Raw genomic sequence first — 287,222 nt, 5'->3', positions numbered from 1 at the left:
GGTCTGTGATCTGGTCTGAACAAAAAACAATTCACACTTGAAGAATAAAAATATATCTTATAAGTAACTACATAATTAGTCCCATGAAACATGTAGATACACAAACTGATTTTAAAAACTGGAATGTGATGAATACCTACTCACCAGCAGCTTTTCTGTGACAAGAAATTGCTTCTTCATATTTCCCTGCTGCCAACAAGCGGTCTGCTTTTCTGCTCTGCTGGTGAGCCTTAAAATTAAAAAGAGTGTTACATCAATGAGGGTTAACCAACAAATAGTTCTGTATGTTTTAAGAGAATCTTCCACTAATTCCAGTTCCCAGGCTTTTAGGCACAAACCTCCCAGTCCTTTCTGAGGTCTGTAATTTAGTTTATTTTTTAATATTATGTCACAAGAGTCTGCACTGCACAGGTATGAACTGAAGTTTGTTAAAGCAGCAAAGATGGTGTGTATGTGTAAAATTTGTTTGAAGCTCTCTTCTGAAAGTTCATCTTCTTCATCATAGAAAGGCATTCACTGCAGCTGTGTAAAAAGATCACCAAAGTTACCTGATGATGGAAAGTATTTAGGACCATTTTACCCAGAAGAATGTAAGATACTTGAAAAATGCCAGGAAATGAAATGGTTGGGCAGTTTCTGCTTTGCCTCTTTGTTAAAGAAAGTGGAGAAGACCTTGGAATTTTTGCTTCTATTGCACATAAATTAATGGAATCAGCACAGCCACAATTAAAGGTATCAAAGTCACTTCCTTGCTGTACAGCAGTTAAGTCTATACCAGCATCTGTAAGCTACTACTGCAAACCACAAGGTAGGCTGAAGATGTTGCTGAAAGCAAGCAATTGCTGCATGTATTTGCATACACTTATTGAGAAAGAGTATTACGTAAACAGCACTGCAGCATTCATGAAAGCAAATCTTTTTGTCATTACTACAAGATACGAATTTTATGGCTCCGTCTCCAAGACAAGTTATCTCATATGAGTGGCTGTGACCACCAAAGCAGTAACACTGTCAGTAATGCACAGGATTCACGACTGCTTTACTACATGCTGAATTTGAAATAAGCAGACAAGAAGCAGCTTTGTTTTCACAGTTTCACTGGCTTTGTGAAACAACAGAAAGCAACTCAAGGAACTGAAGTCTTCACCTGTTTATTTGTGTACTTAAAGATTACAGTTTCTCAAGAAAGCCTTTTCCAAATCCACACAGAAGGAACTTGTAGGGACAACAGAGCTGAAGTCTGCCATCCGCCTCTGCAGTTTCATCTCTGACCAATGCAAATTCTCTATTCCCTCCCAATTAGACACAGTGTATCAGACTCGAGATGTTTTTGAGTGTAAGTCACTGACTCCCTTGAAGCCTGTTCCAAGAGCACTATCAAAATGGAAGCATTTGTCCATACCTTAAGATATTAGGAACATTGATTCTGACATCTTGGTAGAAGCATCAAAAGTAAGATAATCCAAACAAGACAGCCATGTGATTCTATCAAGACTAACATGATACTAATATCCATTTTTAAAAGAAAGGTTCTCAAATGCAGATGAATTATTTCACCTTATTCCTTCAAATCAATTTAACCTCTACATTGTTACAGTAAATTCTATTTTCTACTAGGATTTTAGCAGCTCTGAAACCATGGAAAACAACAGTGTGTACAGAAAACATCCTTTTTGGTAATATCTGCTCTTAAACCATTTCTAGCTATTTAATCACATTTAGACATTCTGCTTTCTAAAAGCTGATTTTATATGCTAATATAGTATGTATTAAAACAAACCAACACCAAAACCTTGATTCTTCACAACAAATACTAGTGATATTCCTCATTTTCATTCAGTCCTCACAGCACTGTGTCAGCAGTCCCTATTTCTTCTGCCCTGAGGTTAAATAATCTCAGCGAAGTGTTTTTCTATTGGAAAATCATCTATTTTATGGCCTTTTTCTATGGACTCCTCCAAATGACAAGTGCCAAGACAAGAAGCTTATTTCCCATGGGAAACAAGCAAGTATCAGTTCAAATTGAGTCCATTCCTCATTACTCAGGGTAGGTCTTTCAGTTACAAATTAGCTATGTCATGCACACAAAAACACCTGAGCTACATCTTTGCAAAACAATTTATTCGATAAATGAGAATTGATGCAGCTTCTTCTGCAAACTACATAGGCAAGTCTAAAAAACAAGGCAGCTAGAGACAAGAGATCTAAGAAAGCAACTCAATAAGCAAGGGGACTAGTTCCATCTGTTAGTTTCTACATATTAGAATTTGAAACTGACTGTTGTCAAAGGTTATTTTCATACATTTTAAACTACTGGGGGATGGTCTTATTCAACTCACATCTGAACATGCAGAACATCTGAGGACAGTCAGCTGTTCTTTCATGGAGCAATGAAATTATTTCCATTCCCAATTAATTCCCAATGAAGCTCAAATGAGCTTAAGGAAGTTGGGCCAGGCCATGAATGAACAGTTTGGAAAGCAATGCTAGCAAAAAGTCAGGATTCTTTGACTGCAAGGTCAAAATGCCTTTCTCACTGATGCCAGGACATCACTCTGCTGCAGGGCAGCTGACTTCCCAGTGGAAACAATGGAAGCTGAGTAAAACCAGTGAGTAAAATCCAGCAGAGCCTGCTATGAGAAAGCTAGGTGCCTTGCAGTTAGCTGGGAGGAAATTCCTCATTCTGAATGTTTGTCTGCCAGCTTGACAAGGAAAAATTTTGACATTTATTCCACCTCCGGAATGCTTCTTCCAATTAGACGATTGTGCAAGGATCAAGGGAATTCTCCCATTTCCATTGTAGAATACACAAAAACCAGCAGTTTGAAGAAAGTTATGCAGCTGTTTCCTGGAAGCAAGTGAAAAATCTGCAACATAAGTACTTGAATGCTTAATATGCCATTATCATTGGTAAGCATCTACATCTAATCTTTACTCTTAGCACTCAGTTACATTTGGCCACGCAGCATCCAACCACTGTTAGCAAAGCTATTCTGAACTCAGAGTGGTCTGTATCCCATTATAAAACTTGCAATGGAAGAATGTATCCTATACCATAAAGTGAAAAAAAAAGGTTTTGAGTCTATCTCCAAATCAATCTCATGCTACATGAAGGTGTTTACACCTGCAATTCTGAAGTTGCTCTGTTGGTCCCTAACAAATCAAACAGGAATGCCTTGATTTTGGTACTGCTGCTGTAATGACTGCAGAAACAGCTGATGAGAAATTGCAGCAAGTTCCGAGTTTTCCTTCCTCTCCCAGCAGCAGTGTTGGAAATATCTGTAGGATGTTGTGTAAGAATAATTACAATTTCTTAAGAAGCTATGGAACTGGAGGGGTGAAGCAGTCAGACAACTACTTCCTGATGTCCCTCTCCAGCCAGAAGAGCAGGAATTCCCAGTAAGCAAATGGACAGGTGTAGCAACTTGACTCATATAAAAGGAAGCAGGTGTGAATGATAGATGACCAACCTAAAAAACTTCCTCGAGTTCCTTCAATGCATTTAGTTCCTAAGGGATTAGTGAGTGTCTTACTGCAATGCCTGAACTGTGCTGGAGGAGCTGCAGAAGGTAAGCTAGACAGCTTTTCTCACTTTCCAGCTGTAGCTGAGATACTAAGGGATGATCCCTGCATTTGTAAGTTAGCACTGGTATTTCAGATAAACAACTCCTATTTGATTCTCCACCCAATTAACCCAAACCATTGTGGATGGCATCTCTGAGCAACAGAGTTGAAAGAATAACCAAAATCCTCCCAATGCAGTAATACAGGTTTCTTATTAGTATTATTTTTTGTTTAAAGATTTCTTTAGTAGTCCAAAATTAATACTTAGATTTTTCTTTCCCATATGAACTAGATAACGGTGCAACTGCAGGCCATGTAAAACAAAGCCACGTAGCCCCCTTGCCACACTTATTTCTACTCTTTCAACCTTCACACAAAAGAAACTGAAACCATACGGAAGTCCATTACCCTCTCTCCAGAGCAGTTATTTGCAACAGTTCTCCTGTAGTCTAAATAATCCTGTGTGCGTTTTGTTCTGTTCCTCAGCGGACAAAGCCTTGTGTAAGATCTTAAGCTTGCATCCTTCTTCCTTAATTCTAAGGAACTCTCTAATAAATGATATGTTGTAATGTGATTATATGTAATGTGTAATGTGATCAGAGATTATAGTTAGAGATTACAATAATCAAATTAAAAATAAAGACAGGAAAAACCCAGCTACTAAAATAAGGGGGCCTGAGGAAAGCAGACTGCAAAACAAGTCACATGCGATATATGTTCATAGAAGTTTCAAGTGCAACCAAAATCTGCTGATAATATCCTCTATTTTATGCTATGAATATAATCTGTTTGGTGGCTTGTTTCCTTAAGGACACAGGGCTCTAATTTCTAAGATTGTATTTCGAGGAAAGAAAGAATTAGAAAATGCAGATCGTGTCACTTCAGTAATGAACAAGAGTATGCAGAGAATCTTCCATGCAGATTTTTACGGCAGCAGGCCACAAAGAGGGGTGAGGAGGTGCCTGGTTGCTTCCTTCACACACAAATGCTCTGTCACGCTGTATGTGGCACACGTACACAACCTATTTTAAACTTATTTTTTACCTGGAAAGAGTGAAGTTGGAAATGTTTGTATGGTTGTGTCTGCATCTGCACTGACAAACAGAATGAAGAGAATACTAGTGTGAAACTTGACCTGAGGGGTCCAAGGATAAATTACAGCCATCTGTTAAATGTATATGTATTTTAATGATTTTTTTTTTAATTAGAAAATGCTTATTTACAGTTACAATAAACACAAAAATATATATTTTTAAGAATTGTGCTATAACTTACACGAAACAAGGGCAATACATTTGCCACTAAACCTAAAGAAACTGCAATGTGTAGCTTTATAGACAGAAGCCAGTCCCCTTAAAAATGCTCACTGTGTGGTTTTAAGAAAGATACAGTCAACTAAAGGAGAAACAAACAAAGGCAGGATCTGTTGTGGCTGCTCAACCAATACCACTTGCCACGTGCTAGTTCAATTTTGCATTTTAAAGCCTGTACTTAGCAAGGTTGACAGAACAATGACTCAACTGTAAATTACAGGTTAGTGTGACTGTAGAGCAAAATAAGTATTCTCAATATTAACAGACTCTTCAGTCACTTCTTACTGAACTGTGAAGATGTTGAAGTTCAACTCTATCGTCAGCAATAGTATCAGAATTTAAATACAGGGCAGACATGCAACCAAGTTATTGTCATTTTGCCAACCAACATTAATTCACTGAATAGCTCTGACTGACTACACATGTGTTCCCAACCTATTCCAAATTTAAAGTAAAACATTCCTCTCCATGCACATGTGATTAAGAGATCTGGCATGAAATGAACTCAGATTCACAATGGTGGAGTCTGCAAAACCCCATGCAGGCATAGCAGCAGATCTTTTCTCTGATGAAGTTGCGGTATCTTCTTTACCTAATGCATACTAAAGTTAACCTCATGCTCTTCCTTTTTGTCCATGTTAAATGGACTAAATGCTTTAAGCTGGTTTTCAAAGCCATTTCATGTATCTACAGTTCTTGTGCTTTTTGTCTCCTCGTATGTAGTTCCACAGATGGTACTACACAGGTCACAGTAACAGGAGGTTATAAGCTAAATGCTTATATGCCGAAATGCTCCCATACGAGGAAAGGCTGAGAGACCTGAGACTCTTCAGTGTGGAGGAGAGAAGGCTGAGGGGGATCTCATCACTGTTTATAAATATCAACTTGACTCCTGCACTTTAGATGCAGGCTCTGCGATGTGCAGCAATGAGGCAGAAACTGAAACGCAGGCAGCTCCACAGTAACAAGAGGAAGTACATCTTTACTGTGAGTGTGGTTCAGCACAGGAACAGGGTGCCCAGAGAGGCTGTGGAGTAAACAGACTATCTCTGGGGCAAAAACTTCAAATAAGCAGTGCAGAAAAGCTTCAGTATGCTGCATCAGTGCGTCCCCAGGAGGCTGCTTCATTTTGGTCTTTCAAACTCTACTAGGCGTGCTTCCATAGAGCCACAGTGCGCAGCCCTGTAATATGCACGTACCAGTCAGTAAGGCCAGCATGGCTCAGCAGAAAGGTGCAGAACCAGCAAGGAAATAATGCTTCTGCAAATGACGTATTGCTTAGTTACTTCTGGACTGGAAGCTACTGGAAGCTGCTATACATACTACACAGAAGAGCTTGGTGTTGTACTTTTAGTAGTAATTACTTGAATGAATACAACGCTATTGAGGTTTCCAAGGGGGTTAATGGTGAAGAGGCTGTTCAGCTGAATAGCCTATGGATCACCTCAGTACCTTCAGTCATTTTTCTCAGTTATGCTGCTGCCTCTGGTGCAAACCTTATTTTTCTTCTAGCTGGAAAGAATACTCCCATATATATATATTATGTTGTTAAAGAGAAAGCCAATGCTTTTATTACTACAGTAAAAATAGACTTCACTAGGTATTCCTATGAGATTCTTGCCTAAAAGCTTGTTTTCTCTAGTCTGAATTCAGAACTGAGTGCATCTACCTTTTTTTCTTTTTCATTTTAGATTGGAAGAGCAAGTACAGCAGCTTTCAAAATGCGCTTTATTTAGAAAATAGAGTAAAAACTGGGGAAACCACAAGCAGGATTCAGTGGGTATTTCTGTACATGGACACTATCTGTCTTCTCCAATCAAAACAACAGAGGTACAGGGTAGCACCGAATCTCAAACACACTGGCCTGCATGGTTGCAATGCTATGGTCGGTCTCCAGTAAGCTTTCATACGTCCATTCTCTTTTTTTCTCTTGCTCTTACATACTGTGAACTTGGACTGCTATTTTCCCCTCATGTGGATAGACTACTCACTTCACTTACAAACCACTTGTTAATGTAGACCGTTGACTGGCTTGCACTGGAATAACTGCTACCAATACCTTACAGCATTAGCATTTAAAAATGTTCACTATATGCAATTCTTGCAGTATTTGCTTTGTGTTATTTTTATACGAGTTGCCAGTTCATGCCTTCCAGTTTTTGTCAAAACAGCTCTTCACACTTCCCTTACACTTCAAGAAATGTGGAGAAAATAGTATTAGTCAGAATTAGGATTGTATCTTATATGCTTTATGAAATGCTATTATCGTGCAGTAGGAATAAAAGGTAGAGGTTCCTTAGAAAGCACCTTACAGAAAAGTAGAGAGGTATTACAAAGTTCTGGGTACCGGACTGCATGCAGTGAGCAACGTTTCTTTTTTAATTTCTTCTTGAGGTTGATACTATTTGCCTCATATATTTACTTCCAAACTTCTTGTGGTCACCCACATGCTTCTTAAGTATAGAATCAAGTGTTCAGCTGGACTAGATAACCACTGTCACGCTGCCTATAGGTGCAGGAACAGGTCTTTGCTCAGAGCAGTTCTAAGTTCCATGGCGCACCCCAAATACCGTATTTGCAGAGCTGAAGATCTAACTTCCTTAGCAGCAAAATAATAAGAACCATGTCTTTAACCCACTCTTTTGTAGTACAATGATGTTTCTTGTCTGCAAAGCATGCAGCACACTGTTCAAGTAGAAGGGGGCAGAAGACAGAGAGAAGGAAGAAGGCTGAAGTATCAGAGCTTCCCCAAAGCTCCAGCAAGTTGGAGGGTCGTAAAGAATTTTGGAAAAGTTGCTGCTTATTCCTAAATGAAGTAACACTGGGTACAATAGACACCTTGAGGACAGCTCAGTGGAAAAATCAAATTGCTGGTTAGTACTATAGCACAAGCCCTAAAAAGGTTAAAGAAGGAAAGACGGGTTTAGACTCAGAATAATTATTTGTTGTTTTGCCTTTGTTGCATGCTTAAGTTTAAACAAAAACACATGAACTAAAGGCCAAACTCTAAAAAGGTAGGTGCATTTCTCATTGAAGTCATCAGATCTGAGGGTCAACTATTAAAACTCCATTAAACTAGAAAACAAACAAACAAACAACACACCACACAGATGCTGAAACCAGCTGGGAAAGCAAAGCAATATTTGTCAAGAGTTACATACATAAATAAATCAGAGATTTGTGGAAACCAAAATATAGTTAAACTTCAGAAAAAGAAAACTTTGTTAGTTTAAGGCCTTGATTAAGGCCAGCTACTTTTATCCAAATATTTAACATTTATATTTCAAGGGACAGAAACTGAATGCAACTGAAGTCAGCAGAATATGAGGTATGATATGCCACCTGTAATTAGGAAGGCTAAGCAAATAATGAAGTATTTAACTGGACACTGCCAATACAAAATTAAAGTGCAGTGAGTGTGCTAAATGTTGGCAGAAATGCAGACATTAGGATACTGCATAACTACTAAGGATTTCTTTTCAGTTCACCTCCCCACAAAAGTTAGGACAGTGTCTATGCTTTCAAGTAGCTAAGACTAACAAGCTTGCAAATGCGATGTGAGCAACACCCAAGAACTAGAGCGAGTTCTAATGAAAGGCCTTAACTACAGGAAAAGCTATTTCATTAGAATTAGCAATCATCAGCACACTGAAAGAAGGAAAGTATCTTGTAGTTAAAAAAAGAGTCGTTTATATCAGATAAATAAACCTAACTACAAGTGCACGCAATACCACATAGAAGCTTAGGAGTTGTTGCTTTTATTTCTCCCTGCTGCCCTCCTAATGGCAACTCTGGAAAACACTGTGGTTTTCCAGTCCATGTGACCTAGATATATGTAAGAGATTTTCATGAGAAGCAAGTAAAATGCATGATCAGGAACAGCATTAATAACTTGAATGAACATTCTCTTACTGGAGGATTGGCACCTTCCCTGAATGCAGCAAATCTGAAATTTATCTGCAGAGTGCAACAGTGAATAGAACCTGGAAAAACTTAAGTTACTTGAAACAGCCTGGAAACAGTGTATTTTTCTAAGGTCATCCATAGTACAGCAGTTTCAGAAAAAGTGAGTGTTTTGGGACACTCCCTGCAATGGAGTAGGAATGTACACGCTGGCAACTTCCTAACTTTCTGTATAGGACTATATAAAGCAACTTCTTCCTGTATTATCCGCTATGTAGAAGTATCTTGATCTTATTTTTAGTCTGGTGCTAGACAGGTGTGGTAATTGCAGTCTACTGTTGTGGTGAAAAGATCATCTGTTAGGGTTGTAGCCAAGCGTTAGTCATACTCTTGTCACTCGCAATCCTTGTGGCACGGCCTCAGTAAGAAACACGGCTAAGCAGTGATATCTGCGCTGCCACTATGTTGCTACCTACAGGCACTTGCTAAAGAACATTTGGTTAGTTCTCCTTACACTGGATCTACTTTTAAGAAGTTCCTAGAATGTCTGCAAACAGCAATAGGCTTTCCCTCCTCCATCGCTATCTGAAAGTTTGTCCGACTTTGTACCCAGCAGGGCTGGCAGCAGGCTGGGGCATGGACTGGAAAAACTCAACTGACAGAGGTCTGCAAGGCCTGAACGGCTGCTTCTGCATCCCACACCTGAAGGCAGGACGGTCTTCAGAAACACTCAGCACATCACTGCATCTAAGGTACAGTCAATATGCAACTTCTCAGGTTTTTAATTGGAGAATTAACAGGTCTTCGTCCTGGATCTTATCTGTGTGGCAGCAGGCTCCTAGCGCAGGCTGTTTAAAACCCGATTAGCTTCTATGAAGCTGCAGCCTTCACACACTGTAGTTAAAGCACCGCAGAGACTTATTTTTAGCAGAGTTGTTACCGATTTAACGATATAAAGTACTTCACCTCGTGAGGCAAAAAACAACCTAGTCAGGAGCTGGCCCGCGTGGTCTCAGCTCTTGGAGCTGGCACAGGTGAGGCCTGCGTCACCTCCACGCTCCCCCCCGGGCAGCGCCTTCCCCGTCCCCGGCTCGCGGCCAGGCCGCCCTCCGCCCCGCTCCTCACGGCACGGCCCTGAGGCGGTCCCCGCTCCGGTACCGGGCGGCACCGCGCGGCCCCACCGCCGCCTCCCTGCGCCCGGCACGGGACGGAACAGGTGCTGCTGGCGGCAGGAAGGGCGCTCTGCCGCCCGCGCTAAGGGCGGGGGTCACCCCGCGCCCGCTGCCGCCCGAGGCTCGGGACGCGCTGACGGCACCGCCTCCCGCCCCGCGGCCGCGCGCTCACCAGGTTGAGGGGCCCCTCCATCACTTCCATGGACGGCGGGGGCTGCGGGCACATGGGCGCGGAAGCGGCCTCCTCGCCGCTCCCGGTGCCCCGGCGCGGCCCGGCTGCCGGCGCCGCTCCTCCCCCCGCCCCGCCCCGGTGGCTTGTAAACACGGCGGCGGCTTCCGCCACGGCGCCGCGACGCCTCGCGAGAGACAGAGTCTCGCGAGACGGGGGCGGTTCCCGCCTCTCCCCGTCGCGCCCGGCGAGTGTGGGGCACGCGCTCGGCTTGCGCGTCTGACTTCCCGCCCGAGGGCGCGCGCGGCGGTATTACTGCTGGGACTCGATGTGAGGGGAGCTGCGCTGACTCTGTTGCGGGCCGGTGAAAGTGGGGTCCGGCCCGTGCCTTCAACCCTAAATAGGCGGCTAGTACAGCTCGCTGCGTGGCGGGGAGAGGCAACGACGTGCCCCAGTGTCTCGTCACTCATTGAGTTGTGTCTGTGATTGCAGTACGTGCAAACATGACAGTGACAGGGGTACCAACACTGCCCCGAGAACAGGTATGTGCTGACAGGCTGCTGGCACTCATCATCCAAATAAGATCCCCTGAGAGAAGTGACACGTTGAGCTAAGCACATTGCTGAGCAGCTAGTGAGCTGGACAGCTAATTGCTGGTGATCGTCCTTATCTGTACACTGTAACGTTTTACAGAGGCTACAGACAAAACTGTTGTGAGGGGATCAAGTGTAACTTCCACAGATGCTGAGGACAGCCTGAGTTTGTAAAGGTGCAGGTGTAATAGACTGAAAGGGTAAAGAGGGGAAGAAAACAGGAGAGAAAAGAGGACAGAAGTTAGGGGGAAAGGTGAGACACCTCAAGAACAAGAAGTAAAAATCTAATTAACATCAAGAAAAAGCCCAGGACTCTATTTGTTCCCTTTATAGATGTGATCCTCGGACATTACAGGCTTCTGTGGTCTCTCTGAGGGAGCCTATGTGCCTGATGTGCTGCAGCTCTCAGCCGTGCCTGCGCTGTGGGGACTGGCTCTGCAACACAGCAATGCTGGGGGAGTTTTCCTTCGCCTCATGTGGTTAGACAGCATTGTCTCTTCAGGCACAGTACTTCTGTAAGGTACTTTACTAGTTCCTGTTCTCATTTGCAGTAATTTATGTATTGCTTGGTTTAATTATGTATTACCTAGTCAGTTCCTATGTAGTCCAGAGCAGTTTTGATCTGAAGCCTGCTGATTGAGTACGAGATAGGTGAAGTTGTCCTTTATCAGCCATCAAAGAGGTTGGTCAGCCAGGATGGGGAAGAAAGGCCACTTGGTGCTTCACTGAGGGTGCTTGGACATACGAGCTGATACATTTTAATTGGTTTTAAAAGCTTATGGTTTCCTTCTTCCCGTTAGCTCGCGTACACATGCAGACCTGCACATACATGTACACTCAGGAAGGGATAATGTTTATTTGTCACCTGAAGGAGTGCAAATTCCATGGTGATCATCACATTTCTTCACCATTTCTGTTTTTGTAATGACAAGCCCTTCTCTAGCCCTGATACTCCCTTTTCTCCATCTTGCCAGCAGTGCTACAGTAGGAATAACTCTACTAAAAATCTTTTCACCTGCACACAACTTGTTTTTTCAATTGTTAATGAAATTGTACTGAGTTAATGTGTCACAGTTTGCTGACTTTCTGGTCTCTCTGAGATTTTACACAGAATCACAGAATTGTAGGGGCTGGAAAGGACTTGTGGAGGTAACCTTATCCAAAGCCCTGCTAAAGCAAGTTCCCTACAGTAGGTCACACAGGAAAGCATCCACATGGGTTCTGAATATCTCCGGAGAAGGAGACTCCACAGCCTTTCTGAGCAGACTGTTCTAGCGCTCTGTCACTGTCACAGTAAAGCAGTTCTTCCTCAGAAACTTAGCTGGTTGGTCATCCTTTTCCTTGCTGCATTAATCCAGTGGCAAATTTTGAAGATTACTAAATATTATGTAGGATAAGACTTTAACATACACTGGCAGTTTAGTTGTGTATTGTCAAGCTGTTATTTCTTACCACTCTACAAGCACCTTTTCTCATCTTTGCTGACTAAACTGCAGATATTTTGTTGTTTGTTGTTAAACTCTATTGCTGATCTGTTTGTGTATATTTTTGAATTTTGCGTAAAAAGTTTGACTCATGACAAGAAGCTACGTGTTTGTTTTTTACCGTGCTCATCAGTTCTCCATAAATCATACCAATTTGCCAAAGTAGATCATTAGGTCAAATGTTTTCTTAGAAATAAAACAACCTAGTTCTGAGAAATGTTTTCCATTACTCCTGCTGGTGGACAGGAAAGACATTTTGATTTCCTGGGTTTAAAAGACAGTCAATGTCCGTTTCAAGGAACATTATCTTCAGTGCAGGAAGATAATCTACCACTTGTAGAATGGAAGCTAAGGTAGTAGGGAAAATGTTACCAACAGAATAAAAGTTTAGGAGCCATATTGCTGGGCTGAACCAGATGTTACAGTTTGTTTGTGGTTCGGGAGGTAGCCAGCAGCACTGTTCTTCTAGCAAGGCAGGCAGTGACTGTACAGCCCTCAGGGAACCTGGTCAGGCGCAGCTGGGGACTGTTGGCAGAGGCTTAAATTGGGTATTTTCCACAATTTGTGTATCAAATGTTTTGTTTCTCGTACATCTAGAGTGGCTTTGGAGACATTAAAAAGCCCAAGGCAAATAAAAAGAACACTGACAAGTTCATGTTTTAAAATCTTGTGATTTAAAAGCTGCTACTAATACTCAGTTTGCTTCAGAGCCATCATGTTGGTGTTTGCAGTGCTAAAGTCAAGGCAGTCGGTGTCTAGTGTGATTTGTTGTTTGTTTGTTTCCTGATGAATAGCTAGTGCTTTTTGACTATGGCAACATGAAAATATCTCTGCTCCCTCATCCTTTAAGAAGCATCATGTTGCCAATTCCTGAAGCTGCTGTGGAAGACAAGTAATGCCTCAACAATTAACTAAAATTAGTAGCAGTGTAAAATAGTTCCCATTTTTACTAATTCAAAATCTAGATTTGTATGGGAGGTCTCCTTTGCTCTAATCTTGGACATTTTATAGAATTTTATCTAAAATCCTGGTGTGCTGGATGCCGTATACTCATTTGAAGTTGTCTCTGTCCTGGGCTGAAAATAGCTTCTAGTTTTTAACAATATCTGCAGAGTTGCTCTAAAAGATACAAAGTTGTCCTTCAGAGAAAACAGAGAACCACAGTAAATAGCCCACTCCATGATCTGTAAACCCTTCAGTGAAAACAAGGTAATTATTTCTTTTCATTACCGTCTTTTCAGTGTTTTGCATGTTTTGCTCCTCCCTAGGGACTGCATGGGAATATCATGCTGACTGTATAAGTGTAAATTAAATGTTTGTCTAAAAGAAGAACTATTAAAATGTAATTCTGGCAGGATGTGCCTGTCAGCAGGAAGCTTCCTAAAATACCCTGTGTTTTAAGGGTGGAATTTTAGAGTAGGAGGGAAGTGTAGAATTGCTATTTACCTGTCTGATGCTGCTTTTGACACACATGATGAGCCAGCTTCATTTGACTGTCACCTCCTTAGGAGGCAGAATTCCTCAGCCCACACTTCTCTTAGCATTGACTACTTCTTTATTTACTCTTTGTGCCTTTGCATTTTATCTGGACTGTGCACTTTCAGTTAAGCTCCAGTTAAAGACAGGCTTCTCAGTCACGGCATTGTAGGAGGGCCTGCAGAGCCTCCCACACAGTGCCTTCCTCAAAGAGAGCTGGGGAAGTCTGTTCCTTTGAAGAAGCACTTTTGAAACAAAAGGGATTCCCCCATATCTCTGGCAATTTATTTCCCACCACACATGTACAGAGCCGTTGGACCGATGGACCTGCTTCCATCTGTCAGATCGTTCAGAATAACCAGATTCAGGATCTCCACTTAGATGTGCTCTGTCCCTTCAGGTCGCCTCTGGGGAATGCCTCAGAGGGGCTGCGCAAGGCGGTGCATGAAGGAGGGCTTTGACAACTGGGGCTGAAGGAACCACTTCCAGAGAGCTGGGAGATCTCTCAGAGAATGAAATTTTGGAGAAGGCATAAACTAAATGAAATCCCTTTCCTGTCACCTTTCTTCCTCCTTTTCTGTCTATTCAGATTTTGACTTTTTAAGGTTCCCCTTATAATTACATGTGGTTAGCAGTCAGAACAGCAAGCGAACAAACACACAAAAAAACACCACAAAAGAGTGAGCCATTAAAATGGACAGAAAACTTTCAACTGAGGTGCCTTCCCATGCAAATTTTTATTTTCAAAAGCATTTTTGGGCAGCTTAGAAAACAGCAACCATGATTTGGCACTTTCCTTAGCTGCTAGAGCAACTGATAGAATTAGACATCTAGTCAGATTTACCAGGAAGAGCGAACTGGTGAGCTAAAGAACAGGAACACAACCAAGACCATGTCTGAATAAATTTCCAGTCGTGTGTACATAGGCCACTTATTGAGAAAGATAAGAAAAGAAAAACTAAATTTTCATAATCCTGATTACATGCAGAGGATTGACCCAGATGCATGATTTTAGCTGTATTTATTATATTTAAATACAATGTATGCCTTCACATGTGTTTACTGAAAAGAGGAACCACAGCCATTTAAATTAACTGCCTTTTTAAAATATTACTATTTAAAAAAGGAACTATTGAATTCCTGCATACTAAGAAGTAAAGTATATGACTGCGGTGTTCTAGAATTAATTAATGTCTTATTTTAGTTTTAAAATCAAGAAGATATTTTCTCATTGCTTGCAGAATAAAATAGCTAAATCCTCTGCTTAGATCTGAAAGTAGTTTTGCCCACAGCAATCAAACTAATATTTTCTTTATAGCTCGTTTTCTCTGTAAGCTTTCTACTGACTTCATTAGGCTTTAGATCAGGTTCCAAGTAACTAATTATATTTATAGTGTGATTTCTTTGCTTGGCATAACTAATTTAGTTAAAGGATCTGGTGGGAATGGTGAAAGGCTAAGTAGTATACTTTTACTCTGCTTGTCCAGGTGCAAGATACCAGGAAAATTCTGGACTTGTAATCTCTCAGTATTTAGCTGAGCAGAAACTTAGCTATTTTCAATTCTTTGTGAGTGCATGATGATGAAGAGTTAATACATTGAATCTTTCCTTTGTCTCAACTGGCAGCAAAAGTAGGTGTCATACTCTGGGTGTTCGAAAGTGGTGATAAGAATTCAAGCATGGGGACGAGAGGATGTCTGTGTATTTTGCTCATTCTCCATTGCCCTAAGCTGTCTTCCTAACATTTCAGAGTATATATCCCCTCCTACAGGTCTGCTGCAAAGCCACCACCCTCCCTTTCATCACTTTCCCATCTTTGCCACAAATCCCCTCTCACCTATAACACAGAGGCCTGCCCCTGTTTCCCCTGATCTACAATTCCATCTTTGAACGTGCCAGCTGCCCCTTTGCTTCTGTTACTGCTTTCCTAAAGGTTGCAACAGGCAGCTGGATAATGCTTCTCTCAGCTGGCCCACTCCTCAAAAATAAAACACCCTTCAGCTCTGGCTTCTGAGGATAAAAATGTTGGACATAAGTAGGTTTGTTTAGCAGCTTTACTTTGTTAAAGAATATTTTCTGAAATCCTTTTCAGTGAGCAATGCCTATCTTGAGTTCACAGAATCTTTCTGATTTGTTTCGTTTTTTCCCACCCAGATTGAAATACAAAGGCAGAGTTGACTTCAAGTTGACTTTCTGACGAGAAATATGGTATTTGACAGAACCCTGTAGACTATAAGGCTCTAAGGGGGATATTTAAAGGATGGTTCTTGATGTTAACAGAGGACTCTCAGAGGAGGCCAGCAGGTTTTATTGTTTGGTTTGGGGGTTTTTTTGTTCTTTTTTTTTTTTTTTTTTTTTGGAGGCCTGGACTTTACCGACCTTGAGTTACCTTTTTTTTTCCTGATATGTTTCAATTCCTGAGAAAAGCAAGAGCTGCAAGCCTGACTTATAATGTACTCATTCAATTAACCACGTGAGAGCAAATCAAACCTTTCCAGGCAATTTTGTTTGAAGTGTCTGCACTCTTCTCTGCATCGTATGAGGTGCCAACACCAGTGGGAGTTTGCCTGCGGTAAGAGCTGTGGGTTTGGATGTATTCTTCCATTTTTATTAGGTCTTACACACACACAGAAATTTTGTGCTATTTAATCTTTTAACTGTACAAAACTTATCTGGCTATGAAGGAAGATAACATAGTGATTTCCTTTAATTATTCTCATAACTGTTCCCATTATGTTCTATGAGCTAGTTACACCTAAAAAATTCCAAACTCCCTTTTTACAGAAACAAGGTGTTTAACTGAAATCCTTGCACTGTAACTCTAATCAGTATGAGCTTCCCCAATGATGCTATACCAAGATGGCTCATCTGAGCTCCTTCCCAATTAATCCCACTTGGTGATCTCCATTTTAGCATTCTAATTTCCTTCTTTCTCTCCATTGATTACCTATATGCTTTCCCTTAAAATATTTTATATGGAATGAAGCTTAGCAAAACATAAGTGGTCCAAAAAAAGAGTTCTAACTAAACTTGTTGAATATTTATTGCTCTTAATAGTCAGGGTATAATTGCAGAATTGCTTAGTTGGTTTTTTTGTTTGTTTGTTTGTTTTTTGTAATGTATGTACTGAGAGTTCCCCTCTGGCAATACGTACACATAACACAAGACAGTCTTACAACCCCCTTTCAAGACAGGAGGAATTATTGAAAGTGAAATCAGGATATGAAGAAACAAACAAACTTTGGAAAGGTCACTTTGCCAGGGCCATACTCTACATTTTCTAATGTAATCAGTTCAACAGTTATGCAGGACTTGCACAATACTTCACATACTCATCACAGGATCCAGTGGTGTTTGATGTCTTGATATCAGAGGGTATCAAAAAGATGGTCATATGACAAGAACGCTTCCATTTTTATTCTGTAAGATACAAACAAGTGAAAGACAAGAGCTCTTTACTGTGGAATTAAAATTCTGTACAAACATAATCACGGATTATACTACTGATAGTTTAGAATTGACCCCTAAGAACATTTATTTTTAGGCGCTCTACACTCTTTGGGATGTTTCTTTTCATTATGGTTTTTGCTTAATTGTTCTGTTACGGTCGTCTTTTTTTCACTACTTTTCCCTCTACTACTGGTATTTAGAGTTCATCCCCTTTCTTCTGAAGCATCATCTGAGTCTCATAACATGGAGATAAATTATTCTCTGGGTAAATATGTTCATAGAATCATAGAAAGGCTTGGGTTGGAAGGGACCCAAGGATCATGAATCTCTAACCCCACTGCCACAGGCAGGGCCACCACCCTCCAGATCTGGTACCAGAACAGGTTGCCCAGGGTCCCATCCAACCTGGTCTTGAGCACCTCCAGGAATGGGGCAACTGCAGCCTCTCTGGTCAGCCTGTGCCAGCACCTCACCACTCTCTCATTTAAAAAAAAAGAATAATGCTTGAAATTGAATCTCCAGTTAAAGTGTTTAGAGAGAGAGAGATGTCCGAGGCAGGCATAGGACAATAAAAGCAAATCCCTTCTAACTTTTCATTGGGACAGGAAGTTTAAGTAAATAAATACACTTAACAGCTCTTCAATTTCAAAATGCAGCAGTAAAAAGCTGATTCTGAATTTTGTTTCCTTGCTGCCACTTAAAAGAGCAATACAGGAATGTTGCTAAATATGAGTTCCAGACTTTCAAATCAACAGATTCTTTACTGGCTTAAAGCTGAGAAGAAAGCTATTGCCAGTAGCATTAGAGGCACATTCTCTTGTTTCCCAGGATGAAACCATTTAAAATTTGCACATCTAACATAAGAGCACTAACCCACCATTTATCTCCCTGTACATGCTCTGCAAAGCTGTAACAGCATCATTTGGGTAAAACTGAGCAGACCAACTGTGTTCTGTGTGTCAGACACTCCGCTTCTTAGATCACAGCAATGTTTTACATAAATTGGGATACATTTCTCCCAACTGCAGTGAAGAATAATGCTATTTTTTTTTTACTACCTTGGCCATCTCTTTTGGGAAGGGTCTTTCTGCAGAGTGTATTGAAAGAACGGGACAACTTGCAGTAGAAGGAAACAGAACATTCATATCACAGACATTGGAATACTTTTGATGGATCTCATATTCAGGCTTTGGCTGGAAGGCAATTTTAAAAGAAGCAACTAGTTAAACTTGAAATACTTCTATTTCCTCATAAGATTTACTTCTCCTTAATCTGTAACTCTTCATAGTGAGTTTCTATAACCATCAATATGACAGAACAGCAATATTGCCTCATCTGTCATGATTTACTTAATGTTTTCTGAATTTAGTAATATTTGATTAAAATTTAATGTGAACATATCATGTCATGCCACATATATTATTGCATCCATTAATCAGGTAACCATAATAATGAAATGTCGGAAGATTGGATGAAAAAAGAGCTGAAGTCTTTGATATATGTTTGGCATGGTTTTGTGAGTGATTAACGAAAAGATATCCAGTCAATTGTGTAAAGCTTCATTAATATACATTTACAATCATCTATGCACTGTATCATCAGATATTTTTAACCTTAGTTAAACTTGATTTTTTAATTTACTGAACGACACTAAATATTAATAATGATGAAAAATATGTAGTATTCTATTAACTCTCATAATGCCAGAATGATTCATAATGTGTCTTAATGCTTTTGTAACAAAATACGTACTAAAAATATTGTCAGAGTTAATGGATCAGTTTTGTTATAGGTGGAAAAACAAATGCTTTATGCATGGCTCTATAAGCCTCAAATTACGTGATTGTATTAAAATGAATGTAAGGCAATATTCCCATCTACTTTTTTTAATATATAAAGGTAATGTATGGCCTAATTTAGCAGAGTATCTATTCCAGCTTTGGAGATAATGTGTTGAAGAGAGTAAGACTTCATTTAGGGCTCAAAACTATTTTGATAAACATCTGAGGACTTTCCAAATTTTTTAAAAGTCTGTAAATCCTTAATCTTCTGCACATGAAGCAATGAAGGTAAGGTCCAGGTAAACCAAGAGATGTGGCACTGTTTTCCCGATCTTTGTGACAAGGAGCCCTCATCCTACAGTCTGGATCTGTGTAGAAAATTCTTTTTTTGTGAGGTGGATCATCTGCGGAGCTCTTTGTAGCAGCAGAAGCACACATCTGGATCTTCAGCCCTATACAGTTAACATGCAGAATGTTCCCAGTGGCTTGCAGTCTATGGCAATCATACAGAGCATGAAGTGCACTTACTGTGTGCTCTGGAATCCTGTGTTGATAAGGTGCAGCTTTTTTAAAGGCTATTATTTGCCTCATCCCCTCTTTTACTTTTTGTAAGAACTTCATATTTATCAAGTTTTCAATTCTCGATTGCTTTGTGCTGCAGTTGCAGATAGATGTACGCATTTTCACACTATAATAAAACAAAATCCCTTCAAAAAACAGATCCCTTCAAAATATTTTCAGAATGCAGATGCCATGTATTTATCCTGTTCTTTTAAGCTGTCTGTGATTTTAGGCAAATAATCTAAAATTCTACCCAGTGCCTTCTCAACACGTGGTCTATGCATTATAGTCCAGATAGTCTCAAACCACTGTTTGTGAGCTAATCTCTAAACTGGAATATTAGCACTATGGAAGGCTGCTCAGAGATCATCGTTGCATGGCGTTACTCTGTATGAGCAAGGAGCAGTATATCAACATCTAGTCCATATTTTTATCCTACAATGACTTGTATCCAGCTGATTCGGGAGCTCTGTTCTGAGCTCTGGGCAAAAAGCTGGCAGCAGTCATAAGCTACCTGGATAACAGCTTAGTTTGGAGCAGGGTGGATGAGCGTGCTCATCCATCTACTGATAGAGGACATTAAAAACAGTCAGGCCAGGATCTGTGAACCTTCTAAGCTAAATTCAGCAGAAATAAGCCCATGCAGCTCCATCTGACACCAATTCTGCTAAGAAAGGTGAAATTACGGATAGAAAAAAAGTAAGGAGGCCAGTTACTACCTATTTGTGAGTTAATACATCCGTAAATAATCTTACTGCACTCTAGCCTGACTTCCTCTGTTTAGCCGGCTTCTTTAGACATCGAGGAAGATGTAAATAAAATTACTATTCCACCTATAAATAAAGTTATTCACCCGTTCTGACAAAATTTTTAATATAGTTTTTACTTTAGAAATATTAGATGTGAGCGCAGAGGCTCTGTGTAGGTGCTGCACCAGTTACTTCACATCATGTAATTCACGCCCTGCCCTGGATGCACGTAGGTTGCAGCGTTTGTCTTGAGCGTGCAGACTGGTGAAAAAAAGAAAAACAGGCTGTGTTACCTATTTGTGAAGAAGTGTTAAGAAGACACTTTGCAGAATTCTTTCCTGGGCTTTAGGTGGACTTCTGAAAACAAATTTGCTTCTGAGCTCCTGTCAGTTAGACTAGCCATAACTCATTCTCTGTGGCTGTTAATCCTGCCTGTGAGGGGGTAGGGATAGTCATTTTCTTTGTAGCTGAAGGCAGGAACAGCATCATAACAAATAATGACTTTAGGATAAGACTAAACGGATGAACTGCAATTGCAGTTGTCCTTCAAAATTAAGAACGAGAGGAGAAAAATGCAGAAAATATGATCTAAACTAATATTATTTCCAGCTTTTGTGAGTGCTTTCCAGCCTAGGACCTGAAATGGCTTGCAAATGCTAAGGCAATGAATGTTGAAACATGTCTATTAAACAGTTACTTGTCCATGTTTTTATACGTATGGATACTGAATATACGTGTCCCTTGTATGGCCAGAAAATTTTTGGGCAATGCTGTTCGCCACTGTGAAGGTAAAATTACTTGTAATGTAGTTCCCATCCTTCATGTAAAGCATGTTCTTCATATTCACAGATTTGGGCTCGAAGAAAGCACTTCAGGAATTTGGTGTCTCTAAACGGTGCTTGATCTTTAGTTGTAGCTGGACAAATAGTGTCACCAATTTGCATGGAAAGCCACAGGCAGGAACTCCTAAAAGCGTATAGAAAGATTCTGTTCGGGTCATTTTTTTGATGGAAGGTGTTGAGAAAAGGTCATCCTTGGAAATGTAGCAATTGCTCTGGAGTGCTTGAAGTTATTTCCTCCTAGTAGCATCTGGTTTTTTCCTTCATGAGTAGAAAATGCTGGAGTGATACTACTACTGCCTGGAGCTCTAGAGGAGTCCAAATAAATTAACAGTTGTCAGACTCTGATGCCAGTGACTGGGATTTTAAATGCTTGAGGAAAAAAAAAGAAAAAAAAAAAAAAGATTGTAGCCTGTTTTGGCAAGAGGGAAAGTGAGCAGATCAGAGTCTGTTTCAGATCAGAGTCTGATCATTGAGATCATTGAGGAGGTGTTTGAGACCTGGCCTTCTGCTGAGATGGAAGGGAAGTTTCTGCACAATTAAAAGGGTTTGTTACATCCATGTAAAATCTGTGGCCCTCCTTTGATGTAAGAAGCTTTGTACTGCTTCTATCTGCAGTTGTGGGTAGTCAAGGGAGCTCTGCACTTTAGCAGTCAAGGGGGATTACATTCTGGGATGAACTCTGAAGGTCAGAGTTGACAGTTCCTTGTTCTTTGGTTGCTGGAATATGTAAATACTGTTTGGGGCTTGAGGGAAAAGAGCAGTATGGGTTTGCCAGTTCTGATGTTCTTGTCATTACTGCAGTAGTCTCCTATATGATGAATGAATTCTTGCAAGTAATTTTACTTATTCCTTAATACTGTGAATGTGAAACAATAGTAGGGAGGGCTGCTTCTAGCAGACTGCATCTTGCAAGTTGGGGAAATGCCACCTCCACTAAGCTTAGGATATGAAGATTAACTTTATTCTCTTCCACTCCTTTCCATTTTTATAGGGTTTTATGTTATTGTTTTCAGCTGAATATTTGAGAACCTCATGGTGCTTTAAACATCGGAGACTTTGTCACCTTACCTGTGCAGCTAACTGGGAGAGAGCTGCAAACAGCACAGGTTCTTGTGTGCAGCATAGGTAGGGCTCTAGGCAGGTGTTCTCCGGCTTTAGATTGTTCATTTGGAAACGAGGGCACTACTTTGTGTAAGTCAGGGAAAGCAAGGTGACAAAATGAGGTGATTTATTTGGCATAACTCAGATAACAGTTTGTGCAGCGCCCTCAGAACTGTCCATTGAGAAATTTCTCGCCTGTGCATACACCATCACTCAGCCCCTTTGTGCAGCACTGAGCTGAGTTACAGTACCTGAAATTTCCAGTGAGAAAGGAGTCTTGCTGTCAGGCTCTCTCTGCCGCGCTGCTGATACAAAAGGCTGTGGGAGGCGAGTAGGAACGCCAAAGTGTCTTCAATTGTTACCAGATAGCTGTTCACAGAAAGGTCTTCCCAGAGTTTGCTGCATAGAAAGCACAACCCACACATCATTGTTATTCATTCGTTCACTTTAAGAGGCTTGTTTTTCTCAGATGTGCTCTTCCTGTTTGGCATTTGTAGCTTAGGATTATTGAGATTTTCAGCTGATTCACGAGCCACTTTTGTTACCTACTGCAGAAGAAGGAATATGGCTGAGTCCGAAATGCAGGTTAAGCTGTATTTCCACCCCAGTACATTATACTACTCTGGAAGAGTAAAAATAATGAAGTCTTAATTAAGAGATACACAAAAATTCAGGACCATTTTTATCTCAAATAAAATGGGTAAAGCAATTAAAAGACAGTGGTAATGACTACACATTAGCCTCTCTTACTCATCTGGAGCCTATGTAGAGAGAGATTTTAAAATAATTAACCAAAATTACATGGCAAATGAAGTAAGCAATCAGTGTGTTTCAGTAGGCTTTTGTGCCAGAAAATTTGCCAGACGTGCTTGGAAAAAGGTGGTAAAGCTTGAGAGAAGGGGAGGAAGTTAATTACATCAGAATAATCAGACTAATAACATCAAAGCCATTCATGGGTGTATAGGAAATAAGTTGTGGAACTTACATTAATATGAATCTAGATATGATATCTAAGTTAAGGCTACAGCCAAGTAGCGTGATCACAGATAAGCAGTTGTTAATTGTTGTTCCAGGGGAGAATTATCAGATAAAGTTATTTCTGCCTAAATTTTCTTCAGCATACAAGTATCATCTCATTTCTAACTTTAATAAAGGCATCTAAAAAAAAAAAGGTAATACTTATTTATTAAAATATATTTTTTAAGTTATTTGTGTGCAAGTGTAACTGAAAACAGCTCTGAATTGTCAAGTCTGATTTGATAAAGCAGCATCTTTTCGGCAGTGGATTAAATGGGCTTTCTGACAGTCCCATTCACAGCTGTATCTAGGAGTCCCCTCCGTAGGAATTCACGTTCGTCTGAAACAACACGAAGCATGAATCTGCTTATTCTCCAGCAGGCTATCGTGGCTTAGGCCTCTTTAGATCAGTGACTTCTAAATGGCAGGGATATCTTTTTAATCCATACAAATTACGTTAAGAATTGATCCGCATAGAGAAAATGCTTATAACTAAAACAAAAAAGCCAAACAGCAGGTTTGCACGTAGAATGAATTTTGAGGGCAGTTTTGCATCAGAGTGAGAACACAATGCACTATCTTTGAAAATCACTTCATTAAATTAAATGTAAAATAATTATTCTGAATTATTTAATTGACTTTTCATTTTCAGTGTTTAATGTTCGTTTTGCAAGCTGCTTTTAAAACTAAATACTGAAGATCTGATTTATTCTATGTGAGCATTGTCAACACGTGGGAGAGAAATATCCAAATGGGAATCAATTGTATTCACTTCATAAATTATTGCTGCATTAACATCGGGTGTTCTGGTATTCTTGGGAATCTTTCTTGTCAGTGAATCTATCACTAAGAAGCCAACAAAACACTTTTATTGATATTAATACATGGGTTGCTCCGAAAGTAATGCTTTCTGTTTCCCCGCCCCCCCCCCCCCCCCCCCGCCCATGGAAATGATTGCAGCTAAGAAGAACATAATATTAGGTAAAGCACTACTAGGTAAAGCAAATTCTCAGCTACAAAACACTGTTTTTCAACATAACCACCACTGTGATCCATAGTGGTGGTCATAAAAATCTGCCCCAGTGGAAATGACCCACTATCACTGTCACCACTGCTGAAATACATCGCCCACTGCTTCACTGTGTTCACATCCACTGTAGATTTCCACAGACCTACAACCAAGTGTTGATGAATGTCAGAGGGTGACATTTTTTTTCACATTGGGGAATTCATTTCCACACCTTAGTTTCATATGCACTTCCATGTCAGACATCATTTTGTCAGACAACGCGTAGCAGATAATTGGTGAGAAGGTTCAACCCCTACTGCTGTACTATCAACATCTGCCTCTGATGTTGTAGGCCAACAGAATAAAATAGGGGGCACTACTTTTGGAGCAGCCCTTGTATAATACATGTTTAGTTTGAAGGATCAGCGAAAGAGAGAGGAGAGACATCTAGACAGTGTAACTTCTGCGTAGAAAATATATACACTCAATCATATGGTAGAATAAAGCAGGGTGACTTTTCTGATGCTCTGCAAACCTTGTTTTTTTTCTTCTCTCTATTTTTTTCTTCTGTCCATTTTCTGTTCTGAAACATGACTTTTCAGATTTTTTTGTTACCATTACACAAGTCACTGTCCTCCCAGTCTCTGAAGATGACTTTTCTCCAGCTGAGATTTGCAGGGTCAGAGGCTATAATCCTCCTGGAAGCCATCCCCAGCTAATTACATCTTGTCCATCCTGAGGAACATGGGCACTTGCAGCGTGCCCTTATTTCCAGTCAGTCCTCCCATTACCCAGTCTAGGGTATAGCTTCTGTGCTTCTTTTCCAAATGTCCATAGTATACGTCCAGATTTCATCCCAGTGCAGTATAAGGGATCAGTGCAGGCATACTCTTGTGCCTTCAGCCAGAAAGCCAGGATGGCCATGGGTCTCATCACCCTCATTAGCAAAACATCAGAAACCTCTCTTTACGTTTCTTACAAGGAACTTCCCAAACCTGGAGAGCAGCAGAGAGCTTCTAAGAAGCCAGTTCCCTGATCCCTTTCCAGAGTCACCTCCTTAAAGGATCCTCTCATAATGGGAACTGATTACCTGTTTGGTCTTGGTAAGCCTCAGTTTTGCAGCTGTACAGGTGCCTCAGGGCTACTGTGGCAGCACTTATGACTGAGAGTATTTGTGTGTACATGGATTTCCGCACAGTATTCGTTCTGCAGTTAAACACCTTAAGTAACCCTTGGAAATGATTCTAGCTGTATTTAAAAGTGGTAGCATAGCAACTGATTTTTTTTATTTTTTTTTTCCCAAACAGTGAGAGAAGTGAATTCTAATCCTCTTGAGGGTGCTGTTTATTAAAATTTCCACAATGGAAATGAAGAGTATCTTCCTCTTTGCCTAAACAGCTCTAAACGAATTGTAACAGAAACATTTTCTTTGGTTGAGATATAGAAAACAAAGAAAACTTTGTTGTTGTTCCAGAAAGCTAAAAAATATAGAAGTATAAGGTTTGTTAGTGCATGTATTAAATAATGGCTTTATAGAATGAGGTTAGATAGGAGAGGATATGGACTGTTTGAGTGTTCTGTGTAATGGGTCATGAACCTATGCTGGGAATTAGGGTGCCTTGTAAATGGGCTGCCATCACACTGTGAAGGCTGAACTGGGTTGCCTGATGAGCAGCGTGGTGACAAAGAGCTGGTGTGCTGTGGCCCCGCTGTGGCTGCCTTTTCTTATGGCTGTCAAGGACTGCACTTGATGGGAAGTTTTCTGCTTACAGCCCACGTTAATTGAGGAGGGGAACTAAGTGTAAACAAACTGGTGTTTTAAGTTTGACTCTTAAACACCCGTCTTAGAAAAGGGTGATTATACAGATTTTTCTCTTTTCGTACTGAAGGTATAAATTCTCTTCAATTCTGTTAGTATAAAATGCCTTGTTGATATGAAGCATCTCTGCACAATGTAGGCATTTCAATCTCAGTCCATTAAAGGACTTCATGTTTATCACGGTATCTTAACCTTAAATGTTCTTCTGGCTTCAGAGGGAGTACACAAAACCCTACAGTCAAATCTGAGTCTTTGTGCTTTAATGTGCTGCATCCTGAGAGACTTGGGCACAGCCAAATATGTAATAAACTGTGTGTATTGAAATCTGTCATTTCACACATGAATTTATTCTATTGGACTATTTTCACTGTATGTGCAAGGTATTTGGAACTCTATTCTGTTAATTATTCCTTTAATATTAGAGATGTTGAAGACAATGTATTTCTTTGTATCTGTTTCAGGCTTCAGTGAAACTGGAGTGTCACAATTTAATCAGTTAATATTGCTTTTAATGTCCTCCTCCTTTCTAAAAAGTCATATTGGTGTTGCCTATTGCAGAAATTGTCCAGAAATGTTCAATTTACTCAACATGTTGTAATGGTGCTTCCTCTCCATTTCATTGTACTAGTTGGCAATAAGTCATTCAGAATCTGCTTTACAAAGGGAGGTATCAGAAGTAGTGAGAGAAAGATGTAATGACAATAAAAATTGAAATGCACACTGGTGGCTGTTAACCATTTAAGTAGAGATGATTACACCGATCGTATCTACAGTAAACGTAATAAATATTGGAAGTGGATTAGTTTTACAAAATTGTAATGATTTTCTGTTGACAGCTGAGCCATATCCAAGCATATAACAGCCTTCTTACTCTGAGAGCTTCTGCTGTAAATAGAGTGTCCCTTTTCCCACCACAGCATCACCGTGCCAACCATACTGGTTCTGGATAGTACTGTCAGCAAACGTAGGATAGGAGAAGCTGCAACCTTGAAACAGATGCTCACATATGTGGCTGTAATATGGGTCTTTATAGCACACACAGCCCAACAGCCAGTGCTTCCTGGAAGGCTCCTCTCCTCTCTCCTTTGGCAATGCTTCATGCTGCTTACCTGGAAAAGCCTTTCCATTTGAACATTTCAATAGCCACATGCTAGATGAGAGGACAGAACTAAAGAAGGAATCTTGTTCTGCCCTCTCAATAGCAAATCTGTTATATGTGTGGGTTGTCTCCATAATACAAGTGAAATTTTGTAAATGATTTTTGTTTTAATAGTTAGAACTTTAGATGAGCAAGGGAAGGCATTTTAAATAATGATTTTGCTATTTAAAGCTGGAAAGGGGAAGAAAAGAATATGCCAAAGGCCAAATCAATGAGATCGTCGTGTAAAAGAGGCATGAAGGATGGTCCAGCCGGATGATTGTTTCCAAACATGGAGCAGGTGCTAGTATTAGAAGCAAACAGCATCAGCTCAGTAGAAGAGACTTCATCTTTAACAAGGAGGCAATGTAGTGTAAATGTGATAGAGAACCACATACTCCTCTAAAATGTTTGAACTTCAGGAGAATGCATTAAGCTGTATTACAAACAGTTACGGAGCAAAATGAACTCCATTACTGAAATGCATGTTTTGCTGTCTATCCCCATAATGACACGAGTCAGCGTTGGATTTATCATATAAATAGCACATAAGAAAGATTTTTAAACCATGTGCAATTTAATAAAAACGTTTCATGTAAAACCACACATTGAATATAAAGAGGATTGCGTCCTTGAAGAGTCTGCGAAGAGCAGAAAACTTCACAAATTCTTGTGTTTAACATTACTTTTTAATATCCCTGCATTAAAAATGAATGATTACTTTTTAATATTACTTGTAACCAACTATCCCCTACCGTATAGATCCATTTCTTGTATGATTTTATTATATGCTCAATAATAGTACCTATAAGCTCAGATTTCTTTTGAATATAAATGATTGGAAACAATATCTACCCCAAAGCATCTTTAATGTCATTATAGATGGGTAGGAGTAAATTAAGCGGTATTTAGCCACCAAAGTCTTTAATTTCATTGCATTTGAGTGGGAGTTAGACATTATGAGGTCCAATTAAAAAAGTCACTAATGTTTTTACATCTGAGTAGGAGTAAATTAAACAAAATCACTCCTGAGCTGCTAATATCATTTTAATTGAATGTCATTCAGTTTCTAACTGCTGTTACAACACAGTAGATAATGAGTCAATCTCAACAAATCATCTGAGCTGCAGGTACCATGGCTACTAGGGGTGAACACAGAGTTTGGGGATGGAGAGGGAAATCGTTGGAAGTTAGGAAGCTGACAGGAGTGATAGCAGACCTGACATCTCTTGGTTGATGAGACCTACGTTCATCTAAAAATATCACCCTAACTAAGAGCTAATCTAGCAAGGCTGCAAGCTAGGTCATTATTTCTGGTGTTCAGACATTAAAAAAAGAAAAAAAAGGCATTTATCCAGAAGATGCGATTTACAGAGCGAATGCTAGAAAGGCTAATTCCATTTATTCACACCTCATGAATAATTCATTGTTTGATTTAATGTTAATCTTGATGATGAGACAACAGTGAAACAATACTAGACAAATACATAGACTTAAATATGTGAAAAATAAAAAATCATCCTATCATAAGCTTTATTATTTTTTGATCTATAACAGATAATATTGCATTTTCCTTATACCTGGAAATCTTTTTTACTTTGGTAAATAGTAGGTTTAAGACAAGCTGTGGCACTTTGTATAGAGAACGTTAAAGAGATTAGAGTGAAAAATACTTTCCACTGGAACTTGAATTACTATAAAACAGTAATAACAGCAGCTCAACCCATTACAGGATGTTAGGCTTATATAGGGAAAAATGGCAGGGTTTTAAGCTGGTTATTAATTTGTGCGAATCTTGTTTGTTCTGATGCTGTACGTGTGCACACCTGACTGCTAAGAGCAAATACTCCTTTCAAATACATTTGACGTAAACTGGCAGAAAATAGGATCTTCTGAATCAAGCTCAACGCCCTGTTCCATGCTCAGGCTGGGTGCTGGCTTTATTTACAGTACATACACGCTTCCTTTTGGCCTATTTGGCTTAATGCTTTTGTCGCTCTGCAGAATATGGTGACAGCAAAGACGTTATAATCTATGTATGCGCATGTATCTGGGGCTGCATCTTGCTCATGTTATGTGTTCAAACAGTGCTGTCTATTCTATCATCTACTCAGAAACCACAGTGAGTTGACGGAGGCACAACTGACTCTTATGTGTGTAATCAAAACCACAGAGGGAAATTTTGCAGTCCTGACTATTTCTTATATATTGGACAATTAAAGGAAGTCCACTCTAGCAGATAGCATAGATCTGCCTTTCTCCTACCTCTTCTCTGAAGCCCTTTCGAAGGACTTGAGACATACTGCTTGTTCTTCCTAAGGAGAATAGAATGTCAGTGCTGCTGGACAGGGGAATGGGCTGCAGAGTGTCTTTGCAGGAATCTGACTGGAAATCTCTGAATCCAGAGCATGCTCTGTTGCAAAACCTCAGCTGGCAGGTAGCAGCAGCAGCTCCCATTTTCCCAGGGCTTCTCCCCCAGCCCCTGCCTCTTGAAAACAGCATGCCAGAGTGGTGGAGTGGCAAAAGCACTTGTAGAGATATCCTTTGTCTTTCCAGGATTTAGCCCCCACATTAGAATAGAATAGTTCAGTTGGAAGGGACCTTCAAAGATACGTAATTCAACTGCCTGACCTTTTCAGCTCTAACGAAAAATTTGAAGCATATTAATGAGAATATTGCACAAGCATCTCTTGAACATTGGCAGGTATGGGGAAACAACCACCCCTCTAGAAAGCCTGTTCCAGTGCTTGAGCATCCTCAGGGTAAAGAAATTGTTTCTGAAGTCCAATCTGAACCTGTCCTGGTGCAGCTTTGTTCTGTTCCCATGCATCCTGCCACAGTTTCTCAGGAGCAGAGCCCAGCAACTCCCTCTGCACTTCCCCTCCTCAGGAAATTGCAAAGAGTGAGGAGATCACCTCTCAGTCTCCCCCAGACTGGGCAACCCAAGTGTCCTCAAATTCTTCTTACAGCATATGCCCTCCAGCCCTTTTGCCAGCTTGGCTGCCCTCCTCTGGATACCTTCAAGAGCCTATCAACCTTCTTACATTGTGGAGACCAGAACAGCACACTATTAAAGGTGAAGCCATATTAATGCTAACTATAGTAGGAGAATTGCTTCTTTTGACTGGCCAGTCAGTGCAGGTAACTGCAGAATTTTAGTTGTAGAACAGGAAAATTACAATTCCTTCTTGGCAGAAAGAACAGAATTTCCCAAGGACACTGTCTTTTCCACTGCTTCAAATACATTGCTTTGACAAAGATGACTATTGTCAAACTCTGCTTCTTCCTGAGTGTTTCTCTTATTTAATTGTGAGATTCTCCATTGACTATCAATTATAACCCACTATGTGTCAGTATGCAATGCTGGTATCTTTTACCTGTCTCGCAATAAATGGATGTCTGACTAGACATTCTGCACAAGTCTTGAACAGATTTTCTGTTTTCCAGTTCCCTACTGTGTCTCACTGCCTCTACCACACCTTATTATGGTAAAGTTTATCCGCATGAGAAGTGTTAAAAATAATTTTCTGCCTATGTGGTATGCACAACCCCATTCTAAATCCTGTTGAACACAGATTTTTTACTAGATGTACAGTAAATGTACTTTTTTTCCTATTCTCTGTAGTATATGTTCTTTTTCTTCCTTTTTATTTTTCCATATTATGTTCAAAGCTGGGTGGTAATACACAGCTCTATAGCTCTTACAAAATATGCTGTGTCACTGAGTATCCGAGAAGCTTGGAAACAGTCAACACTTGATTTCCCAGACCAACATCTGCAGATTTATGTGCCAGTGCAATGAGTTAACATTCATGTTTGAAAAGCTTATGCATCCATCTGCAAAACTTTAGAAGCAGGTAATTTTGTACTTACAACTTTTACTTGGAGTAAGCAGATGAAAAAGAAGTAAGTGCCTGTGGATGTGAAGAGGAGGCAGTCCGCTAGACTTCGGAGTGCCTTTCAAAGGAAAGACTGAAGTTCGGGTCAGTTGGGGAAAGAGAGGTAGAATTGTTCATTTGAGTAAGTCTTGCTTTTAGGACTGACTTTCAAATGAAAAAATATGAGCAGAAGTTCCTGCTCAGAATTCAAGTCTGGCTACTTTTTACATTCTCCTTCTCTGATGTGGAACACCAAGGACACCCAGTCTTGGATTTTGGCTCAGTATTCCCAGCAGGCAAGAGAGCAAGCTCTGTAACTTAAGACTTTTATGGAGGTTTTGAAGAAAAGTTTGAGATTGAGCGTGGGCTAAACTGTGTGTAGATGTATTGTTATCAATGTGCTCTGGGACATACCAAATTATATTGTTACTTGAGGGAACAATGATGAAATGTTTTGATGCAGCCTTTTGTCTTTTCTGTGCACTCCAACATGTTACAGCTTGTTTTAAGTAAGCTGTTACATAGGTCGGTTTTGTCTCTTGTCTGTGAAGTTCCTGTGATAGCAGGAATACTGCAAAAGTAATTATTAAAAACCCTTATCTCATCTAGCTGGAGAACAGTAATGACTCCTGAGGAACTTAATGGCTCTGTCATGCTCAGATTTACTAAGTAGGTAGGATTGTAGTTATTGAAATGCAAGGACACAGATCTCAGTTTGGAATACTGCTTAATGCCATGCCTGTGGCTAAGTGGCATTTTATGAAACATTTTGAGTGTACGTATACAGTTGTTCTAGTTGGAGTCTGTGTCTGCCAACAGTAGAACAACAAAGCTTCTTCAAGGGGTCTAAGAACTACTAACTCAGTGTTAGAATACTAGATCTGAGTCTTACTTTTCTGAAATTCAACCTTACTTTTCTGAAATACAACCTAACTGCAGTTTTTATTACCACTCTTCTCACACTTCCATTGCATTTCCAATATCCCAGAGACTAAAAGGTTTGTGTGCTTTGAAGTACTGGGGTGGGATGGATTTCCAGGTAAAGAACTTGGGTCTCATACTGACACGAGTATTGCTAGGGTAGAACAGAGCATAGCTGATTCTTGTGCTCGCAGCAAACAGTTTTTTGGCTTGGGGAATAACAGTCACAATATAGTAGAAGATACAAGTAATAAATTTTTTCATTTTTTCTGTTCCTGTTGATCCTAAGTTAAGCATTTGATTCCCTGACCTGCTTTTAGTTAATCAGAGGAAGTTCCTTAGCTGTCAAGGTATCTACTCTCTTTGGTTTAGTAGTCCTTTCGGAGAATTTTATCTTAAACTTGATCAGGTTGAGTAAAAAATATCTTTTCTTTCAAATGCACCATTTTAAAACAAAAATATATTTCTCAAAAATGTCTTGGTCTAGAAATGGTTAGGCATGTCCTGTGTGAATTTAGATTTCCTTTCACTAATGAAACAGCCCTTTTCCAAGCACTTAGTTTCCTATCACAGAAACTATCATTTCCTATCATTTATCTCCTTTGTAGCTGAAAACTCAAGTTTTGCTCAGTACATGTCAGTACAGAGCCGAGGAACTCTTTTCCCTCTGACTGGAGCACGTAAGCTATTCTCAGCATGTAACACAAAGATACCTCTGAAGTGTGTGGGCACATAATCAGGTAGAAGAGCTTTTGAAAATGCATCTGGTTTCGAATAAGGGACTTTATTTTTTCTGTAACCATTAGTTATGGAATTAGTTTGATGGCAAGATTTACGTTTACAGTGTGTTCTTAGTTCTTGCTTTGAAGTGCGGCAGCAAATGCAAAAATCAAACTGTCCATTGAATTAATCACCAGTGAATCCAGTTTGACCTTTTGCAAATGGCAGTACATTCAGTGCTAGCAGTAATGGTGATCTTGAGAGGGTTGTTTGTTCACAAAGTCAGAAGGAAGTCACAGAGCTGGCTCTTTCTGGCCCCTGCCTGACCGTGGCCTCCAGGAAGCTCAAATAGTGAGGTAATGGGGACTCCGTGTCTGAACCATCTACCCTGTAAACTGCTCTGCCAGAGTTGGTAAAGTTGCAATGCAGCTTTTTCATTATTCTGACTGTTGAAAGAATCGATATGGCTTACCATATTCATGCACTGTGCTGCTAGCATTCAACTCGTATACTTTTCAGAGTACTTGAAGCTGGAGATACATTAGGCCTGGGCAGTCTGGGTGTCCATGTGTTTGTGTGGTATTTAGATTAGATAGAAAGCTGGAAGGTCTTAATGTGAAAGACCCAGAACTGCTGCTTGTGAGAGGGGGAAGTACTCACACTCTGAGATCCTTGTACCCTGCCAGCTCAGGTGCAGATATCCAGGCATGACAGTGCTACCACAATCCATTGTCCCAGCTGAGTCTCGGGGAAGAAGAGGTGTTGTGGCTGTGACTAGGCAAGCTGCTAACAGTTTTAAGTGGGACATCTTTCTTTAAGGATACTCTGAGGGACACACCTCCTCCCATCCATATTTACTGACAAGGTTTGGGCCAAGGCAGATCAGGCAAGTTCTGTGCATATTCAGCTGCAGAAGAAAGATGCCCTCAGAGTATCATATAGAGTACTTAAGTCAAATGTTTAAAATTAGACACTCTCTGTGCATTTCAATAACCTTTTCTTCTTTATTTTGTAAACCAACCTGAAAACCTGGATGTTAGTAATAGTTCCTGAGCCTGTGGGCAAGGCTGGCTAGATGATCCTCTGAATGGATACTTGCACTCAAGTGTGTTGTCTTTCATCAGGTCTGCAGGGTACAACAGTACTGAGACTTGTCAAGTCTGCTGCCCCTTCATCTCTGTCTTTCCCAGGTACACAGCTGTCAGAAGTTCTGTTTGCATAATACTGTCTTGTTCACCATCTTACAAGATGCAAAGAAGTGAAATTCTGTCTGTAATTTGTTACATGACTTTTTCATCAGCAGTTAGGAGTATTTTATCAGGTTAGAAAGTTTCATATGATATAATGGCGGGTTTCGATTTAGAGGTCCAAAAACATGAAAAAGAAAGAAAAGTTTTTTGTGGTTTTTGTCCTGATGAGCTTTGTGAAGTTGCTTGGTTGTGCCCTTCTGGGCAAACTGCAAAACAGCCTTTCAAACTTGATAAGAGTATAGTGTGGAGCAGTGCCTTTTGAGCACAAGCTAGATTAAAATTAAACAAATAAATAAAGTTTAATCAAAATCAATAGTATATCACAGATGTAAATAGATTTGTTTAGAAAGTAGGTCAGAACTTAGAGCTTCAGATTAGCTTAACAACTTGCTTAGGAAAGTGTGTACCTATACCTCTAGTTATTTTTTCTACCAGGATATCAGATTTTACAGTGAGCACAGCTATGTGATAAACACATATAGCTGCTGGCTGCTGACAGAGGGACATAATTCCACAAATGCCCTCTTATCTTCATTGAGGCTTAGGTAGATTCTCTCTTGTTCAGGCTGATAAAAATTGAGCTCAGGCACTCAACAACTAGAAGGAACATGGTTGTTAGGATGGTTTTCCACACATGCTCTACTCACATACAACACATGAGACTTAACCACTCTGGCAATCAGGTGGAATATGCCTGTGGTTCTCTGGTATAAATTGAGTACAATTGCTTGCTTTCGACATCTCGTTCTCAGTGTCTTGGATATGTTTAGAAAATGCTGGTGCCAGCTGGCAGATTGCTGGTGAGGCTGAATGCACAAGGCTAATGTTCTTTCAGTGGCATTTCATCCCCACCATCCTTTCATCCGTTCTTCTCAATTAAGATAGATGCTTTGCCTGCACCTTTTTTGCCTTGATTTTCTAAGGCTTGACTTTCTTTCTCAAGCCTCACCTTGACTTCTGATTTTTGAGGTAGGATTTTTTTTTAACTCAGATTCAAGCAATTAGTTTCTTCTTTTTCCCAGCTAATTGCTCTTACGTTAGCTTCACTAATCCATAAGTGCCAGTAGTCTCTGAGATACTGGATCTCATTTAATTTCCAAAGAAGCAGAAGAGAGCTAAAACAAGAAAATGTCACAGCATAAACAGACAACAGAAGGGAAGAAAAAAGTAGATAAAACAGTTTCTTATCCTCCTACTTTACATTCATTCACTCAGCTATATCACATGTAACATCAGAGCATTATCATCTCTTGAAATTTACTTCTCACAAGATTGATAAGTAGACAATGTCCCCTAATTTGTACAATTGCACCAAGTCAGATATTCTGAGGAGAGAGATTGTTTTCCTGCCCAGCAGCTGTCATGGCATTAAAGGTTCCAATGTTTGTCAGTAAAGGTAGTCAATATTACTTCAATATTTTCCCTGAGAAAATAAGACTGTGAAATCAAAGCTGTATTTCAGGGGGAGGGAGGAGGAGGAGGAGGATTTTTAACACAGTATTTGTTTAAAAAATATGGAAGAAAAGCTTTGAAACTATGGAAATGTTTCTTTGGATTTTCTTTAAATGAAAAGTTACATTTTTAGTTCAAGTGACTTTTCACTTAGGAATTTAAATTGATGTAAAAAAACCAGAGTGGAATGTTTAAAAAATCTTGAAGGATTTTGATTGACTTAATCTGTGTTGTATCTGGGTCTCCATTTGTGGAAAGTTTCATCTTTTTATTCTGATTCCATTATTTTCTAAAAATAGAGGACATATTGAGGAAACTTAAGTATTATAATACGAGCCATTGAGAGGAAGAGCTAATACCTCAGACTTGAAATTATATTACCCCATTTTCTTTAACAGGTAGAAAAAGAAAAAAGAATTTTGCACAAGTTCTAGTTCATAGCGGTAAGAGTAAAATATCTGATGTATGCAGGAAGTTTAGCAGAGAAGAGAAGAGCTCAAAGAATCAGAAGACAATTTCCTTATTCATGTACAGATTCAGATACAAGCCCTCTTTGGCCAGCATGAGATGAAAAGTTTTTCCTTTTTTTTAGAGGTGCTTCCTGTTGCTTCCCAAATTAGCTCCAAATTTCAGAGCTGCTTTGGACTTGTGTTTGCTTTGAAGTGTGATAAGCCTTATTGTTTTCTACTAGTTAAATGAAAGGCTGATTGATTTTATCAATCTCGATCTTAGCTCAACCCCGAAGTTATCTGTTAGCCTAAAGAAAAATAACAACAACAAAAACAGAACAAAGGAGAAACAAAATATTGAGTGTAACATTTAGAAAACTTTGACAATAGCACTAGAGCTTCAGATTTCAGCCTTTGCTTTTTATAAATTAATACCAAATTCCTTGTCATTAAAGATGTTTTTGCCAAATTATTGTAGAATTGGAGAAATAATGTGATACATTTTTCTATGTCGGAGGCTTGGATGAGAAAATCTTCAATTCAGGTAAAAACAAACAGGACTATAGAGTATCTTAATGCCTTGGGGGACGCTTAAAGAAATGAAATGCCTCACTGCCAAAATCTGTAGCACCTCACTGTTCAGGCAGAACTCTGCAGTGGAGAATTCCGTTTTCAAGTTGTTGCTTGATATAGACAGTTTTGAAATACAGACCGTGGACTTGTGCATATATTTTTGCTGTTTATTCGGAGAATTTTGGTTGTACTATGCTATTTATTTGCAGATATTAGTATTAACTTGATATTTATAAGCCAATATTTGAAATATCATGTCTTCAGACGTCATATGTACAACAATTGTCCATCGGGGCTGGTACATATATGTGCAACTTACACAATCATTTCAAAAGATCTGAATAGGTAATTAGAGGAGACAGTTATGAAGCTTTATATAAAATATTTCCCTTTCAAAACCAAGCTAAGTGGAATGGAATCTGTGTGATAGCTTGATTTGAACACATTTTTCATTTTTAATTAATATGTTTTAGTGTTCTGAAATTAAAATAGTTTTATGGAATGAAAAATTCCTCTGTGCTTTCAAAACAACAACAAAAAAATCAATTCCAAACCAAATATGAAGTAAAAATATAACAATAAAGTATTGCTGTTTTTAGAAATTAATGGAATATTACAACTGGTGTGATGGAAACCTCGTATTTTTTCATTCAGACAGTGTGTCAGTATTTTGGCATTTGTTGCGTTTGAGACAGGAGTTTTTTAGAGGTCTTGTGGAGGAAACATTTCATTCTGAGTAGGAATTATAAATGGAGTAAGCGTAGCTCTATGATTTATTCTTCCCAGAAGCAGTGACCTGGATGAGTAAGAGTAAGAACTTAAAACTCAATGACAGCGTATGTGAAGACAGTTCTTTATAAAGGTATTAATCTCTGAACATTGGTGTAGTCAAGACCCTATTTGGTTCATGCCTGCCTGAGGCATACCACATCCACTGGTGTCCTTGATATTCTGTAAGCTATTACTCCATAGAAAGATTGCATACTGAATCATTCTGTTGCCTGAGAGTCAATATTATGTGTGTCCCAGAGAAATGACAACATCAGCTGATAGACAGAATTTTAGAGGTGGAAGCGAGGGACAGTTTCTGATCAATCAAAAAGGTGAATACTGGGAAGTAAGAAACATACTTTTAATTGTATAAGTTTGGAGGTGGCTACCGGACCATGGATGCATAGATTGAATGCTGTTTTCCTGATGAATATATTCATCACAATAGAAAATTGTCTCCAATCTGTGAATGCTTTACAGAACTGCTTGAAGAATCGCAACTACGAGGACAATTGTTAAGTACATAAGGGAAGATATTTATGTTTGCAAGCCATTGCTCTCATGGAAAGAAGCCAGCTTTAGTGCAGTACTAATTATTAGCATAGATCTGCTTATTCTTCTCATATTAGTGTGTGTAATCCTGGTGAGAAATACTCTAAATTTCTTCTGCTTGTTGCCTGCGTAGTGGCTCTGCCATGGATGGGGTTAGGCCATCACAGCAAAGCAGACCCTTTTGTTATCTCTGCTAGTGACATGATGCTAAGAGGTCCTCAGCCCACAGGCTGTCACATAGCCAGCCCACCTAATCCTCATCCTGCTGCTGTGGCTGGAAGAAGGTCTTGTGGTCATTTTGCCACAGCTGCAAAATTTCTGCAGCAGAGGATGAAGCAGATGAATATGGAATTAATGCCTTCAATGCTAGGAGGAAAAGGTCGCTATTCCAAGATGCTGAGTACCTCCCTCCTCACTGGGAGCAGCTCATAGTGTTTACTACCTTGCAGAAACATTGCAGATCCAGCCAGTTAGTGAAAAATGCTAGTTTTCTTGAGCAGATTGACTGAAAATTGTGATTATTTGTATATTTGTAGATGAATAACTGATAGGCTACCATTTTTAGTTTAGAGAATATTTTGTGGTTTAATGGTTTCTGACAAGGAATATGAGCAAATGCTAAATTGAAAAAGGCAATAATATAGGGAAGCTCACAAATGTGAGTGTCACTGGCAGCAATTCGTTCTTTCTTGTTTGCTGCCCAGCCACTTCTCATTAGGTTATTCTTCATGGCTTAAAGTCGACCAGTTCCAGGAACAAATCAATACCAGGGAAATCCTTTTGTCTTTTTCCAGGGCAAAACATGTAAAGAAAGCTCAGTCAATGTGTCTTTTAATAACATCTCATGGAAATGCCTGGATTTCCCTTCATGTTCTATAATTAATTGAGCTCCTTGCCACCCACAACGTATAACTGTTCCCCTCTATAATTCTCTTTTGGCTTAATTGCCATTTGTTTTTCTGTTCTATTTGTCTTTTGCTATTTCTTTTCTTTTTTTTCCTTCTTTTTTTCCTTTTTTTTTTTTTATGGTGTTGGATGTGCTTTGTACTTAGTTTTATCTTTCTGTGCTTTTGCTTCTAAATGTCAGCATAATTTTTCTGCCTTATAATATTGGAGATGTTATAACCATCAATCAGTCCAATAGAAGAGCAGAAAAGATTAGATACCATTTATCTGTATTGGTTGCCCATTGTAATGACCCAGTGGACAACATGAACAGATAATCTGTTGCTTTGATGGAAACTAATTATTCTTAAGAGTGACAGCATAGAAATAGCTTTTGTGACATTGTTTTTAAAAATGATGAGTACCTAGTCATTGCTAGTGTAAGGCTGCAGTTCCATGCTATTCCACAATGATTTCCCTGTATAAGCAGCAGGAAACCTCAATTTTTTATTATTTTTTTCCCTAAAGAAAGATCCCTATTTGCAGAGTCAAAAATATCTGACATCCCATGTAAAATGCCTATTAAATTTAATACAGAAAACACTGCACTGGCTGCTGAGGAGTAAAAGTGTGCTGCCATCTTATTTCCGTCGCATGCAGTTGATCTTGTTGTTCTGTGAATATGAAGCCTGTTTTATTTTGACAGCTAATGGTTTTGCTAGTGTACTGCGCTGGCATTTCACCTCTTGAAAAGAAAGTTTCCTGAAGCTAAAATATATGTCTAATTGAATGATGGAATTAAAAGCAAGTGATACAGTTAAAAATAGCTGTTTCCATCCTTTCCAGGCACATGTAAATCACACAACTTTTACTTCGTGTCAATTAAAGGACTTGGAGAAGGAATGCAAAAAATTACTGTCTCTTGCAAAAACTTCCAAGAACCTCCTTAAAAATTGCCTTTCTGATGGCTGGGTTCCGAAACTGAGTGCACTCAAGTTGTGGTTGACAGGGGAGGTATAATGGAAGAGTAAAGGCAATTGGGTCTGAGAACTGATGCAAATGGTCTGTCTGTGACCACAAATCCTTATAGTTATGGGGCTGTCCTTGTCCTTCAAAGGGTGCAAAGTGCTTGCATGGCAGGCACTGTGTGCCTTAGCCAGAAGCCAGTAGCTTCCTGAGTGTCCTGCGGCTGTTGCTAAGTTTGGATGGCTGTCTAGTGGCCTCTGGGGCAAATCAGATAGATGAAGTGCCCTTTGGTGGTTTGCTTTCAGGGGGCACACATGGTGTGAGCTGTGGTAGCTGAAAGGCTGGTGCTTCTGCTCCCAGAGGTGCTAGATAGGTAGCTGGAAATAGCATTGTTTTCATCCCAACTGTATAGCCAATTATTGGTGCATCTGAGAGGGACTGGAGCACAACCCTATCTGGCTAAGCAAGGGAAGGGAGATACTAGGTTGAGAAAGTTAAGCTGACTCTCATGGGTAGATGAGTGCTTTTTCAGTGGTGTCATGATTTCTGTGGCCAGTAGGTACGGGATGTCAGGCTGGTCAAAAAGTCATTTTCACGGTCACCTTTGAGGTGAATTCATCCCATCTGGACTGTTGTAAATCAAGGTGCCAGTTTCACCATGTTGTAAAATCATGTAAATGGCATTGTGAGGCTTGGATCTCTGCCAGCACGTAAGGGCAGACCTCTACCAGAGGTCTGTGCTCTTCTGTGGTCTCTCAGTGAGTCCAACAACAAACTGAAATGGCTGAAAAATACCGAAGGCTTTGCAGTAATAGCAAGGCTTGGTTGCTATGCTCTTCTCCGCAACACTTTCTTGTAAGACTGGAAAGAGAAAGCTCAAAGGTTAGGAGGATGGGCTTACTAACTTGAACTGTTTGAACTGATGCATACTATGAGTACTAGTCCAGCCAACAGTGGACTAAAGTTGTTTTCATGAGCGGTCTTGACATTTTCTTACTTACATAGTCTTCTGTAGTTGGGAGCAAGTGGAAGATAATGAAAATCTAGACTGTTAACTAACTAAAAATCTAAATGCATAACCTAACCTTGTATATTTTTAAAAATAGTAATAATACCCTGCAGCAGAGCTCCTAGAAATCCTTTTGCAGCATCTGAATGGAATATCAGGATAGAAAGAGTTGATGTTGCAAAAAAATTCAGGCAGTTTTGCAGTGAACACAGTACCTGCAATTACATTTTTAAGAAGTGCACTTACTATAGGGTGGTTTTTGCAGCCCATCCTAAGCTATTTGGTCCCATCCACCTCCTCTTTTTTTTTCACAGGTCTCTTGTTTTCTCTCTATACAAGTAACATAAACCTATGTATGAACTGAGGAATTTTGCTAATTGCCAGAAACTGTTTTTTGTAGGAGTTTTCAGCAAGGCATGCTTTGATACTGCATATGTATTGTATTAGAAATACATTCAATAGAGACATCTCTGTACATTTCAAATATGCATGCGTGTTCATGTATTTTTTAAAATTCTCTCAGAAATTCCACCATCTCTTTCTATGTTTTTCTCATTCTTAAATTGCTCTGGTGGTAGAGCCTGCTGAAATCAGCCTTTTTTAAAATATACAAAGCAATCTGTCGTCTTCTACACAGCACTTTGGATCTTTCCAAAATGTCTGTGACTGTCTTAGCATCTCTAAAAGAAAAGAAAAAAAGAAAAAAGAAAAAAAAAAAAGATGTTAAGAATTGCAAAGTTAATGACTAATCAGCAGTGTCTGGTCCCCATCCTTGGGACATCTTGTAGAACAATCAAGCCCTGCTCTGTCATAGTCCCAAGCAGTGATTGCTCCTGCATCCTATGAGTCTTGAGGCACTAGGGATGAAGATGGAACACCTCAGCAGCTAATTAAACAAGGCAACTTACAACTAAAGTACATGCCTAGCTAAATAGGCTGGAGTGCAGAGTCTGTCAAACAGATCTGTCTTTAAGTGCTTTACACCCTTCACTGTACCTGGTTGAACATTAACATCCCAAATTTGCTGATTTTCACCAGTATCCTGCCACATGCAGAGAACTAGCTGAAAGAAGACTGGTATTTTTTGTAATGTAGTTTCTTGATGCATTATCCTAAAAAAGACATCAATCTTCACTGTGGCAAAGAAACAGCACAAGATGTTTTAAACATTTTGAAGGGAAAATGCACTGTCTGTACTTTCCTATTTCTCTTCTACTACTTCCTCTCTCATTGGGGTGTATGTTTTTGTAAGAATTCAGAAGCTTCTGAAAAAAAAACAAAGAATGGTAGTAACAAAGTAAATTATCTGTTCTTCCCTGCTTGTTCACAATTTTTCTGGCCTTTTCTGTTGCTGAACCTTTTAAAATTCTTATCTGCACATTTCAAAGACCACCAGAACTTATTTCTGAAGAGCAAGTGAAGAGAACTCTGATAAATATGAAGCAAGAAGAAATGCAGATAGAGAGCTTTTCCTCAAAGCATTTTATCTTCATCTCCTGATCCTGTCTGGATCAAAAGAAATACCTGTGCCCTACTTAAAGAAATATTTGTTGGCAAGAGACACTGTAAAAGACTGGGGTTTCTTGTTTGTTTTGTCGGTGGTTTTTGTTTGTTTTTTACCAAAAAATACAGATGTGGAAGTAGAAATGCATAGGAAAAAATATCATCAAGAAGCTCCAGCTAGCACAGCTATGAATAGTGGTAATCTTTGAGAGAAGACAGAAGAGATCACAGAAGGAAATTCCAAAGTCAATGGAAAAGTCTGTGCTGTAATAGAAAGATGTCAATGTTTCAAATACTCCATCAAAAGAGATGGAGTATTTAGCAAATTTGGCGATGACTACTGGTGTCTGAGCAGAGCTGAAAATGAATTTTTCTTTTCTCTAGGAAAGGTTGTGCTTCTATCCCTAAACAACCACCTTAAATTCTCTGTTGCCCTTCAACAAGGGCCTGTGTGAAACAATTGGAGTGCACAGTATTGAGGTCCAAGCCTAGACCACTTGGATAAGAGGCTTGATTCTTGGTGGAAGGGGTAAGACTTCTCAAGGTGACTGGAGAATTTGGAAGACTTTGAAGGAGAGTGGCGTGGAATTATCTTTCATGACAATTAGTACTGATTGAACAAATGAAAGAGCAAAAATAGTTTTGAGGTTTTTTTTTAATGGAAGATTCTGACCGTCTGTTGTGTGTGATGTGATTTTTAAGGAATGAGAGCAGTTAACATGAAACATAAACATGGATGTCCAGCTATCCTGCACATATCCAGCACTGGCTGTCATAAGGAACATTTTGATATGGTGGAAGAATGGAGTAAATACGTATGGCAGGATGGATGAATAAAATTGAAAATGTGCACACGCACTCAGGGGCCCTGCCAGGGTATGTTTGGCAGTCCTACAACATTGCAATTAAAGACAGACAACATTTCTGAGAGTTCACGAGCGAGCGTGGGTACTGAAGCCTGGCTTCAGAATGGCTTAGGCCACTGAAGGTTCAGCAGTATCTGAGCTGAAAGCGGAGCATCCAGCTAGTCTCTGAGCAGTGTGTGGACTCCAAGCCTTATTCTAAGTGCTGTGATACTGTTCATACTCGCTGTCGCCCTTCACTCGCTCCGTCCTGTAGCTGAAATGGGAAAGTTGGAATGCGCCGTTACTGCTGAGGAGGCGCTTTGAGCTGTGGAGGTGGGGGATGGAGGCATCTTGGACAGAGCCAAATAGAGCTTTCATCATATGGCAACTGCTAGCCTGTTGCACAGAACTGTGTATCGTAGCGTGCAGTTCATCTGCCTCCTGTGCTGAGAAGGTGTATCGTACAGAAGGAGTGGTCTCTGCACTGCTTTTTACCGAAGAGCGCTCTGAGCAAGTTCCTTCCTGAGCAAGTGGACAAGATTCTGGTTTTGTAGCATAAATGCTTCTGACCAATTTGTTCTGTCTGCAAGAAGTTACTTGGGGTTTGTATATCTTTCAGTCCTCAAACGTCTATTTCTATTTATTTTTCAAAGCTAAGGTGTTTTAAAGCTGCACTTGGGACTGAGACCTTTTGTAGAGAATGTTAGGTAAAATGGAATGTTACTAAACGTTAGCAAAAGAAGTAAACTATAAAAATACTGACACAGGCTAAAGTCTGGAAGTGCAGATGCATTATTGCAGTATTTCTCATTCTAATTGTCTGTTTAACTTTTCTGTTAAATGAGTGAGAAAATGCCAATTGTTATAATTGGAATGAAATTGGAGTTAATTTATATTCTAAGTGGATGAAGTGATTTGTGAATGTTTTCTCCCACAAAAAATGCCTTTTGAGATGTAGAAAATACAGCAGTTTTCAAATACATGGCGATATTCCTGTTTTTCAGTAATCCAAAATGAAAAATGTTTCAACTGAACCTGAAGCTAAAATAAAAGCACACAGGATTTATTTGCCCTCCTCCCATCTCCACCCCCCAAAAAAACCCAAACAACATCAACATATATTTTTAATACATATATAATTATTTACAAGTCCTTTTTTGCACCTGTACTACTTTCCTAATATGAAACAAAATCAATAACAAAGCTAGTAAGCAGAGGATTGATTCCTTTTGACATTATTCACATTTTGCTTCTTGTTTTGTCTGGTGCAAAACTAGCATCAGGCTGAGCCAAACAACCCTTATTTGTTCAGTTGCAAGCACCTTTCAAATCAAGTGATCAGCAAAGTTTTCAAAGGCAGTAAGGTGTTTATTGTCCATGTATTTCTAAGCAGGTGGAGATACTTGATTATTCTGCATTAGTGTAGGTTAGTGCCTAAACTGCAGTGCACTGTGAATTTGTCTCTAAGGCTTACTCTTACACCACTTGCTTTCAACTCTGGGGAGAGCATGATGTAAATAAGGGGAGAAGTGGTGCTCCAGATGGGCGCTGGAACTCAGTTTTGGTCTGAGCATTGAATGTGCAGAGTTCAGCTAATAGCAGTTAAAGTTTTCTCATTGCACTGATATTCAGTGAAACAGCTACAGTAACCCTGAACTGACAGAATTAGAAGTGGAATTAGCAGAATGCTGCAAGACAATATTTCATTTCCTGCAAATGTTTTCCCTGTTAATAAATGTCTGCCAGAAAGGACTCTGTGGGGCAAGAACATCTGAAGATACGGAAAACTTGAAGAAGCACTCTTCCGTGTTGCTAATGACTTGGTCAACTGAGAGCATGAAGTACAGCTCATTTTTGTTTGTTGTTAGGCAAAACATGCTTGATTCCTAAGTGTAGAAAATATGAGTTTTTGATATCACTACTTAGTATAATTGACTCATCTGAGTCCTGTTTGAACCCTATGATTCATCATTTTTCAAATTAGTAGGGACATAGGTAGGATAATCTGTGTATATAATCAGTAGAACATTCTCAATGCTTTCCACTGTAATGGATTATCCTGTCATTTACAGTATCTCTTATTTCTGTTATTATCTCAGCTTCACATCCCAATTAAAAGCCTCATTAGTTCATTCCTGAGGAAGCTGCCCCTCTGCGTTGCTGCTGACAGCTGAAGGAAGTGTGTCAGCTTGCTGTGTAGAGCATTATTTGCTTGAAGCTGGCAGTTCGCTTTAGCATAGCCACCCTCCTGCTACACAGGAGATACTTAAGTGTCAAGCGTTTTCAGGCCATCCATCTTCTTTGGTTGTTCCACCCACCCATGCTCGAGCCACGTCCACCAGTGCTGGTGCCCCTCTCTGCCTTCCCTTTGTTGTTATGTCATTGTCAGTTGTTCAGTTTACTCAGTGATTAATCATCATTTGGAAGGTTCTGCTGGGAGAAAACAGAAAAGGGGGTATTACTGCAGGTGGTTTCTCTCTGATTAGTTAAAGCCACAATGGCCAGCTGCTGGGTCTTTGTTTGGGCTTCTTCTGAAGACTGCATGGGCTTTTTCCTTACCAGAATTAAACTGCGCTGCTAACTGTGGGACTGTCGTGGGTATCCCACTGCTGTATGCTGAAAATTAGACCTGTTAAGCTCAGCAGATTTGGGCTGGTTGTAATGGAGGAATCAACTCTTCTGCAAAGATTGATAGAGGGTTTTTTTAAGGAGTTCCTTTTTCTGTATTCACACTAACCCTGTTATGGGTTTAGCAGCAGAACTTTGCACCTCTTGTCCAGAAGCACCTGCCTGGATCTTTTGTGCATGAAAGACATAACGTTACCCAGAAGTTCAGTATCACATTTCTCCTTTCTATTTGTTTGTACCAACTTTTTGATGAAGTAATAATTATGTAGAATAACCTCTAAGAAGGAGGAATGGTAACATTCAAAACTGTGGTAAACAAGAGAACTCTTTGGAATTTTGCTTTTGTCTTCTGCACAATGACTTGAATGCAACTTTTTCAATATCTGAAGAGTTAAATATTCCACATATTGTCTCTTCTTCTGTACTTCTTGACAAGCATTACTTACCAAAACTTATGTTCAGCTAGAAACCTTGTTGATGACAGTAACAGCTATTCCATGCTTTCAGATCTGTTAGCTTGCCTGAGTATTAAATTGCTCTTCATATTTCTCTTGCAGATTAGTATTTCTTTTTATGCTACAGCAGCTTTTAATGTCATCAAAAGGAGATGAGATGAATAAGATATGTGTGGGAGGATGAAGCAGTGGTCACTCAAAGTATCCTGCTGTTTACTCTGGCCGCAGAGTTTATAGTCCCTCCCACAGGACAGCTGGCACTGGGCTATGATTTTAGTACTTGCATTATTTGCAATGCACAGCCTCCAGTCATGAAATGACAAACTCTAAGCATTCAGGTAAACCTGTAGCAGTTGTATTCTGATGGGCAGGTTCGTTAATATTGTGGGGTAACTTTGAGCAACACAGTGAAAGGCTACTTTTTTGCACGCTTATTTACTGTTTGTTTTATTATATGTGTAAGAAAGGGTGGCTGGGTGATTAACTGTGGGTGGAAAGAGCTTGAAGCACAGCTAGATATACTGAAATCTGAAGAAGATGCAGACAGGGGATTAGGTGCTTGCACATTTAGCTAAAAGCATTTCTCAGGTTTTGTGCAAAAGGCCCTTCTATTTGTATTTTTCACCCCACCTGGTAAGGGCGCTCCTCCACAACTTGTCTACATGCAGGAAGTGAAAGGCAAGAAATCCAAGGCAAGCAAATAGTGGTGGTGAATGAGATAGCTTTAAGCAGTTTTGTCATGCAGACCTGCTATTCGAGCACAACTGGGTATGGCCATAGTGAGCATTCCTCTGCCTGGGAATGATTTTCCGGGGGTGTTTCAAAGAATAAAAAAGTAGCCTGCATGCCCTTTATTGTCCCAAGGCCTAAGCTAGGACATTTCGGGGGAGGGAGAGAGATAAGACAAGCCAGTAGTTGCATGTATGAGACTGTACACGGGCCTGTGTCCTCACCAAGAATGCAAGCATGGGTGGTAGGTAATGTGCTAACAACTGCTGTTGTAAGCTGAACTACTAGTATGTCTTCAATTCTGGGGAAATCAGGAGTCAGAAGAAGGGGAAAGAAAAACAGGAGATTTGCCTAAGAATCAGAAGATTTTGAAACAAGTTGTTTGGGTGTTTAATTGCTCACGCTCTGAGCTTTTGGAAAGTGTCCATCTAACGTTTCTTATGAGGCTAAATTTGCTGTCTAGCAGCACTTAAAATAAAGAACACAGGGAGTTTTCCTCAACAACATACCTCTAAGAGGGATGAGCATTTTGAGGGAAAGCACCAAAATGCACATGGCTTTCAGTAACATCTCAAGGTCTGGTAATACCTCTAGCTGTCAGTGCAGGAGAGCTCACCTGCCCAAATGCACAGACAGAGCCTCTTACAGTTTGTGTTAGTGCAGCAGAACACATTCTGGTATCACAGTGTCCCTACACAGATGGAGGTGTCCCTATGCAAACAGGAGATGTTTGGTTTTTGCAGCCCTAGATCATTTTACTGTCCAAAATGGGAGGCTGCAGAGGAAAGAGTGGCAAGAGACAGGACTGGGAGAGATCATACCCATCAGGATGGCTTTTCTTCCAGGCTTTTCTGCCTGGTACGCACCAAGAAAAGAGCCTCTCTGAAACAGGTAGTTCTGGTCTTGGCCTTTCTTTGCACTTACTCAGCATTACAAGAAAAATCTGGCTGTGAAACACTTGTCACTCACAGTATTCATGTTTTGCCAATTGATATGTGACTCATGCTATTTCACAGCTGTTTCAGAACCTTTTGCAACTACTTGTTTATTGATGTGTGTAAAAAAAAGCCGATGAAAAGGTCTAGAGAGTAACTGAGCTTTTTAGAGACTTACTCACAAGACAGTGCTATGGGAAAGAATTGGATCATGTTTTCAGAGCTCGTGTGAGTACTTCAGATAAAGCTCACAATGTTGGCTGCAATTTGTTTGCCATGAAACATAAGAAAATGGCAGAAATGGAGGCACCGAGGAGCTATCTCAAAGCCCCTTGCCCTTATGGCTCTTCCCCTTCCTTGTCATCCCATAGCCAGTGTGGAGGAACAGTACTCAGCTAACAGCAGGGGCTGGGGCTCCTAGGACACAAGGGACCTTTCCCCTTTGGAGGAATGGGTGTCCTCTTTCTCCTAACAAAGCAGAAGTCTCCAGGGTGTGTACCCAAATGACATCCTAGCTGTTGGGGTCAGCATCAGCTTGTCATCAAGAGTTCAGTTTGCTTCTTCTGTCCTGTGTTTGCCAGTAGCTCCTGTAGGGTCTTCAGCACAGAGCCAGGCAGTCCTTGCAGCTTAGGAGCTGGGAGAACCACAGAAACTGACTATTGCTTTTGTGTTGGGTGCTCAGAACTTTGCAACATCAGAATTTTCCCGTTGTGCTTATTTTTGTTCACTCAAGATTTATTTAGTGCATCATAAAACTAGATGAATATGTCTTCACCGCTGCAGTTATTGTTTTTTAACCAAGTTACAGAATACAGTGGACTTTGAATGCAAGCACAGGCTAACCCTAAGAGTAGGTTAATTTTTAAAGCATGAAAATCAAGTTGGTGCATTGTTCCTAAAAAGCACCTAAATTGCCAAGATTGTGTTTAAAAGTAACATTATTCTTTTAATTATTTTATTATGAATAATTAAAAAAAATAGATTTAAAAGAAAAAATGCTTGAAAAAAAAAGGGAGAATAGAAAGATCAATGAAGCAGGCTGACTGCAGGCAGCAGATGCTGATTTTATAAATGTCAAAATAATGTAACATTAAATACATTAAAGAAAGTAGTTCTATTCTAACTTATACTAGAAAATCTGTACTTACTGAGATTTCAAAGGTGATTGCTTTTGTTACTTGATTAGTGCTGATAATATGTCTGAAGTTGAACCACGAGCTCTATCTACCCTGTTGTTAACAGCGCAGCTGCATCAGTTTGAAGACTATACCACATTAATGTACAGCTGTATTTGACACGGTGTCCAGTTTTTACATAAACGTGCACTCCAGTCCAGCTCCTTTCAAACACTTCAATGCTTCCCTCAAACCTCCTGTTCACCGGAGCCATTTTGGGAATGGGATGTGATGCTGTGATTGACTCTAGAGCAAGCAGCTATTTTTAGCATTTACATATTTGCTACAGAGCAGAGCCCAAGATTTCATTCCGTTAGATGAAATCTGAACTGATTTGGTTGCATGTAATCCATGTCTGAAGAACAGTGGAATATTAAAGGAGTATCATGCTTCAAAATGACAGAAAAGCCAATGATCCTACTGTCCTCTCTCTTTAAATATGATTAAACCAAATATGTGTACATAATGGAAAAGTAAATTTTTGTGTTCTTTATTTCTTATCATTCTTTTACTGTGCTCTTTGGAAACAGTATCTTTCTGGAAATAGTATTCAATTGTTTTTGTCTACTTCATGAGCTGTGACTTCATGAGGTATTAAGCTGACTGTATGTGACTGTGGGTCAGCACTGCGTGTATGTTACTGTAGAGCTGAGTCTTCCTCTTTGTAGCTAGCGATCCAGTTCTCTCACCACTTCCTCTGTGCCAAACTGCACAGTGTTAATGGCACTGAATTTTTCACAGGTGGGAACATTTTAATACATTGAAGAATTTATCTATTCATATTTTACTAACAGAAAAGATTTCTTTTTTTGCAGTTTTTGTTTTTTTTTTTTTTTATGGTTTCCAACAGTGCCTTTTAGGATTGTATAACAGCAGTGCATAAATCCTCAAGTGAACTTGTTAACGCATATCAGGTTCATCAGCACATAAATAGCTTTCGCTATTTGTTGTAGACCCACCATGTTTTGAGTGCTGGAGCAGAAAAGTGAAGTCATTTGGTTTTGTTTATTTCCACACTCTCTCTACTCACAGCTCAAAAAGTTCTACTTCTGCGTTCTCCCCTATTGATGCAATTTTGATTCTCAGGCGATGAGTCAAAGAACAACTTTTGTTTCTCACATAATGAAGAAAAACAATTGGTTCACTGAGCATCATTATCTTTATGATACATTAATTATGAATGAAAAGATTAATATGGACCAATAGTACAAAGTTTTCTTAATTAAGGGTAGCTAAGAGGACAATTTTCTGGGAACAAAAGAAAAATGAAACATAAACGTTTTTACAAAAGTATGCACCAGAAAAATATTTGCAAATGCAGTCATTGTGAAAACCAAGAACTATACCAAGCTGAGAACGTGAAAGACTTTGCACTGCATGCAGACAGTTTCTATATAAATTTTTCTTCCTATAATGATGCGAAGGGAAACAGACACTGAGTAGCATCTCCTTTCTAGGAGTAAATCTAGTGCTAGTCTAGTGCTAAATCTAGTAAACCCAGTGAAAGCTTCTCAGCCAAAACGATACCCAACTGGAAAGTGGAATTCTGTTCAAAATTTTCTCCTTAGGATAAGGATGTGCTTTTTTGATGGAAAAAAATTCAATTTCTTCTTAAATGTAAGAATTGGGTCATATGAACAAAAAAATTGATTACATTTTTAAGTCTCAATTTCACTTCTGTCTTTCTGTTATTATTTGTTTTTTGTTTTTTCCTCTGTTGTGAATTTTCAAGGCACCTGCGTTCTCAAACTGAAAAAAAAACAAAAACAAAAACAGTGACAGCGCAGCAGGAAGGGGAAAATGAAATTATTTCTCATTCAGCAAATTGTAGCATTTGATGGGAAAATATTTTTACTTCCATATGTTTAAAAGCTCAGCTGCCAGGCCAGATCCCTTCACAAACCCAACATGCACAGGGATCTGCTTGCACACATAGAAGCTAGAATAAATAGAAGCTCGTAAAATTAAGAGAATTACCTAGTTAACTGAAGCTCATTCAAGTGAATATACATTGCAGCTTGGGGTACTGTCCTTCAGCTGATAAAATATTTTATAGCAGTGATCATAAAACCACATGTCATTTCCTTTGTTTATAATCTTTTTGAGCTTTGAGAATATGTTCAAGAGATCTTGAATCGTGTCTCCTGAAATGACAAACCTACACAATTCAAGTGTTGTCATACGATAGGTGTATAGAAGAGCGGAAATCTTGCAAATCCCGCTGGCACCATTGATGCCAATAGCGTTGGCTGGAGGTGCAAATGTTCCTGCCGGAGCTGTTGCAGTGGAAATGTGCACCAGATGAACAGCTGCCCTCCTCACTCAGCAGGCAGATTCAGCATGCCGAAATAGCTGCTACATAAAGCACGGAGAGAAAAGAGCAGATTAACGCTATTTCAGCTGTAAAGTACAGGAAGATGTCTTTCCCATTGTGACTATAAAAAGTATTTTCATATTTATGTAATATTTATTTCCATCTCTATGAGTGGGGCATTGATACAGACTGTTGTGCATTAAGATAGGAAAATGGCTTGAATATTCCATTGTGTTATTTATTCATTCGCAAGCATCCATTACACAGTTTATTTTCCAATTAATCCTAACTATCAAACAAATGTTATTCTCCTTCTCTATCCCCAACAGTAACTTCCTTCTCATGAAACAGTTTTTTCTTTGTGAGAATTAACTAGATATTTCCTGATGATTTTCTTGTGGTTGGTATGGTATAAGAATAACCATATAACAACAACTGGCAACAGTGCTATTTCAGAAAGACCACTTACAAGAAGACAAAGTTCAGTAGTCTTCAGAGAGATTTTTTTCATGGCAAACTGTACTTCTAATGTGTGTTTCTGAACAAGGAAAAGTGGGAGATAAAGAAACAGAAGTCATTTTCTCTTCTTTTTTCTCTCTACAGTTTTGGACTATGTAGCCCCTTCCCAAAGTTTCCTAAAAAAGAAAGAAGGATGAAAGATCATGAAAAAAATGAAAGATTATGAAAAAACTGAAAAGACGGAAGTTCTTCACGTGCATCAATGAGCTATTAAAAGGTAAGAAACAAGGAATGAGAATAAATGATTGAGCTGCTCAATGTAGAGATGTCAAGGGAGAGTTCCTTGGGAACCAGTAGTGATCCTAAGCTATTTTCCTTCTTTATAGATACTTGCTTGTAGCCATTGAAATAAATTTATCATTTATTCAATGCAGACTGAAAACAAGCCAAAGATGTTACTTCTCCTCACAGTGTGCAGTAAAACTCTGGAAACCACCACCACAGGATGCTGCAGATTGTAACTGGCTTGTGTGGTTTGAAAGTAAATTAGAAAAATCAATGGAAGAAAAAGCCCTCTGTTAAATATGAGGACTTCCTTGCTCAGGAAGCTCCTGAGCTCCAAATTACTTCAGAGTGAGGAAGCGTACTATGGACAGAGCACTATTCCTCTATCTTGTTTTACTTTCTTTTTGATAACCTGACACTGGCTGCAGCTGGTGGCTTGGTGTCCTGACTTGTGGTTGTTACTTTCAGCCAGCAGGAATGTAAAAGTAGTAGCTTGCCTTTCCTCAGAGCTAAAATGGGTAGCAACTGAGTAACTTGTAATACAGCTGCTTGATGCACTTTCAGAGAGGAAGCATGTAGTGAGTTTTGGAAGAAAAGATGTAGTAATAAATATTTAGATAAAGAAACATATATTGAGATGGGAAAAGGCAAGATACTTGAGTATCTCAAGAATTGCCTTGACTGTTGACTGTTTAGTGTTGTCTTTTCCAGGAAAGAGGTGGGTAAAATGACATCTCATTGCTGTTTCACAGAAAATATTATTTGAGACGTGAGCAGTGTTGCTGCAAAGAGCTGATATAGGTTATTACCTGCCACAGTGACCATGGTATGACTTGAGAGCTAGAAATTCACCTCCTGTCCTTTGAGAACTTCAGCAAGAAAATGACTTATCAGAGCTTTCCACAGAGACACGACTGATCTATCGAGGCCTACTTCCACATGTACAGTCAGAGTGTGCAGTCACAACCAGCTATGAAATCCCATTTGAGTGGAGGTTTGCAAAGTCAGATCCACAGCCAACCAATGTCCTTTTATGTTCTTATCCGTGCACAAAAAAGTAATTTCAATTCATGATTCAGTTTTATATTTGCCTTAGGAGAAATAAGAGATTTGATTTACTCCCCTGAGAAGAATTAAAATAGATGGGGTATATGTTTTTCACATGTTCTCAAGTATACAGTGGCTTAAAGGTTGAGTTCAGTTGCATAATCCTAGGGCTACATGTCTTGCTGTACTGAAAACATACAAAGAAGTCTTTGTTTTCTGAAAATTCTTTTTCTTTTTTTTCTTCTTCTTCTTCCTCTTCTTCTTTTTTTTCTTTTCTTTTTTTTTTTTTTTGTTTGTTTAAGTGAAATTCACATTTGCTATCTCTTTTGAGTGAGGCTTTGAAGCAGAATGTAGCTCCCAAAGGTGGGTAATCTTCATGCTAATTTACTGTGCAACAATGTGCATTATTAAAAGGACATGCGAATGATTCATCCAGTGAATGAAGAAAAATTATTCCAAATGATTATTGATGAGTTAATCAAGATAGCCACGTCAACTTTCTTTGTCCATTACTGTGAGCAGTATTTCACAATCATAATAATAAGAGCCAAATGTTAATGACCGATGTAATAAGAACCTAATGAAGAGCAGTGAAAAGTAATCTCTTTAAATAGTTTACAGTTTGCATAATCACTGAAGTGGTCAGTTGGTCCCACGATTCTTCATATTTCTTAATGTATGTTTACTATCAGCTTTTGTTTTTAACTTCTGTTTTCTTTCTCCATAAGGTGAGCAAATAGAGAAATTAAAGACCATAAAGCTGTATAACAGCGTACTAAACAAATCCCATTTTGTAACATGAATTCTTTCTAAGACAAAAAGATTTTTCACCTGGAGTTATAGGAGCCTGCTGCTGCCTTCAATTTCTTTTCTTCATTAATTCTTTTGTTAAAAATAATCCCTATCATTTCTAAGATCTCAGCACAGATTTAAAGTGTATTCAGATAACTAAGACTGTTGACTGCTTCAGTGTAGGAGATTTCTGGGGAAGAACATTTTACCTGCTTTCTTTCTTGATGTGCTTGTGATACACAGATGAAGAATTCAGGCACTGGTCTGGGTGATGAACCCAGTGAGCAAATCTACTCAAATTCCTTTTTGTGATATGTATTTTTTCCTTGACTGTATACTCGATTTGGCTTTTTTTTTTTTTTTTTTTTTTTTTTCCTGCAGTATCTGGAGTTGTTCTTTCAAAGTATGTTTTTTTTTCTTCAACATAACATTTGAAAATTCAGTGAAAGTGATACTGTTTTGTGTTACATTAGACCGACAGACTTGCCAGGTAGTTCTCCTTCAGACTGGTCCACAAAACATCCATCCATCTTCTTTCTTTTCCCAAATGATGACACTTCCTAGGAGCCTCTAATCAAATTTGGACTATTAGTGGAGAAGATCAAAAGCCACAAAATTAGAAAGCATCACAGAAATGTCCTATGTGGCTCCTGCAGTGCCATCAGATAGTAGTAAAGGGGGCTGGGGTATGTATAGTGTGTGGAGAAACAGTTTGGCTTGTGCAGAAATGACTTTCTGACTCCATTGGTCTTTTCCAGTTCTCTTTCCTGGACAAAAAACTTTCATTTTACAGGTTCCTCATGTGATTGATTGATTCTGAAGGCTAGATAAAGTTGAATAGTTCAGCTTCTCACAGTTTGTTAGGCGGGAAAAAACGTAACATTATTTTGCCATACGCAATCAATTCTGATGTGGACAGGAACACAACTTTGTCTCGTTGCTCCTCAGACTGCTGGGAGCCATTTTTCCAGGCTCAGCAGGACCTTTCATCACCAAGCCCAACTAACCTGTGTCTTACAGCCCACTCAAACCTCTTGCACACAACCCATTCTAGAGGCATTGCCTGTCTCACACCAGTGTTGTCTGGACACTCATTGCAAGTTGAGAAGGTGCATGATAAACCTGCCTGCTAAGATGCTGTTTTGCTTGTGGCTCCCCAGAAACTTTTCTTTTGCTTCTTTGTGTGACAGACCACATTAGTGGGAACTACTGAACCCCAGTGCCTTGACTCAAGACATTATGGCATGTGCTTCAGGTGAATGACAGTTGCGGACCATGATGCATATTAAAACACCACAAATAGAATAATAAAAGGGGATTGGTGTTTCAGCAGCTGCTGAATTTGTAAAGGTTCTCACTGCAAAAGGATTTGGCAATTACATGCTACTGCAAGTTGTGAGAAAGTTTAAAATCTGATCTCTATGCAAGTCTACAGTATGAACAATTCTGCCATGATAGGAAGCTGAGCTGGCTGAGAGAAACCTTGATCAACATTCTTCATTTCTGGCTTCTGTGGGTGGAGTGAGAATGAGTAAGAATTGGCCTGCCATAGAACAATTAAGAAATCTAGACTAGCCTCTCCAGTGACTGCCTCTCCATCTGCAGAGGCAGGACAAGTCAAAGATGCAGTGTATGAGCAGCCAAAGCCTCTGGTACAACAATGCCAATGCACAGTGGGCTAACTCCATGGCATAAGCTCAGTGTAGCTCTGCTGACATCATTAAGTTAGTAAAGACTTCTATTCATATGCAGCAGATCCAGTGCAGACATGGCCCTGGCTATTTAGGCAGTGTTGTACACTAAATAAGTAAGAGTGTCTGCTTCTAAAAGTCTCCATGATGTTTGGTACGTAGCTTCTGGATGACTGAATGAGTGTCTGCACAATATCGGGTAAATTGCATGGCACTACAGGAAAGAAGTTATGGGGTGAGATAGAAAACCTCCCCTTGCAGAAGGCTGATGTATCCTCAGAGCTGACAAAGTAGAAATCTTGTACTCCTGCTGTCAGATGCTTGTCCAAGTCCTTTGCTTGAAGAACAATTAGATAAGGACTCTAGATCTAATCTTTAGAACCTGCCCAGGGCTGCAAGCAGACAACTGATGTTCTTTTGTGGTATAAAATACTGTATTCATTTTTTTCAGACTCAGCTCTTGGGGAATATTCTTGGAAATCTGGAAATAGCTGCATCTGCACAAGCATAGTGATGGTTGCAGGATAAATTTGATGTGTTGCTTACTTACTACAATAACTCGAAATGGTAGACACAGTTACTGTGTCAAATAAAAAGTGAGAAGGATGATCTGACAACTTTATTATGGGATATTGTTGTTTGGAAAAGTCACTGTTCACCTAGTTCAAAATGTCTTGCTGTTTTCTCCTGAAGGGGAGAACATCTTGGACTGTTAGAATGAATGGCTTCAGAGTATGGGTCAGAAACACACTAATATAGAAAGTGAAGGCAAAATATACCTTAAAATTATTCTAAGTTCCCCAGGATATATATATGTCTGTGTGTACACATACTAGCATGGCATTAGGTAGGTAGCTGGGTGTTGGCATTTTTGCTCTTGGGGGCTTGCAAATAATAACTACTTTTCATAGTCCATTAGTTTCTGTTGCTAAGCTGAATTTACCCTGATGTGTTTGTATGCATTTGTTTGTACTGTCTAGAAATGGAGGGAAATGCAAGCTGATTTTTGGAAAGCATGGCCCATTTGAGACATAAGTGTAAGTGTAACACCAGGCACTGTCACATATAAATCAGAAGGACCGATTTGTCCTGGCCTGGCCTCAAAACAGCTCTTAGAGAAAAGCACGACTGGCAAGCTAGAGAACGTAAGAAGTCCCATCAGTTCAGAGTCTGTCTGAATTCTGGGGCCTGGAAGTTTTGGAAAGAGAATTTCATAATGGATTCTTATTTTATACCACAAAACAATTTTGTCTAAACATGGCATGTGGTCTTTCCCGGAGTGTGGGGAGAGTGAAAATCAGGTCTGGAGCCAAGTCCTGTCATTTGGAACACTTCAGCTAGAAAAAGAATATTATACTTTTATATTGTTTAGTATATACTGTTATATCTAAGAGTATGCTCGCTTACACTGTTGTAAGCAAGAGTAAACTTGGGACAAACTGATTGAATGGGAATTTCCTAAGTCTTAATCTTGATGCTGCCAGGCAGCTTACTCCTTTTCATTTTGTAACGTGTTATTTTTCAGCAGCTTTATGTTATATAAGCTTCTAGTAGGACATTCGAGTTATCACTTGGATAAGCTTTAGTTTCCTTTTTGCCTGTTTTCCTTGCATTATCTGACCTTTAGAAAAGTACTATTAAAATACATTTTCTGCTGTACGTAAATGATTTTAAGTGATTTGATTACTAGAGATATGACATTGCATGCAGTGTGAGTTACCTATGCATAGAAAAAGAGATTAAGAGAGTTCTTTTATCGGGTCTGCGGAATCACATTTCTGTTGGATACACACCTGCAAATCAGTGGCCTTGTAAGACCTTTGAGTTTTGATTTACAGGTTACAGTTAAGTTTTTTGCCCATTGCTGTAATGCTTATGATTTCACTTAAAACACTTGTTACTTCTTGAGACACTTGTTTGTGAACTTAACCAGAGATACAACTTGATGCTGAACTCTATTGTATCTATCTCTAAGAGTCATTAATTTCAACCTATTCATGTCTCCATCTGGTTCCTTCTGAGATTGCTGCCTTTGACTGAACCGAAGCTTTGCATTTGCACAATATGTAATTACATGTAAGCATTTATGTTGTTCTGCTCTCAAGTTCTTAGTAACCAATCTGTCTCTACTAAAGGCATATCTTCCCCCAGGAAAGGATGTGAGGCAGCAATGGTGTGCTTGAAAACAACAGTTTGGGATTGCTAATGGTTTACAGCAGCAGCCTGATGACATACTTTTGCTGGAAGACCAGCTCTCTGAACTGCAGGAATAAAAAGCAGAGCTTGGCATCTGAGAGCAAGTGTGATCTATGAGATGAAGTGACCCAGCCCAGGATATCTCCTGCTTATTCCCTGCAACCTGGCATTGAATCTTCATGTCTGACTCTTCCTGTGTTTGAAACAAATTCTTATTTTTTTATAGATCTACTCAAGCACCACATATGCATTTGACTGTAACCCCGCATGACGCTGAATGTGTATGTGAGAAAGATGGAGGTAAAATAAAGTAAATGAAAGCCCTCTCCAAGGATTTTGGACCACTCCAGATTCTTTCAAAGAAACAAAGGTTTCTGTTTACAAAGTGAGACAACAGTCAGTCTCTTTCTATCTTTGGGGCTTGCATCTGCAAGGTGCTTTTAGAAAGTGTACAAAATATTTTACATTTTTCAATTTCTTCACTTCTTGAGTTGGCATATGTGTTTCTGTGCCAATTCAGTCTGGTTCCATGCATCTTCTGCAGATACTAGTGTGCAGCACATGGTCCTTTCATTCAAGTTGGTTGCCGTTTACAGGTTGCATTCAGTTCTTCTGCTGCTCTGCCTCAAACCCCTTCCCAAATGGGGATCAGGCAGTGGCACAACCGTGGTAGCCATGAAATGGTAAGCTTCATGCTTGGAGGGGTGTCTTTGTTACAAGCAAATCCTCTGCCAGTTAATTGCAGCTGTAATAAAATTTTAGCTCACTTTCTTTGTGAGATACCATTGGCAAGTCATTCAGCAAATCTTTCCACTCACTCACGTCCAGTAAGGTTCCTCTTTTTTTTCTTTTCTTTTCTTTTTTTTTTTTTTCCTGAAACGAGAAGATAGCTGTTACAATTCAGCCAGTCTGTATTTTTCCTATATCTGACCATCCCTTTTGCTGAAAGAAAACTACATGAAGTCCACTGACCATAAAAGGGTGGCTTTTGTTCTTCATGTACTTAGTTGGTGGCTGATGTTCATATGTCTTCTCTGCTTCAATTCAAGCAAATACCCTGATTGAATTGGCAAATTAACATGACAATGTCAATGTCAAGACCCATTACAATAAAGAGAGAAAGATCTTATTTGCAGAGTAGTTTCTTAACAGCCTGGTTATGGAGGAGCACTTTCCCCTCTGGAACTGCATAGGTCATGTAATCACAAGGAAAAGTCTGTGGTGATTAATTTGTTCATCTATTTTCATGCTTTTCTTCAAAAGAATTCCTGAGAAGACAACAGAAATGTCATTTATCCAGCTCCCATCACAATCCCTTAGCTGATTTTTTAAAGAAGTTCCTAGAAAAGCTGTTTTTCATTCCTACAGTTTTGTTCGGTGACTTTAACTGAGGCACACTGGCACAGGCAATGAACTTCAAAATTTTCTTTTCTTTTCTTTTCTTTTCTTTTCTTTTCTTTTCTTTTCTTTTCTTTTCTTTTCTTTTCTTTTCTTTTCAAGGGGGACGTGATTTGGCCACCTGAGGATCTTTCACCTGGCTTTGTGGAGCTTTCAGCTGGTTTTGAGGGCCATATCCTGTTCCAGCTGTATCTGCACAAGGTTTGTTAACACGATTTCATTGTGCTCAGCTGTGTGTCAGAGTTGTTTTTTAATACCCTCACTTAATCATAAGGATATTTAAATGGTTCTCTCCTGATTATGGGGACTTGCATGTTTGATGATTCCTGTGATCCTTAATCTGGGAAATATCCTTGTCAAGTCAAAGGAGCTGCAGTGTCTATACTTAAATGGAGTGACAAAATGGATCCTTAACATTTACATGAGTGATATAGTAGGACTAAAGGTTCTAGGTGATGTTAGTTGTCTTCAAAACATTTTTGGCAACATTGTGTTTTGTACTGATTGTGCTTAGCTATAGAAGTTTCTTGGTATAACTGCTGTTGGAATAATAAGCAGAAGAAAGTATATTCAGGCAAAAGACCCCCTAGACTATGCCTTGGATCCACCCTGCTGCATCTTGAGTTTATCTTGGGGGAAATGTTCAGGGTGTTGCAGAGTCTGACCTATTTCTTGCATGCTACGTTTAAAATAAATAAATAAATAAAAAATCAACCTGTTTTTGCTTTGCAGAAAGAATTTTATCATGGCTGAAAAGCCAAATGCAAATGCTGGTGCTTTTGGTGCTTTATAGTGCTGAGGCTGCTTCAGGAGAACATTGGTTGGGAAGTTTGCCTGTGAATTTTCTAAAAAGCTGAAGATGAGCAGCGCAGGTAAACCTGAGCCATCACCTGACTCCTCGTTTCAGAAAAGCATTCCAAGTTCATCATTGTTCCCCATGAAAGTTATTGATTAATTATAAAAACAGATGCTTAGAATGGTTACTTGAGGGCTTATAAAATTGGAGTAAAAACAAATAGGAAAGATTCAAATGTTTATAAAACAGATTTATTTCCGGAATATTTTGTTTGAATAAGTCCCCGCTAATTTCCATCACTCTGTTTGGGGAAAAAAAAACACTTCCATAAAGCTAGTTTTTAGTCTTCTTCACTGTCCCTTTCTTTTTGCTTCTTTTCTCTCTGATACTAAGTTTTTTGTACAATTCCCCCAACACACCACAGTAGCAATGTAATACTGCTTTCCAAACATACATGCGTGGAGGATGGCTTTTTCTGATGGTTAATACTTGATTTTGTTGCTCCGTTAGCCCCTCCTCTTGAAGTGGTGTGGCTGTTCTGTCAATTTTTTTGTAAGATGAGTGTGTGTTTGCATGTGTGTGAGCGCAGAGGGAGTCCAGACTTCTTATAGCGGCTCTGGGCCGCTATAATGGATGTTTAGTTGTGAATTGAATGGATACAATAAATATCACCTCTTTGATAACTAAAGGCACAATGGTTTTTAAACTTTACAAAACCAAACTGTGTTTTAGTAGCAATAAAATGTGTGTTTCTGGTAACAGATTTTATATTCACTGTTCTGTGATTCTATATATGCTAGAAACTATAGCGTTAGGAGTTTCTTGTTTTATTCAGATGACATGGCTTTCCCTTTTCCCTTTAATTGTTTAGCTCTGTTTAATTTTCAGTGTTACATTTTAAACTGCACTGAACACAACACTTTTGAAGAAGAATGAATTAATAAAATGGGGTAAAGTATTTTGCGTTATGACTTTAAAAAAAAGCAAACAGATGACTTTTTGGAAGGCTGTATGCTGCAGTCTCTGAACTGCTCAAGTTGTTGTCGTGTGAACTCATTTGTGAGCAGGAAGACAGAGGACTCATCAAGTGCCTCATTCCATAGTGTGAAATGAAGTTTGTGGGTGGACTTTTCACTGGCCTGCATTGTGCTTTGTCTCCTTGTGACACGCTGGTTAAATGGACAGGACGAGCCTTTGTAGCTTTGCAGTGTCCCATTGTTATTGGCAGAGAGAGAGCAGTGCAGCACTGGTGCAGCTGTTCATTAACTGGAGATTGGAAAACCTGGTGCAGGGCAAACCAGAAAATGCTAGATCATAGTTTTGAATCTGAATCTCAAAGATGCTTCTGGCAGTGTGAAACACTCCCTTTCCTTAAGAACACGATTACCTCTAATCCTCATTGTGTGACACTGCAGATGGAGACAGTATTGAGCATCTATTAGCAATTCAGATACGCAGGGCTGAGACCAAAGTTTTGATCTTTTATGCTTTCTGAGGATGTCTGAAGAGTATTTTTGGCCTGGGGGTTTTACACAGACCTATTTGTGAGAAATGCTGAGCTCCCATTTCTTTTCTTTCTGCTTTGCTGAGGGTGGGGTTCTGAAAGCCACTGCTCAAAATTTCAGTTGTAGCCTGTCTTTTTGAAGTAGTTGCAATTTAAATACTTTGTGAGCATAAAGTATTCTAATTTCCTCTGGAATAACAAGCATCTTTTAACAGTAGCCGAGAGGGAGCCAGCTAGAGACACTTTTCAAGCAATCTCCCCAACTCATGCGAAATATCATACCTCAGGGTACCATACATGTTCTGCTTAGCTGACCTGGACATTAACCATTGCATTTAACTTTAATAAGGGAGGAAGGGGTTGACCTGGACTGCAGGTTTGGGATGTTTGCTGGAAGGCTAAGATGTGCTGCCACCTCGAATTGAGGGCTATCAGGTGCTTTCGCTGTTCACAGAATCCCAGAGCTGAATGGCTGCTGTCACGTAGGACAAGCAAACCAAGGGGTCCAGAGGATGTCATGTGTCTGTTCTCATGAGGCATTTCAGATGTCCTGGAAAAGCCATTAAAAAATGCAAGAACACTGTACTTCATTCCTTGTGCAGACAACAGTGCTGCGGAGCACCACTCCGGGGGCATTTTAATGCTGGTGTGAAGTCTAGATGTTTTTCTGGCAGGTCTGTGTTGATGGTTGGGAAACTGGGTTTTCCTGTAAACTGGAAGGCTTGTTTTCTGGATACTCCCGGTTTTATCATGGTCATTGAAATTCTGTTAACGTGGACCAATTTGCCCTTGCTATTATTTACTCATTAAGCACTTTATTTAAGAAGCAGATATCACAGAACAAAGTAAAAATATCAATCGACATGTTGATCACAGAGAAGGCAATCTGTCACATACATTTCTTCTGCAGAATGCTTACAAATACGGGACTCATGAGATGGCAACTCTCTGTTGCTTTGGCTATGGTGCAAAAGATTAAAGCGTGGAGCAGTTTGTTTGATTGATTTCAGTATAGCAGAGTCCTTTGCCAGTATGTGACCAGTGGCACTGAGACAAAGGATGATTTTCAGAACGTGGTGGGGGAGCCTGGGGCAACTTTCACAGAGGTCACAGAACAGGGTCTGTCCCAGCTCAGTGGGTAAGTGATCTCCCTGCAGGAGAGAGCAACTTCTGCTTTTACATACCTGAGTTTCTTATTTGCTGATGATATGACAGTATAAAAGACAATCAAAATTAATTAACATATCCAATCCTTTTTTTTTTCTTGATAAGTCTTTTCAGTTACTGAAAACTACTGTATTTTCCAACATTAAAATACTGCACTGAGTTATCAGTATTCTTGTGTACTCTTTCATGTTCAAAATACGGAAGCGTACTCCTAGATAACTCCAGATAACTTCCTGTCTTTAGTACATGTATGTACTTGGTACTTTTCAGAAAAATATAAAGAATCTCAAAAAAAGGTCAATGTGCAGAGTATGAAGTAGTACATCACACTGCCTTCCCATATTATTTTTCATTAATGAAAATGTTTGAAAAGTCATAAAATAATCATGGAAGTATTAATCAACAATTCTACTAGAGAATGCACTCGCATCTCTGTTTTCTTTTTTTCTTATGATCAGAAAACATTGCTCACAGAAACTCTGTCAGTCCTTTTATCTCTGCGTAGGGTCACCTGGAATGACCTCAGAATTTCCATATGAGCAATAAAGAGCTGTGCTTTTCAGTGCCAGACTTGCTTTCTGGTCCAGCAAGTATAGGAACAAATGCTGAGCTCTTACTATTGTGAACTGCATATTTATAATTTTTAAAACACCTATTTTCAGAAGCAAATTAAACTCCTTGGACAGGATTCACAAAGTTACACAGGTACTTAAAATGCAGATAAACTCTAGCTGGGATTTTTAAAATGAGTGTTGGGACTCCAAAATACATAATCGCACGTTTGGGTCAGGACTGACCCTGGTTCACTTCTTGAAGATGGGACTTAGGAACCACTGTCTCTCAGAGAGATATCCTAAAGCAAGCAAATATTTTCCTATATAAAGCTGGGCTTGAGAAAGCATATGTTTCTGTGTTTTACTTCATTTGGCTGACACTTAGACCATGCTTTAAATTCTACAGCGTGTGTGCAGCTGACTTCACTCATGGTACCAAAGTATGAAAGTTTCTTAGAAACTGCCTGACAGATCACCTGAAGTCCCTTAAGACTCAGCAGGTCACCTTGGTCTTGCCTGGGCTCTTACAGCAAGCAGCTTTAGACTCTCTGTTATGATGTCCCAAGCTGTCTGCGATAGCAACTTGGTCTTGTGTGTAAAGCCTTTCCTTTGCAGGAGCGCTAAATACTCCTGCAACTCTCTTAATATACTTCGTAGAAAAAGTAACCCATCTTTTGGCTAATCTTAACCCATCTTTGGGCTTGTTTTCAGTCAGGAGAAAAAGCCAACCTTGCTATGGCCATCACAGTGGGAGTACAAGTTGTACGTAATTCATTTTTGGAGTTCCTAGCACTGCTAGGACAAAAGGTTTAGGATTCTCAACTGCCTTAAGGTTCAGCTGTTGCAGTATCTCAGGGCAATCTGAATTGTCCTAACCTGATGACTGGATTAGGAATAAGAGCTAAGTTTTTCTAAGTTCCTACTACTTTGGTATAATTTGGGAACAATTTGGAGCAGAGTATATTGCAGCCATGGTTTTGCAGACACTGTGTTTCATTGCAGATGTACCCCTTGCAAATAGAAACCCCTGATATGGTTAGAAAGCAGATTATCTGCTAAGTGATAATATGTTTGTTAAAATTATGTTTCAAAGTAAATCACCAACGCAAGCAGGCATGCAATCTGGTGAACAAAAGCTGTTCAGTGCCATGATGCACGTGCAGGCAGCACCCACTGCTCAGCATCTGCCACGTACAGGTGATCAGCCTGCAGCTGCTCTGACACACAGGTGAGCGGTGTGGGAGAGCATCCCTGATGCCGTGCTGCAGCCAGGAGCATCTGCCACCTGGCAGACCGATCCTCTCCCTCAACTGAAGGAGTCCTATCTGAGAGCGCGTGCTTTAGCAATGCAAAGACTTTATGACACACAAATGGAGAGCACATGTTCTGCTATAAAGAGTAATTGGATGAGGATCTGTCTTCTGGAATACTGAATGGAGAGTTCTGATCTGCATGCATAAGTATAATTTGTTCTCCAGTCCAGTGCAACCCTTAGATGTATGCTTAACTGCAAGTCTCTGAGCTGCTCTGAAGAAAAGCATTTGTGGGAATACCATGCTAATGAGAGATGAGGAAGCAGCCATATGGATGAATACATGGGACTGGTGCCTTCTTTTTGCAAAGCACTCTCAGTGTGCTCTTACTAAAACAACAGCAACCAAGCAATCTATTAAAAAGATAGAAATAAAATAAGGGGGAAAAAAAAGGAAGAAAAAATTGCCCAGAGTAGAATAAAAATAATGGCAGAAAGGTGAACAAAAAGCCTGGCATTCTTCTGGTGTTCATAACAATACAGATTGTTCCATGGCGATGTCAACCACCTGGAATATTTAGATCAACAGTGTGGAGATCCATGATGCCACAAGAAGATTAATAATCACAACAAAAATGGGATGAAATTCAGTCTCCATCCTTTTTACATATTTGATCTTGAGTTGTACGTTATGTGACAGGACTGTAATTAATATCTCTCGTAAAACAGAAGGCTCATTAAATTGGTCTCATTATGGTTGTTGGGGTTGTGTGACACTGGTGAAAGGGATTTCCCCATTATCTGTGTTTGACACGTATTCCTAATCAACTGGGCCAAGTCTGCTTTATCAAAGGGCTGTCACACGAGTGGAGACAATATTTATTCTGCCTTGTACTATTAAAGTAAAAAATGAAGGTTGCGTTGGCAAACACACAGCCTTCTGTCACAAATGGCCACACAGAGCATTTATTGAGGTGTTCACTTTCTGCAAATGTGATTCTAAACATAGCCCACTTCACCTTTCAGTACCAAGGATGCAGGACACTTGTTTTTTCCAAACCCCTATTTTTAAGGCATATTTGTTAAATGAAATTTAAACAGACTGTGAGGATATTTCTCAGCAAAGAAGTGCTAAAGGGCAAGATTACAATCAATTCTGCAATTTCCTCCAAATTTAATAATGAAAAGAAAATCAACAGCCCTACATATCCGGCTTTAGAAACTTACTAGCAATACGTTCTCCTTTCTATTAAGAGATCTTAATATGTATCACAGTATTGTCTCATTTATTGAAAATGTTCTGAACATTTTTTTAAAAAACTTTGTATCAATACTGAGTTTGTCAGAGATACAGGTGTTTCCTCTGTTTACAGAACTGTTCATAGAAAATTGAGGAGAGCTTTCATGGAGTGAGTCTTTTGGATTTAGAAACATCAATATGCAAATATGGGGGTTTGTCAGCATCACCCTTAAAAGGTTTCCATTTTTGTACTGTTACAGCATTGTGTGTTCAAAAGAAACATCTGTGGTTGAATGCAGCCTCATGTTTGTATGAAATACCACTTCCTCCAGTCTTCAAACTAAATGCTCTTATTTAAGTAAGAACTTTTGGATAACAGGTAAATTCATACAACACATGTAAAACCTATGCAAATGCTGCAGAACTATTTTTGATATTTCATCCTTTTCCTTATGTATGCTCTGTCTCTGTTACTCTAGAGGATGGCTCCTTGTACTCCGGTAATACAAAGTGGTTTCTGATTTGTGAGAGAATATGGGAACTGGGAAACAAGCAATTTGACAGTGCTTCTGCCAACCTGTTGGAATTGTGTTTAACACCCCCAGTCAGGACTGACTGCTGAACAACAGAGGAATGAAGTGTGAGGGCATTATTGGCCACAGGAGTCCTTCTTTAGCTGCTTAAACTTTTTTTTTTTTTTAATGCCAGTGTAATTCCTTTTTTAGATTATTATGAAACTGAGAGAACAGTGATCTACCTTTTGCAACAGGCTCCCCGATCCAGCAGTACTGGATATTGGCTCAGGGGTGGTAAGTGAATCAAGGAGAAAACAAGTATCCTTCCTCCCTAAAAAGATGTGGGAGAATGTGATTGCTGCAACACTTACCCTCACATCAAGGAGCAAGGAAAGGAGATGTGAGTGCTGAGTCTGAACAAAAGCAGACACTCACCCATGAGCATTTGGAAGAGGTTTTGCAGGAGGGACATTATAAGCACAGCTTAGTGCCTCTTGGCCTCTCCTTTTCTTTTGTCTTGAGGCCGATGTCTGGATGTCTAGGAAGTAAGCCATTTCCTAGTCAGCATTCTGTCCCTGGAAAAGCTGTGTCTGCTAATAAAGGGCCTCATGGTTACGATTTGCTCAGCTACGCAGGCAAACTTCAACTGGGACTGTAATTCATAAGAGAACACTTGTCTCCTTCTGCAAGAGATGATCTGACTCAGCCTGTTGATGCCGAGAGACTGGTCCTTTGTTTCCCACTGAGAAGGAAACTTACATTTTTCGTTCCTTTTTCTTCACCTTCCAAGGTGTAAAGCTCTTTATTGTTTCTCTCATCCCAAACAGACTGATGAAAGAATTGCTGTATCTTACAACCAAAATTCTAAAGTAAATTTTAACAACAAACTGCATACTCTAACATTTGTGGTATATAGTATATTGAAAGCATTTGAAGCATGATGGATGCTAATGTGACCAACGGTATCTTCCATGAGAAAAGCTGTCTGTCAGTAACTTTTGAATATGATATAGACTAGCTCTAGCTCAGGTTGTTGTCATGTCAGTGAGCACACAAGGGGAAGATGGCTCTAAACGTGCAGTTTTGTATGTTTCTCTGTAAAAAAATTGTAATTGCCTATTGCCAGAGACAGAGCACTGAGTAGGCAGATTGCTCTTATGTACAGTGATTAGAACATTGAAACATCACATAGAGATATTATATTCTAAGACTGTTGATCACAACTTGAAAATTAATAACACAATTTTAGGCAAAATAGGCGAAGCTGTAAGTTTCTGATCATGTCAGTAATATTCTGTCCTTTTTACAGATATGTCTTTCACAAGCTCCTAATGTGTATACTTATAATACTGTGTAAGTTGGTGCATAATTAAGTAATTTAGCATAATGCCACTTGTGTTTATTTATACCTACTTCAAATTTATTAGATTAAATATCCTGAAAGTCAGTATTGTGAATCAGAAAGGATTCACAATGCTGAAGATCAGAATGGAGCTGATCTTTTGATGAATAGTTTGTGAAGAAAGCGATGCTTTTGCAGACGTAAATTGTCGTTAAATAAGTCTGACTGCACTCTGAAGTTTAACTAGTCCCATTCCCACAAAGTTCCCGCAGGCTTTCTGGAGCTGCTGCCTTGTACATGCGATGATCTTCTTGGCAGCTGCATAATGGCAAATGGTGGCAATTTGGGTTAGCAAGAACTCCCCGAACATTTCTGTGCTGGGAACAGTTGGCAGCAGCAAGTTGCTTTGTTTGGGGCAATTGCTCCTGTTTTTGGTAGTGCCGGAGCTCCCCTTGATCATGTGCAGTGCTTAGAGAAGCTTACATCCACATGTACTCTTTTGTTTGAATAGGTTATGAAAGCACAACTGCTTTCAAATTTTCATTCATTTTTTTATTGCAAAATACTTTATCCAAAGCACTGCAAGATGTTGGCAGAAGGTATGCAGAAACACAGGGCTGTGTTTTCCTAAGTGCATCATTCCCTCCTCAGTGAACTGAAGTCTAAAAAGGAAATTCTAACAGTCAATAAGGAAAAGGAAATACTCAGTTAACAGAGCTGAGTGGGCAAACGCTCAGGCACATTGTGCACACCGTCTGCAAGCTGATGTACTGCAGGAATATAATAAATAGAACTAACAACAATGGAAACAAAGCTATTTCTTCAGAGTCTTCCCAGTCTGGAAGAAGGAATGGAAAGAAAAATTTCGCATATACAAAGCTCAGAGTTTTTCATTATCCCAAAACAGTGGAGCTGAAAATATAGCTTAAAGTGGCTAGAACAAGATTGGGCCTTCAAATAGTCTTTCATTTAGAAACCTGGAAAATTAGAGAAGCAGAGGTGAAGTTCTCTTTTAGCACTGGGAGCCAACCTCTTCAGGTCAGTGATACCAGGGTCAGTTCAGGCTGACTGTGGAAGACTTTCACCTTTCTTTTTTTTTTTCTTTTTTTTTTTCCTTCTTTCTTCCTTTCTTTCTACCTTCTTTCTGTCTTCCTTCCTTTCTTTCTTTTCCTTTTTTTTTTTTTTTTTTTTTTTTAATAATAATTATACAGAGAAGTATCAGCATTTTGCCAAAGAATGTAGTGAAACCAAAGAGCAGTTTGTAATATATCTGAAAATACTGGAGCAAAATATTTTTGTCATGACTGTAGGGGTCAGGATGGTGTTTTGCCAGAAAATATGACCTCAGAGAATTCAGTGGAAATTTCAAAAGATTATAAATTGAAGCTATCTAGTGAAAGGTAGGAAATCCAGTGTTTTTGTTTGAGAAATAGTGAAAATAAGTGAATGACTGGACAATTAAGGGAGTGCAAGAGAAAATCTTGTCCTTCCTTGAATCTTCCTTTAACCTCCTTCTGACCAGCCTTGTCTAATTATCAAGGCAACTGATGTCTAACTGCACCAAGCAAGAGAAGATTGTTTCTTTTCACTCTGCTTAAACGCTAAACTTGCTGTGGATTTTTAGAAATGAATGTCCTTATGCAACATGGACGTACAATTTTCAAAGGAAATCAAGCCAGACTTCATCAGTTCAGTTACTAAAAATGCATACAGATACGATGGGTTTTACATAGTTTATATACATATATACGTATGTATATGTACATATGTATATACTCTCAGCTGCACTTTTTTTTTTTTTAGAGAAGAGGACTCAAATAAATTAGGCTGTAATTCAGCATCTTATCTACATATTCCCCATAGGTAGATATGCACAAAGCATACATTTCTTATTTGTAGAGCAAATAGAACAAGCAATTAAGCTAGAAAACTACCCTGTGACTGCCTGAGCCTTCTCCCAGTTTCTCTTAGTTACTACACAGCCAGAAATGCCTTCCCTTTTTATACCTACCTACAATGCATCCACACTTTCTGTCCTATAGATGATCCTATATTAAAACTGTGAAAGTTATGATTGATTTGGGCAATGTGTCAAAGTTATATCAGGAACAACCCTGCTCTTAATTTTCCATTAGTAGATATTATTTTTGTAAAAGATTATTTTTTTCTGGCAGTCATTATTCATCAAAAAGGATTTTTGTTTTCCTCCTAAAGGGTGGTTCAGTGCCTTTTTAGTGGCTCTGCGCCTAAGCTTCAGCAAGTGTGTGATCCAGTGTACCGGAAAAACTCTTTGTCCGTTGCTAAACCTTATGAAATTGTAGATCAAAAGGATTTTCCTATCTTACAAGGACTGTGGTACTATTCATGGGCTAAAAATGACTGTCAAAGTAATAAAACAACTACTGTTGTCAGGAAAAGATTAAAAGCAGCAGCTGGATTGTACACAGACAACTTTCAAATCTTTCTCTAGGAAGGTAGATGCTTTAGAAAATGATCTGGCTTTTCAGTTGATTTGCCGTGATTGGCAGCCCCATAAAATGGCTACTGACACAGGAACTTGCAAAAGAAAGAAGGCTTTTTTTCCCCATGAAGAGAATATTCTGCTTCTTGCCTTCTTCCAAATTGGACTCTGCACTTGGAAGTGAGATGTAATGCAAGTGTCATGGCAGTGACAGGTCTCAGTCTTTTCCTCTGTTTCGTCCAATTTATCCAAACTCTTTTTCTGAAATCGTTCCTGCTGTCATTTTTCTCCAGTTGTATTTTAACTTACATTCTTTTTACTGTTTTGGTTTTGTTCCTTGAATTTTTAGCTTTCCATGCATTTTTTCCAAGATCATAATCACCTGGAGCAGCACGGTGTACGTCTTCTCACCATTCAAAATCCACGGTTATCCCTGGTACTGAGAATTGAATATTTTCTTTACTGTCTCCAAACTTCCAGACATCACACTTCTCAAATCTGCATGTGTGCAACATTTGAAATTTTATTTATGCAAGGTCAATGTAATGGTTTCTTTTAATTAATTCTTTTTTTTCCATTTTAGTTATCTTTCTTATTTCATCCAGACATTATCCTCTTGAATAAGGTAGATCATTTTTCTGTGTGTATTACAAGATTGGGCCATCTGCCTTGCTCTTGTTGATTTTTTTCCTGAATTGTCGTTATCTCTGGGGTTTACTTTTTGTGTACCTTTTTGATTTATATTTATTCTCTTAACCCATTCCCCAAAATAATTATGGCTCTGTAACTTGTTACCTTGGAAGGCAGGGCTTTTTGTTGCTGTTTTGGTTCTTTTTGTTTTCACCCCGATAGCAGCATACGTTGTTGAAATAACTACATGGTTTGCCAACACTTTTCTTCTCCCTGGCTTCTGATTTTGGCCCTTCTGGTATTTCAGATTGTAATCCTGGGTTCCACATTCCCCTATAAACATCACTTCACCTATGTACATCTCCTCACCTATGCTCAGCTGGAGTAATGAGTGTCAGACCTGTTATCTCTGCTGTTTTCCCCTAAGGTTCTGTGCAATGGAGTTATGAAATGGACGGCTTTGTTCCACGGTGCCCTTTTTTTTCTCCCCCATGCACTGGTTTGGCTTTTGTGGGTGTAAGAATGCGTGTGTTGAAGAATTTGTCACAACTTGAAACCATTTGTGGTGGCAGAACCAGGTTTATAATATGCTGAGCTCACAAGTTTGTACATTCTCTTCTTACCTGTTCAGATGCTGGGCTCAGAACATGCTGCACTGTAGTTATCAGATAACATCAGCAGTGTTCTTTGTATGTATCTATGGCAAAGATGGAAAAGTTCAGCTGGCAGCCAAGAGATTCTGTCCCTTCTGATCTTTTTTCAGTGCTCTGCCTGAAAAATACAAGCTCTGTTACAGTAGCTGGTAGTTGAACTGACTCAGAAAGAGTGGTTTGTGGAAGAGCTGCTGAGTAGCAGAGGTCCTGGATACAGTCACTGGCATGATGGCAGGCAATGCGATCCACTCCCTCTGCTGTTACACTGCTTGCAAAGTCCCTTTACTCAGATCTATGAGCACCACTGTCTGAATGCCTTCAGCTTCTCTTTGGGCTCCAATACTAACAGCAGCACTCACTAAAACTCAGCCTTACTGTCACAGACCTTGAAAAAGAAAAGGAAAACGTCTGATTCCTTTTTTTTTTTTCTTCCCCCCCCCCCCCCCCCCGATCTCTCTGAAAGAGAAGCACAGATAAAAGCAAAGCTCTTTGTGACTGATTTTTTTCACTATCTACTTGAAAGACAGTGGGTCAGAATTAAGGCATTTTTCTGCAGAGGAAATGTGTGGGATGTTGGCTGAGAGCCAGAAGCCACTAACATCCCTGTTGCACTAGGAATACTTGAATGAAGTGGGTGTCAACCTCAGGAGAGCGGGCAGTGCTACCTACATCAAAGAAAAACCTCTTCATTGAGATTCAAGGAGTAAAAATATTGAACGGAGATAAACCAATCTGATGGATTTTTTTTCTGTGAGGGACAATGAAGGTGCAAGAATCATCACCCAATCTGGAAGAACATCCCCTAAGGTCCTGTGTTGTCAGGTCCCATTCATTCTGCAGAAGGAGACATCCATGCAGTCACTGACTACTCTGAGAATTTGTAAGTTTCATCATTTAGGTCTGATTTCTCAACACACAGAATGTGGAAATAACATCCAAAAACTTTTAGCCAGTATTCCCCTCTACAGCCAGTTTTTACAGTAGTTTTTTGTTTAATTTATTTTTTCCAAGAATAGAATAAACATCTGAAGTGTGTCAAATGTGTATATAGAATATAGTTTATCCAGATGCTCACCATGCTTGTGTCCAATTGAATGACCAAGGGGAACAGAGTCATTTCTAGAGTTCCTTTATACCACCAAATAATGAATCTAGAGAATCAAATTGACATTTTTCCCAATAGGATTTTTGATGCTGTAATCTGCCCCGGATAAGAGTTATGCAATCTCACTGCCTTGGTACTCATATGTCAGCTATGAGTTCTATCCAGCCTAAATATGATCATATTTTTCTTGAATGAAGCCCATCATCAGAACAACAAGCCTGTGACAGAGTTTACTTTTCAGCTTCAAAAATATGATGTGTAAGCAGCAGATCTTTTGTCCAAAGCTACAGAGCTGTTCTCAACATGCATAAGGGAAAGGAGGTTCCCACCTGACTTGTGACACAACTGAATTATTAGAAAGTGATATATTTGTTTTATCAAATAAGGAAGAAAGTAATGTTGCAAAAATGGAAGGAAGCATTTTGCCTAGGTGTTGGCACTGACCAAAGAAATGGTTAGAATAGAGTACCACAAATGCTTGAAAAAAGCCCTTATCCTCAAACAGAAAGTGAAGGGATGCTGAACAAGTGACAGCTGTGCAAATCTATCTGGTTACGTGGCAATTGTTGATTTTAGCTTTTGGATACAGTTGTGCACATTGACTCTAATGTCTGAGGTCGGAGAACACTAGGGGATAGGGAACCCAAAATGACACTTAACAGGAATGAATTAAAAAAAAAAAAAGTAAAAAAAAAGTGAATCTGAGCAGGATTTAGGAAAACAGAACCCTGTCCTGCTCTACAAAAAAAGACAAGCTAATAATTGACTTTGCTTCCATTACAAATGATATATTTGTGTTGTCAATTTGCCTTTCAAATCCTGAGTTTATTATAACTGTAACAGCACGACCTTGGCAGTAAGAAGTGTTTATGGACAATTGGTCTTCAGTATCTTAGCTCTGGGGCAGAAATCACTGAAGCAACTAAATGCTGCCAACCCCATGGCTTTCCTCTCCCTGCCATGTTCAAACTGATCTTGAAATCCAGAGCCTCGGAGTATTGTGGTAAAGTGCCCATGGCCAGCAGTCAGGAACAGTCATCATCCCAGGGCCCAGCAGTGCTGGAGGCTGTGTAAGCACAGCGAGAACATGGCTGCTACTCAAGAGGGATCCATCCGTGGTACTGGGGGAGCAACAAAAGCATGCTGAGTGAAGGGCAAGGGCACAGTGAGGCAACATTGGCCGGGGTAAAGGGCAGTGGTCTTAACCCACCCTTGTTCCCACAGATAGAAAGTTTCTTTGCGCACACTTTCCAGCAAGCTAGTGAGTTTTACTGTTGCTCTGATTGAATGGATAACCTTTAAGAGATGTGAGCAATTTCTGGTTCATCTTAGTTGTTTGCAAAGTAAGGAGAAAAGGAAGGATGTAAATATAAGTAGGTTTGGATGCAGTATTGGAAGATGCTTACCTAGACTCTGCAAGAAAAGCAAGAAAAATGGTCTCAGAGGTAAAATATTCAGGAAAATAGAAGAAAAGAATGTAACTGAAATGTTATCTTCAGCTACCATGATGAACCTTTCTTTTTCTGAGATCCCTGGGTAGCAAGCAGCAAATTAGCAAATCCTCAAAATGAATTTTGAAAGTAACCACACTTTCTGCTCTGAGAGAAAAGTTTAAAATGTCTAACACAGTTTTTGAAAGGCAAAGGAAAATGTGCCAGAGGGCTGAGAGTTCTTAAGACCAAGTTATAAGCCTTTGAAAATAGGATTTTATAATGGAAAAGCAGAGATCATTAACTATTGTAAGCACCTCTAAGAATGACACATCTATAGTAAATTACATTCAAATTAATATAAAACTGTAAAGATTCCCTGACAGCTTTGATTATGTAAGTTGATTTTAGTAGTTAAATGTTGACTTTCTATAATGCATTCTCCAAATATTATACTGAATGCTGCATCATATATAACAATTACCATGTCACAGTGCTATTTTGTGTAAATTAAATTATTGACAGCAATATAATTTTGTATTCACTTTATTATTTTGATTCATTTTTCTGTCAAAATATACAATGACTCTTCACTAGATTTAGAAACCAAAAAAACTCTTTAGATGGTGAAGTATTATTCTCCATACATTATTTTTCCTTAGCCTGTAATGAGGTTGGGGAGGAGAGAGAGAGAGAGAAGCAACATTTCATTCCTTCTCTGACATTATGTGTGTTTTCAGACACGTTGTCAACTTTAAATCATGTTACAATAAGGTGTGCATTCAGAAGGCCTGCAAAGTCCAGATCAGCTCTGGTCAGCCCCTTCAGGCACACAGCAGACTTGGTGGTTTTGGTGATGCTCCAACACCAGTGCTGCCCTGAATCGCAAGATGGGTTTCATATTATGATGATTATTCAGCCTAGCTTTAAGGACAGTCCATTGTACATCACAGGGGGAATACTTCCCATTCTTTGATATTTCTTACAGATGAAAGAAAGTACAAAACATTACCTCTCTCCGCTGCTGCTCTTTCTTCACACCTTTTTCTTCTCAGGTTCTTTGAGCATTATGGCAACAGTGATCATCTCTTCTGGGATGCTTGGAAGGTTCTTGCTGGTTGTGGTTCTATCTATCTGTATTGCAGTACTTAGTTTTCTCATTAGCCCTGTCCAAATGCACAGCCTGTACACTTCTTATCACCTGCTTGAGGCTAGAATGTGGAAATCAAGACACCAGCTGCATATTCCTACTGGACCTTAGTTCTTCTCCAGGCAGGTACCCTCACCTGCCTGTGGAGCCCGTCCTGCTGGCTCACTTATGGTAAAGCTCAAAACCTGTGTCAGAGATCAAGGCAGAACCTAGAGTGACTGAAATTTGGTTTTGGGTTTCATGCTATGAGATGGAATAAATGCTCTCAGATGTGTTCAGGCACAAAAAGGGGCTGAATCCAGCATGTAACATTGAGGGGGAGGGTGACAGGGTAGAAAAATTCCCTCAATTCTGAGTAGTGTTAAAAAGGTTCAGAAAAATGTTCATCTTCTCAGCTGTTCTAGATCAAGGAGGTTGGGGAAAGCCTATTCTGCAAATTTTGATGGTGTTTAGCTGTGGCTTAGATACTGACAAGCTTTAGTCATGTCTGTACCTGCTCAGTATTAAAAAGCTAAGGTACGTTGGGTGCTGAGAATGCTGGAAGCAGTTTCCAGGGCCAGGGTCAGTGAGCACTGACTTGTTGGTATCCATACAGCTGTAGGCTAGCTCTTTCTTCAGCAGGGGTCTGCACACCATCTAGTCCAATGTGAGCCCTAAACCTAAAGGTTATTTTTCAGATGCTCTTTGTGGTTGCCTTACTCAGCTGTGCTGAAAGTGTGAAGTTGAGGAGGTAGAGAAAAAAGCTTGCAAGTTGGTGAGGATGCGACAAGAGTTGAAAAGTAACAGGGGAAGGCTAAATCCTCTCTGAGTTCACTCTGGATTTAGCAGTGTACTCCAAATACTTGGGAATTCAATTGTGTCTGCCAACATGTGGCTTATATGTACATATTTGCTTTCTATGGCAGTACAAGATTGCAAAAAACTTACCTCATACAGATGGAACATACCTAGTCTTTGCACTTGCATTTAATTCAATATGAAATGTTAATATATGTCTGCAGCATATGCTAAATTCTCCTTTGCTCCGTGTTAAGGGGCAGGAGCCCAAAGAGACACTTGGCAGTCTCTAGGACTTAGAGTAATGCTAAAACTCAATGACAACTTTTTAGTCTTCTTCACCATGCTTAGATTCCACGTGGTGTGGCACGTTCAAGATCTGTAGGGTGGTGGTAGTAGCAGCGTGAAACTGGAAAAGGGTCTGTTTGCTTGAGGACTACCTGTTTCTCTATTAGATAGTCTGAGAAAAAAATGTTGCAACTCTGCCAAGTTTACCCTCCTAGAGTATTGCTGTGGATGCATTTTTTGTTGGCAAACTGAATGTATTAACAGTTACTGCAAAGACAACCTTGGAGCTCCATGTTAGCATGATGGTCTGTGTTAGCTGACTTATTGAGGACTTCCAGAAAGTCCTCAATGGATGGAAGAATCATTTCCTTCCAGCTTCTTCTCTTCACTAATTTAATTTAGCAGCCTTTCTATCTTTGATTTTTTAACTTGCAACTAAAGATCTTTTCCCTACATCTTTCTGCACACAATTTATCATATCTTTCTTTGTATGAAGCAGTTTCACACACGAATGCATGTACAGCAGAATGGTTTTACTAGAACCTGCTTCTCTTCAGAGCAGACAAATACACTTGGGTCTCCTTCTGGCACAGGCTCAAAATGCTAAGCTATAATGCTGAATTTCTCATTTGGCCTCCTTTCTTGTTTGTTGTTAACTCCAATGTGGGAGTTGATCATATAAACACAGAAATACAGAGTACAGGGGGAAATACATTCTGTTTTGTCCTCTTCGTATAACTCTGGATCTTGTTGGCTATGCCAATGCATTGCTTGCAACAGGTTAAATGACCGTGGTGATGAGGAACAGGTGGTGATGAGGAGTTAATGTGAGAGGACATGGAGAAATCACACTGCACGATAGGAAGTTGTTCCTCCCAGCATTTTTCTGTGCTAGCCTATTCAAAGTGAGGCTCTGTAACTGTATCTGTGACTGCACTAGAACATGCAACAGCATTGAGTTCAAGTGCTAAACAAGTATATATCCTGTTTCAGCTAATTCTAGCATCTGAGATTCTAGGTGGCAGTCATTCCCCTCGATGTGCAAGTGCCCAAGCACTGTGATGAAGAGTTAGGCCTTGATAGGATGCCGTGCTACTAAGCTGGAAAGAGGAATTTTGCACAAAAGGATTTAAAGCTAAAACAGAGCAAACAAAAAGCCCATAGCTAGTCAAGGTATCCTGAGAGTTGGGAAAGACAAACCTGCTGGGCAGGTATCCCCTAATAATGTAATTTTGACATTACTAGCCTGCCTCGATACATCCTCTATTTGTTCAAAGAAAATCATCTGCTCCTCTCAGTTATTTCAAAGTAAAGTCACAAGAATAGCTTGTTCCCACTCTATTCCAAATATAGCTGTTGGCAGCAATTGCTGAGATAAGGGGGAAGGAAAAGGAACTACCAAGGAAGAGGAAAGACAGGAGGGAGAAGAGAGAAAAGGAGCTGAAAAGGTTGGACAACAGAGAGTAAAGAGAGACGTGAATGAGAGGAGAGGTGAAAGAGTATGGACAGTACATCTCAGCAGAGAAAATAAATCAGAGAGTAAAATAAACTCCAGCAAAAGAGGTGGGAGCAACCCAAATACAGAATAAAGAAAGACTGTGCCCACCCCGAAGAGCTGTTTGAGTTTCAGCCTTGAAAAGTAACCAAACCTTAAATAAAACCATGCCCAATTTTGACTTGCACTCAGATTGTAAGGGTTAGAGCATCAGAAAACTTATGCTAATTTACACTGCTTGAAGATCTAGTCCTAGAAATTTTAAAGCAAAACAAGTTGCTTATTTTAATCTCTTGTGGGATTTTTTAAAAATTGTCTGCTCCAAAAAAACTTTGTTGGCAGTTTCAGAGAGAAAGCCATCCACTGAGTAAATTTGCTGGCACTGAACATCAATGCTCTTCTCAGAAGTCTGCAGTCAGGATGGTCTTCTGGTGAGACTTGAGCATCTAGGCATGCCCTCGGGAGCAGGAAACAGATGATGATAAAAACTCAGGAAAAGTCAGAACCACCCTCAGACTGATTTACCCAGAGCAAAGAGATGAGGGGTTTCGAGGCTCACGGCAGACTGGTTTAAGACTAAGGCAACAAAGACGTGAGAATAAATGGAAACAGGTTGTGAAAAACAGCACACAGACAGGGCAAACACAAAGGAGTCCTTGGCAATCCAGAAATCCAGTGAATGGCTCTAGCTTCCCTGGAGGGTTGGGAAGTTTCTGAGAAACATTCCCCAGAGCTGCTCTGCTTCTCTTCTCAGAAGACAGGTTGGAAAACAGTGCTAGAGTTCCTTCTCTCCTGCTTTACTGAAAAGAGATGTGATATATGACCTTACTCTTCAGCTGAGATTAAGGAGACTTACCCAGTTCCATTTCCTATAAACTGGGTTTATCTGGAAAGCCTGGACAAGCTTTCTGAGTGCTCAAATGCAAGGTAATGGGACCACCAGAGCTGAAAGTGTGACACTTGCTATACTTCTTTTATTTCAGTCCTTCAAGGAAGAAGGCTGCTTGCACTGTTAAGGGATGTGCTCTATCACCCTCATGCTGGACTGAAGGACTGGTGCGGCTATTAACAGGAGATATTTACACAAAATACAGGAGGCACATTAGAGCAGGAAATACAAGAGTAAATGAAGCTGCTTTTGGAAGATGGGACTAAAAAGCAGAGCTTAGCAGTCAGACTATTGCTATTCAGAGACAAAGTCATCATTATTTTGAGAGTCTTGTCAAGTGGATGGTATGTTGTATTAGCTATATCTGTCTTCCCTGTTATGAGATGCAACTTCTTTTGTTGTTGTTGTTTTCAAGGCAAGCACCATACAGAGCTGTTATTTTACCCACTCAGCTTGTACACATGAGTAGGAGCAGCCATCTTTGGACCCAGAGCAATGTGCAGCTTGCAGACAACCTGGGAAACTTCTGGGCTGGGTGGCATGGTTGGTGTCGGGCTCCTGGGCAGTGAGAGATCCTGCAGGTAGCAGTGAGTGCTCCCAGCCCCACGGGACAGGCTGTGGAGGACAGCTAGGCTGGGTTGCCCGCTGTGTGGCGTGTTCCTCTCTAGGGCACTTGGTATCTGACCCTAATTCTATGGGGAGAGAGAGGTTGTAACCTGTGGGATTGCAACTATCAGGCAGCCCTGCTGCCCTGACAGTGGGATCTGTGACCCACCCAGGCTGTGTTTTGTGTCTCCACAGACAACACATCCGCGGGGCAAAGCTTTGGGGAGGCGTTTCACGGCGGAACACCATGAGCGTTGACCTAAGACGCCGCTTTCTGCTCCGCAGGCCGAGTCCTCCGGAACTCCGGCTTGCCTGCTCCCAGGAGAGGGCAGTGGAGCCGCACACGCTCCGTGCCGCGGCCGCCGGGCCGCTCCGTTCCTGCGGGGCTGCGCGAGGTGAGCAGAGACAGGAGGACGGATTTAATAACGTGTGCTTGCAAGCGTGTACGAGAATATCCAGGAAGTGTTCTGCGTGTTTAATAACGAGAGTGAGTTGTCTGTAAACAAAAATAGATTTGGGGTGACGAAGATTACGGTTGCTTTTATTTGACTGGAAGTTTTCTCTGTTATGTTATGTGTATTTGTTTATGGCCACACACAGTTATACTAGTAACTTGCTGATTCCACACAAGTTTGTCTAATTTCTGTAGCCTGAATTAGAAAATGTTATTGATATTTAAATAACCATTTGGGATGCTGCTAAGGCTCTCCTGTGCCAAATCCTCACAATAAAGTCATTTACTTATTTCACATTTACAGGCATGCATCCTAAGACAACAAGGAGCCTTGGCTGAAAACAGCAGAGTGTGGTTTTAAGGTACTGTAATTAAGGGTAGACTGGGATGCCTTCTCCTCTGCTTCCTAACCACCCCCTGCCCTCAGCGCACCAGCAGTCAGGCAGCTAGCTGCTTTCAGTAGGCTCACGTTTACCCCAGGTTTCCCTGCCTGGGTGCTGGGCTTCAGTGACCGGCCACTATGGGCTGAGAGCCTGTATCAGCTCTGTGGTAAGTGGCTTTTGACTGGGAATCCAGCAGACAGCCCTGGCAAAATAAAGCATTAGTAAACAAGTATTTCGTCTTGTGAGGACATGCCAGACCATCTACACTCATTGAAAGAGGGCAGATTTGTGAAACTCTGAAATACGGCTTCAGAGACAAGAACTTCTCTTTTATGTGAAATGTTAAAAACAAACAAAACCAAAACAGAAAAACAAAACAAAACAACAACAAAAAACACAAACAACCAACCAACCAAAACAAACCCAAAAACAACCTGCACCACAACAAAAGATACACCCACAAACCCCACCCTCAATCCAGCACAAACTTAGGACAGACTTCCCTCTCTGTCTTCAGAGGACAGGGTCACTCACCTCTGACTGAGGAGCGAGACCCAGCTCCCAGCTGAGCTGAGGCCATGCTGACATTCCCTAAAGCAGCGAGGTGCACAGTGGAAGTGGCAGGGTGTGTTTCCCAAGCAGACCTACTGGTATCACTGTTGTTGGCGCACGAGGTCAGATGAGTTTTGCAACAAAGGCATAGCAACCCCCTGGAGCAACACAAACTGTGTGAAGTTAAACTGGTTAAACGATGCTGCCAGTTCCTGCAGATGATGAGCTGCCTTTTCTTCCTCAGCCACTCTTAAGCTCAGGTGCAGCAACAAGAGCAAGGTCTCGGGTACTTGCAGTAGAGAAGTACAGGAAAATGCACCCAGTGCAACATCATCTAGCACCTTGTTAAAAGAGCAAGTACAAAAAAATCTGGGGTGAGGAGGGGGAAAGTTTCAAAGAAATTTGGAACGAAAAATAAGTTCATCCCTTCAGCTCTGAACTCTAATCAATGCTATATCCAGTCAGACATGTCATGCAGGTGCAGGGAGAAAGCAGGACCACTCCATGTAAGAGTAAACCTTCTGTCCTTTGGAGAACCCCAAAATGGAAGGTTCCTAAACAAAATCAGTGTGCGTTTCTGTGTTCATTGCCGATTCATTGCTGAATGATCTGAAATCAATTAGTGAAAATACCTTGACTGGCTTCAGAAGAGGGGGCTGCAAATTGGTTAGTTTTGCCTTTGGAAGCCACAGGGTCCAGGGAAAATCCAGAGACTTGCACGCACAAGGGGCCACTGAAGTGCAGCTTCTCTCTTGGTGTAAGTGGGGCTTTGGCAATTTACACCAACAATCTGTCCGTCATATGAAACCACGTGGCTCATAGGAACCACAGGAATCAGTAGGATTTTATGCGTGTAAAGCTCATTGACGTCAGTGCGAGTTGGACGGCCTAGCCCTGGAGTCTAGTATAATCAGCCAAATGAGGATCAAAGGCACAAAACACATGCAGAGCACTACAGCACAAATATCTGAAAAGGGACCAGAAACATTTGAGTTTCATCTGTCAACATCTTCCTGAAGCACTAGCAATGTTTCCATCTTGCCTTGCACCACCAGACCCTGCTGCCTCCAGACCCAAAGCTCCCATTGAGAGAAGACGAGCGACTCAGTTGTCCATGTAAAGGCTGGACATCAGACACAGTTTAACCCATCCTTAGGAAGGCTCTTAAAATTACCCACCAACATCAACTAACAGCAGTATTCCTTATTCATGTCAGTCTTGGAATCCTTGCCACAGTGGAAGGTTACATTTGCCATGTTAGCCCAAAGGTGGAGCTGAGCTACAGGGAGGCTAAAGCGGGATGCAGAACCTTGGTTCTTCTTTCTCAGCCTGTCATCAGTGGGCACAAAGGATCTAATAGAGGAAGATGCTGTCTAGCATTGCTAAGACCTGCATCTCACACCTCCACCGTGTTTTTCAGTACAGAGGATGCTGTATGTAGGGCTACACGTTTCTCAGATTAATGTAAAGTCACTTGTCCCGCTGCACAACAGATTCCAATATTTTGTTCTTTCATAGTAGCGATGAGGCCAATTATAGCTCAGCTGTAATGGAAAGGTACAATACAATTGCTCCTACTTCTCAGTCAAATTTCCCAGAACCTGTCTCTCTCTCTCTGTCTCTCTGTCACAATTTAACTTTTAAATTGAGATTGTGTTTTTTAAACGAAAAAAAAAATAATCTAGAATCTTACTAAAATGGAACACGAGCTTTCTTTCAGCTAAGTTTCACGTGCCAAACTGTATTGGCTGTATGTTAAGCGCTAGAAAGAACTGGTAACAAAATTGTTGTATATTAACATATACCCCCCCACCCCCCCTCCACCCCCCCCCCCCCAAAAAAAAAACCACCAAAAAAAATCCTAAAGAACTCTACATCTCCTAATTACTGTGTGCAGTTCCCAGATCACCCATCAAGGAAAATATCTAGATTTATGCCGGTAGTTCCTTAGCAAGAATGACAAATGCCCTGAAACTTTGACTTTTTTAGCTACGCTCCTGTCTCGCCTGCATTCTGCAGTGACTGGAGAAGCACTGAAACTGGAACATCACCAAAGGCACTGAAACAAAAACTGAGCAATTGAGACAGCCTTTCTCAGCTGGGCGCAAGGTGCTGCAGGACTGGAGCGGAGCCTGTGAGGCAGATGACAGCACTTAGGACCACCACAGAGGTAAGTCCGCGCTCCATAGAGGCACCTGGGCACGTGCTGTAACTGACTCAAACCCACAGATATTGTGATCTGCAGTTAAAAATGCAAGGCAGAAATTTGTTTAGCCCTTTAGTGTATGCTTTGGCTTGTTGCTTCAGAGGAGGAGTGTGCTTTTGTGGCATCTCGTATATGGCTGTGTCTTACTGCTGCTTGGGCTGTTATTCCTGCATGCCTCTGGAAAGGGGCCTTGCACACTACAGATCATACGGGAGAGTTGTTTTCCTAAAAGCGGGAATAAACAGTCAGGAGATGAAATATTCCTAAGTAATGAGATTAGAGACAAGAACGTGACATGGGATGCGGCTTTCAACAATAATTACATCTGACACCCTCATCAGCAAGAAGATGTAGGGGCTGCGAGCTCTGAGCTTGGGAACAGCATATGAAAGACTGGCTTCTCTTGGGAAGGGAGGCACAGGGGAGGTTATTTTTAGCACTCGGGGAAAAAAAAAAAAGCAAGAAAAAAAAGCAAGAATTTAAGCACTCTTTGGTTTGATCCCGTTCTTATGGAAGAGGTCGTACAGAAAGAGGTGGTGTGCAAGGAAAATAAGAAACGGGAGCAGAAACGGCGCTGACGACGGGGCAGCGGCTGCGCTGAACGCCATGGGCTGACTCAGGAGGAGAAGGAGCGAGGTCCGAGCGGGAGGGGAGCTGCGCGCAGGAGAGCCGCGCCGGGAAGCTGCGGGCAGAGCGGGCAGAAACTCCTGTCCGCGCCCGGCAGCCGCAAGGCCGAAGGGTCGGCAGCGGCGGGGCAGGTGCGGTGCGCTCCGCCGTCGGGGCCGCGCTGCAGTTGGCTCCTGTTCCACGGCGCGGCGCTGAGCCGGGCGCCGGCGGGGCAGGGGGCTCCGGGAGGAGCTCGGCGCCCTCGCCGCCCCCGGCCCGCTCCGGCCCCACCAAGGAGCTCTCGTCGGCTGCCGCACGGCTCCGCGTTCGCGGAGGTATTTATAGATCAGACACTTTCCAAAAAAGCAGCGCCGCGCCCGCATTGCTCGGCGGCTCTTTCCATCCGTAATTGAGAGAGAAAAAAAAAAAACCAACAAGCTAGCGAAAAGGAGAAGCGGGGCTTTGCGAGCGCGACGCTCTCCCGACCCGGCGCTCCGCGGTCACGGGCTGCTAAGAAAGTGAGCGGGGTCCGGCGGGGCCGCCCCGGGACCTCCTCTGCTTTCCGAGCTTTAATTTTTCCGGAACGAGCCCTAAAAAGGGCAGCGGGGCGGGGCCGGATCTTCGCCTTTTTAGGACAAGGGCCCCGCCACCGGAATACCCCCTCGGCGGCGGCGGGCGGAGGGGCGCTGCCGGCGCGGCGGCGGCCCCCGGGGGGCCGCGCGGGGCCGGGGCCGCCTCCGCGGGGTGCGGGGCGCGGGGGGCCGGGGCGGGCGCGGGGCGGCGGGGCCGCACGCGGGCGCCCACGTGACCGCCGGGCCCCGTTCCTCAGTCCTTATATGGGCAGTGACGTCCCGGGCATTCAGGGGGCCCCCATAAATAGTTACCGCCAGACTTGTCCTCCAGCGCGAGCTGCGGCGGGAGCGCGGCTCTCCCGGGGCACCGCCGCGACGGGGCGGCCGCCCGCCCGCACATGCCCGCTCCGCGCCGGCTCCCCGCGATCCCCCCGCGTCGGTAGCGGGAGGCAGGGGAGAGCCCCGTCCCCGCCCCGAGCGCCCGCCGCCGGCCGGGAGCGCGGCTCCCCGGGCCGCCCGCCGCCCCCATGATGACCGCCAAGGCGGCGGACAAGATCCCGGTGCCCCTCGGCGGGTTCCCGCACCAGCTGACCGAGGGCATCTACCCCGCGGACGACATCTCCGCCGCGCTGCCGACTTCGGTCGCGATCTTCCCCAATGCCGACCCCGCGGGGCCGTTCGATCAGATGAGCGGCGTGGCCGCAGGTAAGCGGAGCCGCGCGGTCGCGCAGGTGCGGGGCGGTGAGGCCGGGGCGGCGGGCGGCTGCGGGGGCGGGCGGGGGCGGCTGTCCCCCGGGGCTCGCCCGGCTGGGGTCCCTCGGGGCGCCGCTCGGGGGAGAGGCCGGGGCGCGACACGTGCGCGCCGCGGCCCCGCGCCCCCCGAGCGGCCGCCGGGGCAGGGGAGGCTCGCGGTGCTGACCGGCGCCTCGCCTCGCCCCCAGACGGCATGCTCGGCGTGGACATGGGCGACAAGCGGGCCCTGGAGCTCCCCTACGGCGGCGGTTTCGCGCCCGGCGCCCCGACCTCCCGCAACCAGACCTTCACCTACATGGGCAAGTTCTCCATCGACCCGCAGTACCCCGGCGCCGGCTGCTACCCCGAGGGCATCATCAACATCGTGAGCGCGGGCATCCTGCAGGGGGTCAGCGCGCCCGCCTCCGCCGCCTCCGCCGCCTCCTCCGCCGCCTCCTCCGCCTCCTCCTCGGCCACCGCCGCCTCCGCCGCCTCCCCCGGCGCGCTGCCCGGGGCGCTGGGCTGCGGCATGGCGCAGGGCCCGCCGGCTGAGCTGGAGCACCTCTACTCGCCTCCGCCGCCGCCCTACTCGGGCTGCGGGGAGCTGTACCCGCAGGACCCCTCCTCGGCCTTCCTGCCCGCCGCCGGCGGCGGGGCGCTGCCCTTCCCCCCGCCGCCCTCCTACCCCTCCCCGAAGGCGGCGGCTGCCGACGGCGGGCTCTTCACCGTCATCCCCGAGTACGGCGGCTTCTTCCCGCCGCCCCAGTGCCAGCGGGAGCTGCACGCCGGCCCCGACCGCAAGCCCTTCCCCTGCCCCCTCGACTCGCTCCGCGTCCCGCCGCCGCTCACGCCGCTCTCCACCATCCGCAACTTCACCATGGGGGCGGCCCCGGCGGGAGCCGCTCCCGGCTCTGCCCCCGGAGGCGGCGGCGGCGGCGGCAGCGGAGCTGGGGAGGGCGCGCGGCTGCCCGCGGGCGCCTACAGCCCGCACCACCTGCCGCTGCGGCCCATCCTGCGGCCCCGCAAGTACCCCAACCGGCCCAGCAAGACGCCGGTGCACGAGCGGCCCTACCCCTGCCCCGCCGAGGGCTGCGACCGCCGCTTCTCGCGCTCCGACGAGCTCACACGGCACATCCGCATCCACACGGGCCACAAGCCCTTCCAGTGCCGCATCTGCATGCGCAACTTCAGCCGCAGCGACCACCTCACCACCCACATCCGCACGCACACCGGCGAGAAGCCCTTCGCCTGCGACTTCTGCGGGAGGAAGTTCGCCCGCTCCGACGAGAGGAAGCGGCACACCAAGATCCACCTGCGCCAGAAGGAGCGCAAGGGCGCGGGGACCGCCGCCGCCCCGCAGCCCGGAGCCGGCGGCAGCGGGGCCGCCCTGGGCCCCTGCGCGGCGCGGACGCGGACGCCCTGAGTCGGGCGCGGGGCGCGGGGGCGGCGCGGAACCCCGGGGGCGCGGGGTGCCGGGCCGGGCGGGGCCGACGGCTGTACATAGGGGCTGCGGCGGGAGGACGGATGCATGCGGTGCCGTCGTGGTGAGGTGTCCTTGGTGCCTTGTGTGGTGTGAGCCCGTACCCGGCTGCATGTGGGGGGTGCCTTACCGATCCGCTCCGACGACAGCGGCGACGCCGAGACCGGAAAGTTTGCCTTCCCTCCCTGGTTGTAGTATGGCTGTACATTTCTGCCTATTAATATTGGGATTTTTTTTTTTTTTTAGAGACTATATTTTTGTACGCACTGGTTGGGGTTGTTGTTATTTTTTTTTGTCTTTTCGGTGACCGAAGAGTGTTGCGTCTGCGGGGGGGGGGGGGGAGGGCCCGGGCGGGACGAGCGCACCCGGCGGGCCCGGCCCGATCTGCGCCGCGGGGCGCGGGCGGCGGCACGGCCGTGTGCGGCCGCGGGCGGCAGCTGCGGGACGGGGCTCCCTCCCGCCACTCTGTACATAGCCCTCCGACGGCAGGGTCGGCGCTCACGGCGTTTATAAGCGACGACGAATAAATCTCTTAATTATGCCACGCTGACACCGTTATTTCCGTTGGTGCCTGCCGGGGGAGGGGGGCTCCCCACCGGCCCCGGCCCCGCCGTGCCGAGCCGCGCTGCCGGCCTCGGGGATTCCCGTCTGAGGCGTGAGCCGCGCCGGCGGCGGTGGGAGCGGGCGGGCGGTGTGACTCAGCGCGGTGTTCCGCGGCCCGGGGCGGCTGCCCCGAGTGGGCTCCGGCACAGCGAGTCCGGGGCTGCACGGGCCGCCCCCCGCCCGAACCGGGCTTTCCCCTGCACATCGGCCTGGCCGCGACACCGCTTTTTTTTCCTTTTTTTTTTCTTTTTCTTTTTTTCTTTCCTTCCTTTCTTTCTTTTCTTTTCTTGTTTTCTTTCTTTCTTTTTTAACGTTCTGTAAGTTATTTTTGAGGATGCTGACCCAGCGGGGGCTGGTGGTGGTGCGTGGTTGTGCTGTGGAGCCCGGGACAGCTGCAAGCAGTCCAGCGCTGCGATGAGCCCTGGCACAGCCATGGCACGGCTGTTCCGACTGAAGCCACCGGCAGCCCGCTGCCTTCCTTCTGCACTGAAACTTCCTGCTGTCTTCCCTGCTGCCAGGGTGCTGGTTCTCAGAGCAGCTGCTCTTCGGAGCTGGAAATGAAACAGGTCTCCAAAACTGGGCACAAAGAAGCTGAGGAGCTTTTCAGCACCCTGCCACCTTCCCCACACAGCTCTCATAAGCTTTAGCCTCCCCTCATCTCAGCATGGGCAGCTTTGCCACCTAGTCCCACATGTTCCCAGGCTCCCGAAGGGACACCAGCAGCCGCTGCCTGCTGGTGGAGCGGCGACACATGGGCAAGTCTCAGACGTGGAGCACCTCACAGAGTCGTTGGTGTCCTCGGTCAGCAACACTGGGCTACAGTGCAGGAAGGCAGACGGGCAACACTGGGCTTCCCGAGGCACTGCTACAGCTTTGGATAACCATGGCTTGGTCACAGCCAGAGCATCGTGGGCCAGCTCAGGTTCTCAGCTACCCAAGTGCACAATCCAAGGCTCTGCCCATGGCCTCTAAACTACTGAGAGCAGCCCTGCTGCAAGACTGAGATGCCAGCAAAGAGCAGAAGTCAACACAGAAATTGTAAGTGAGCTGGATTAAGGACACAAGTATCTAGCGTATAGCTGTGAGAAACTTTACACTGTGTAATAGTATCAGCATTCTTAAACCTGTGCCTTTGCTTTACAGTAACAACTAGCTTCACAAGCTGCAGTACCACACGTGCTGGATGTGTCTGAAGGGCCAAATGCACCACTTGGGCTGCCAGGCAAAAGAAACTTGCATTACCGCTCTTGTTCAAAGCTGTCACACTTGCAGAGAAAAGTAATGACTGGTCGGTGGTGAGATATCCTGTATTTATTCTGTAACTCAGCAATAACAGTGATTTTCCTGTTGTGAAAACGCAATAAACAAACTGCAGAGAGAAGGAACTATATTAGACTCAAACCTTCTGCTTACAGATATCCAGAACACGTGCAGTTAAGTTTCAATCATTGAATAAGCAAGAAGAGGCTTTTCTTTAATGCATCTCAGGTTCTCTTTTTCCTGACACAATGACTTCAATACTTTGATGCTAACGCCGTTATTTAAAAAAACAAAAAAGTTTTGCCACAATTGTTAACAGCACTCTACAGGGTAAGGGACCACACTGTCCTCTGTGGAAAAGGTGCATTAAAATCCTATCCCATTACATGTCTTGACTAGGTCTTAAGCATGGAGAAAAAATAAAAAGCAACAAGAGAGACCTAAGGGGAGGATAGATGAGATACAGAACCGAAATGCTCTTTGTTGCAGTTTGTTTTTCCAGTACTGCTGTTTGCATGCAGCACGCTGTTTGTGGGCTTCTGGAAAAGGATGACAGTCTTCATTAGTGCCGGAGCGAGTGAGAAACACAGGCTGTGCCATTCCGAGGCACTGCATTACAGTTAATGACTACGCTTGATAGAGAATTGTTGCACATTAACTAATGCTAAGCTGCAGGGGAATTCCAGGAAAAACAGGTAAGCCCACTGCAGAAACATCAGACGCTCCACAGTGCTGTAAGAATAAATGGAAATTGAGCAAAATAATTTCCACCAATTTTTCCTTGCAAAAGCATTAATATGTGTATGCATAACGCTGATGGTGTTTTACATTCATTCTTCCACAGCCCTTCCTGCCCAATTAAAAAAGTGATGCTGTATCAGAATCACTTAAAAATTCACCCGTCCAAGCAACCGTACAGGAAAAACAAGTCTGCTTTTATAAATACACAAAGAAACACAAAGGCTGGTTGTGGGACAGTTTCTGGAGCAGGCTGGTAACATCCCTTAGGAAGTGGGTTTGTGTTCAAATTCCCACACGGTGACCCAGGCTGGAGCCCGTGGCACGGCGTGCTCTGCCATCAGAGGCACCGGGCCATTCCCTGCAGCACAAACAGGTACATCACCTCTAGAAAAGTTTCTCCCGTTAGAAAGATCGCATCCCCTGCTGAGGGCATGCTGCATCTCAAGGCTGCTTACAGCACAGCAAGGCAAAATGCACTGCGTCTCTTCTACACTATGTTTATTTAAAAGCCTTACAAAAAAGTAATCTTTATAAATAGTATAAAGAGGGAAACCACAAGGCTTCCAAAGCTCAGTGTTCACCTGTCCATATAAAAACACAGACCGCTTTTAGAGAAGAGTTATCGGGTCAAATCCTATCTGAACCTAGGGTGTGTGTACAGATGGATATACATATCTATAGGTTACAGGCAAGTGAGTAGTGTTGTACAGCAGCATCCATGGGACAGCAGCGGTCTTCTCTAAAGATGCCCACAGCTTCCACTCCCCTCGACCACTGCTATATGAGAACTCCCAAGCACAGTTAATTAGCAGCTGTGAGTCTCCTCCCGGCTGAGGGAACATGCATAGGAATGCTCTATAACTTCAGTTCTAATAGCCGGATCTTATACGGAACGCAGTGAAGAACTGTTAAATGGTAATTCGGGACCCGACACCGTCCCTCAGGAGGGGAACTCATTTCACTCCCACCCCACGCACACCACTGTGTATCCACGGAGCGCTGCCCGCCCCAAGAGTTGCCCCGGGGGTGGGATTTTGCCAGTTCGGTACATCTCTTAGCGGAGCCCGGCCCGGAGCCGCCGGGAAGGCGGCGCGGCGCTCCCAGCAGCGAGCGGATGGGGGTTACGGCTCCGGGAGGGTTCTTATTGCATTCGCTCTGCTGGAGCCCGACCCCCCCTTTGACCGAAGCTCGGCGACGCACGCAGAGCACTGGGTTTTCTTCCGAACGCTCAGTCGAGTAGAACCGGACCGCGCCACTCCTCCTTCATCGCACGTCAGCCACAAGAAATAAATACATCGTCACTTTATTGTCCCGAGCGGCCCTCGGCGCGCGGCCCTGCGAGCAGCCCGTGCCGGCGGCCTTTCCCCCGGCGGGAGCGGCGCGATCGGAACGGAGGGCCGAACCGCGGCCCGGGGCGCCGTCCTCGAGCGGTCGGACGGGACGAGCCGGGCGGGGCTCCCCGCGCCGACGCCCGCCTCCCCTCGCGGCCGGGCGCTCCGCAGCGTTCCGTCCGGTCCCGAGGGCCGACGCGCGGCGGGCGCCGCCTCAGGGGCAGACGCGGGGCCCCGGGTAGGGCTCTCCCCCGCACCAGAAGTCGGCGGCCGGCGCGGTCTCCAGCAGCCACACCTCCCTGGGCAGCGCGGGCTCGGCGCCGGCCGGCGGCCCCTCCAGCAGGCGGTAGTAGTGGCAGTCCCGGCCGTGCTCGGGGTCGTAGGGCGGCGCCAGGATGTCGAGGAAGGCGGCGGGGCCGTCCACGGCGTCGATCTGGTGCAGGTTGTCGCTGTGCGGCGAGAGCAGGCAGGGCGGCGAGGCGGGCGTGTAGTGCTGCCGGGAGCGCAGCAGGGCGCGCAGGCACGGCCCCGGGGCGGGCGGCGGCGGCGGGGCGGCGGCGGCGGGCAGCGCGTCCATGCAGGCGATGCGCAGAGTGCCGTACAGCACCTTCAGCATGCCGTTCATCCCCGGGTGGTCGTGCAGCGGGATGCAGGCGCCGCCGCGCAGCAGGAACACGCCCATGCTGAAGCTCTCGGTCTCGCAGATGTGCATATAGCTGACGGGCGGCACGGCGCCGGCCCGCGGGCACCCCGCCGCCGCCGGAGCCGGCCCCTGCGGCGCCAAGTGCAGGTCCTCGGCGCGCACCTCGTCAAGCAGCTGCTGCAGCCGGTGCAGGTTCTCCCCGAAGGCCGGCCCCGCGGGGCTGCGGAAGGTGATGCGCGCCTGCCGCGCCACCCGCTGGATCAGGGAGGCCATGTTGTCCCGGGGCATGGCGGCTCCCGGCCCGCTCCGGCCCGGCCCCGCGCGCCCGCCCGCGCCAGGCGCTCCGTCGCTTCCTCCCGCCGCTTCCTCCCGCGGCCGCCCCGACGCGCAGGCGCGCCCGCGCCGCCGTGCATCACGGGGCCCGTAGTCCTCCGCCTGCGGTCCGCCGCCCTTCGCTTCCGCCGCTCCCGCGCCGCACGGCGCTCCTGCCCGCCGCCCGTTGGACGGCTCGGGGGTGGTCCCGGCACGGCGGCGGCGAGGGCACGGGGCGGCGGGCGGCGGATCTGGGAGGAGGACTACGGCTCCCGGCGGCGCCGGCGCGAGGGGGCGGCTCCGCCCGAGGCCGCGCTCCGCCGGCGGCGCGCGAGGGGCCGCGGGGTCGGGAGGCGGTGTGAGGGGCGGCCGCCATCTTGGGGCGGGGGTGCGCGGGGCGCTGAGGGGCGGCCCGATCTCTGCGGGAGCTCCGTGCGCCGCGGCTCCCGGCAGCACGAAGGCGGCCAGTCGGAGTGGTTTCAAACTTAGAAAACCGCGCTCTGATCGCTGGAGCGAACAGACTCTCGTCACCTCGAGTCCGGTTCTTTGAGCGGGCGTCAGGCGCCCGGCTGCTGCTGTGCCGGGGCACAGCCCGTAACGGTTCTGACGGGTAGGGCTCCGGGGGCTGCAGCCACCGAGCTCGGTAACTTCATTTAAAAGCGATACAAACAGGTGCGTTTTCCCGATTACAGACAAGCTGAGTTCTTCAGATGTGATTGCACTTAAGAAAGATGCATGTGGCCTTGCGGTATTACACACCGCATTCATACGTGTGAATCAGAAGTGCAGATGTGGCAGGCTGGAATGCTGGCACTGCTGACAAGGATTAGTGATTTGGAACCTTCTTCCCAAACCTATTTCCCACTTTTTATGCATAAGCGATGCACAGAACACAAATTTAGGTTGCAGTGTAGTTGATTCTCCTCACAGTGCTCAGTCGAGTTGCCTGTTTTGAGTTCCATCCGAATTCATTGGCAGTGTGGCTCTCAGCCTGTTCTGACGCTTCAAAACTTCAAGGTACTTCAAAAGCATTTCTCTCTACAGTGCCAGTGTTTCTGCACCTGGCAGGACACCTGGGACAAGGGCGCAGAGATCCGTGCTTTGGGGTGAGCAGCAGTCAGCCTTTAGTAGCCCATGGACCTGGGTATTGGAGGGAACTACTGGGGATGGTCACAGCCTCCCCACTGCTGTGCTGGCTGAGACGTAGGCTACTGACAGACACCCAGAGGTTTGCCAAGTCTCAGTATTTAGTCTGCTTTTCTGTTCAGCCCCCTGTGCAGGGTCTGTCAGTTTAATCATGGAGATACGGGCTGGAATTTTGGGCAGTTATTGGTGATAATCATTTATCATCTCAGCATTGGCTTAGGCATCTATTTGTGTTCTCACTCAGCAATTACGTTTTATGCTTGGAAGTGATTGCTAAAATGGTTACTTTCCAACACTGATTCTTTTCCTGTGCAGCACAAAAATAAACTGTTTTGTGGAAGCAGAAATGCTTGGTAGTGGTAGGACTTTGTGCGCTTGCCTAACATGCTGTTGCAAGGACAGTCAGTATGGAGAACCAGGAGTTCGAGCTCTGCATCTGTGCTTGATCTTGACTTGCTGGGTGATATGAGGTGAGTTACTGGACCCTTTGTGCTTATCGCTCTGTAAACCATGAATCACCTCTGTGCAAGGATGTTTATTAAGATTTTAAAAGATCTTAGGAATATCTTCACGCAAACGTTCCTGGTGCCATGTTACGTTGGTGACAAGCTTTATGTTTTGCATAACCTACAATCCGCAATGTTTTTAACTGCTGCATTGGTTTGATGTGGACAAAAATATGTCTTTGGCACTTAACGTTCCAGCTAAATGTTACATCACACCCACATTTTTCAGTTCAGTGATATACAAGAAAAAAAAAAACACATGCAAAACAACCAACGCAGAATAGCAAGTTGTCCAGCCAACTAGCAAATGTACTGATATTATTATTATTCAAAAGATAATGTTCTTAGCTAACATCTACCATCTTGAATGCATGGGAAGGAAAAAACCAACCACAGTATAGTTGCTTGGCTGGGCTTTGAGACTACGTTGTATCGGTGATGCAATGACCAAAGTTCAGTGTAGTGGTTTTATGATAAAACCAGCCAGAGTGAGGTCAGGCTCAGGTTACAGTTTTGGCCTCCTGCTGTGTTTGTTGGTTTTTTCCTCACATGGAGAATGTATTCAGAACTGTTACATCTATTTTCTTTCCACCCCCACTCCACCACTTCTAAGCTTCTGTCCCTGCTACCTCAATTCTCCTGTGAAACTAGCAGTTTTTTAGCTTTTTGCTTCTCAGTTACTGTTATGTATTATAATTTCCCCCCTAATTTGTGAAGTATCCCCTACTCATTTTCACTTTCTTCTAGGAGCTGCTTCCCAGGTCCTCTTGATTTTGTTTGAGAAGTTAGAATTACCTGCAATCACTGGTAAACCAAGAGTCTCGAACGGAGAATAATGACAAGCGCCTACCCAGAAGGTCAGTGGTTGGCTGTTAGCACGTTCTGTCATGGTGCTGGAATATTTCACGAGGTGTAGAACTCGGTGAGGCAGTACAGAAACCATCCTCTGTCATAATGCTGCCAGTTACTGCAGAGGTGTATTCACAGAGGACAAAAAATAAGACTGTGTCTAAGAAATTTTCGCACTGTTCATGCCACTCGTTATGCAAGGGTTTAATTGTTTGTTTGTTTTATAAAGCTACCACCAATCAGAGAGAGAAATACAAATATCAGGCAGATATGATTATGATGAGAACAAGACTGGAAAGAGGGAAGGCAAACATGTCTGTAATATTTGCTGTTTCTCCAGTAATAATGGCTTACGTAAAAGAAAGTTAGTTATCAGTTATTCATCAGTGAATTTGTAAATCAGTAGAAGCACAAAGGAGTGCTCGATGTAACTGTACTGAAATCAGGAGGGGAATTAGGTTCATGTAGACACCAAACTTTAAACACGTCTATGTAACATTAGAATCTCACTCACTTTTACTATTTCTTTACTGACACCTATCCTGTATTTCATTTATTCTATTAAACACGCAGTTCACACCTTGCTGTAATGCTTCTTTTGTTGTAGCCTGTCAGTTAAATATGCTATTTCTGTATAAAATACATCGTTAATGGATTTTATTGACAAGTTGCTACTGAACGTCTTGGAGCTGTTGGAGTGACTCAGAGTAGGAAAGGCTGTGCAGCATGCTACTCCTTGTGTATGAATCTGAGCAGAGCTCCTCTGATTTCATGGTTTCTGCTGGTGCCAGTCAGATCTGTGCTGATGCCCCTGGTTGCATCTAGCTTAGATTGTGATGACTGAAAGTTGGAAGTTGTGTCCTCATTTCTTCTGAACTCTCTGATTGTCTAGGACCAATCCTGCCTAGGAAGAAGGAGACGCTTACAGGTGTGGTTAGAAACTGCTTTCCCTTCATGTGCTCCCTTGCTGATGTATCATTTGCAGGAAGATATCTCTGCCCAGAGCCACTTGTGTAGTGGCACTCTGCCCTCCTGCAGCAGTGGAGCTGTGGGGTACTTCCACCAGCTGTGTACACTCCTGGCAATTCAAAGAGACAGGAGAAGAGGGAGAGATCTGCTAGTGGCTGTGGGGAGTTATCTCTGTTTGTCACATATATTTAGTGTTTTCAAAAGATTATCTGACTGCATAACTTGGGACAAATCTGACCTATAAGTCTAAAATTTAGAATAAGTGCAAAGAATTTTGTTGAGGTGTCCATAACACTGAGTGTGCAGATACAGGCAGGAAGGTAGAAGATTCCTTTGATGGTTATTTGGATTAAAGAAGCCCACAGCTCAATTTGCAAGTGTAATTCTGAGTCCAGAATTGTCATTCTTATTATGGGCATAACTTTCAAAACGAAGTATCAACAGAAGATGCACGGGTACTGTTTTCAGAAGAATGTAATTAGAAGCAAATAGGAGTTGCTAATTATATTGGTTAAACTTTAAATGTACAGAATGCTGTGATTTGGACTATCGCTTTTCATCTTTCAACTGACAGAAACAGGCAGAAGAGACAGTTAAAAATGTTGCATTACTTAAAGCGACTTGTGATTTCTTCATTGCATATCTTTATATATGAATTGTATTAAAATAATTTCAGTATTATTTTTACACAAACGCATCCCAAAGCAGCAAAATGCTTGAGTTATGTATTATCTTATTGATACAATTTACTGTTAATTTAAGTGCTGTTCAAAACCTGCTGGGAAAGTTGAAATCTGCTTCCTGTGGTATTTGATACAGAACGAAAGCCATACTTGGCTGTGGTCCTGATGCTTTCCTAGCCCGTGGGGCTTATCTCCTGTGTGGAAGGTCCTGCTTTCGAGCTGGGGCCGTGCAGCGTGGGTGAAACGCTGCAGCAAAGTGGAGCGTCGGCACCCGCTCTGTTGTGGCAGATGGGGCGCAGCGTGACAGCCGCCTGCTGCAGCAGGGCCCTCTCTGCCGTTTTCGAGACCACATCCCTGTCCACTCAGTCCTTTCTACTGGCTGCCAGATCCTTGAGGCCCCCCCAGCCGCTGTTAGATCAGTACTCCACTTAGTTTTTTTCTCTCCCTGTGACTTTTTAGGAGAATCCCAAGGGTCCTGTTTCGGTTACACAGTGAAAGAGCGGAGGGTGGGAGAGAGCTTGCAAGGTCATCTCTGTTTGGAAGCAGTTCTCTTGGCCTTTAGCCCTCCCCTCAGCAGCTGACTTTCAAATGGTAAGAGAAGGCTGTGTTCATGTGACCCAGGGGAAAGGCCCACTCTGCGTGCAGAGACTGCAGAGGCCTCGTCATCTGGCAGTGGTGGGGAAAGTTACTTTGCAAGGAAAGCCTTGTGTTTCAGTGCATGTCTGTTCCTCCCAGTAACACTACAGCACCGTGTTTACTTTTGCCTGCGTTAAGATAATATGCATTATTTGAGTGCTTTAGTATTAGTGTAGGGTGTGATTCTGTGCTGTTTTAGCCTATGAGCTGGAAGTAGATAATTTACCAGCTCTGGGGTCCCAGAGGGTGTTAAGTGTGGGTCTACCACTGCTTGTGCTACACACTGCTTGTGCTTGTGAGATTGTGGTCACAAGTCAACTTTCCCCAGGGTTACTATCAAGGCCTTAAGTAATCCTACATCTGTAGCTTAAAGAGTTACTGCTCTGCAGCTGAGTCCCTGTAACCTGCTTGGTGCTCACCCACAGCCTTCCCTCCCCACCACAAAGCTTAAGCATAGACTATCTTTAAGCTAAGCCCTTCTGTTTCACAATCATGAGTGAGGACTGTACGGTCGTCATGCAGGTGATAAGCAGTAACGTATGAAGCCGCAGTAACTTGATCGCCCTTGGGTGTACATCTGGGCTGTAACACATTGTTTTAAAAGTCTCTTTCCAGAGAGACATCTTCTGTTGTTTCTCATTAAATTTTGAGATCAAATCTGTCCATGTGAAGATCTCTACAGCGTTAATCAATAGTGCTAAATTTAAGAAGGAAAGAAAAAGTTGTATTTGAGGAATAGCCAGGGAATATTTTTTCTGTTTTAAATAACTAATAGATATTTCTTCACGAAAGGCTTTAGTGGAAGGAAAAGAGGTGAGCGGTAAAGGTTAGTGGGCAAACATTTAGCGGGGTGGGAAAATTTCTTTCAATATTTTCAGATGTTTGTAGCATTTAGGTTAATCAGTCAGTTTTCCAGTGAAATCTGTCTTTGTCCTGTAGATAAAGAGTCTGTATTTAACTCCTCGAGACCTCGGGATGGAGGCAGGAAGTTCTGTGCGAGTGTTTGAATAAAGGAGAGGAGGACTGAGGCAGGCAGAGGCAAAAGGCCGGGCCCCACGGGGCTCTTAAAGCCACCCACACAGCTGCACTGATCTCTCTCGGACTTGTGGTCCTCAGCCAGGACTTGACTACTCGGAAGACAAAGTAGTACTTGGAGCACGTATGTGCCCATATGCTCTTCTGCAGTTGCAGTAATACACTTGTCAGTAACACACCGCTGCTGTGCAGTGCTACCCTGCACACATTTGTATCTATCTTGTATGACTGAGGAAAAAACAAATGTTGACAGTGTATAAAGGGAAATTAGTTCAGATATTTAGTATCTAGATTTTACTTTAGTATTTCACAGCATGCCTGCAAGTGTGTGTCAGATTTTTCCTAGGAAATTAGGATGCCTTCCAGCAGAAACTGATACGTAGACTCAGCTTTTTCTGAGAAATAGCTTCCACTATTTCCCAAAACTAAGGATTTGGAGTTTGCAGGATCAGGGCCTAACAACTTCACATCTTTCTTACTATTCTTTTTTCTCCTTCTTTCTTCTCCAGGAAAACAATACTCTGTCATGTCTCCATGTTAAAATGACTAGAAATTGAACGTAGGGGGAGTTAGCATGTGATTACTTTTTTTAGACAGGATTTTCTTCACAGCTGAATTAGAGTGAGTCCTTTTTCTCCCAAACCAGATGGTAGGTGATTCAGTACTTCTAGCAGTAGAAAAATGATTTGTTTTCATTCCCCAGTAGCTGGTGTGAATGTACTTTTCTTTATCTATTTACAGATTATGTAAACACATTTTACCAGCATTTAGGTACGTATTTTACAGGCCCACTCCTGCAAAGAGTGCTGCGTATGCAATGCCCATCTTCGGAGGGGCTGCCATTGCTTACAGAGAGCTGTTTGCATGAAACTTGAGGCATTGTGGTATCTGTATTTGGTTTTTTATGTGTACACTAAAATTTATGATGCTTTATGAAGATACAAACAGAACCATAAGTCCACAGAACACTTGAGTGACTTTGTGCACTTCTTTCACCTATCAAAATCTATGAGGATGCCCTTGATCTCTTTTGCTGTCTTTCTGCAATAGGCTATATTTCTTGGGGCTTCTGAGTTAAAGCTGAAAGCTTTAGCCCTATAGTAGAGCGTTAGGGTGAGTCCTTCCTGGTGCACAGGGGGAATAAGGGCTTCATTCATGTGACTTTTTGGATTTGCCTTCTCCTGATGCAACAGGGGGGGCTCAGCACAGAGAATATCTTCTACCCTGCTGCTCTTGTGTGGGGGCAGAAAAGCAACACTGTGAAAGGATTCCATTAATGGTGAGAAATATTTGAGAATTTATTAAAAATCTCCGTTTATGTGTGTAAAAGGTCACCTGCATCTGTTTGTATGTGTGCATATAGATATATAATATGGATACTGCAGCACAGTTTCTTATTTTTGTGTATATGTGCTAGATAAAATATACAGAGTGTGTGTACATCATGTCAGTGTATGGGGGTCTGAGACAGAACAGAAAGATTTGAAGCTACCCACTTACTACATTGTAGGGAAATCGTGTGTAACAGAGTAAGCCACTGATTCATTACACAAGCAGGCACAAGTGAGGCTGCCCAAGCAGTCTGATGGCTGTCTTGCCCAAGCTGTTAGGAGCTGTTTTTGTAAGTTTGATGTGCTTGTGCCCTAGCTTTGTTGGAGAATTGCTATGTCGAGCATACTCAACATATATACATACTGCTGCTTTACTGAGACACTAATTTTCCATTTATGCAGCCAGTTGCTTTGTGTACCACTCTGGCTATACGTACAATTGTCTGAGTCTCTTGGTTCTCATCTTGTCACTTCTTACTTCAGCTGAGCCTCTTCAGGTTCCTGCGTAGAGAAGCTGGCCCTTTACCTTCTTTTCCAGGCTTATCAGAGAGTTAAAACTCAGTTCAACATCTCCTACTTGAAAACAATGACAATCTTCCACTTCTGTGAATTCTGGTAGGGGCAAAATAAGACAAATTAATTTCTATCAGAATTATGTGCTGTGACTTGTCAAGTTTCTCTCCTCATTTAAATTATCATTCAGTGGAGGGGTGGCATAAGGGGGCTCTTGGTTGTTGTTTTCTTTTTTTTTACATGGGTAGCCATGTCAAGTAGCCAAGATGGGGTGATTTCCTGTGCAATAAATTACATTTCCTTTTATACAAGGGGAAGCGTTTGGGGAATTTTGCTTCTTGGGCTGTGTGGTTGTTGATGTTATGGAGGGTGACAGAAAACATGCATCTGCAGAAGGACACGCAGTCCTGCCGGGTGCTCCTGCATGGGGTGCTGTGTGAATCTCAGCTGAGGTCAGGCTGCGTGCTGGGAGGAATGTCAGCTTGTTTGGCCAGCACTGCTTAGGCACTGAGAGCTGCACCTCTTGACATATCTCTTGGCATATCTCACCCCAGTCTTGCTCAGTCTCATTTTTTATACCTGGGAATTGCTTTGTTGTGGTACCAAAAAGAAATAAAAGCACAAAGTAGTGGGTATGAAGCTGTAATATTATACCTGTAAAGGAGCAGAACAACGGCTCCTAGCCCAGCTGTCGTGAGCACACAAGGGCAGTGCTATTAGGGTTTCTGTTGTCAGACTGTTGCTGTGCATGCCCTTGTGCACACTGTAGTTGCCCTCTCACTGACAGCACCGTGCTGCTTGGTGCAGTGTTCCGGTGTGCTCTGGCACTGAGATGCCTGTCCTTTACTGCTGGGCCCTGCACTGCACCATGCCTGGCAGTGTGGCAGTGACCGTGGTGTGCAGTAGGTGAAGGGAGCTCAGGAGAATTAAGCAGAGCAATCTGGTGATGGAGACAAGCCTGGCTGCAGCACTAAGGGCTCGGAAGGAGCAGGGCTGGGGACCAATTATATGTAACCTTCTGTGAGCCCCTGTGAGTGCGTGGAGTGGAGAAAACATGGCTCAGAGCTTTGAGGGCTAAGTAATTGCTGGAAGCTCTGGGTTACTCAGGACAGAAGTATATGTTTATAAGCACTGGAAGTACTGAAGAGTATTTCTTCTGGTTTCAGTTAATAATAGGGCACGTTGTGTACAGTTTGTTTGCTGTATTCGTTCATTTTATTGTGTGTAAATACACTGCAGAAACAATTTTGTCTTTTGTTCAGTGTTACTCAGCATGATTTAATTCTTGTAAATCAAATGAATTGAGGGGAATAAACAGCCTGCTGTAGTCTGTCTGTGAAACAAGACCTTGGAGGGACACGTGCAGCTCCCCAGGAGTCAGAGGGCAGTGAGGAAGGAGCAGTGTGTGCTGTAGAACAGAAACCCTGCAGTCCACCCATGTGCAGACAGGACAAGTCACTGCTAATGGCAGTTAGCTCAGTGAAAAGGTATCCTGACCGAGTCTGCTGTCCTGTGTGTGCTACAACTTGTTGCTCTTGGTGGAAGTGATATGATGTAGCACTAGGGCAGATGGGAGCAGATTTGGTCAACTCTAATACATTTTTGTATTTGGGAATGAAAGCAGGAGTTCAGGGATGAAGTGGCTGTATGTGCAAGTAATTGTGTGACTCCTAAGTGACTTCTAAAAGGCAAATCATTATTTAATTGTTAGAAATACAAACTGTTAGCACAGATCTTCTGGTTTGACTGAGCTGTATTTGACTATGACAGAGAGAGCAAAGGTGATGATCAGTCCTGGGATCCAAGAGGCCAATCTATAACGTAACTGAAGGCAGAAACAGTTCATTAACTGCTTTGTAATGAGAGTTTTTTATTTCATGTACAAAAACAGTTGATTAATTATCTTTTACTTCAATTAGGTCATCACAATCTTCCTGTGTGAATCTATTTCACTTCAGTGGTGACATATGATTACAGTGAAAAAAAGGGCTTGATAACAAGAATTTGGTTGTTTTAGTATAAAGATATTGTAATGTAACCAAAAAGATAAAATGGGCTGAATCTGTGTGCAGAATTTGAAAGCTTCATGAGAAGCACAAGTTGAAAATGGCCATTCTTCTGTTCTGCTGTATGCTGTGCATTTCTTGCAGTATTGCAACTTTGGAACAAGGGCAGTCTAGATGCAAGAGTTTAAAAGACAGTTGCGGTCAATTGCGTTTTAGTAGCTTAGCACTCTGTCCCTCCTCAGCTGAGCTTCAGGAACCAACTGGAGGAACTCTGCTCTCATGTCCTGTGGTGAAATGGTACCTATTAGCCTAAGCCACCTTCGTGTTCTCAAATTCTTCAACTGTTAACCTTAGCACAAGTTATCAGCTATCCTTAAGCATAGAAACGTGTTCATCCTATTCAAGCTCGTGTGAGCAGAGAACATATTTCCTAAGGCTAATATTTAAAAATGCTTTCACCTTTCAAAGAACCTGCAGAATTTGATGAAGTAAATTTTATTTACACTTTTTTTTCCCCTTTCTTCTTCTTTTTTTTCTGTCTGTAAAACTGACGGTTGGTTCTGCAGGTGATCTGGAGAGACACCAAATTTTGTTGGGACATAAATGTACGTCCAGAGTCAGTGGAGCATTTATGAAAATACTTTCTGGAAAAAGTTGTACTGGCTGAAAAGGAGAAGCTTGCATTCAGCTGACATCACTGGAAGATGCACATACAAAGTGAAAGTACTTTGTGGCCTTTAGGCTTCTGTTCCTGTGGTACATGAGGTTTTATACTACACAGAAGATTGAACCCTTCACTTTTCTTGGTAATAGAGATTAAGTGAGTATCTCTGATCGATTCCTGTCTGCTCTCTCTGGAGTATCCCTCCATGACTTAAGAGAAGTGCTGTGCCAAGAAGACTATTTGGATTGAAACACTGCAATACAGGAGTGATTAACTGATGTAATTTTTAAAGAGATGACTCCAGTAATTCCTGCTTTTCTAGATCATAGAAATAACTTGAAGGAATATGTTCACCAAAGTGAAATTCTCTCTACCAGTGTTTGGTAGTAGGTTACTTACGCTTGCTTACTTCAAACACGATGTCTTTTTCTCTAAGCCAAACTGGAAATCAGATTTTCTTCTTATTTAAGTGTATTGGAAGTAACTGCTAATGTTGGTAGGGTTACAGTGATCTTAAGTGAATGTCATCAGTGGAAAATCAGGCCCAATGCTTTTTGTGTGTTTGGCCAGAGGAAGGAACATTTCCATTTTCCATTGCTGATTGAGTTCCCCTAAAATCTTATCTTGTATACAGGAACACTGAAGCTGTTTCAAGAATATATTCAACCTAGTTCCCTACCATACAGGAAAATCATGCAATCAAGTTCCCCATTTGAGTGTGTTAGGAGATGCATATTTCCTGTCTCCTCCCTTTGGCTGCTTTGTCCTACATTTGGAGTCTCTGGGATTCAAGCTGTCTGCCACTGTGTGTGAGGCCACGGGCATCTCTGTGCTGGAGAGAGCTGCCTCTCCTTGAAGTCTGTTCTTTGGGTGCTACTTTGAGGGCTGAGTTAGAAGGCTGGTGAATGACTTGCTTAGTCGTCTAGGTGAAACCAGTAACATGGATGGGCTGTATGAGGAGTTCTTCTTCATCCTGCCTAGACTAATCATGACTAGATATATCAGAAATCCCACAGGTATTCAGTTCTGGGTCCTGTCTGCACGTATCCACAGCACTGGACTCCAGGAAGCTGGATTTGGCTGACTGGAGGATATGGGTTGCATTAAAAGGCTGTTCCTGCTGGCATATTAGGAGCAACTGCAGAATAAATACTCACAACTTGCTTTCACGTTGTATTGCACAGGGCTTGTTCTCCTTTTGGTGCCTTTGGACTTGATGATCCTTATGAGTCTATTCCGTCTCAGGATATTCTGTGATTTCTTTGCAGATGACTTCTCTAATGCTGCTTTGTTTTGATCCCAAAGCCTTGATTTCTCAGTAGTCTCTGCTGTCTGTGTAGCAGTGGGTTCACCAACTTTCGTACTGGAAATTCAAGGAGCTTGGGAGAAATGAGTGATTCCCAAAACTGACAGCTCACTTCTCTGGTAGTTCCATGGGTTTGATCTGGCCCTGGTCTCAGGGACAGCTTGGCAGAAGGTTAGGGAGGAAAGCAGCTCTGCTTTTATTGTGTTTCATGTGCCGTAGGCTGCTGATGTTAGGTGCTGAAAGGAAAAGTGTTATGAGAAGAAGGTTGTGGGTGAGGGAGAATCATTGCTATCAAGTGAACTACGGGGTAGGACGCTGACATCTTGGCACACAGGACAGGCTGAAGAGAAGGAATGACTGACAGAAATAAAATCCTCTTAGTCCAGGCAATGTCAACCTGTCATCGTGAGTTCAGTAGTTAAAGAACTGCAAGCCTACTGCTGCCTGCTTTGCAAAGGGCAGATCATGAATTACAAGGCATAGCAGAGTACTTAGGGCTTTGAGGTGCTGACAAGCTGATACCACCCAGAATAACTGCATGGTCGTGGCCCACATGAGATAGAGTTTTAAAAGCTGAAAAAAACAGTTAGCAGGCATGTCACCCTTGAAGACAGCATACAGCGTACATACTTAAAGCTAATACTGCCTTGCTTTCTGCCTCCACAGCAGCTGCATACATGTGTGAAGCCCAGGCACACCTGGGAATGGGGTAACCATGCTGTGTAGAGCAAAGGACTGGAGAGTGATGCTACCAAGGCATATAGAACCCTCACAAGAGCTCATTTTGGGATGTGGAGGCAATATTGTGTGTCTGCGAAAGTGCAGGACTAAGGTAAGAGAATGCAGGAGCACAGTGATGAGGGCCAGTGAGGAGCCAGAAAGGATTTTACTGTATGTGGCTTGAGGAATGGGGCAAAGAGTGATAGATCAGCTTGGGAAGGTAGCGGAGTATCTAGTTGAGCTGGAGTAATTTTGAAGTGTATCCAGAGTTTGTGGTTGATCTTTGACCATATTGGAAATGTTCTGGTATTCTTCAGCAGTACTTATAAGCATCTGGCAGTCTTGGTGTTGGGCAATTGAATCAGTACCTAGAGCACTGACATTATGCCCCTCTTGTTGGCCATACACACCTGCAGATTTAATATTTTTCCTCTGGAGAATATGGCACTTTCCCATCCTGTGGAAAAATGCCTCTCTTCTGCCATTCTCATGGAGATGTGTGGGGATGATATCACTTCCTAGCAAAGCACTGGTGAATCACTTTGTTGGTGTTCATGAATCACTTCTTTGCTACCATTTTCTGCACTGGTCTTAATATAATTTCCAAAAGCAAAAATCATCATTTCAGAGTCCTCTTACTTTTTGTTAAAGAGACAGTACTGAACTTATCTCACTGCCTGACTTACCAAACCAAGTTCCCACTGTGCTGCAGCTGAAGTTATTGCCACCCATCCAGTTCATTTCCTCCACTGCAGAGGCAGGCTTGCTCACCACAGAGTGAAGAGAGGGAACATAGGTTTGTCTCAGAGGCTCAGGTGGCAAGTCTGATAATTTGGATTAAAGCTGTCCATTTCAATTGCTGGACATTTTACTGGACTGCTTGAATCCAAGGTACTCTTGCTCACTTTTATTGTTCTGCTATGGACCTGATCACCTCTGCACAGGAGCAGAAGTGCTCTGAATTGCCATGGGTTGGTGTGCAAATGTTCTTCTGCTAGACGCTTAGTCAAAAGCCTCCTATATTTTTTTAGCTACTAGGAAGTGTAACTGGTTGCTCAGATTCTCCATGAACTTTATGGTATAAAGTAGGCAGGAAGCTGGAGTAAGCAGCCTTGGTTTAAGGGATAATCAGGCGACAGGCTGTGTAGTTGCTAGTTGTGTTGAGGTAACATCAAGAGTCTTTGACATCCATCTTATGCATTGGCACAGGGCTTTTTTTTTCTGGGGGAAAAGGAGTGTGAATGGTGTGAACATGATTTTGCAAGGGTAAAGGCACTTGTGGTTTATTTTTGGCAAAGCCTGAGGCTGCTTAAGTAGTTGTTATGACACCACTAATCTTTTGGCAACCACAAGTTCAGGGAGCTGCACAGGCAGCTTGGAGGTGCCTTTGCCCATTACCTTGTGGAATGAGGCAAGCGCGCCTCAGTCACAAAGATCCAACCTGTTTCTCTGATCCAGCACAGCATTTGCCCTGGCAACTCTACTGCTGTCTTTGGAGGCTATTTCCTATTGTTTTGTCTTGACCGCTGTGCTTCACCATTTCTCTGTAATACACTACACACTGTAAGCAGGTATATGTAACACTTCCCAGAACAAATTTAAAGTGAAAACTCTTCCTTGGAGGTCAGCATGCCATGTGGGACATGGCCCATGTGTGGGCAGCATCTGACAGATTCCTGCCACTGTCACCCAACTGGCTTGTCAGAAATGACAGCACCTGCCTGTGGATTACACTAACACAGCATTACCAGCCAAAATGGGAAGCATTAGCAGTGTTGTTTGCTTTGTGTGTTCATATTCCTGATCCTTCCTTGCTGTGATGAACGCATTATAAATGTCTGCATGGATGTGTTAGGATGATGGTATTGGATACTCTTCACTTCTGATCAGCCTACATGTAATTATTGTAACATAAAAGCAGCTTAGAATACTGCTTGAGAGTTTTTCAGTTATCCATGATTCTATATATATGTAGACAGATAAGGAGGTAACCTGTCTGAAAGATTTCTCATTACAGAGTTAGTGCCAAGGATCAGATCATTCTCGGGAACTCTGGAGTCTGTTTTCATATTTGCAACATGCCTATGTGCTGGAGAATTTTCAGTTTTCTTTATCATTTGTGATGGATGAAATCACTTGAAATCTTTTTTATTTTTTTTTTCCTCCAAAAGGTTCTCTGGCTTTTTCTGCCCATCTTGCAGCTCTTAGCATGCTTCATGTGTGTTATTTGCGCTCGATAGCAGAATGCTATTTTGTGCCCAATAAGGATTGGCAAAATAGCCGTTCATTTACCCTCTCTCTGAGTTTGCCTTCAGTCCAAGCTGCTTAATTTTCCACATGGTCTGGTGTCAGCCTCCCATTGTAAATTATCTGCCCTCATGACCCACAGCCTGATTTTTCTTACTCTTCTCAACAGAGCTACTGATGACTGAGTTTAAGAAGTCAAGCTAGTGCTGAGAGAATACCTGTGAGTATTTTGTAGTGGTGTGATCTGTACTTACTTGGAGTGTTTTGTAAGGCTGTTTGACTTCTTTCTGCTTTCAAATACATGACCTTGGGAATTGGTTGGTTTGAATTTAACTTTTTTTCTCATCTGCAGTCCCTGGAGAATTCTGATCGCAGTGCTGGCTTGTGGCTGTGCTGAACTAAGAAACAGCCGAGCTGAAATTTCCAGACTAAAAGATATGACTGCTTCTAGTAACCTTGGTACCTGTCTTTTGCTTTTTTTCAAATAATATCCAGTGATGTCCATGTCTTACTGCATTGTACGTGTTTAGTGTTTTTGAAAAATAGGCTATTTCTTGAGTACCTATTAGAATTTATGAAAATAATGGGTCCTCTTCCATTCTAAGTGCACGTTTTTCTTCTTCCATATGTTTACATGTTTTTCTTCTTCTATATGTTTAGTACTGTAAATCAATCATTTCTTTCCATCAGTATGGGAAAACTTGAATAATGTACCATGTAATAGAAAAGGGAAGGAAAAACTCAACAACCATGTACTCTGCCTGAAGGAGCTTTCAAAGTATGGCAAAATTAGCAAATATGAATTGTAGATCAAGAAATAAGGAGAAAAAGGGAGCAAAGATACGGAAGCTAAATTAAGATGAGATTGTTCAAAGAGGCAGGAAGAAGGATTTGGAGCAGCAGAGGATGAAGGATGCTTTCTAATAAAGACTCCATAATAAGGGTCAGTATTGCTGTCTGAACCTTCCCTGGTGCAACTTGAAGCCATTCCCTCTCATCCTATTGCTGTTACCTGGGAGAAGAGGCTGACCCCCACCTCACCACAGCCTCCTTTCAGGTAGTTGTAGAGAGCTACAAGGTCACCCTGAGCCTCCTCTTGGTTGGATTGAACAGTCCCAGTTCCTTCAGCCACTCCTCCAGACCCCTCACAGCTTTGTTACATTTCTTTGGTCACACTCCATGTCCTTGATGTCTTTCTTGCAATGAGGGACCCAAAACTGAACACGGTACTCGAGGTGTGGCCTCACCAGAGCTGAGTACAGAGGGACAATCATTTCCCTGCTCCTGCTGGCTGCACTATTTCTGATACAAGCCAGGATGCCATTGGCCTTCTTGGTCACCTGCTCACACCGCTGGCTCGTGTTCAGCTGAGCACTGACCAATACTGCCAGGTCCATTTCCTCTACACAGTCTTCCAGCCCCAAACCTGTAGCACTGCCTGGGTTGCTGTGGCCAAAATGCAGGACCAAACAGATGTATTATCTTCCAAACCTGTCAGGAATGGCCATGCAAAGTGAATTTTGGTGGCTTTTGGGAAAGCAGTGCTGCATGTGCCATAGATACGACCAGTTAGCATTTTTCTCCAGCCAAGTGCTGGGACTGTATCTGCAGCTCTCTGTTTGATAAAATCTGGGGCATCTGAAGGGCAGACAGGTTATGCTGGTGCTTGTGTATCTGCTGGAGAAGGTGGAGGTGTGCCTCTGCTACATGGGGAAATACTGATGCATGCTGAAACTTCTATTACAAAGAACGCTGAATTGCCTTTAAAAGGTTATTCACAAAAGAGGAAAAACTAACAATGAACTGAGCAATTAGCTTGTCTTTTACTTTTCTAGGTACTCTTAACAGCTACACATTCCTCTACAATTTAAAATTAGTCTTGAAGACGTTGAAACATTAATTTGATATCTTTACACTCTTCCTGGCTGATTTAATTTATCCTCCTGGTTTTTATTCAAGTTAGTTGCCCTTTATTACTGTTACTGGTCAAATTAAGTTGTTATCTGTCAGAGATCGCAAACTGTCCACAGATCTGATCATATTTACGTATGTGTTTTCACTAACTGAAAGATGAAGATACATTGAAAAGTAAATGAACTTCGATAGCAGTTTGAGTGAGAAATCAAACCCAGGTTTTCAGCACATCAGTTTTCTATTAGATTTTAGTGATATCCATCAGTCTATGGGTCATGTCTGCAGTTCTGCATGTACTTCAGTGTTTGTTCTTGTTCTGTATGTGCCTTTTCCTTTCTCTTTCTGGTCATCGTTTCAAAAACATCAGCGGAACCATGGCTGAGCATTTCTTCTGCGCTTCGGGATGCGCAAGGATAACATCTGCAGAAAGAGGCCTCAAGTTCCTCTTGGATGCATCCGGAGCATTTTCTTAGGGAATCACTGAGCCTGTGATCAGTCTGAGTGCAGCTGATGATGAACAGGGCTGAGATGTGGTACTGAGCTGCTGATCTGATCAAATACTGATCAAATAGGTGTAGTTCAGATGACTTGAAAAATTAGATGATTGAAGCATCACTCATTAAGCCACAGCTTCACCGTGAGGACTTTAGGGCAGCCACGGCTGTACGGAGTACCTTCACCAGCAATCTTTCAGCCTCTGACAAAACTAGGATCTTGAAGGTAATTGTGGGTGGTCTTCCTTGGTCTGATTTCTAGAAATTCGGTACATCACTTTCTAGTTATGCAGCTGATACTCGTGTTTGTATGAATGACTATTTAAAGAAGGAAAGATCAGATGTTTGTTGTTTCATTTCAACATAAATCAAACTTTGTATTCGCACAGCAATTCTAGTTTTGCCCCAGGAATAGCTTTAGTATTGCTAAGTGTCTGGAGAGTATTGACTACAGAGACATGGTTATAAGCAGGCTATAATAGTTTCTACTGCTGTTAACAGTTCGTAGAAGAAAGGCAGCATTATTCATCAGTGTTTAAAATGTGCATGACTTGCATTGCACAGAAGTCAGATTGGGAGAATGTCAGATTTTTTTTCTGAGATTCTGCCAGGAAAGTCTTCAATAACTGGAGAAATTCTTTTCACTGGTGAAATCAACATGCAGCACATTGTGTTATTATAATTGCTTATAGCTCACCATGAAAGTTGTCTTTGTATGTGTGGATGTACGGCTTGTACTGTTTTGTTTTTATTTATTCTGCATTCTCTATTATAATGTTCTTTCCTTTTTTCCAGACCAGAAAGATTGTTATTGAGCTTTCCACAAAGCTGAAATAATGCTGTGTGTTAAAAAAATGTTAACAATTTGAAGAAGTTATAAAAATTTATAAGTTGACTGAATACTTTGGAAATTTCTGCATATTTTAATATAAATAGGTAATGCAAATGTTTGTTCTTTGCATTTAAAGGTGGGTCTCTGTTTTCTAAAGGTCTTGTATATAAATTTGATTCTTACAATTACATTAGAACAAAACCAGTATTTTTTCAGACTGCATAATAGGAAAAGTGTATTTGCCAAAGACACAGAACATACGTGGTTATCTCTGAATGTCACACAGTCATGAAATTTAACATAAAATAATATCAGTTGTTTAAATGACTTAATTAAGTGAAGTTAGGGGACTGCCTGCTGCAGTCAGCTGAGGTCCTTCCATTCAGTTTCTTAGATCCTGGGCTGGCACACAAAGGGAAAAACCATGCTGCATCTGGCTGAAGACTGGAGGAGGTGGAATTTGTATAGATATCCTGACGTTCCTCGTTGCGCTGGTATAACTTGCATAAAAATTCATGTTCAGAAAATCAAAGAAACTGTGGAAGATGGAGGAGTTATTTCAGATGGATTTGGTGTAGTGATGAGTTCAAGCTTTATTCAAAACCGTAAAATAGAACAGGAAGATACAAAAGAGAGAGAGGAGGAGTAGAAAGTGGTGAAAGGGAAGAGGTGAGTTTCAGATTACAGTGAGGTAAGCAAGGACCTAAATAACGACAATTTTAACAAAGATTAGTCCAAAATGTTAACAGTTGTGGTTCAGTGGAGATGCTATCTGAGAGGAAAGATATCAGACTGCTTGTTGGTTTGGTTTTTTTTGCTTGGTTGGTTATTTTGTTTTTCACTTTCTTGGTTTGTTTTTTTTTTTGGTGGGTGGATGGTGAGGAGCGGTGTGAGTTTTGGGTGGTGTGCAAAGTAGAAAGGGTTTCTTCATTTTCCCTGAACAAGAATGAATGTTTGATACTCTAATGCAGCTTCTCCAGAAATACCACAGCCATTAGGAGTAGACCTAGAGAGCAGTAGTTTCAGTGGGGTGCCCTGGACTGCATGCTGTGTGCAGCTGGTGTGCTGCCCCTGTGCTGCTGGGAAACTCGGGGGCTGATCTTTGAATGCAAGTGCAGCACTGTATGTGGAGAGGTTGAGGGGCTGTCATAAAAAGCACACTCCTGCTCCAACTAACATAGAGGCACCCTGTGAAACCTGAGGACAGCAGTGGTGGCAGGGCAGGAAATGCTCAGAATCCACTAGTCTCTGTGTTACAGATGCTGGCAGAACATACAGCCCTAAAGAACACAGCAGGTGAAGAGAGAAAGGAGATGATCGGCTAGATGGATGCGTTTGAAAAAAGTGAAAAGATGCTGGGCTCTTAACATACATCTTAGAAGAAGAGTTGTGGGGTGGTTTTGTCCAATGAAACAGTGCTGTCCAGTAAGTAAGCTCACATGAGAAGGGACATAGGTAAGGTAAGTTCTGCAGTGTCTGCCTTCTCCTCAGGGTAAAGAAGTCCCCAGGGAAGTTGACACCTGTGTTGAGGCTACTGCAGTCCGGTATTTGAGGATGCATTCTGTCCTGACATTTTTGAAGGAGCTAGCGGTGCTGTGTAACATCAGCACCAATGAAAAGTGTGCAAAACTAATACAGAAGAGTCTCAGGTTTAGGATATGCTGTTTTTATAGGTCTTCCTCTCAAGACATCCCAATACGTTTGTCGTGACTTGAAAAGCTTCCTTGGTCATTGTGACCAGTGCCATGAAATAACATTGCTGCTAGATGGTGATTTGCTGTGCTTGTAATTTTGAAAGACTCATTTCCAAATGGTATCATCGTGGTAAATGAATCCTTCTAAGCTTATACTCATGAAATTGAATTCAGTTCAGGAATCTGTTGATTCTTCAGTCTCTAGTGAGTAGTTTCCACTGTAATATTCTCTGGGATCATTCATTTTGAGTGCTAAAAATGACTGATTGGTAATGGGAAGTTATCAGAGACTCAGAGACTCATTTCCATGTTCCTTGTCAGTATGCCACTTCATACTGTGTTTATTCTCAGAGCCTGTCATATGAAAGTACAATTTTACAGAACAGAGACACAGAGAGAATTAATGATGTAAGTTTGTGTAAGGAAATATGTTGCAGAACTGATCTTGGGTTTTCTCGGCTTACGATCTTTAGCCATTGTGCTGGTTCTCCTCCTGCTCTGCAGCAGTTACTTGCCTTTCTCACTGAGGCTCTTGGTCTTCCCATCTACCACAGTCAAGAAGACTGCCACAGACACAGTGATCAGGTGAGCCTGAATGTGGCAGATTTTTAACAAACGGCTGATGTACCTAAGTGTAACATGTTTATGTATGTCAGTACTTTGAAAACACTTTGTCAACAAGAGCTATTATCTTTGCTACAAGCAATTTAAGCATGCACAACAGTTTGGCTTTGGAACTATGAAAAAAATGATTTGCTAATAAGATCTTGGCTTATGAAAGACAATGAAATGCACGAGCACAACACAAACTTTTTACTAGATCTTGTCAGCAGTTATGAAGATAAATTTTAGCAGTGTTAGGATTTTCCAAGCCTCTTTCATAATGACTGTGCAGCCTTGCTAGATTTGCTGGTTGTCGTATGCCTTTCTCCAAGAACAGTTGGCCTTCATTGCTTCTGAGCAATATTTCCTTGGAAGCTCTAAGAAAACAAAAGACAACCCAGGGAAAACAGAACAGATCTCTACTTAGAGATCTCTACTTAGAAACCAGCCACGTTCAATCTGTAGAGTATGTAGAATTCTATAGAATTCTTTTTTTTTTTCTTTTTTTTCCTGGGGAAAGGCGTAAGAGGGCAATAGGTGCAGGCTGGGGAGGAAAGAAGCAGTGCCATGACCCTGCAGCATTTCTACATGTTGAGTCACGGAGTGACATTTGAACAATTCTCACTGTACCCAGTATGAAAAACTTTGATGCTGGTCGTACTGCTGGCTGTTCTTGAAGAAAGGTTAGGAGAAAAAAAGTCAAGGCGCCAAATCCATAGGTAGCCTTTCACATGTTTCAAATGTCAAGGAGTCTTACCAGAAAAACCTCAAGCCAAGTGATTATTTAGTGCCTTTTTCTTGGCTTCAAACTTCCCATCTTTAGAGCTGGTGGTTTCCAAAACCACAGTTATTCAGTTCAGCGTGTTCTTTTAACCAAATATCAGTTTGTTTCCTGATTTTGTTTTTCTGAAATATTTTACATTCTGCAGGGCAGAAAGGCCTCCCTAGTACGTGGTGGAGCAAGGAGAGCTGTGCTCTTCTTGTGGGTTAGTTCTCTCAAAGAAGAGTTCTCCATGCTTCTGAAGATGTTGCAACTGAAGTAATTAAAAAGAATCATTGAATTTTGAGTGAAACTAAGACAGAATCCTTATGTGCTTTTGGTTGATGCTATGTGTTCATGTGCAATTCCCTTTGAAGTTTAATGAGAGAGCTGGAGAGAGCTGGGTTTTTTGTTTTTTGTTTTTTAAGAAATATGCTCTGCTTGAAATGTTGTAGGGTTTAATCAGTGTCTTATTACATAGGAAGCTCATACATATTTGCTTAATTGCTAGATAAATGGATTGGTACTGACGATGATTTTAGAGGATAATAGGTTGTTAAATTAATGTGAAGAGCCTTGTTCTTTTGCTTTGCTGGATGTTTTTTGATGGCTGAGTTTCCTGGGGTGCCCTTTTTAGGGCCTATGCTGGTGGTTATCCCTGTTATTGTGTAGGTATTAGGTTCAGTAAGGATCTAGAGTAGCTTGCTCTGTGATTTTAAATATCGAGAGAGAGATGCCAGGCAGAAAATCCATAGCCTTGGAAAAAGCTGCACACTAATGAAATTGCACACTGAAAATTTCAGAAGTTAATACATTTATCTAAATACATTATCCCAAGTGGTACATCATACAGGTAAATAAAATACTTCTATAATAGATCTGAGACCTGTGGAAACTCAGCATTATACCATTGGTCCCTGCATCCTTTTGCTGTTCAGTGGACAGGAAGATAAGTGTATGCAGGTTTATTTCAGAGGCTCCTCTGCACTTTGACTCCTGTTGTCTACTTTGTGTTTTCACTTTGCTCTCCCTTATCTCCATAATTTTTTCCCTGTGCTCCAGTAATTCACTGTGTACCTCTGATTCTGCGTGGGTTGCCTTAGGCTATGGTCTGATGTAAGCTAGTTGTGTGAGGGTATCCTTTTCAAGTATCTCTACTTTTCAAATGGTACAGGTCATTCAAAATTGCAGAACATATATGTGTGAGTATGCTAACAACGTTGCTGTCAATTAACAGATGTTCTGATCACAAGGTGACTGAGAACTGCAAAGTGTCTGAACTAAGGCTGTCTTTCAGTGGAACTTCAGCCTTGTTTTGTAGATGTGCTGAGACAAGGTTTCGTTACATAATCATGTAGGATTTCTTTTAACCTTCCAGTACTGTTTGTGAGTGGAGAGATGGATAGGGAGCTGGTGCAGCCATTGCTGCTTGCATTGTGATTTGATGTGTGGCTTTGTATCCAGTTGCACATGGCACTGCACACTGTGTCAACCTGGCCTTGGATTAAATTAAGCTTAGTCACAGTGCACATATTGCGTGTGGTGCCTGTAGGGAAGCAGGTAAACATCCTTGCTGCTTGGTTTTGAAATCATTGCTGATAGATTGCATTGCTGAAGTCAGTGATATAAGATCAAATTAACATCCATAATTACCTGTGAAACCTCAGAATTTCACGTTTCAGAATGTGAAATGCAGCTAGTTAGCTTTCCACACTTTGTTTTCCAATATGTCTGGTCCAGTTTGAATGCCTTGTCCCGGAGTGGGGAGCAAGTGCTGTACCACATGTGGATGAAGTTAATCAATTTGCAAGTATAAATTTCCCATAAATTCCCATAAATTTCCCATAAAATCCTTTGAGTCCTCATAATATTTGCAAGATGCTGTAAAATGTTTTGTTGCAAAGTGAGTATCTGTTTGTTCTCAGTAAGAAACATGGAAGTTTTTTTGTTCATGCTTTGTTATTTGCAAGTTATATGATATCATATGCTTTGTTCTTCTGAAAAAAAAAAAAACAGAAACAAAAAGAAACTGTTCAGCAGCAAGATATTGTTCTTACAACTTTGACAGTTTGCATGGAAACTACTTGCTTCTTGTAGACAGCTCCTGAGAGACTTGCAGTTATGTTAGGCAAAATGAATGATTTAATTATTTTCATGAAACTTGAACCTTCAGCATATTCCTCCTCCCTCTGAATGTCAGGCCTTATGTAGTCTTGATTTTCTTCCTGTGCAGGTTGCGATGAAAAAGAAATTATTTCAGTTAAGTGAATAATTCACACACAGTAATTTGTTTAAACTTTCTTGTTTGCATCACGTTGATGATACAATTGCTGGGATTTATATACCTTTGATAATTTCTGTAACTTTTTTTTTTTTAACTCTGTGTATCAATGCTTAACAGCGTTTTGTGAGCTGTTGTTAATCACACTGGTGGCTTGAAGGGGTTTGGCTGTTCTTGGTGGCAGAGACTTGGTGCCAAAGCGCAAACACTTCCAAATAAATGCTCCTGAGATAATGTAAGCTTCACTTTCCTTGAAGGCTGCTCTGTGAAGCTCAGATGCTGACTTTAAGTACTTTCACTGGTAGAATTTAGTTACATAAGTATTTGTGAGTTGTACAACAAAAAGGGGCACACAGAATGCTTGAGGTAATGGAATGCAGGAAGCAGTCTGCAGCGTAGACTTTATCTCTCATGCTGTGTTGAGCTCTTTCTGTTCTTAGAGATGCACAATATGCAGAATGTTCATATGCATCTGAGATGAAACTTACACAAGTGCTGGAAGAGTCACTGGTGTGCAGTCCGCATCTCTCAGATCCCTTTCCAGTCTTGCACCTGCTAGCAAGTGCTTTCTGCTCTTTAGACTGCTGTTATCGGCTGGAGCAGATAAGGACAGTGTAGGGCACTGTAGTGTATGTGATAGCTGTTCACTGTGACTAGTTCCTTCTGCTCACACCAAAAGATGGCTTATACATTTTTGCTTCCTTCATCAATCTTGCGGCTCAGACTAGTAAGCATTGATTGAATTTCTTCTTCATGCTTCTTCATGCAGAGATGGCATTGAAGAGGAAGTGTTCCATACTGTTCTTGAGAAATCTGGTGTTTGTATTAGGTGACAGAGCGTGTTACTAAGTAGACTTCTTGAAAAGGATCCATGAGGACGTAGTACTATCACTGTGTGTTAGAGTGCTACAGCCACAGGCAGGGACTCAGTTGATACTGGTGACTACCTGGTACAGTGAGTACCTGAGCCAGCACGTCAGAACAGTACAGACAGCTGCTAAAGCAGTACAGGGTCCTAGAGGCAGTAAAGATTAGCCAAGGCGTAAATGCTTTGCTGTATTATGCCCTCACTGCAAGTCCTGGGGAAATGGCACAGGCTTGATGAAGAAGTTGTGGCCCTACTAAATGCATCCTCTTCATCCTTCTGAAGGCCTCAGGCATCCCATTCAGCAGCATGTAGAAATATCTTTCAGCCAATACAGTGTGAGCAATCTTGCACAGCTTCGTGGCATTTGCCTGCATAGCTTTAACCTTGTGTTTCTGAAGGAGGCTTCAAATGGCATCTGGTAGCCCAAGGATTCAGTGCCTTCCCATCTTTTGGAAACAGATGTGGTGTGAATGGGCAGGACATGGTTAGGTTTGTTCAGGGGCAAATAACTGATAGGAGACACCTTTGTACCAGAACTATTTCACCATCCCTTGTGAAAGTCAGGGCAAAGTAGGTAAGGAGGATGTGGACCTCTAGATATAAAATGGGGAAGGGAAGAGCCAGGCACCGAGGCATGGAAGTCTGGATTGAAGCTGGGATAGGGCACAGGGTTTGCAGATAGTCTTGGAGGGATGCTGAGAGAGATGGTGGAAGTGGGATTTGGGAGAGAAGGAAGGAGGGTACCATGTACTTGCAGGACTATGGTGTATGTTATCTGGTACTCACTTGCACCTGCATTTGAGAGATTCCTGTGTGGGTCTGGAATTTTGGAAATATCTGTTTATTCTGTCTGCCTCCATGATTAGAAGGCCAATTTAAGGCTTTTATCTACTTGGGGAAATCCCTGCAAAGTAGGCTAGGTTTTGAATTTACAGCCTACTTAGAGACCCAACAGTATACACAGTGTAAATTCACACTTCAGCTTACTTCACAGGAACTCCCCCGCAGAAACAAACCCTCAGAGTCACCTCTGTACCTCAGTCTGATGCTAAAAGTGAGCGGAATCTTCTCAAAATGTGGGCCTCCAATTCCATTTTTATAGTTGGGTTTTTCTGTCTTTTTTTTTTTTTTTTTTCAGCTGCTGTAAATCTCTGTAGTTTGCTGAGGTTGGAGAAGCTGGGCCACTTCACATCGCCTAGAAGCTGACCCTTTGCCTCAACTAACCTTTTATTATCAATTGGCTGGAGGATATTTTCCTTTTTACTGGCTTCATTATTAAGCTGTTCATTCACTCCTACCCTGCCAATGTCTTTTTTTTCTTTTCTTTTTTTCTTTTTTTTTTCTTTCCTGTGAATTTTGTGTTGTGTTTTTCCTCCCATGTAATTTCCTAATAGTGAACTAGTGACAGAGTGGGCTGCTGGTATTTTGTCTTGTGGCTGGAGAGGTCAGACTGCTTCTGATAGAGACAAACACTCCATTACAGTAAACTCACAGAAAATTTTCCTTTTCAGCCTGAAAGGAAAAGGAAACAAACACTCCTCTAATATGCTTTCAAGAAATTACTTTTGTGAGCTAGACAGTATATTGGCCTGTTTGATAATATTCTGTATGAAGAATTAAAAAAAAAAAAAAAGATGAAGATGTATTTCTTCTCCTTTTTCTCTTTCCCTTAGGAGGTTTGGCTCAAGTCTTAGCTTAGATCAGATTATAGTCTTGCACTGAAAACACCAATTGTTTATGCTGTGCATGAGGGAAGAAATGGTCAGTGCTAAAAGAGTAAAAGAGCATAGGTATAAAAGAGCATAACCTTCAAAGTTACCTACCTGCTTCTAGATTTAGGAAAACTTGATTGTTGGCAGGAAGAACTTAGTGATAAAGCAGATGCATAATAGAGAGAGAAAGTACCTTGCCTGTGAAGGACAGCATCAGAACAAGCATTCCCTGCTTTGCCTCTTCAAAGCACTTATCAAAACCTGCACGTAGTAAGGGTGAGACACGAAAAGCCCATGAGACACTTCCATTCCCTCCTCTTCTACTCATCATTCTCCAGTGTTTGCAAAAGCATGTATGGTTGCCCAATTTTGCTGTAGCAGAAGCCCTTGGCACTGATACCCTCTTGGCAGATTGCTGCCCTATGATGTGGTGCCCTCTGGGGAAATTCAGTCCTGCACACGGCAGTCATGCAGCTGGAAATCTCTTCGTATTCGGCCTGCTTTGTTCACTGGATGAGTTCAGTACAAGTGATTTTCCTTTATTTTTTGTTCAAATCCGTGCCTGGTGAAAACCGTTTTCACCAATGAACTGAAGTAATGATTTCTCTAGAGGTGCCATGCTGAATTAGTGCTGTGCTGTACTGTATAACCATTGGTGATTTTTTTTTTGTATTTCTTAGAGTTCAATTTCTTGGAGTATTGCAAATATATTTCAAAAAATAGAATTTCACACTTTGTAGTGTTCTAATACCCACAGCAACCACAAAGTCCTATGGGTTCACACTATCTATTATTCACCCTTCATTTGGATGATGTGTTTGTATTCACTGGAGAGAACAATGATGTATGTAAGTAACACGTATGCAAGCACCACTATCCTAGTGTTAATGCAAGTCACATGTTTAATAGATGCCTTTGTCTGTTCTTTTAAGCATCTGTCTTGTTTTTTATAAGCCGGTTGTTCTGATTATTCAGAAAGTTCAGTGTCATTAGATATTGAAGGTTGTTAGCAGTAGTACTGGGTTTTGAGCTACATGTGGATAGTTTTCATGCTTGCTGCCAACTGCGTGAACGCTATGGCCTATTATCTGGTAAAAAAGAACTAAAACTGACTGACCATCTCTGCAAGATAAGGAAACGTTCCCTTCAGCAGACCTGAGCAAATATGGAAACACTGCCCCCATCTACTTTTTGGCAGCTTCATTTAGATTTATTAGACAACTCCAAAAGTTTAATCTAGTAGTCTGTGGTGCAGTTGTGTGTAAGCAGTGTTGCAGTGTCAACTGTGTATGGAATAATTTATAGGATTATAAATATAACATAACATAAAATGTGCTCCCTGCTTCTCAGTGGGGAGATAAGGTAACAGGGCATTGTCTCACTGTTAGCTGTGTGGAGTTAGCTGAATACCCTGTTGTTAGAAAGACATGGATAAAATTGATCTAAGTGTTGAAGGAATAGAACTGCGAGATAATAAATATTTATGTCCCAAACTTGACATGGTATCATAAATCAATACATTCTGAAGAGATTTAATTCTTCTTTGTGCCTAACTACTTAATCTATGGCACTACTTTTAGTAAATTTATTTTTGTGGTAACTTCAGTAATCTTATGCATTCCCTTTCTAGAGAAAAATGTAGTTGATTTCCACTTCAAATGCAGCCCAAACTTTCCGTTCGCTAAATTAATAAACCAATATCATGGAATTAAAGCACACACCACATTTCATTGCCTGAGCTCTGTGATTTTTTGGCTTTGGCATTTGCTGTCCATTATTAAAATCAGTGTCTGCGTTAAATACTGTTTTCTTTTCCCTACCATTCTATTACTGTAGTTGTATAGTTTTGCATGTTAAAAGGCTAGGTTGTAGAGTAGTTAAAAGTTTAGTTAATTTAATTGTGGGAGTATATTGTCAATTGAAAAATTTCATTGGAAAGATAACTTTGTATTTGAAGCCAGTCTGTTATTTGAATGAACATCACAAGGTCAATTGCAGACCAAGAAAACAAAGTCAGTTGATGGGTGTGCAAACATAGGCCACCAACATTGCATGTACTTAATATTCTCCAAACTTTTGTGCACTAATGTTTATTATTTATGTAATACTTATAGGGAAGAGACTGTCCTCCTGCTGCTCTTGCTCTGTGGTGTATCTATCTGTAGCACATATAGAACTTGTTCCAGACAGCCTGGGTAATTTATAAGTCTTGGAAATAAGATCCTATACGGAGTTGTACAGGACAAACTGCTTTAAGTATTCTCTTAAAGTGTTCACTTTATGTTGTGTAAGAAGCCAATTTCAGTTAGTGACTTCTACTTGAATGTGGCTGATCTTCTTTTACGAGTTGTTTGGTGAGGGATATTCTCCTCAGCATGAAGTGCCTAGTGGAGCAGTCAGTGCCTGGCACTGGCACAGTGATTCGACTCAAATGGAGTGCTTCGTCTTTCCAACTGTAGCTGACAGGCATTTGTTGTTCTCCCTCAGCCACAGGGTAGGTACAAGCTCAGCCAGACTGGTATCTCACTACTTCTGCAGTCTCTGTGCCAAGTCTATGCTTAAGGATATTCCAATAACTCTCGTCAAAATTTCTGTTTAAAAAAAGATATTTAGAAATTTTTTTGGAGGGGCACAATCAATGAATTAGTGAACAAAAGCGTTAAAGGGAGAGTGACATGTGTCTCTTGCAGTCTTCACACCTATCAGCTACCATAAGGTTTTTCAGAAGCTGACTGTGCCATATTTCATCTAGTTACCTGCTTTGTGTGCTCAGAATGAAAATGCAGAAAATCCCATTCCCCCCAGGGAGATAAAGGGCTATATCACACTGCACAGCTGAACGTTTCAGAGCCAGTCAAACTTGATTCAGTCCCTGAACCTGTTCCACTGGTGCTTGAACTGCCCTTATAGAGGTAGCAGAAACCCACAGTGCAAAATGGGAAAGATCACTGTAGTACAAGGTCCCTATGTGCAAATGTTGTATCTCTGCATAATGTTATGACTCTCTTGGTCATTTCTGCTTCCTGTCAATGCTGTTGTTGCCAGGAGAACCTCAGCAGTCTCTTTTGTGCTGTGTTCCTTTCAAGAACTTTGAAACCAGCAGAAGGGAGTCTGGCTGTTTTCACACTGGCTGAGCCATGCTCTTTCCTGCCCCTTCCCCATCTGTGCTGCCAAGGAAATAAATCAAAGCTGCATTGAAAGGGCAAGGTTACAGGTGTTATTCTAGACAGAAAGTTTCATGAAGCGTGCCAGATCACACAGGCGAAATTTCATTACTTGATTTCCAAGACCTTGGGTCAGTGGCTCCTTTTCTTCCTCTCTGTTTTGAAAATGTGTACAGCATGTTATTTGGCAGTGGCCTTCTCACTGAGTGTATATGATACACATTTCCATGCACAGGTAAGCTGTAGCACATGTGAGTATCATGTGGAATACCTGTGCTTTTTATGGTCATTAATGTTAGTGTTGTTTGATTACTGTTTTCATCTTAGTTTTATATGGTTACTGTGTCAAGAATTTAAAGTTTTTTTTTTTTCATTTCATTCATCTTGACCATTAAGAAGACACTTTAAAAAGAAGACCATCTAGATAGGATGTATCTCATCATACCTGAACTGTATGTAGACTGGGGACCTTGTCCAAGCAAAGCGTTTACGATCGCTTTCTCTCTCTCACTATTCAGTTAAGATAGCCGGAGTGATTCATCTGGTATGTAAGGCAGTGGATCGTCTAGGGATATTGTCCTTCTCTGTGGTGGTGATGAGGAGAGCTCAGATGACTAGCCTTGGCTAGGTATTAACTTCAGGCTAAAAGAAATGTGTTTTTCTTGCTCAAAGCCAGGGAAGTATAAGTTCAATTTCCAATTAGCAAAGTTCGGGCACTCTTTATGTTCATTTTCGCCTAGAGTGCTCCAAGTCTTTTAATGGCAGCTTTTGCCCACAGGGAAATTGATACACTGCAGATGCTTAAGCATGCCCAATGTTTCTCTTTCCCACATCTTCAGTGAGCATTGCTTGCATGATGAGGCACAGACAGAGATTCCCTTTTGCCAAGACTGCAAAGGCAGCTTTAGCTTTGGGCCGGATGTACTTAGACAGCTAGAATGGAAATATCAGTGTCTAGTATAAGGTGGAACTCACATGAACTCGGATTCATCTGTCAAAAGCCTCACTCCTGGCTTTTTTTACACCAGCAGTGTATCTAGGTCAGCTACAGGCTGGGGTTTTCCTTATTGAAGCACTTTTCTTGTTGGAAATAAAAGTGTACTTGTATGAAAATGCTCTGGACTGAAAGTTTGTTCTCCTTCCTGTGGGATACACCTGTACTTTTTAGATCACTGTTGCTTTTTCACACTGGGCCAAGCAGGCCCCACATCAGAGCTAAAGGGACCATTTATGTTCCTGGCTAGCATGGTGCAAACATGGTGCTTGCTTTGTTATAAGCAAGCACTGGAGCATAGTTACTTGTTATCTTTACAGTTTATGCAAGATCTCCTTTCTCTGGGGAAAAAAAAAAAAGAAGAGGGCTCCTGTGACTCCTCTTCTACCACAGTCATGTTATTTCTAGTGCGTAATGTGAAAGATAAGTCAGGGGGCTTTAAATATCATCTTCTTAAGAGAATGAATCTGAATTCAGTACAGCTGCCTATTGTAATTGAATGTGTAACAACTGCAGCACAGACATTATTTCAATAGTCCTGTTCCTCATCTTTTTATGCATATGTAAATATTGTCTTAGATTATCTGATTTATGTAACTCAAGCATGCACTACACTATCTGTAGTGTTGTCATTCAAATCTAAGACTAATTCTAGAGATAAGCTGAATCATTTCATAATTATGAGGAATCACGTGGAGGTATCTCAGTGCTTACAGAGGAGTGTCTTGCTGTACCACACTCCAGATTTCTCAGCATGGCCAAATCTTCTTTTAGTATGTTATAGTTTAATTAGCTCCAGATCTTATATTCTGTTTCTCTGGGGTTGTACAAAAGTAAAAAAAAAAAAAAACAGCACCACCACCAACAAAAAAAAAAACATGACGTAAAATAGGAAATGTAAAGAAGTAATTGTGATCTTTGACACGTGGATTTGGTACCATCTGTTAGCATGACTTCTAAAGTCAGTATCAAATGTGTTTGTTGAGTTGGATTTTCATGCTGTTTTTCATAACATCTTGCTTCGTTGTGAAGCTGTCAGATATATCTCCCTTGAGAAAGCCTCCTTGCCAGTCTGATACAAGTGGCAGGAGAGTGGCAGAATCCTCTCCTGCTTAGAACTGCCATGCTTCCAGAAAGCAGTGACACTGTTTATTTACTCTAGCTAAGGTTCTATCCCATGAAATCTTTCAACAGCAAACTCTAATTGGGCAGTGAACCAAAATATCACCCCAGGGGAGTAATTGCCATGAAAATCCTTGTCAGTGTTTCCTCAGGTGTGTTGGGGGCCCATGGTCTTCCTAAGCCACTGAGTGGAATATTTGTATTCTATTTTTTACAGTATTACTTTGCCATTAGCTTGATCTGTTTTCTCCTCTATCAAAAGCATGTTGATGTTTCTGAAATTTCATCCTCTTTTTCGCCGCTTTTGTCTTTCAATAGCAAAGTGTTGGAAGGGACTTCAAGAGCTTATCTATCCAGAAGCTATTGAGCATTTCTGAGATGCCTCTCGCTTTTGGACAGCATCATCTACAATGGTGTCTGTCCTGACCAGGGCATCTGGGTACTCTGGTTCCTGTCTGTGCCCCAACCATCATCTTGTGTGAAAAAAAAAAAAAAAGGTCTGGTCAATCTCTTCTGCCTATGAGTTCTTCCTGGACTTTTCTGCTTGCTGAAGCATGTGGTACATAACTCACTGATCTCAGCAGCACAAAGACTGCATGATTTGTTAGATCGGCTGCTACAGCACAGTTTAGCTCTCCATTCCAGTGTCATTTCTGGATCTATTCTTAAAGACCTCCACTCTGAACCTTCTGCAGTTAACTGCTCCTGATGCTTCACTATCAACTTTTTGAAAGAATTCCTTGTGAGTGTGCTTTCACATGTCAGGTATTAGTTGTCATGCTTTTCTTGATGTTCCTGTGGTGTTTGGAGGCACAGTATACCACTGTATACCACTCTGCCACTGTCATTGTTACCCAGCATTCAGTCACATCTCGGTCAGCTCATCCACAGAAGCTGCAGAGACTGATGACATCAGGCTGTATATATTCTTACTGCTTAGCATTTTCTAGTCTTATTTGCCTCCTTGGTCATATTTTGATCATACAAGTTCAGGAGAAGGAGAATGGTGCAATTAAATGAGGTCAAGATTAATCTCTTGAAATCTGTACTAAGAATAACCACTACCCTCCTAGAACAGGAGCAGAAAATAGCAGCTTTGGTCACTTTGTATGATGATGATTGCAATAAGAATGGGAAATAGTACACTTCCCTCATGTCTCTTGCAGCCTCTAGAGTCAATGAGTGATCATTTTTGTCCCTTCTCAGATTGAGGAGTGAATGACTAATGTCATTGTGACTGCTGCCATCTAATTTCTGCAAAAGAATTCTCTGGTAATTCTCATGATTGGCATCATTTCCCATCATGTGCAAGTTGTTGGATAGAAAAGGCCTTCTGTACTGTCATGGTATGAAGAAGATATAGAAGTCCTGGGTTTCTAGAGCAATTCAATGTATATGAAGCATGTATGAATCAGTATTCTGGTCTTCTTACACAGCAACTCATGATGACTGATCTATTTCTACAGTTGCTAATTATATTATGTTAAAAAATACTTGGTGTTGAAGTGACTTTTATGCAAAGTTTCTGTGAAGTTGTGATTTAAGGACTTATAAGGAAGGTATTACTGAAATATTTTGCTTTGAGTCAATATGACCCATTTCAAAACAGTTTGTTGAGATAGATTGCAGCTTGTTGCTTAACATTAAGCCTAAACGATCTACCTGAACTGCTGTGGTGTTTTTGGGACAGGTGACTTTGTATTCTGATTATCTCTTACAGCCACCCCCAGCTCTCTATTACCTAACCAACAGTGTATTGCAGTCTGTATTCTTACCTACCGTACTGGTGGATCATGGGAAAAAGCTTGGTCAGAAAGCCTCATTCTGGCTGGATAAGACACACCTTTTGTCAAGTTGGGTCGAAACAGAATGTTCTGCTTTGGTTCAACTCATTGAAATGAAATGTTTCCATTCGGGAGTACCAAAACATATCATTTTTTGTCAAATTGTGGAAATAAAATATTTTGGCACTTGCTAATGTCAGAGTTTGAAGGTGAGGGTGTGAATTTCTCAGTGTTGACAGGAGAATCCCCCCTTCCACATAACAGCAGATGTTCTTACACAGGACTGCTGGGGAGAGGTGGCATTCAAGTGATGAAGAAATAGGAGTCTGCACCATTCATCAGTCTAGTGAGAAAGCAGCTCTGTGCTCACTTTGAAAGAGGCCAGTGCAAAAGATACCTAGGTAAGTAAAAATTACAAAACACTTAGAATAAAAACATTCGAAAGTCAACAGGGAAAAAATTACAGTAGTATCTTTGGGAGGTTAAGAGGGCAATGCAAATACAAATGTGAGAAATGTGTACAGAGCCTTAGCTTGTAGCATGGAACCATCTTAAATACTTAATTGGCTTGTTAGAAATTTGCAGGGGTAAGTCATAGGACTGGGGTACCAGCACAGCTCATTCTGGAAGGATGGGCTTGGAGAAATGTTTATAATATAATTGAAGATTATCCATACTTCTTCTGAAGTTGATGAATAGATGTGACAGACCTAAATTAGAAAAAGAGCAGTGTCTTTGATGGGTGGGTGTAATTTAGGCCCCTTCTCTGGGAGGAGTGAAAAGAAGTTCTTGAGCAGTTGGAAGTATGCACTTTATAGCCAAGCCTTGGTGGCAGTGGGCACTTCAGCTATGTGATGGTTGGGAATACAGCCTGGCAAATACCTCAGTGTACCAGTCTTGAAATACACTGAGGGCATTATGTATCACAGTGTAGAAGTTACTAGGAAATTATTTAGTCTTGAGTTTTAGTAAGAATGGCTTGCCTGCGTGTCTAAAGAGGGGAATGTTTTTAAAACTGAAAATTTACTTGAGAACATAATTTGTATTCCTTGACAGATGGTGGAATATGTTGTCAGATTGTCTATACAGAATTAGATGGAAAGTAATAACAAATTTAATTGTTAGGAATAACTAATATTAAAATAATGAGATTTCCCAGTTTATTGGTTAGCTAGCTAAGGAAAAAAGAATGAGTGGTAGATAACAGTGGATATTCAACCCCACGGCTGGGGCTTGGGAACAAGATGATCTTTAAAGTCCCTTTCAAATCTAGTCACTTCATCACTCTATGGTATCTTACAGACATTCTTCTTATCTCAACTTCTATCTGTTGATCTTTGTTATATTCTCTGACTAGATTACAAATTTAAATCTAGATAGTAAGACTGGGTAGTCTCCCTGAGTCAAAGTTGCCTGATTGGATAAATATCCTAATGAGGTGATGAGGAAAACAGACAAGGTTGGAGAACTAGAAAAAAATTGCACAAGTAATAAAATCATGGTGCAGGTCACTTAAGGATAAAGTGGAATCTTCTTGACTGAACTTTTATAAGAACAAGTATGTCAGGTATTTTTCAGGTATGGTCTAAGTTACTTATTCTGCCTCAGAGCAAGGGAAGAGACTGAATAATCGCCTCACATCTCCTCTAGGGATGGATTTTAAAGTTAGTACTTTGGGAGGACTTGTAAGACCCCTGCTTCTCAGGTGGAAAAAGGGCAAAGGAAAACATTGAACTGTGGAGATGTGCATCAGGGCAGGTGTACGTACAAACGTATGTTTTGCGTTGCACCCAAGGAAGAGAAGTATTTTTTTCTGGTCTGCAGAACTTCGGACAAAGATTCCGCATACTCCAGGTAAAAATAGTGCAAATCAGTCCAGCATAAGCATTTCTAGAGGCTGCAACACATTATCTGTGAGTCTCTTTTTGTGACTTAATTTTATTAAAGATTTATGTTGCAATGGTGAGGAAAGAAGAAAGAGCATGTAATGGAAGTGCGCAGTGCAGGTCACTCCTAGGAAATGCATGGTTTTAATTGAGTAACACATCATGAGCTATATTTGTAAAGGTTATACAGCAGTTTCAAAAACAAAAGCATTTAAGAAAACCATGCCCTTCTGCAGACCACTGGCAAACAGAAAAAGAGCCAGAGTTCATCAATAGATGAGTCAGTGCTTCTATATCCTTCCCTGAGATACCCACATAAAATTCTTGCTGGCTTCAGCAGGAATTGTGGTCAGCCAGAAGAAGAGCGTGTTCTCTTGGCTCTGCTCTGGCCTAACTTTGATCTCACAAATTCATTGGCAATTTTTGGCAAGTAAAGAGACAAGGCTGTCCTAAACTGAGAAGATGCTTTAGCTATCCTCTTCCTTCTCCCCTCTCTTCCTTTTTCTTGCTTCTGCTTACCTTGTGGCCAGGGACTTTCTGTCCATTTTGTGACCACAAGGCTGGCCTCAATGCAAAGCCTTGCTTTATGAGCGACAGCCATAAAAATTCTTGCCTTTATTTCTCCATCTCTGTTTTCTTACAGAGGACTTTGCCCTTACTGCAGGGATGGCTCAATTGCTTGCAGGGTACAGTGTGATTTGCAAATTATGAAACTGCAGTAGTTTGATGTACTTTTATATTGAATTATACAAATGCCACTTTAATTGACTGCTTGGAATTGCAACTAGCAGTTCAGCAGCTGTTTCACAAGCCATACTTGCAGTAGGGGAACCTCAGGCAGATGGGTGAGATGAATGTTGAGAAGTGGGAATCAGCGTAGTCATCCCAAGAGAAATCATCCCCATTTGTGAGTCAAAGCCTTCAGTCTCTTGCCTGAGACGAAGGGAATCTCCCAAGGCAGCTTATTTTGCACAATCTTATCAACTGAGATCAAATATCATGGTATTAGTTCAACAGATACACGCAATAAATACACGCATACCTCACTCAAATTCACATTTAGCTCTAGCCAAAACACAACCCAAACCATGATCCAAATAGCCTCCTCCTCAGCCCACCTTCACTGCAGTTCTGTTTCAGTGGCAAATGCAGCACAGAGAAGACTGCCTGAACACTTAATTCAGAAATCTACTGTTTAAGGCATTACTTGTATGAACACCAGCGTAACACATAGAATACCAATGCCCTTAATTTAGTAGTTTTGTCTGAGTCATTTTCACTGTGTGGGAGGGCTGTGAAGACACTCCACCGAGTGGAGAAACTTGCTGGTGCTGTCTGTCCAATGAGATTATTTTTTAAAAAAGTCAACATAACAGAACCACAGATCTGTTTGTGAGTAAAATGCAATTTTGTTGCAGACTTCGGTACAGGAAAGGGGTGGTGATGCTCTCCACCCACTTCAAAAGCTGAAGTCAAGCTTAACTGATATGTATCTGATGCTGAAATAGGTACTGAATTTTTCATGACAGCAACACACAGACACAGGTAAACACTCCGGCTGCGTGATTTGGAGGGGCATAATGTGGTGTAATCCCCAGATTGGTCTGTGCAATTCCATCTTATTTTCAGATCTAGCAATAGCATCTGAGTTGTTACCCACCAACGGCCAAAAGCTATTCCTGGATTTATTCACAGGGTGAAATTTTGTCCAACTGAAGAAAAGGTAACTTTTGCCACAGAAATTGTTCACTAGGGCTAGGAATATACACAAAAATTTTTAAAGTAGATACAGGCACAAGCAATTAAGTTTGGGAGAGAAAGAGGCACTGAGACTTCTGAGCTGCAAACATTCACCTTTCTATCAATCTGCAGTTTGTTCTTACTCAGTTAGCTTCTCTTCTTAAATGCAGCTGACTTCAAGTTAATATGAATGTAGTATTTCCATTTTCCTGGGCAAAGTTTTCTAGGACCCCACTGAATAAAACTGTCCCTCTCCTCAAGTGAAAACCTAACTTCACTGTGCCTGAATTTAAGAATCCATCACAATTTTTCTTCGAATAAGAGTTCCAACTCAACCTCTGCACTCTGTGTTTGGAGTGGACCCTTCACCAAGCAGAGATTAAGCATGTTTTTCATGTGCTGTACACTGCCTTCTGGCAACCATGGCAAATATGTAAACATGCTGGGCCTTGATGCTATGGCCCTGGTTCTTGTGAGCAGTGCCACTGAGTTCAATGCTCTGCTCACACTAACTGCAGAATCAGTCATGTGTTCCATGTCAGTGAGATGAACTCTGTTCCTACAGAAACTCCAGTAAAATCAGAAGTTTGTTAATAGTAAAAACAAACAAAACAACTAGTTAGCTGTTATCACAAATGGAGCAAAATGCCAAATACAATCCTGCTGTTCTATTTGTTCCTGTACAGACATTTAGCTGCCAGGAAGACCAGTCTTATAAATGTGGAATTATATCCATGGTAACATGCAAGCCATGTTTAACTTTGCAGCATGGTAAAAGGTACATTAGAAGAAAAAAATCTGTTTTACTGTTGAGAATAGCAATTATGACTTCTAAGGTAGTTATTTTGACTCTTGGGAATTGACTTGTGAGGGTAAGAGCCAGAGGCACAACCCCTTCCACAAAACACTTGACATTGCTAGACATGCTACAAGGTATTACTGCTTAAATACAGCCTGTATTTTCATTATCCAGATTCTTTTTACTAAAAAGATATGACAGGTTATGATATTGGACTGTAGTGAAGTCCCAGCTGTGCTATTCTACTGTTTAGATGCAGCGGTGCTGGGGCTGTGCAGCTATCATGTAGATACCCTTTTTGGTTAAGTGTTGGACTCAAGGGCCCTGCTTTGTGATACAGCAGTATTCTGGGATTATAAGCACTCAGGCACTTTTGTGCTGGAAATCAGATGTTTCTTACAGAGGCAGGCAAGCAGCTGGAGTAGGGAGTAGACTGAACTGGGATCTGGGCAGGAGCACATTGGGAGAAGTAACTGTTAGATCCCAACTTGGAGCAAAAGCTGAAGCTGAAAACTACAGATGGTTTTCTTGTATGTATGATAATGTCAAACCCAAAAAAAGGGAGTTTTCACACTCTCTTGTCTGTTTAGTGCACAGTGAAAATTATATGCTAGAAAATGGAGCCCTGTGTCTATACAATATCGTGTCAGGCTCAATGGAAATTGGGTTTGACAGCTTTTCTGTAGGCCAGGCCTCTGGAGCCTTGAGCTCTATTTGCCATGGAGAAGAGCGAGGGAAAGAGAGCAATCGCAATGGGATCTGCCCTCCATGCTTTTTATCTATTAGCCCCTAAGGGTGATGCCACCCTTAGTCAATTGTTGTGCTAGGACTGACTTCTAAAAAACAGGAATTTCCTCTCTAGAGGCAGCAGAAGAGCCCATGCTGGAAGTGAGAGAGGTGCTGGAGGCCACAGTTACAGCAGCTAAATCCCACAAAGCATGCTGGAGAGGAAAAGGATATTCTGGTAGCTACTGTCTTGTGCATGTCATGAAGCAAATGGGCTGGTGGGTACAGTAGTCTGGGTGCCTGGCTCTGAAAAGAGGGCAACATCTTTATGGAATATTCATGTTTTTGCTATCTTCCCTCATCTGTTCTTCAGTGTTCTGGTTTTTTTTTTTTTTTTTTTCTTGTTTGGTTGGAGTTTTTTTTGTTTTTTGTTTTTCTTTTTTCTTTGAGCTTCACAGAGGTAAAGTAAAGATGATACAAGGTCACTTCATGCAGAAGTTTATGAACATATGTACTGTCCCATACCTCTCATAATAGACAAGCGGAGATAGTTTACCAGCACAACCTGCCCCTTACTTGATTAAAGTAATTTTTTTTCCATTTTTAACTAACAGTCGACACAGGTGTATCAGGAGGAACTCAGACTTACCTTTCTCCAACTGGACAAGGAGGTTTGGGTTGTGCTGTGCTTTCTCTGCTTCTGTAAAGTGGACACAGACCATGTCTTCCAGCATAGTGCCTCAATTACTGAAGTGACTGTTTTTACTCTGAGGAATATGGAGAGAGTCTGAGGTGCCTTGCTGCTAAATTCTCTTCTACTACCTTTGAAATGCTTATTTTCAGATGCACAAATTGATGCCTGAGGTATCTAATTTTGAGAAGATAATAGTTTTTCTTTATGAGAAGTTTCTTGAAAGGGTCTTAGAAATTATTTTAGATAAAAATTTGGATTTGGTGGTGGTGACCCATGTGGGAGATGCATGAGTTCAATCTGTAGAGGGGTCATTGCAAGGTGTATTTGTTGTATCAACCCTGTGGGTACTTTGGCCTTTACTCTAGATCTTAGGCCTAGTCATGCCATACTTCTTTTGCAGGATGATAATATCTTTAGGTCTGTTTGATGGGTTCTTCCTGCTTTCATGATGGAGAGGAGTGTAGGAGAAGGTGGCCAGATGTGTCACTGGTGTAGCAACCTTTCACTCATGGAGGCTCACTGGCAGTTTGTGCTGGCAACAGCCTCCAGCACTTGAGGCATCTATTTTGGCAAAAGTGTTCTTGCTTCTTTTTACTATTGCAGGACCTGCAGAAAAGAAACAAAACCTGAAGAAGCCTAGCTTGCGTGGGGGTACAATGTTAACCATGGGCTTTCTGCCTTCATATTCTGGTGTACATAGCCATGCCTGCGGATGTCATCTGTGTCCATGTAGCAAGGATGTTGTTCTTTCCCATGTTTTCTTTCTGGGATGGGAGGTCTCATTAAAGAGGTCCTTGAGCACTTGCTAGGAGAACTGTGGCACCTATGTGGACACACTGTGACTGAAGGACCCCATTCACTTAAATACTGTGCCATAACCTTGGCAGACCTCAGAGAAAACCTAGAGCACTTGGGTCATGACCCCAGACCAAATGCCTCTGTGGAGAGTCTTGAGAGGAACTTAATAGGGTTTTCCTTGTTCCACTGTTAAGTGCCTGCTGGTGGGTTGCTCTGTTGTACAGACAAAAGGACCCGCTGAAAGGCTATTTTTCCATGAGGTTAACTTAAACTTACTGATGACAACCTTAGTGGGTGGCTATTGAACCAAGAGCGTCAAAAGACACCATCTAAAATGACCTTTAGGCTGTTTACTCAAAGCAGTAACAGACTCGCCCCCGACTTCCTGATAGGGGCTATCACTTATCAAGAAATAAGAGCAAGTGGCTAGATATGGAAATGGCTGTGGGAGTGAGCCTAATTGAAAACATACAGTATCATACAGAAGAAAAATTAATACTCCAGTAACCTTTACCTTTTCTGTGGAATATTTATGTTAAAACTAAACCAGGAGAATTACCAGGAATTGGGAAAAAGAACTAAATGTATTCATGTATGTATGTATATATTCAAAACAAATAGAAAATCTTTTCTTGGGCAGACAAATGTATATAATTTAACTCAAATATCTCCTCCTAAGGCTGTGCCACATACTCTGTGATCCTTTTTCCAAACTATTCAGAAATCAGTGATTTTCAACTCATTTAAATAAAACATTTTTTGAAAGAGGTATGATGTAAGCTAAGTAGTTAAGCAGACAATAAAAACCAAGTAACTCAGTAGTTAGAAATACAGAAAACTAAATACTATGCAGAAGTTGATGAGACTGGTTTCCATTCTAATTTAGAAAGCTGACTTAGGTTCTTACTTATGATTATATAGAAACCTTTTCTTAAGACAAATATATATTTAATAGATGCTTTAAATACATGTGAAAAAGTGCCTGGAATTTCAGTGGCTTTACCTCAGTAATCTATATTGTAGCATTGCACCATCTCAAAATAAGCTTGTTTTTAGTTAATGTTCACCTGTTGCTGCTTTTTTTTTTTTCCAAGTAGTTGTTTTCTTTTTTTTTTCTTTCTTTCTTTTTTTTTTTTTTCTGTTTATTTGAGTCAGAAAAGCAGCACTATATAATCCCATTTTTGTATTTGCAAAAATATGTCTAGACTGAGTAGCACAAGGGTAGTCATCCTGGAAGGTTTTAGTAAGATCCCTCTCCACTTGGTATATACACGTCACATAAGTAAGTAGTGAAACTGAAAGTTTCACATGTGATACAACTCCTAGTAATAAGCTGTTGCAACTGGTTTTCGTTTGTTTGTTTGTTTGTTTTTAAGGAAAAGAAACACTATCATTTGGCAGTATTTCCTATCAAACCTCAGACGCTGACCTGCCATGTAGGTATATATCTTGGCTGCAAAATGACAGGACAGAACTAAGGATTTTTATGTTTACTCTTCCCACCTAGCACCCTCTGCTCCTGCCCCCTTCCCTGTGTCAGGTAGTCTCTAAAGGCATTGATGGGACACAAAGTGAAGGGATACAGAGCTGAGCACAGACAGATGAACAGACACATAGTGCTGACTAGATCTCATTTTTTTAGGAACGTAGCCTGAAAATACTTTGGTATTTAGAATGGATTGGGAATACTTTATTTCCTGTGAAAAAAGGCAGATTTTTTAGGGGAAAAAGAGCAAGGTGAAAGTGATTAGGTCCCACCTCTCATTCATATAATTGTTAAGTCTTCCAGGTGAAAACCCATTCTCTTTCCCATAGTGGGGATGTCTCTGCCAATGGCAGGTGAGTTGGCACAAGGTGATCTCTGAGTTCTCTTCCAACTCAAACCTTCCTATAATTCTTCCTTAAACAGTATTTTTCCTTAAAAAGTATTTTTTTAATGTGAAGGATAGCTTTCTGTCTTCTTGCACTGCTGTGATACATCATGGGAACCTCTGGCAATAATGCATGAATTGAAGTCCAGATGCAGGAATTGGTCTGCAAAAGATGTAACATGCAGGCCGTAACTCGAGTAAGTCACTGGAATGTTGAAATGTTTATCAGATTTTGGAAATTTCTGCGCCATTTTTTAGGCAAAGCAGGCAGTTGAGGTGAAAAGGGCCGTTTTGGTAGGAACCCAGCATTTCACTAAAACCAGTTCTCTACTGCACACCATTCCAAAATCCATTCTATTCATAGCATTCCAAAACAGCCTTGCCATGTTGTTAGAAGATTTTTAGGTAACAAATTGTTCAACCTATCTGTGTCCTATGTTGGCCACACCAGTTGTGCATGTCTTTGAAGTTCCTTGAGATAGATAAATGTGAAGACTCCCCAGCTGCTGAAAAGGAAGTCTTCTAGAGCCAGGAGAAAGAAATATCCTGGGGGCAAATATGTTTGTGAAGCACCACTCATGTCCTGAGGAGAGGTACCTATACCTACTACTGCAGAAAGCCAGTGTGCTTCTGCACAGAGGCTGTGCTGTTTCAGAGAGGAACATTTGTCTTGCTCTCCTATTAAAATGGATCCTCTTTTGCATATTTTGTGTTCCAAAAGGAAGCACGAGGTCACAATCGAACTCTTCGTGACAAGATCCAAATCCTTATTATCTACTGACAAAACATAGGAAGAGCCCTCAAAGGATTCAGCTCTTTCTGCTATGTTTCCAAATCACTGGGCTGGATGCTCAACCTTTTTACTGTCAAAGCCAGAATGTTTCTTGCCCAATTTCAGTAGGGTAAGAGGGGAATCCCCTATCCAAAGCCCTGTGGTTAAAGCACCTCCTGTGGAGGTGAGAGACATAGGTTTGACCTGATGAATATATAAACTCTGCTTCCTATCGTGAGTATGCTAATTACTAGACTGTGATATGAGAAACAGTGTAATCAGTATCAAATCAATTACTCAAACTGGGTTTTAAAAGAAAGTGACCACAGCCAAGTTTGAAAGGCCAACCAGCGATTGGTCAGGATGCTCATAGCTGCAATGCCTCTAGCGTGGCAGGTAGTCAGGCTGTCTGAATCCGGGTTTCATTTGAGTGTGAGTTCAGTCAAGTTTCTGAGGCTGTGGAATATTCTGGGCATTGATGGGGAATATGGACTCAAATAGGGTTGCTAAAGGGAACGGACATTGTAGAACCTGGTGGGGAGGCAAAGGGGAAGACTTTTCTAACCAAAGTTCTGAACATAATATCCTCCAAATGCTGAAATATAATGCCACATGCCACTATAAGAGTTTCTGAATATTTTATAATGAGACCGCTGTTGAATTAGATGGACACTGTGTTCACCATCTGATGGTGAGATTTCCCCGCCGTTTCTGAATGTGACTTGAAATGAATGGAACTTTACTCATGGTTAAAGGTTTTTTTTTCTTTGTTTTGTTTTGGGTTTTTTAATGCAATAAGAATCTTGTTAGACTGGGATTTTTAACAGTGTTATTTTGTCTCTTCAAGTCTCCTTCAGATAAGGTTTTCTTGTATTCTGAAATGATGTGGCAGGAGGCAAAAAATAATCTTGTGACTCATTAGGAAATAAACAGAGGCATAATTGCCATCTGTGTTTCAGTCCATTTAATCTTTTCTCTCTCCAGTCATGGAAAAAAGTTCATGAAAAAGTTGAGGTCTGGTTTTGTGATATTTTTTCAGAGAAGCTGGCTTAAAAAATTACAGAAAAGAAAGGAAAAAAAAAAAACCAACCAACAATGCTGGCTCTATACATTATATTAGACAAAATGGATTAAATTTCTGACACTCTACTCATCAAATTCTGACCTTGATATGACCCCATTGGCTTTTTACTGTTTGATGTTCTCAAACGATTTGGTGCCACTTTTCCTTTGTAGTGCAGTTAATTTTGAGTGTTAGGTAGAGATCAATAGTCATAGCTTGAAATTGGCACCTTTGGAGGAAAAATATATTGTGTGGCAGTAACATAGATTTGATAGTACTTCAGTTAAGAAAATGGTGTACTCTTTCATTATTGTTTTCAATGACAGTATCCAGAGTGTTATTTCATTCTCCTACCAAGATTCTGACAGTCTCTTGTAATATCTTATCTATCAAAGAGTTTTCATTCTTCTCCTTTCATGCTTGGCTTCTGAAGTGGAACTTTATTTAAAAGGACCCTGAAATTAGAAAGAATGACCATGGCACTTCTGCTATCAAGTTGGTCAGTAAGAAATAAACCCCCTTACTTCTAGACTTGTGTATGGCCTCCCATTTGCCCACACTGAAATCTCATTTTATGTGTTTGCCATACTAGAAAAGCTTAGCTACCAGGAAGGAGGCAGTGGGCTGCTGGATAGAGTCTACTCTTCTCACAGGTACCTGGGTTTTGCATAATGCATAAAAAGGATGAATGAGAATGTCATCTCTGCCTTTGTCCGTATGAAAGTGCCCTGTGCCTTGCTTTTGATCCATTGCTGCACGGGGAGGAGGGCCGCCCTTTGCAGAGAAAGGTTGTTCCTACCCAATGGCTTGCAGTATGTGGCTGGGCCTTGGATTGGTGGGAACCTGCTCCTTTTTATGGAACCTCACCCCAGAACACTCAGTACTGTGGAGGTGGGACAAAGTTCCTCTTCAGGTGAACAACCAAACAGGTGCTGAAGAGTTTGGGGAGTTCTAAACACACTGCTAAAATCCTGCCACCGGAGCAAGTGTGTCCTTTCTTCTGTGTAGCTTTGAATATGCTCACTAGTTCCATCAAAATTTGACAGAAGGATGGAAATACCTTTCTGACCAATATCAGTGAATTAGGTGCTTGCAGGCAGGAAAGAACATGCAGATAGGCCCAGGAGAAGAGTGACTGTGAAGAGAGATGTCATGACACTCTCAATTGCAGGGAAATGTCAGTCCCGGCTTGTGCCCCCTTGGTACCAAGGAATCCAGCTTCTGGACACAGCTGAATAAGGAACCTGGCTGCAGTGGTTATCTGCTCCTGGAGCTATTAGATTCATTTTCATGTATTTCCTAGGAAAATTGTGGGTACGTCTGTTTTACCAGTTACTCAAAAAACATTCTGCTGATTTCCCAAAAAGCAGTTTTGTTCAAGTTTGCTTGTCAGCTGCTTTCTAGGGAGCATTTTAAAAGCTAAGCATGAACAATTTTGGATCAGCAAATACTTTAGTTCCCTTTTTACTTGGAGTCAATGACAAAAGTTACCTGAAGGTGTTTTTGATTTGTGATGATGGTAAAATAGGGAAAGTGGAATTATTTCAAGACTTATTTTCCTATGCATTAATTACCAGTTAAATACTGCAGTGTTATCTGGACAGTTGCTCCTTTCATACTTGCAGCCTTTTAACTGATGCTGGGTAACAGAGACAAGCTTCCTCTCTGCTGGGAAGTAGTCTCTACTATTCAGATTCCTGATTCAGAGGAAATCTAACCAACAAAAAACCTCATCAAAGTGACCACCAGCAGTCATGGCACGTGGAGCTACTTTTCTTACTGATTCATTTAGTCTCCTTTGCCTACAGCCAGATTTAAATAGCAGCTGAGGGGAAAGTTGTCAACTACAGTAATGTGATGCTCTGTAGGAGCAAGTGCTGGCTGTAGCAGTGGCTGGACAGGAAGACTCATGCTGTAAGCTCTTTCACTCAACTGAGGCTTATGGCTGCTGACAGTATTTGTTCCAGTGTTTTTTTTTTGAGTCTGTTACTGTCATAATTCCACTCATTTGTGGCTGTGATCTTGGGAAACTAATGCAATTAGTAAAAAAGACCACAATCATAGTAAATGGCTTTAAACTGGAAAAGGGTAGATTTAGACTATATATTAGGAAGAAATTCTTTACTGTGAGGGTGGTAAGACACTGGAACAGGTTGCCCAGAGAAGCACTGGGTGTCCCTTCCCTGAAGACATTCAAGGCCAGGCTGGATGGGGCTTTGAGCAACCTGGTCTAGAGAGAGGTGTCCCTGCCTACTGCAGGGGGGTGGAACTAGATTATTTGGAAGGTCCCTTCCAACCCAAACCATTCCACGGTTCTGTGATTTGATACAACTTATTAATATGTGCTTCTTGAGTAATCCAAGAGGATTTTGAGAGCTGTTCTTTTAGGAGTGTTCAGCTTATTACAGCAGTTGGAAATGAAAGAAGAGTCTTATCAAGTGAGCCCTTTCTAGAGGCACAGCTCTTTCTTATCCCATTCTGCAGAAAGGAATTATCAGTTTCTGCTTTTCTCCCTTGACTCCTCAGGCTGTTTACTTGAGAACCAAGTGCCCAAGCCAGCAATCATTTTTATACCTTGGAAGCAAGCATGCCTCTTTTAATACCATCTTTGTTCATAGCGACTCTGTTCTCCAAGTCATAATACCTAATCTTACTGGGAAGGAGAGTGCACAATATACAAAGTAATGGCTGGGATGGCGTGCAGGATCTTTGGGTGTAAATCACTGCCACTCCAAGAAATTCAACAGAGCACTGTTCAGTTACAGTCACTGCCCCAAGTTACTAGCAATGAAGTCTTTGGTGCAGAAGAGTACCAAGAGAGACTTCCAAAATGCAAGATTGTCTTATTTTGAAAAGAAACGTGTGCCATGTCACTATCGGTTCTTGCTAGCCAGCAATCAGAAGTCAACAAATCACAAAATCTGAATGCAAAAGTGGACTGCTGAGAAAATGGGAGGGCAGCCAGATCCATCTCCAACTGATTCCTGAATCTTTGAGAAGATACCTCAGCAAGGATGGCTGTGCATGGAAGCAGCTGTGGCAGCTACACCATGTTGCTTTTCATAAAGTGAGGAACTTTGTAATAGGGACAGACTCTGAAGGTGATCCTGTTTTTCTTTCTACTTGTTTTATTATTGAGTCTTTGGAGAGCACGTGGGAAAGAAATATTTCTCCATAATTTTCTGGTTCTTTAGCAGTGGAGCAATGGCTGAACAGTAGGACAATGGATAATGAGAAGGGATGTTGTAGGTACCCAGGCCTCACACCTTTACATGTCTGAGGTCTAAAGACATGCAAGAGTCAGACCTTGTTCTAAGGAGCTTTATGCTATTGTTCTGCTTGAAAATACTTGGTGTACTGCTTTCCTGACATTTATTGCCTCCTGAAGGCAGTTGCATTTAGCATGCTTTTCTTCTAGCCCCAGCCTTCAGACAGGAAAGCCTGGGCTTATCAAAGCGATGTTGTCTGGGTGTGACCTGTATTAAATCTGCAGCTGCCTGGAGAAGTTTTCCCTTAAGGGAATCTGACATATCAGCTTCTCAGATGTGTGGCTGGAGTTTGTACATCATCTCATACAGGGGAGCACATGTCTGTACCCCACTTCAAGTGGAAGGGCTGAAAGCAAGTTCTCTGCAAGGGTTTGTCTTTGTTACATTGATCATGTAATCAATGAGTTCATGATTAAGAAATCATTCTAACAGAGACAAAGCATCAGTGGTGCTGCACACCGGCCATTACCATTGGCATCAATGGCAGCTGCAGGTGCTGAGTATCACAGTTGTACATGGGAGTCTGTGTTTGGCCCAGGCCTCACCTCCTGCCAGGAGGGGCTTAGTGCATTTCCTGCTCTGAAGCCTGACGTTCATACCTGGCAGATCAAGCTGCACTTAGACCCAAGTTGTTCCCCTTGGCTGGAATTTTTTAATTAGTGAAATAAAGTTATCACACTGCTTTAAATCCAGTTTAACAGCAGGAAGAAAGGTTTAGCAAAAGCAAACCTTTAATAAGGCTTCATTTATTTTAACTACAATTCTCACCATCCCCTGAAGGTCATGTAGGTAGGCCAGCTTCTTCACATACCCTCAGTGAGTGCCTGCAACTCATCCAGGGTTCCTGAGCAACTGCCTTTTTTCCCAAGTTTGGTTTTAGGCCTAAAATGAGGTGCCAGCCTTGCCTCCTAATACCTAAATATGTTTTGAGAAGCAGTTCCACTGTAGCTGCTTCTGCTCCTCTTGTTTACACTTTTTCTGACTGATATGTTTTGGTGCACTACCTATGAGTTATTTTAGAGCACTCCAAAGCTGTACCAGGGAGCATTCCCAGGCGCTGGCACAAGCTACCAGAGGGATGTTTACAGCATCCTTGACTGTGCATTTAGGTGGTTCCACTGATTACCAAAGCCGCAGGTAAATCAGTCCTTAAATTGTTCTGTACATTGCACCGTGCCAGTGAAGGCAGGATTCAGTCACAGGGTTCAGCAGGAGCAAACAGATTGCTGAGCAGGTGAATGGAAGAGTAATCACTGGAAAACTTAAAGTTGAAATTTGATTTCCTTGCTAAATCTGGAGATGCATGGGTGCACTGTTCAGGGATGGGATCTGTGAGAGATCCCTGGTTTGCTGCTAGCTACATAAAAGTGCTATTAATAGTGAATTATTTTTAGAAGGGAAGCTGATATATTGTAAAAGTGTCAAATGATGATGATATGGTAGTTAGTATTCATAATGTGTGTTTGCAGCCTAGATAATTAAGCACTTCTAGATTTGCCAGAAGTTTCAGGTACACTCTTTCTGCAACTTTTAGTGCAGGCAAAATACCTGGCAGTACTTAAATAATTGAATTTGAGCAGCAACTGCAAATTCAAAAGAAATGTCTCTTGCTTTATTACAAGAGACTACACATGTGTTAAAAGAGTTTGGTCTAGTACATGAAAGCCAGATGTAAAAATGCTGCCTCCAGCTAGCTCCATCCCTTGCCAGCTGTCTGCTGTAAGTGCCTTTCCTCCCTCCAACTTCTGCTCAACTATCAAGTGACTGCTCATCCTCTCACCTTTACAGGCCTTTATCATGCTCCCTGACCCCTGCCCACTGTAGCTTGGGTCAAAACCTCCATTTCCATCCCAAACAGTACTATTATTTGCCTGCTATGTGGCCGTATATGGGTAGCATTGTTGTATTCTTTGCATGATTGTCTACAGAATGGAGTACCTGAGTATTTGTGGATCTGGAAGGGACCATTTTTATATGCACCTAACTGGCATGTTTATAGAGTGAGAACAGTATGCTTAGAAGCTACAAAGCATCCATGATATTTTTTATCCGAGCTGTTTTGGTCCAGAACTGAGTATGGTGGGAAGCTGTTTTCCTCTATGGGTCAGGATTTCTCCCTTACATCTGTGTCTGTTGTACTTGACAAATGACCAGAAGCCCCATAATGGCTCAGTCAGGTGAACAGAGAAGAGCAGCCCAGCTGTACTTTCCAAACAAAATGGAGTACCCCCAGGTGGTGTTCTGGGGCAGAGGTTGTACCTGGCCACCCTCACTCAAGCTCCACCCTGAGGGTCTTCTGAGAAAAGAAGTGGGAAGAACAGACTGCAGACATGACTGCTTGAAACCAGGGCTCATAGGTGGTAAGGGACCTATGGCAGGCCAGTGGCAGAGCTAGAAAGAGATCCTGTTGGCCTGATCATCTCTAATGGCATGACAGTCTATTTGTGCGAGAAATCTAGGTAGTAACAAAAGTAAGTAGAGTTACACTGAATTAAATGTGTCCCAGAAGAAGGCAACTTCTGCTCCAGAATCCTGACAAACAAACAAACCAGAAAACAAACTCCATTGCCCAGAAAACTTGTTTATGATATGTGTTTGTGCCTGGAAATAGTCCAAAATTAAGTGACAAATGTTTGGAACTGGAGTAGATGAAATGATGCCATGCCTCATTTCTGAGCAATGGAAACCTGCGCCAGTTTGACCACATACTGCTTTGGTTCTGTCATGGCTCAGAATTTCCATGCTGAGTTTTAGCCTAAGAGCAGCTACCACAGCCACATTTAAACACCTCTCAAAGATCTTTAGAAGATGCTACTGATCTCCAAATGATAGCCTCTTAGATATTATTACTGAAACTTTCTGGAAGCAGCACAATCCAGGAGGGAGCGATTCATCCTTGGAGTAACCCCATTTACTCTAGCAGTTTGGCCCTGAGGGAGCAGGAGCACTTGATGTCTGACAGCAGCCCCAAATGTCAGTATTTCTCCCCTTGCTCATTTGCTTATTTGCTGTGGTAGATTTCATGCCGTTATAAGCTGTTTATGTACAGCCTGATCAAAGCACTTAATGACAGGGTTAATTTCTACGTATAATGAGAAAGTCAAGACAGGAGACAGGTACTGTATAATCGAATTTTTCATTTTGGAATTTATTTCTCTTCATGTAGAGCTTAGCTTTGATTTTTATTACCATTAACGTCTGCATTTACTATTCTTTCTAGTCTCTCCGAGGAGCTAAAGCTACAGCGGAAATAGCGAAGGCACCAAACTGTTCCAACAGCTCCCATAAAAGTATGATGATAAAGTAAAGAGAGTCTGTAACTTCTCAGCTACGAGAGCTCAAAGTGCAGTTCGGTTTGGAGGACAGTTCTTAATAAAAGTGCTCTGCTTCAAATAGTCTGCTGAGGCCACTTATCTGTTTATGATTCTGTAGGTATGTGCGAAGGCATGGATGTTTGTGTGCATGTGTACGCAGGCTTGGGAAGAGCCATAGATTTTGCTAAAATCCAGAGATCTTACACTTAATGAAGTGTGTGTCTTCAGCAAGATTTTCCAGACATAAATGATTCCTCAAGGCATCCCTTTGAAAGAACTGATTGTGAAAAAGAAGTTAGGAGCCCTCATTTCCCAAAGAACAGAAGTGAGACATGGAGAGTTTGATCTGCATCTGTCCTGTTTGTTTTGGTTTTAATTTTTCAGTGCGCTGAGCACTGTGGATATTTCTGGATGTTCAAAAACGTAGGGGTACAATGATGGAGGCCTTAGAAAATATTGCTCTCATTGCTGTAGCTAGCTTGAGGAATTAGGCTGGAAGTGGAGACAAAATTAAACCTGGGCAAATCCAGCTCACTCTACATCCACTGTGTTCCTTTTTTTCAAGCACTCTATAAATTTTAGAGAAAAAGGGATTTGGAAGTTCATGTGATCTGTGAACCACTGTTAGGTAAGTTTCCATATAGCTGAGGTAGAAATCTTTCTTTGTGAAGAAGATGTGCACCTCTATTAGCACCACTGTGCAAGCTGTAGTTTGCAAATGTGGTGGGAGGCTTTGCTCATGCTAATTTGGGCTCAGTCATGCACCTTCTTTTCCTCTTTTACATGCAAATAGCAGCTGTGTCAGTCTCTGGGATGATTGCTTGTTCCTTCAACAGAGATTCCAGTGCATACCTTAAACCAGTGCATTTGTGTGTGGGTAGAGGTATATCATGGTGGTACAGTAGCTGACAAGGAAAGATCTGTGATGGAGGTTGGAACAAGTTAGTGAAATGGAGAAGTTTTGGAAGATAATGAGCTCTTCTGGTGTGTTTTCATTTGTCAACCCCCCCCAAAACAGGGAGTGGAATGGCAGAGGACTGAATAAAATGATGATCCACGATCCTGCCCCCGTCAAATAGAGGTGTCTTGATTGCCAGAGGGGTTCATTTCTTTCTTTTTCTTCATAGGGAGTCTCCCCATTTGAGTGCATCCTGGAATGCACCAAATTTGCCCCTGATTCACCAGGTCTTTCAAATCCATAAGGAACAAAGGGCTTGTGGACTGTCTTGGTGCAAAGTACATACAGTAGTGATATAAATCTCCCCTCCTCAGCCTTATAGGGCTGCAACACCCAAGGGATTGGGCAGCAGCCCTTGGGCTGGGGCAAGTCAGCTGCTAGCCTTGAAGCAGAATGTTATTTTCTCTTCTGTTTTCAGCACTTGTGGCAGCAATTCTCTCCAGCCTTTCCTCCTCTTTATGGCATTAGCCACCTGAACATAGCCACTACACGACTATGGCCTTTTCCTCTTCTGAAAGGCTATCCGTGCTTTTGTGTCACAAAAGTCAATGAGAAATGAATTCAGAGAAAATCTTTTCAATGGCATCACTCTGGATACCACTGAACTTCAATACTGAAGATAATGGGCATCGACGCCCTGTGGGCTGAGTAGTTTAAGTGCTGTATGAAAAGGACCAGTTTAAAAGGGTATTTAAGGATTTCAGAGCTTCCAGGAATTAGGATAATAATGTTTTTCTAGAAAAGGCAGCTCGGAAGAATTCGCTGTCCCTGTAAAGTTCCCAGTTGACTCTGTAGGCTGCTTGTAACAAGGGTTCTCCAAAGGTGGCAGCTCACCTTTCAGAAAGTCCAGGTTAGTGCTTTTTCTCCTTCAGAAAGGCTGCCATGAGTCAGAGTGCCACAGCAACGCCGTGCACAGCTGCTGCCTTGTGGGTCCCTGGCTTCCCTACAGGCCATAACTGTGCTTCAGCTCCCTTCTGACCTGCTTTAGAGTCTTAAGTATATCCCTTCTGTGAGTGTGCAAATGAAAGCAGAGTCAGGGAAAGAAATGTGTGTGGATGCTTTAATGATGGTGATGGAGTAAAAGTGATTCCACCTTTGCATAGGGAAGGCACATACACCACTCTGTAATCTTTCCTTGGGTCTACGTGCAGAAAGAGGCCGTGACGTGTCAAGTTTCCACTGACTTCAGATTTGGCAACGCTAAATTGAGTGGGTAATGTATTGTGATACAACAGGAGGAAATCCTGCCCCAGCAATGACAGTGAACTTTGGTTTTGATTTTGAAGGTATTTTAGGATTTCAGTTATAAAAATTAGTGGCAATCCCCCATGCTGAAATAATCTAGTTATTTCCTGTCGAAGACAGGCTTTTAAACAACACGATACTAGAAAAAGTGCTTTTTAAGTGGAGCTTTTCCTATTGCTGAGGAGCATCTTGAGCTATTGACCCCACAAAGTAATGCATGCATGTAATAAATTTATTCCCTGTCTATTTAAAACTTCCTTGTAACAATGTGGGTGGATCTGGTAATGCTGCGCTCCACCATAACAACAATTTATCTAAAGCAATTTGTCGCCTGGCCTAAATTTTGCAAAAGTATCCGGTCTTTAAAACCTCTGAGAAAGGGAGATATTTGCACCTGACATGTTTGCAAGTAACTTAGATCAGGTTATTGATTGGTCCTGTGTATGTTGTTTTCCAGTGGGAGGATGAGATGGAGAGGCCAATCCGTTACTGCAGCTATCTACCACTGGAAAGCAATAGTGCTAATGATACAGGTTTTCAATAGCTGATTTATATTATCCTGCAGTCAATAAGAACTCATGCTTTTGTCACTGTATTGTTTAAAGCAATGCTTTTGAGGACTGCAGGCCCCAAATCTGACCCTCTGTAACGGATCTCCTGTGTTACAAGGAGGTGAAAATGTAAAAAGCCCATCAGTGCTTCAGAGTACAGTCTGGACCAGCTCTTGCTCACTGAGCAGTAGGTTCTGAGAGCTCTGAGCTGGTATGAGCTCGTTCCAGTGAGCGATTCCTGCAAAGTTGAACTATTGCTCCAGTGACTGCTCCCCCACACTGTGCCACCCCGAGGTGAAGGATGACGGAGTTCCAGTACCATCCCTGGGCAGAGATTGCACTTAAAATCTCAGTGACTGACTGCTAATTTAGTGGTGATTAATGAGAAATGTGTGTTGGTGGTTACAAGTGAGAGGCAGTAACTGGATCTCCCTTCCTCCTCCTAGTGATGTGAGTACTCTGGGCACCGCAGAGGAGCTTCCCACTGAATGCGGCACAGCTGCTGAGGAGAGCATGGCAACAGCAAGACATGGCATTCACTGAAGAAAGCACTTGACAAGCCATGTGAGAACTAGCGTGAGCAGCCAGCAGGCACAGCCCCATCCTCTCGGATGTGTTTGAACACGATATTTGCCACATCAGAGAGGACTGGCATAGCAGCTCAACTCAGTTAGGCTGGCAGCTGCTCTAGGGATGCTGTGGGAAAGGGTGCAGGAAAAGGTGGAGAGTAGTCCTTTCCAGGCTTGATTGTCCTGCATTCAGGAGGTTGTATGAGGAGCCCAGGGAACAGACTCAGCTTTCAGCTTGGGCTGGAAGTTATGGCTGGGTGGCAGAGCAAATTGTGGGAAGGTGTGTGAGATACAGCAGGAGGCACTGAGCCACTGTGGGCGGTCTCCCAGTCTGGCCCCTGTGCTGGACACTGGAGTGGTTCCCCACAACATGTGCGAAGGGGAAAGGTTGTCTGCAAATGAGCTTTGCACTTGGAGATGAGAGCATAGCCTTAATGTGGAGGTTTGCGCATTAAGGTGCGCTGACCTGTTGGGACAGTTAATGTGCTTCTGGACTTGCACATAGCCTGTTTTCAGGGAAACATTTCATGCAGATTTGTAACATGCGATAGCTGCCAAGCATCTTTTACATAGTCACAGTCTAGTGACTGAAGGATCCACTAATTAAGAAGCCCTTAATTAGGCTTTTAAATGATAAACTGTAATAGCTCTAGTGCAGCTGTTGTAAACTATAGAGTAAATTATACCCAGTTGAAAGAGGCTTTAATTACATATTTATATAACAGACTTGAAGGACTTTGAAAGATAAAAGAATTTTTAGTGTCTGCAATTAAAGAAACAAGAGAGTAACAATAGGGCTCTTAAACCAATGAAAGCAAGGAAATTCAAAATTAATCTGCAAAGTCACGCTGGTACTTTGTTTTATGCTCATGGCATTCTAATTTTTGGGGTTTGTTTTTGTTCTTTCTGTTTTCATAATGCATGAGACAAAGAAGTATTGTCAGTCAAGAGTTTAGGTCCCCTGCTCTCACTTTCCTAGCTTTCACAGGTCCATGTGCAACCTTAGTGATACTTCAGGAAACTTTCCTTGGTTTTGTTTTTGCAGAAATTCCAGCAAGATTATCAATTACTTTTTCTCCTTGCAGCCTGGTTTACAGAATGGTTTGTTGAACACATGCCTTTGTGAAGTCAGCAGGAGCCCAAAAATCAGTTATACTGACCTTGAAGACCTTGTTCAGTCCAAGCTTAGCCTGCACATTGTGGTGCAGTTTTGGCAGCCATTCACTGTGCTGTATTTACCAGGTGGAGTAAAAGTCTGGATGTACCTGGAACTATTCAGCTATTTGGAGATGGTGCTGTGAGCTCCCTTTTTGCAGGATGCAGTGCTACTCCACTGAAATTGAAGAGAGTTAAGCCTTTGCTCACATTTAGGTCTGGACCAGACTCCAGTTTACCTATCCTTTAGACGTCAGCACTGCTGCCCTCTCCACAGCTCTGCCTGACTGCTTCTCTTGGTAACCTCACCAGTAGTCACAAACTTGCATGTGCTCTCTGCTTCCCTGCTTTACCCAACCCTGCTTGCTTCTCTTCCTTGCCACCTCTGATCACAACATTGATGCACAGCAGTGAATAAACACTTCTTTATAGAGAAAAATAAAACTGTCTCTGCTGTGCCATCCATTGCCTGATGGGTTTGCTGATCTGTTGCCAATTCTTTTCATTTCATAGATTACTGCTCCCCAGGACAAGAACTGTGTCTTTAGTGCCTGTGTGCCTCTGCCAGGTAGATGATATGTGCATTAGACTGCAAGACTGTAATGTGTAGAGAGCTCAGCTCCTTTACCTGCTCTTGGGGACCGGTCTTTACAACTGTAAGACTTAGCAGCCCAAGACAGCTAAACAAGGTATTGCTTTTTGCTTATTCTAACCACATCCAAGCATTTTTATCTGTAAGTATCACAGCAAGGAAAGTAAGGAATGCCACTCTCACAGTTAATTTTTATGGCTGATTAATTAGCCCGAAGAGTATTAAATTGTGCTAATGTAGTTTGCCTCTTCGATGCTGTCTTTTGACTTCAATGGAACTTAGTACGTGCTTAAAGTTAACTACATGCCTAAGTGCTGTGGTGAATCGGGGCCTAGGGCATTAATTAGAACTTGGCTCAGATTTACTTTCAAGGCTTTTCTCTCTCTCTCTTTTTTTTTTTTTTAACTCTTCAGAGCTCAGCAGTTTAATTGGTATGCAGATGATCCCCTTTATTGCTGGTAGAAGCCTCTGTCACTGTTCTGAAGGTACTCAGACATCAAGGCTGGTACAGTGGGCAGGAAGAAGCCCCCCCTGAAGGCTTTCAAGCTTTGTAGGATATAATGATGTATGAGACAGGGATTCCTTTGGAACCTGAAGAGAACATGACAGATAGAATAATATGGGAGGAAAACATTGTCTTCACAATTGAGACTGATGGTCTCATCTTGTCTCCTTGTTATTGTTACCAACCAAGGCTGAGATGAGCTTTCTTACGAAGAACTTCATTTCATGGCAGGTCCTATATGTTGGACGCACTGCGCTCAGTGGTAGCTTTCCATCCAAGGTACAGATACTGACAGGCTCTGAGGAACTCTTTGGGATGGTGCTTTAGCTTAAAACCTAAAATTCCTTCCAGCATTCAGATGCATTTTGTCAGGAGTGACAGATGCAATTTGATAATCTTTTACCACTTTGCCTGTCTATCTCAAACAGCTAGCTGGAGGGGAGAAACCCAGAGCTGTTGGGCACAGGAGTGTCAGCTTTATGAGTCAGCTTTTCTCACACTTTATTAATTTCACTTTCCAATGGTTAGTGAATGTTTGGAAGAGACAACTGATTTGTACGGATCTGTGTAGGATGGAGCAAAGCTGGAACTAAGAGAGCACAAGTTGACAGCAGTGCAATAGCTCTAATTGACAGATACCAAAGGCACTATTTAAAGCAATTTTTCTTCTGCTGTTAAAGTTAAAAACAGCCCCCAATTTGTCCTCAGATTCCAACGTTAAAAAGAAATGTTTGCATGTATATTAATTTAAAACGGATTAGCTGGAATATTAAGTGCTCCTTTTATGTACTTGCATTTTCAAGTTAGATGATCCAAGATGCTTCTGTGCAGGGTACAGGAAGATGTCTGCTTCTTAACTCCTCCAGAGTAAAAGCTGTCTTTCAGGGGATACTTTGCACATGTGAGATTTGCGCTAGTGTGTTTTGGCACTCCCAATTTCATCAGAAATGCATGTCAGCGAACCGGAGGCAGAAGGATTAATACACATGCTTCATGTTGTGGGTGCAAAAATGCAAGTAGAAATTACACCCATCATTGGAAGGTCTAGGAAAATATGCCTTCCTGAATGTGAGCAGGACAAATTAGGAAATATCAGATTTCTTTTACAACTGGCTGCTACTCTTTACATTTCTGGAGAACTGGGATCTTGCTGTTAATCTTACAAAAATAGATGCTGTGGTGAAGCCTCAGGCATGAATAAAATTGGATGTTAATCTTAAAGCAGATTTTTTACAGCTATGCACTCAGAGCCAGTGAATCCAAATGATTTTGGAAACTCTGTGTTTGTTACTTGCTTAGATCAAAGTGCTGTGGGGAAAGAGGTCAGCGCCCAGGTATATACTGTAACATTTGAGGGTCCTTAAAGTTGAGCAGATAAGGGCAGCAAATATTAAACATCTCTCGCTTCACACAAATAATAGGCAGAGCTGAAAAAAGCCTGCTGACAAGAGGAGTGGGTGTTGGTGGGTGACTTGCTGCAGTTTTAGAGCTGTTAAGTGTAGGTTTTTTAGCATTTTCATTATTTAAAAGTAGAGTGGTAGTTTCTTCACTCCCTCTGAAAAGTTACTAATTTACTCTGAAATACAGGGTAACCCACAATGATTTAACAGATTTGTAATGTGCTTTAGAGTGATTTCAAGTAACAGACGCCCTCCTTCTCGCCAAGTTTCCCACCGTCTCAGCTCTGCCCCCGCTCCTTTCTCTGTGTACATCTGCACCAAAATGCAAAGCAGGGGCTGCCCCACGTGTGACTTTCATCTGCCTAGTTCCAGTGTCAACATGCTGGGCAGCGTTGACCACTCATGCCAATGCAGATTGGCCTTATTCCCAGTGTTCAGAAAGGGGCTGAGTCAATAACGTTTGGATGTTGGAAATCCCATCATAGAGCATGGCGTGGTTTGAAAGCACCTGCCGCTCTGCTAGTACCACTGCAAGCAGACAGTCCTTCCTGCTATGCAGACCTTTTGCCAAGTAAATGGGCAGTACCAGTGGAGCATGGCATTGGACCATGATTCCAGGGAATCCAGGCAATATCATCATCTGCAGACCTCTCTGTCTGATTCAGTGAAAGCAGCTGAGCTGTGTTCCCAAATGGCTCCAACAAGACAGGCTTTGTGTGGAGATGAGGCACTCAAAATGTTTTCCCTGGCTGTCAAGCTGAATGGATCTCAGACAGCTCATGCTCTGACCAGTTCATGCCTACCAATTGCTTGTGTTCAATAGCCATGCCTATGGAACTATGTTTAAGCTAGAAGCCCCCTAGCGTGATAATATTTGAATATAATGGAACCTTGCTGAAGAGAAGTTGGCTGTGAGCAGTGAGCAGTCTCTGGTGGTTTGTGGTAGGGAGTTGGGACCTGGGGCTGAAGCCACAACCTCCAGGACCGAACCGCAGAATTTACACACTCCTGCCAAGGCCTGCCAATTTGTGTTCCTAGCTAAAGGTCTGTGTCACCGCTGTTTTGTATGCTACTGTCTTTGCTGTTTGAGGGAGGAATCTATTTTATTCAGTATAGCAATACTGTCTAGCTTACTTTAATTTTATTAGCTGCTGATAATGTGTTATTATTTAGTGCATCCATGAGCTCGTTTAGTGTCAATAACCAAGGGCAGAAATACTTGAATGGCAGCCTAGATGGAGATGCTTTCTCTTCCTCTATTCCTCATGAGAACCCACCTGCAGTACCACATCCAGCTCTCACACCCCATCACAAGAAACACAAGAGCCTGTTAGAGTGGGTCCAGAGGAGGGCCACAAAAATGATCAGAGGGCTGGAAAGCCTCTCCTATGAAAAAAGCCTGAGAGAGCTGGGGTTGTTCAGCCTGGAGAAGAGAAGGCTCCAGGGAAACCTTACTGCAGCTTTTCTTAAAGGAGGCTTATAAGAAAGATAGAGATAGACTTTCTACAATGGCAGGCAGTGATAGAATGAGAGAGAAAGATTTTAAACTAAAAGCAGGTATATTTAGATCAGATAATATAAGGAAGAAATTCTTTATTGTATTGGTGGTGAGGTACTGAAACTGGTTGCCCAGAGAAATTACGGATACCCCATCCCTGGAAATGTTCAAGGCCAGGTTGGATGGTGCTTTGGGCAACCTGGTCTAGTGGGAGGCCTATGGGGAGGGAGGGCGGGGGGGGTTGGAACTAGATGATCTTTTAGGTCTTTTAGGTCTCTTCCAACCCAGACCATCCTGTGATTCTATGCTGAGGTTCTGGAGTACTCCAACGTTTCTTTTGCCTTTCTTACTTTCCCTGATCTAGAAGGTCAGGAGAAGGCTTATCCACTCATAACAAATGATTCAAGCTGCATGAGACTGAAAGGTCACTGTAAGTTTCTGTTACTCTCCTGGTGTGACTGGTATAAATCACATCTTCTAGCAAACTTTAGGGAAGTAAGCTTTTGTTACAAGGTGAGAAGGTGAGATGGTAAGTTAGTGCTACTGACATCTGTTGGGTAGAATATTTTATTGTGAAACCATACTTGTTCTGGATGCTCAGTCAACTGCTCTTGACCTGGGAGCCTACAGTGTAGATAAGTGTGGTCGTGAGGCTGAACAGATCTCAGCCTCAGGGATTCATACATGCAACTCTCCTTGATTTGAACTGGAGAAAGGTCAGAGTTTGTTCACTTTCATGTTCTGTAACTGAGAAAGATGAGTTCTCTTCTAGGGAAGCAGTAATTCCTTCCATTCTTCACAAATAGATGATGACTAAAGAAGGCCTGAGCTGACTATAGATATTCTTACATTTACTCGAAATGAATGTAGCTCATAACTCTTATTTTAGCACCAATCTGGAACACTACTGTGAACAGATTTACAAAGTCTGTGTGTTTCTTACCTTGACATTCTGGTATTTATACTCATTCTTGCACTGATACTTGGGAGTTTAATGAAGCAAATGCCTGAAAGGTGAGTAGGTTGATAGTTTCGTATACAAACCTCTTCCTTTTGTGTACTCCATAATTTTCTTTCAGTTCTAAAGTATGATTTTCTTCTTCTGATACTAAGGAGTGAGGCACTGGTGGGTTTTTTTGTTGTTTGTTTTTGTTTGTTTTTGTTTTTGTTTTTTTTCTTCTAGCATGTGTGTCATCAACTGTTATTAACTTTGTTCTAGTTGCAGGGTCGTTTGTTGCTGGATTGAAAAAACTTACTGACTTCAACCATATGTTTCTAGACTAGACACTTAACAAAAACCTTTACTGCATTTATAAAATGAGCAGTTTTAATCTGAAAGTCATTGAGAGAAACCAATAAAGAACTTCCTTGATGTGATTTCTGGACTTACTCTGTGGAACTGTATCACATGTTTTCAGGTATTGGACATAAAGGCACTTGAAAGGATAAGGAATGTTAAATGTAGATGATAATGAAAATATTATCAGTATTTATAGATCAGGCAATAATGTCAGTGTATTAATGTGATATGAATTATCTCTTTGATTTCATGGACAGTGCTGTGCTGTATATAGCTCACTGCAATAATGTCATCCCTGGTATACACAGTTTAACTTTTAGAATGTGTTAGTAATCTATCTGCCTTGAAATGCCTTATGAAAAGTATACTTATTATAGAACACATACAGTTGCTATCTGCCTAGTGCTATCTCTTATAGCAACTTAAGCTAAGAGAACACATTTGGAAAAAACCCTCTTCCAAGCAGAGAAATTTTTTTGTTATTGTTGCTTTTGAACTGTTGCTGGAAACATTCATCAACAGTTAGAGATGTAGTCTTTCAAGTGGACCTCCTTCACTCAAATTATATACAGATTGCCAGATTCTTCAAGCCTGTGGTCATGTCAGGAGTGTGAGGAGAAAGATATTAGCCTTTCTTTTAATCACTAGATCTTTGGAATAGGTATCTTGTTCATTGAATTGCCTTCCTTGTCATCTGTCACCAAATAACATCTTTGTAGAACTGCAGTAAGAGGAAGGAGAGAAAATACTGGAAAGTATTTCTGCAATTGGAAATGGGCTTGGCATATTTTCACCTTTCTGGAAAATAAATGCTGGGTTTGGTTCTTTGCTTTGCAATCCCATTTTTCATGCTGTTGAGTACTGGAACTCAAGAATAGTTCCAGTACTATCTTACTTTCTTTTCCAAGGAAAGAATAAAGGTGAGCACTGAGTAAACTGTGAATTCTTTTTGGATCAGACTTCACGAGTTCTGTTCTGACACACATTTTGGTGTTACTTTTTCCTGGGGGACTGTATTCACAAATTCTCAGAACATATTCTTCCACTACAACTTCACACAATTTAGTAAACATTTGAATAAATTTCATACCATCTTACTGAAGGAGGCAGAATACTTATTTCTTGAGTAACTGAGCTTAAATTAAATGCTCATAATAATTAAAATTATAGATTAAAATTAGTGGCTTGCCATTCTATTGCAGAAGTAGGTTGAATGAAAACCTCTATCAAAAATTAGAGCTTAAACACTGAATTAAGATACCGAATAATAGTGTGTCAGGTGTATAGTCTTCTATTCAGGACAGTATTGTGACCAACCAAGTGTTGCACCTTGCTTGTAGAAGCTCAGGAAACACTGTGATACTTGGGCAAACATAGTGCAGCCTCAGCTGTAGAAATGTTACCTCTTTTTGAACATGATATGCACAGTCTCTTGGTATATGGAAATCTGTCCAGTGTTTAAGGAGCTTGATAGTGTGGGAGACAGCCACAGATGCTCTGTTAGTATACCTGAATGCTGAAGCATGGGGCAGGATATAGCTTCTGTTCCCTTTTGCACCTCTGAAATTGGTGTAATATGAATTAGATTGTCATCAAATTTAATGTAATTTCAATTTAATTTGTGAAGCCCAGTAAAACAGAAATGGCTCTACATTGGTGCTAAAACTTATGCCACCTGTATTAAATGCATGAGCAGCAATCAGTATTTGTGAAGACAGTGCTTTCCCAGAAATATTCATGTAAAACTTCTAGGTGAAATCTGACCAAATTCGGATTGGTACCTGCAAAAATGGTGACCTCTTCCCTTCGTAGTTCAGTTTTCCTGTTGACAGTACCCCTCCACCTAGATTCCCCCCCAGGCAGCTGTAGTGAATGGATCTGACCACAGAGGGAATCTGGCCCACTGAATTCCTTTTCTTTCTGTGCAATTGAATGAAAAGTGTGTGTCTTTTGAAGAACAGCGACTGAAAGAAATATTAATGACTGCTGAGACGTCTACAGAAAAGGATAAAAAAATTACTACAGCAGGGAAGACAAAGGGGCTCTGTTAACTCTTTCTTGTAGGTTGTATATGTTAATAGTAACGACTGAAGTTTCGTATTTTTGCAGGGAAACACAAGGCTTTGAATTGTATTGTTTTAATTCCAGCTAACTGAATGAATTAACTGGAAAATCACACACAGTGCTTTGATTGTCTAAGTCTCTGTATGTGAGGCTTTGGGAACAGTCTGTTATTAGAAAAGAACAGCACTAACAAGAAATCAGCCAACATATAATTGCTGGGTTGAGGGACAGTTTGGGGAAAGCTGATATTTATTTATAAATTATGAAATAAAAAGCACATAATATGCAGGTCATCTCTCACTGCCTCCAACTTCAGATATTACTCATCCGCCTAAGCTTTGTGTTCTACGGGGCACTGCTTCTTATAACCACTTCAGGAGTTGAAACCACCCACACGTAGGAAAGGAGATGCCTGGACCTTTGTTACAATGGCAGTTTTGGCTATGAGACTGCACCAAAAGACATGACTTTTCAGTTCAAGGACAGGATTCTTGGCCAGAGAGCTGCTTTATGTGTCTAAAATACACACAAGCCCTTGGGACTCTATTTAGGTAGCCTAAATACTGGTCAGTGTTTCCTACTGACAGCAGTCATCTGTCCAGTACCCTAAATAAAATCTGAACTAAAGCTTAAGAACAGCTTTGGCATTCATTTTAGCGGGATGTTCAAAAGCATTTCCTTCCCATCAGTTTAGGAAGGAATTATGCAACTTCTGGTGGTCCCTTGTGCTTTTCTCTGCCAGCTTAGTGCTATATGACCTTAGAATCACAGCCGCTTTTGGAATGTACAGAGAGGAGGAAGGTGGTGGCTAGGCTCACCAAGAGGCTGGAATGTATTACATCCTCAATAGTTTTAGCTATCAAATACCTGTTCCTGCTTCTCAGGGGGATGGAACTGTGGTTCTTTCATTTGTGAGCTTTTCTCTAGGAGAAGAAAAAACTACTATTGTTGGTCCAGCTCTTCACAGCTATACAGTTTCCTCTCATTTCCAGTCGAGCTAACAAACCAAAATTATTAGGCTTTAGCTTTCTGAAGCTTTCTAGCTTTGTGGAAAGAGTATTTTCTTCTCCATCTTTCCCTTAGAATTAGAAGAGGTGACTTCCGGGGACACACACAGCCCTTCTCCCTTTCCTGGCCACCCTCTCTAGGGGCAGCTGTAGGTGCTGGTAGCTGTGGTACTCACAGTCAGATGCACAGGGCATCTAATCCTCTCTGCTTCAGAGGTGCCTGTTGCAAAGCAGGTGCACTGACACCTAAGCAGTTCCTCACATGGCCGTGCAACAAGTGGGTGGGCAAGGTTTGGGCCTCGCCATGAGCTGTGTGTCCTGCAGACCAGGAGGCCCTGCGGATGGACAGGTGCACCATTACCTGGGTAGATGGCACTGCCGGACCCAGCTTTGGGCTCACTGAGCTGCTATGTACAGGTGATGTTCATGCTGAATGAACAAATTGTACTGTTACACCATTCAAATAGCGTTCATGCAACTTTTAACTGGTAGAGACTTTATTTTATGATTTCATCTACAGTTAAAAACTTCTCTATCCACACCATTGGGTAGGCTTTCTGTTTATTCCTGAGCAGCCCTGCAGAGTTACAGTGAGGCCCAGGTGAAGTGATGTGAAAATTCGATCACTGATATTGGCTACCTACCTAGCGGGTACAAGACCGTGTTGTGTCAGAAGGTGCTTGAGAGGTGGAACTGGGCAGAATTTGACTTTGCATAGCTCTTGATAAGAGCTGCTAAATATCTCTTTAACTGTTTTTCGGAATTTGAACATAATTTTCTCAAATTAGTTATTTTTCGACAAAAGAATACAGCTGCATTTATGGAAGATCTTGACTTTTACAGTGTAAAACACGCATAGAGTTTACCCTCTGTATGCATGTTGTCTGCATAATTACCAACAGTTGTAACAAAAAAATACGTTGTGTTATAAGAGCTTTCAACAGAAATTTAGAAAATACTGAAGCTATATGCAACAAAAGAAAAATTAAAAACAAGAGAACTTGGAAAATGTGTACACTTAGGAAAAAAAAAAATCATTTTAAATCCTATTCTATTATTCTCTCTCTGATATTAAAATCTATACAAAGCACTATTAATTTCCTTCAGCTCAACATAAGATAATTTAGAACTTCCACCCTGCTGTCCCCAGCTTTGAAGGGAAAAATCTCAGCAGTCTTCATCTGTGTCTTACAGAAAGCCTCAGTACAACTGTTGCACGTACTGAAAAAGCCGTTCTCACTCAGGAGCAATTCACCTTCCCCTCTTCTTCCATCAGGACAAGGAAAGTTACGGGATTAAATGATCCTTGATCATGAAAGCAATCGCACTGGAGACACAGAATGCATGTCTGTTCAAATGCTGGTAAGGACACAGCGCTTAGAGATAACAGCACAGCTCTGCCAAGAAATGCTGTCCTACAGTGAGGTCTGTGATTAAGTTTATCGAAGGAAGGGATCTTATTTTTGCCTGCTGCAGACAGAGGGTGCATCTCAAAGCAGCATAAAGTTAAAGATAGACACGGTGTCTTGTTCAGATCACGACACAAAGAAAGATTCCGGTTAATTAGTATTTATTCTTAGTTTACAGTTACTCCGTTCGGCTTGAGCAAACAAGCAGGAGTTGGAGCCCCATAGAATTGCTTCTCCTAAGTGAGAGATGATCTCCGTGCTGCGACCACACTCGGGATCGGACTGTCCCTAGGCTAGCACCGCTCCTGGGCTCCGTCAGCCAAAACGCCGCCCATTCCTGCACGGCCCCGCTGCCACTGTGTCACAGCGGCCACGCCGGTCCCCGCGCGGCCCCGACGTTCGTGGCTGCAGCCCTGGGCCGTCCCGGTGTCTCCGCTGCGGGCGGCGAGCTTTCCCGCCGCTCCTTGGAGGCTCTCGGTTCCCCTTTTTCACCACCGCTTTCCGTAACACCACCACGGCTTTTACCAGCAGCCACCAGACAGCCGCCGCGCGCCCGTTTATCTGACACGGAGCTATTTTTGCCGCGAGGTCTCCCCAGCGCTTCTGCGGGCGGGCGGGAGGCAGGGAGGCACCCGGCGGGCACGGGACCGGAGCCCCTCCTTCCTGCAGCTGCCGTTCTCATTTTTTTTACACGGATTTCTCCCTGTGGGCGCTCAGGAGCTGAAACGTTCCCGGCAAGGTCTCCTGCTTCTTTAGGCAGGGTGAAGCAGCCGTTTTACGGGCGCCACACTCCCCGTGCCTCCCCTCCAACGCCCGAGCAGAACCTTGCCGCACTCGGCACCCCTCCCACTCGCCACTCCCAGCACAGGCAGCTCCGCGGCGGACGGGCGCGGGGCCTCCCTCCTGCAGCCATAGGGCGCCGCCTTTCCCGCTCTGCGATGCGATTGGTCAGCTCGGTCCGGCGGGCGGGCCGCGACTACCAACGGTTCCGCGAGGTGGGAGCCTCCCAGCTGGGGCGCGAGGTGCGCGTGGCGGTGCTGCGCCTCAGGGCGGGCGCGGCTGGAGGTCACACTGTGTGTGATCTGTGACTCTCTTCAGAGATTTTTTGGGGGAATGTCTGCTTTAAAACCTCGACGGGATTGGGATTCCTTTATCTTAAGGTGGCGTTGGTCATTCTCTTTCCTTACCTGTCTCGAGTTTAGGTACACGGTTTAACTGTGCAAACACAGCTGTGTGTTGCCCTGAGCTGTGCTGCCCTTTGCAGGGAGCGTGCTGAGGAACCGTTAATTTAAACAGAGCTGAAATAGCCCCCCGGGAACTGTGGTTTCCAGTGCAAGGTCACCTGCAGAGGGGAAGAGGGCTTCTAAGCTTGGATGTAAGCAGAATTTGTGGTCTTTCTGCCTCCAAAGGGTTGAGGGTAGTCTCTTGGGGGGCGAGGGAGGTTGGGGGAAATGAGAGTATTTACTAAGGGCAGTTTAGCAGTAGGCTTGTAGGGGAGGTGAGTTGGGGCTGTTTTGTTACTGCGTTAATGGTGCATTTTGCAGAGTAGCACTTCCAGGGCTGCGCCAACCAGCCTGAGCCAGGAGCAGCTGCAGAGCAGCTCTGCCTCAGCTGTGCGTGCAGTTCCTGTGCGGGAGCTGGAGTGGATGAGGTGCTGCTTTTAGCACACGGGAGTCTGAAAGTAAAACCAAAGCACATGTACTACTAAAAGCATCTGCTCCAGAGCTGCTTCTTCATAAAGCAACCTGTGAAAAAGAGAAGCTGGAGTATGTTTTGTTCCTCACTAAATTATGGGAGTTTTGTTTTTCTACGTCTTAGTGAGCTGACAGTAAAGGCCTATTGAAATAGCTAAATCAGAATTGGATCAGGTGTTTGCCATGTCATACTGAGTATCGGCAGCAAAGCATTTGGCTCCAACAGTGCAGTTCCTTGAGATTTTGCGATTTTGCACATGTGGACATGTAGTCTCTGTACCGACTTTGGTCTGACCACAGGCTGTGGGTACAGTATCCTTATGCTACCCTTACATATGCAAATATATGGGCTTAAGGATCGTTAAAATGATTTGAAGCTTTCTTTCCCCTTTTTCTGCTCCCTTCCCCCAGTTATTAATGAAAGTGTGTAAATTTGTATTCAGTAAATGCTTATGAGTCTTTTTTTTTTTTTAAGATTTTTTTTTTCCTTTTGCTTCCAGAAAAAGTTAACAGCACTTGCTACCCATGTGGTGGAAACGTCTGGATGACTATGAATCCACAGCAAACTCTCAGCTGTATGGCTGCTGCAGGTAAACTCAGAGATTAATGATATTGATGATGTGGAAAGCACAAAGCTGAGCAGGAGCTTTCTGCTTGTGTTAACTGCTTGATGGTACTTCGAGTTCTGTACTGTATTCGGGTACAATCTTTTTCATTATCTAAGAGTTCTGCAGGTTCACTGGACGGAATTGACTTTGTTTTGGAAGTGTGATGAGATGGGGCTGGCAGATGTGGTAGATGGGATTAGGCAGACCTGCCACCCTGGGAAGTACGGGAGACGGATTATGGTTGTGAGATACTGGAGTCAAGATTCCAGTGTGTCTTCATTTCTCCTGTGTTTTTGGGAAGGTGAAACTTGAAGTCCAGAACCTCAAGCCCAGGAGCTTTTATAACTAATTCCTGCTGTTTTCTGTTCTGGAATGACGGTGATCTTCCTTCAGCCTTTGCATTGTCTGAGAGCTCCGAGTACAAATGTGTTCCAGGGCTGAAAGCGGATATAGTTGTCAGTGTTAATGTACAAACGGTTATAGCTGGTTTTCAGAGGAAGCCTTTCTTTTAAGATGAAGTGTATACTGCATGCTTCTTGGAGCTGTCTTCTAAGACTTTCTACAGGTTCATGAAGGCTATATTGAATGTTGGTGAGTAGATAACAAAGAGGATGTGATTGAGCTCACATTTTGAATTAGCTCTTCCACCACATGGATTAGAGTCCACTGCCCTCCTTTTAACTGATGGATTCAACCATAGATTTACATTGCAGGATTGCTAACGCATTTTGTAAAGTCCATGAGCTTTTAGCAATGCTCTACACAGAGTGCAAATGTCGAAGTATGTGTATTTTTTGAGGTAACACTTCATGCTGCACTGCTAGCTTCTGAACTTGTATCATTATTAGCAGAGCAAGCATATGCTTGGAAAGATACTTTTTTCCTGAAATGCTGCTGGTGGTTTTGTTCAAATTTGCCTTGCGATACATGCTTGCTTCTACTATGCATCTTGTATAAGGAAAATGTTCTCTGATAATCAAAAGCTAGCAGAACACAGGAATATCACACTGTCCTGCTGTCTGCCTATCAGAGTCGTTCCAAAATGGCTGGTTTTGTCAAAGCAAGAGAAATTTACTTCTGAATGTGGCAAAGTCCTGATATGGGGGGTATCTCTGAAATGTCTGCTTGTGGCACTTAATTGTAAGTACACAATTATCTGTGACTGTCCTTTCCCCATTGTTTAGTTTGACCTTTCTGCCATCTTGGTGGGAGGTCTCATTTTTATGTGCATTTTGTGTACTTAGGAATTGAATGTAATTTATCTGTTTATGCGTTTTGCAGCATTCATAAGATGACTCTTTCCCACTGCACTGAATGCTTTCCCACTGAATGTGAATGATGCACACAGTGCTGGGCCGTGTATATTATTTTTCACCAGAAATACATTTTCTGTCATGCAAGTGACCAATTGTAGAGAAAAAAAAAAAAACTTGGGAATTGTTGCAAGTTAGGCATATTCATGACAGACAAGTGGAATGAATACGTGCACTGAGATGTTTTACTTTCTATAGCTCTTCTTACCACTGGACAGCTAAAATTCAGGCTGTCAGCATTAGCACCATGTTTCCCTGTTGGCCCTTCAAATTCCAACTGTGTTTGGTGAATTGCTGAGCTGAGTGCATTGGGGTGGGTGTGCATGATGCTGGTGTTGCGATCTGTGATGTCTAAAATAGCTTCTAGACCTGCATGCTTGGTGCTTCTAGAAAATCCTCTCCATTTAAGGAGTAGTGAGGCTGTAATGAGCTTGGAGTGGAAGTTCTTCACCATGGCTCTTCAGATACATGAGGCTACTGATGTGGGGATTGTTGCTACAAGTAGCAGTCTTTTCAGCACCTGGGCCTGTGCTGTTTGGAGGAGGTAGAAGAGAGGAGCTGGTGCACCAGCCATTCACAGCAAGCAGTGTAGTCTATTGCCCTTGGACGTGCTGGATACATCAACCAGGAGAAGGCAGGTGTCTCATTTGAAGCATGCTGCTTTACCAAGCATCCTGCACTGTATGGTTCTGTGCTCACTGAGAAGTTGGAGAAATACCCAGCCATGCAGTTTCCCTTTCCTTATTTCTGGGGCAACGATGGACGGGCAATTCCTATAAAGCTGCTTATGTGCTTTGGTAATTGGGGTCCAGGCTGCATACGGAGACAAAAGAGCCAAATGTAAACTCCAGCCATCCTGGGGCTTCTGTGTTTCTTTCTGTGGGGCTTCCAGTCCATTAAACTCACATGGATGCCACACTTTTACACTTGGAGCTTGTGTTGCACAGAGGGAAGTGTCTGAACAGTTGTCCTGTGGACTTATGTAGGGCAGTGCATGTTAGATGCACCTTCCTCTCCCCAAGTCAAGTCACATCTCCAAATTCATTCAGTTCAGAGCTGTTTGCCTCAGTAGATCCTTAGCCATCTTGTCTGATGTGCAGCTCCTATACCTACCACAGGAACAGCTCATGGTTTCTGATGGATTTTCTTCACCTAAATCATAGCAATTAGAGAAGCAGTAGTTAAAGAAAACAGCTGAAGAACAACAGAGCTACACAACAAGCTGCAGGAGCATTGCTGCTGTAGTGCTGGGTGTCCAGGCAGGATGCCCACAGTGCTGCAGCTGTTTTCCCACCTTACCTTAACTCTCCGAACAAGGGTGGAGAAGAAACAAGAAGAGCAAGACATTTCTGTGGCGATTGCAACATGCTGTGATAGGCTGATTCCCTCTCCCTGCCCTGTGACAAGCACGGTATAGGCCACAAAGGGCTGCAATCTTTACTGGGGCTTTTGGGGCTTTTTTTTTTCCCCTATGAATTCCGTCTTTGCAGTAACTTCTCCTTGCTGAAGAGAGGGGCACTGACTAATTAACAGCTGTTCAGTAGCAGATACTGTTGATAATTATCTAACTTGGAATACAGTTCTCCTAAAACTCCAAGCAGACACTTTCTAATGCCTGGATGATATGGGCTCTGTTTCATGTGTGAAACCAGCCCACACTGTCCTGAGAAGATGAATCCTACTGTTTGCAAATGTCTGCAGTAGATGATACCTGTAGGCATTATAGTTATCCTGCATAGTAGTCACCAGTGTATCACAGGCAACGACAGCACCGACTGATAGACTCGCTCATGGTTTTAAGTCAGAATAAAAAACAGGTTGGTAGGTACCTGTTTCGCTACTCTCAATATGGTTATCTTGCACTCAATGGTGGTTGTTTTCTTCTCTGTCTGAAATCACATTAACATTAGTCATGCAAAAGGCCATGGTGTTTTGAAATAAATATTTATCAACATATCCTATTGTGGTTTAGTTTTAGTCTCCTGATGTGGTTGACTGGTGTCTCATATGACCATGACATTTGTAAATAGAGCAAAGAGGGTGTGTCGTTGCCCTTTATTTTACTGTCTTCTTGGTAACTGTCAGATTATGATATTCCCAATGTCAGACCTTCATGTGAGATTGTAACACTGCAGACAGGAGAGTAAGTAAGCTGAGTCCTTGCAGTTGCCAGCTTTTCCAATTGCTCTTAGCCCTGTTTCCTGAAGAGTGATTCAGGCACAGAAGTGCAGTGAGCCAGTGTCATTTCATGTGCCTGTGCAGCTGGTGCTGCAGAAGAGCACTGGTCCCGCAAATGTCCTTTGGCATTATGAGTCCCAGGCAGATGCTGCAGGTGCCCTTGGGTGGCTAAATTGAGTCAGGTGATTTGTTCAGGCAGCTGCCCCTTTCCCTAGTTTTCTTCACCTGTTTCCTACGGGTGAAATACCTCCAGGGTGCGATCATCTGCTGACACCTATCAAGAACTCCTTGTACCTCCCCCAAAGCAGGCACGGCTCAATCCTCTTAGTTACACTGTAGCTACTGTATCACTCATTGCAAGCTCAGTAATTTGGGCAGTCTTCAGGAAAAACATTTTTTTCCCCCTTGATACCACTTGGGAAAACTTCCTTACGTGTATGGGAAAAACACATCTTGCCAGCAGATAGGAAAAAACCTTAGTTAAAACAGTGTAATGAATTAGCCTTTTTGTACATAATTGAAGGTAATATATGAGAGTTATACATGTAGATTCAAGGCTGCTGGAGCTGTCATACATAAGGTCAGTGAGGAGCTTGGAGGTGTGTGGGCTGCCATATGGCTGGCTGTGGTGGGCTGAGGGAGGTCGTGAGATCCATGAAAACTGCTTGGGCCCTTGTATCATGTCTCTTGTTTCTGATGATGAAACGCACAAAGCGTCTCTCCGTGTGCATTATGGTACTTGCTCTGTACTATAGTGTTTTTCTTCATAGAGATTTCTGTGGCCATGGTTCACAAGGAAAGTAATTTGTGATTGTGGGGAAGTTCTCCTCCACTGGAGGCGATGTTTGAGAGTGAGCAGGCAGATTTCATGCCTGGATGGCAGGCTGAGGCAACAGTGAGAGCAATGTTCATACAGTCGCTTCCACACAGTGAGGTGCTCAGTGTGTGCAGTTCTGCCAGGCCTGCCTGGAGATGGGGCTGACCAGACCCTGAGCTGCTCTCAGGTACTTCTCACCAATGCTGTCCTCTGAGGGGAGAGGCAAGGGCAGTGTGGTAGGGCACGTCCTACATGTGTGACTGCTGCCTCCTGTGTGTGTGTGTGCCACTGCCCAAGTGCTGATGTGTCCTTAAAGGCTGTGCAGGTGTATGAAACTGAGGGCCTGCTCCCATGAATGGCCAGGCATTAAGTTTAGTTCACTGTGGATTGTATTCTCAGCTTGTGTGAGCACTCCTGAGGGTCACCCAAACCATGCTGTGTTAGAGTAAGTGCTGTTTGTGTCTTTCATAGCCTGACAAAAGCCTGCCCAGCCACAGCTGCAGGAACACTGCAATCAGCTTAGGCTGACATGCTGATTCAAGTTCCTAGATCACTTTGGCTGTTTCAAACAGTCATAAGCTGCAAAACTAGAATACCTCATGGATGAAGCTACCAGTTATACAGTCGAGAATGAATGAATAAAACAAAGAAATGTAGAAACTAAAGTCAGTCAGCTTGTTGCCTAGGAGAGGAGGATTTACAGGATGCCAGTGTTCCTGCTGCCTTGAGGAAAAGCTCTAATGACAGGCCGGCAAGGCAGGAGAGAGCCGGAGGGCCTCATCATTGTGTCACACTGATGGCATGGTTCAGACCTCAGCTGCAGTGAGTGGGTGGCATCTATCGCCTTTGCTTGTCAAACTCCTGGTCACCAAATAACGAGGTGATTGTTAAGACCCTTCAAAATGTTTTATAGGTCTTGCATTTGCCCGTGTTCATTTTACATTTGCAAATCAGTGGAGTTCAGATGGGTTATCATGGGAGGGAATGCCTCCCAAGCCCTATGGTGCTGGGTGCATGCCATGCCCACACTAGCCAGGAGGTCGGGGCTTGTCAGGCAGCCTCAGCTCTTCTGGTTCCTAGAGCATCCTGACAGACTCTCCTGCAGTCCTAGATGTTCTGGGGCCAAACCAGGCCTTCTCAGCTCCAGGCTCTGTGGGTGAAAGGATGAAATGATGCCCATGGAGGCTTGTTGCCCATCTCTCCAAATGCATGTGTGCTGCCTGTTCATTTTCCTGCCTCTTCCAGTCGTATTTGAGGAAGAACTCCTGGGCTGTAGATCTAGAAACTGCTTTGGTATGAGTGCTAAAGGTGCTCTGTGATAGCTGGCATTGTTGGTATTTAATTTATTGATAGCATCCTGAAGTAAAAAGCACGTGTCTTGTTTTGGTGCTGCTCAGCAGCAGGACAAAATGCAGGAAAAACCTGATGGACACCTGGGAGCAGAGTACAGTGGGAGGAGCCCCGCTTCCCTCTCACCTTAGATTTTATCCTGAGGAGTGCAGAATTCATACAGTCAGTGCCTTCTCCATCAGCTCTGCAAAGCTAAAGATAAATGCTAATTGCCAGTATGAATGGGTGAACATCAGTCTCCGAAAAATGTGCTTGCTATTTTAGATAAAAACAAATCAATTCTCGGGCTTTTGAGAATTTAAGCTTCCATAAGTAAGCAATATATTTTTCAGAAGGAAGAGTTTCTACTAGAGGGCAGCACGGTAAGCCTCAGTAAGGACAGGCAGGAGTCCCAGAAAGCCCAAATTCAAATCTTAGTTTTGCCAGCATAACCCAATATATTCCTAGACAAATCAACTAGATCATTTATAAGATGTGAATAATCTTCCAGTGTAGCCGCAGTGTACTTTTCTGATAAACCCAGAGTGGTGACAGGTTTGTAGCATTGAGGAATAAAATTCACCTTGCTGATGGAGTACTGTGGTAGCTAATTAGGTAAAATGTTTTAGTGGTGTCTTTGAAGAAGGAAAGAGGCAAGTGCTGTCAGTTCCCTGACTGTCCAAAAATCACAGAGTGATGTATCATGTCTTGGAAGAAGCAATAGCTGAAATAGCCCCGTAGCTTATTGGCATAGAGTGAAGGGATGGTGCTGCCCTCATTCTTAATTTATCTGTTCTAAGCAAACTGAGAGCTGACCGAGGCACTGACTGATAAGCACTCGTGCTGTACAGGGAGATCTGGGTTACTGTGGGACCTCCTTCTGCCAGAGCGATCGGGACGCTGGAAGTAAAGCACAGGGAAGGTCTTAAAGAAGCAGTTCAAAACACAAACAAAAATCAGAACAAAAGAAACCAAAGTTTTTATCATTTTGTGTGTGACGGTGAGGCAGCCTTAGTTAGCATTTGTTTCATGGAACCTCTGCAGTTGATCAGGACAGGAGATGAGTAAGATCATGCTCGCTTATGAAAGCACCTTCTTCCAGAGACCACTGCTTGCTCCTGATCTGCTGCTCATTAGCCTCCGCCCTGTGATACTGAGTCATTATATTCTTTGCTCTTTTCCGTGGCTGCTTTTTGGTGTGGAAACTGAGACAAATATTGCCCCTCTGCTGGAAACCATCATCATGTCATCTTCATCGTCAGTACCTGTAAGCCTAGATGAGAAGGGAATAGGTTTATTTTTAGTTTGGATAATGATCTCTAACAGAAATGCTTTGAAGATCTGCCATGCTTTATGTTATTGTGGTGCGCCGCTCATGGCCTCTGACTTTTTTTCTACAATGTCACAAATGATTTTATTCCTTACAACAGAAAAGCTACTAAGCAGCCTTTAAAGCTACTGCAGAAAAAGGCAGTGAGATTCTACGCTTCTTGTTCATCAGCACTTGGTTCAACTCCAATGTGTTTGGCATGAGGCGCAATCATTGCCTTCAGCCCTACAGCTGCCTTGCAACCCTTGTTCAGTGTGCCACTGGATTAAATGCCCTTCCCACCTGCCTTGTGTGGCAAGCTCGGTTGTGCTTTGTGTTCTCAGCAGAGCAAGAGAGGAATTGCTTGCAGGGGTCACTGATGTCTTTCACTGGTATGACTCGCTTCCTTCACTTGGCAGGCGTTACTTGTGCTGGGCTATTCTGGAGAATGTGAACTTCTCCTGAACTGTACTTAACCGAGTAGGCTGGTTCAGGCTTGGTGCTGTGACTCAGATAAGCTGGAGAGAGACCCTCAGGACTTATGGAAGTAATTAGCTTAAGATGACTGAGATGGAAAGTTGCTAGCATGATGTGTTAGTGCAAGCAGATGCGTGCAGTCATCCCACTATGCCTTAATCCCTGAAGTGAGGCAGGAGCCTCCTGGCAGGGCCTGCTGGGCTGGGTAGTGGCCATCCCTGGGCAGTGGAACAAAACTGAAGTGGATAAAATCTTTAGTTAACAAAGAGTTGGGCACAGCTAGCAATTCCTCAAATGTCTGTGTCCCATGCTGTGTCACCTCTGCTCATGTCATTTCTGAACCCCAGTAACTGCTGTTTCTTCAGCACAATGGGTCTAGGTGGCACTTCACCTTTCCAGAACAGTTCATCAGCACAACTGTGTGATTTGCTATGTTAGTCAGCATATGCCTGGGGTTGGCAGCTGGGAATCCTGCAATGCTCTCTTGGCTTTTGGTAAGGAATAAAAAAGACAGATGTGGCTGGGGCTGCTGGTTTTGACAAGGCAGGGAGCATAAGGGTGCTCATCTCAGGGCTGAGCCCTTTTGAGCTCAGTGTGCCTTGCCTCCAACAGCAAAAACATCCATTTCACCTCTTTGCTGTGTTTCTGTGGGAATTAGGATGGCTGTGCCAAGTAATTCCACCCATTGTATGTGTACCACACTAGCAAATCTGATGTTGACTGTCTGAAAAGGCCATGTAGATGGTTGTAACTCTCAGTGACTCCTTTGATGGAAGGATAGGAAGATCACAGTAGAACAATTTTTCTGTGGCATAACAGTTGCAAGAGCTGGAGTAGGCCAAGCACTCATAGCACCCTGAGGACTGGAGGCTGCTTCTGCTTTCTCCATGTCTTTCTCTTAAGCATCTGTAGCAATAAAAACAAAGATGTAGGAAGAAGAAGAAGAGAACATCTGAAATGTTTTCAAATAAAGGCAGATTTTTTTTTTTTTTTTTTAAAGAAAGCTTGATGAAACAGTTTCACAGTAACACCAGTAATTACAAAAAGGACAAATCCTCAGCACTGAATAATTGTTCCCCTTGCAGTGAGCCTTGGTAAAACTCAAATAGTGTCTGACCTTATAGTACTAGTTTACAGTATCAGTAGTTTCCTGCCATGACTCAGTGGCTGGAACAGTAATATCTGTCAGTTTTTTTTTCCTCTCTCTTTCCAGATCTCTTTTGAAGCCTCTCTGAGTGGGCGGAGAGAGACAAGTGACAGATATAGTCCTGGTTCTTGCCCTTCCTCTTGCACCTTTTCTTTTTACAGATCAACCTGCTCCTGCTTTTTCTGTTCCTTTCAGCCCTTTTATCCATCGGACTTCCCTTCTGCGTATGTCCCTGAGCAAATCTGACTTTCCTTTTCGTTCCTGCTGATGGTGCCTAGGCCTGCTGATAATGCCTGGGAAATACTGAGCTCATTCACTCTGTGGCTTTTTCACTGGTACTTCTCCCTTCCTCTGCAGTTATCTTGCTGAGCCTATGCTGCTATAACAAACACTGTTACCAGCTGAGTTTGATGGATTTCATATGGTCTTGGCTGAGTATGGTTTATAGCTCGGAATAAAAGCTGCCTATGGGACTGGCAGTAGTCTAGTCTTTGAAGGCACTTCTTTACCTTTGAGACTTCCACAGTTGGGATGACAAATGACCTAGTACGACAACAACAAACCCCACTTGCATGGGAGTGGTTTTCATTCTGCCCTGTGGCTTTGGTGTCACAGGTTCCCTCTGGCCTGAGGCTGAGAAGCAGCAAGTGATGCTTACTGTCACCAAGCCCCAACACCTTCCCAGGGGGCCTGGAGTGAATCCCTTCCACTTGTGCAGCCCCTGGTGGAGCTGAAGGCTGTGATGACTGGCCCAGCCCGTAGCTCAGGCTCAGAGTCAGGGCAGCTAGGATAAAGAAAGGTGCTACATTCTGAAGCGTGAGTTATAATTGTGGCTCTGCTGCATACATCCAAGTGGTGTGTATTTTGGAGACTGACAACAGGTGAGATAATCTCAGGCCAAAGTTAAGTGGAAAACATTTTGGTCCCTTGAAGGCCTTCTTGAGCTATGTATGATCCTTTCACTTTCACCTGATGGTGGCAGCCCCACAGGCTGGTAACTGCACATGCTCTACAAAGGCCACTGGTGTGTGGAGCTGCTGGTGCTGCTCTGAGGTTCCCTCCTCAGGACACGTGGTGCTCAGGAACAGTTCCAGATGTGCAGGTGATCTATTGCTTGCTACCTGGAACTTGAATTTTCTCCTGAGAGGCATGGAGTCCAAAATGAAGATTGGGATGCTTGAACCTACTGATTCAAAGCTGGTCACAACTCTTGCAGCTCCTGTTTTTTTGGGAAGCCTCATGCTAATGTAGATGATGCAGCATAAATGTGTTTCAGGACAGAAGCTGAAGGGAAGATTTGTGGAAGATGGGCATCATCAACTTCTCCAGCAGGACATGTGAACTCTGCCATAGCTCTGGTTCTTCTCCAGAAATCTCTGGCCCTGGCCCTAATCTAGGCTCAAGCCAGCAATGTGTCTTGGGCAGGGGGGTTGGGAAACAGGTGATTTTGGTTCTAGAGCTTCTGTTGGGGGCACAGAAACCCTCATGAATCCTGATTTCTGAAGCTGGGTTATAAAGCTGGCTCTGCTCTGAACACCATGTTATCCACGTATTTCAGGCCAACTCACCCCACTCATCACAGGGTTTTGTTTAAGCTGCAGTCTAAGGATGCTTTTTGGTTTAAAAATAAAAATCAAATGGGGAAGCCATTGCAGGCTGCCGCTGCCAGCCCTCAGCTCTGCTGTGCAGCACCTGCTGATGGCGAGATGCAGGCCTGTGACCTACATTCAGAACAGGCACCAGAGCGGAGTATGGGTGCCAGGCTTCTCTTTAGCTTGCAGGACTTTGAAAATCAGCTTTTTAGTTACGCTTAAGGAAACTTGTGAGTAGTTGTTCTGGCAAAAAAGGAGGAACGCTTTTCAGAGCTGCATGAAGTAGAAAACAGATAGTTTGCCTTGTGTGAAACTGAAGAGACTGGTCTGTTAGAAAAGCCATGCTACTCAAACCCTGCTGGCCCTCCTGTTGCGGGGTCCCTGCTTCCATGTGGGTGTGTGTGCAGGAGGTCCTGAGGCAGGAGCAGCCGGGCTGAGGCTGAGGCGAGCTTCTGAAACGGCCGCTTGCCATGCCTGCCAACTGGAGGTAAACAAACAGCAAAGCACTGTGCTTTGCAAGTCGCTTCTCTGTCCTTTCCTACACATCTTGGATGTGTACTTAAATTTTTTTACAGTATGTGACGTATCCTGTGAGAGCGTAGTCCTTCAAAGCTCTGTCTTTGTGTGTATATGTAGTTTTTAAAAAAGCAAAGCTGCTTCTCCGACTCCCACTTTCCCATCAGTATCACTGTTCCCGCAGCAGTCACCCTTTCCACCTGGGCGCTGTGAGCACACCTGAGCCGGCCGGCTCTCCGCCTGGCCGCGAAACGCCTCGCGCTTCTCCGGCCCTGGGGGTGCGGGGCTCCGGCGGCCGCGTGCAGCCCCGTCCCGCCGCTCTCCCCGGGGCACCGGCGCCCTCTGTCGGCTCCCTGCGAACGGGCCGAGCGGTGCGGGGCCGAGCGGCTCCGGAGCCTGGCCGTGACTCCCAACGCCCGGCCCGCCGTGCGCCGTGGTTCGCCGTGCGCGCTCGCTTCAGCCAGAGACGGGCCGGAGTAAGATCGCCCGACGGATGACATCCGTCTCCTGCTCGTGCGCACTGCAGCTCTGCCTGAGAAGTCTGATTGCCTTTAGATCCCTGAGTTTTGAGGGATCTGATGAGCTGAAAGAAGTAGAAACCTTCTCAGATTTTGGGTCTCCGATAAGCTGCTCCACATAACAGAGAGAAGCAGCTGCTGGGAAGTCAGTAGTGGGATTTCCCACACAAGTCCTTTGTGTGATGATTCTTTTCCCTTTGCTTCCTCAGAAGCAAGCCTTGTCCTCAGAGGCTTTGTTTTTGCTAATGAGGAGTTTACCAGCTCACAGAGAGCCTCTCAAACTCATGTGAAAAAGATAGATGTGTTGTGGGACAGTCCTGGAGAGCTCCCAGGGGACACCATGCAGAGGGAGCAGGTCAGGTCAAGCTGAGTAATAGCAATAACCCAGGAGCTAAACTGCTACAGGCAGCCCTTCCACTTCACCTGAAGTTTCAGTTGCTTATTTTTAATAGTATGTGGTTGGGGGTATTATTCATGTTAATTTCAGAAAATGTTTTCCTCATACTGCTGTTTCCAAATTCAAATTTTAATGTGGATACCAGAATTCATGTGAGATTTCCTATGCTTCTGAAGGCTGACAAAGTGAAACTACTCCCATCATTTCAGAATAGTGTTTGTGATAACAAAAATTGCAGCGCTTTGCTCTCGTAAGCATTGTGTTGAGCGTATTAGGTCCATGTGCTGGGGAGTTTCAGAGCATAACTCAGTCATTCCCTTTGGATCTTGTTAGCATGGCCATGTATCGCTGTAGACGAGCACTGTGTTCAGTCAGAAGGGATGATGGTGGCTGAGGAACAGCAGCTGCCAGTGAAACTTTGCACTTCGTTTAAATCCAGTGCTCTCATGAAAGGTGATGGGACCTATGCTTTTTCTCATCTTCTCCATCTGTGCAAGAGAAGGAGAAAAGGAGGTCTGTTAGTAAAAGTGGGATTATACAAGGTTCCTGGAGTACAGAAGCTGCAGTAACAGTCCTGGGGATTCCTGCTGCCCTTCCAGCTCAACGGGGAGGTGGAGCTGATGGAAGAGGCAACACTGAGCCCCATGTCCTTTGCACACCAAGCGAGAGCCTGATACATTGCATCCCTAGAACCAGATGGGATCCATGAACCATGAAGAAGCTTTCTGCTGTTATCCTAATGAGCTTTTGAGTTTAAACTGCTTAAAAAATAAATATGTTCGGCTGATAGTTAAAGTACTTAAGCAAAGGGCTGTATCACATGGAGAATGGAGGTGCTTGTCTATTAAGTGCCCCCAAAAGCTCCCAGAAGATGCACAAAGTGCTCTGAATCATCATTTTACCAGGACATCTTAATTTCCTGGCTTTTTCACTGTTTTTTGGGGGTTTTTTTGTTTTGTTTTTTTTGTTTTGTTTTTTTTTTTTTTTTGTCATTTTCTTTCCTGCAAATCCTTCAGCCTGTCCTGCTCATTAGCAGCAGGGGAAATAACTTTGGAGAAACCCTCTCTGTAGTTTTGGATGTTTTCTTAATTTTCTACAGAAAAGCCTGCCAGCCCAAGGAGGGTCGAGTTCTTAACCCTGTTGGTCTTCAGAAAATTTCTCTCAGCTAGTGGGCTCTCAAGGCCTTGTTTCCTCAGGGGAAAGCAGAGGAATGGAGATGATGGAAGGTGGATTATTGGCACAGTTTGCTGCATAGACCGATATATCAAAATATCATCCAGTACAGTTTGTCAGGACTTGGTGTGTCACCTAGTAACAGACTTTGCAATTAGATCTCTCTATGGCTCTTGCATGTTTAAAAATATATATATATATATCCTACTGGCCTTGTGAGAACTCTGCTGTTTTACTCTCTTCAAGGAGCTGCTCTGGTTGAAAGACCATGCATGTTTTGTACTGACCCCAGCTGCAAAGCCCTGGAAAGCTTCTGCCCTAAGCTGCCCCTTTGACCATCTCTTTCTCCAGCGTTTACCTTCTGAATGTCCCCGGAGCATCACTGTGCACTTGACTGTGCCCAAGGCCAGCCCTTCCTTTCCCACAGTGTTCTGTGGGGGCCTGCTGTCTCTCTCCTTCAGTCTGCCTGGTAATGGGCGACCCAAAAACATGGGAGGCCTGAGAAACGCTGCTTCTGAGACTCCAGTCCCTTTGGGTTGATTGGTAGCCCAACATCTGGAGTAGTGACCTAAGTATTTGTGTATATTTGCCAGTCACCTTGGCAGAGGTGAATCATCCCAATTAATGAATTCTCTATACAGCTTTATGTAGCTATTGCTTCTGTAAACAAATAAGGAAACATGCAAAAAAGGGATGGTTTGAGCCAAGTGCTGCTGACAGCTGTGAGCATATAGCAGTGCTGTGTCTGAAGCGTGTGGCCCTTTGATGTCATGCACTCTGTGGCAATGCAGAGTGGTGTGGTTAATGAGAAGGTGGGGTGCGCTGCCTCCTGTCATCCCCAGACGAGAGCTGCAGGCACTTACTCGAGTCTTTAGAGCATCCTGCAGCATCAGTGGGCAGCTCCGCTGAGACTTTCGAGTGATTTGTTTTCTACAGCTTTGAAGAAGCAGCCTGGCTCAGCGCAGCTTCAAAGAATGACATTTTTAATATTTTGATTGACTCAGTGCAAAAAGGGATGAGACTCCAGCAGCCTGGAAAGGCACGGTTACTGTGGTAGGTGTTATCCAGTGATTAATGTCTCTTACTTTAAATCCAAGCCTCTCAGCTCCTTTTGTACGTTTTTGCTAGCAACAGCAGATCCTCTGCCAGTCTCTCAGGTTTGAATTTTTGAGGTGCAGATGCTAGTGCCAATTTTGGTTTCTTGGCAAATTGGGGTTTAGGAGTTCATCCTCAGCTATGCTTTCAGATCCGTGAGCAGTGTGCATGGAAGTAGATGATCTGTTGAGATGATTTATAGAATGTATTATTCTGCTTTCCTGCAGCATTTTTACTGTATGGAAAACATTTTGTGCTGATTATCACTTGCCACATGCATTTAATCTATTTTTGGTAATTCTTCAGGGCCCCATCACCATGGTATCCTAGCACCAGAGAACATAATGCCGATATCCATTCAATATGAACTGCTGATGCACAACTCTCTTTAATATTAACACAGCTTCGTTGTGTTACTTACCTTTCATTTTTCAAATATGATACATTTCTGCTTAAAAAAAAACGAAAAAAAAAGGCTTAAAGCTAAGATCGTGCTATAGATGGAAACATTTCTGGATGGACAAAAGGAATTAAGCATCCCAAGGGGCTGGGCCTGCCTGTTTCTCTTAGCTGCACTTTAGGGTGGTGTTGATGCACTTGAGATGACTTTATAAAAAAGAAAACAAACAAACAAAGAAAAACACAACATTGTTTAGCTTCAGTGAGGCAGAGTGCCGTGGGTGGCTCTGTCTTGTGGCTCCAGCTAAATGTTCTTTTCTACATGCTGGGCAGTGCTGAGTCTGTGCAGCATGTGACAGGTTGCTGCTGTTATGAGAGGCATTGGTGTATCGCGTGGAGGTGGTGGTCAGCGAGCCTCTTGCACAGCAGTGGAACAAGGTGCTGTCAGGCTCCAGTGCCACTCGCTGCCCCACTTCCAGCCCTGTTGACAGCAGAACAGTTCAGTCATTTTTAGTGGGAAAATGAAGTGTTTAGGTGTCAGAAGTGATGAGCGGGTAGAAGATAATGCTGGAAGAGGTTGTGATTCAGCTTTTCCTTTTTTCAACATAAGAGAAATTGTCTAAGGTAAATGTCTCTGTGCAAGACGTGTGTTTAATATGTTCGGCGTTTTTCTTATTACCTGTATTTATCTCCTGCTAAATCATTATGCAAATAATTCTGAAATAAATCCACAGAACTAAAATATGAATGAAAATAAGGATGTATTTATTCTTTTGGCAAGTACAAGTTCAGAGTTTATTTAAAATACATGAAGTGAACTACATGAAAAAAATCTAGGTGCTTTTGGATATTAAAAAAACCTCACAAGTTTGTGAGCAGATTCACTAGAAAAGTAAATTTTGAGAGCTGAGTGGTTTCTCATGGGGCGAGTGCTGGTGCTGGGTCTCATTTGCCCACTGCATCCTACAAAAGTGAATGGTGTGGCCTAATCAAAACACGGTGTTTTGATAGGCTTAGAAAATACTCATAGATGGATGGTTGCATCCCCTGGGAAAGGTCATGTCTTGCCTGTTTTAGCCACGGGCATCCACATGCTGTTAATTCACCCTGCTGGGAGGCAGGAATGGGTGCCTGAGGAGCACTGCCATCTCAAGAGTGCATGCTCCGTGCATACTGCTGCTCTGTGACTCTGGGAGAGCTGTTGGGTTCTCAGGAGATGAGCTATTGTGACTGAAGACCAAGGCAAAACAAACCACTCCAATGCACAGTATTGAGGCTGGGCTAGATGGTAATTCAGGGTAACAAGTGGTGAGCTGACCGTGCAGATAAGAACCACCTTTGCCAATAAGGGCACTATTTCTTTACCTTTTGAAAGGATATCCATTTTCTGTATGATGGTTTCCCATAACACTAGAAGAATGTTTAGTCTTTCCAGTGCATGCTGGAACTGTTGTTTGCAGTGTTCCATTTCACTAATTTCTGTATTATGCTCTACAAAGGAAGATACCATTGCAGGTACCTCTTGAATTAGTGAGGGCAGCAATAGCAGCTTGTGCTGCAGTGTTACCAGTGGTGGTCACTGGCCCTGGGTAACTGCCCTAAGATGAGATCCAGCCTGATGTGGCTCACCAGAGGCCAGGAGAAACATTTCTGTGCAGCTGTGAGTTGAAGGGGCCCAGAAATCAGTGCTCCCTCTTGGCTTTGAAGGGTGCTTGCTCAAAGTGGTCTTGGATGCTGCAAAGTTCACAGCCTCCTGATGCTATCTGTAGCTCTTCTTTCCCATCAGCACTGGGAGGGTTTATCTCATGTCTGAACCAGACCTTCCCTGCTGTGCCATAAGCCCACGACTTCCTATGCTTTTATATATGTTATGGACATTAGAAAGTAGGTTCTTCCTTTCCTCCATGCTGCAGCCTTTATGTATACAGCAACTGCTTTCATGTGTTCCTTAGCCTTCTCATCTTTAGGAATAATCCCATCTTCTTTCTATTCTTCCTTGCTGGTACTTCCTGGCCTTTTATTTACCCTCTTTGTTTTCAGGATTTTGTCCTGTCATTTCCATATTTCATCAGGTGCAGTGCCCAGCCCTAGAAATGGGAGTGGGATGGGCAGGAGCAGTGTAGTGTGCCCTGGAGGGGGGACCTGAGGAGCAGAGTGGGCTCCTGGCTCAGCCTGTTTATGTCAGTGCTGTGTTCGCCCATAGTGCTGTGAAGCCACTGACTGGTTTCACATGTGGTGCCTGGACAGCTTTGTCTCTTCACGTAGTTGTGAAGCTGTTTCTTCCTGTGTAGCAGAAACATCTTTAAAGTTAGTTTTCCTATTGAACTGACTTTTTTTTTTTTTTTTTTTTTTTTTTTCTCCCAGAGGTGGAAAACAGGTGCCAAAAGAAAAAAAAAATAATCTGTGAAGTCCAAACCCATTTGCCTATCTTTAATGCAAAGCCCCATCTATAATGCTAAGGCCCTGCTACAGGGCCCAGTGTTACAGTGCATTCTTCCCTCTCATCCATGCACTGCTGTTAACTGTTCTCTGCCTATTCTCTGATCAGTTTTACAGCCTTCTGTATTTCCTTTGGACCACACTTGTCTAAGTTGCTTATGACAGTGTCAAGCCAAATAATACTGATCTGTCTACCATTTATTTTGGCTAGTAATGTCTTATGAACCATTGAAACTCAGCAGTCTCCCATGTTATGCATTCGAGAGTTCAAACCTCATGAGCAGCAGGACCAAACAGTGCAGCAGTGACACGTAAAATCGCAGTATCAGTAGTAAAACACCAGAATAGTCTACTGAGTGACACATCAGTTGTCCCTTTCACTAATACTGAAACTAGATGTGTGTTTTGATTCAAATAGGCACTCTAAAGAAGCTGCTTTCACCACACGGACACATGACAACGCTGATGTTTATTCTTTTCAGTCTATTGCATGAAATTAATACCATTCCCTTTAAAAGTTGATCGCCAGCTAGTTTTTTCCTCTTCCCCCTTTTCCTGGCAATCTCAGGGAAGTCTGGCATGTACCGCTTGAAAGGAATTCACACTGAGCACACAAGATGGGCTGAAAGTAGCCAGCACAGCAATCCTTGTCTGTGACACACGTGCCTGTCTACTGCAGGCTTCATGCTGTCTCTGCTGGGGATTTGGTGTTGAATGCCTCACTGGGAGCAGCTGCAGTTCTGATATGCAGCAGGGGTGATACAGGCTTGCAAACTGTCGTGATGGTATTTCTCCCTAATTAAACAAATACTTTTGTTGTCTTTTATGGTTCTGCATCCTGCTATTTTGGTACCATGTGCTGCTCCTGGAATGAACTGCTTTGCTGAGACACTTTCTAGTTGTCCTATATTTTGGTAAGATACATGCTGTCTTAAGAGATTTGTATTTCTGACTAATATCGAGCCGTGGTTTAGGCCTTGCAAAGAGGCAGGGGTTGATTCAGAGGGCCAACGGTCAAAGGGAGAGCCCAGCAGGTGTGTGCTGTGTGTTACAGAGCTCTCCTACTCATTGCTCCTTCACCAGCCATGCCCATCTGCACGTAACTTCACCAACATCACCTGTGAAGGGGAGCAAAAAGTTTATAGTGAACTGTCAGCAGGTAGTGAATGCCAGTGTCAACGATCTTGATCTCTCCTTCTGCCACTTGCAAGCTGACACCTTTTCCTGAGCACTGCCTGTATTTTACCCTTGCATTCAAACTCTCTCAATTCTTGTGGTTTCTGTCTTCCCCATTGAAGCTCCAGAAATAAAGCAACCTCCTAATCATTTCTTCTGTAACTCTATGACTGGAAATGTAAGCGTGAAGGGAAATGTAAAGTCTCTTCCTGTTGCTTATTAGTCAACGTAATACATTTTCTAGTCTCGGAGAGATTACGGTAATATTTTATGCCGCTTTTTTTCTAGTCTGCTTTCTCAATTATCAGATCCCTCAGAGGAAAGCAATTCAGCCATCAGAATAACCAGAGTTGGTTTGTGTGCTGTTTCCATTCTCGTTACTTAAGCTTGCATCATGAAAGGGCAAAAATAACACTTGAATGAGTGTTGGTCCTCAGCTCATCAAAGAGCACAGCAGAATGTGAGTGGCCCAGTCGCACACTCCAAGTCCAAGGATATTGCACAGTTGAACTCGGTATTTTTATCAGTTTTTGTTTGAAGCTTTGTTCCATGTGAGAGAGGTTAGCTTTAGGAGTCCAGCAGCAAGAGGAAGAAAAGACACTGAACTTCAGGGCAGAGAGGTGAGAACATGACTTTGCTGTCATGGTCCAATCCTTCAGTGGCTGTCAAGGATTATAAATCATCAAATCCACTAATTATTCTCACTGAAACATTTGGTTGTGCCCATAAACTGCATGAGTCTGTAAATATGAGAAGATTCTGCTTTGATGCCTTCTGTCATGCCAGCAGGGTTGCTGGTTTCTGTTTTCCTTCATGTTTCTGTTCCTAAACCACCTTGCTGTGTGTGCCCTGTGCCACTGTTGCTCTGAGGAGCTGGTAATTGTTTTCATGTCAGCTGAGATCCACTCCTACTGAGAGAAATCATGACTTTTGTCTTGTTTTGTATCGCTGGAGTAGTGAAGGAGGACAAGAGTGAGTGGGTGGATGTCAGGGCTGGGTCTTAGTGGTGCTTAAATCACAAAAGGTGTAGTGGCACACAGCTTCTTCTAAGCCTCCAGGTTGGAATGAGCCATAGGGGCTGCCTGCAGCTCTGTCCTGTGTGGAGTGGGATGTAAGCTGCCTGGCTGGGGATGCAGGCTCAGAGCTGGGTGCTGGACTGGGTAGGCCCTGCCTGGAGCATAGGCATCCTGCCCTGGGCAGTGTGGGTATGGGAGGTGATTCGTGGGAGCGGAGATGCGGAGGGTAGGGCTGGAGGGAGGCAGAGATCCAGTGTGGGAAATGCATTTGGGGGCTGAATTGTGGTTTGGGCACAGGCTGAAGGAAGCAGGCTTGAGATCTCTCTTGGGAGAATGGGAGCAGGGGGAGAAGAGTGTGACCAGGGGTGGGAGTCCCTGCCAGTGGCACCTGGCTGTGTGCAGCAGAAAGGCAGCTGCCTTTGGGGCCCCTTGTTTTATGCTGGTGTCTCTGGGGTGGGGCTGGTGTGTGTGTGTGTGTGTGTGTGTGTGTGTGTGTGTGTGTGTGTGTGTGTGTGTGGACAGAAAACCTTCACATGCAACCTACTGCAGAGAAGACAGATGTTTCCCCCATATAAGGGAAGCTTTCAGATAACAGATACTGTGAAGCACACCTTTTAAAAGAATTCAATTGGATATGAATTAGCCATAACGAAATAAGTTTAGTATGGATGTGTTTATACAGAAGCGTGAATGGAAGTATCCTTCCTTACAGGGCTTTATTGAGAGGGTCACAGATGTAATTATTTGCAGCTGTTCCAGGCTTGTTCCTACTGTCAGTGTAAATACTGGAGATGAGTGCACAAGCTGGCTAGACTTTGGTCTGACCTAGACAGCTTCTGGAAACTCAGGATATGTTATTCCTAAAAGGCTCTTAATTTTTCCCATCCCATCCTGATTGAAAACATTCGTCCTCCAGCCAAAATGTGGAGAAGAGAGTAAAGGTTCCAGTCCAGCTCTCATGGAGAGTAGTGACAGGTCAGTGTGAGTGGCTGACAGTGGGTGTCAGCAGCCTGGATAGCGAATCACTCTGATTCTGGCACATTGGAGTCCACAGTGTCCATCAAGGTCCTTGTCCTACCCGGGGTTTTTTAAAACTCTGGAATCAGATTTTGTTCTGACACTGATGCAGGGACTTGTCAATTTGGCAACAATTTCCTCTACCTTGGGAAGTTACTCTATATTGTGACTGGTAAAAGACATTCTGTGCACCCTGTCTTCTGCAAGAAGCAGAGCAAGAAAACGAAGTGAAAGGGCTCTCAGGCAAAATAGCCTACCCACAGCATGGTGAGCATACATGGTTTATAGGAGCACTGAAAGAGCTCAGTTCCTCCAAGGAACACTGTAGATTGCCTTGTTAAAGACAGAAGACAGTGTAAGAAACAGGATGAAAGGTTTTGCTATAAGAATAGTAGTTTATGATGAGCATGACCATTGTAGCATCTACCAGTTTACTGTTTACTTCTCTCAGTGGTCACACTTCAGCTGAAAATGGTTGGAAAAAGAAAAGCCGCGGTCAGTGTAATTGATTACTATTGGGGCTGGTCACTGAACATTGTTAAAATCTAGTCTTGTTGTGTGTGTAAAAATGATAGGTTCATGTCTGGCTGTCCAAAAAGCGGTTTGTCCAGAGGGATAACACATGGGGTCAGCCCTTGGGAGAGTCTCCCAAGAGATCACTGTGCTTGTCTCCACTGACTGCAGTGGATCCTCCTTGATCTGTTGGAGCTTTTATATGTTAAGGTTTTGAAAGCCTACGTTTCTTGAAAGGGACTCCACAAACTTCTTAAAAACCGTTTCTCCCCTTGTTACTGGTGTTGGCAATTGAGGTCCCAGCTTGGCAGCATACACCAATGCTTTGTGTGACCTGGGGATGTGAGCCATACCAACTGCTCTGCACACAAGGAACCTACTGCTTCAAGCAGTAGTGACTTTCCTGGCCTTGCCTCTTGTGTTAGGACTGAATTTGGTCTCTAGAAATCATAACGAGCTTCTTCAAGAGCAAAATCCAATAGGAAAAGCTTTTCAGGGCTTTTGAACAGTGTGTATTATCCACATAATACATGCTAGCCATAGGACCCAACCTCAAGTGAAAAGTGACCTGGTGCCTGATAGCTTTCTAAATCTGAATGCTCTTTGCTGCTCTGTACAACAGGCATGAGCAAACACAGCTGCCACTTAACACCTCTGATATTATTGTCCCACTGTGCTAATAAGGATGAGAATGTAAGATTTTGTACCTCATTTTCACCATGTGCAGGCTTTTATTCTTACAATAGGAGCTCCACTGAACAATGCACTTCCATGTGCTTCCATGTGTGCTGCTGCCTCTATGGCTGCAACTAGCAACTGCTTTGATTCAGGCACAGGCAAATTAGCACTTCTCTTTCTTTGCGAGTTCCTCCTCTCCATTTATTTTGAAATGTATTCAGTTGGCTATGCCTGAAGTGGGATTTTCAATGAAGACATAAATTTGTTTTCCTTACTTGAATTATGCCTTTGAGGTATGAAAGATTTTGATGTTTACTGTGAGGTATTGAATAGACTTCTTGCTCGTGCCTGGGGGTGGAGCGAGCCAGGCAATGTTTGTGCCTTACTGCAGTCTGTGGCATTTGGCAGCATGCTGCTGCCCAGGGAAGGAGTTCTTCGCTGTTTGCAGACAGCATAGCCCCTAAAACAAGCAAATAAGAGGAGCAGTCGGACTGGAAACTCACTTCCCACCCTGGTGTGGAATCTGCTGGTTTCTGAAACTCCCAGGTAGGATGATACGCTGTTAGCCTTTCTTCTCTGCCTGGTCGCCAGTGGAAGCTCTGTGTTGGATGGAAACCTTGTGCTGTGGTGGCTGGGGAGCAGCAGTGGTGTAACCATGGGGAAAGGAAACCTGCTCCTCCTCTGGGGCAGCCAACAGGAGAGCTTCAACATGAGTCAGCAGAGTAAGAGGGGGCAGGCAGGCAGGCAGCCTGCACCAGCCTGGGCTCTCACCTGGCAAGTGGCATAATGCAATTTTACCCAGACCACGAACTCAAGTATTAGGAGCAAAATCAGTCCATTGATTTAGCAGACTTTCCAGAGAGGAATCTCAAAAAAGAAGTGTAACATGCACCAAAAAGACAATATTGGATGGCAGTCACTCAGGTCCCCTGCAACAGAGCAGACAAGCTGGTCGAATGGGAAGTAGCTCCATGCTCTGTGAGCGTCTTAAGGTTTTGCTATCTCTTGGATAGAGGTGATTTTAATGCAAAATTCCATGTCACTGGAGATTTTATTTAGATTTTAAGCTGTTGGGATCAGGGCCATATTAAGACCACACTGCAGTTTTAAAAGTTGAAAGGTAGAACTGCTTTAAATATGCCAGATTTCCCAAAGAAGTGCTCTGCCATGGTAAAATTAAAAAGAGTGAGAAAGGTATGGTACTGGGCTGCTTTTAATGCAATCTCTGTCACAGCTGACTTCCAGATGTTATCAGTGCACACCTTAGGAAGTTTAATGACACAGTCTCAGTCCCAAAATTCTGATTTTTTTTAAGCCAGTTTTGCTGAAAGACCGCCTTGACAAATTTGCAGGAAGGAAAACATTGCACAGTCAGGGAGGAATTCATTCCTTGGTTATATGCTACTTCCTTCATATTTTTCATAGAAACAGATGAAACTTAAATTCCAGAGTGTGATGCTACTGAAAGCGATAGTCTAGTCGCAAAAGGGTTTTTTCCTGACTGCGTGTCTCTCTTTCCAATCGATGTTTATTTGTATTGCTGTCTGAATTGGTTTTGGACACTGACCTTAAGATGTTTCCCTGACTTGAGACCTCACGATGTGAAATATGATTTCCTTAAACCCATGGAGGAAACGAATCGGATGGGACTGGTTATTTAGATGACATTGTGCAACAAAACTTAAGCAAAAAGCCTTTGGAGTGATTCCAGGCCAGCTGCGGCTCGTCGGCTGTGGCTGACTCAGAGGACATCAGACGGTCGGTGCTGGACGGCGCTCTGCTTGCTGACACAGTGGCTTGGGAGAGGCTCCAGGAATGGCTGACGAGAGGGGAGGGAGGTGAAAACCAGCACCCATCCAAGGCATTCTTGCATTGTGGACGATGACCTGTGCAATGGGGGGCCCACAGATTGAGGTGAGCGTTGGGCACGCTGCACAGCAGCCTCTACCTGTGTTGTGTCGGCCAAAGCTGCACTGCATGCTGCTCTGTCGGCACCAGGGCTGCCAGAGTCGCTGTGGGTGCTGGAAGCGGTGGGCTGTTGTGCATCCATCTGGAGCTGGCTGAAGCCGTCCCTAAAAATAGCCTCCCGCCTCTGAGTCACACATCACCCATCTGAAAAGAATCGGATCAGTAGCCCTCAGCCTGGAGCACGCCCAGAGCCCTCTCCCTGTGTTGGGAGGAGAGGGGCCACTTCCTGCCACACATGGCTACATGCGGCCTCGCTGAAGTAGCCGTGGCCTTGTCCCAGGCTCAGGGACTAAATAGTTCTTGTGCTGTTATTGGCAGAAGAAAGTTACTGCATGGTACAAATGTGCTTGCGGTCGCCTTTGTAAGGACTTTTGAGGACATCACCAGGACTTTATACTGGGGGCTGTGGTAGGAGCAGCTATACTTGCCTGTGGATTGTGGAGGTAAACGTCAAAGTATGGCAGCTGGGATTTGCTGGACTTGATCAGCTACTTCTGTTTGTGCATGTCTACAATTGGCACCTGAACAAATGTGGCTTGTGAGCTGCTGGGTCTTTTGTCAGCTCAGAAATAAGTTATTTTGTGTGAGTGTGAGCCTACAGCCAAATAGCAGAGATCAGAGGCTTCTAGGAGTAGCTGCCATCCTGTTACCAGCTCCCCACCTCTGTGTCCCACTGTGGTTCAGCATTGCTTCATCCCTGCACGATGGGTACAGGAATGGGGATTTGGAGCAAAGGTCCTCACCGGTGACTTTCAGTACCTTCTGCCTTCATTCCCCCTTTTTCCTTTTAAGTGTGCAGCCTGAAGACATGGGTTTGCCACAAATGTTTCTTTGCTTGGAAATCTGTAGCTTTTGCAGAAATTCTCGTCTGTATCATGCCAAGTCGGCCATGACAGAAACAAATGCTTTCTAAGAGCAAACAGTGAACTTTCAACCCCTTCATCTTCTAATAAAGAAAAAGTATTGGTGGCTGTGTTTTGCAGCCTTCCTGCTTGTGTTGTGGCTGAGATGACAGAGGAGAGGACATGTGGATGTGCTCACGGTGGCCATTGTACCTCCTTTCTGGCACAGTGGCCCCGGGGAGCCGCATGCCTGCTGCAGAACGCTCAGCTGACTCACTGCTCAGCACAGACACAGCTTGTATATGGGGCTTTCCAGGGCATCCCAAAGGAGACCTGCTCGCATGATTCAGACCTGGGGCTTGATAGGCTTCAGTTCATTCCAATTCCAGACATGGTTTAAAATAACTCATGGCTTAGAAGCTTGACTTGATTTTTCTTTTTTGTTTTTAGTCTGTAAGACATTTGTCTTTTATGTCCTTCCTATCAAAGCTATTGGTGCATTTCTGAAATTAGTATATTCAGGAAGTCATTTGTTTAGTTTGGATACCACAGTACACCGGTTTTCCCATCACTGTAATATAAGGGACTAGATAAAGTGAAATACCTGATCAAATATGAGAATACTATTCTCTTTCCTGAAGTTGTGAGGGTCTTCTCTTTGCCTTCATATGCAAAGTGACACCGTAGCTGGAATTCGTATTAAAGAAAATACCCAGCAGCACTATCCATTTCACCTCCACAGCCGTAGTTACCAATCTTAATAATAGCGGTTACATATCCGTGGTTCAGTTTTGCAGTTCTCCACATATGTTAAGCATACAATTTCCTGTTATATTTTTGTTGGCAAAAATAGAACTGACATTTTTCACACAACTTGGTTTTTATTTGCTAATATCCGTATAAAACACTAGATTTATTGACAGAAAGTTTCAGAAGGACACCCTGCTTCCCCAGACATGAAGGCTGTAGAAATTTCAGTTGTTGAGGAAAGAAATCTACATTCCTCTCCAATTCTGTGACACTTCCAGCACTGTCAATAAAACTGTGCTGTTTGCCAGGCTTTCATTTCCAGCTGGAGCAGAAAGCAAACAGCAGGGCACACCCTGATTGCACCGAGTTACTTGGGCAGCACCCAAGAAATGACCACAACCACTTTTATCCAAGTAGATCTGTCACTGTCCCAGCTTGCAGTAACTAGCTTGCCTTGAGACTTCCCAGGTCATTACTGCAGGTTTTGAAAGAGGACGTGGGAAGCATTGCAATGTTTTTGTCTGCTACACCCTGAGAAAGCATGTTTCTGCACTTCCAAAAGTGCAGCTGCTATGTGAGAGCTGCAAGAGGAGGAAATGAAGTCAGGGACAGACACAAGCCTGTGGATGAGCCTCTTGAAGGGAAAGTGGGAAGGGGATGGAGAGCAGAGAGAGGAGGTGCAGCTGAAGCCTCTTCCCGTCCCATTCACAGCGTGGCCCTATTAGCTTTGCTTGCTCTGAGGTTTGGTGTTGCAAGGAAAAGTTCCAGACACATTACTCATTTATGTTAGAGTCTGTTGACCTGATATTGTAAGCTGGGAAAACAGACTTGAAACAAAGAGGCCAGACATGAGTGAACAGAATGGTAATGACTTTACAGTAAATTGTCATTTTGAAGAGGTTAATAATATGCTCGTATTTTACTGAATTTATTAAAGCTCTTAGTTAAATATTATATGTTACTGGAAAGGAAATAAAATTTTATTTAAGTGGGAGCATTTTATCACATTTCCTTTGATTTCCTTGAAGTCCCTAAAATTGATTTTACAGGATTTTCAAAGTGGATGGTGTAGTTATAGTTTTGCTACGTTTGCTGCTGAAAACAAAGAAAGCAATGCTGCAAGATTATGATGATTAAGAACCAGACCTTGCCAAAACGTGCGCATGTGTGTGCATGCAAGTATTCTCCATGCACTAATTCAGACTGCTCACATGAGTAAAGTTAAGAGTCTAATTGCATGCAGGTATTGTTTCCTCAAAATTAAGTAATTTGGTTTCTGGGGCTGTGAAGACCTGGTGTTATGCAGCTCCCATGACCTCTGAAATAAGAAAGCATTGTAAAGACTGCATAAAATGACTTCTTTTGTTAAAATATTACTGGGATGAATGCTCCCCTCTCTGCTCCGATCGATATAATCTGAATGTTACATCATTTCATCTAAAAGAGCTGCAGGTTTATATGCTTTTTCTGTGCAGAGCCACATGAAATGAAAACTAATGAGGTTCAAAAGGTTTCTGAACATTTCAAAAAAAGTTTCATTTCAGTTTCCCATCTGGAAACTGCCAGAATCGAGGGGGGAGGGGCCCTTATTTCTTCCATGAGATCCTCTTGAGATCTTTTGTTAATGTGAATTTGCCCTTATGAACCCACAAGGGGTCTATTCCCAGATGTTTCCCTGCCTGCTGTTTGGGGCAGGTCCTGGATGCTCTCCCACCCTCCCTGTGGTTGGCTGCTCTGCATTGGGTGTCTATGGAATTGTGCCTCCTGAGTGCTGCTGGTGGGAGGGCAATGACCCTGGTGGGCTGCAGGTTCCTTGGCTGCCTTCTGTGGTCTTCTGGGGAGTAGCACCAAGGATTTCTGGTCTAGAGACGCTCCCATCTTGCTTGCTTTTCAGGTTCATCTGCTTTGTAAAGTTTTAGCACTAAACCCACTGCTGCATTTGTTACAGCTAAGACTATGTCTCTTCCAAAGAAGTGATCTTTGTTGCAAATACATTTAGAGGCAGCCTCCTTTCTTGCTTGGCATTCTCGCCTGTTCTTTAGTTCTCCTGCATTTTTTCCTGATGAAAAGCGTTTTCACAGACACCTCGTAAGGCCTTGGCCATCCCCTGCTCATGGACTGCTGCTGTCCGATGACAGGGCTCTCCCATTTCAGCCTGAATTAATTACTGTATTTAACATCTGCTAGCTCCCTGGAGCAATTAACTTTTAATAACTCTTCCCCTCTCCCCAGGATGGCTGGTTTTGTGCCACAGCCCGGCTTCTGGGAGCTTTTTGTCTTTCTATCTTGACACCCAGGGCTCTCAAAGCATTTAAATGGAGGGTGAATGTGATCTGCTTGTGACAGCTGCCCCAGTTTCAGCCAAGATCCTTGTAGGTATAGATTTGTAAGGATGATTAGTGATAGTGGGGCAGCCAGTTGTAGCCCCCTTACTTGAGCTATCTTAAAGGTGTCCTGAATTTTCAGTTTTGTGTGAATTCCTCCTCCAGGCATCATGGCATGCCTTGCATGTCCCCGCTGTCTTTAAACTGAACACCTAAGCGTGAATTCCTTCCACTTATAAGACACTTAAAGTGAAGCTAAATCTACTGTAGGTGCAGGCTGCTCTAGCTAACGTCATATCAAAGTTCTTAAAGTATAGATAGGCAATGTCCCAGGCAAGAAGCTGCTTCAAGACCTGAAGTACCTGCAGTACTTTCCCTTCTGGCAGTGTGTGCATCTCCATGCAGATCGATGTGGGCAGATAGGGGGTGAGCCAGCGGCAGGACTGCCAGGGAGCCCCTGCATTGCCCCCAGCCCAATGGGGACCCAGGGAGCTGCACTGCCTGCCACATTCTCTGCACCTGAGTTAGAAAAGGCCGGTGCTGAAAAAATCATCTCTACATACGTACCAGCAAAATTATTTAAATGTCGCTTAGCTGATGTGTAGACATAACCCTGCTGTTTAAAACACACTATCTGCTCATAATCGCTTCAGAGAAGTAAAGGCAGCTGTAATGTGCCTTGTGGGGTCAATAATTACTCTTGAGAGACTGACTGTGCCTGGATTTAAGGACTGGAAAGTATGGAGTAATGCCCAAGTTAGAAAGCTGCATCTTTGCCAGTAGCAGTGCTGTGGAGAGCTGGAAGAGTTGCAGCCTCAGGAGGTGGGCTTAGGGCACATGGGGTAGTGGCTGTGGTGAGGGCACAGGAAGCCCACGTCCCGCTCCCTGAGGCCCAGCAGTCCAGAGCTACGTGGCTTCACAGCAGTCTGCCCTGAGCCCACAGACCTGCAGGTGCCTTGGTGCTGTGCATCTCCAGCTAAGAAGTATCCTCTTGCACCCAAGGCCGTGGCCGCCTCCATTCTCTTCTGCTCCTGGTATGTGAGCCTGGCTGGCACTGGCTTTGCTCCTTGCTCCCAGTGCAGCCCAAACCCCATCGTTCTGACACATCTCCAACTTGTTAAATCCTCTATTTATGATGTATAGCTCCAGCACTCAATACACTTCTTAGCTCCTTGTCATTTATGGATCACTGTCAAGTTCATGTATTCCACTAATAAATAACACAGAATCAATAATGCCACTAATGAATTGCTGAGCAGCATTCCCCTAGTGCCTGTACTGGGTGGCTGATCTAGTACCTCTTGCTGTCCCACTTAATGACTCGCTGCTGCTTGAATGTCAGCTGGTTTATGTTCACTTTGCTCCATTATAATAACTAGGCAGCACTTCCTCGCTTTCTGCAAGCCACCTCTGTGGCTGAGGTTTTGTTAAAACCTGACAAATGACTGCTTTTCCACCACAGAAGCCTTCAGTTTTACTATCTCTGTGCTCAGCAACTGCTAGGGCTGAAAGAGAATGATCATTAAAGTAATAGGTCCTAAACACAGAGCTGGCATTTGCTGCACAAGTGCAAACAGCAAACAAGAGCCATAGGTGACTCACTAAGAGGCTTTGGTGTGATGTGCTTGCTGTGGCTCAACAGGCAGTGGAGCACAGGAGACAGCTCAGCACATGACTGCAAAGAAAAGTAAATTAAGGGGCAGGAAAGCCAAAGAGAGCTCCAAGCAAGATGGTGATACAATTACAGCAGAAATGAAACCCAAGCACTCTCTGAAGAGCTGTGTAGCATGTATGGTAGAGCTGTTAATGTACCTGACACAATACCTTTAAAAGCAAAATCCTGTTCATTTCCTCCGGCACGTTTCTTCCATGCGGAGCATGACGCACAGCGGGAGCGTAATACTGAAGGCAGTGCAATATGTGCTGGCGAGCAGCCAGCAGCAGCCTCTCCTCCTGGCCAGCCTGGCTCTGGGGCTGAGGAGCCTCTCCCTTGACATGCAGCTCTGCCGACCAGGCAGCTGGGCCCAACAGCCTGAGCACCGAGAGCACCCAGTGCCAGGTGGCCACAAACCAACATTGTGTCTCGTGTCTGAGTGAGCTGAGGAGACACCACATGGGGCTGCCCAGAGCTTGGATTTTGGGACTGTGCATCTCTGTTGGTTCTGGAGAGGGGTACTTAGCAAAGGGACCCTGGTGCAAAGGAAGTGCAAGTGTAGTGGTTACACTGTGAGAAACGAGTGGCGACATCAAGGCAACGCCGCTGTGGCTGTGCAGCAGCATTTAATCTTGTTTTAAACAGGAAATTATGTGTTTCTTTGAAGCTCGCAAACCCTCTGGCTGAGTTTAGACACCATCAAACAAATAGATAGTTTGGAACATTTGGAAGCTGCCCGATTTCTTGCTGCTCTGGCTGTGAGACTGGCAGTGCTACGCTGGCTGAGGCACAGAAGTGGTCACTGCCTGCCCTGAGTGTCACCCATAACAAATCTGTTGTCACTGGCCACGTTAGCATCTCTAACAGGGGGCCATAAGAAAGTAGGGGCAGGCCCTTTAGCAGAGTGTGTTGTGTTAGGTCAAGGGAAATAGTTTCAATTAGAGGGGAGATTTAGATTGGATATAAGAAGAAGTTTTTATGATAAGGGAGGTGAGATGCTGGCACAGGTTGCTCAGAGATGTGGTGGATGCCCCATCCCTGGAGACATTCAGTGTCAGGCTGGATGTGGCTCTGAGCAACCTGCCCCTGTTCATTGCAGGGGAGTTGGACCAGATGACCTTTAAGGGTTCCTTCCAACTCAAACAATTATACAACTGTGTGATCACCAATGTTCATTTTAAATCTTTTGGGTTCATTTTTTGGCATAGGGCATTATTGAGACAAAAAGTCTTCTGATGTATGAAAGCACTCTTCCTCTTAAATGATATATAATGTACTGATACGAATTAATGCAGTGAAGGAGAACGAATAACGGCAAATAGCTTTTCTAATTGGTCCTATGTACAGTTGAATATGAGTGGAAATTAAGTGCTCTGGACTATTTTTAAAGGATGACACTGCTGCTTTCTCATGGTTTTTTTTATACTTGTTTGTAATGACTTGTTTGTCTGTTTGGCAATGCAGTTTCTAATAAGGCTGAGTCAGGCCCCTGGTAGACACCCTACATGTTTCCTGAAAGCAAGCACACAGGGAGACTCCCAGGGACTCCCTGGCACTGTTCTTACTAGTAAACAGGCTCCAGCAGGGTACCTTTTGAAGGAGAAAACACAGGTTGAACTATAAGGTTCTTCTTGTCTCCCAGGGCCCTCAGAGGAAGGGGTCCTTCCCTCTAATCATGTTTTCTAGCCCACTGTCCCCCCGCATTTTTATGGCCCCAGTGAGCTTGCCCCTGCTCCCAGACAAGCTACCAGCTATATCACCACTGGAGCTGGTTTGAGGTGCTCCCCTCTCTTTCTGGTGGCATGCCGAGCCCTCCTGGGCCTTACAGTCATCTCTGTCCCTGCTTGTGCTTCATCTCCAAAGAGGATATCCCAGGCTCTGAGGAAGCACAGCCCCATTGAATGGCATAAACAGTGCTGCAGCAAGGCACGTGGCCCGCCTGTAGTAAGAAATCGAGGCATTTGTAGTGGGGACTGGCGTCAATCTGTTGTAGAAACTTGAGACTGCTCGGTATTATCCGGCTTTGCAAGGTTGTTTCTTTGCAGGTTTATTTACACTTATTTCATGGCTAGGCCCTTGCAGACGTTGCTACAGAAGGCAACAAGAACAACTGTCAATTTTGTGAGTCCCTGCTGAAGCGCCGAGACAGCAAATCATGTTCCTGTTTTTTCTCTAAATAATTCAAAGGAGGGAAAAACCCAAGCATCTTTGTCTATAAAGACTTTATTTATACTAAGGAAAGTTTACACAGCTTGCAGAGAATTAATTTGTAGGAAATGAAATCTCTGTATCTTCTCCATCTTAAATACACGGTCACCATCTCATTCCAAATCATTCTGCCACTTGGTTTAGGACTTCAGGCTTATCAGGAAGATTACAGGCTTCAGAAACAAGAGCTTTTAATTTTAGATTGAGAAAAATGAGCAGAAAGAATATGTGCAGAGTCTTGCTTCGTATCCTCTTCAGAGGAGATGGGCTTGGTTAATATCCTGACCTAAGGAGAAAGATTCTTGGAAGACATGAATGACAGTCTGTATCGGTTCCACCAGATGCAGATGGGAATGCCTGTTTGCCCTGGCCTTGGTCTGTCAGAGGACCAGGCAAGGCATTTTAACCTGCTGCAGCCTTCTGCTGAGCTTTGTAGGCAGAAGTTTTAGGAAAGCACAGCCAAATTATGGACAGTATCGCCACTCCTGGTGCAGGAACGTAAGGCTATTAGAACGGCAGAAAAGCAGGACTGAGGTGATGGCCGGGCTCTGACTCCTACTTCCCGTTAGCCCAGAAGAAGGGTCAGGAAAAAGTTAAACTTTCCAGTCAAAGAGGGCTCACAGTGTTTGGGGTCATGTTAAGAATGTAAAGACAGACTCCTGAATGAACTTCTCATGTCTGCTGATCCTCGCCTCTGCACATCCTGCTCCCATGGGCAGTGGGAATGACAGAATTCTGGGTTATACTTGTAATATTTTTAGCCCAGACTGCAACAAAAAGTACCGGACATCTTATGGGAGTGCACGTTTCCACAGGCCTTCAGAAACAGTTGGCTGTCATCTGAGCCTCAAACACCAATGTGTCCATCAGCTAGCTGAAACCAGTATCCCTGCGCACATGGAAGGTACTTGTCCTAAATGAACACAATATCTATAATAAAAAAGCACCAAAGGGCACTTGAAACCTGTGAGCAGTGAAAACTTCAGTAAAGGTGAGCATTTCAGGGTGCAGAGGAGGACTGAAGCACAGGGCAGCATCATTTCAGCAGGATTTGTGCTGAGTGGGTTGGAAGCATTGTGAAGGGCTTTGGGAAGCTGCTGGGATGTGCACTGCTGTGAGGCCGTGGTGAGCCACACTAGTGGTACTGGGGGCTCCGAAAGAGGCCAGCTCGCCATTAACCTCCAGTGCTTCCTCTGTGGTCTCAAGTGAAACTGCCTGTAGGCAGAAACCTTCTTCACACCTGGAAGTAAATCCCCAGCTGAGCTCATCAGACAAACAGGAAGGAAGCAGAAGTGTCATGGCAGTGTTTTCAAAAGATTTCTCGTCTTCCTCAGAAGTTCGTGTGCTCCCGTGGACTCAGCTGGCCTTTGCAGCTCTCTTGACCTTCCTTGTTTAACCTGGCACAGCCTGAAGTTTTCCATTAAACCCCAGGCAGGCGTTCATGGTAGCATCCACTCCTCCCTGTCATGAATGTCCAAGTTGTGGATTTCTTAAAATAATAGCGATGATAAATAAATAGTGCAATCCAGAACTCCTGTGAGAGAGGAGGATGAAGCTTTCGTAGTAATTAGAGATCAAGACATCAAGGGAAGACCAGACAGGAAATAATGGGAGGACGGGATGCAGTGGGATGAGATGTGCCCTGTCGTGTAGTTGGCTGATGGCCAAAGGAACCAGTAGGCCCAGTTCTGGACTGGGCTGGGTTGTGGTGCTCTTGTCTCCAAGCATCTGATCTCTGGGATCAGTGAGGGCTGTGATGGTGAGCAGTCACTACTGTGCTGCCTGGCTGGCCTGCAGAGGCACCCCAAAAGTGCAGCCATCAGCGTGGGCAGGCCTCTGTGGAGGCTGGTTGTCCTGCTGGTGTCCTGCCAGGGACTCGATCCAGCGCATCTGATGAGTGCTAAATTCACTACATTTTTTTAAGAGGGAAAAAATTAGATTTATTTTCAAGATGGCTCATGATGTCTTTAACTTCCTTTCTTCTGTGGAAATAAAGACGGGCGCGTGGAAGGAGGGACCTCTACCACACAAAATCGATATCAATTACGATGCTGTAAAAGACCAGGCCGTGCATAGGCACTGCGAAACGACAAAGCTGCGTCCCCTTTGTGCAGGGAGTACTTAGCTCTTTCATGGTATTTGTGGCTGTAGTGGTAGTTGAGCTATTAAAGGAACAATTGATGAGGCTAGCTGACGTCAATACTTGAAAAGAACTTCACCTGTTTTAGAAGCAAAAATAAAAACGGATGTCTGTTAAAAAATATAATTTAAGGTAATCAGAATGCCATATAATAAGAGCTCTCCTGCACATAATTGGTGTTCCTCTCTTATTTAGCATAGCGGTTTGTCTGTATTCAATTTGCTCACATGGTTGGTTATTGCTTTTGGTTATTACTATCTATATCTAATGGTGAATAAACTTCTGTTCTTTTTTTTCATTCCTTTCAAAATGGCCTCGTGTCATTTTGCATTTAGAGAGAAAATACACATGCATGTGGCTAGACCAAAGTCCTAGTTAAGTTTAGCAGTTGCAGAACACTTTATTCAAAATTCAGAACTTGTCTGGCTTGCTCCAATTGGCAGCTGTGTGTGAGCGGGAGAGAAGGAGTGGGATTTCACTTCAGAGGTGAAGCTGTTAAGGTGCACCTGCACTCAGTGCTGCAGGATGAGCGGTTTTCTGCTGGGGGTCAACTTACAGGTCAGCCTTCTGGGAGAGCACCAGGAGACCCATTGTGGTTTTCTAATCTGATCTGAGTCGCTCTGAAGTTCCCTACATTTCCTGAACTTCTCTGCTAGCTCCATGTCAGAATCATGGCAGGGCTGAGGCTGGGGGGACCTCTGGAGGTTGTCTGGCCCCAACTAGGACAGGACTCAAGACAAAAGCGTCATCATTTAACATGACAGTGCAATGGGAAATCACAGAAGCACAGGTGGAAGTAAAGGCGTTAGAAGCTTCTGATTAATGGGTGAAGAGCTTCCTTAAACCCTAAATTTAGTGGCATCTTTTGCCCTCACCACCTGTGCTACGCTTTTCAGCAGGAGAAGCTTGCTTTTATCACTTCCCTTTGCCACAGCTCCCTCCCTACCCAGCCCTGCTGTCCCGTTTGCCTGCCCGTGTTATCAGAGTTGACCCCTTAGATGATAGGTCACCTGGTTCTCTATCGAGAATATATTAATTTGAAAAAGAAGATCATCAGCTTTAACAGCTTTCTTTTTCTGTGCCAGCTGCTGTAATTTCTCCTGTCACCTCTGGGGATTTTAGCTCAATAATGAGACAAAACCATGAAGAAAAGATAACAAATTCCCTAATACAAAATGGGCTTTTCACAAGGAATGTTCCCCCCCGGAAAAAGGGCTGGTTTCTCTCCTCGGATGTGTAGGAAGACCAGCTGACGTGTGCATATCCGAGTACCATATTTTGCTGCATGTTTACTGTTACGAGATTTCTGATGAGATTAGTAGATGACCTGTTAAAGCCCTTTCCCACCCAATTATTTATGATTCTGGACTGCTCTAAGTTCTCATAATGGCTCCTTTATGACTCCTTCCATACTTTACTTGCTATTGAAGTTAAATGAATTGGTTAGTAAATTCCTGGATGCCCCTTTTTATAAGTCAGTTGAGTGCTGTATTTTGTTGCTCTGAAATCCTCTGGCACCTCATCTGTTTTCCATGAACTTTCAAAAATCACTGCTCAAGGTATTGCATTTGCTTCTATTAGCTCTGTTAGCAATCTTGGATGCTGTCATTCAGTCCTGTGGGTTTATAAATACTTCCCCAGGAATTCTTTTCATCTTCCCCTTTGATTTGCTTGTGGTTCAGTCAAATCATTGGTAGAATCCAAGCCTCACAATTTTTTTTTTCTTCTTCTTTTTTTCTTTTTTTTTTCTTTTTCATTTGATTACAAAAAGGCAGCAGTATTGGCGAAGAGACCTCAGTTTCCCAACACAGGAGTAATGGTCTTGGTTCAGGCAATCAGCTGAGCCAGGAAGACTGCTTCCTGCTGGACAGCTTCTCTGTGCGACTGCAACCAACACATTGGCCAGAGAGCATGAGGATTATCCTTCTGTAAGGAGAAGTTGGCAAAATGTGAGCAAATGCTTGATCTGAAAATCAAGACCAGTATTGCTTGAATAGCTTGCCATACAGCATTGAATCCATTTTACTTCAAATTCCAGTTCTGACAGCTCAGCAATGGGTCAGATGGGGTATAACAAAAATGGGGTTAAACAAGTGAACATTGTAATGAGAAGAATACAAATTAAAAGCCCTCAATACTTGTAACAACCCATTGATTTTTGTCCTGATAGTGGCATAATTCTCGTTGAATCTTGACTGAGCTGGGCTTAGTAAGAAACACGCAGGTAAATGCTCCCTTGAAAGCATGAACAATTGTTAGTAATTTGGACAAAAAAAAGTTATAAGATCAGTAATTATTCAGATTAGTTTTCAATGACTCCTGTATGTTACAAACTAACGGGTAGTAAAATCTGGGTGAACTCTAATTCACCATTATGTGAAGATACATTTAAGCTTTAAGCTTCTTTTTTAGAGAAGCAGCTTTAGAAGCAATTGAAACACTAGAATAAAGAACCTACAAGTAGTTATCAGAGACCCCTTCTGCTCAGTGAATCTCACGGCAGCGAGCCCACGGTCTCTGGACCAGCCACATCTCTGAGCAAGTGCTGCTCTCAGACCTGCAGGAGGGCAGTGTGGGAAACTGCCCCAAATCCCTCACCTGCACTACAGTCATAGCAGTTTCAATGCCGTTGGCAAAAAAAGTGCAAAGGTCCTGAATCTGCACACAGGTGGATATTTACACTTGTGAATTAGAGCAGGAATGCTCATGTGCAGCATCCTTAGTGTATATGTTGGTCTCCGCGGGGCTGATGTGCACATCCCAGGTGTGGATCCTTGACATAGCCTGTTTTCCTGCCCAGTATTCATCCTGGCATCTGAGCAGGCCAGCCCTCTTTCCCTGCAGGCTGCGAGTTGCCCCCATGGCAAGCTCTGCATGCGGAGAGGTTTGCTGCAACAGCTTCAGGAATATGTCTGTTAGAGTCTGTTTTTCCCAACTTCTGAAGTTCTCAATCTATGTGACATTAAACCTCTTCTCATACATTGTGTCCCTTCTTTATAGGAGAGAGCAACACAGGCTTCTTTTTGTCTTCTGGATTTCTCCAGAAATTTCTGTACTCTTCTGGGTAGCTGCTCAGCATAGTGGCCTCCCTGTATGGATGCAGGGCACGGCAGAGATGAGTGTTGTCTGTCTCTACTCGCAGACCTTGAGTTCTGCTCTGAAAGAGGCAATAGTGGACAGAGGCATTTATGGAAATAAACAGTACTTATTTAACCAAATGTTGTCTTGGCTTCTGAACTCCAGTTACAAATGACAAGAATTAAATTATTAGATTTCACCAAATGGAGACGTTATCTTGATGAGTGGGTGTCTGTTGAAATATAGAGCTTTGGAAGAGTGTGTTGCATGATATTTGCAAACAGCCCCAATCCGCATAATCTCTAAGCTCCATTCCTAAAGATCACAGCACTGTGCATATCCTCCCTGATGCGTCCTTTCTGCATGAATTGTTTTGTTGAGAGAATCCTATCATGTAACAGTATTTTCCTGACACCTTCAGTAAAGCACTCTTTGTCCTCCCTTCTTCTTCCTCCTGCGCAGTTTCATTTGCTTTCACCCTTGCAAATGTCCATTCTATAGCTGATGGCTCACCTCCTGTTAAAGGAAATATAGCAGAAAACTAGCCGACAGATCTGTGAGAGAGAAACCTGGTGCTCAGACATAGCCATTGGACACAGAGGCCACACTAAGTATGTGATGCACAACTGCACCCACTGATGCTTACAGCTGAAATATTTTCTGTGGATGTGAACAACAACAAACTGTCCTTTGCCTGCATAAATAAAATCCTGTAATCAGCAGCGAGGGTCTATCCATATTCATGAACATAATTGAAGATTTCTTTGGATAGCCATCTGAGTACTTATTGTAGAGATGGGCATTGCTGAAATACAGCGCAAGTAAATGATGCAGGGTGGAAACAGACTCCTCAACATGCTTAAACCCGTGTCTTTTATATTCCTAGAAGTATCACATTTTCAAAGCTTCTTAGAGGTGTGAAGTGTATCTCTGTTTCCCACACACATTACTCCAGAGACATCAGTCATCTGTTAAAATAGGTTCTGAAACAGTCTGAGAAATGTTGCTGTATCTTGTGTGTTTGTTTTGGCGTTGGTGCTCCAGGCAGATGCAGGGGAGATGGGACAGAAGCATGAGGGGATGATGGCTGACTGAGGGGCCTGGGACAGCTGGGAACAAGGAAGCAAAGACAGGGAATTTGTGAGAAACCAGGCAGCTATCCCAGTGCTATCAACTCTCAAAGGCCAAGTGAATCAGCAAATCTGGGGGACAGGAATTCACACTTCATGTGTGTGTGCACACATGCAGGCATGTTACAGACCTTTGCATTGGCACCTCCACTAGTGTCCCTGCTCACTTCCTAACAAGCTGAACAGGAGGGTTGCTTCCAAGGTGTCCAGTGGCAGGCCCAGCCTCTGACTTTATCTGAACCAAACACGTATCCCTGTGCTAATAAGGAAGTAAAAGAGGTGTGTCCCTGACAGCTTCACTCAGCAACTGCTGAAGCCAGGAGGAGATGCTGAGGGACATCCTCAGGCTTTTGATATGGTCCTGCACCACATTGTTGTCTCTAAATTGGAGTGAAATGGATTTAAGGCTGTACTTCCTGGTGGATACAAAATTGGCTCTATGGTCTTAACCAGAGGGCTGTGGTCAGTGGCTCTGTGTCCAGCTGGAGGCCAGTCACCAGGTGTCCCCCAGTGGCTCATCTTGTGATCAGTGCTCTTCATCACCTTTATCAATGACATAGACAGTGGGATCAAGTGCACCCTCAGCAAATTTGCTGATGGCACTAAGCTGAATAGCACAGTTAATACAACAGAAGGAAGAGATGCCATCCAGAGGGACCTGGACATGCTCTAGAAGTGTGCAAATGAATGTAGATCTCCATGTAGATGAGCTGTGAGCTAAAGTCAGCAGCACCAGCTCCTGCTGCCAGGAGCACCACACGCAATTACGCTGGTGTGGTGAGTGCTGCTGTGGTTAGTTGCAGACCCCTCATGCTGCTGTGAGGCAGCTGGTAAACAGATCTGAGCGTGCTCTGCCAGTCAGTGTAGTGAGCTTCTTAAGAAGCATGAAATCTGGCTTGATTCTCTTACTGCGCAGACCTATTGAATCCATGTATGAAAGGGATGATGTTCCTGTGCAATTCAGCGGATGCAGAAAGGTTAAATTATGGGATGAACATAATTGTTCTTCCAAAAAATCCGATCCAAGCAATGGCCCCATGGGCTGTGAAGTAAGGTAGCAGCTGGGTTTTTCTCCTCTCAGGTGGCCCTCAGCTGACTGGTGCTGGCATGTGAATGGATGGCAAGGTGTGCTTCTTATGCCTTCTCCATGTTTCGTCTAAGGGTGTGCTCCGTGGGATAGCAGGAGGAGCAGCGAATGGCAAAGTTCGTTGTGCTTCTGCTTCGAGAGAGTGCTGCTGACTTACTGCTTAGCAATCCAGAAGCCTGCTGCATCATTAGTTTTTAACACGTCCTATTACTGCTCTCTTTGTATTTTATGATGTGATTGTATTAACTGGTAATACACCTGCAATCAGAGGGACAGCAAAGAAAGCTTTGTAGCTCTCTTTTTTTCCCCAAAGAAATGGATTTTCTGCGCATGGCAGATTGTAGGCCTGGTAAAAACCGTAACAAACAACATCCAGACCTGTGGCTTGCAGTCAGTCTTTGCAGATAATATGTATACACCAGGGTACAGATCTATGTAAAATGCCCTCGGTGTCAAGAAGAACTTCCCTGAGAAATGCCTGGCTTTGCCTTGTGACAGCCTCACAAGCTGAATTCCAATGCAGACATTCCAGACAAAATAATCTGAAATTGGACCAATGTCTACACAAAACAAACAGCCAGAATGTACGGAAAGAGAAAAATTTGTGAGGCATTCTTCAGTCTGCAACAGTCAGCCTGCAAAATAAAGTAGGAGGGTTTGGAAAACATACCTCAAGTTAATGACTTCTCAATTGGAGGCTTCAGAAGCACAGACTCTTTTTCCTAAAGGGCTAGAGAGGAGTTTGCTCTCCTTGGGCACCCTGCAGTCACACCGTTGCATAAGTGCTGCGAGCTGCTCTCCCTCTGCTCTCCTACAAGTGGCCTGTGATAGCAGAGCATACTTACAGGAAAGCATCAGAGAGACAGCATTTCATTCAGATCTTCCTCCTAATGCAATCTCATGCTTTGCTGTATAGTTCTGGCGGTTTTTTTGTTGTTGTTGTTGTTGTTGTTTTTTTTAAGAATGCTGGGACCAAAATTTACCAGGGAAGGAAAGCAGACTGCTTGTTTTATTTACACTTTGCGTTCTTTTTACCTATTCTTCCTTTTGTGAGCTGTTTCCCTCTCCCACCCCTGCCTCCCTCTTCCCTCCTCTCTCTTGCAGCTGGAGGTGCGTGGCAGGGCCCCTGCAGGACCCAGAGCAGCTCACAGTGGGTGGGGGGATCTGTAACTATGGGAGATTTTTCTTATAAGTTGCATGGCTTGCATTCTGTGTTACTAGGGCTTGAAATACATGTCCCAGTCAGCTTGGCTGGAGGCTCACTGTGATGTTCTTTGTGACTATGAAGAGTTTACAATGCTGTGCCATAAATGAAGGCAGTCAGATAATGTATCTTGGTGTCTAAGGAGAGGAGCCTTGCTGGGACACTAACCTGCATCCGAAATCCCCAGGAATGTTATACGCTTGCCAAATGGCAGTGCAGAATTTCAATACTTTGTGTGCTGCTGTGAAACGGAAGTGAGATCTGGGCACAGGCACAGAAACAAATTTACGTAATACCAAGCGGGTCAGAGTTCCACAGAGAAATGGCCCCTTTCACTGTTAGCCATGCAAACTGCCTTTCAGCTCTTGCTGCACTGTTTTGCGCGGCACTGTGTAGCAATATTTGTGCCAAACCATCCGAAGTCCAGAGGGTTGGAAGTGTGGCCATCTGGTAGGCTTGTTTCAGGGGTAAGCACCATCCTCAGCATTCTGCAATCTGACAGAAAGCCTGTCAACTGGACATGAGGCAAGAGGATGCTGGGATCTGAGGCTGGCACTGAGAGCTGAGGTGCTGTAGGGGACATGGGGGTGGGGAACGTGGCCGGGAGCTGCGGACCCGCGGATTGGAAGGATACGGCTCTGCTCTCAGTGCATGGCGCATGGTGGGAGAAAAACAGCTGCCTTTTGGTGGTCTTTCCTTCAGCCTTTTTTCCAGGTGAGGTGTGTTATCACCTCAGGGCTTGCAGACTTGGGATCTGTGCTGGGTTACAGGTTTGGAAGTTACCCGTGCAGTTATTTCTGTACACGCCAGGGCAGTGACTCAGCCCATTCACAGAAAAAGCTCCAAGATGAAACCAAATATTTGTTTGTGAAACTCTGGAGGAAACAGATCCTCGCGGCCCTCCCCCTCCCGCTTTCATCTATCACTGTTTTTAAACCATATAAATGAGTTGTAACGCCAGTCGTTTCAGCAACACAGATGTTTGCAATAAGCATGCAGTTGGGAAGTGTAAAGTAAAGATGAATGTATCATTATTATGCGTAAGTAAACTTTTGTGGCCCATTTGTCAGATCAGGCTGAATTGCGTTCTGTCTTTCCAGATTACAAATGGCTTGCATTAAAACAACAGCTTTTTAAGAAGGCTGAGAAAATGTCCTGCTCTGGTTGCTCATTGTAAATACTTTAGTGCAGAAACTTTGCCTGGTCTGTTCTCTCCCAGTCCTGGAAATAAAAGCTTAGGTGCAAGTGCTGTTGTTCCCAGACCAAGATCCTGTTGTGTGCAAGACTGCCAGCTCCTTTCATATCAAGGAGAGGTTCTCATAGCTATCAGATATTGCATCTATGACAAGATGCTTCAGTGATATATAGATGCGTTCCTCCATTTATTTTTAAGTTGCTCTTAAACACATTTTCTTTGGAGCAATGTTTCAGCCAAACAAGACAGGAACGTAGGCTTTTTTTTTGGTGGTTTTTTTTTGTTTTGTTTTGTTTTGTTTTTGCCTTTAAACTAGTGAACATTTTTAAAAGTGAGCTATGCTTCAGTGTTTTCTGGCACACAGAATCCATCTTAATGTGGAGTACATGACAAAAAGTGCCATGCTTTCTATAAAGATCTTAAGGAGAGTGACTGAGCCCCAGTACCACACTGTAAATTAACTATTGTCCTTTGTCAGCATCAAGTGTGCCCTGTCATGTCAAATAACCACAGTTGGCATTCTGTTTACGAGCACAGCCCATTCATTCCACCCAGCAGTGAATAATTCATATAGCAAGTTTTACCCTGGGCAAAATACACTGACATCAAGAGTCACTAAACTGTAGTCATTCACTGAACAAAATAGTTATTCATGCTTTCAATGTGAACCATTAAATCTTGCCAATTAAATTTAAGAATGAATCAAATTAATTCATTTAACATCTGAGCTCACAGTAACATTGTTGCACGCTTGCTGTGCTTTGCTTTTCTTTTCTCCTTTTTTCTTCCAAACTGGTTATACCTGGCAAATGAAATGCTGTGCCAAGCAACTTTTAGAAAACCTTGAAAGGGAGACCTGGAAAAAGAAGATGATTGCTAAGCGCCAGTACAGTGTCCTCAGCTTGCAGAGTTTCTTGCAGCACATATCACAAGCTACTGCATTTCAAAGGGCTGCTGGTGGCAGAAGGTGGCTGAGCTGCCATGGACCTCCTGGGCAGCTGGGAGCTGTGGAGCAGGGGGAGATTGAATCACAGAAACAAAAAGGTTGGAAAGAACACTAAGATCACCTAGTCTAACCATCAACCAGTCACACCATACCCTCTAAACAACGTCCCTAAGTGTCACATCTACCCTTTTCCTCAGTTGTTCCCTCAGAGGCCTGTGATCTGATCCTCTTAAGCTTTCTATCTTGTCCCTCCTACACGGTCTTTAGGGTTGCCACTGGAAAAAATAGTAGCATAGTCGAGTGGAAACATAGAAATACATCTTCAGAGGGAGAATGGCTTTGGTGTGGCAGCTCTGTGTAGTGGTGAAGTATGGCTGCGAGGGACAGAGCCCCCGCCTCCCCTCCTGCCTGTCCCTCCTATGCTGACGGGCACAGGTGAGGGGGCTTGCAGGGCTGTGTCAGGGAACTGGGAGAGGATCTGTGGGTGATTTTTTAAATTGCTGCTACAGGAGGGAAAAAAAAAAACCAACACAACCCTCTATTGTTCTTTATTGAAAATTTATCACAGGACAGTAAACAGCGGAAGTGAATTTTTCACCTGCCATCACCATGAGGGCCAAAGGGTAGGTAGTGTAGGTCCGGTCCCACCTCGTCCTGCGGAGCAGAGATTGCTTTGTTAAGGCTGCAGGCTGTCTTTGGCCCCTTCGGAACTCCAAACACAGAGGTGGAATGGGAGTGGCACCTAATTAGAGGGAGTTAATCATTGACTCTTTTGTGAATGAGGGACATGCTGGCAGTGTTTGCACTGTGGGCTCTCCCTGCTGTAACCCCTTGGGTGCTGGTCATCTCAAAGGTTACAGGTAGTCTAAGGAACACCACATCTCCTCCTTGTGAAGGGATTGACGCGGGTTTGCCTGCTCCTTGGCATACATTTCTCCCAGCCTGCAACACCTCCGTGCCCACATGCATCCCTGGGCCTTTCAGCTGGTGATCAGCAGCTATTTATACTGCACAAAGTCCAGAACATTTTCTTCTTATTTGCTTAATTTTCATCCCATTTAATCCCATTCCCATTTGGAAAATAGCAAGGGAAAGACAAGTGTAGGTGGCCACATGTTGCCTGTGCGTGAGACTGCAGCTCTGGTGGGGAGTCACCTGGTTCAGAAGGGCTGCCTTGCTGCTGTCATTCATCCTGCCCTAGGGCATCGCTGAGCCTAAAATTTGGGGTGAAATCCTCCTTGAGACTATTTGCCTTAAAGCAGGATGATTTGGCACAAAATAATTAGCTCAAAAGTATTTATCACATCCTCCTGAAAAAATAGATCGTATTCCAAAACACCTGCTTCCCTCTAAAAAATCACAGCTTCTGATCAGTGTAACTTAACACCAACAAACCCTGGCTGCTGCTTTTATTGTGATTAAGGCTGTTTGTAGCCGGCAGCTCTGCTGCTGCTGCTCAGTGCTGTGAGAAGAGGCAGGGGCAGCCTGGCCTGGGGGCATAGCTGGGGCATAGTTGTGCGTGGCTGTAGGGCTTTACTGCTGCAATGCTGTACCAAGCTAGCTCCAGAATTCTCCTGTCAGCATTTGACCCCATGGTGAGGTTGTTTCACACTGGTAGATGCACGATTGCAGTTGAGGCCTTGTGCCTTGGTGTGGAACAGCTACAATTGCTGCCCCAACATGATCATAGAATCATAGAATGGTTTAAGTTGGAAAGGACCTTTAAGATCATCTAGTTCCAACCCCCCTTCCTCCCTGCTACAGGCAGGGACACCTTCCTCTAGACCAGGTTGTTTGAAGTCCTGCCTTCCTGCCTTTGAATGCTTCCAGGGAGGGGGCATCCACAATGTCACCTGCTTCACTGTCTCACCACCCTCACAGTAAAGAGTTTCTTCCTAATATCTAGTCTAAATTTACCCTCTTCCAGCTTGAAGCCATTTCCCTTTGTTCTGTTGTTACATGACCTTCTACAGTGTCCCTCCCCAGCTTTCCTGTAGGCCCTCTTCAGGTTTCCCCAGAGCCTTCTCTTCTCTAGGCTGTAGAGCCCCAGCTCTCTCAGTGTGTCCTCATAGGAGAGGTGCTCCAGCCCTTTAATCATCTTTGTGGCCCTCCTCTGGATCCACTGTAACAGCTCCATGTCCTTCTTACTGTGGGGGCCCGAGGGCTTGACTCCAGGTGGCATTTCACAAGAGCAGAGTAGAGGGGTAGAATCACTTCCTTCTATCTTCTGGTCACACTTGTCTTTATGCCACCCAAGATACGGTTGGCCTCCTAGGCTGCAGGTGCATATAGCTGGCTCATTTTGAATCTTTCATCAGCTGACTCCCAAATCTTTCTCCTCAGGGCTGCTCTCAAGCCATTCTCTGCTGAACCTGTATCTGTGCTTGGGATTGCCTGGCCCAGATGCAGGACCTCGCACTTGGCCTGGTTGAGCTTCATGAGGTTGGCATGGGCCCACCTCTCAAGCCTGTTCAGGTCCCTCTGGATGGCATCCCTTCCCTCTAGCATGTCAACTGCACCACTCAGCTTGGAGTTGTCTGCAAACTTGCCATGGGTCCACTTGATCACACTGTCCATGTCACCTACAAAGATTTTAAATAGCACTGGTCCCAGCACCAATACCTGAGCAACGTCACTCATCACCAGTCTCCACTTGGACCTTGAGCTGTTGACTGCAACATTCTGAGTGCAACCATCCAGCCAATTCCTTATCCAGCATGTGGTCCATCCATCTAATCCATTTTTCTCCAACTTGGCGACCAGGATGTCATACAGGACAGCATCAAACACTTTGCACAAGTCCAGGTAAATGACATCAATTGCTCTTCCTTTATCCACTGATGCTATAACTCCATCATGAAATGCCACCAAGTTTGTCAGGCATGACTTGCCCTTGGTGAAGCCGTGTTGTTTACCATAATGTTAGGGGTTATAGAAGGTATGGATTATTCCGAACAGAAGAAGAAGGAAATTTCTACTGGGGGCATACTCACACTTCAGTAAACCAGCTTTCTCACCTCGTTTCCTTGAAATTGCTGCAGTGTCCCTCCAAAAACAATGCCAGTAGAGAGGAGCCCTTGTTCTCTCCTACACCAGCAGCCAGGGTTGGGGCTGTTGAGCTCTGCCTAGAAGTTGTCTGCATACGGACAAATGGCTTTGGTCTGCTCTCAATTTGTTTATACCTTAATCCTCTGGTAGCTTCAGGACCAAATAATTTATTTCTGATTGCTGGCGATTTTTTAACCTGGCACAAAAAGGCATAGGAACAGGCTGTGAATAAACATTAAAGCCAGACAAATTCGGGCTCAGGAAAAGGTGCACATTTTTCATAGTGGGCATAGTTAACCATCAGAGGGACTTGTGGAGGGATGCAGTGGATCTTCCATCACTTAAAGTCTTCAAATGAAGACTGCCTGTAACATAATATGCTGTAAGCAGAAGTTTCAGGCTCAGTTCCAAGTTGCCTGGGTGAAATTTTTTGGTCTGTTTTATGCAGCTGGACAAAGCAGATGGTCAGAAAAGCTATGAAAATAACTCCCTGTAAGAGATCTGTGTTTAAATAAGCAAACAAACAAACCCTTGAAAATGATACCCACACGTACAAATGGACTAAAATCACACATCCTTAGCCATACTGGAAAAGGAAATATTTGTATCTGTTGTAGCAGGCTGTTCCTGCCCCTCTGGCACAGGGTGATTTGCAGGGCAGTACTGCCAGCTGTGCTGGGGTATGGGAGGGCAGTGCCAGCAAGGTGGATGTGTGCCTTGCTCCTGGTGCCCTGGCTGGGATGGGAAGCCCTGGGTTCCTGAGCAGGGATGGAGATGTAGTGTGAGACTGGGCCAGCGAGATGTCCTGCAGGGACCAGGGTCCCTTGGGAGGCACCTGCTGGTTTTTGTCAGTCAGCGTAACGCTCAGTGCCAGCATCTATCTCCCATAACAACGTCGGGAGGCGGTGATCCTCCCAGAGAGCGAACAGTTGGAGCTCTTCATTAAGACAGAACCTAATTACACATTTATTATTTATGTGGTTTTGCATTAATGGCCTGGCAGCAAGATTTATTTCTCAACGTATTTGTTTCACAATGTGGTTTCTTCAACGATCAATTGATATTTGGTTAGCTTAATAACTATCTTGTTAAGATTAAATTAAATGCTACTCTGATTTAACTCCATTAAAATAAATGTTGTCGTTGTTAATGAAATGCAAATCACTATTTAAATTGTGTCAGCGCTTCACTGAGTTGCCACCATTGGGTGGCAGGGTGCTGAGGAATGTGCCAGGGGAGCAGGGGGTGCCAAGTGCCAGGGCCTTGGTGAGTGGGGGCTTCCCTCTGCCACAAGCAGGTCACCGCACTGCGGGGTACAGCTCAACAGAGAGGTTGTCCCCAGGCTTACTTGGTTTTCAGCACTGTGAGTCATACAGGCCCAGGCAGTCTGCCTCAGCAGGTAAGGACAGGGATGGGCATTGGTTTGCCTCTGCTTCTACTTCCCCATCACACCCCATTTCTCTGGCAGGCTGTGAGTATGTACCTGGAGAATGTCTTCACTGAGTTTAGGCTGGAAATAGCAGCCAGCAGCAGGTAAGTAGCTTGTTGGCTGTGACATCTGCTGCTCCTCAAGCCTGAGGAAGACGCTGAGGCAGGCAGTGGGACCCAAATACCAGCAAACTTGGCTTCTCCAGCACATTGGACCATGGGAATGGGTGGATGTGAATCACTCCAAAGCACTGAAGGGAAGAGCCATGTGCATACAGAAGTCAAAATGTGTCACCAAAACTTTTTGTTTGCGTGAGTGCTAAGTGAAACAGGAGAAACAGCAGCTGGAGTCTTCAGGAAAGTCTTGACGCGTTGCCAAAGGGCTATGCTAAAACTAGTGATGTTAAATGTGTGGTGTGTCAGGTCAATCTAGCTCTGCTTCTAGCACTGATAGCACGTGTGGCTGCCCTGGGAGATGGGCCAGGACTGGCCTGGGAGAAAAAAAAGGGAACACAGAGCCCAACCTTCCTATGCCTGCGTTCTGAGGGGCCTGTGCTGCTCCCAAAGCAGAGGGAAAAATGAAGACACAGTGCTGTGTGAGCAACTGTATTTCAGTCTGTGTGTGAGTGCAGATATCCTGTTTGCATATTTTCTTAGAGGCCAAATTTGTATGCACAAAGTCCTTGTTACTGAGCTGCAAGTACTGCAAGTGCAAAGTTGGAGCAAAGCCAACAAAGAAATCCTTTTAGTACCTCTCTGCAGCAAGGAGCTGAGAGGGGGGAGTTCCCAGCCCTCCTCTCCTGCACATCCCAGCATTTAATGTTCTCAAACTGTTAATCGCTGTGCTGAAGCAAAGAGCAAACCCCTAACGCAAGCATGCAGCCTTCTGTAACATTTAGGCTTTTGCCCATGAAAGCACAAGCAGTTCATGTGTGATACAGAGCAAAGTTATACAGAATTAAATGCGGGATTGTGTCTGTGCTCCCTGTGCTGTTCAGACACGGCCATGTCTTCTTCTGTGTGTGATTTTTCCTTTGCATTTCAGGCTATAGTGAAGCGGTAGCTCTAAGCCTTGATAGGGTTTTTAGCGTAGTTGGAAGAACAACACATGGTGCTTTGTGCCATATTCATCTTCCAGTGCTTGATGCTTCGTGGGATTTTCCAGCAGCTTTCATTTATTGGATTTCCTGCTTAGATTTTTGGCGAAAAGTGGGGAAGATAATGAAACATCCCCTTTTAATTCTAACTTAATTGCATACAATTAGCTAAATACATCACTTGCTACAACTACAGCTAATGCGTTGTTAAATATTATTTTTGCAATAGTGTGCCAAATGAGATATTAATAATATTTGGTATCATTAGCACTAGATTACAAAAAATATTTGCATACTGCATATTAGGGTGTGATATGATGCGTTTCCGCATTGGATGACTATGTAGGTGACTAAGGATTATGAAATAGTTCTTAACACATATTCTGAATTTTAAAGCTTACAGATTTGTTTGTTTTCAAAAAAGAGTCAAAGTTGATTTTCTGATACTGTTTTTGTGGCTCATTGTTTTTGAATAAGTGTGTTGAGTCCAATTCCAGAGCAGAGTGCTTTCACAGTTACACTTTGCCTACCCCAGTTCCACACCGTTTGGTTTCTCTGTTCCTTTCTATTCCTACGTGCCAAGAATGATGAGGGGAAAATTTATCCTGCCTTAGGGATGAGGGCTGGTCTCAATGTCCTCTGCAGGGCCTTCCCATCTCCATTTTTTTCTCCATTCTGCATGGTCTGGAGCTGTCTAACATTCAGCCAGCTCGCAGAGGAGTCCATGAGAACAGGTGTCTGCATTTTGCACTGCTTCTGCACTGAGGAAGGCTGCATGGTACAGCTCCAGCTGTCACCTGGACGTTTTGGAAGTGGTGATGGAGTCTTCTCTGGAGCTGAAAACATCCCCTCGGTGCTCCAGTGCCTGAGTGCTGCAGTGCTGGCTGGGTCCTGGGTGCCATGGTGCAGGACTGTGCCCAGCACCCTTTGTCAAGGCCCCGGGGCCTGCTGGCACACAGTGTGCAAACACAGCATGCTGTGCAATGCCAGAGGGGTTGGTGGGGCACGTTAGAGTGACTTGAGGCACCAGGGTGTGAACTTCATCTCTCCTAACCCCAGGCACAGCTCGCTCCAGGCTTTTGGCGTGGCCCAAGAGTGATGACAGGAAGCTTTCACAAACTTGAAATGATATTTGGCTTTTTAGGGCCATACAGTATCTGGGCTTCCCTTTTCAGGGCTCCAAGTGCTTCCCAGTGTTTGGGGCAGAGCCATGAGTGGAAACATGCTTTGGGGACCAACAGCTCTCTGCCACTCACAGTCTGTAATGTGGGAGCAACAACAAACAGGACACATGGATGGGTAACGGACAGAAATACAACTTCTGGAGACTGATTGGAGGTGTCATAAGATGATGATTAATTGAGGAGAATAGAAGTGAGAGACTCTTTTAGTGGTGGTGAAGCTCTGAACAGAGAACTGCAGGCTGGAGCTGCTGGGCATGCTGTGCAGACTGGCCGCTGCCGTGCAGCAGTCACACACAGTGTTTGTGCAGTGCTCCGACAGTTGTGATTTGCTTTGAAAATAAATAGAAACACATTGCCCCAGGGCTGCCTTAGCTCTCCTCGAGGATCACCTCTGGCAGCAGGGGAGCTCTATCTGTGTTTCTCCTGTAGGCCTTGCAGATGTGCCACTGGGAAAACCAAACGTGCAGTGAGGCTGGGGAGGCTGCTTGATGGCGAGCACAACTGCTTCAGCTTTTATTGCACACTTCTGCTTTTTTGTTCAGAAGTAGAACTCAAAGACACTTAGTGGAGGGTTTCTCCACTCCCTCCTTCTCCCCTTCTGTGCCTCGAGACAGAAGTGTTTGACAACAGAGGGGAAAGTAAGGAAGACTACAGAGTAACCAGAGAGAGGTGAAGTGCACATGAACTCGCTTCCGCAGCCTTTGACAGCTCATCTGGTGGGAATAATGAGTAATTTATGTAGCATTCCCCGCTTCAGATTATCGAGTGGCTAGACCAAAGCTGGGAAACACTCCAGGTCCAAATCAGATACAACAAAGAGGACATTTGTAGTCCTTTGTGTATTCCTGTATTGTATTCGTTTTTATTAATTTCCTGATAGTGGAAGCAATCGGGGCAGGGAACAGAAGGTCTCACGTCCCTCTCTGTCCTCGTGGTGGTCTCTGCGGTTGTCGGGGCCAGCACAGCTGTGGTGGGATGGCCTCGCTGCCTTCAGCCGGGGTCCCCTCTCAAGGCCAGCAGCAAGGCACTGGGGAGGGGAGCAAATGCATGAAATGCTTCCTCCAGCCACCACCACCAGTTGCTCCATGTTCTGTGCGTGCACCCAGAGCAGGCTTTTGGAGTGGCCTCACAGTGTAATGTTGTAACTGTGCAGCTAACTTGGAGCGTCCTTCTGTGCATTTGCCTGAAGAGAAATACCTCCTTTCTGTATAAACAAACCAACAGAGAGAACCAAAGCAATGCAAATAAACACCTGAGAGGCATTTTCCTATGGCAATGACTCCCGTGTAAGTGCTTGGAAGAGCTCTGCTTAGAGAGAAAAAAGAGAATTTCAGCTTGCAATATATTTTGCCTGTTCTGCTGCTAAAGCAGTCGCGTGCTACCCATAACACTTAGGGGCATATTGCTTTACAGACTGCAAACAGCCTCTTTGGGCGACTATTAAGCAGACTTAACTGTATCCTCATTGCATTTATTCACAGCAGCTAAGATTATTGAAAGCAATGCTACTTTTCCACTGGAAATCTTGGTAGCCACTCTGGTATTCCCAGCAGTTTCCAAACACGTAAGTCCTTGAAAGAAATAGACCAACAGATTCTCTGAGCCAGATTCTCTCCCACTGCAATCCCTTTACACCATTGCATTTGTCTTTTGCAGAGAGCGTTGTTCCAGTTTTATACCAGCGCAGCCAGAAATAGAATTAGGTCTTCCTCCTCCAGCCAACATTATTCAGAGTAAATCCTCTTCGGCAAAGGAAGCAGCCAGCTAGCTGCCAGTTCTTGGCAGGTCTGCAGAGCCCTGGCATCGATGTCAGTTTTAGAAGTTGAAGATTCACATGGGGTTTAATGGAGAGGTATTAGAAATTTCTTAAAATGAATTAGCACATTTTAAATCTAAAGCAGCCACTAGGATGGGCCCTCTGTACTCCCATGTGCATTTGGTATCTGCTAAGGAAGGAAACTGAAAACAACTTGCCCATTTTTTCCACTCTGATGCTAATTTACTATGTTAGTGTCTTGGTATCTCAGTTTATCTGTAATAATGGACAAGCCACTTACCTGGACACTCCACCACAGGGCAGTAAGGCCTATTGGATGTCCTGCAAGAGTAACTGCAATTGTAGCAACCTCTATCAAGACGGCTTGGTGTTCAAAGGAGCAATGGTTATTCTGCTTTTTAGAGTGTGGAAAATGAAGCTGAGACTGGAGGTGCCCCATCACAGCAGGCTCGTGGTGGCAGCCAAGCTCCCTGGAGCTCTTTCAGGGCATGGGGCACAAAGTCAGGGCAGCTGCTGAGTCATTTCCATATGTATCATTAAGCTTGCCAAGTCTATCGGAGCATCGGGAGCTACCTGTCAGGAACTACCTTGTTCCCTGCAGCTACGCAGAGCATTGTGAATGGGATGGACTGTGGTCTGCTGGCAGGATCAGGGCTGGTTGCCTCTGTTGTTAGAAGTGGAGATATAATCCGTAGCTCTCCCCTGTAGTATTCCATTTCCATACAGTTGCTGATGTACTCTTCTTCACCCTGTTTGCTGTGTATCAATATGAGTCGAAATTCTCCCTCCTTTTAAGCAAAAGGCTACTATTCCTTTCCATTCCACACAATGGAATACCTGCTGTCTGCTTAAATGCCACTAACAAAACCTCTATGTTTGCAATGAGGTGGAGGCAAGATGATGTCAAGTGACTCATGGTTAATATGCAAGTGTATGAAAGCCAAACTAGCCCTTGGATAGCTGTGGATAATTCTTTCCATCCCATAAAAGACTGGTAGTTCATACTGTTTTTCATATTTTATTTGCTGGATTTCCATACCAATTATGGTATTTACTTAAAATAACAAGTTATGTGAGTTCGTCCAATTCCCAAGAACCCCACTGCCATTTTCATTAGGAGCTACAATTAGTGACACTATTATGTTGTTCATGTCCACAGGCATCCTGAGCGTTAGACCCGTATCCTGTGTGTAGTTTTCTCTTGTGTTACCTGGCAGTTGTCTGCTTGTATTCCCTCACTTCAGTTCGCTACCAACCAGAAATTACACACTTGTAAAAGAGGCGTGCTGTTCTGCTGCAGTGACTCTATGGCTTTGCTCGCAGCTTTCTTTTTTTATGTGTTACTAGAAATCAAAGTTTCTCTACATACAGCATGAGCGCTTTTGCTGATTACAACTTAGAGGTAGATTCTGAATTGAATCCTCAGTGCAAGGGTGAAGGTTAAGTGTGCTGACAACTTGTGGTCTTGTGGTACATTCCTTTGGAGCTGGAGCTGAGAGGGGTAATGGATGGCTCCGTTTGCAAATGCTGCACGCAGCACATCTCGGTAGCAAGCAACCATGTTTGCTGCAGCTCCTCGCACAAGTGGGACAACCCACACTGATGTGTAACTGCTGTGCATACTCACTGGGTAGCATGGTTTGACTTGCAGCCCAGAGATACTGTGGCTTGACTGGATAAGAAATACTTTGGGGTTTTAGTTACAAGCTGCGTGTATCCTGGCATGGTATGCCTGCCTTTCTCAATGCCATTTTCAGGAGCTGCACACTACCCCATACATATCCGCACAGGTGGGAAGGGCTCGCAGCAGAGCTCTGCGATGCTGTTTTTGTGGCAACGTACTCATAGCACGGTGCTCAGAAGCTAGGTTTGAGCTGTGTCTGTCAACAGCTGTGGCAAACTGAACTGCAGATAATCTAAACAGGATGCTTGCAGAAGATTGCAGTCACTGTATCTCTGTCAGAACCAAGGCAGACTGGCCTGAAGGTAAATCTGGAAGAAACCCTTGCTCTAAGCCCCAGTTGAACGTGTTCTTCATTTCAAGTTGACCAACTGGAGCGCCAACCTGCCTCAAATTTCATAGTCAAGATTTTGTACTGAGATTATGCGCAAAGTGGGTCAGCTATTCAGAGCTGGTGTTTGTTTGAATACTGGATTTGTACTGATTTCTTGTTATCTGAACTGACCATTGCTTCCTAGAAACAGAATTCTGCCTGCCGATTGCTCTGCGAGCGGCAGATCTGTGGGTGTGCTCTCATGTTACCGTGGGGCACTCCTCCTGTGCTGCCAGCTCCTGAGTGCTGCTTGTCGGGGTGGGGAGCCGCTCAGGACAGGGGGAGTCACTGCCAGCATGGGAGTGGGGCTCTGTCAGCTAGACTGAAACATAGTTAGGACATCTAGCATGGTCTGGGAGAAAAACCGCCACCTTTTAAATACATTTTTGCAACCTTAAAAGCTTCCTGAAGCTTTCTTGGGGCAGCAGGGTTCATCAGGACCATATGTGTATTGCACTGGTAAATGTGACAGTGATGGATGTAACATGTCCACAGATTCCTGTGTCTCTTGCTTGGGTGCACGTTGCCACAGCTTGAATTGTTCTGCCTCGGGATGGGCAGTGCAGCAGCCCCCAGGCAGAGGCCACAAGGAGGTCCCCTCCTGCACCTTTTGCCCATGCCTTTCTTCCCTGTGGCAGAACCTGGCACCCTGGGCACATCCCTACAGCTCTGTACCAGAGGCATCTCCTCGCCGGCCAGGGAGCTCCTCGGCACAGATCCGCACTCCGGGCCATGAAGGAGCAGGCAGGTGCGTGCTAAAAGCAAAGGGCCATTTGGCACATAGTCGTTAGCTGTCGCCGAGTGCATTAGGCCTCTTATGTCTTTCAGAAAGTCATCGTTTTATAACAGAAAATTGCCATTTTATTCCAAGCAGACTTAATTTCTATAATAAGAATAAAGTCTCTCAACTGGGGTCAGGAAGAAGCAGACTGAGGCGCTCAGCAGGGGAGCAGGAACTGCGGGCACACAAGGGAGCACGGAGGGGGTGCAGGGCAGCATGTGGGTACCCACAGCCCGAGGACTTCGTCCCAGCACCTGGTGCTGCCGAGTCGGCATGCCTAGGGGAGAGGAAAACCAGTGTTTTTTTCCCAGGGCATTAAAATCCTAGTGTGTCACCAACACACCCTGCCTCAGCCTTTAGCTGTCAGAGTGCAAAACGCTGCTTTTTGCCAGCGGCCAATGGGTAGCGTACAGGGCTGGCTCTCACTGCTGAAGAAATGTGGATTATTTGTTCTGTTTGTGCCGTGGTGAGACTGCCACAGCTGATGCTTTCACTGCATGTGACCACTAGTAACACTTCATTGGTCTCTTCTTCAATAAGCATCTCTAGCTTTCTTAATTGAACGACACCCGCACCTCTTTGGTAAGGCCCTGTTACCCGGTACCCAGCCTGAGCGGAGCGAGCGAACACAGCGCGGGGCAGAGCCCGGCACGGCGTGCGGCGCCGATTCGTTGTCAGCCATCACCACCTAGCGGCCGGGGCTCCCTCTCCGTTTGCCTGCCAACTTTGCTGACCCGTTCAAGTTTTTTCCCCTGAAAAGGGAATTTTCAGCTTAAGCTCACGTGTGCTGGGCTCACTCTGAACTCACACTGGCTTGTACGACAACGGGACCGTCCCTCCTGGCACCTGAACCCCACGGGCGCCTCTCAGGCACCTCAACTGCTCACACAGAAAAACGGGAAGGTGTCAGCTTTTGCCCTGGAGGTGGATGAGCTTTCTGTACCACCCTCGTTCACATGCAAAACAGTCCCAGACATGAGATCCGGGAAGATGTATCCACAATGTAGGTTTTCATCTACTTGCAACAAAAGGAACATTTTAGGTCTGAAAAATGAAAAATAAAACCCATTCTTATAAGTGCTTTCATGATGCACCTTGGAAAACCAGGGGTGGGAATGCCATGTGTATAGGGCAGGATGGACACCTCAAATTCCTTGTTAACAAAGCAGTGAAGCTGCTGAAGCCCAGTGAAAGAACAGAAGGGAGCAGAGCCTGTTGGGCGCCCGGCTCCTTCTTTAGCACGTGCCGCGTTAATCTGTTTTGACTGCGCCAGTTGTATCTTCCTCTTCATTGTCCCCACCTACGGTTCTGGAAACATGAACTCCTGCCTGTCCTTCAGCCATTGCTCTACCCACCTCCCTGGGACCTGGCTTTGCCTTCTGCCCGCTGCCCTCAGCTGCCCTCCGCAGAGACATGGCTCTGCTGAAACGCAGGCGATGGCTTCCAACAATTTTTTCTTTAAGTAGGGCAAGCCTGTGATAAAACCTGTTCTTAGTGGTTGTGTGGTCACCATGGCAATTAAATGAACTGACAAAGGAGTTACAGTTCCTTCATTATAACTGGGATGGCGATTCTAATTATTTGATAACATGTGAAGCCTGTAGGAGTACGTCGGCACGGTGCTTTGCAGATGGACCTGGTTGTGCCTGCAACCATGGGTCCTTTGGCTCCCAGCATGGCTGAAACATTTCCTTGGCCACAGGACAGGTGGGGGACAGGGGTACCATTCCCAACACTGCCCTTTGAGGAAGATCCTCAGCGCCTTTAAAGCCCGTTTTCAGAACATGCTGCATGCAGCAGACTTTTTCAGCATTCCCCTGCACCTCTTGTCCAGAGGTGCACCAAATCATTTGCAGTGCTGGTAGGAGCCTGAACAGCCTTGGGAAGTGAGGAGCTATGGGGGCAGGCACAGATGTACTGAGGAGCTGCTTTGTGCAGAAGTGGTTCAGGTCCTTTAAGCTGTGAGTTATTTGGGTTCCTTATGCCCCAGGCTGGTCCCTGCACAGGGCCCCTGGCCGGGGGTGGCCCTGCGTGGCTTGGCTCAGATGCCTCTGGGCAGCCTGGCTGCGGGCAGGACTGAGGCTGGCGCGTGCTTCTGCCCAACAGGTGCCTGCAGAGCACTTCTCACAAGGGAGAAGGGCAGACCCTGGGCTGCTTGTGTCTCCTTGGAGAGACACTCAGCTGGTAATTCAAGAGACCAGGCTACGAAACGTGGCTAGCTAGAGGGTGGCATTAGCAGCAAAATGGGAAAGGACATTTTGTTCATGTCACAACAGGATCTATTTTTGAGAGTTTGTTGCATGTTTCATGTCATAAAATCATTTCTGGGATTATTTTTTCTTAAAAAAAAAAAAAAAAAAAAAAAAAAAAAAAAAGATGCCTATGCCTGCTGCAGAAAGCACTAAAATAGTCCACTCCAACCACTTCAGACAGGATGTATGGAAATAATCAGCATTAGCCTGATGTAAGAACAAATAGAAGCAACTATTTGGTGACGCAGAATAAAGAGAGAGAATAGTGGGACTTCACTCAAGAAGAGCTGGTTGCACTGGAAGGGATTATTAGAGATAATAGAAGTGCTAATTTGTTTGACTTGGTAACTGCTCTAATTGGTCATCCCACTGAGTACAAATATCGGAGTGGAGTATTTCCAGTAACTCTTGAAAACAAAACAAATGTCTTTAGATCTGCTATGGCAGGAGAAGGTTGTTTTTACTACTGAGATGGGGGGGGTAGAGGGGACAGATACCATCAAGTGCTTCAAAAACGCGTTCTCTTTGGCTGGCAGGAGCATCTCAGAATCATTGTGGTTTGTGCGTGAAGAGCTCTCATTAGAGGTCTGGTTTTCAATTAGTCTCTTGTTTCCCTGGCTGATAACGTTATGTGTGTTAGAACATTTTGTTTTAAGCAAAGGTCACCTGTAAGGGCCCAGCCTGCACACATACTGCTCTGAGGTGACCTTAGTTATTGACAAGGTGTTCTAAAAATGTCTGGGAACTGGGCATCCAGCTCCTACTGAATTTCTCTCTGTGCAAGGAGCAAGCCCAAGTCCAAAGGGGACTATTCTTTGCTGCCTTTTTTCTCTGCTATTGCATAGGCTTTTTAAAAAACACTGTGTTTTCACAAAGTTAAACAACACCGTAACTGAGAAATATAACTTTATTATTAGAATGGTTATATTCTAAAAACTTTTACCTGGGGTTACAGTGCAATCCAATTTCTCTCCAATTAACTAACCCAGCATCTGTTCAGCAAGTAACTATAAATTAGGATTTGAAAAGTTTAAGAACATGCAACTTCTTTTACTCTCTTTTTTCTCTTTCCCCCAAAAAAGGACAACTTACAGTCAAGATTTTGGCGCAATAAATAATAAAATAAATATCTCATTAGTGAACTAGTAGTTGCACTTAACTTTGGTGACAAACAGAGTAGATAGGCATGTAAAAATAATACTTTCAGTGTCAAGTGAATTAAGGAATGGAATAACATGTTTGCTTTCTAAAGATCATTATCCTTAAAAAATGGTTCTTTTCATGTCCGTAGAAAGTGGGAGCAGAAGAAATGAAAAGTAGTTTCTATGATGTGGTTTGCCTAAGAATGTTCTCATTACGCATGACCTGACCAAAACCCATGCAACACAACTGACAAATCCTTTCCACCACAATGGTTAGCATGAGGCCAAGTGTGGCCTTGTGACAGAGTTAAATATTAAAATGTCGAACAAATTTTGCAAACAAAATACCTGAATTTGTTTCACACTGTGACTTTCTATCAAAACGATGTTGAGAATCTTTAAACATATATCGGATTGTTCCACAAACAGCATTTAAAATAGAAGTGAGGAATAATACTCTTTCTTCACTCTGCTACTTTCTGGGAGCTCTGTGCACTGACAGATGTATGACATCTGTAGTTACCTGATCTGAGCTAACAGATTGGTCATCTGCTCTAAAAATATTGCAGCTCAGGTGCTTATTGCAGCAGTAATCATAGCGACACGCTGTCTTTTAAAACTCATTTCTGCTTACAGTCAGTTATAAAAATGAAAAACATTTTTCACAAATCTCTAGACACATACTGTAAAAATCACCTTCCACAAAAACAATTTACATCTGTTATATGAGCACTTAAAAATAAATTACACAGACCTGTCCCACCTATTCTTTTTCTTGAGAAAACAAATCCCATTGGTAACATGGACAGGATGTTCCTTTCTGCAGACATGGTATGAGGATTCATGTTACCAAAAAACTGTACACATGGAAAAATCATCTTGATATATACTCTGATAAACAAGGATCCTTTTAATTGGCACAAACCACTGTAAACTCAGGTATTCCCATCCTGCAGTCTTCCTCGCTCTCGGGTTTGCAGTTGAAATTCCAGAATCTATTATCCTTGGAAGGATTCTTCATGGAGATTAAAATCTGAAGGGTTTCAGTTATGATCACAGCTGCTCCAGCCCTCTCATGCTTCACACCAGGCGCAGCCTCACACAGGGTGCCATGCAATGCAGTGTGCTGCTCTGGTCTGCCACTCGCTGCCCTCCAGCTGCTGCTGCTTGCTGCCAGCTGCCGCCCGGACTCAGCGCGCACCATGCGGATGAGGGCTGCACTGCCAGGTCTACAGAAGCGCCCAACAGGCAGGGTAGCAATCTGCTGCTGTTAATAGCCTCCAAGCAACTCAGGTAAGCTTTCTGCATCTAAGTATGCCTGCAAAGGTAGCAGTTAATCATTGATCTTATACCCATCTAAGCTGGAAGAGTGATTATTTGGGTGCCGATTAAATGGATTCTTCTGAACTTCAGCAACAGCATAGATGGAAAATAAATTACCAAGCCACATGCTGGCACTAAAATAATTAAACATACAGCCACAGTATTGCCCCGCAAGATAACTGCAGTCATTTAAAATAAGCTCTATAAATAAATAAATAGATAGAAAACCCTCCATGTAAACTGAATAAAATGTCCCTTCTCTTTTAGTGCCCAAAGAAGAAATGGCGTTACTAAATAATATAAATATGCCATATTGTACATATTCCCTTATATTTTATTTGATATGTTTGGTGTGGCCAGACGGATAGGAAAAAGTGGGATGATTAACTTCATTCAGTATCTGTTCTGCCGAAGCCAAGCTCCTGTTACTGTGTATCTTTAGCTGCTCCTACAGCTGCTTGGTCTTTTTACCCATCTTGGACTTTGCACTCAATTTCCGGGCAGAGCAGAGTGCTTCACCCTTCTTTTGTGCTCTCCATATTTCTCTTGGGCAATCAACAGGTTCGTAGAAGCATCTGACTGGCTGCAAGCTGGTTTTCTCTTCTTTTGATTTTTTCAGCAAGCCTCTTCCTTTTTGAAAGGAATGAGGCTTTGTGTCAGGGATGTTATATGAAGTGTGCTGACTTCCTCGGCTCCTGAAATGAATAATAACGATTAACAATAATTATTACTCAGTCTTCCAATGTGAAAGGTGTCCAGAATGTCCCAAACCCATATAATGTTGTAGGCAGAAAACAGCCTTGTTTTACAGGCGCCAGACTGAAAGTTAAAAACAATTCCAATATGAACTACATTTCTCAATACTCAAAAGCATCTCTCACTACAAGAGCTCCTACACGTTACCAGTGGATCCCTCGTGTATCTTCATGTAGACTAGCATTCAGCATATGATTCTGTTGATACTGGAGCGCTGTCACCTTGCTCAGGTCTATGTCCTCTTTAAAGGGATGTTAACATTTAAAGCAACCCTCTGCAAAGAACAGATGTCCCTGCAGTCTTTGGAAGACCACGCTGGTTCCAATGACAGCAGAAAGCGGGTGCAAGAACTGTGGGGTTTGCTAGTGGGATATGAGCACTGCCTGGGCCAAGCCCCAGGATACCTCTGTAGCTCAAGAAACTCAACTGCCTCTTTGCTGGCCACCCAGCTCAGAACTCTTCAGATTTGCTTTAGGCTGCAATATGAAAGGGGGGAAGAGGAAAGGAGAATAAAGAAATCGGTGTGAAGATGGGTACAAAATTTTAAAGGCTAAAGTAAGCTGAATTCTTTATTCTCTCTGTGATGGTTCAGGCCCAGTAGGAGATGATGAAATTGATGAGCTCGGGCCGCTAAATTTGTGGTGCTGCGCAAGCTAAGCCATGCCCTCTGCTCTGTGATCTTATCTTTAAACTACAGTTCAACTAAGAACATTACAGTCCCTTTTAACATCATCTCAAAATGTTTTACAACAGGTACATGTAGTGTAACAGCAGTACTATGGATGTAGGCACCAGCTGCTACGATACGCAACGAGAAGAGCAGATGTGCTGCCTCTTAAGATCCCACAGGGCTATTTTTGTTAGTTTGCCGTGTCTAGAAACCACCTATCTGGCATTAATTGTCCTGGGAATTAAACAATATTGCACACTGACAAAGCCAGTTTTGGAAAAAGCTGCAGCTTGTGAGTGCCACAGCGACAGCCTCTCCCTTAAGGACGTACAACCTCACTCTTTGTTCTCCCCGTGCCATTCTCCTGGTGTACCTGATTTACAGTAACAGATACCAGTAATGTATTGTCCAACTTAACACTTCTCTGGTTGTGCCCCTTCCCCTCCTCTTCACATAACTGCACAGGGACCCTCTGTTTCAAACACAAATGTGGTACAAACAAAATTTCTTCCTCTTGATGTGTCTTTTTCCTTCAAATCTGGCCTCCTTTCAAGGCTGCTCTTTGAAAAATCAGAATTTGCCTTCATCCACAGAATGGGCAGAGCAAAACTCCCCTACCCCTCTGAGCATCTTTTCCTCTATGCTCCATGGGTCAAGTGAAGATATTTTTAATCTGATCATTCAAAATAAAGGGGCTACCACTGAATGCTGTTTTTGCCAGTGCCTTTTGAAAGGAGAACTTTATGAATAGTTAAACAGAAACCTCTGAACAGTTTCACATGTGCCTTTGAACTCCTGTTATTTGTCAGCAATTAATGGATTTTACTAAAATGCATTACATTTAGACCAAAGACTTCTCAAATGGGAGTCTATCTTCCTTTCTATCTTCCTTGATTACAATAGCATCTACAAGCCTGAAAAGAAAATACAAAGTCACCCATAATTTAGGAAAACAGCCCAGATTAGTTCTGCTGCTCCCGGAACAGATGCTTGAGTAACTTGAGATGTTGTTAGCACCCATATTTTCTGAGGACACTTGCCTGTTTACACGTGATCTTTAAGTTGACAGTGTTACTGTCAGTTAGGAAATGACAACTGTCTCTCTCCTACCTACAAAATGTTAAAGATATTTTCAGCTGAAGCTTGGTCTGTGTTTACCAAACAGATTCCAGAACTGCAGTGTTGCAATAGGCTAGTAGAGTCCAATGGGAAAGTCATTTACTTTACATAAAATTATTCTTTTTTTGTTTAAAAAGATTTCATTTTATTTTGATTTAGCAGTGATTTGTTATTTTTCCAGTACATCACATAGTGATGGACCACCCTCAGGTACAGCATCTGATCAAACCAACCTGATTCAGGCTTTTGGTTCAATTTGAAATGCAAAAGCAACAATGTAAGCACACCAAGTTACATCTTTAAGTAAGAAAAGAATAAGAAGACATACGTACAGGCATCTGGGTTTCTTATTTAATGAAATGTCTGTAAACTGCAAGGAAAACAGAAATAGAAAATTTATTAATATCAAATTATCAAGTAGCTAAGATGTGGGGGTAAAATACATGTAATGTAGTCTTCAAAATCCCATTTCTATTCCCACCACCTTTTAGTTCTAGAAAAATATTCAAGAAAGAAACTTCAGAAAAAAACCTTTTTACAGATTATTATTGCTCCAATTTATTTTGTTTTTAAAACTTTGTGGATGGAATTTCACCCTGCTATTTTTATCATAATGATAATCACAGTAAACTGCTAAGCAAGTGTGGGCTGAACAGAGATGCTTCACATTAGATTGAACAGTATGGAACAATAAGAAGTAATTATTGTGTTGAAGATAATTAACAAGGGACAATGCTTGAATAAGCTGTATTAAATGCATTTTCTCTCAGAGCCCTTAATTTTGCAGCGATAACATTTCCTTTACATGAACAGCTAGGAAACATCAGCTAGCAAGCAAGAGAGCCCTTGGCTGCTGCACTCAAGGCTGGAGGGCAAGAACACAAGTGTTTCTCACCCTTCCCAACCCAAATCTCAATATGAAGTAGGGACAGTATAGCTGCAGTGCCAGCACAACTTTGCAGGGCTTTGTTTCTTACAAGAGTTTGGTTGAGAGCTTGGTATCACTTTACCTAGCCTCTCTTTCACTGGGGGTCAGGAAAGGAAGCATTTAATGCCAGCTCAGCCTAAAGCAGTCCGGGAACTGCCTGGCTTCTTTGTGTTGATCTCTCGTCAGTGTCACTACACTGAGCCTTTGGGTATCATTTAATGAAGTCACTGAGCCAAGCAAATGTTCCCTGTGTCCCTGGTATTGTCCACGCTTTGCAAATGGACTTGTGCCCAGCCTGACTTTGCTGTCATCTGTCTTGGATAGGAGTCTGGAGCCATCCCATGGTGTGCTTTTCTGTAATTACCTCGTGAAGGTCAGGCTGGTCAATATTTGGATGGGTGACCTTAAAGGAATGCTGAAGTCACTCAGAAAGCAAGTCAGCTGCCTTAAAAATCACTGCCTTCCCCAGGGAACGCTGCTGAGCCAGGGATCCCAGTAAACACATCAAGAATATGGGAGATTTAATAGTGAGGACCACCTTTGCAGCCCCCCTCAACATTCACACAGATACTGGCTGAGATGTCTTATGCAACGTTTCAGCACATCTACATTTATTTGGTTCTTGCCTTTGGTCTTTGTCTTCCAGGCGGCTAGGGGAGCCTTTGCTTTCCACCACTACGTGCCTGTTTATTGCAGTGCGTGATCAAATGCCTCTCATCTCACCTCCATGGGGCAGTGACTATTTAACACAGACAATATGGGGTATTCACTGGATTTGAAATTCACTGTAGAAGCTACGTGGATAAAACTTGCCACATAAATACGATGCATTGTAGAGAAAATACTGAGTTTTAGTAGTAATAATGAGAGCTTTCCCAGAAATAGTTATTCTTAAAAGCGATGTTCAGACAGCAGTAGTTTCTCGTCTCTGAAGTCTGACAGGGAATCTGCTCACTCTTCTTACAAGTCTTCTGACAGGAAAGCAAGCTGAATTGCCAGCAAGCTAACATGTCTGCTATGGAGATCCACCTCTTTCCTGAAAATCTTCAGGGATCTCCAAGAAACTGTCAGTATGTGATGCAAGGGAAAGTGTTTCCAGCAAAGCCAAATAGCCCAAGTTGGAAAAAAATAACAATCTGGCAAATATTTCATTACTATCTTCTCTCTTTTCCAGCTCTGGATGCTCTCATCCTCTCTGCTCTTTCTTTGTTCAAAAGGAAATAAAGTCTGGTTTCAGTGGAGTCAAGATGGGATGAACTATGGGATGAACTTCTATATGTTGTTCCCTCAACCTTTTCCACACTGCTGCAGATCTGAGAAGAGTTCAGAAAGTGTTCTCCGGCCAGTAAGACTACCCATGTGGCCATCCCAAGCCAGTGCAAGACCTACCCTGCTTTTCATTCCCAGTTCATTGCTTCCAGTCTTACCCCATTAATCAAAGTCCCACAGCTGGCTCTGCAGGAAACCACAGCAAGGGCAAGGAATGCAGCATGTTTCATCACCAATGGCACCGTGGTTTTCACACGGCACAGTGCCTTGTCACCATTTTTACCTTTCCCTTCGCTAGGTTAGTTGTTCTGCCAGGTTAATTTTTCTGCTGTATGGCCACGAGGACCCACGAACAGCCAGTTGCAGCATCAGTATCAGTAAGCAGGAAGAAAGCACCAGCCTTGTTTTGTGTGGCTTTGTGTAGCAGCAGCATTTACAGTTATCGCTGTTCTTTCCATCCCTCATATACCAGTGCCATTCTGGGGTGCATTAAAAAGAACGTGGCCAGCAGATCAAAGGAGGTGATCCTCCCCCTCTACTCTGCCCTGGTAAGGCCTCATCTGGAGTACTGCGTCCAGTTCTGGGCTCCCCAGTACAAAAAAGACAGGGATCTCTTGGAAAGAGTCCAGCGGAGGCCACAAAGATGGTGAAGGGCCTGGAGCATCTCTCCTATGAGGAAAGGCTGAGTGAACTGGGTCTGTTCAGCCTTGAGAAAAGAAGACTGATCCAGGTTTATAAATATCTAAGGTGTGGGGGGCAGAGTGGCGAGGTCAGATTCTTTTCTGCAGAGTGTGGAGACACGACAAGGGGGAACGGCCAGAAACTGCAGCGTAGGAAGTTCTGCACAAATGTGTGCAAGAACTTCTTTACGGTGAGGGTGACGGAGCACTGGAACAGGCTGCCCAGGGAGGTTGTGAGTCTCCTTCTCCTCCTTCTCTGGAGATGTTCAAGACCTGCCTGGACACCCACTTGTGTGACCTGCTGTAGGGAACCTGCTTTGGCAGGGGGGTTGGACTCGATGATCTCCGGAGGTCCCATCCAACCCCTACAATTCTGTGATTCTGCGATATCAAAACCTGATTGCAGCTGGAAGGGCACAAAGCTGCATTTTCATCTGTCTGCTGCCTTTGTTCACTATTCTATGATCTGGTTACATTAGGTTAGAACTCGAGACTGTGTTCTACACCACCCATCAGATCATCAGAGCTCTAAGCAGCAAACAAAATTCACGCCGGTGAGACTTTTCCGGTTTCAATAATGAGGTACAGAGTTGTTTGAAACTCACCTTTTACTGCTTAACCACACTCCAAGTTTGGCATGACAAATATGCGAAGTGGCAGTTGAAACATAAATAAACATAAGTCTAAAGAAATGTTGTACAAATCCAAACCTGTCTGGAGTAGCAATTAGCTTGTCCTGCTGAGCCTACTCACAGTCAAAGCTGAGCACTTTCCCCTGAGTGGTGGGTGACAATTAATGGAAGAACTCTGCTGACTTACCATGTGGTCACTGCCACCCATGTGGTTGCACGCAATCTGCTGATTTTGGTAATACTCTAGCTGCCTTTCTGCCAGATCCACACGCTGCAACAGGTTCTCGATGAAGTGCTGGAGTCTGGCTTTTCCCCTCACTTCTTTTTCTGCTGCTTCTTCGAGGAAGTGGTTGAAAGTAACAACTTCTCTGTAAGACAAAAATATTGCACAGAGGCAAGATGTAAATAATGGGAAGGGCGACAGTCTTGCTGCTGTCAAAGAATTACTGATACTTCCCAACTTTCTTCATGGTGATTTCTCATGATGACTGATTACTGTCCTTCTCCTTTATTAAGAGATTTCAGTATTTTTTTCAAACACTGAGTGAAGGTTTGGTACCCTGAATAGTGAATTCAAGTTTATAGGCAGTGGGTTTGGGTGTTTTTGTCCTGTTATTAGATCTCTGGAATACAGTCTTGTTGGTCTGCAGGCCACTGGACAGAAATGTTGTTATCATTAACCATCACCATTAACCTCTTATATTCTCTGGACACAGCCACCTTCTCCTTTCATATTAGAAACATGCCTATCTGATCTGAAACATGAAGAGAAGTGTATGAAATCTTCCTGGTTCATCATAATCTTACAATGGAAGTTTAATGTAGCTGCTGTGACCATTGAGCTCCATTTTGGCTGCAATCCTGCAAGTCCTTCCGAGTCCCGTGTTAGGATTTGGAGCTAGTGGAAGCATAGGAATCATAGAGATGATCAGGAAGGAGTATGTGTGTGGGAAGACCAAGTTTTAGGTCAGGAATTTAGAAATATTTCTTATCTGGTAACACAACTGGAAGGAACAGGTAGCACTGCTGACTCGGAAAGATTTCAGTGTGTGCAGAAACAGAGTTCATTTGAAGTGCTCTGCATACTGGTAATACATGGGCTGCCATTTGGGCCTCTTCCTTCAGGAGTTCACAGTGGGAGACATTTGGTTACAGTGAGCCATGTATTATAAAAAATGGCAAATGTGGCCATGCAGGATTTCCCCAGTTAATAAAGCCAAGATAAACAGCTCCTGGTCTGCCAATGAAGCCAAGTTCATTTTTGCTTTGTACAGAACTTAGGATGTGGGATTTGGGAGAACCAATGCTTGCCAAATGAAAAAGAGCGTGATTAGTTCATGTTCATTTGAATTGCAGTGCCTGTGATAAAAAACATTTTAAGCTTAAACTAGGAAATGTTTTATAGCAGTAATAGCCTTTCAGAGTGTATGGGAACTGCTGAATCACGGCCTGAACCTCTGATGATCACCTGAGGTGAGCCATGAGCCAGCCATGGGAGCACAGTGAAGGCAATTCACCTGTGCTGCTGGAAGGGGTGGAGCCTGGCTGCACCTCTCCTAGACCCATTTAAGAGCTGACTGCCAGTGGGGAAGGATCTCTTCTGGAGATCCATCCTGCTGGAGGTTTGTAAACAAGCCCAGGGTATGGGTAAGCATCCACTCTTTTCTGCTTTGGTGTAATAACTGTGTAGCCAAGCTCTCTGGTATATCTCATAACTGTAACATCTGTACATTCATTGACTGTGTGCAGAACTTTGTTTGTTTATAACAAATGCAAAGCTTCTCTGCACTTCATCAAAGATTAACTCAGCATTGTTGTAGACACTTATTTTAATAGCATGCTGTTTTTGCCTTATGAAGTTAGGCACAAGCTATGCAAATCTGCCATTTAGACTTCAAGTTGCGTCAATCTGCACTACAGCAGTGAGCATCTGTGAGTTGTATGTGTGGATGATCTAGTGGAAGGAATGAGCTATAAACCAGCATGTATTTTTTTGGATGAGAACATTTGTGAATGTTAGTTTCTATCAACTTACCCACAAAATCTGGCCTAAGAAACTGAGAGATGCCTGTTCATTAAACTCTGCCAACACTTTCTAGTTTTAGGGCTGTGATTCTACTTGTTCAGAGTGACCTGGTAATAAAAAGCCATCAGAGAATGCTTAGGAAGAAGCTCATCTGAACTCGCAGAGGTCACGTTTAAGGCTTTATTATCACCTCACATACAGCACTGCAATTCCTTTCATTTCACAATTCCACTCTGGATTTATTAAGCTGATGGCACTGCAATTGGCTCCTCTCTGCAGCTGACGGGAAGCTCAAAGGAGAGAAATTTACTCGGGTGGAGACCTGTGTGTGGTCTGCAAGGCTGCTGGCCTTCTAACTGAGGCTGAGCAGGGAACCTGCCAGCCTGGGACACTGCTGGGATGTCCCCACCAGGCCACGCAGCCAGCCTCTGCCACAAACATCGAGGACCCGGCACTTGCTTTTAAAAGGCTGGTAGTTTCATGAATGCTAATATTTGTCATTGTGTCAGCAAAAGTAATTAAAAAGCACTCATTAGTCTCCTGCTCTATGGCATGAGTAGATCACTCACAAATTTTCTTTTCCTATAAATATGTAGTTAAAGAGCTGTGCCATAAGGGAACAGGGGAAAGATTCAGATCACAATCAGGAGAACAGACATACAGACTTGATAAATTCCTGATATCTGCCTGACTTTCTAGACTATTCAAGGTAATCCTTGGCATCCTGCAAGTCATTGTTTGTAGGAACTGTTATTAGCAGCAATAGTACCATTTCCATCATTTTCCTCTGTTCTTCCCCAATGTAATCTATGAATCGTAAGAAGAACTTTTATCTAAAGATCTTCCTTTGTGCTGAAATACTACAACCACTCTGTAAACTCTTTCTATAAAGACAGGAGCCAGAAAATGCCCACCCACTAGAGCTCAGTCTCATGCCTTGTCCTTGTAAGCATCACCTTTCTCACTTCAGCTACTTTCTGTTTTCATTCCAACTTCTCAGAATCCCTGGGAATGACTGCTGGTAGGTCTACTTGCTCCAAGATCTATTCCTCAGAGTTCACTTTGTGTCACTGCTGTGCCTTGGTCACTTGAAGGAAGAATTTTTACCCTCCTCCTGTCATGACCCATGGGGAAATACTCTAAAGAACTCATAGTTTCTCTGCAGCCAGCTTATCAGCTTAATTGCCTTTATTGTCTCTTGTAGTTTGTGCAGACCTTCTCTTAGCTTCTGTTTTATTTCTAGTATCTATTTCCAATAGCTGTGATGATTTTGTGCTTTTACTATTTAATTTACTTTCAGTTTATTTTTCCAGGCCTCTACCAAATTTGGGGGGAAATGTTGCATGATGATATCCATCTTTTACTCTTTCATTAGAATCAAATAAAGGCTTAAGTTGAAGAGATCTTAAATATTGTCAAGTTCCAATGCCCTGACATGGGCACAGTTGCTGACCATTAGACTGACTACCAGATCAGATTGTCCAGGGCCCCTTCCAACCTGGCCTTGATGCCTTCACGAATGGGGAATCCACAGCTTGTCTGGGCAATCTGTTCCACTGCCTCACCACTCTCTGAGTAAACACCTAACACCTAACCTAAACCTCCTTTTTTTTTTTTTTTTTTTTTTTTTTTTTTTTTTTTTAGTTTAAAGTCATTCCTCCTTGTCCCAACACTATCAGACTGTGTAGGATGACACTCTCCCTTTTGTTTATAAGCCCCTGAAGTACTAGAAGGCTGCAATAAGGTTCTGAGCTCAACAAATCCGACTCCCTCAACCTTTCTTGCTCAGAGAGATGCTCCAGTCCTCTGATCATCTTCAGACCTGAAGCACTGCCCTTTCTGTTTGGAAGTCTCTGCTACCCTATGCTGGCTGTATAACATCTGCAGCACCACTTCTGTATTAAGGAAAGGTTATGCAGAGCTATTAGCTCTCCTGGAACCCTTCTGTTCTCAGTGACGCCTCTTTCTCACTTTCCTCTGCTCTGTCAGCCTCCAACCTCTTTTCATTCCTCTGCTTCCCAGCCCTTGTTTTAAGAGCTCTGTAAGGTCTCGATCCTGCCACAACACTTTTGAAGTGGAGTAAATGATGCTGCAGTTTGAATGCATGTAAATTTCTGTAACAGGCAGCAGTGATTTAGTCCGTTTGCCTATAGTTTGCAAGACTTACATTAGCATATGTTGTACAGCATAGTGTTTTGTTGAAGGGCTATGACCAGGCAGCAGGGAGAAGGGGCAGTTCCCTCCTTTGTCTCAGGAGCTGCAACCTCCCTCAAACGAAATCTTTTAGGGGGATGAGTGCTCCTTTCCAGGGTGAGTAAAGCAAGAGAGAACAAGAAACTTCTGAGTTTGGGGTTTGTGTTACCAGGGCAGTTGTTGGCACACGGACTCTGCTGCTACCCTTAGTGCTTGCAGATAAACATGTGACTCAAAGTAGATGTAGAGCCTGGGGCACCTCCAGCTCCTTAACAACTGACAGTAAGGGATAATGGTTTCACACATTGCAACCAAACCCTCCTACAGATAGATAACACTGTTCCTGGGACTATTTACAGCAACTTTGACACCTGCAACTGCTCTGTAGGCGGACAAGCACAAGGCTCTATGCCAACTCCATGCCCAAGTATCAAATCCCTTTACAGAATTTGAATACTTTGAATATCTCTGCCTAAAGTGGACAGAGAAACAAATCCTTTTGTTATTGTACCTGAGGACAGCAGAGTTCCTACCAAAGCAAGTTTTCATTGTGAGAATATTTAAAGCAGATACATTCATGAAGTATCAACGCTGCTGACCTGATCACCCCATTGGCATTACTGCCTGAAGGCTGGCATCTGTTACTCATTAGGCTGTGGTTTCACATTCCTGCACCAATATCAGCACATCTGATTTAAGAGGTTCACACCTCCTCCTCTCAGAGAGTTACTGTCCTATCAGTTGCACCCATTCACTGGGTTGTGGTCTAGATCTGAGCCCTGAACTTATTGGGGTGACGCTGTGAAGATTAAAATGCTTTAATTCACAGACCCATTTTGTGGAACACTTGAGCCAGAACAAGCAAGGGGGGGGGGGGTAATCTCCTGAGTGGGAAGATGAAAGGAGGTGGGGAAGAGGGAGCAGGATGCCTTGAAACCTGGAGTTGAAGAACGACATCTAGCTGTGGTCAGATTCTTAGAGCAAAAAGCTGAACTTTTATTGTACAACTGAAGCTTGTACTTAAAGGAAAGCTGATATTTTAGAGAAAGCATCAGTTGTACTGGTCTTTAAGAGCTAACTCTAAATCTCACTGTCAAGCTGTTATTTACACAAAGTTTCATTAATCGCAAATTTTAGGTGAAGGCAATGGCAAAAGGAATCACTCACCACAACAGCTACTCTGAAATACCCCTTTTATTGCAGGCTGTACCAGAGCAGAGGCGTAACCAGACAGACTCAAAACAAAGTTAAAGAAAGTACTGTCAGAGATGACAACTTACTGCATGTATGCCCTTGTTAAGAGATGAAGTGAAGTCACCACTGAATGTTCCACTGTTTTTATACGACTTCCAGAAACAAGCCTCTAGCTGTCCTCTACAAGAGGAGTTTGTAGCTGCTTTTAGTTTGAATGGTTGTGTTTTGGTTTTGGTGTTTTTTTTGATGTCTTATTCAACACAACCTTATCCCTTTTGGGAAAACTGTTTCAGCATTAAGATCACAGTACTCATGCTGATTTGCACACTCATTTGTCAGACACTGAGTATCCCCCTCGGGGCGCCTTTTTAAGTTAAATCATTTGTTTGCTTGTTTCTAAAGGCTTAACACCGTAGCCATTTCACCAGAACTGCCCAGGGTTCAACTGAGGCAGGTTGGTGCACTGGAACTTTGGTAGCTGTGCCAAAGTTTCTCTAAAAGATCTAGTTCTCATTTTCATTCCCTCCCAGATAAGAACAATTTAAAAAGGGAACAAAAAAAGCAGCTTTGGCCTTTCAGTGTTCTAAATTTGATGAGACTACAGCACCTGCTGCAAGACTTTTCTTTGCTTAGAGTAATACTGCTTTAACAGTGTATTAGTTTACTTAGTGTGGATCCCACACCTGTCCTACCCCTTACCAGTTGTCAACTTTTTCCTCCACAAAAGCCTCCAAAGAAGTTGTTTTGTGATCTTGTCTAAGATTTGAGTTAAAATTTCTTTCCCCTTGTAGATAAATGTATTTTCCCCCCAGACTGATTTAGAGTAGCCACAGTTCAGTCTCTGAGATCTAGAAGTGCATAATAACAATTTATGGTTTCTGCATCCAGCCTATTCCATACCTGGTAACTAGGACAATCATTGAAACCAAAGACTGGTTTTCTTCCTTATGAAAAGCATGATACAGAGATATTTCTGGGATAAAGTTATTTTCTTTTTTTCTTCTACAAAGAGGAAAGAGGAATGAATTCTCAGTTACAGTGGTTCAACATCAATACTACTTCTGAGAAAAGTTATCCACATTTACTAGGCTGCTTATAGGAAAAAAAAAAAAAAAAGTCCAAAGAAACTGCTGAAAGCATTTATTTTTGAAGGTCAGCAAGTATCAGCAGTCCCTAAGGGGTGCCTTTGACTTTTCACAATCTGCAACAAGAACTCCTGCTTCTGCAATTTCCATTAAGCTGTCCTGTTTGGCTTTCTAATCATCTGGACTTCTTCCAGAAATCAAAGTTCAGATGCTCCTTTTTGAAGGAGAAGGTCTTTTTTGGCACACTGAACAATTAAATTTTTGAAAACTAAGGAATGAATATACAGACAGGTCTCAGAAATTACTTTGTCATTCCCTTCATATCAGACTCACTGTACCTCTACTTCCACACTTGCTCTTTTTCCAGGAGGTCTTGTCTTCTGCAGCACCACTGAATGCTTCTTGCTTTGTCTCAAGAAGCACGCTTTTCTTAGAGAGCATAAGTCATGCATTTTTCAGTGTACCTTGTGTTTAGTTTGGGGAATGATTCATATCATTTAACTTTGGGTATGTGAAGTTCAGCATTCCAGCCTAATATGGCTGCTTACCTAAGGTCCTTCTCTAGTCTGCAGAAGGACCTCCATGGAGCAATTTTACATTGGGATATTTGTCTAGAACAAGTAGGGTGAATCATGCTGTGAGCCCATAAGGGGACCTTGGCTGGATGGGAATATCAAAACTACTTAAGACAGTAAGTCATCTTCACAGCCTCTTTCTGCATACTTTGAAATCCCTCTCTCAATACCACTATTATCTTTAGCGTCATCTTGAGTTCTTGATATGCACTGTCTGTGAAGACCACCTGATTTTTCAGATCGTGAAAATCAGTGGTACTGCTGAATATCCCCTCAACGAGGATGAGTTTGAATGCCTCCACCTTTGCTGTCCACTCTTCTAGGTGATCTACAGCATGGACTCTGTTACGACTCCTACAGATGCAGGAGCCATCAGCACCATTCCTTTCTAGTGCTTAGATTAAGCTTCAGGAAGGAGCGATGAAAGCCATCCAAACTTCCTACACTGAACTCCTACACCACCTTCCTTATTTCTCCCAAGATCAGCGTCATGGCAACTAGCATCTCTCTTTGTAAGCCGGTAAACTGGTCTAGAGGCATTCCATTACCACGAGTCTTAATTTGTATTCCTGTAAAATAAGCTGTGCTGCTCCAAAAAGCTTAAGGGCTTCATCAAGCACTGCATAAACTAAGTAGATCATGTATAAATAATGTATCGGCTATCACTACGCATTTAATGGCTGCACCTCAAACACATTTTTTAGATGAACCAGGTTAGTCATAATGACTGGCAGCTGGTACCTGGTCCTGCCACCGACAGTTTTGTAGTTTGCTGTCCAGTTCAGCACTGCCTCCAGCATGGCTTTGCTGCTGCACAGGCCAGTTCTCTGCATGGCTCCCTCACTGTGGTGCAGCAACTTCAGGGAAAAGATGCTACTTGCTATTTCCTACAGCACTTATCCAAGCATCTCTCCCATAAAACATAATGGATTAGAGGTGTCAGTGTAAATCAGGCTGCGTGCTGATGACAGCTCGCATGCCTCAATCCCATCACAGCAGGGTTGCATTGCAGGCACTAGCCAATGTCAAAGTCAGTGGCTATGCCTCCCAGATGCGGAAGCCACCCGCTCCAGCCATGCCTACTGGGACCGTGGCTCTAGAAACATCACCTTTGGCTGCTGCTCACTGCCAGGCCCTTCTACAGCCAGCGAGAGACCGAACCTTCCCTCGCTGCTCCCCAGGGCGGCCGGGCCCGCTCACAGGGCTTCCCACTTACTCCTCCTTGCGGTGCAGCTCCTCCTCGGACTCGGTGAGCCGCTGCTTCAAGGCCGCGATCATCTCCACCGCCACATCCACCTGCCGGCTCAGGGCGCGCTCCCGCCGCTGCACCTCCTGCTTCTTCTGGGAGAGCTGCACGAAGGCCGCCCGCACCTCCAGCAGCTCCGCCGTTTTCTGGGCCAGCTCTTTGGTAAGGTTGTCGATCCGCTTCTCGATCGTTTTGTCCACGGCCTCCACCATCCTGTTGAACTTCTCCCTGACGTGCGCCTCGAACGACGCCTTGGAGTCGGCGGCGGGCAGGACGGGCGAGGGGAGCCGCGAGCCGGGCGAGCGGGCGGGCGCATAGCCGGCCAGGCAGCAGACCGGGCCCCGCTCGGCCTCCAGCGCCCGCCGGCCCTCGGCGCCGCCGCTCGAGGCGTCGCAGAGGCCGGCGCGGGGCGCGTACCGCGTGGCGCCGCCCGCGCCGCAGGGCTCCGGAGGCGAGGCCGGGCCCGCGCCCTTCCGCGGGGACGGCGGGCCGCCTTCGGGCGGGGCGCTCCGCTCTTCGTATCCGTGGCCGTACTCCAGGTGCGCCCTCAGCGCCGACAGGCTCCGGAACCGGCCGCGCTCGCCACAGCGCGGGCAGCGGAACGGGAGGCGGAGGCTGGCATCGCCGAGCGCGTCCTGCCAGGGGAAGCCGCTCTGCTCCGCCGCGTCTTGTTGCATCCCTGGCCGGCCCCCGGCGGCAGGAAGCGGCCCCGGGCGCGGGGCGAACTCGACAAACTTTGCGGCTCGGTGCCGCGCCGCCTCCCGTCGGCCCCGAGGAACGCGGCCGCGGGGCCCCGGCACCGCCGGCCCGGCCCTGCGGTGCGGCTGCGGGGCCCGGCCCCGTCCCGGCCGCGAGGTGGCCGCCGCGGCCGCGCTCAGCCGGCTCGCAGCCGGGGCCGCCGCCGGGAGCCGTTTGCGGCAGAGCCGTAAATCAGCCGAGCGCCGCCGCGCGCACTCGCGGCCGCCCGCCACCGCGGGGCGGGAAGGGGCGGAGAGGGGCGGGCGGAGACTGCGGGGCTCGGGCGCACGGTGTCGGGCAGCGCCGGGCCGCGATCGGGGCTGCGCGGAGCGGGACGGAGCCGCTGTGCGGTACGGGCTGCCCTGTTTGGGCTTGCGCTCGATGCGACTGCGCCTGGCCTTGTAGTCGTTTCCGACGTAAGTTTAGGAGCCAGAAAGACCGTTCTTGTAAAGGTGCCCTCGCTCACTCTCGGGCTCGAGCCAACGGACACTGGTGGTTTTCTCATTTCAAGAAGGAGGGACTGCCTAGGCGCGCTGCCCCGCAGTCGGTGAATATGCTTCTCTGCTGATGTTTTATGCCGCAGATACATGCCTGTTGTTATAAATCATTGAAAAAGCGAACAAAGCTGGTGGTAAAGTCACAGCCTTTTTGGAGTAGTGCTGAAATATTCTCCTGAAACCTGCTGCCTAGGGCTACGTGATGCAGATTTTTTTTATTATTATTATTACTGTGGGGGAGAGCAGCGTGGTGAAGTTTAATTCTGTGCTAATATATCTCTTCCTTGAGTGCAGTGTGCAGGTAGTCCTAAACACAGAGAAATCCACTGCATTGATAGGTGCCTTTGATGTGATTAAGACACTCCCAGTAAATGATTCACCAGATGGCACATCAAACGAAGCTGCTCAAATAGCATTGCAGTGCTTCAAATAATCTCTGAAGTGTGTGGGCTACCGGTGCGGCTGCAACTTCTTGCTCTGCTTCTTTGTCCTGTATCACCTTGACTGGCTGTGGCTGCCCAGTTTGTCTTTGTGCGGTACAGAAGCACCAGGAGGGACGCCCAGGGGGGATAGCTTAGAACCACACTCACCTAGGGTCCTGGGGTTCCTGACTGTTTCTTTGTTGGGGGAGAACTTCAGCAAGACCAAACGTACAGTTGCGACCCTGCTTTGGCACCCATTTCACCTGATATACAAAACCTGCTTTGGCAGGGGGGTTGGACTCGATGATCTCTGGAGGTCCCTTCCAACCCCTGCGATTCTGTGATTCTGTGATTTTCTCAGCTCCTGTCCCTTGTTCCATTATATCCTCTGTTGTCTCCGTCCTGCACTACTTCTCCAGGTCAGTGCTGATGCTGAGAGATGCAGATGGAAGTGAGGTACATTCAGCCTGGTGGGCTGCTGCCTGGGGCCCCATCCATGTCTGGCAGCACTGACTAATGTGAGCCCTTGTGGTCCTGGGTATAGCAAACATGGATGGCTGTGAGGGAGCCAGGTCAGCTGCAGGCTGAACTTCGTGTATCAGTTACATCCGAAGTACCCAGTAATTCTCCATCCAAGATTTCTCAGAGTTAACTTGTACTGTAGGTGTTTGTTTTGCTGGATTGGGATTCTATTCATCATCTCCTGGGTGATCCCATCTGGATGTGCAATTCAATTGTTTTTTCAGTAGTCACTGAGGAGCAATCTCACCTAATAGTAAGTGCGTGTTCTACTGTGGAGAACGTACACCATCCATTACACATCTGAACTTCATCCCCTGTGATTTAAATCTGGAGTGGGTAGAACCCAACACTGTCGCTCACACAAAACCCAAATATACACATCCATAATGTATGAGTCACCTCTGAAACTTTGCCAGGTGCTGGGGAGGCATTATCCTGTTTATTTGTATGCATCTCTTTCAAGATCTCTTTAAACACTTTGCACTAAGACTTCCAGAAGGATAAACGTTATTCAGGTGAAGCCAGCATGTCCCAGCCTGCCTGGTGCAGTGTGGAGAACGTTCACAATATTCAGCTTTTTCAGGCAGTGGTCTGTACTTGCCTTGCCTGGTCTCATAGCTGCTGATTTTGGGTGAAAACTGATAAGCAGACCTCTTCCTATGTAAATCATACTTAAGAAGAGAAATCAATTTTGTTTGGTGGACAATTCCACTTTACTGAAGGGGGCTGAGAAAAACCAGTTTGCTTTGCAATAGCTATACATGTTGATCTTCTGATTTTTTTCCCATCCTAGATGAGGAGAATAGGTGAGTCAGTTCTGTTTTATTTGTAGCCACTTTCCCCTTCAGACTCACAGCACTGAAATGTTTGTGGGTTTTTTTTTTCTTGTGGCATAGAGCTGGATTCACTACTAACAGTTTGGCTGCATTCATCAGCCTCCGCTCTCCCTTGTTTGTTCACTGGTTGGCTTTGAAGAGGAGTGTCAGTGAGGTTAGTCTCTGTTCATCATGCCCACTCTCCCTGTGTGCTCCAGCTGGATTGCAGGAGATAGGAATCTGTACAGAGTTCCTGTTGTGGACATTTTATTGAATGATGTGTAGGTATGTAAAGATGCACATGCTTTACTGCTGCATACAGGTGGGATTTTGAGTTGGGTTCTGGCAACTACCGCATCCCTCACTGTGCTGTAAATCTGTGTGTGAAAAAGGTGCACCGTTCCAGTTCCACTCATTTGGATGCTGGAAAGCGCAATGCTTTTCTCAGTGTTTGGGCATGAACTGCACGTGCACATGTTACTTGGAGATGCTGAAAATTACCCGCATTTAGTATTTATCATCTCTCTTTTTTTTAATTGAAAAGTAGGAATAAAATCTAAGGAAAGACCTTAGAAACCCGTAGGAGCTACTTCAGTGATTCTTACATTAGTGGTGCCTCAGACTGGGATTCTTGTTAGCTTTGTGTGCAGATACATTCAAAGTGGATCAGACATACAACAAAGTTTGTGTTGCTTCACAGGCACCCACATCCACCTAGCAGGAAAAAGACTTCCTGCACTGCATTTATGGTGGAATAACTGAACGGCACAGTACTTAGAGCGACACTGAACCAAAAGGAAGAGGAACATAGGCATTGGCTTTTTTGGCCACCCAGTGCTGGCTAGCTTGTTGCTACTCTTCTAGGCGAGCCTTAGATCTAATCATTGAATGTCAATTTACTTTCTTTTGATTTTTTTTTAAAGGTGAAGTCTGCGTTTTTGAATGAGTTTTGCTGTCACAACAAGAAGAGGCTGCACACTGTGTGGGTGCTCTTGCTCCTGCAGCAGTTTGTTGGGCCAAGGTTGACATCAGCTTCCAGCAGACTTTCTGAGCTTCTTAGTGATCTTGTAGGCCAGCGCTCTCTGGAGATTGAAGTTGTTCACCTTTGCTCTTTTCCACCCGTACTGTTTCATGCTTTTCTGGTTAGAAGAGCAGTGCAGTGTTCATGTGGGTTGATTTACACTGCTTTTCCCATACCTGATGAGAGCTGTCACGTCACAGTGGTTTGGCTGTGATGTGGTGAGATGGCTGCAGGCATATTTTCCAAAAGACAGGAGAAGATTGAGGAGTGTCAGCAGTGGGCACAGCCTGCCTTTCAGCCATTTTAAGTTTTTCTCAAAAGAAGTTACTTTGATTAGCTAGGAGATGAAATGAAATATAACTAACACCTCCAGAGAAAGGAAGAGCTGGAGGAACTTCTTGAAATTGGGTTGCTATGCTAGGTTTAATGCACTCATTATAAAGGGGAAGAGTTATATGGGCTCAAAAGCTGGCAAAATGTAAAGGCAGAGCTAGGCTGGGTGCCCACTCCTGGCTGTGTTCTTGATGCAGCCCCCTTTTTTTGCAAATTACTTTCCCTGTTGAGGCTTCTCTTTCCATATAAAAATGAGGACACCCAACCTGGGCTATGTCAGATGTGTTCCAGTGGGCAGTGTGAGCTATTTTGCTAGCAGCCCCATGCTTGGTCCTGCTTCTGTGCTGGATGGAGGCTGCTCTGCTGCAGGCTGAAGTGCCAGTGTTCCATAACCCTGGGGAGGAGGCCCTGAGGGACAGGAACATCTGAAGTTTCCACTGCCTTTTCCTAGGGGAGTGAAAGTCTGAGCTGTAAGTTGTGAATGAGCACGGGAATGAGTGCAGCCCTGTAACAGAGCTGTCTCTTTCTGCTCCCCACTCTGTCGCCCTTTTGAGACGCTTTGCTGGGCAGTGGCCCTTTGGCAACACCACTGAGACCTCCAGGTCTGCTATGGGGACGTATAGTAGCAGTGCAGAGTTGCAGCATTGCTGGTGACAGTGGGGGCACTTCAGTAGGAACGTAGTCACAGCAAAGTTGCCTTACTTAAGCCAGCTCTGTACAGCCAGGGAGGTACAGTCCAGGCACTAATAGTAGGATTAGGCAGCAGATTTATGAATTGAGTGATGAGATGATGGAACAGAGCCAAGAGGCGGGGAGTAACTGCTGTTCCCAGGGCTCTTCCAAAGTGAGATGCAGTGTGCTGCAGGAAGGGGTCTTTTTTGGATGAAGCTAAAAAAAAAATGCAGAGTGAAATACAGTAAAAAAACATGCCAGGATAGCTTTAAAGGAACATTTCACCCTACAGAAAGCCTTTCCCTCATTGGGACTTATTAAAATACAGATGTTTTCTTCAAAGGGGAGAAAGTACAAAGCGTACCATCGAAGTAGAAGTTTAGGCTATTTTATTCTGCTGGTGTTCTTTTTGCAACAGACACAGGATGGTAAGGAGTATTACTTTTAAAAGCTCATACCAAGTGCCTTCCATGTGAAATAAATCACACCGATTTCCTGACTGAAAAAGTGTCCAAAAAGTCCTTAAAAAGGACTGATAATTGCCATCAATACTTAATTAGCTTCCCTGGTGAGTAATCCTACGTATTGGGATTTTAAAAATCTTTTTCATTTACATAAGCAGAGACATAAAAAGAACAATATTGAAATTTCAAATTCAGTCCTCTGCCGTATCTAGGCTCTGTGGGAAGCAGTGGGTCTGCACTTTGTCTTCCCCTCCTCTGCCGCATCCCTGCCATCTGCTCTGGGGGCTCTTTGCCTTCTGCAGCAAGGCCTGTTGTCAGGGAGGTGGGAGTCAGTCGCTTTCACAGCAGCGGCATTCCCCTCTCCTTTGTCAGTGTGGAGAGGAAGCATGGTGAGTGGCTATGTTCAGGGATGGCTCTTTTTTTCAGCCTTGCTTGAGGATCCCTTGTGCAATGGAAGATGAAATCAGAGCATTTTTATCTGCATACAAATAAGAAGTAGGAAACTGTCCTGGTGAGTGCCAACGCTGTGCTGGTGCATCTGTATCAGATATGTACCCCTGCTATAGAGAGCATGCCAAGGAAAAGAAAATTGCATTTCTGCAGGAGGAATGTTACAGAACTGTTTCACCTCTTATGGGCAAAGGATCCATTAAAGGCCATACAATAGCAGCTCACATCAGAATTGTCAGGAATCTGTCTTAAATCAACAGAACATTGATTTAACAGAGCAGCCCAAGTCAACAGAATGTGCAAACAAAGCAGAACAAGCTGACAACGAACACTGAGTCAAACAGGCAAAGCTTCCACCTGGTCTGCTAAGATAGACATCAAACATCATATAGAAATGCAGAAGGTAATTCAGGCCTGTATCTTCAATATAATCTGAAAGTCTATTGACTTTATTAGATGCTCAGGGACAGTTTTGTTTTGTGTTCTTTCCTTCTTGCTCCTCTTTTCGGGTTTTCATACAAACAGTTCATTTTCTAGTTTGCATTACACGTGAAGGTCTGGGGGGCCAGCTGCTGCCCTGGCAGATGGACAGATAGTCTGAAGGCTGCTGTGTGAGCAGGATGCTGAGTGGTGGGATCAATGGGGCTTTTAGAACAACTCATGTAAACCAACAGCCTTCCTGTATGATGTAGAGAAGGTGGACGTGATCTGCAGTGGGGGTTGGACATAAAAGAAAAAGGAAAGTTGTGAGCACTTAGTAGTTCCTAAGTGTGGGTGCAATGGAAGAACATTCTCTCCACTGTTCTGGCTCTGTGAGCAGCATTCAGTATCTGTGTCATAGTCAAGTACCTTCTCAGGCCGAGAGTGAGAAGAGCAACATGGCTGCACAGCCACTCTGAAGTCCTTTGCCTCTTCCACAGTGGACTGTGTATGTTAATGACAGACCTCTGCTGGACACTCGGAGTGAAATTCACCAGGGCACATGGGGCTAGCATAAGGGCAATGTGTCGTTTGTCTCATTGCAGCCCTGCTCCCCTCTAGCTGGTATGAACTGTGGGAGTCCTGATTCACTGCAGGTACTGGCTGTTTTTTAGATCCAGTGATTTGTGCCAAATGGCTTTTGTATAAATAAAGTCTTGTGTGTGCAAAATCAGGTGTGCATTCATTGTCCTTCAAAGGACAGTTTTTTTGTTATAATGAATACTACCCTTAGCGGATCCTAAATCTACAATGCTCTGAGCAACATGAGTTGTCATCTTTAGTATTTACCACTTTGAAGGCACAGACTAGGGGCACTCAAGCAGGTTTAGCTGATGGCTTTTAGCAGATTCTTTGCAAAAGAAGGCTCTGAGGTTGATGATGTCCTCATTGATTGGGACTAAAAAGTGCAAGGAACTTCTGAGGTCTAAAGATATGTGCAGGTAGCAAGCAGGCAGCACAGTGCTCTGGCCAATTATACAAGATAACAATCCCTGGAAAAAACTGCAAAACTGCATAAATAAGACACAGCTTTGGAAAATGCTGTGCTCCTGCCACTGCCACATCTGCAATGAAAACGTGAGAACACGTAATTTGAAGGTTGTGTCAGCTGATATAAAACACGATTGCTGAAAACAGATGTTTCCACATAACTTCTCTCTGAGATAGTAGGTTCTGAAGGCTGTGCAATTCAATGCTTCTAGTGCAGTGTGAGACTGGAAACTGAACATGTCCTGACTAAAGGAAAAAAAATGGAGTTGTGCAGCATGAGGCTTTCTATCTTTGCCTCAGATTTCTTGCACCCAGGTGGCAGGTATATCATTTGTAGCCACAGGTACCCCTGCACAGAGCAGAAACAGAACGCAAACTGCTCCCATCCAAATGGGGCTTGCTTTTGTCACCTGGGTCATTGACTGATTTGTATGTTAGACTCACATGAGTGTTTCAGAACTGAGTCGGGGCATGTTCTCACCTTCCCATTCCCTCTTGAAACCTTATCCTATTTGTTGGGTTTTCGTTAAACCACGTGATTCCACTTCGTTGATACTGTACAAATGCAGGATCTAGTGCTAGAAATGTCTTCCTACAACTCATATTGCTTTTTTAAAATAAGCAATTAAATTTATGCGTGTGTAGCTCATACATGCATCTAAGCATAACTGGTAATTTTTATTCTTCTCAATTAAATTGTCTGCAAAAATGTGAGGTGCTCTTTATTGTTACCATTATTTGCAATTTAAAATACTAACAGTGACACGAAATGTTGTCTCAGCTCATTTAACAGGCCATAAAATAGCTAAGAGGATGATAGAAATCTCTGAGAAACCAACCTCAGGTGAAGTACAGTATTCATATTTGCTATTCAACATCTGCTTTTTCATAACGGTGAGTAAAAATGGGTTGTCTTGTTAGACAAATAATGCCATTATTAGCAAGAAATGTTTCCCTCTCACACTGGGGAGAGCACAGATACTGTTCTCTCTGTTCCATCCACAGATACTGTTCCATTCCCTTCCTCTCAGTTGACTTCAAAGGGAGCTGAAGTAACAGGAAAAAAAAATCATAGTGAACTTGAAGAAGACATCCTGCCCTCACTTTGGCTGTGAGGAATTAACAAGACCTCGTTTGCTTTGCAGGATGTGTCTGTCCTTAGATCTCTCTACCTCAGGAAAAACACGTTTTAGTCCCTCTTGTGTGAAAATGGACAATTTTGATCTAACTGTTGAGCGATTCAACAAAAAATCCTCACCTGTATAAAAGGCTGTGTCTGATCGTAGGCTTGTCCCTCAGAAGAGCCTTACGTCCTTGAATTGAGTCCCAGAATCTGCAGTGTGTGATGTGACAAATACTTCCTATTTTGTCTCTTTTCAGGTCTTGTGGAGGTAAGTTATTTCACACTGCTGTGACAGTCTACAAGGGAGAGGGAAACACCCTCTCCAGACTGCTCAAAGAAAACTCAGAAAAACAGAGTGAGCACACAGCCTCTGCCTTCTCTGCTTGGCCTCGTAACTCTTCAGTGCAGCTGAGGAGAGCACTACCTTGTCTCCAGCTGTTAGTGGCAGGAGAAAATACTCAGGTTTAGGAGGAAGTTTGGTGGAGACAAGGAACTGGGAACACTTGGAATGGAAAACTGGTGCTTCTAAACATTTAAATCCCCTTGTTTTTCCCGTAGGTTTATTTCTTTCATATAAGCATCTGAGCAGATGATTGCTCAATGATTTCTTGTGCTCCATCTCATTGAGAAATAGGACATAACTGCAAATGATGTTTTCCTTGAGGACCAGAGGTTTAAAACTTGCGATAGAAATTTCCATGGACAAACAGTTGTTATGTGCCTTTTAAAATTTATGTTGATAGTAATGTTTTTTTCTTTGGTTTTAACTGAGTTGTTTTCATGCTCTGAAATAACATTTGCCTTAATCCTTCCTGTCTTGGCCTGATCAGATTGATGAAAGTAACCAGTACCCAATGGAGAGTTAGAAAAGAGCAGAAGAAAAGAGAGTTTTGTAGCAGGAAGTGTTACAAAGCAATAGACACTTGCAGCCCTGTGTTTAACTGGGCAACTGTTGAGGTGAACCAATGGTATGCTGGTGAGAAACACTGCTTAGGACAAAGTAAACACTTGTAGTAAACTTAGGTTCCTATCCATGCCCCTTTAAATATCCTCCCCGAGACAGGATCAAAACAGCCTAGAAATGTATGAAATGCAAAGAAATAGTGCTGATTTGCTGTGGTTCTGCCGGGCCTTCCAATTGGGCTATTTTGACTCAGTTATTTGGGATGGCAGCTGTTGGCTCAAAATGTGCCTAGCTAAGGGATAGTCCCTAGTTAGTACTGTAGCAGTACTGCAGCACTGAGGGAACTCCAACGTCTGTGGCTGCCCACCTGGTACCTGATGATGCTCAGCCTCAACATCACATAGCTCTGCCATTCCTCACTCCTTAGATGTCTATATTCTGGTACTTGGAAAAAATCAGGCCAAATGACAAACTCACTTCAGAGACTATTTGCTTTGTGTTGTGGACTTCAGAGATTCTCTACATTGTGTTAAAATTAAAAAAAAAAAAAAAAAGGAAGACCATCTGCAAATACTCAGCTTGTATGCACCTTCAGACAACAGCCCTGCAATTGAGTTAGATGGAGAATCTCCTTTTTACTGCGCGATTATTGTCAGAAGCGGCTTACAACTGTTCTCCCAGAAATAGATGGTGGTTCTGTGGGTAACAAAGGGTAAGTGCTTTCTGTCACGATTTTCTCATATAGGAGTTTATCTTTAGATTTGCAATATTCTCAGAGCACTTTGAAACTTATTCTGTTTCAAATTTGACATGACAAACTGTTTAAATGATCCAGTGACTTTTCACTTGCACATGCAAGATGGAAAAATCATAACAAACTTGATGCTAAAAGTGGAACATGAAATGCTGTGTGAGATTCTCCTGTAGCACAAAGTGGTGACTTCACCAGCAGGCTGCCCAGCCAATGTTTGGATGCAACTGTCACGGAGAGGGCATTTTACACACCAGATGTCACATGCAGTAAATACATCAGAAATCAAAGCAGGACTGTATGCCAAACAGAAACACGGGTATGATATGGAAGTGACAGCACAGAATCTCTTAGAAAGTCTTTTAATACTGAATATCCTTCTAATATTGAGCAGTGAACAGGACCTCTCTGAGTTTACTATGACCACAGTTTGTGTGTGCATGTAAAAGTCCCCATACTAGCAATGGATCCAAGTAGCCAGTTTCAGCCAACATTGAGTTTGAAAGGAATTAAAGTTAATTTACATCCTTCAAATTCTGTGAAGATAGGAAATCATATTGAAAAAGAGACATAAATTAGTAAAAGTAAGGAAAGGCTGCTAATCTTATGCTTTGTTAGACACTGTGCCCACGAATTCAGCGACTTCTCAGCTGGAGGAAGGCTTCTAGTTGAAGTTGCCAACCACCTGTGAGGATCATTGTCCAACAGGACGCTTCTGAGGAACATGACTTTGCCACCTGCATGAGGACTACAGCTGAATCAACTTCAAAACCAGTGCCCTGGGTCTCTCAGGCAGAAACAGAGGAATACCTGGGACTGGTCTACCTCAGCTGTGTTTCATAACTTGTTTGTGCATGAGCATCTTGAAAACACAGAGGATCACGAAACTGGAGTTTGAAGTCACATGGTGTCATTTAACTTTTAACGTTCTCAGGTTTGAACTCAGAAATTGTTTCCCAAATTCACATGGCAGCGGAGTTTTTGTAACTTGTGGTTTCTGTTACAAAACATACTTGGAGTGCATTTATCCCACATACGGTGTCTTTAAGAGGCTGAAGTATTTTAGTAGGGAGGCACTTCAAGATGGGACTGATGTAAGGAATACTGGGCAGAGATGGTTTCTGGACTCTTATCTGCAAAAAAAGAAAAACAATTCCTTGTTTTTTTTCAAAACAAGGATTTGAAAAAAAAGTTTTTACTGTTTCTTTTGGAAATCCAATGGGAATATGAAGTTTTCACCAAAATAGCTCACTGTGGCACCTTGTTTGTGGCATCTCTGTTTTGTTAATGGCGCCATAAATATTAGAAAAAAGCTTCACACAGAGAGGTAACCCCAGTGCCATTTGGAACACTGGAGGAGCAGAATGAGGGCTGCAAAACATTTAAAAATGAAATTAGAACAGAAGATAAAGAAGCTCTCAAGGTAAGCCTAATCTGTGTAAACCTGACATAAGCGCTTATGCTAGCTACTTTGGCCTCTGTGTCTAATTGTCAGAGAAAGGTATGGATGATGTATCCTAAATAATTTAGGCACTTGCACATTTTAGGATGATATGTTCACTGGCTGAGTCTATAACTGCCCTAGAGAAGATGCCTACTTTCAGACTGCTCAGGTGAAATGCAGCCTTCAAACTTTGCTTCTGTGAAACCTTAGCAGGATTAGGTGGTAGCTTATTGCTGTTGGCTGGATGATGTGAAAATTATCACGTTAATGAGTAAAAACTGAAGCAAAAATGCAAGACAATAAGGTAGTAACCTTGTTTAAGTTGTTTTGTAGAACTGAATGTTGGCTTTCTGTCCAGATAAATCATTGGGAAGACTTTAAGTGACCTCAGCTGGCTGAAATGAGGGAACGAGTTAACGGGAGTAACAGCTGTGCCTTTTAGGTTAGCCCTGTCTCTAGTAAACGTGCAGATAAACACCCTAAATTCCAGAGTTTCTGCCATGTTAACCAGTGGTTTGCTTTTCAATTTAAAAAGAACTCAGTAGAAACCAGTTATTAAAAGCCTTGCAAATTCTTTTTGAGGCATCCAGTACAAATCTTCCTATATTTCCATCTAGGTGAAACCTAAATAGGAATTGAATAATTTCTACTGGCATGCTCTGATGATATTCAAGGAGTAGGTGTAGCAAGCTGTGGGAACCAAGAAATTAAGAAAAATATTGCAGTGCTGTCGAGAGTAGGTGTAGACATTTTGTACCTGCTAAACCAAAATGATGGGCCTCACATTTAAAATAATATGCTGATGTAACGCTCAAGAGAAGGGGTGATTTAGGCAGACAATGAGCTTCCCTCTGCTATCCAGTTTCCCTGATGCTAGAAGGAAGCTAAATGCTTTGCAATGCAAATAGTGTGGCAAATAAAGGATGTGTGAAGGCGGGATTCAGCTGAAAAAAATCCTTCTCTTGAGCAACCCCAGGAGGCAGGCTGCGTTTTGCTCGTCCCGCCCGCTCCGGACTGCTCTGCTCGGGGCACAGCCCCAGCAGGGGCGTCGTGCCCTCCGGTGTTGGAGCCCTTCAGCGTGGTCTGGAGAGGAGAATACAGCGTCAGGGCTTCCACTGCTATCTGCTGGAGTCCCTTTGAAACTGAGGGAGCAGAATAGCGGCCAGCTGGCTCCCGAGTCTCCAGGTAATGGAGATGGCGCAAAGCCATCTTTGCTTGAGGTCGGTGTGAGAGCAGCAGGGCACCCTTGGCTGTGGGTTCTGTGTGCAGGGAGGGTGTCCTGCCGAACGCAGCCCCTGCAGAAAGTCAGCTTAAAGCCTCAGCCTCACTTTTTCTGGAGAGGAGGGGCTGGGAGATGGGTGAAATATTTCATTCATTCATGGGAAATGGCCTCAAGTTGCGTCAAGGTAAATTTAGGTTGGATATTGGGAAAATCTTATTTACAGAAAGGGTTGTTAAGCAGTGGAATAGTCCCCCCAGGGAGGTGGTTGGGTCACCATGGTGTTTAAAAACCATTTGGATGTGGTGCTCAGGGACATGATTTAGCAAACGGTTGTTAGAGTTAGGGTAGTATGGTTGGGTTGTGGTTGGACTCGATGATCTTTAACGTCTTTTCCAACCTGAGCGATCCTATGATTCTATTATTTTTTTAATCGAGCATCTGGCAGATCAAATGAATCACGAAGCTTGATCTTATAAGGAGAAAAACCAATGCTTCTAGTAAGTGAATGCAAAGCAGAACCAAAGTGCAGGAGCAGATAGGCACCCAGCCTGGGGACTGTTGGCGTTAATTAGGGCCGAGTGCCACTCGTGTAACTCCCACTGCTTTCTGAAGGGTTCCAATGCAGCTCAGTGTCAGTAGAAATGTGCAAGGGCTGCAGGCACGGGCTCCTCGCACTGTTAGCAGTCACATTCTGGGACTTATTAAGGCGAGGATTTGCTGAACAGACTGTACTGCAGAATCAGTTTAATTAGCATCTACACTTCTTGGAAAGCTGCCACAGATTGCAGGGAGCTGTCGGTACAAAAAAAAAAAAAAAACAAAAAAACGTCTTCAGGTGATGGCCTGAAATGGGCTGGGGCACAGCGTGTCCTTCTCAGTGCTTTCATAGCAGCCGCGCGAGCCGTTTTGCCGAGCGGCTCCGTGAGCAGCCGCGCTGCCAGAGCGCGCGGCGCGGGCAGGCCGTCCCGCCACAGCCGTTGCTCGGGACGCGCGGGGCGGGGCGGTGGGGCGGCCGTTGCGGAGGGCGGGAGTTTTGAACGGCGGCGCTGCCGAGGAGGATGCAGGATGCAGCGGCGCGGGTCGGGAGCTGCGGGCGCGGAGCGGGTGAGGCGCGGGCATCACGCCGGGCCGCCGAGGAGGGGCGGGATGGAGCGGGGCGGTCGGGAGCTGCGGGGCCTCGCGCGTGTTCCTGTCCGTGTGCTGCCGCGGCAGCCCGCCTGCCGTACCCGCGGGGAGACGGCTGTGCGTTTGGGGGACTTGTGCGATGGGTTTCTGCTTCGCGATGTCTGGTGCGTTAGCTTAGGCTCAAGGAACGAGTCGTGGTTTCTTAGGGACAGATGCGGGCCTTGCTCAGCCTTTCTGGGCTGCGCAAAGTTGGACTGGGAATAAAACGTTGCTGTAAACTATTTTGCTTCTCCTCCTATAACGAGAGTGGAGAGGGTACGGTGCTCTCCAGGGGTTGGTGCTGCGATCGCTGCTCTTTAACACCTTCATCACCAGCAACTCTGGGATCAAGTGCGTTCCCAGCAGCTTTGTGGATGACACCAAGCCGTGTGGTGTGATCTGCTCAACCCCTGGGGGATGGGCGCTACTCAGAGACCTGGACAAGCCTGAGCAGGGGGCCCAGGTGAACCTGATGAGCTGCAACAAATTGCAGTGCAAGGTCTTGCACCTGGGTAGCGGCAAGCCCCACTGTCAGTACAAACTGGGGCATGAAAGGATAGAGCACTGCCCTGCCAAAAGGACGTGGGGGTACTGGTAGATGGCAAGCTGGACAGGAGCCAGCAACATGGCCTTGCAGCCCAGAAAGCCTACCATATCTTGGGCTGTATCAAAAGAAGCTTGGCTAGCAGGGTGAGGGAGGTGATCCTGCCCCTTTGCTTTGTCTGGTGAAGCCTACCTGGAGTACTGCGTCCACAGGTGGAGGAGGCACAGAATCACAGAATGGCCAGGGTTGGAAGGGACCTCAAGGATCATGAACCTCCAACCCCCCTGCCACATGCAGGGCCACCAACCTCCACATTTAATACTAGACCAGGCTGCCCAGGGCCCCATCCAGCCTGGCCTTGAACACCTCCAGGGATGGGGCATCCACAAGCTCTCTGGGCAGCTGTTCCAGCACCTCCCCGCTCTCTCTGTAAAGAACTTCCCCCTGACATCCAACCTAAATCTTCCATCCCTCAACTTAAAACCATTTCCCCTTGTCCTGCAGTTATCTGCCCTTTCAAAGAGTTGATTCCCCTCCCCTCTGTAGGTTCCCTTTAGGTATTGAAAGGCTGCAATGAGGTCACCCTGCAGCCTTCTTTTCTCCAGGCTGAACAAACCCAGCTCCTTTAGCCTGTTTTTGTAGGGGACGTGCTCCAGTTCCCTGATCATCTCTGTGGCTCTCCTCTGGACCCTATCCTACAGCTCCCTGTCTTTCTTGTACTGGGTGCTCCAGAACTGGACACAGTACTCCAGATGGGGCCTAATACTGAGTCCTCAGTACTGGAGAGACATGAACATGTTGGAGCGCATCCAAAGGAGAGCCACAAAAATCATACAAGGGATGAAACACCTCCCCTAGGAGGACAGGCTGAGAGAGCTGGGGCTGTACAGCCTGCAGAAGAGAAGGCTCTAGGGAGACTTTCAGTATCTAACATGGGGCCATAAGAAAAAAGAGGACAGACCCTTTAGCAGGGGTGTTGTGATAGGACAAGGGGGAATGGTTTCAAACTAAAGGAGGGGAGATTTAGATTGGATTTAAGGAAGAAATTTTTTATTATAAGGGAGGAGGTGCGTGCACATGTTGCCCAGAGAGGTGGTGGATGCCCCATCCCTTGTGACATTCAAGATCAAGCTGGACCAGGCTCTGAGCAATGTGATGGAGCTGTAGGTGTCCCTGTTCATTGCAGGGGAGTTGGACCAGGTGACCTTTAAGGGTTCCTTCCAGCTCATGATTCTATGAAAATGAATGATCTGCTGGTGCCTTTCTAGGTCTTCCTCTGTCAGCTGTAGAGAATTCCAGTAGAGCTTCCACCAAAATGATGATGATAGCTTTGGAAGGCATTCACCACCAAATAGCCCACTGGTGCTGGAGGGCCTAGGCTGAAGTAACCTATGCACGTCTCAAGTGTTATGCCTTGTGATGGTGCCTTGGTCTTCATTGTGTTCTCAGCGTGCCTCTTAGTTGTCTTAAGCACAATCAAATTCAATGGAACATATATTTGTCCTGCTTTTGCTGAATTACACAAGTCTGAGATCTTCAGCATCTCGGGGGAAAAACAAAAACAAACACTTCCTTTGTTACTTGAGGAAAATGGGAAACTGTGCTTATGTATGTAGGCTTAGTGACTTGCTGTGTTGAGGTATGGGAGAAGGAGATTTTGTATGGCACTTGGTCCCATTTCAACAAAAATGAAGCTGCTGTCTCTAGCAGAAGGGTTGGTAAATAGAACAAGAAGCCTAGACTGCAGAAGGGTTCTGAAGTGGCTAGAAATATAGAGTGTTACAGCTTGGGCTGTGCTGTGCTGAATGTGGCTTATGGACCAGAGCTGCTTTTCCTTTAGGGTTGGCAAATGGGGGTGGTTTGCAAAGAGAAATGTTCTGTGAGCAGATGGAAGAACAGCTGAAACATTAAGTCTCTTTAGATGATGGCATCAGGCCTTCAGAAGCAATAAAAGCCATTCCTGCAAAGACAGGAGGGAATGGCTGGTGGCTGCAGTGAGCTTCCACCTGCTGCTTGTGACTGCTATAAAGAGTTGCTTTCTCATGTCAAAGGCAGCTAATGACAGCAAGTCCCAATCAAGTAGAAAATCTGCCTCACCCCTTTCATGGGTTGTGGATTTCTCTGGTACTTGAGTTGTTGGGAAATTAATTCCCTTCTATTTCTGTTCTAGTTAGAGCCAGTTGCCAGTACTTTTCTACCAGCTGGAATACTGAACTTGCAAATTCAAATTATTGTACCAATTTCAGGCAATTGCTTATAGATCTATCCCAGAGCACTTGTTTTGACATCAAATGTATAAGCGCTATATGGGTGAAAATAGATGATGTTTTCAATTCTGAAACAATTCCCCAGTGTCAAAAAAACCCCTCATCACTGGTCTGCAATGTGTTTGCAAGCCAAGTAGTACTGGGTTATCACAGTACTACGGTGATAACGTATCTTTTTTTATGTGCCAGAAATATTGTGCTTGGTCAGGGCACATCATGAGGGAAGTTATCGCGTGGCATCTAGCACACCTTTGGAGGCAGCAAGCTATCAATGGTCATTCACCTTCTGGGTCAGTATGGATAGAGCTGTTTGAAATGGCAAGTGAAGAATAATGCAAATTTATAAACGTTTCTTGAACCAGGAAGAAGATGATTTCCCAGATGTTGTTATAATACATTAAAAATACTCCTTCAGAAGTAGTGATGCAGTGACTGATGGACAAATTGTACTTTGGAATGAATAATCATTGGGAGCATGGCTGTGCCATCAGGCAAGACATAGTTGTAACTTCAGCATGACACAAACACCATCTGATCTCCAGTTCACAACCTGGGGCAATCAAACATTGGGATATTCTCCTTTTCTTCACATCTGGTTGTTACCCAAATTGTATGTCAACCAGAAGTGAAAAATCATGTTTTTCAACCCTTTTTGAGGTAGCCAAAGAAGTAATAAGACAAAATTTCAGATTTAGAATATTTCAGGTATTTTGAAATAAATTATTGATATGATATTCCTGAGTGTTAAGATTATTTTACTTGAAATCATTGAAAAAAAAAAAAAGTTATTCTGTAAGCTTTGTTGAGTTAGGCCTCACGGTGACCATATGGGAGGACCATCTACTATCACCCTGTAAATGACTCACTGGACCACATAGTTTTTTAGTAAATTTCAGATGCTGTGGTGAACTGCTGTTAGCACGTGGTTTGAAATCTGCTTGCATAATGTATACATCAGATCAGTTTGATAATATTCTCTTTTGTGTATAGAGAGAGAATTGTTTTGTGTTTAGTAGTAACTGTAATGACTGCATATAATTTAACTAGGACTCTGGATCCCAACTGGATCATAAATAGGACTCCTTAAAAAGTCAGGGTACTGTCAGTTGGATTTATGTGTTGTCTTTGTTTTGCTTATCTAGCAACACAACATCCAAGAAAAGATGAACTTTGAAATCCGCATACGGGAAGGCATCCGTAAACTGCTTACAGTGAGCACACAGAAAGACCAGCTTTTGCAAGCAGTTAAAAACCTGATGGTCTGCAATGCACGGATACATGCATACAGGACAGAGCTGCAGAACCAAATGGAAGGGCCTGTCTCATGCAGAACTGGAAAGTGGTGAGTAAAAACTAATTCAAACTGGCCATTACAAAATGGGCTTTTGTGTATGTGAATTGTTTTCCACCATACACATGCATGTTGTTGCTGTAAGTCAGTGCTTTATAAGACCATTCCAATATCTTCCTTTTATTTTAGAAAATTAAATGCGAGTCATCTTTTTCTGGACAGATTTTATCATTGACATTAAGCAAATTCAGCTTATGAATATCAGCTAATGTCATAGACATATTTTCTTGATTACCTTTAGCATATAAAAAGGTATCTAACCTGTTCTTAAGGAACAAGACAAAATTATCCCAATCAAAATACATGCATCTGTTTTTTGTTCTTTCTATTCGTAAGGTCTCTTTAATGACAGAATTATCATGGCTAATTGGTACCCTCTGCTGGCCACTTTGTTAACTACATCAAAAGAGTAAAAGTACAACTTCATGAATAGTAAGAAAAGTCTGTTTAATTACCCGTATTCTCATGTTATATTTCTTGAATGAACTAATGTATACGCTGTTTATTTGGATAAGCGTTTTATTTTTTTCCCCAATGGAATAGATTTTGGAGGCCATGTTATGAATCGTGGAGCAGAGACACTACTGCATTCAGGTTATTGCTTTAATGAAATAACTGTACTGCAGTTCAGTGTAGAAACTCCTCAAGTACACGCTTAGCTCCAGTGAATTGTATCTGTAGGAATAACCTGCTAGTTTCTTGCTTTCAGAAATTTTTTATTGCAGAAGAAATTTATTAAAGGAGAGAATTGCATTTTCTGATTGTCAACTATGGTCATGAAAGCTGATTTTGAAAGCTAGCATTGTGATTTGTATAAATATTACAGTTGTGTTGCTTCTTCTTATGAAGTGATGATCTTTATAGTGATTTGTCTTATATTTTTAATGATGGATTGACATGGAATATATATGTGTGCTAATTTACACGACTCTTGGTCTTTAATGTCTGTGACCACAGGATGGCACATGTCTATAACACGGCACAGAAACTTAGAATCATTTAGTTTGGAAAAGACTTCTAAGATCATCCATCCTGTCCAACCACCCACCTACCACCAATATTGCCCACTAAACCATGTCCCTTAGTAGCAAGTCTACACGGTTCTCGAACGCCTCTGGGGGCAGTGACTCCACCACCCCTAAGGCAGCCTGTTCCTGAGCCTGACCACTCTTTCAGAGAAGTTTTTCCTATTTTCTATCCTAGCACAGAGTGAGGCCGTTCCCTCTTGTTCTGTCACTACTTGGGAGAAGAGGCTAACCTCCACTTTGCAACAACCTCCTTTCAGGTAGTTGTGGAGGGCAATAAGGTCTCCCCTGAGCCTCCTCCAGTCTAAACAAGCCTGGTGGAGTTTTCTTAAAGTTGGCTGTGTTGTTTAATTCGCTCAGCTTGGAGCTGTGTCTTTACGGGGTCCTTTCAGTAGTCAGCAAAGATCGTTAGGACAGATACATGTCGTAGGGTTGTTTGTCTATCATTTAGACCTTATCTTTGATTGTGCACTTGATAGTACACTCACAATTCTTTCTTTTGGTACTTATAGAGTACTGGAATTTTATTAAAGCTTAATCCAGAGAAGATGATGATGTCTGAGAGAGAAAATTCTGGAAGTGTTTTGGGCTTTCAAATAAACATTGTCCTTCTTTTTTACGTCTGCGATCTGTTATTTCTGATGAAGTCATGATACAGGTAGTGATTAGAACATGATTCGGTTAGGCACTTTGAGCAGTGGCAGACAGAAGGATTTCCGTTAGTCATTGTCAATAGATTATTTTGATTCAATTTAAGGTTCAGGCTGAGATTTGCACTCTAGCCATTCCAGCCTGCATGTAAAACCACAATTCTAACAACACGTTTTGTAATTGGTCTCTGTTAATACAGGAGGACGCATTTCTCTGCAACCAATAGTAGGACCAATAAATGAAGCTGCTTGTTCGTTCGTGTGTACAGAAGGAGAATAGTTAATAATGTATTTGATTCTGTTGGAGCTGGAAAAGACATCAAAGATGAATCGACTTCTAATGTGCGGGTTAAATAAGCTTTGGAATAAAATCTTGTAGGGCATTAAGAAAATTGATGGTGTACCTTCCTTCCGTATTATCTTCGAGAATCTAATAACTCGTATCCTAAAGCAGAGAGACCGAATTTAACTTTAAAGAAAATTCTTTGAAATGAGCTATTATATGGTACCCCTGATGTTTTTTAATGTTTAAAAGACTGAGTTACAGTGACCTAAATGCACAGATCTCTGACTTTTAAAAATCTTTCTTCTTTTTTCCTATTTTGTTAGGTTGTCAGACGCTGGGACAAAGGACCGGATGGCATGTCGAGCAAAAGTTGCTCTCTCAGGTAAGTGGCTGGGTTGTCGCTTCACTGTAGCAGCCAACTGGCAGGGTGGTATCTTGTAGTAAAAAATTACACAAACATGATGATATTTTTTTAAAGTTATATTGTGATTCTGAGGTCATAAATCCTCTTGAGCTTGAAGGTGTCTTATGCTTTGAAGTCACAGACTTGCTTATAAAGATCCTACCTCACATTCCTAGTTTTCTGTCAGGGACTTTCACAGTGGGAAGTGCTTTTTATTTTCAATCATTAAACACTGGACGCACTTCAAAGCTAAGCGTAAATGAACTGAATGTGCTGAACTGCCCTCCCCAGCCCCAAATTTGTAACGACCTAATGAACTGAGGACAAAATTGTAGCAACTATGCAAATCTTCTTTAGTTAGTGTGGGTAACTTCTACAGCAAATGTGCAGCAGTATGGCTTCAATGCAAATAAAGAACATTTATTAGTAATTTCTGGCAGGATGGTACACAGTTTCCTAGCCTGTTAACAGACTTCTGAGCTATGAGTTTATCACTTTGTTTATCTGTGCTGTTACTCATTACGTTTGCTCTGGTAGCTTGGCTAACAGATCTGTGCTCCATGACCTGCTGCATTGAAGATAAAACAGTGTAGAAGGGCTCCCTACTTCGAAGTGTTTAAGTTAATTCTGCATGTTTTGACATATCTTTAAGAAAGGTAACCTCTAGTGGAAGAAGAGTGATGATCACATGGTACAGTAATGTTTTCTGCCAGCACAGCTGTTGCAGAATGTAGATCTATCTGTCTTCCTTATGGTAGTAGGATGAAAGCATCTGTCTGCCTTTCTGTGCTGTGGTTGTACCTGTCACTGGATTTATAGTTATCTGCTGTAAAAGGCTTCTAAGATAATACACTTCTGTTATCTTCAGAACATCGGAATTACAAAATTGTTTGGAAGTGAAATATTTAGCTAGTTTTGATGGTACAAGAGGATACTTGCTGTTATGTGTGATCCTTTAATTATTTTGTTGTGTTACTAATATGGTGGTCCTCAAATTGAAGATTGTGATCCTGAGGAACACAGCATGGATCGTGGTGAAGAGTATCAGCTACCTCTTTCTGAGCTTGAGTCTATGAGCGCTGGGATGCTGCCAGGCCTCATCCCTCTTTTTGTGTCAGGGACCCTGGTCAGGTACAGCTTACATCAGAGAAGCCTGTGTGATCCTGCTTAGAGATTTACGTCTTTTAAAGATCGTCTGTGAACTTCTTCTTTTCCACTCCGTGTCTGGAAAGCAGAGAACTAGGGTACGTGAGAAGGGACTGTGCGTTTGGAAAGGGCCTCTGGGCACGATTTCCAGTTGGGAGATCCTGGCACGGCACACGCACCTCCCTGCTTCCTCCTTGCGTTGTCTTATGACTGTTCATCTTGTGCCTGGTGAGCACGCCGGAGCGGGTCCTGTCTGCTTCAACAGCTGTAATGTTCCATCATTCATCATTCCCTGTCTTTCCCATTATTTGTGTAGGGAATTGAACGTACCGCACTTCTTCTCTTTTGTGTAGTGGTGCGCCATGGATTTGCAGTTGGAGCTGCCCAGCACGTTCAGAAGGCACACAAGCATGTTTGTGTGCCTGCCCTGCCGAGAGAGCAGTTGTGAGAACAAACAGCTTGAATTGCAAGGTGTAAAGACTGAATTGGCTGGGAGAAGTTGGAGATGAGGCGTTGGTGGTAATTATGTGTCTAGGCACGAAATTTGAGAATTGATGATAGGAAATAGATTTTCTTTTTTTTTAGGGGAAAGTAATCCATCCATGTACATTATTGTCACATGGTTAGTGTAGGTTAGAAGCTTAGGCTGTTACCAAAACAAAGAGTGATCATGTGGCCAACACCAAAAGGTCAGGAGCAGCTTTGCAAGAGCACTGAAGAGTGTACTCTACAGGAAGCAACTACCAGTACATCAGATACTAAGTGGAATACATTCCCTAAGACTAACATTTTCATACTTACCCCATGTCTGTGAACAAATGATGACGTTTGTGTCTTACCAATCATTTACTGTCAAAAGACAACCCATTCAATGTTGATCAAAAAGCATAATCATAATTTAAAGTTATTCCATGGAGTTCTAATGAATGTCAAAAGGAATCATTCTCTTTAAGAGTAATTAACTGTAGTGCTTGAATGTATCCAATTTTAATCCATGGGGCTTTACAGCTAATTGTAACTGAAGTTAAGAAGTGTGAAAATCGATCGCTGTTTTTGATAAATTGCAGCTTTTTCAATCCAAGAATGAATTGAAAACTGATTTACAAGTATCATCTGAAACTTGTAGATGCCATTGCCTACCTAGGTGCTGGTGGTTCTTTCACTGAGGTGTAGATTTTTCAGTTAGTATGACATTGAGTGCAGCATGAAAAAGCAATGTTTACTCTATTGCTCTAACTGTTAACAAGAACTATCAAGTGCCTTAAAATTGTCGTTTGAGGTTTGCTATAAACAAGGATGCAAAATGATTTTTCTTGCAGTTCTTTACTGCTACATTTATGCAAATTTAAGACCTTATATGTGTGAGGAAAGAAAAGTTCAGTACTTTTTCTATGACGTATATCTATATTTATTACATCTACATGTATGTATGTGGAGTTTGAGAGACTTCTGCAGCAGCTGTTTTAAAGAAAGCATTTTTTGTCTATTTCCTTATTCTAAAAATATTTAAAGGCTTTAAAAAATGTTTGCTATGCAAATGCATCTTTAGAAAGGTAGTTTCAGAACAGGGTGATGCATTTTTCGGGGTTTGGTTTTGTTTTTAGGAAGCTGTGGCAGTCTAACGCTACATACTAACAGTTCATTGCTGAGAAGTCATTAGATACTGTGAACATTTTCAAAACTAGATGTATTTGTAAGTTTCACAATTGAAATTTAATCTGTAATGAGATGTTCATAACATAATCAAAATTAGCTTAAATTAAAACATTTTATTTAATATTACTTATGAAATAGGACTATATGTAGCTTTACCTAAGTCAACTAGTTGTGTGCATAAAACCCAGCAGGAATACCTGGCAAATAATCCGTTGCCAAAATAGCACTGCTGTTTTGCATACTGTATGTGGATTTTTCCATTCGCCTTCTGTGAAGATAAACACAGGAGTCAGCAAAGCTCCCGCATAACAATATTAAAGATTTTTATCAGTGGACAACTGAGGTATTGCTGTTCACTGCTGCCATCCTGTGTCACTTAATATATTGCATGTGCTTTTATACAGCATTGTGCATTTGAAACCAGCTTTGGATTTAATGAGGCCTCACTGCATTTATCTTTCAAGAAGGAACCAGTAAGGAACGTTGTCTAAACTTGTGCCCTCAAAGCTGGGGAAAAATATCATAGAATCATAGAATGGCCTGGGCTGAAAAGGACCACCGTGATCATCTGGTTTGAATCTCCCTGCTACGTGCAGGGCCACCAACCAGCAGCCCAGGCTGCCCAGAGCCACATCCAGCCTGGCCTTGAATGCCTGCAGGGATGGGGCATCCACAGCCTCCTTGGGCAACCTGTTCCAGTGTGTCACCACCCTCTGGGTGAAAAACTTCCTCCTAACATCTAACCTAAACCTCCCCTCAGTCTCAGTTTAAAACCATTCTGTACAGGAGTGGGTAGGTAAAGTGGAAAGTTTGTTGAAGAAGATACTTTCCTAATGTTAAAATGGCAGGTGACTTAAATTAATGTTTCTGTAATTGCCTCTCTACTACGATCCTGATGCAGACAGATATTTTTTATGTAAGCAAACAAACTGCAGTCTTCTAATGTCAACTGAGACAATTCTAACTAGGAACATGATTACAAATAATATTTTCTCTGTGGTTAGTAAAACAAGACTTCAGTGTTTGCAATACAAGTATCTCAATCTTTCCATTAAAACAGGAAGTTTTTCTTCTGGCAGTTGGATGAGTGGTTTCCAGCACCAGATGAGCAGAGTTTCAGCTTGTCTTTGCGTGATTGTGGACTAAAATACCTCTCATAACTATGCTAAACAGCCACTCTGAAATGTTACTTTTAGGTCCTTTCAAATGAGATTTAAAGAAGTCTTTGTTCTAGCACAATTTATAAAAGAAAATGACATTTCAAATAGAAATTATTGATGTATATGACATTGGTAATAAGACTGAAATAGTTCTACTGTTCATTGTGTAGACAGCCCTATTGCCACCAAATCAACATGAAAAGAAAAAATAATTTGTATTTAATTTTACACTCTGTTGTACGATATTACCTGTAACTTAATTTCCCTGTTTTTTCCCCCTTTAGATATTCGAATACCATTAATGTGGAAAGGCTCTGATCACTTCAACAATAAAGAAAGTACGTAAGATCTAATGAACTGCTATGATAATCAATTAGTTAAGCCTGTAAATTGAAAACTGGATGGAGAAGTCCATTCTGATCTAAATCTGATTTTTTTTGATCTTTCAGTAGATCTGTGTCTTACTGTAGCTTGGTAGCTCTTAACTTGAAGCTGTTGACTGTAGCAAGTTGAAAAAGTTCAAAGTCATATGGCAGTATGTTTAAAATCTTGTCTTTCCAGAGGTGAGCCTCCAGAGGAAGAGTAAGGATAACATTATTAACTAAATAGCTGAGAAACTTCCAATTAAACATGATATTCTCTCTCTCGTCTACACTCAAGAGAGTAATATTGAAGGCTGTTTCTAGTGGGAAATTTAAATGAAAGTTCTCTATTGCTTTTGAGTGGATTATTGGATAGTCTTCAAGTACATGCATTTTGCTGTGTCATGGAGATTAACCCTAAATCTGTTCCAGCTGTCACCTGGCATTGATTTCAGTTTGATTTTCAATAGGGTCAGAGGGGGTAAGGCTGGCAAAATGGTCTAATCCTATATAGTTCATTCAAAAAGTGATACAGATGTTGGATCAATTCTCTTTTTGCCTTAAATCAATTTTATTAAACAAAATTACATTTCTACCAACATTTCTGATGCTGTTAGCACGAACTGCCACAGGTTATCTTGCAAACAAAAATAAAATTGAGCGGAGGTAGGTGTGTGAATGTCGAACCCATGCACTAGCTTTGGAAGTTCAATTCCTGTGAAATCCCATAATGTGAAATTTAGGGTGGGAATAATTTGAGGGCAGTTCCTTAGAGGCTCAAATTTCCATTCCTTCTCTGTTGTTTACTGGGGGCATTAAGTATTGTGATGTGTAATATGCTAATAAAGCATTTCTTTGGCTCTCCCCAGAATCACAGCGCTATGCAGTGTTTTGTTTGTTCAGAATGGGAGCTGAGGTTTTTGATACAGAGGTGGCAATTGTGGATAAAGCAATAACAGATATCTGTTTTGAAAACATAACCATATTGTGAGTATAACTTATCTGTTGCATGGAGTACAAGTATCCCTGTTTTCTTTTGAAGTGGGTATGATTATGAGCATGATTGGCTGAGGTCCTCTAAATTTTTCTGTGGGCAAAAGGAATCTGTAACATTTCTGTTGATTTCAGTGGTTGGTGGATCCCTCTCTCTGGAAGGTTGTGGGTTTTTTTCATGTACATGATGATCACAGCTGTAGATACATCATTTAACTGTTTCTTTCAGGTTTTTTTTGCCATGCTGAAACATTTTTCTTTAAATAAAGAGATCAGCTTGTAACTCAAGGACAAAAGTACACCAGTGCTAAAACCTGGAAGCACTATAAAAATGCACTTCTGTAGGCATGGGTGTTACACCCAGTGTTTTAACCACTACTCTGTAGAGCAGGCTATGGTCTCTTCTGATGTTCCCCAAAGTCACTGTTCTCTTGAAATCAGACATTTGTCTTCCACACCTCATGTTCTGTCGTGCTCTTATGAGCATATGCTACAGCTACAACCCTCATAGTTGAAGAATACTAGACAGGAAATTATTCACTTATCTTTAAATATAACCTAGAAAAGAATAGAAAGGTGTTCACATATACTTTTCTGTTGCTCTATAAATTTTTAAGAGTCTTGAGAGACACTTTATTATTTCTGTGAGGGTTGTGTTGGTTGTTTTTTTTATGTGTGTGTGTGTGTGCTGCTTTATTTTTTATATTAGCAATTTAGATTCAGTCTCCTGAGGAAGACTGACTGGAAATCTAGAACTACTGAAAACTTTAAATCAAGATATTAAAAAGTGAGTAGTTGAGAGAGCATGGATCTGTAAATCAAACTTTCTTAACACTTGCTCAAGTTTAGAGTAAGGGCAAGAATTTAAATCTGCTTCTTGAAAGATACATCTGTTCTTGGAGAATTTACCATTACAATTTTCTGTAAAATAATGCAGCAGAAGCACTCAAAATTCCCTTGTGTGCCCACAGATAAAGAATAAATTCTTTAAAAGCCTTTGGGATAATTTCCTTATGAATATGTAGTGAAGGATTTGTACCAGGAAGATGAGGTTAGGCTTCTAGTTTGATGACTCAGCTCGAGAACGTTGAGAGCTGGTAGAACTGAAAAGAGACAACAGGGAGTGGGCAGAAGAACGCAGCAGCAGATAGATAGATACTGTGAATATCAAATTTGTTGCTTGTGATGAGGTAGGATTTAGTTTTCTGCTAATACAAAGGGGGCGGGCGCGACAGTTTGATCTGATTTGGGATCACAGGCACGATAGGTTTTCAGTCGTGTTATTTCTGCATAACAGTAGAGGGCAGATTGAAGTGTGCTTATATGCCTTGCCTGTGTATTTCCATCACATGAGCGGTGTGGGTTTTTTCTCCAGTTTTTAACCTAAACGTTGAATTTCCTGTTTGCAATTGTTTATGGTTTAATTATAACATCCATCTTGTGACTTCAACGCTAAATTACCACTGTGTACTCTAGCCTTTAACTCCATTTTAATGTATGTCTTTCCCTGAATCTGATGTAATTCCTTCCCTTGATTAGCAATACATGTTATTTAATAAATATATTGTAGCAACAGCATTCCTTGGCTAGGTGCTCAATTCACTAACAACTGCTGTGAAACTTTCTCCCCACCCCCTTCAGTGATGAAGCAGGACCAGATTTCCAGGTGAAGGTTGAAGTGTATAGTTGCTGTACAGAGGAGTCTTTATATGTAGCAAACACCCCTAAGAAACTAGTAAAGAAGCTTAAAACATCCCTCAGCAAAGCTACAGGGAAGAAACTCAAAGCTACGCTGGAAGAAGACGGCACTGACTCCATTTTGCTCTCTGACCCAGTCATCCAGTAAGATACACAGATGGGTATTCTGGTTTTACTGTACTTTTTCATAGAAATAGCCCAAAGATATTGTCAATATTTGGAAAGGTACCAAGAACGCAATTATTTATGTATTAACCAGGTGGAAAAGAATTTACATTTTAAATAGGAAATGAGAAAGTAGGTGTGAATTCCAGCTATGTAGCTCAGCCTGGGGCCCAGTTCTGATCTTTAAACACATGAGTAGACTATCTTTCTTCTGCACAGCTGGTAAATCCACTGTTATTTGCAACTCAGGAGTACTTCAGTTTGATCTCTGGAGAAAATCAAGCTTGTGTGATGTCTGTGGCCCTCCATCTCGCCCTCCTCTTCCCCTGTCCCATTCACTCCATGTATCAATTTTGCACCCAGGCAGTTTTGCTTTTCAGAATGGTAGACATTTCTAAAAGGTGCAGGTTCTGTGAAGTAACAAAAGTGTGTGGGCAGGGGAAGCCCCTCGCACAGCACTTCCCCTAGTGAAGCTGACAGGGCTGTTGCACTGTGTTGTGTACACGGGGGCTGTTCTGTTTTCTGGCTTTTCAGCAAGTCTCTGAGCTAGCTGGGGCATTTTACAATTACTTGCTGCTTAACAGGAGTTTCCTTAATTGACTTCAGCACAGAACATTTTGAAATGACTTACGATTTTCCATTTTCATAGAAATAAATGCTTTTCTCAGTAATTCACCTGTGTTTCCTTTTAAAAATGATCTTAAGTCTTTCATGTATTTTTAATGAAGTGAACTGCCTACTAATATTTCCCAACTACTTTAATTTCATTGTGACTTAAGCAGCCCAAGTACCTAAATTGTAACTACTGCAAAATTGACTTTTTTAATGTTTATTTTTTTAAGAAAGTAAATATTACTTAAATTACTTCAAATATTGCTTTTTTCTTTTTTTTTTTTTTTTTCCTGATGGCTCAGTAGCAGAGGATCCACGTATAATTTTTGCCACGTTTTGAGGAAAAGTCTTAGTCTTGTTTTGTACATCTGTTTGCCCGGATTATAAAAGGAAAGGTTAATTCATAGTTTATCTATGTTGAGCTAATATTGCTATACGCTGATGTTAGTGTTCTGATGAAAAACAGACATCCAAGATGTCTTAGCCACAGAGCAAGGCAGTTTTACTGCTAACATTAGAGTACCTTCCACCTCATGACAGTGTTTCTCAATATGCATCATGTCAGGTAGATATGCTTCCCTCAAGCTCTGGCTGGCTGATGACATGCTGCCATAAGGTGCAGTTGGCTTCAGATACAACCACAGGCTTATTTGTTGGCCGTGCTCACTTGAATGCAGATCGTCTGTCTTTTAAGGAAAAAGAATCAGTAGGCAGTCCTCACTATTGCCCCCTCCCTCATTTGGGTTTTGCTTTAGGTTTCTCAACTGTAATTTTTTGTATTTTACTTTCTCCCATCTTGAAAGTAATTTTTTTTTTTTTTTCCCTACCATAAGTCATCATCTCACCGTGGCTGTTAATTTCTTACCAAAATTGAATTACTAGTGATGTGTTTACTAATGGCTTTGCTAGGTGATTAAAAAAGATTATTGGGAACAAATGTCTTACTACAGGCTGAAAATAAGTTGACTTTTTTTTTTTTTTAATATAGCCTCCCCTTGAGATTTATATTATTAAGACCATGGTAATGTAGCCCTTAGAGGTGAGCAGATTGCATCTTTCAAGTTCTCAAAGAATTATACGGGTCCAGTCTGTGAAATTAAACCACAACAATAAAAAGGGAACTTGCTGTATTTTATGAACACTTTTGCTCTGTAGATTTCATCTGTATCAGCTGTTTTGTCTCAGAGCACACGTGGGATGAAGTTGTCCCTTTTCCAGAAATTCTGTGATCCTCCCGTGCCAAATTTCTTAGCTTAGAAGTTAGAAGGCTCCCTGTCAGCCTCTTAACTTCTCATAAAAGCTTGATGACAAACTGTTTTAGATGGTTGCTTTATTTGTTCATATCAGCTGTACTGATACTCTGTCTGCTCTTAATTATCTTTTTTCATTTTTTATGCAGTCTTTTGCCTACTTCATTTTTTCTGTTATTATTATTACTGCATTTGTCATAGGAGAAGGACATTCAGTGCAGGTATGGTACTGATTTCCAGAAGTTGCACTTTGGAGACGTGCATGTTCTGTGAGCTGGCAGTACTGGCCTATGTGGGGACTTGCTGCTGGGGCCTCTGCTGAGCTGGAGATCTGGCTTCTGTATGCTATGTTTGGAAATTCACATTGATATTTTGCTAGAAGTACGTATTCTAACCTAATGGCCTCATTTTTATTGCTGGGTTCTTTTTAGGACCTGATGATTATTTTTGTTTTTACCTTTTGTTATATAAGATGCAACTGGAAGCTACGCATATTGGCTGTTTTGACTTGCACAACCTCCACTCTGTGTCTGGATGAGTGGAATAAGATAGGATTTCTAACATTAATATTCAGGAGCAGCTTCTGGAATCTGAGCTGTATGAATCCAATATGCACTGATATGAGGGGTGAGATAGTTACATTCCCCCCATTGTCTGCACTCCAACGTCAGTGCTCCTGCCACTCGATGGGCGACAGGTCGAACTGTGAGCCTTCCCCACACTGTATGAGATGCAGTGGGCAGATTGTTCTTTGTTATTCAGACAAGCTGCCATGTAAGGCAGTCAGCTAATTCTGTCACGTGTACGGGCAAAACATACTCAGTAATCCTGATCAGCTTGTTAAATATAAAATATAGATGCAGATAATTTTTCTAAATTATATTGAAGTTGGCTAAAAGGGATGACTGTTCTGTTTTAGAAAGAAAGTATTACTGGGAAGCATATTTTAAAAGTGAAGTAGCTGTTTTCTTGGCAAGGTTGTTGTGGTAATTAGTCATGCTTTAGAAAAATAACTAAATCAGCACAGAAGTTTTATCCGTGAGAAGAAACTGAACTACTTTGTACCATTTAAATAGAGTGGTAATGCTTAACTGAATAGCAAAACATAATCAGCGGGGAATCTTTTGTTAGGGAATGATCTACAGGGAATATATACAAATGTTGATGAGTTTTTGTTCGCATTCCCCTCTGAATGTTTTATGGAAGTGGTTCTTTGCCCAAAGTGCTATATCATATTTGCTTTTCTATTTATTGCTTTGAATTAGATGTGTAACAGACCTCCCTGCTAATCCACTGTCTCCTCTCTTTCATTAGGGTCAGAGCTGGATAGCATCTGATTTTAAAACTGTGTGCCTTCTGCTATTAGAAAAATTAACACTGGAAAGTATTAGTATTTATTTTCTAGTGATGTCAGTTCAGTAGTGTCTTAACATCTTCTATACCACTAAGATATCTTATGCTATACAGAAGGTTTTTAAAGGATTTTATGCTCAATTCTGTTATAGAAAGCAATTAGTGATTCTAAGTGGTTTGTTTTCGTGTGAACTTTTTTTACACTGCCATTAGCCAGGTGGAATTCTTACTGCACTGCTAGACTGTAAATCTGTTACTTTGTATTAAGAGTATTTAGGGAAAAAGGTTAAACATGTACCACATTTATACTAGTTTATTCCAAGAGCTGCATTCCACATGCACTGTGCTGAATTGCAAATGTGATTTTTTTTTTTTTTTTTTTCTCAGCTTTTTTTCCCCCCCTAGGCAAAATCTAAACCAAAGATACAATGCTGTGATACCTGTAAGCACAATAAGTGAAAGAGTCCTTTGTGCCGCAAAACTGGCTGTAGGATTTCTACAGATTTCTTCTGCTATACGCAAAGAAACAAACTATTGGATACTATTCTGTATAAGTGTGTGCATAACCACTTTTATGAAGTCTACAGCCAAAGCAAAAGAGCAGAGCAGCCTGGAAAAGCAGTATAGATTTTAATTGTGAAACTTGTGTTTTCAGAGCAAGTTCATCACCTGTTTTTCTGTTGCCTATCGGATACATTTTTGCACTCCTTTCTGAGTTAGGCCTAGGGTCAAAAGCTGCAAACCTATCAGAAGTTCCTTGGTGTCTGAGTAGAGAAGAGAGATGCTGTTAGTGTCCTTGGGCTGCAGGAGGCTTGGAAAGCACAGGCCTTGGGTCTGGGGTTGCCAGTGCAGATAGGCAGCTGGAGGCTCTGCGCTGATGGGGCTCTGTGGCGTTGGCCTGGAAGTCATGGGGTGGGAGGAACCGGAGGTGCTGTGCAGGGCAGAGGCAGGAGGTGAGGATGTGGCCATCAGCTGAGCGTGCTGGGGAGCAGTTCTGTGGGAAGGGGCTGGGGGTGGCAGCCTGTGGCCACGGACAGCTGCTGCCTTGCATCTCGGCATGTCCCTGTAAGCAGATGCGTTATCTCGGGCATCCATAGGCTCCCTCTAGTTACTGTCTATACAATACAAAGCAGAAATGACTTAAAACGTGCCTTTTTTTCCCACATTTAGTGGAGCAAAGTACAGTTTGCTAGCATATACCACTTTGGGGCTGGAGAGTGCCAAGGACAGTTTCAGGACCCACAACCTTACCATTACAGGAAATGGTAAGTACATATGGTAGCAATTTAAGGAAATAAAAACCCAGTAATATTTTGCATTTCTCTTGTAAACTAAAGAATTTAAAGAGATTATTTTTCTTGATACTTAATATAGAACAACTTAAACAAAATATTTAACTGTTCTAAAACAAGCATCTATACACAGCTGAGTAAACTATAAGTTGAGTACAATTTCAAGTCCAGAGGAAAATTTAATTCATTTGGGAGTTTCTTCTGTTATTTGCATCTTGATCTGAAGTGAGTTGTACCCATGTATACAAACTATTTCCCCCTTTCTCACAACTAAGGGAGGGTATTGGAGCAAAGAACAGCTTTTTCCTCTGTAGTTGAGACAAAAGTGTATTTAAAAAAAAAAAGCAACTTAATTTGAGCGGGACACAGGACAAAAACATGCACTTGCGATTTGCCTTGATAGCTGTATTTCAGCTGTGGGACACACAGGTTGCTGGTAGTAGTCAACCAGGATGCCAGCTTGGTGATTATGCTGCAACTGTAGGTGATATTTCAAGAAACTGAAGTACAGTTCTTTGTACTTCATCCGTGTTTCCAAAACTATCGTCCTTCCTGCAATCCACCCTTCAGTCCTCCTCGTTAAATTAAGATGTGCAACTTTGTATTTCACTCACTGCTGGTAACTTCATTTTTTTACATGGGTAAACTTGACCTGAAAAGAAAATTTGATTATTTACACTTCATTATTCTGAATAAGCACAGACGGAGCATTTGTTTCTCAACAGGTTAGAATAATTCTGTGTATCTTTGATGCTAATTTCTACTTCACATTCTTGTTTTATTTCATTAATGTGCATAACTCACTCTGGTGAGGAATTACATACCTGGATATTTTGTTTCATTACAAGCATTTCTAAACCATGACTAAAGACAGAGTAATGTCAATGGAAAGTTGCATTACCTGCTTCTAATTACAGAAGAGCATGTTTTTTACATGGCGAAGTTGAGCAGTTTTTTGCTAATTCCTTGGAATCATGAATGCTTTTCTAGTTGCATGACAAGACAGCTACAAATTCTGTCTTAAAAACCAATCTGAAGCAAAATGCTTACATGTAAGAAGTCACGTGCCGTGATGGGAAGTGCTTAGGAATCCTACTTAGATGAGGTACCAAAGTGATTATCTTCCAAAGTGGTGTAGAGGTGGTGGTGGTGGTGGTGGTGGTGTTGTTTTTGTAAGAATAACTTGTTCTTGCAGAACAGTATTTCTGTTTTTATTTAAATCCTTTTGGAACTTCTGATAATTTTTAATAAAAAACTTACTGAAGACTAAGAATCAGTTTTACTTTAATCCTACAGGATGAGATCTCTTTTCTTACATGTAAAGAATGCTTACTCATATTCATGATCTGAAAGTAAAGATGAGTATTAAAAGCTAAACTGTATTTATGGGAAGTTTTCAGAACTCTGAATACTGAATACTCTTTTTTACCTCTTTCTTTCTTTCTTATTTTTTCTTTTTTCTCCTGTCTGCTCCTTTCCCCCAGAGGAATCTTCTTTTTGGCTCCCCCTGTATGGAAACATGTGCTGCCGTTTAGTTGCTCAGCCTTCCTGCATGGCTAGAGATATGATGACAGGATTTCTGAATCAACAGGTAAAAAAAGGTCTTGCTTGTGTTTCCATGCTCTTCTGGTAGCAGTCACCAACAGTCCACGGTTAAAACATTTCTGTTTTTCCCAGAGTGGTTCCTTCTTCCCTGTTCTGCCGAGAGCGAGGGAGGACATCTCATAGTTACAGTTTACAAACAGCATCGTCAGTGGCTAAGAATCAATAAATCAATGTTTTCTTGGTGTGCTTATCAATAAAACTATTTGGGCTGCTAGATACAGGTTGAGTTGTTTCAGAATCTGTTTAGCCTGGCACTTAATAGCAGCAGTCCTAACGGTCTCTTGGCTTTTTACCCTCATACGTGTCGCTCACTGTCTTAGCATGGTGAACTGAGCGGGGAGCAGCAGTTAAACTCATCCCTCCAAAAGCAATTACTGTGAGCTCACTTTACTTCTCTGTTCTGATTCATTGCACAACTAGGCAAACAAGAAGGTGTGAGCAGAGGGCTGAAGGCCACCAGACAGGAGTGCCACGTTGTAGGCTCTGGTCTCATCATGAAATTAAAATGTATTTATGAATGCTGTTCAGAAAATTATTTTAAGAACATCTTTGAATGTACCACACGCTTCCAATGTTAAATACTCTTTTTATTTCTTCTGTTGTTTAATTAATGTAGCAAATAAAGGTGGGCTTTGTTCTTATTGTAGACACATTGTTCTACGCTTTGTTCTGTGAAACAGCAGATTCTGTGTTGGGTCATAAGTGAATCTGGGAAAACTGTAAAATGCCAAAAGACATTTAGAAGTATTGGTAACATTTCAAAAAACACTGATTCTGAAGTGCTCTGCAACAGAAGGTCTTTCTTTTAGGAAAGAATTGATTCAGTGTGGAGAAGTTTTGATCACGCGGGCTGATTGGTGTATGCCTCACACTGTGCTCTTAATTTGTAGTTTGTGTCTGGCAATTTCTGACTACTTCTTCCCTTTAGCAAATGATAGGAAATCTAACCAGCTGGAGGAGGCTGTATTGCGTACTGAGAGGTGGAAAGCTCTCTTGCTATCACTCACCAGAAGAAATTGAGGCTAAAGTGGAGCCAGCCCTGAGAGTTTCGATCAATAAGGTAAAAATGATAATGTGTAGCTTTTCCTGCTTGCTTGTGTTTGGGTGTTTGTTTTTGCTCTTAATTATTATTCCGAGGGAGGTTATTTTTGTTTTAAGATGCATACATTTGGGCTCTAAGCTGCTTGTATGCAAAAAGCTCTGTAGGTAGTGTGTCAGTGGGAAATGCTGCAGCAAAATTTCCAGTCACTGAAATTTCTTTGCAAGGGTGTTACATTTCTTAGCAGCAGATGTAAGTTTCTTCTGTTGCACTAAACTGGTTAACATACAGGTAAAAAGGATGTTGTTTTCTTTAGGAAAAATGTGACTTGTTATATGACTGTTCCGTTCCCTGCAGTCCTTCAGCAACATTCTGGGAGGCTTTTGTCCTCAGCAAGGTGAAATTTTAACAAAAGCTTTTTGTTGTTTTATTTTATTCTGCCCCAGTCTTAATTAGAGGGAGGATTGGAAAATTGCTCAAAATATTTTAGTGTCTTAAAATAAGCTGCTTTTCTTAATACTGGTTTTGTACAGGGCACATAACTTTGGAAGTTCTGTTCTCTGGTATTGGTATATTCTGTTCTCTGGTATATAATGATGGTATTACTTCTGTTTTTCATAGTCTAATAGGCAAAGTCTGGATTTAAACCTTAACATCGAAATTCTTCTACTTGACTAAAGATGCATTAAGTATTTAATTTTAAACAACTATTTATGTGTTCACTTTATGGATGTTATTGGAAGGACCTTCTAGAATGAAGAGCATTAGAGTGAACAGGTGCTTTTAAAAGCTGTTTCTGTGCAGTCATCAAGAGTTAGTGTCACATAAGGATGAGCAGAGGAATTTAATGTTGTTTGCAGTTGGCCTAGCTGGGTTCATCTTTCCTAAGCAGAAACATTTGGAAACTGTGTTAAGCATGGGTTGGTCTGGATTCTGGTGTTGCACTTCTGTGGCTGCTTGATGCCAGCACTGGCTCAAAAAGAAGCATTCCCCCCAGCCAGTCGCTTCCTCTGGCCGCTGTGTGCTTCGTGCTGGGCAGGTAGTAGGGCAGCTGACTGATAAGCTGGACTAGGGAACTGAAGTGAGTTAAAATTAGCTTATCTTGGGGGGAGGACGGCTGGCTTCAACCATGCTTCTCCTTAACGCAGTCTTTTATCTAGATCCCTACATGATCACATGAGTGCTCGTATGGTACAAGGAAGGAGCTAGGGCGAGACCGGTGCTGTATAGGGCCATAAAGTAACAAAGAACTGCTTCTGACAACAGCACTATCAGCTCTTGTTGGCTTTAAAGTTTCTCAAAAATATGATTCATTTTCACCTTGAGTAATTCTTCTTGTATATAAACAAAACATTTAAGCTAGAGATAACAAGGTAACCTGCTTTCGTGCGCTAACATTTCACGTGCTAACATTTAAATTGATACCTTAATTAAAAACACACTTCTCCCAGTGTCTTGTATTCTAACAAAGCCATTTTTTTTTTCTTCCAGTTTACTTATTTACTTGTAAAAAAATGTTTTGACATGATACATACTTAAACAATTTTAGTTGTACATCTCTTCAGTCACTTCTAATTGCGTCAAGTGAACTGCAATGAAACTGTATTTTCCAGTTGTTCACAATATCTGTGGGGAAATGGTCAGGTTCAGTGAAACACGGAGTGACCACATCCGTATTTTAAAATGTGAAGGAAGTATTTTTGAAAATTGTCTGTCAGAATCCCTGTCTGTTCTTTCCTTAGGGGTTGCTGTTTTGGTCTGTATCCTTACTTTGCTTCTCCTTTTCAAATAACCATATTCTCCTAAGGGGTTTCACTTCTCCGAGTTACCAGCACACTTAGAATCTAAAATCCAGCTTTTAATGGGAGTCTGTCTGTATGTTGGCAGTTTACCTTTTACAGGTAACATACACAGTGTACATAAATCATGTGTGTTACACCATTTTGCCAAAGTACCAAGCTGTTGGAAAATACGACCATGAATCCTTCTTTAATTCAAATTAAAGCCAGAAAGAAAACAAAGCAATTTAAAACATATTTGAATACTTTACTATTTAAACAGTTTCTCTTGAAAATAACGTAACGGCTGTGGACTTTGATTCGTTTGTTGTGAAACTTGTGACATAAATGAAAATGAGCTAATCATATGGGCTTACTGCTACGTGTTGTTACTGAAACAGCAATTTCAAAATCAAAGTTGAGATTGAAAATTAACTCTAGATGTTATAACTAAAATCTCTTCTGGTTGCATCTGGTATTGTTACTTGTATACATGTCATTGAAAGAGACTTTCTGGAAAGTAATGAAGTCATATGGATTTATGAGGAACTCTGGAAAATAATCATACTGATAGTCTTATTTCCCTTTCCTTTGAATTGAGACTTGAAGAAGCTATTAAGACCACCAGAGTCATTACTTTAACTTCAAATGCCTTCACTGCTACCACTGTTGAGCAATAATAGTTCTGCAGTTCCTATTATGCAAGTGTTACTATTATTGTTCCAGCTAAGTGTGATTATAACATATTATATTGCACAACTAAGTAGAGAAATTGTATTTTCTCGAGCAAAGAAAATTAGCTGGAATCCAACTTGAACAAGGAATATTCCTAATGGACCAATTCCTAATATTTTCTTTCTGTTTCTTTGTTTGCTTTGCTTTGAAGTGAATGATAAAGGCTTTGCCTACACCTGGTAATTGGTGTGTGTGCCAGCACTTCACACTTACTGCTCAGAATCCTGAATACATACATACCCTATTGTATCCTCTTCTAAATTATAGAACTTTCTCTGTGCATTGCATGCTGGAAGCTTCAGGAATTCTGAGACATGGCCTCTGGTTAACACAGAACATAGCTGACATGATTTCCTTCCTGGCGAATTTTGCCAGCACCATCTTTGGCCTGGTGCCATGCGGCGCAGCAGGCGCAGAGCTATCGCTGTGCTGGTACTCGCTGTGGTGGCAAGCAGGATGAGGAACAAATGTCTGCAGCCTTTGGTTGCTAAGTTCTTGTTGGAACATGTTTTGGGCTCTAGGTCAGGTAGAGGAATTCATTGGAAAATGTAGCGATGGCTCCGGCAGCATAACTTCACAGGGGATCTTGCAGTATTTTTGGGAAACTGGGAAGTTTATCTTGGGACTGGAACAGAGGGTATCCAGTTCATGGCAATGTGAACACTTAGGGAACACGCAATGCAAGCAATACTCACTACCTCTGTCAGGCAACTCCAGCACTGGTGAAGCAAGAGCAGACCTGAAAATCAGTGCTCTGTGTAGTGTACTTACGTCCCACTGGCTGGTTTAGATGAGCCTTCACAGGTGAAAATTTATAGGGAAATCAAAAATTAGTTAAATGTCTCCAGATATCTGGCATCTTCTGTCGCGTTGCTCAACTTGCTTCTGCAATTGCTTGAAAAAGATGGTAGGTACTGGTAGGGAAAGCAGACACAGTGCCTGGATAGAACACGTGGACCTTGTAACACACGTGCTCAAATGGAGTCACTAGGAAGCTATGCTCTATAGCTCCCTGGTGCTCCTCAGAGTGCTGGTTGGTCATACAATAACATCACCTCCTTATCCTGCCTTTAAGTTGCTGCACTGAATTGAAGACAGCCATGATGACGCAGTGATCCTAACGTTACTCTTCCGTATTATGCTTATCATCCTGCAAGCGCATGAATGTTATGGTGATACAAGCTCACAGAACAATGGAGATGAAAGGAGGAAACGTAGCTAACATGGTAGATTCAGACTTGCACTAATATTTTAAAAAGCCATAGTTTTACATTCATCAAACATTCCTGTTTGCCTTAAAACAAATTACAGCAGGAGCCAACAATTGTATTTTGTTTCCAACGTTGCTTTTATTTCTTGCCTTGTTTCTTGGTACTAAAATCACAAAGGAAGACTGTTATATGCAATTTGGTTTGTTTCATCTTAGAACAGATACACAGAACTGAATTTTTGACTTCTCAATATTTTTCTCAAGAACTTCAATTTGTATTGATGTCTTAAAATGATCTTTACAAACTCTGCTCCTCAGTGCCTCAGAACTGGCTCAGCAGTAAGGGGCTGCCTCAGCAATAAAACGCTGCTTCTCTCTTTTTTTGTTTTTGTTTAACTCTGCTTAGTAGATGAGCTTTCCAGATGAGCTCATCAGGCAAAACCTTTTTTGATTTGAAGGAGAAAGATATTGTACAATCAATGGACGTACAAATGTTATGGGACGTACCAGAGAGCTTGGCTACACAGTTATCACACCAAAGCAGAAAAGAGTGGATGCTTACCCATATCCTGGGCTCACTTATGAAACTTCAGCAGAGTGGATCTCCAGAAGAGATCCTTCCCCACTGGTAGCCAGCTCTTAAATGGGTCTAGGAGAGGTGCAGCCAGGCTCCACCCCTTCCAGCAGCACAGCTGAATTGCCTTCACTGTGCTCCCATGGCTGGCTCATGGCTCGCCTCAGGTGATCATCAGAGGTTCAGGCTGTGACTCAGCAGTTCCCATACAGATGTGTAAGTGAAGACTCATTTTTACCTTATGCTAAAAGAAAAAAGCCATTTTCCTTATCTTCAAAGAAAATTAATCTTTTGTACATAGTCAGGATGTACAACTGCCCTCAGCCTCTCCGAAGTTTCTGAGTTTCCTGTGGGCTCAGCTCAGTTTTTCTTACTCCAACTGGCTGGTTGTTCTGGGCTTTACAGGAGTGGTAATGGAATTGGTTCCGTTATCTGTGAGATCGAGGAATGCGGAGCAGTGCTGTGTATGACATGATACTTTAAGGCAGTTTACTTTTCTATTTTTAAGAAGAAGTGGGCTTGTGGTGTAATTTCCCAAGCTTGGCATATTCATCAGCCCATTACTGTAATGGCACCTCGTATCACTCTTTAAATATTCAAACATCAGGTATAGATTGTTGCTTGAGGATTTATCTCCTTTGAATAATAACGCAGTTATGGGATAAAACCTGGAGCAAACATCATTAAATAAACTTGTGTGTATGGTGTGCTTGAAGTTCTTACCTGTCAAATGTTAATCTATTTGATTTAATTTTTTGCTGGTATCTATGGTTACCTGAGTTAATGGGACATAGAGCACTTTGGATGAATTACTTCATCTCCTATTTTTAGACAGAAGAATTTAAATGAGCATATCCATCAGATATGCTACAAGCAGCTGTTACGATTTCAAACAGTTACTGAAGTAATGCATTGAAAATCTGGGGAATATTCTTGAGAATAAGTTTTGTTTTCTAACGATCAGAACTAGACCTATCCCCATGGGTTCTCACGTGTAAACTTAATTTCTGTTGGTTTCTATTTGACATCTGCAGTGCAAGTCTGACATCTGGTTGAACGCTGCTGTAGTAGGGAAAGTGGTTGATCTGTCCCCACTGTATTTTAAGGTGTGTCCTCAATCTACTCAGACATTAGATTTGCTGCCCACCCAGCTGCTGAACACAGTGCTGGCTTTAGCTGTCAGCTTCCTTCCAAATGCAGAGCGCTCCCCAAGCCAGGGGACACCCTTGCATGGCACAAGGCCTCTGCATGTTCTCAGTGCGTGTTAGGCAGCTCCCTTTCCTTCCAGGCTCCAGCGCTGGCCAGTAAGGTGCTGCCTGGTTCCTTGGTGCAGGAACTCATCACCCCATCGAGATTTGGGCCGAGGCTGGGCTGCTCTCCTGGATGTGCAGTGTTGTAACAGGTCTTTGCTTGCTTGGCCAGGCGGAAGTGTATGTGCAGAGATGTTGCGGGCATTCTGCTTCTGTTTTTGTAAACAAAGTGGTGTTAATTACTCATTTGTTCACCGTGTTGTTGCAAACAGCAGTGTTGACTAGTTATTTTCTGGAAAAAACTTCTGTTGTGTTTTGTGAGACTTCTAAAATTTTTCAGTGTCTTACGCATGAAACCTATGTTTTTTTTTCACTCAATGACAAGTGCTACTTTTTATGGTAGTAAAGGCATAACAAAGAAACCAGATGCAGTTTTATTTTTGTAGTACGTAGTCTGGCTGATAAAATCAGTTGAACTATGTCCCTGAACAGAGGGGATAACCTTGGCTGTAACAGCACTGCTGCATATTTCTGATATTAGTTGAACGTTTGAAGTAACGATTCATTAGTTCTGAATGATTTATGCTGCATTTGTCATCGTTTTTAATTATTTATATTGCCCTAAATAAGGCAAAACTAAATTCTGAAATGACAAATGTTTGGTATTACAGCAAAACTTTTTTTCATGTTGGAAATGGTTTTAAGTTGAGAGAGGGAAGATCTAGGTTGGATGTAAGGGGAAATTCTTTACAAAGAGAGTGATGAGGTGCTGGAACAGTCTGCCCAGAGAGGTTGTGGATGCCCCATCCTTAGAGGTGTTCAAGGCCAGGCTGGATGGGGCCCTGGGCAGCCTGGTGTAGCATTAAGTGGGGAGGTTGGTGGCCCTGCATGTGGCAGGGGGGTTGGAGGTTCATGATCCTGGAGGTCCCTTCCAACCCTGGCCATTTTGTGAAACTTGTTCAATGGAACTGTATGAATAGCTTAAAATGATAGAGGCCTTTCCCAACCTTAATGATTCTAAGATCGAGTCCAACCATGAGCCCATCTCCACCACGTCCCCAGGTGCCACCTCCACAAGTTTCTTGAACACCTTCAGGGCTGGTGAGCCCACTGCCTCTCTGGGCAGCCTGTGCCAATACTGCATCACTCTTTCTGAGAAGATACTTTTCCTCATATCCAACATGAACCTCCCCTGGTGCAACTTACGGCCATCCTGAACTTTCTTAGCACTCTTGACAACTTCTACAAATGCTCCTTTAAATGGAGACATGATGAGTATCTGAATAAATTTCTTTTGCAGTTGCCTTTGCCCTGAATGTTCTGAGTCACTGAAATTCAAGTAAAACACATACGTTCAATAAGAATAAAAAATTGCAAGATGTGTAGTAGGAGATCTAACTGTGAAAAAGTGATTGTGCAGATGAAGATTTTGGAGAAAAAGAGGTGCTTGCTATTGTTTTAGGTTTTTCACCCAACAACTGTGAAAAGTGATGCATGAGAACAGCTGGTGAAAGTACTGGGAGGGGAATCACAGAATGTACATTCAGTAATTATAATAATTCTGTTCCATTCTTTTTTTCCATATATTGTATCATTTAAATCGTTGTGTGAGAAAATACTTTTATAAGCAATTCCTGACCTTAGTTCTTTTCCCTTTTTTTTTTAATTGGAGATTAATCTGAATTAGGTAGGAAGGCCAAATTATGCTCCCATTATGCTGTCCCTGGCCATAGTCTTGTAGGTGTTGAGCTGAGGCAATAACTCATTACCACAGTTTGTCATATTTAGGAAACCAGAATTCAATCTGTGGATAAAGACTCCAAAAGAAGAACCAATAGCTTTTCTGTTATCAACCCCCTGCCTGGAGAGGCTGCGACTCAACTTTTTGCTACTGACAGTAGGGAAGAGCTTCAGAAGTGGATGGAGGCTTTCTGGCAGCACTTCTATGATCTGAGTAAGTAAGCAAGCAGTGCTAGCATTGCGCCCTTCCTGAAGGATGTTATGTAACATCAAAGGAATCTTTGAACAATTTCAATCACAATTGCCTCATAATCCTTTGTTTGCAACGATGGGAAGAAAAATATTCTTTGGAATAGTATTAGGTGGTGGTCATAGCTATTGGGAGACAAATATCCGCACATTCAGTCTGGCTTTTTGCAGGAAACAAGAAATAACTGTGTCCACAAATCCAAAGTAACTTGACCTCTTTTAGCAGCATTCTAGATGATTTTTAAAGGACTAATAAACTCTCACTATCTCTTCCTCCACTTAGCTGAGTGGGGCTCCTTCTGCCTGCACACCCTTATCAGGTTTGTTGGTTTTGTGAGATTCTGCAAGACTGAAACCTTTGGGCCTGGAAGCCTTAATGGGAGGGAAGTAGTGAAGATGCAGGATCCATCTGGGGCCTTGGCAAGGATTCAGATTCAGCCAGTCCTTGCGAGTAGAAACATGTATATTCCTTACCCAGCAGTATTATGTATTACTTAAGTTGCAGTTTGCTGTGTTAAGGATTGATTTTGCTGGCAATTCTCAGGTTTTGGTATGGTACCCCCTGCCACAAGGGAATTTGCTCACCTAGCCACAGTCCCATCCATTCATGCAAACACACACTGCCTACTGGAAACTGGTGACAGCTGTAACATGATGCAAGTGAGGTAAATTGATACCCTGAATTTTTTATTTTCCATGTTAAAATGTTTGAAGATCTTCAGTTTGGTTTGGGTTTTACTTTCTCCAGTAAGCTGTCTTAATGACCTTGGTAACCTCTGTAACAAAGCTGTTCTTACAGCAAGAAACGAGTTTCTTCTCGTATAAGACAGCAAAATGGTTTTCAGGTAGCATACCATGGTTCTTGTTTAACACCATGTATTAACTATAGAAACTATACAGACTAATTTGTCTTCATCTTTTTCCTCTGCTTTAGTAGTTTGACTCATAGGTTTACTAGGAGCAGAGAACAGCTGACAGTTATTACGCTGTCACTGACAAAATACAGTTGAATCCTGACAGTCACTTTCACCAAGGCAGAAAACAGAACCAACTCAATTGATGAAATGCCAGTGTTTAATCAGAGGCCACACCAAACAAATCAGTGAACAGAGGTTTTCTTATGTGGGTGTTGTAGTTTGTAGTTCTACTCCTTTTTCTCTGAGCTACAAGAAGAGGTTTTATCAATTACAGAAAACACCAAGCAAAAACTAGGGCATCTTCTTTAAATTAGCTGTGGAGTGGGGTAAAAGAACTACTACTTATTCATTATAGATAGAATACCCATAGATTTTTTTAAAGACATTTTCCTTAGGTACAGAAAAAATGGGTCACTTACCATTTAAATGCCTTTTTTTTTTTTTCTTCAGTGGTTCTAAAAAATCTCTTAAAACTCATGTGCTTGGAAAACTTGGAATGATTGGTATGAACAAAGTAATTTTACTGTGCCTTGTTTTCCTTAAGGTCAAAATCTATTAATAGTAAAAGAGATTTCCTTGTCTGCTGGCAGATAAAAGGCGAGTTACCCTTTATGAAAGACAAAACTGTTCCTTTACTATAGTGGTTGTGTAACACCCAGCTTGCAGTATGTTGATAAGTTATCATTTTTTTTTCTGGTGAATTTATACTGGGTTGGGGGTTTGAAGGCAAATTATGATATTTAATCATTATGGTATAACAGTACTGTTGGGATGCTTCAATTAAAAGTGGTAGCTCATAACTTCTGTGCTAAAAGTCGCAATTAATTAAAAGTTGAAAATACTGAAAATGCATCCTGAGCATTCCTGCTAAGTAAAAGTAGATGCTTACTGTTTGGTATTGCTTTGGAGATGGGTTGTGTTAGGAAACTAATGACTTCGTTTTTTTCAAGCTGAAGTGCTGAAGTTCCAATCACTGTTCTCTTTTCTCTCTCAGGCCAGTGGAAACATTGTTGTGAAGAACTTATGAAAATTGAGATTATGTCACCACGGAAACCACCTTTGTTCTTGACTAAAGAAGCGACCTCTGTCTACCATGATATGAGTGAGTGGGATTTGTCTTTTCAAGTTGCAGGGTAACAGAAACAACATTGTCTGCATTGAGATGGCTTCTGGTGTTGATGTTGAAACGCTGAGTTTTTCAAGGGCAATTGAGACAATGAAAGAGCGACATAATTGCATACCAAGGAGTTCATGTTAAATCTGAATTTGTAATTGCACCATTTTATTTATTTATTTAACCTTGAACCAGAAAATCTGTGATCTAAACTGTAAATAGGGAGACCTGAACACGAGAAACAAAGCCACCACTAGAAATAAATGCTTGCTGTGGGAGTAGCATAAAGCACAAGGAATGTAAAGGCAAAATGGTCTCATCTAAAAAAATTAAAATTATTTAAAAATTAAAAAATGAAATAAAAATTAATTTGCTCTTCTTAACACTACTTTAAGGCTTACCTAACTTAACTTACCTACTATTTTTTCTTAATAATGTTGAAAAATATGCTCAGAAAATACCTGGATTGTATGTAAGACTTAGTTTTGCAGAGCAAAATAGTTTGCAACAGGATTATTTTAATAGTTTCATTACAGAAATAATATTTACCGACTAGAAAAAGTAGGTCACTGTTTTAATGGATCTAATGCAGTAATGGCTGAAAAACACTGTGCGGCTATAAATGCCTGACTGCTTGCTGCTTGAGATTGGAATTGTGAAGATGCTCAAAATGCCGTGTGGGTCATCGAGCTCCTGTGCATCAGAGCAGCCAGCAGTCACAATACTACCTCAGCTGTGAACACAGAGCGGGAAGGCAGTAAATCAGCTATACAGAAGTTCTATGAAGGTAATGCTGGAGTATAATTCTGCTGATGCTCAAATATATCAGTGTGGAGCAGAACACAAACTCTGCTTCATTCTTAATATACCAGTGTTTTTCTGCTTACTGACAGTATTCATAGGTAAAATCCTGTGTTTAAAATTGTGTTTAAAATCCTTAACGTGTGACCTGAAATAGAAAAGATATTGCTTCTGTTTTAAAGGCTAGCATTATTGTGGTCTACCTAGAAAATTCAATATGAGAGATCAGAAATAGGGCAAGAGTCTTAAAGCACATAAAGAAAAATGGTATATGTAAAGACGTTCAATTTTCTGCAGGCTGGAGGCACAGGAATATTTAGTCATACATTTTTCCATGCACCTTGTGTAAAATGAAAATTTCAAAGTGCTGTACAGCAAAATATATCTATTATGAAGATTGTGTCTCTGTGTGTGTGCATATATATGTATGTATGTCTATATATATTTGTAATTTTTTTTCAGCTTTTGCTTGGAAAGAAGGATCAATTCCTACTCTGTTCTCTCAACACCAGCTGTCATGAAAACAGTTCTCTCCTGTCCCCCAGCTTTCTCTTATGAAAGCATATGTAATCTTTTCCATTTCTTCCATTAATACGCTTAATAGCAGCCCAGGTTTCATGAGACATGGTTAATACAGTTTTGTATTCTGAACAGTAATAAAATAGAGAGGAGTAAAGTCATGGGTAGCATTTTAATCTGAGTTAATTGCTGTCCCTTAAAATTACAGGCATTGATTCTCCAGTGAAACGTGAGGGCTTAGCTGATATCACACAAAGAAAAATTGAAGAGAGTGATGGTGACTTCCTGCTTTGCCAGCAAAAAGAGCCTGCGTCTTCCTTATGGGCTTCACTCTTTGATGGATCTCACGAGATGGTTGTTCAGAAAAATATGCATACTGCAAGTCCTAATGATGGCAGAGGGAAGAAAAGAAGAGCTCCACCTCCACCCTCTGATAAACCAGCGTACAATGCAAAAGCACGTGGGAACGCAGAGGAACGGGACAAGGAGAACTGGGAGAGGCCTGATGGCACATCTTGCAGTTCTTTAGATTCAGTGTTATCTATGGAAACACAACAATTGCAGGCACCCACTGCTGCTCCTCGCAGAATCTGTCCTTGTAGGAAAAACAGTTTGGCTGACCATAGGAATCCCATGTCTTTGGTTACTAAAACAGAGTCTGAAACCAAACCGGTACCAACCCCTAGGCAGAAATGCATCACAGAAGTGCTAGACCCTAGGTCACGGTTACAGCCACAGACTTAATTACTGGCTTAGAAAATTCCCTGGAATTTTAAGTTCTTCAGCCTTATACGGCAACTTCTGAGTGAAAATTAGTATTGGCATATAGTTTCTAAATACTGAGGCTATAGCCTTGTTGCTTGGTTGCTTTGTTGTTTTGTTTCTCTGTTTTTGGTCTTTTATCTAGAACACTACTACTAGCTGCATTATTCATTTACTTGTTATTGCTAACATCTGAATAATTACACAAATAATGGGGAAGGGTTTATCTCTATCTCAAATAATGATGCTATTTTTGAAACAGTGTTTCAGTACTTTTCCCTTGAAAAACTGTCAGTATTCAGGGTATCTCAGTGTCTGTGCTGCAGGGCTTTTACTGTGGGCATTTCCCAGTCCCTCTGCTGATCCCGTCTGCAGCTCCTTAAACTGATTCAACAGGGAATTTCAGATATTCAACACCAGTCTCCCAGAACTGATTTTCCTGTGCTTCATGCTTGGTTTCACCTGAAATATTCCCATATCTCCCTCAATGTTTAAGAACTGCTGCTTGTAAGATAATGTGCTGTGAACAGTTACTGCACTCTTCTGAGTGGCTCTGGATGAGTTTCTGAAGCAGTTCTACCAATTTAACAGGATCTCTGTGGTCCTCTGTGCTGCGAGCACGTCTGAATGGACTGCGTCTGTCTGCGTACGAACAAGAATGGAATCCATCAGTATGGTTTACTTTGGACTAACACAAACATGTCAAAGCAGTACTGCCTATGAATACCTATTTGGGATTTTTTTTTTTTTAATCTTTTTTTTTTTTGATGAATGAGGCTTTGTAGCATCACTCCTCCTTCACGGAACTTCTCAGCTGTTCCTTGTAGATAGCTTTTTGTAAAGGTGACGGCATTACTGGTAAACAAATAGGTTTTTTATTTCCCCACTCATTTTTTAAAAAGAGAACAAATTCTTCAGTTGAAAATATTGAACTCTGATGTTCTTATGTCACCATTCACCATTTTTATAAGAAGTGTGGGTTATTATGGTTCGTGTGGCACCTGCAAAAAATCTATTTATGCAGAAAAGATTCCTTTTTCCTGGATCCACAGCTTAAATATCCAGCCCTTTCCTTGCTTGATGCGTTTCTCTCAGAAGCTGGAACTCAGCCAGGAGCAAAGGTCTGCTTGCAGATTTTCCTCTAGAGCCTTAGTATTCAGACTTGTTGAGTCATATCAGCAACTGTATACATACACTTCATTTTTTTTTTTTTTTTTTTTTTTTTGAAAGTACAGATGGCTTTGGGAGCTTTACCATTTCTCTGGAAGGTATTGTGTGCGTGGCTGGTTAGTTTGTTTATCTATTTTTTGTCTTTTGCTAAGCTCTTGCTATACAGTTGTAAAGGTATCTGCTGCATTTCCTCAGTAGTTCATTGGCTGTTTGGGATGGAATTTGATGGGCAGGTTTCATTTACAAATCCCTTGGTGGGATTAGAACCCTCTGTTTAAGAAATGTCATTGTTCGTTCTTCATTTAATCACATTCCATTTTCCCTTGGAAACAGCCGTAATAATTCTTACAACAAATTGTGCTGTTACTTAAGTGGATGGTTTGTGAATGGTTTATAAATAGGAACAGAAAAACTGAAGAATAACGATGTGATTATGTAAATTAGACACAGTCACTAAGTGGACTGTGCAATTCTGAACAAGAAATAGGGAAAAATAAACATAGGGGAAAAAAGGTGCAGCTGCAGATTATTTAGCTTTAAATCTAGCATTAAATGTAACTCTCCTACGAAAAAAAAAGAATATCTTTTTTCGTGGTAACCCCCTTCCAATTAGTTGCTATATTTCAAAATAAATCTCTTAAATATACGAGGCAAGAAGACAACATAACGAGAATTCATTTTTTAATTCAACAGGCCATTGAATTTCAATGAGCAGTTTCCCTGTTAAATTCAGGAGCTTTGTTTTGAACTACAACATACATATTTTAGGCAGGCATTTAATATTAAATTCTTCAAGTGACGAGCATTCGCCCATCCCTCCTGTTGCAATAGTTAATTACCTCAGGTACGTTTTTCACTTGATTTTTCTATTTGCATTTGTAGCTCCACCTTAAGTTATTTTGGTCTTTTTATGCCTTTGATTGCTTATATTGATCTCTGTAGTATCAGCTTTTCTAATTGCTTGTGTGTAGCTATAAATCATGATTATGTCCCTTTTAACCTTTTCTCTGATGAGATATACTGAATTCCTTAACTTTCCTATGGAAATGAATGCTATCCAAGACTAATTCATCTTCACGTTCTTCTCTGTACTTCTCACATATTTAAATATTTCTGTGTGACCTCTGAATGAGATGCTACGTGCCAACAGTGATCCAGCAGGACTATACAGACGTAGTCTGATCTTCTTACTCTGATAAATACCTCCCTACCCTATTTCCACAGAAATCACATTATCCTCCTTTTTGCAGAAGCATTACCTTGGATGCTGACTTTTACGGCTCAGGTCCTCTTCAGAGTCTCTTTCTAGAATGTGGTACTTCGTCCCCTTATTATCCTAACGTATTTTTTCTTGGAAGTATACACTGTATTTTACCAGCCTTAAAATACCGCTTATGAAGCGATCCAGATTGCTGTGTGTAAGTGACCTGTCCCCATTCTTTACTACTCCAGCAGCCTGCATGTCCTTTGCAAATTTATTGCAAGTGATTTTTACAGTTTCTTCCAGATCATTGATTTTTAAAATTGAATGCAAGGCAAGGTTTGTAGAAAGAGGTGATAAGTTTTTATTAGATTGGTGACATGGGTGGGGGTGGGGAAAAGCAAACAGGCCATTGAGTTCATGTCTCTTTTCCAAGAGCCTTTAAAAACTGAATAAGACGGAAATTCAGGGCAAGCCTCCATGCATCCTGCTGATTCCCTATGAATACTGCATTTTGAAATTAGTTATCTGTTTTCAGCGCAACAGTCTGTATTGATCTTTATCTGTGATGGGTATTTTAGAGAAATGAACGTTCGTCTGGTTTGCGCCGGGTGCCCCGGGGTCCTAAGGATAACACTTCAGTGCAGGTGTTTTTGTAAGCTCAGCTTACTGGATCAAAGCAAAAAATGCAGCCTGTTGTCTGAGACCTCTTCTCCATGAGGTTGTGTGGATTGACATACGCTCTATCCTTGAGTTAGTCTCATACCATCCATTTCACTGCATTGCCCTGGTCACCATAAGCAAACGAGGCCATTAATTACCCTGATCATCCTCTTTCCTCACAACAGTATTGTTGCAGTCCTGCGAAATGTCGTGACACTGCTGAGACTTGTTAAACTAATTACATGTTTAGGCTCCTACAGCTGGAAATGTTTCTGCTACCGAATGCAGTTTCTGCTATTTTAAGCAACCAATATATAATCCCTGTTATGAAGCATCAGTTGACTTCAGGTTTTAATATTTATTGTACTGACTTAGTCTTTTTTCTTTTTTTTTCCCCTCATGTGTTGCCTCTTATTACTGCCTTCTCATCTTCTGTTCAGCAGGCTGCTTTCACTGATTAAAAACTGCAGGCTACCAGTGAGCGTTGATCTCAGCAATACAATAAAGTCAGTTCTAGTGAAGAGATTTGTACTCTGCTTTTGTCTACTCAAAAGAACATAAATAAAAGTAATAAAGCCAGCAAATTCTAGGAGTATAATTACAAGATATATCTGTGAGGAAAACTTAATTTTTTTTTGGCGTTTCCACGCGGTGATAAATTGTAATATTTCACTAAGACGTTCGTCCCCTTCTAATCATTAAAAGACTTGCTCAGGAATTAGATCTTCTCCATTGTTTTTTGCCTCAAGTGTGCCTGACTGTAACAAGGGCGAAAATGCAGCAGGAGAACTCAATAGCTGAGTCACTTGACTAGCATATATGAACAGTGCCGAAATAGGAACTAATTCACAAAGGGGGAAGGGAAGGGAAGTCAGGCAGCCTCCAGCTGGGGTGAGGCTGGGTAGGACAGCATGAGACCAGTGGCATCTCCTGGCCCTTGCAGCCCAGGTATTTGCCTCTCACAGCTGTGCAGGCAAACCAGTGCACTGCTGCCTTGTGGTGGAGTCTGGAGCAAAATAGTGTTCATGCAGAGACACTGCACTGCTAGTGAACTGCCCCACCTGCCTACTGTTGTGCAGCAAAGATGTTGGTAGCTTTGTGCATCTTGTTCATTTGCTGCTTCTGAGCTGCACTGATATGCTGCTTTTGTAAAGAACACGTCAAGCTTGCTCTGAAATTTGTCCTGCTTGTTCTCTGCTGGAATTAATTAATTTCTGCTTAAAAGCAATTAAGTAGTGAGATTGCAGCCTTGAAGTATAGCAAAGACAACAGCCAACCTTTCTGTTAGGAAGCATGGTTTAAAAGCTAGTCCAAACTTGAATGTGAATTTCACGTAGCACGAACAACTTCTGCAGTGCTGCCTGCACAAGGCCTTGATTTAGCAACTTTTTAGATGGTACTTTGTGTTTTGTGCTGTTTACTTGGTCTTGCAATTTTGAAGACTTTAGCTTAAATGTTTACATTTTTATATTTGTAATTTTTTTTTCTGTAGTAATGGTTATAAGTAGTTATTTCTATGGTACTTTTTACATATCTTAAAAATACTGTCCGAGTATTCAGAATTGATTTGTAATTAATTACAGGAAACGAATGTATTGTGAAATATTGGAACAGGAATTCTAATGTTGTGCTGCAAACGTACTGTATTTGGATTGAAATTAAAGGTGCTTTTAGAGAAAAAGAGTTTCGGTGTCATTTCCTTCAGTCCTAGAATTCCATAAACTTTTTTGCCATGGCTGGTGGCTACTGTCCAATCAGAGGACCTATGACTACCTTCAAAGAGCTCGCATCCGACCCTGACTACTGAGCTTGGCCTCCAGCTACTGGGGGCAGCAGCAAACAGCACTGCTCTTGGTTTTATTAACAGAAGGAAGAAAGTATTTGGCAGTGTGTATTCCTTGCTCAACTAGTAGTGCAGTGTATCCAGGAGATCTGTGAGTGCTCTGCCAACATCACAAACACCATCCTTTTTTTCCCCCTTGCTTTGGGCAATCTTATAGTGACTCCTGTTCTTGCTGGACAGAGCTCAGAGCAATTCTGCCTGCTTAAAGCTAACTGCTGCTCAAGTGAGGTATACTTTTAATTATTGTAAAAGAGCTGTAATAAACATAGAGGGAGTTGTTAGATGTTTTAATTGTAGACTATTTGACTGATTTATGAATCCGTGAAAAAAACAGTATGATTGATAATTGCAAGGCAAGCCAACGCTGTGGAGTGTTTTAATGAAGATCGTCGTACAGCTAATGCTGCAGTTTGCTTTAAGCAATGGTAGAAAAATCAGATAAGATGATCTCACATACCAGTGCCAAACGGTTATATTGTGATCCTTCCATATGTGTATTTATAGATTCACAGAAAAATCTGTTTGTGAGACATTAAAATGCTCTTCATAGTGAAAAAGCAATTTTTCAACATGTTTAGATCAAGAAAGCTTTCTAAGTGTTCTTAACGTACCTTCCCAAAGGGAGAAAATTCATAACTAGTGAAGCATCTTTCACTCCATTGTGGCTTGTCTTCAGATTTCTGTAACTTTCACAGTGGGGACAAGAGAGTACCAAAAAGAGGATTTTCTTTTCAAACTTTTACATTTGTACATTTTCTTTCTGAGAGGCAGTCAATAAGAATCTCTAACCTGTGGTTGGGGTTTGTTTCATCACTGGGTATGAAGGTGGTAGCAAAATATATCAAGAACTTCACATTGTTTTCTTTACCCTGAAGGCAAATGGCACCAGTCTTTTCCATCTTTCTTTGGGTTATACGTTCAATTTTCTGATCAGTGCACGTTTCCAAATTCCACACACATCTTGATTATTTGGTGCCCAGAGCTGAATACACTTTAGCTGAGGGGTACTCTTGGGTTGCAAGAGCTCCATGTAAAGTATTGCCTATGCCTTAGCTGCTCTTTCCCCCTTAGTGAAAAACAAATGTTTCCATTGATCTATGGCTGTAATCAATAGTTCTTAAATAAAGACCTTAGGAAAGAAAAGAGTTTCCTAGCTCTGCTCTAGTGAACTTAACATCTGACTTTCAAATTTCTCAACGGCCGGAAAAATATGAATGCGAAACTGTCACACGTAAGATGCTTTGTCCATACAACATTTGTTTTTCAGATGGTAGCAGCTGCTGTACTTCTTTTGTTTTTGCGTGATCATTATTCTTTAGTCCCTCACGGCTGTACACAAGAGTTGAGAGTATTTAAAATAAACTGAAAGCAACTTACTGGGCCTTCTCATGATGTGAATGTATCAGCTGGAGTCACGAGAGCTGGTGTACAGAACTGCCAGACTCAGCCTGCTGATCTGGTCGGTAGGAAAATCTGGTGCTGGATGCAGCTGCTTTGATGATATCATGGGAATACGTTTTCTCTTGGCCGCTCCAAGGAAGCACATCATGTGGAGAAGAAAGGGATGGGAATGAGCATGGTGTGGACATCTTTTCTCACACTGATCTGAATTTAGGTGCTGCAGGTTTGCCTAGGGAGTCAGGACGGACAATTCAAACAGGAATTTCACAGTCGGAGAGCACGGCACCCTTTGTATGAAGAATTTACCTTTGGGTGGCTTTCTGTTAAGGCCTTTGTTGGGCCCCTGGCTACTCTTGCTGCAGATCGGTCATGTCACAACGTATCTGTCACTGGCTCCAGGCACCCAGAGCAGTTCTCCCCCTTGCAATGCAGAAAGAGTCCCTAAGGGATGCATCAAAGCATCCCTTTGGTTGGTGAGGAGGTGCAAGGGTTTTAGTAATTTTCATTATTTTAATAAGAGTTTTTGTGTTTAATACATGACAACTTGTTTGTGACCTCATGAGAAAGTTTTTAAAATATCTGGTTGGCTGTTACTCTTCAATGAAAACCAGTCTGCTTTCTTCAGACTAACTCTGTTTTATCCCAGTGCCTGCTGTTGCCACTTACCACTACAGACCAACACACACTTTTCTATTTCCCCATTAAAGTAACGGTATAATTCCTTGGTAGGTAAAGTTGGTTAATTTGCAAGCACTAATGCATAGCCCACTATTTACATTTTTTTTTTGTAGGAATAAAACAGAACAACTGTTCACTGTTACTCTTATAGCCTGCTAGACTGAAGTTTATTTACTTGCCTTTTTCTACATTTGTCCTTAAGCAGGGCAAATTCTGTCACCTATACCTGCAAAATGCAATTAAAAAATACCACCGATTATTGTCAGGCTCCATCTATATGCTATTCAGGCACTGAAGACAGCCAAAGGGTTAATCAAGAGGAAGAATCTTACTTGAATCAGAGTAGAGTTCCAAGGGTATTTGTTCAGTTCAGGCAGTTGGCCACACAGAGCAATGCAAGGTCACAGCTCCTCAGATTCTCCTCCTGTAAATGGAGACAATGACAGTAGCTTCCATCGCACTTTCTGAGGCGCTCCTTAGCCATGCCACATTTGGTGTGGCAGCGTGATGCTCTGTCACCAGGACTGAAACAGCACCAGGCACACAGGCTCTCCTGAGCTGGGAGTGTGCAGTGGCTGTGTAACTGAGGGGCTGGGGGTGGGCTGTCGCTGTCACTGCTAGCATTTCCCTGCATTAGCAAGGCTTTGATGCAGCACAGCTAGAATGCCAGTGCTCCCACTACAGCTCTTCCCCAGCACTTGAGAGCTTCAGCCCTCGTGGCCGGGGACATTGAACTGCAGCTGCACTCACCTCCTGGTTCCCACTGCTTATTTATCTCCTAGTGGCACTGGTCATGCAAAGATTTCCTCTCCCATTTGGACTCCTGCTGTACTATTTCAGCATAACCCCATGTCCAACAGGCCTGCGTTTTCCACTTATTTCAAACTAATAAATAAAGAAAGTAAATTCATTCCTTCCTAGAAAGAGCTAGCACAAAGCAGTGTTAGAGGAATGCTGTGGGAGTTACACACTGTGACTGCTGTTGCCACTGCTGCTTCTAAGTTAGGGCTACTACCTTGCTCTGCAGCTCTGGGCTCCATTTGCATCTCAAACTTCCTCCAACTTTCTTCCCTGCCCTTCCTCAGACTCCAAAAGTGACTCAGGGTGGAGGAAAGCTTTATAAGGAGAAAGAGTTGAAGTTTTCATTTCTACAGCACTTAACTGAATAAAAGTATTTTTAACATAGGAACAAGGCAGATTTGGAAGATGACTGTATGAGTTCCATATGACCCACAGCAACCCAAACAGGAAATTTTCAGAAAAGCCATCTGACATTTTCACTGCCTTTCAGCCTACTGAGCAACTTCTTCAGCTTGTTGTAGTGACAGTATTCAAAGATTATCCTGCTCCGTCCTCGTACTTCTGTTCTGAAGCCCCTTACAACAAAAGTTTTGAACATTTGAGCTCTCCTTCCCTTTTGGTGTCCTGTAGGAGTCAGTCCTTTCTGGTAGGAACATACTGCACCCTCAGCTGGCTTCTGAAGTGTGTGGTGATGTGGCAGCCAAAGGATGGCTCCTTTCGGCCATGGAGCAGTTTGGACCTGCCTCATCTGAGACACCGCAAGAGCAGCAGTTACACGGGCGAACACCTTTCCTGTGTCACCCCACAGGCACAGGAGCCGAAGAGAGATCAGAGCTTCTGATCCCAGTACTTAAGTGAAACTGGGGCAGCAATCCCATTATTTTCTCTGGCCGTATTCCCACAGAAGTATCCCTCAAGAGCTCAAGCCAGAGGTGGTGCCCTGGGCACGCAGCCAGACGTACTCCCTCCTGTCCACCCAGAGCATCCCCGCACACCCACAACACATCCCAGGCACACCGCTTGCTCTGCCTCGTGTCCTGCTCCAACGCAAACAGTCTGAAGTGCTCTGCAAACACCCAGCCTCACAATACCCCTACTTCATTTGTTGTATGGCAGGAAAAGCAGCCCGCAGAGGTTTACGTGTATGAAATATCCTTGCATCAGCCTGTATAGTGATATTAAGGCCTGATCATGCTCGTTTGCTTTAAGCAGCATTCGCATCCTGCCATCAAATCAGATATAAATTCTGGTTCTGACAAACTAAAGCAAACAAGCTTTTCCACGGCTCCCTTCTCTGCCCAGCCCGTGTCTCGAGGTGTGACGCTCATTTTGTACTCCCCTGGAACACGGCTGTGGCTGACAAAGCCAGATTCCCCTCCAACATTTCCATTCATGCATTCTGTCAAACCACATTTTCTTTGATTTTATCAAGATCTTCTTGACTGTGATCTTCAAAGCAATTAATTCAATGTTCCATGATTGCAGCTGCTGAATAATTGTTTGTTAGAGTATTTTCTTTCCCAGGCAAGAGATGTAAAATAGTTGCTCTCCTCAATAAACAACTTGTCAAATGTGATTAGTTAATGGACCCGTAATCACGGAATAGCATGAAGGTAAGGATTTGGTAAGTGCTATGTGAAAGTGCATATTTAAATTAAAGCTATAGGAGAAGATTTTCCCATAGGAAATCTTGCTGTCAATGCTGAAATAGGCTATTTACCATTCATAATGGTTAACTATAGATCATTAATTAAAGAAAACAAGAGATTAGCCACCAAGCATTTCGAATTAAAGATGCATTGATTGTCTGAGTGACTTTAAAGTCGATATGGGAGATCAGGTTAGTGCACAGGTCCCCATGCCTGAGCTGGCCTTACTGCATAACTGATACGCAGATGTAAAAGCCCGTCAGAATTAGGGTCAGGAGCTGCCATCCAGCCAGAAGCTCCAAGAGCTTGTGACATCTGACATCCAACCACCAGCCCTGCCTCCCTCCGTCACTCCTGGTGAGATGCATGCTGAGAAGGAGGACACTGCAAAGCAGAGGGCTCCAGCTCAGTATTTGGTGGCAGAGACAGAACCTCTCATTCTTGGCAAGCAAATGTTGAATTCCAAGCTAAACACAGTTACAGTGATGTATATTAAAGCTCAAAAAGTGAATTAATTTGCTTGTTCTTATCTTTAAATATTAGATCTACCTTTCTGCCTGTCCTTTTGAACAAACCTCAAGCAACCTTACAGTGGCAGCTGCTGAGAAGCTGAAGCCCTGTGGTGAGGACTCCTGCAAGGCTGGGTTTTTTTCTTCCCTTCGTTTGGGAAATGTACATTCAGTTCTACCATTTATTAAAAGAGTGCTCCTTCCCAGGAAAAAAAAGAAAAAGAAAAAAAAAAAGCACACTTTTCTTTTTGCTTTTTTTTTTTGTTAAAAGCTGTATCTATTGTAGAAATTTAATTCTCCATTTGGGAATTACAGCAGTAATACAATAATAATAGTTGTTGGTTACCACATGCTAATTTCAAACTATTTGAGGCAGCTGCCTTCTGCTTTCTGTGCACTCTCTTAGCATTAGACTCCAACATAAAGTGAAATTACTCTAAACTGTCTGTCAGATTTGACTATTCTTTTAAAATTATGTCGTTGTTACTTACATTATGTAATACCAACTGGAGGAATTTAATTACTAAGTCACATATGAAAAATAAGACTTCAGCTTGCAACTTTCAAGTAATTAACCACCTACCTACCAGCAAAAAAGGTGCAAGGCACACAGCGATGGGCAGGGCCAGGCCAGGGCCTCTTCACTGCTGCACACAGGCAGAGCCTGTGCAGTTGTTGCTGCTAGCAGAGCAAACCTTGCTCCTTTCTGTTCGCTTTTTGGAGGCCAGAGGGAGGCAAAGCTCAACCTGACTGCATCAATGCTTCTCCTAAGCATTTGGTGCCCTACAGGCTACCACGCACTTGCCAATAAAGCAAGTTTTTAAGTACAACCCCTCTTTGCTAAGAATACACCTTTCTGCCAAGCCCAGTTCCTAACAGAGAGGGTCTCAAAGTGCCAGTCCTGAAAGTGTGCAGGTAAGCCAACTCATCACTTACCTATATGCATAAACATGTATAAATACATAAAACCATATCATCATACCATCATCTACATAAAATACAGTGACCACAGAACTCCAGCAGCTGGAGGCAGGCGATGCAGGCGACCTAACATCACAAGGCTTGCAGAAACATTCCCCAAAACAGTTTAACCCAGACTAGTACCAGGTCATCCCTCCAGGTTGCTGCACTACACTCAAGGAGTGGATGCAGGTGTTTTCCTCTAAAGCCACTTGCTGAGGGCTGGATTAGATGGCTGCACACTGCCTGCAAACTGCTCTCATGCTGGTTAGCATGCAGCTGGTGTGGTTCACCCACACTGTCAAACAGAGTGTTTTAATTCTCTCCCATCGCAGACAGGAAAGTTCTGAACAAGACCACGGTTAATGGAAAAAAAAAAAAAAAAAAAAAAAAGCAAACAAAATTAAGAAGAGTAACAACAGATCTCAGTGAAAGTGAAACGATGGCTCCCATTCACTCAGCCCAGGATGACAGAAGCCGCAGCACGCTGCACATCCATTAATGCATACTGCCATGGTTGGGCTTCTGCTGAGCTGCCTGTGTGCTGGAGGCGAGTGTGCGGATGCTGGGACCCCAGAGCCAGCAGGCTTCCCATGGAGCAGCAACCCAGGACTGCTGCAGGAAGGACGTGCAGCAGGCAGATGAGTTAGCTGGGGCTTTTCAGCTGCATAATGAGT

At 42.9% G+C, this 287,222-nt stretch overlaps 5 protein-coding genes across 10 annotated transcripts in view; 2 read left to right on the top strand and 3 right to left on the bottom strand.

The window, feature by feature from the left end:
• Nucleotides 1–10,273, bottom strand: part of NRBF2 (nuclear receptor binding factor 2) — a 13,969-nt gene extending 3,696 nt beyond the window's left edge. The window contains exons 1-2 of the mRNA XM_048946444.1: nt 10,125–10,273; nt 145–229 (exon numbers count right to left, since the gene is read on the bottom strand). Coding sequence (XP_048802401.1) covers nt 145–229; nt 10,125–10,178 — 139 coding nt within the window. The 5' untranslated portion in view covers nt 10,179–10,273. The remainder of the gene's footprint in view (nt 1–144; nt 230–10,124) is intronic.
• A 73,725-nt stretch (nt 10,274–83,998) lies between these two features.
• Nucleotides 83,999–85,801, top strand: EGR2 (early growth response 2). The gene is made up of 2 exons (XM_048946441.1): nt 83,999–84,351; nt 84,588–85,801. Exons 1-2 carry the CDS (start codon nt 84,174–84,176, stop codon nt 85,799–85,801), a joined length of 1,392 nt encoding a protein of 463 aa, XP_048802398.1. The 5' UTR covers nt 83,999–84,173.
• A 1,951-nt stretch (nt 85,802–87,752) lies between these two features.
• Nucleotides 87,753–90,803, bottom strand: ADO (2-aminoethanethiol dioxygenase). The gene has a single exon (XM_048946446.1). The coding sequence runs from the start codon at nt 90,722–90,724 to the stop codon at nt 90,008–90,010; it is 717 nt and encodes a 238-aa protein (XP_048802403.1). The 5' UTR covers nt 90,725–90,803; the 3' UTR covers nt 87,753–90,007.
• A 334-nt stretch (nt 90,804–91,137) lies between these two features.
• Nucleotides 91,138–280,365, top strand: RTKN2 (rhotekin 2). 6 transcript variants are annotated; one of them, XM_048946438.1, is made up of 13 exons: nt 91,138–92,364; nt 93,148–93,257; nt 247,118–247,317; nt 249,611–249,669; nt 253,937–253,990; nt 254,884–255,001; nt 256,649–256,849; nt 261,256–261,350; nt 262,862–262,968; nt 263,911–264,042; nt 271,357–271,522; nt 273,469–273,576; nt 275,117–280,365. In XM_048946438.1, exons 3-13 carry the CDS (start codon nt 247,139–247,141, stop codon nt 275,650–275,652), a joined length of 1,755 nt encoding a protein of 584 aa, XP_048802395.1. In that variant the 5' UTR covers nt 91,138–92,364; nt 93,148–93,257; nt 247,118–247,138; the 3' UTR covers nt 275,653–280,365. The 6 variants fall into 6 exon arrangements, with proteins under 6 accessions (XP_048802395.1, XP_048802396.1, XP_048802394.1 ...); XM_048946439.1 differs by lacking the exons at nt 91,138–92,364; nt 93,148–93,257 and adding exons at nt 155,811–155,926; nt 156,936–157,050; XM_048946437.1 differs by lacking the exons at nt 91,138–92,364; nt 93,148–93,257 and adding an exon at nt 241,250–241,963.
• On the bottom strand, nt 213,217–229,957 carry ZNF365 (zinc finger protein 365). The gene is made up of 4 exons (XM_048946442.1): nt 229,123–229,957; nt 221,021–221,201; nt 217,657–217,694; nt 213,217–215,474 (listed from the first exon to the last, which is right to left on the bottom strand). The coding sequence occupies exons 1-4, from the start codon at nt 229,827–229,829 to the stop codon at nt 215,228–215,230; spliced, it is 1,173 nt and encodes a 390-aa protein (XP_048802399.1). The 5' UTR covers nt 229,830–229,957; the 3' UTR covers nt 213,217–215,227.
• Nucleotides 280,366–287,222: the final 6,857 nt, after the last annotated feature.

The sequence above is a fragment of the Lagopus muta genome, chromosome 5 (assembly GCF_023343835.1).
Source record: "Lagopus muta isolate bLagMut1 chromosome 5, bLagMut1 primary, whole genome shotgun sequence".
Taxonomy (NCBI): domain Eukaryota; kingdom Metazoa; phylum Chordata; class Aves; order Galliformes; family Phasianidae; genus Lagopus; species Lagopus muta.
The sequence above is the reverse complement of the archived record's forward strand: the minus strand, read 5'-3'. Positions and strand labels throughout refer to the sequence as shown.

Bases quoted from the DNA above. Each gene is read 5' to 3' on its own strand.
- EGR2 (XM_048946441.1), top strand. From the start codon at position 84,174: ATGATGACCGCCAAGGCGGCGGACAAGATCCCGGTGCCCCTCGGCGGG. The intron at 84,352-84,587 runs GTAAGCGGAGCC...CCTCGCCCCCAG, and splicing joins GATGAGCGGCGTGGCCGCAG to ACGGCATGCTCGGCGTGGAC.
- ADO (XM_048946446.1), bottom strand. From the start codon at position 90,724: ATGCCCCGGGACAACATGGCCTCCCTGATCCAGCGGGTGGCGCGGCAG.
- ZNF365 (XM_048946442.1), bottom strand. From the start codon at position 229,829: ATGCAACAAGACGCGGCGGAGCAGAGCGGCTTCCCCTGGCAGGACGCG. The intron at 221,202-229,122 runs GTAAGTGGGAAG...TTTGTCTTACAG, and splicing joins GAGCTGCACCGCAAGGAGGA to AGAAGTTGTTACTTTCAACC. The intron at 217,695-221,020 runs GTAAGTCAGCAG...TTTTCCTTGCAG, and splicing joins TGGGTGGCAGTGACCACATG to TTTACAGACATTTCATTAAA.
- RTKN2 (XM_048946435.1), top strand. From the start codon at position 243,066: ATGCAGCGGCGCGGGTCGGGAGCTGCGGGCGCGGAGCGG. The intron at 243,105-247,117 runs GTGAGGCGCGGG...TTGCTTATCTAG, and splicing joins GAGCTGCGGGCGCGGAGCGG to CAACACAACATCCAAGAAAA. The intron at 253,991-254,883 runs GTACGTAAGATC...GGCTCTCCCCAG, and splicing joins TCACTTCAACAATAAAGAAA to AATCACAGCGCTATGCAGTG.